At 41.7% G+C, this 278586-nt stretch overlaps 12 protein-coding genes across 20 annotated transcripts; 5 read left to right on the top strand and 7 right to left on the bottom strand.

The window, feature by feature from the left end:
- Nucleotides 1-1403: 1403 nt before the first annotated feature.
- Nucleotides 1404-13860, bottom strand: LOC116324549 (chloride channel CLIC-like 1). Of its 4 annotated transcripts, XM_031745194.2 has the most exons (13): nt 13718-13860; nt 13457-13625; nt 13241-13348; nt 11900-12010; nt 11535-11756; nt 11270-11410; nt 11066-11165; nt 10627-10724; nt 9941-10087; nt 9243-9803; nt 2639-2665; nt 2387-2443; nt 1404-1968 (listed from the first exon to the last, which is right to left on the bottom strand). In XM_031745194.2, the coding sequence occupies exons 2-13, from the start codon at nt 13583-13585 to the stop codon at nt 1879-1881; spliced, it is 1791 nt and encodes a 596-aa protein (XP_031601054.1). In that variant the 5' UTR covers nt 13586-13625; nt 13718-13860; the 3' UTR covers nt 1404-1878. The 4 variants fall into 4 exon arrangements, with proteins under 4 accessions (XP_031601054.1, XP_031601045.1, XP_031601064.1 ...); XM_031745185.2 differs by having other exon boundaries at nt 13457-13860; XM_031745204.2 differs by lacking the exon at nt 2639-2665 and having other exon boundaries at nt 13457-13860.
- A 526-nt stretch (nt 13861-14386) lies between these two features.
- On the bottom strand, nt 14387-22175 carry ftsj3 (FtsJ RNA 2'-O-methyltransferase 3). The gene is made up of 21 exons (XM_031745226.2): nt 21965-22175; nt 21721-21826; nt 21164-21210; nt 20975-21054; nt 20736-20835; nt 20303-20497; nt 20079-20194; nt 19786-19890; nt 19585-19685; nt 19337-19423; nt 19091-19237; nt 18773-18908; nt 18459-18652; nt 18018-18138; nt 17790-17871; nt 17501-17654; nt 17227-17324; nt 16524-16626; nt 15284-15467; nt 15106-15200; nt 14387-15018 (listed from the first exon to the last, which is right to left on the bottom strand). Exons 1-21 carry the CDS (start codon nt 22029-22031, stop codon nt 14760-14762), a joined length of 2577 nt encoding a protein of 858 aa, XP_031601086.1. The 5' UTR covers nt 22032-22175; the 3' UTR covers nt 14387-14759.
- Nucleotides 22176-26883: 4708 nt separating this feature from the next.
- On the bottom strand, nt 26884-31122 carry plaat1 (phospholipase A and acyltransferase 1). The gene is made up of 5 exons (XM_031745098.2): nt 30919-31122; nt 30111-30160; nt 29680-29818; nt 27994-28262; nt 26884-27370 (listed from the first exon to the last, which is right to left on the bottom strand). The coding sequence occupies exons 2-5, from the start codon at nt 30135-30137 to the stop codon at nt 27269-27271; spliced, it is 537 nt and encodes a 178-aa protein (XP_031600958.1). The 5' UTR covers nt 30138-30160; nt 30919-31122; the 3' UTR covers nt 26884-27268.
- A 4282-nt stretch (nt 31123-35404) lies between these two features.
- On the top strand, nt 35405-61507 carry mfn1b (mitofusin 1b). Of its 2 annotated transcripts, none has more exons than XM_031745249.2 (18): nt 35405-35553; nt 48992-49149; nt 49263-49398; nt 50126-50288; nt 51296-51420; nt 51502-51610; nt 53420-53527; nt 53639-53792; nt 54026-54093; nt 55518-55639; nt 55890-56016; nt 57358-57462; nt 57870-57972; nt 58604-58830; nt 58910-59080; nt 59748-59944; nt 60186-60320; nt 60547-61507. In XM_031745249.2, the coding sequence occupies exons 2-18, from the start codon at nt 49002-49004 to the stop codon at nt 60614-60616; spliced, it is 2268 nt and encodes a 755-aa protein (XP_031601109.1). In that variant the 5' UTR covers nt 35405-35553; nt 48992-49001; the 3' UTR covers nt 60617-61507. The 2 variants fall into 2 exon arrangements, with proteins under 2 accessions (XP_031601109.1, XP_031601099.1); XM_031745239.2 differs by lacking the exon at nt 35405-35553 and adding an exon at nt 48369-48582.
- LOC120436215 lies at nt 39241-47098 on the top strand. The gene is made up of 15 exons (XM_039606782.1): nt 39241-39719; nt 40265-40371; nt 40526-40597; nt 40753-40986; nt 41161-41267; nt 41372-41540; nt 41884-42919; nt 44170-44288; nt 44377-44499; nt 45164-45229; nt 45352-45440; nt 46109-46214; nt 46422-46527; nt 46676-46737; nt 46831-47098. The coding sequence occupies exons 1-15, from the start codon at nt 39599-39601 to the stop codon at nt 46921-46923; spliced, it is 2610 nt and encodes an 869-aa protein (XP_039462716.1). The 5' UTR covers nt 39241-39598; the 3' UTR covers nt 46924-47098.
- Nucleotides 61508-62930: 1423 nt separating the features above from the next.
- On the bottom strand, nt 62931-86732 carry LOC116324583 (guanine nucleotide-binding protein subunit beta-4). Of its 2 annotated transcripts, none has more exons than XM_031745269.2 (10): nt 86374-86732; nt 73460-73658; nt 73114-73152; nt 72652-72758; nt 69849-69912; nt 69333-69495; nt 68474-68540; nt 68022-68223; nt 67161-67377; nt 62931-66633 (listed from the first exon to the last, which is right to left on the bottom strand). In XM_031745269.2, the coding sequence occupies exons 2-10, from the start codon at nt 73514-73516 to the stop codon at nt 66527-66529; spliced, it is 1023 nt and encodes a 340-aa protein (XP_031601129.1). In that variant the 5' UTR covers nt 73517-73658; nt 86374-86732; the 3' UTR covers nt 62931-66526. The 2 variants fall into 2 exon arrangements, with proteins under 2 accessions (XP_031601129.1, XP_031601122.1); XM_031745262.2 differs by lacking the exon at nt 86374-86732 and adding an exon at nt 78003-78501.
- Nucleotides 86733-89079: 2347 nt separating this feature from the next.
- On the bottom strand, nt 89080-92723 carry aldh7a1 (aldehyde dehydrogenase 7 family, member A1). The gene is made up of 2 exons (XM_031745293.2): nt 92613-92723; nt 89080-91193 (listed from the first exon to the last, which is right to left on the bottom strand). The coding sequence occupies exon 2, from the start codon at nt 91186-91188 to the stop codon at nt 89560-89562; it is 1629 nt and encodes a 542-aa protein (XP_031601153.1). The 5' UTR covers nt 91189-91193; nt 92613-92723; the 3' UTR covers nt 89080-89559.
- Nucleotides 92724-92732: 9 nt separating this feature from the next.
- actl6a (actin-like 6A) lies at nt 92733-109085 on the top strand. The gene is made up of 14 exons (XM_031745305.2): nt 92733-92895; nt 94953-95029; nt 95680-95854; nt 97423-97523; nt 97748-97845; nt 97985-98079; nt 106848-106954; nt 107097-107186; nt 107258-107319; nt 107505-107619; nt 107772-107852; nt 107992-108087; nt 108249-108335; nt 108429-109085. Exons 1-14 carry the CDS (start codon nt 92871-92873, stop codon nt 108507-108509), a joined length of 1290 nt encoding a protein of 429 aa, XP_031601165.1. The 5' UTR covers nt 92733-92870; the 3' UTR covers nt 108510-109085.
- A 111-nt stretch (nt 109086-109196) lies between these two features.
- On the bottom strand, nt 109197-115790 carry mrpl47 (mitochondrial ribosomal protein L47). Its single transcript, XM_031745314.2, has 7 exons — nt 115624-115790; nt 113834-113982; nt 111078-111138; nt 110902-110998; nt 110666-110796; nt 109536-109631; nt 109197-109450 (listed from the first exon to the last, which is right to left on the bottom strand). Exons 1-7 carry the CDS (start codon nt 115755-115757, stop codon nt 109339-109341), a joined length of 780 nt encoding a protein of 259 aa, XP_031601174.1. The 5' UTR covers nt 115758-115790; the 3' UTR covers nt 109197-109338.
- Nucleotides 115791-115980: 190 nt separating this feature from the next.
- Nucleotides 115981-125143, top strand: ndufb5 (NADH:ubiquinone oxidoreductase subunit B5). Its single transcript, XM_031745322.2, has 6 exons — nt 115981-116138; nt 117285-117367; nt 117917-117983; nt 118108-118169; nt 124027-124133; nt 124934-125143. Exons 1-6 carry the CDS (start codon nt 116021-116023, stop codon nt 125052-125054), a joined length of 558 nt encoding a protein of 185 aa, XP_031601182.1. The 5' UTR covers nt 115981-116020; the 3' UTR covers nt 125055-125143.
- Nucleotides 125144-125979: 836 nt separating this feature from the next.
- Nucleotides 125980-165015, top strand: usp13 (ubiquitin specific peptidase 13). Of its 4 annotated transcripts, XM_039607261.1 has the most exons (22): nt 125981-126155; nt 126392-126555; nt 128301-128426; nt 131075-131138; nt 132495-132616; nt 133249-133391; nt 136183-136367; nt 136791-136888; nt 137802-137992; nt 140698-140769; nt 143116-143221; nt 144763-144888; nt 150198-150351; nt 150722-150896; nt 151018-151106; nt 151532-151654; nt 154264-154287; nt 154701-154844; nt 159540-159709; nt 161603-161792; nt 162164-162248; nt 162553-165015. In XM_039607261.1, the coding sequence occupies exons 2-22, from the start codon at nt 126445-126447 to the stop codon at nt 162647-162649; spliced, it is 2595 nt and encodes an 864-aa protein (XP_039463195.1). In that variant the 5' UTR covers nt 125981-126155; nt 126392-126444; the 3' UTR covers nt 162650-165015. The 4 variants fall into 4 exon arrangements, with proteins under 4 accessions (XP_039463196.1, XP_039463195.1, XP_039463194.1 ...); XM_039607262.1 differs by having other exon boundaries at nt 125980-126555; nt 143116-143188; XM_039607260.1 differs by having other exon boundaries at nt 125981-126555.
- A 4844-nt stretch (nt 165016-169859) lies between these two features.
- Nucleotides 169860-273296, bottom strand: pex5la (peroxisomal biogenesis factor 5-like a). Its single transcript, XM_039607085.1, is given in 16 exon segments — nt 169860-171128; nt 172269-172426; nt 175713-175878; nt 178992-179210; nt 182058-182128; nt 183977-184120; nt 185927-186043; nt 203336-203431; nt 209567-209660; nt 210365-210485; nt 211299-211508; nt 216390-216501; nt 226629-226757; nt 233784-233979; nt 268799-268920; nt 273246-273296. Coding segments are annotated over 16 exon segments (2208 nt in total). The 3' UTR covers nt 169860-170926.
- Nucleotides 273297-278586: the final 5290 nt, after the last annotated feature.

Here is a 278586-nt window from a genome sequence, read left to right as displayed (position 1 = left end):
AAGTTTAACCATGAGGTCCAGGGTATAATTAGCCATTTTTAACTACTTTTAATTTTCCCTCTACATTTCACCTTTAAAAACTATTTACTTTGCCTTTGTTGGTATCATTCTTTTCAACACAACCTTGCGTTTACTGTAACAACCACAAATATGTTTAATGAATCATATTTCATAACTTTAAATGCAAATATAAATTGTCAATTTTAAAATCCTATGCACAAGTTTTGCAAACAACAAAGTTACTTGCAGCCGTTTACCTTTTACCCTTTTTTATAACCATATCAAACTATTTACAGAACAATCAGCTGTTCTGCATTCAATAAGATGCCACACAAATTATTTGTCCCACTCCAAAAAATAATTTCTGTCCACTATAAAGGAGAACATCACAGCCTGATACCTGCAGGTCTAACAGCAGCAGGTGTATCACTCCTGTTTCTACCTGGAGACAGCAGTCGCCTCATTGTTCTGACACACAACACAAAACTATCCACAACACTACACACTAACTACACAAGACAACACATTAACTACACACTCCAAACACGCTAAACGTCACAAATCTCGCTCTCTTTTTCTGCTTTCTTTCTCTCCCTCTCTCTCTCTCTCTCACCGTCACTCCTAAAACTTCCCCCTCTTCCTAGACAACCAAATGTCATGTTGCCATATAATTTTTTGATTGGTCGACATGGTGCATTCTTCCACCAACATGAAAGGGGTGGATTTTTTATTTGTTTGTTTTTATTTTTTGGTCATAAGCAGAGAGTGCTTGCTAGCGCTGTCCTTAGACAGTAAACATGGCGAAATGATTCAGTAAAAACGGCGCGTATATATTGTTTATCATGACTCTGGTTTTATGTGGCCTATCAACACAATTTATAAACTGGTATATATCACCTTGTTGCTTTGTCATCTTAAAGTGGTCATGTGATTGGCTTACCACGACTACTTTATTCTTCCTCAGTCAAACAGCGGCACTCATGTGATTGTTTTGCCCCCTGAGCTCCAGGTGTTGTGCCAAAAAGTGATCGTCAGCTGCAAAGTGATTGCCGCCCACGGGAGCGCGCGCAGCTGCTCAAAGCTGTAGCGCACAGATTACTTAAGAACTACTTCCGTGCAACTGATATAAGATGCGGTAAGCTGAAGACAGCTTCAACCGTCTGTTTGTTGAAAAATAGTAATGTGACCGCACGGCATTTTCTTGTTAGTAACAGTAACGGCGTTGTAACGATAGGATAGTAATTAGTTAGATTACTCGTCACTGAAAAAAGTAACGCTGTTACTTGTAACGCCGTTATTCCCATCACTGTTCATCAATGATATCTAGCAAAACCAAAATGTGTGGTAGCATTTCTTCAAAAGAATAAACATAAAAATATCTTACAGCCCAGTGACAAACAACATTAGTAATAGTGTATTTATTTCTACGTATTCAGAACTTTTCATTCCTTAAAAGTCCCCAACAGTTCCAAAAATGTGTCCTCAGTCAGGCTCTAGTTAAAAATTCAAAACATCTTTTTTAATTTGCAGCACCGACTTATTATACAGCTCGCCAAATATAGTTCCAATTTTAACAACGATTCCAAAGACACCAAAAAGCACACAGGAACACCAAACTGAGTAAACAACACTGTTCCAGCCTGGTGCTGCATGATTTCCCAAACGTTTTGCCAGTGGGAAATCAGAATTCACCAGCAAAACACAATTATCCCAAGCAGTTGTCCCTCATGGATAGCCACATACAGGTGACCGCACAGCAGCAAACAACCACACTGCGTGGTGGTAATCCCATCATCCTGTTAATTCACTTTAACACCATCTGTACATCTGTCAGTCAGATGTATTAATTATTTCCACCAAAAGATGACTGAGCACCATCTAATCCACCGCTGGACTAGTCTCCTGGACGGGAGCTTTAAAATTTTCAGAGCGTGGCAGTGAGGAGTCTTCAAGTGAGGCTTCCGGGTGCTGCAGAGAAACAGAACAGAAATGCATTACAAATTAATTACATATTAAAAAGTAGCTTTTAGCAGCAAATAATACACTCATAAAACAAAGTTTAAAATTTAGCCATTAAGAGATTTTCAACTACATAAAGATAATAATAATCACAAAACGTTAAACACATTTGGAGTTCAAAGTTATCATTTTAGTTACCACAGCGGGTAGCTCCATGCTTAATTTGATACAGCTGTTTACCCATCAGCTGTCTCCTCCTGGGATCAAACCAGGGAACTTGCAAATGTGTAAACTATACAACTATGAAGCCACTAATTATTTGCTGCAAAACGTCCTCAAATGACAAAACCAAAACGATGTAATCAAGATACAGTCGCTGACATGCACTTTATTGCTGCGCATACTGAGTGAGCTCCATCAAGCTCACCAGGGTTGAAATCCACTGTTGTTGAACAAACGTCAGTGGTGTGGTAGCAACAGCAATCTAACATATACAAAGCAGAAAAAAAGCAGTAATGATAACGCATTACTGGCTCTACATTAACAAAACTAAGACAAACTCAGCAGGTATAAAAAAAAAAAAAAAAAACACACAACAACAACAACAACAACAACAACAACAACAACAGACAAAAATGCAGGAAAAATGAAATGTTAATGTCATTAAATACTTTGTTACCAATTTATGTTGCATGTGAATAGTCACCTTCCCGTCCATGAGTGCATTAAAAAAATAAGAACAACATTAGTCTCCGTTAAAAACCACTGTTGTGTGTCTAATTTGGTTGGATGAATATTAGAGCTGCCACGATTAGTCGACTAGTCACCATTATGTCGACTATCAAAATCGTGGATGACTAATTTAATAGTCAACGCGTCGTTTGAAGCTTTGTAAGATCCCAAAGACGCAGGAATAAGTAGTAGGATTTAAGAGTGTAATAACGGACTGAAACAGAAGATGGCAGCACTGCATGTACAAGGATGCCAGCTGCCGTTAAAACCTGAAGAAGAAGAAACTGTGTCCCAGAATTCATAGCGCGGCCCTGCTCAGTTTCCAACAATGGCGGCAGCTAGTTAGTTTTAATATTACTCTTATTATTCTTTCTGGGTCACAAAATAAACGTTTAACATATTTTCAGGCGAGAATGTAGCTGTGTTAACCTCAAATATCTGCTCAGTTTATCAAGACACCACATATTTTCAAAAGCGCTCCGACGTCTTCGGAGACGTCTGTTACCCACCAGCTCGATAGCTAAGCGGGGTTCAAGGCTCACTAGAGCCGGTGAGAACACCGGACTCCTGGCAAATCGTTTTCAAACCCACCACCGTCTTTCGCTACTCAGGTTAAACATGATGTATAAGTCACTTAGATAACTTAAAATGTTATTGTTTGGCTTTTTTCAGTATTTTATTTGTTCCTGAGTAAATCGGTTTGGCTGAGATTAAAGTTATAGTTTTTACACAGCCGAATAAACGTCAAGCAGACAACTGATTATCAGAAGTGTGAGATGCTCGAGAATATACTCCGGTGTCCTGTTATATTTTAGATAGAGATGGCACGATACCACTTTTTTATGTCCGATACCGATATCATAAATTTGGATATCTGCCGATACCGATATGAATCCGATATAGTGTGTTTTTTAATCAATAAAACTGTTTTTTTAATATCTTGCTGCATTTTGTATAAGTTCATACTTGTCAATGGAAAATTATACTTAGCAGTCAGTATAAGCTTTTAATGATATAAGTTTGCATATGATAGAATACTGTATGTTGACCTTTTGATGACTTAGACTGTTGTCCACTACAAGACTGTTTTATAAATTCTTTCTCATAGCGATAATAGCTGAACAAGCAGGAAGAGGAGAGCTGGACACTTTTATCTGCGCTCCCTAACAAGAAGAGGGGCTGCGTCCTTCTGAATCTCACAACACACACACATACACCTGAACCACTCTTATCTTCACTCCCTACGCACTAACATTCCTCTGCCTATGAATAGACGTATTCACTGTTGTATTGCTTTGTATATAAATAAAGACCAGAGCGGTAACGGAGCGCGCATCACAGGGCCCCCACTCTGTTGTGAGCGTTCTGTGACCGCCCTTGCAAGTAAAGATCTACAGTGTGTCTCTCTTCACTCTTAGACTCTCAGCTGAAGAAGTGTCATTTAGAATAAATCTCTCAACAATACTCAAGTTTAAATAAACAACAACACTAAAGCAGGGCTCTAGAGACCCAATTTTTCAGTGCGACTAAAAAAAAAAATATTTGGTCGCACCGGTGCGACCAAATATTTTCGGGTAACAAAAAAAAAAAAAAAAAAAAAAAAAAAAAATCTCTGCAACTCCGTGTGGTCAACAACAGACACACATTATGCCCCTATCATGGACTAAACCAATCAGAGATAGTCAGGGGCGGGACCTCTCTGATTGGCCGTGGTCCAGTTGAAAGTGCAGGTGGAAGAGAGAGGTGAGTAGCTTGAATAAAGCGATATCAATTCATTAACGGATTCCACACAAAGACGTAAACACAGAGCGGACCCGACGCATCAGAATCAGCTTTGTCTTTCTCGGCTTTCTCACCCCACGGCCCGAACACGGACACGCTGTCGGAGCTCAGCGATTCTGATGCGTCGGGTCGGCGCTGTGTTTCCGTCTTTTTTGCGCTGATTCTGAGCTGCAGGTTTTGTCTCTCCAACCAAAATTCACCAAGCCAGCAGCAAAAGAAGCAGCAAACTACGCTTCACATGTGATCAATGTCGTCATGAATTCCCTCTGAGTTTTGCTGTTTTGCTTCCACCATGATAAAAATCACACTTCATGCACAGCTCCCTCCCTCTCTCTCTCCCTCTCTGTACTTCAAGAACAGTTTCCCGTCTCAAATCTGTTTTCTGCATTATTCATTGGCTTATTACCCACCAGTCTACTGTTGTTTACAGCGCTGTCGGCCGCTGTCTTTTTCTTCTCTTTTTCTTTTTTTCACTTAAATGACCTCGGACAAGAAAGCCTAATTTCTGCTGTTCAATACTGAAGAAATTTAAACTTCTTAAAATTATGCAAAATTGCAGAATATTGCAGAATATTTTTAAGGTTATCTGCTATAAAACCCAGACCAGGAAAATCTCCTTCATGTTTTTCTGTGTTTTATTCTCAGTTACTTTGACACAAAGGCATCTGCTGTGATGTTCACAATTCTGATGAAGTCTCATGTGTATCAGCGCTGATAAATGATCAGAATTATAATATTTCTGACTGTCTGAGGCTAAATTGAATCGAATCAGGACTTTGAGAACCGGAATCGAATGGATTATAGAAATCAGTGATGATACCCAGCCCTAGTGAGCAGCCTAGGCCTGACAGAAGTGGATGTAGCTGTGGGTAATAAGAAGAGATGAAAAGAACTATTGATAACTTTTGTGTTAAGTTAAGGCTTAAGGCTGATCCTTCTGAAATTCATAGCCATAGACACGGTGCCATCAATCTTTGAATGCTGAAAAAACAGCAGTGTATCCAGAAAACACATTATATGCTGCAATAAATGCACTGCCCAAGTGTCCCCTCTCCCCACTGCCTTTCAGCAGCAGGCAGCAGCAAACAGGTCGTCAGAGGAGCCAAGATGATGATTAAGTTTAACATTTTCTACAATATTGACAAAGCAATTTAAGCACAAGTTTGTTAGTTAATAATTTAGAAATGAATATTGTCTGTATGGACTTCCCCCCCAAAGAAAGTGCACATGTAAAACTGCGGTGTTAAGCAATGCGGTTGAAAAATTTGAGTGCGCCTAACTTTTGTGCCGGTACGCCTAAATTTTTAAAGTTAGTCTAGAGCCCTGCACTAAAGCTATTCTGTTATACCTGTATGTAAAAAATACACTGCACCCAAAATATTTCATAGGTCAGCAACACTGATCAATCTAATAAACTTAAACCTGCTCCATCCTCCCTATTCTGGTATTTTAAAGAGTACTTAGCAGAAATATTAAGCAACCTAACTAATAGGGTTGCAAACTCCCAGCAAAAAAAATAGGAAACCCCCCACCTCATGATGCTTAATCGATGTAATCAACTGTAATTTGATGCAGGGTGAAAAAGAAAATGCACAGAAATAAATTATTTTTCAAGAATAATTAAATAGATTCAACATCTTTCTTCAACACAATTGCAGACTGCACAGATGGTACCTTCCCAAAGGAAAAAGTACTATAGCTTACTAGGGTATATTAGACTTAACAGTTACTATATACAGTAATGGACTTCTATACATTTTACATCAGATTAAAACTTTGGGTGTAAGATTCAGAAAATTATTTATCAAAAGCTAGACATTTTAAATGAGAATAAGAAAGAAAAGTATGTCTTTGTGCCCCCTTTTCCCTGTTCATGCCCTATCGGCAGGGCTGGACTGGGACGAAAAATCAGCCCGGGCATTTTGACTAGAGACCGGCCCACCAGGTATTATAAGAAAAACCATAAAGCCTTTGAATGAAAACAAACGCTGTTGTCACAGTGATGTATGCTGTCCTGTTGGTATATATGTATCAATCTAATAAACTACACCATCCTCCCTATTCTGGTATTCTAAACAGTACTTAGCCGAAACCCAAAGACTGCTTGGTCGAGTTAACCTCCTGAACTATCTACAACACATGGTGGAAACCTGAAATTAAGACAGAGATGACTAGAGGTGAGACATGATCATTACTGAATATTAAAAATAATAAATGACAGATTTAAATATATTTTCATAAACTATTCATTTACCACATCAATAAACAGCATGGCAGGGAAAAATATTTTTTCTAACATGGCAGCCTTTAAAAAGTGAAAGGAGACAGAAAGACAGGTGAGAAAGAATAAAACTTAATTGACTTTTTGATGGCATTTTACACACAGTACTGGTACAAAATCTAGAAAATGTGGGAAAATACTGGCATCATATACAGTACTTATTTCTGAAGAAATTATGATGGGACCCTGAAAAAAAATTACTATGTACAATAATGGATTTCTATACATTTTACATCAGATGAAAAAGTTTGTTGTAAGATTCAGATAATTATTTAATAAAAGCATTTTAAATGAGAATAAGAAAGAAAAGTATGTCTTTGTCCCCCCTTTCCCTGTTAATGCCCTATCGGCCCCCCTGGCAACACTTTGCTAGATCCGCCCCTGCACAGGGCTGTCAGCTACTGTCAGCTGTCAGCTACTTAGAAAAGGATCCTGGTGTTAGTTGTCTCTCAGAAACAGTTCATAACTTCAACTCATTCATGTCACCTAAAAGGTAAACCTGCTTCTCCATCACCTGTTCAGCTCTGATGATTCAGTAAGGACATCTCCTGGTTTCATCTTCATGTTTCCCTCTCACCACATATCCAAACCGACATCATGACCAGCAGCTTTACAGCTGTGGCTCCAGCAAACATCAGCTGATACTAGAAATTAATATTAAATAAATTCTAACAACAGCTGATCAAGCTTAAACGTGCTGCTGTTGTTTAGCCTGACATCCGCTGGTTTCTTCTTTCTGGCACAAAGTGGGCGATAAACAAACAAGAGAGACGATCAGCTGATCATTGATCAGTTTCATGATTGAAACAACAACAGGGGAGAGAGGGAGAGAGAATGAGAGAAGAAGAAACAGCTGCAGAATAACTCCAGCTTTGTGTCTTTTTCATTCTAGCTGAAGTACGGGACAAATCGCGTTCCTTTTCAGCTCAACACGAATATTTTCTCTGAATATGAGACGATTCCATTTTTTCTGGGACGGTTGGAAACTAATTAACCTTATGAATAAAATAAATTTCAACATTGGTGACATCATAGCACCCGCCCAGCTGTATATAAACTCCGTCATGCTAGCTAGTACGCAGTACGAGTTATTGTAACTGACTGTAAAAAGTCAGCATAACGAAAATGAACTACACCTAAACTTGGTTTATATCTGACCCAGATAGACTGCAGGTCATAAGTTCTCACCTGAAGTTCAGTTCACCTGACACTCGGACCGGCGGCCGCCTCGGGGGTCTGCTCCTCCTGCCTCACCTTTCCGTCATCCACCTGCCAGCATGTTGCACCTGTTGGCCTCCACCACTTGCTAATGTTACTCAATTTGTGAAAGCTCCGCAATAGCCACTACCAAACAATTGAGTTATTTTTACACATCTCCCAGCATCTGGCCAGTCCACCACCTTTCAGTGTTTGTACCGTTACGAAAAAAAAAAGGAAAAAAAAAAAAAACCCATTGGCCCATAAAAACGAAAAATCACCATCGACCCAGTGGGCAAATGCCCGGTATGCCCGATGGCCAGTCCAGCTATGCCTATCGGCCCCCCTGGCTAAACTTTGCTAGATCCGCCCCTGCACAGTTACCAGCTGTCAGCTACGTAGAAAAGGATCCTGGTCTAGAAAGTAATATTAAATAAATTCTAACAACAGCTTATCAAGCTTAAACGTGCTGCTGTTGTTCCGCCGCTGGTTTCCTCTTTCTGGTGCAAAGTGGGCCAAAAACAAAAAAAGAGAGACGGACTCGCGACAGAAAAGCCGATCAGCTGATCATAAAGCAGTTTCATGATTGAAGTAGCAGCAGGAGAGGGAGAGAGAGAGGCAGTCGCTCCATATATCGGTTGTTAAGCTTAACGTGGGAACGCTTTACAAACATTCAGAGATGAACTTACACACTTGCTTTACTTCTCTCTGGGATAACTTCCTCGGAGATGAAATGCTGGTTTGCTAGCGAGGCTACAAATACACACAGCCGCTCTATCACGTGAGCACACTGCTCCGATGTGCTACGGTTATGAGCCGAGTTGCCGTGTCGCAAGTTTTGTGAGGTGCTTTTTTGATATTTAATGGATCGGATTACATTTTTTATTTCTCGCCGATATCCGATCCAGTAATTTACGTCAGTATCGGACCGATACCGATACGTAATATCGGATCGGTCCATCTCTAATTTTAGATAGCAAGGAGCAGACGGCTGTGTTTATTAAACTTCACCGAAACAATCTGCAAATTTCATTTAAATTTAATAAACTATCCTCTTGTCTTTATTTTTAGTTAGCACCTTAAACACTTAAAGCTGTAAGCTAATGATAGTTATATAAGAGCAGACGCGTGCTGGTGCAATAAGCTGTACATTTTATGTTTAATGGATGCATGATCTGATTAGTCGACTAATCGCAAAAATAATCGGTGACTAGTCGACTATCAAAATAATCGTTTGTGGCAGCCCTAATGAATATAAACAAAAATCTAAATAAAAAAAGGGGGGGCTCACCGCATCAACAGGCTGCACTTCTGGGAGCTCAGGTGTGAGCAGTGCAACATCTCTGTCTGGTTGATCTTGAGAAAGGTTCTCATTCCCTTTTGAAGTTTTATTCTTCGACTCAGACGAATCTGACCGAGCAGCTTTTGGCTCCGATTTGGCTTTGTTTGCACCAGCGCTGTTATCCTTTGCTGCTGGTGGCCGTTCTTCTGCTCCCTGCTGGTTTTCTGAATCTGGCTCAACAGACGGATTCTGGTCTGCCTCAGGAACTTCCTTGGCCCGCTCAGCATCCGGCTCATCCTCAGCAGTTCCTAGAGTCTCGACCCACTGCCTGTTGGGTCTCCTCTGATGCAAGTCATTCCTGTTTAATCTGGCTTCATCAGCTCTGTACCTTAGGGCATGTTGCTGTTGAGGTGCATCCCCTCCTGCAAAATGATCGCGGTCCTTGATCCTGAGGCGAGGTTGCGCTTGCGGTTGTTCCAGCTCTGGTGGTGGTGGATCCCTTCGAGGGCGGCGTAGAGGTGCCATGATGCCATGCTGGAAGGCTGCTTGCACACTTCCATACATGAACACCTGTAGAAGAGTCAAACATATATTTATATATACAAAGCAAAGACATACAATGTATTGCTTTATTAATGCGAATAATGCTGTGTATACAAAGCAAGCTCCATAATGTGAATTAATGTGAAAAAGGGGACAATTTGTACCACAACGGCGATCACGATAGTGAGCAGGACTGGAATCTGCAGGGTAACTGGTAGATCTTTGAGGAGCGCTCGAAGAAATTCACTGATTCCCTGTCCGAAGTGCTTCAGTGGCTCTGTGATGAAGGTCGTAATGGTAACGGAGATTGCCTAAAAAGGGAAGGATGTCTAGGTCATAACAAAGTCCAAGCACATACCAAGGAACACAGTTTGGGAAAACTTGGCATGGTAAAAATATATAGCAGTTAGAACAAGGTAGACTGGTTGCTGGGTAAAATCGTTGTAAAGAAGGTGCTGTACCAAAATCCTCCTGGTGACAACTTTGGTTTTTGCCACAGTGGCTGTAATTTTTGACGTTTGTCTGCAACAACTTGCCAACTAATAGCTGAGCAGTTGCACAACTTGAAAAAGTGTGACACAAACTGGAAATGGAAGCAAAAGTTGTGCTTCAGTGCTGCAGCCAAGATGTTTCAAAATGCAATTTCAAAATTTGTACTTTTTACTTCACAACTGGAGGTTGTCGTATGGTCGTGGGCAGTGTGTGACTGGCAACTTATTTGCTCACTTCTACGCTGTCAACATGTTTGTCACATTTCCAAAATGGCAGCCAAATTAAAACCACGTGTTTAGTGGTGATGTGTCCGCAAAACCTCAATAACCCTTAACAGACATTCCAAAGAGTGGCCTACCTTGGTTGGAGGTACCAACAGGATGGGATTAACCATAAGAACTTCATAGTATCTCTTACAAGGGTCATCTTGAAGAGTCCAGGTGCTTCTAAACCACTCTGCAGGATACCAAATACAGGTCCAAGCTTAGGCAGACGTTATGAGCCAAATACGCTTAATATATGCAAAACAGCAATGCTGGAGTCTAAAACTGTTAAAGCAGCTGAGACTTCAGAGTTTGCACAATGACTCCACAGGGACTTAAATTCCTCTCCATCTCATGGCTGTGCAGTGAAACGTATTTCAAAATGATATTTAATACACTCTAAAAAATATTTAATACGCTCTAAAAAATATTTAATACGCTCTAAAAAGGAATGTTTTTCTCAGCCAGTTAATATTTTAGATCCAGGAGGTTTTCACAGAATGCCGTGACTGTTCGTGCTTGGTGATTGCATACCTTTCAAACTGTCACTCCAGTCAATTTTCTTCACCCCAGTGCATTTTGCATTAAAGCCCTCCATCTTCACTATATTATTTTGATGCTCAGCAAAGGCAATCTGAACAAAATATACATATTTATTAAAAACATTGTATTTTACAATCAAAGCACTGAATTACAGCTAAACTGAAACCACTGAAAACTGCAGGAGCTCCTATTTACCTTGTACAGGTAGAACCAGTTCCAGATAATACTAACGAAGAAGCAGACGGCAAACAGTCGTCGGAACTGCACAAACCAGGAGATCGTTGTCCACAGTTCGGTGCTGATAATGGCTACTATAATCAGGATAAATGACCCGATCTGGAGGAGAGAGCAGAGTACAGTTTGAGTGGTTACAGAAAATAGAAACCATTAAAGCACAGCAGAAGCATTAAGACGAGTCAGAATAGAAGGAGACCAGAGGTAAAAACTACTAAAAACTTACTTTTAATACTGTGTCCAGCTCCACCCCAAAGGTGTCTTCAAATCGCCACTTCCAGGCCTCATAATCATGCGGTTTAAGGTCCACGAGTATCTGACTAATGGCATTGTCCAGGGCGCCTGTTCTCCATCTGTCTTCACCCTCCAGAAGTGTCTGGATCTCTGTCATGGCTTGTTTGGACAGTTTGACTTTGGCATCATAAAAGACATCTGTGGAATCACTGGGCTGGGGAGAAATTAGAGCAAGTGTCTTAAAATTGCAATATTTATGACACTTGGCCAATTACTGAACCAGAGAATAAAAATTATGGCACAATATGTTCAACTAAAATCTCATAATTCACCATAAAACATGAGATGACCACCTACCACACCCACTCTTTGTATTTCCTTCAACAGTCTGCTCAGAAATCGCTTGAACACTGGACTGCATGTTGGCTGTTGTGAGATGAGCTTGATCGTCTTCTTTTGATCTTCATTCTGAATGAAGGAAAAGCAGAATATCTGAAGCGCCTGCACGGAATACATTTGTTTCCCAGTCCAAGCTTCAGGGTTTATGGGAAAGACCAGTGGTCCTGTTTTAAGGCAATGCAAGTCACTGTATATCCAATGTCACCAGCAACTCCACACTGTATAAACACTCAACACAAAGTATAAAATCCCAATACTGTAATCAGCTGACATCCTTTCTGCTTGAATACATCTGCTAAAGTTCAAACTGAGCATCTGAATGGAGAAGAAAGGGGAGTTTGAACATGGTGTGGTTGTTGGTAACAGACAGGCTGGTTCGAGTATTTCAGACACTTCTGATCTACTGAGATTTCCCCACACAACCATCTCTAGTGTTTACAGAAAATGATCTGAAACAGAGAAAATATCCAGTGAAGGAGTCTTTGTCTGAGAAGAATGGCCAAACTGCTTTGAGCTGATAGGACTGCAACAAATAACCACTTATTACAACCAAGGTATGCAGAAGAGCATCTCTGAAAGCACAAGCCAACTGTTGCCTTTTAAAGACTGGTGAGGTTGGTGGTGGTGGTGGTGTAACGATATGAAGGATATCTTCTTGGCACACTTCGCCATCATTTAAACATCTCAGCCTACCCGAGTCTTGTTGCTGACCCACTGATGGCTGTTCTAGAAGTAGTAACAAAACTCAAATCATGTATAATTAGTTTCTTGTGAGTGCACATGTATACATAAAATGTGACTGAATGTGATAGGCAAACTATGTGATGATACCATAGTAACAGCCTGACTTTTACTATGGTAATGTCCTGATACTCTTGATGGTCCAGTATCTGTAAGTCTGACTCTAATTAATAGAAAGGGAGAGGCTTAGAGTGCTGCTAGTCCTATCCCTGATCCTCAGATCATACTTTAGTTTCTTTTTAGAGGCTACATTTCAAAAGTCCCTCAGAAAAAAACTTTCCAGACTCCTTAAACCTTCCACACAATTCTGTTTAAAAAGGTACATGAAATTGTTTTCTAAGCTTGAACACAGAGCTTGACTCAGGAGTGTAAAACGTGTCAACAATTGTGCTAACAATGAGAAGAAAGTAATAAGCCTGGAGCCATACTGTTAGACAAATTGGAAATTGTTTTTCAGTTCTACACCTTCAATTAACTCATTCAATTTGAACGGGGGAAAACTTACGTTTTGAAAATATGAATATGCATTGTGCCTGATTTCTTATTCAAAACACCAACCTGTTTCTGTAAGTCCTCCATTTGCTCTTTGCAGGACGTCAGCTCGGTCTGGCTGGAGTCCTGATTGTACTCTCTTCTTTTAGTGCCCACGTTGTCATAGCTTGCTGGCTGCGATGCAAATACACACTCTTAGTGTCAGAGCTGGACAACACAACGTCTTCACAGCGATCAGAACCGTGTCAAATGTAGCTGGGTCAGAGTAAACAATCTCCCAACCTCAGTAGGCTTCCTCATCGTTTTGGTGCTAGCATCGTAGTTGAGCATATCGTAAGGGTCGAGCCACTCGTCCTCCTGCTGGCCCACGGCAGTGAGCGACAGGCTCCACAACAAAGCAATAAAGAACATCCTGGCCGGGAGAAGACAGGCTGCTAACCAGAGTTAGATCCTTGACAGTGAAAGCAAGCACAGGTGTGCACAACTTTAGCTAGCAACGTTAGCTAAGTTTAAAGCTAATTTTTAAAGCAACTTTAGACTCACTGAATAAAACGTGACGTTTAAGGTAATATGACAGGTTGAGGCGTGGGTCACATATTAAAACTAAACCGTCTATACTGAACAAAACAACATAACAGACCTTTCTACAAAAGGAACCGCTTTACTGAACCGCGTGACCCAATTTAAGTTTGAAGGCTCATGGGTAATGTAGTTTTGGGGGGGGGGGGGAAACAGTCCATTTTGGTAAAGCCGTAGTATTGATATTAAAAATCAGCTCAACCACACATGCAACTTCATAAGTAAACATACAGGAGCATTTTTTACAATTACACATAAACTGAAATACAGATAAAGTATCAGGTACTAGAAATCCTAATAAGTGCTTGAGCAGATTTGCTTTCTTACACTTGCATTGATGCACACAATTTGGTAATAGAAATTTTAAAAATGTAGTTTATTTATTTAGGTCACAGCAGCGTTAGTGTTTCTGCAGCATCCAGCATGACCGAGGACACTGAGCAGATGTTTCTGTGATAGGTCAGACTTCAGGAAGTACTCGCACCTTTTTGAAATAGAAAAGAGGTCGTTCATCAGGTTGTGTTTGCTTCCTGCTTGGCCTGTGCAGTCTAAGACAGATGTTTTTGCACTTTTATAACTGTGGCTGCATTAGACAAATGTTTTTTTTTTTTTTAAAAATGCTTGAACAACCAATCTGAACAAAAACTTTATTGCAAAGATTGGTATTTACATGAGACAAACATTTATCAATAAACTTTTATTGCATTTTACAGTTAAGCTGTTCAGTGAATCCTCTTCCTTTGAGGGGTTCAAGGCAAATCAGCTACATCTTCACAAAGACGTATACATAAAACCTGGATGTCATATCATCCAGACATGTCTGAGGTCTCCAGGTCTTTAAGAAATCCAGCAAAGGTTCCAAAACAGAGACTCAAGTTTATTTTGTCTGTGATACAGGAGCCAAAACTGAACCATCTTAGTTCACCAAGCTCCACAAATGCTCAGTTATAACACAAGTCCAGGGAGTTGAATAATAATAACGAAAAGCAGAAACTCAAATGCATTTTCATTTTCGCCCTTTGCCACTCTTCACCCCTCCTTTGCCACCCTTAGCCTGTCGTCCCTTTCCGCGCTTTCCTTTGCCTCCTTTAGCGTGTTGTTCCTTTCTCTGCATTCCCCGCAAATCTTTCTTCATGCGCCCGTCCACCACCTTGAAGACTCCTTTGACACCAGGAGGCCGTCTCACCTTCTTCCCAGCGCCCTTTTTGCTCACAACGTATGTTACTTCTCTCTTTTCTTTCCCCAAGCCGGCTTTCTTGTATATACTGAACGAAACACAAACAGTATTGAAATTTTCTCCTGGGTAAAACAGTCAGTTTCGTCTTCGCAGCCCCACAGATGTGACAACATACCTCTTCAGCTGAGCCATCTTCTCCCTCTCAGAGATGTCCACTGTGTTGACAACCGCTTCTGCTTTCTTCTTGGCCTGCTCCATTTTTTTCAACGTCTTGAAAAGAAACGGCGGAATTAATACATTCGGAAATACATAGATTACTTCCCAATAAGCTCCTCAGGCTACAAGTGTTTTACCCTTCTCTTCTTCCTGGCCTTGGCCTCAGCAACTCGTTTGATTGGCCGAGCATTGATCTCCTTCCATTTTTGTTTGTATTCCTCCACCATCTCCTTGGTGACCGGCACCGGCCTCTTCCGGTGTTTCCGTTCATCATCGAGGAACCACTCCGGTACTTCCCACGGCTCGTCGGAGGTGGCGAACCTGAAATGGCATACACAAGGTGTTATTCGTGATCTTCACTCATTCCAGCAGGTTTAAGCCTTACTTGTCGAAAACAAATGTTAACCCGAGTATATGCATCGTTAGATGCAATCAGCAATCTGAAAGGCAGATTCTTTTCGATTAGTACCTATTGGGATTGGCTCAGCAAAGTTTTAGGTCATAGTACCCGGTACCACTGCTCGACTGGGGTTCCAAGCAATCCGAGCAGGTACTAAAATGTGACGCCGTCAGAGTGCGTGCCACCAATTAGCTGGTCAGTGGCGTCACTCGACGAGTCGTGAGAGCGTCTCCTTCCAAAAAAATCAAAACTGCCCTTTTTGAAACCCGAAATGGCTACAAAAAAAAAAAAACCAACGCCATGGTCCCAGAGTCTGCCGAAAAGCCACAGATGGAGCACCAGGTATTAGGGCTGTGCCATTTGACCAAAATCTCCTTATAACAATTTCTCATCCCGACAACGATATAAATCATAAAACGGCGCATTTTCTGTAAATTCTGTGAATCTCGGGCAACTCGACCTGTGTGAAGTGTGGGCGTCGTGCACCTGGAGTCGAGTGTTTTGACCGATACATAAAACTATATTTTTTTTAGACATAAGTTGTAACGGCCACCATTTTCTTCTTGAGTATTTATTACACGGCGTGCTGCAGGGAAAAGCCTGTTCTAACATTTGAGCCTAAGGTTTCTTTTGACCACCTGACGGCTCTTTTCTTCTCATCCATAAACCCTCTCCACACTCCTTCACGTGATTCTTGCGTAGGTGGTAGAAGAGAAAAACAAGATACTGCCGTATACGGGGTTTTTTGTGACACCACGAAACAAACAATAGCGCGTAACATGAAGCCACAGATATTTTCATGTCGTCATCCAACATATTTCATCATATAGAACAGCCCTCCCAAGTGTATCAACACTTTGACATCCACCTTTGTTATAGCGTTCGTGTCACAGGACGCTCAGCAGCATTGCTATGATGACAACCATGCACATTTGCTAGTTCTGGATTGTAATGGAAAAAAGATCCAAAGCACACACCTGTGGAAGGAGCTGTCCACCAGGTCCCTTGCCCTCTTCTTAGATGTAGCGATCTGAGCGCCGAGTGCCAGGCCTTCTGGACTCAGGATTCTAGCTTTCTTACCTAAAGAAACAGTCAGTCATCCAGAGTTACACACACAAACACACACACAGGCTAAAAACAGAATATAAGCTCTAAAGCATGAGATAGGACATATAGACATATCAAATATTGCTGAGATGCAATGGTGCATGTTATTTAACTTAAGAGCACTTTTATTGGAAACCATGCGGGTTATTCAAATGAGTTTTCAACCCAGCTGTGGCAGCAGCAGTGCAATACTTCAGGTTACAAAAGAGTTGAGAGGTGCAACACCAAAATGGATGGGTGCCAGCACGCAGCACCGTGCAACAGGGGGCGCTCACCAAGCATGAAAACTGACTGACTCTTCCTGAAGATGGCAGACTAAAGGTTCACCACTGAGTGCAAAGATGCACTGAGGAAGAGTTTCAGCACTCGAAAACTGACAAGCAAACAATTTAGAAGATTGGAGAATTATGTGATGCCTGGCAAAAGCATAGTTTCTTTGCAGGGCTTCAAACATAGGCCATAAGATGAGCTCTGTCAATTGTTCTGTGCATAAATAAAGAAATGTCTATATGTGACATTTAGATGATGACAAGAAGTGTTTGGGGATGCTGACGACCTCACTGTCATACTCACTGGTACTTTCGACAGGAACAACCTGGAAGTCGTTGTCATCTTCGACCTCTACTGATACTCCACCAGCCCCCCGGGCCTGCTTCATTCTGGTAATCTCCCTAAAAGGAAACCGATGAACATGTTACCTGTATATTAGCATTAGTTCATCTGCTGTTAAGAACAGTTTTGAGAACTTGGAAATATTGCAGATTTCTTTTCAGTTAGGCGATCAAAGTAAGCTTATTAATTATGTAACACACTGGGCTAAAGAGAGCCACACTTAATGAGCTTTTACGTTTCATCATCGCTGCTGTCATCCGAGTCACTGTCACTCTCCTCTCCAGCTTCCAGTGACGGTCCCGCCTTTTCCTCCTCTGGCAGAGCAGCTTCTTGCTGCTCCTCCTCCTCCTCCTCTATGTCTTCCTCAGCTTTCCTCTTTTTGCCTTTTCCTAGAAGTAAGAATACATACAAGGATAGCTACTAGCCCCTCACAAACACAATTTCATTTAAAGCTGTGAAAAATAACATGTATGTGAACGTGTGAGTGTGAAGACATGAACACGAGGAGGAGAAACACTTCACACCTGACTGTTTAGTCCGGAGCCACTCTGTCTGTTTGAGCTCGCTCTCTGCATCTCCTTCGAGGCCGATCTCAGAGAAGATGCCCTACGGGTACAACATCAGCACATTTACACACAAAGCACCGTGAAAGATCAGCAATAAAGTAGGAAGCAGGTGCCACATCACACAGTGAAAGGTGCATCAGAAGAATACCTGAGCTTTAGATGTTGCGTTATGAGTCAAACACATACCTTGCTGAACCACAGGTCGGCCTGTCGCTCCATCTTCTCATCTTTTCCCTCTAGCTCCACCACCAAGCCACCATCCTGCTCTTCATCCTCCTCCTCCTCCTCTTGGTTGGTAAACTTTACTCTGAAAACCACAGAAATGAATCGTGAACTTGAAGCTCTTCTAGAAAGGTTGGGCATTCTTTCTGGTAAAAAAATAAATAAACAGACTTAAGCTTCCAGGGAAAAACAGTAAGCATCAACCTTGTGAAATGACAATAACAATTCTAGTAAATCAGTCTAGTTTGAGACCAACTCTGCTAAAAAAAAAAAATAATCATTTGTACTCACTGAACATGCATACATGCTATTCAGTGCTTAACACCTTTCTAAAGAGAACTCCTACAGAGCCAGGCACCACATCACCAGTACCTCAGAGTGCTTTTGCTCTGAATGGCCTCTTACTTCTTTTTTGGTGCTTTCTTTTCCAGCTCCTTTTGTCGCCGTTCCACCTCTTCCAGATCCTCGTCATCCAAATCAGATGCCAGTGACATTTTATCTGCATCATCGCCATCTTCATCGGAGAGGTGAAAATCATCGTCTTCATCTACCAGAGTGTCCGCTGTCTGCATGTCCCCCTTTGATATGTCAGCAAGCACCTGAGGGACCAAGAAATTAACATGAAGCCACTTCTCAGTGATAAAGCTCGTGGTACTTGAACTCAGCGGTATTCTGATCTTGAGTTTTGGTGCTTTTGGGAAGCAGCGTGTGACGTTTACCTTTTTCTTCTTGATGGAGACGAGAGAGAACAAGGACGAGTCCTCAGTGGAGGCGATGGACACACCCGGTAGATCCATCTTCAGCTCCACTCTCTCTCTCTGCTTCCGCTGCTCCTTCAGCAGTTTCCTCTTCTTCCTGCCAAATCAGCAAGAGAGTTTCTTGGTTTGCCCCTACAACTGCATCCGTGGTAAAAGCTAAGAGAGGTGAAACTAAAAGTAAAGTGTTGCTTCTCTTTAGGCGAGATGCACCTATCAAGACAAAGTAGGAAAGATGAGGATTTAATCTCACCGAAAACACAAAACTAAAGCGGTTCATACCGTTTGAGCTCAGCCACCTCCTCAGCTTTCAGCTCTGTCAGCTTTTTCACCATTTCTTCCTCCTCGTTGTCCTCACCCTCCTCCTCTTCATCCTCCTTCTTTCCTGCTTCTTCCTCTGAATCGCTCCTTTCTTCATCCGAGCTTAAGCTAAAAACAATGTAGAGATGATTTATGTGTGACACACTTTAACAAAGATTTAATATTTAAATTGCTTTTTCTTTTCTTTTTCTTTTTTTTTTTTTAAACCTGATCTCCTGGTCGAGCTGCTTAGCCTCATCTTTCAGTTTCTTAGCTAGGTATCTCCTCAGCTTGGACCTCCAGTTCAGCAGCAGGCTGCAAACGTGAGAAAAGACATGCAAACACGGCCCGTGTTAACAGCACTTCATGCTACAACACGTTCTCACACCATCTGATGTATGTGATGTGCAAGCACAGTAAAGTAGCAGCAGCTTACTAAAGCACAAACATGGCGAGTGAGAGATGGAAAAGCTCACCGGAGTTCTTTGCGGCCCAGGACTTTGATGTCACGACAACACTCCTTTATTTCATTGCTGGTTGCTGAGTGAAACTCCAGATCAGGATTGTTGAAGGTGATCTGAATGAGACAGAGCAAGAAAAGCACGAGTTTTCTTCTTATTCTTAACAGGACTGTCCCCCCCCCCCCCAAACACACACACAAACAAAAAAAAGCTCACCTCACTGGCTTTTCCCAGAAAGTCGACTGGGTTCTCAGCTTTCAGAAAATCGGTCACCGTGAAACTGTGGTAGAGCGTCAGATCTCCATCTGTATATCCCTCCGCCTGCAACAGAAGAAGAGCTGCTTCATCACTGATGGTTCATTTCTGGGCTCAAATGTGACTTAAAGTAAGTCTTAAACCTTGTGACTGATAAATAAAACAAAGTGTTTAAAAGCTAAAAATTTCATACCAGGCAATCACAGCCAGATCTGACATGCTTATTGTGACCAAACACTTGTCAGTATACATGCCTTTGGCTTCTTTACAGGGATCAGCTCCTTCACAGTTTTGGCCTGCACCTCCACCTCTTTGAATGCATACTTGGGGTCAAAGAACTTGCTGTCGATTTTGTCCGGGGCAACAAAACCTGATGATGACAATGGGGGAGGTTTAGGTGAGGTTTAGTCAAGAACAAGGTCAAAATTAAGGTCATTATTTATTGTCTTCAAAAAGCAAATGAAATAATGACACCGACCCTGACAGATGACAAAGATCTCAGCAGACTCATTCCTGGATGCCTGCGGTTTGGTGGCCTGCACCTTCTTGAAGAACTGCTGGAAGATCCAGAGCAGAGGCTGGTAGTCTTTGGAACGAAACACCTTGGTGACAAAGGTGCCTCCTTTGGTAAGAAACTCACAGGCCAACTTCAGAGCCATGAGAGTCAGGTGAGCTGTGGGTGAAAAAGGGAGGATTTCAAAATTAGATTTAAATACCAAATACTGTGGAAAATGGACATGAACTTAAGTAGTTTAGGCACAACAGAGACACAAAATCAAAGAGTGGTAAGGATGTATCAAAAAAGAACCCCTTACAATCCTTATCAACCAAATTAAATAATTTTTGGACATATTGTGCGAATGCTGTTTTACTGCAGTCTGATCTCTAGACGTTTTTTTCTCTTGACTCACCTTGGGAAAAGGCATCGTGCTGCCAGTTAGCTCCCACATTTGGGGCTCCATCGTTTAACACAACATCCACTTTCCAAGTCTGAAGCTCCTTTCTGAGAGCCTGTACAACGGAAAGAGTGTCTCATCAGTTAAAACCATGTCACAAACACAGCGTTGGCTGTCCACATCTCTACTGTTGAAATATCATCTCTGATTTTATGTTTCTTCAGTGATGCTGTGAACAGCAGCAGCTTTCTCACCTGTCTGCATTTCTCAGTGGTGATGTCTTCTTGAAGTGTCACCACGTTGGGGATGGGTTTAATGGGGACCAAGTCAACACCTGAGAAGAAGAAACCACTCTTACGGGGAAGTATTGCCACACGCATTACAGCTGCTTTAGAAGCATAACAGAAACAGAGCCATTTATCATTGGAGAAATTTGTACTCACCGATAATCAGACTTGAAACAGGCATAAACTTAGACGCTACCTGCAACCTGGAAAAGGAGATTTTGAATTCAACTTTAATTATTTTGCATAGTACAAATCACTCATTTATCCGTTTTTCACTTCCGTCATTACATATTGTACCGTATTGTCATTTCTGTAAGGCTCGTGGATTTTATCTTGTAATCACAGCAAAAGAAAGTCTGTGATTATAGTGAGCCAGAGTCGTGCTCACTAGAGAGGAGGTCAAGCTTGGTCACACACGGTCCTAAGTTAATGCAACTTTACACAAACTGCAACTGTACAATCACCAGTCAGCTCCTCTTCACTGACTTTCTCCCCCTGACACTTCTGTCAACGTGGTCGCTCTTTTCTCTTCTCTCTGTCCCTGACTCAGCTGCCACTTGTTATAACAAAGACCTTTGGTGACCGTTCACATGTGACAGAAGCGAATGACCAAAGACTGCAAAGTGGTCTACTGGCCAGCTTCCCCCCAGAGGGTTTACTTCTTTTCCTTTTGTTACCACACACGACGGCATGTCTGGTGACGGGATGCTTACCACCCTCCAGGTGCAGCGCACAGATCCACCAGAGCTCGGGCTTTCTGCAGAAACTGGAACTTACGGTTAAGCTGGATCAATTTGAAGGAGGAACGAGAGCGATAACCTAAAAATTACACAAAAAAAGGAGATTTAAAAGATTGCCAAAAGTCTGCAACCCACAACTTTATATCGATCGGAGCTTCAGCCTGCTAATGCTAATATCACGACAGTCTCGAGCTCGTGTTGTTTTCCGGTACTCTACCTGTTTCTTTGGCCAGGTGGTAGAATTTATCTTTCCGGGTCTTTCCGACCTTAAGTTTCTTCCCCATATTTGCTGCTTTACTTTTACGCCGGACCTTAACACACAGATATGTCACACACTCAAAACACCCCTCTGCCTATGAAAACAGCACGTGTACACGTGCCGGCGCAGGACTACGACGTCACACTTCTTCTTCTTCTTCTTCGGATTTGTTTGTTAGTTTCGCGCATGTTCCGCCACCTGCTGTTAACAACACATTACTACGATATCTTAAATAAAATGCATTCATTATTATTATTATTAGGGCCCGAGCACCGAGAGTGCGAAGGCCCTATTGTATCTGCTCTGTTTATTATTATTAGGGCCCGAGCACTGAGAGTGCGAAGGCCCTATTGTATCTGCTCCGTTTCTTATTATTATTATTATTATTATTATTATTATTATTCAGGCAAAAGAAGGGCCTTTTTGAGGGCTTTAACATGCTCGAAAACTCTTGGAATTTTGCACACATGCCAGGTCTGGTGAAAAATTTTGTATTTTAATGGTTTTACATATGAGCACTGGGAAATGGCTCTGTAGCGCCACCTATGCCTTGTTAAATGCAGCCCTACAAACACATCGTTTTAGCTACATGTATGAAATTTGGCACACATGTGTATCATGCCAAGACGAACAAAAAAGTCTGTGGGACCATTGACGCAAACCCAACAGGAAGTCCGCCATTTGGAAGTGAACGTGACATTTTGGCTCTAATTTTGCCATTTCCATGCCTCGAACTTTTGCGAACTCCTCATTGGAATTTCATCGTACAAGCTTCATATTTGGTCAGTGTCAACTACACACCTGGGCCATGTTAAATTGCGGAGCTTTTGAGTTTTCGGGATACGGTGAGGCCGTGGCGCCACGGCGAATTTCGATGACTCGCCATGAAAATCTTATTGCCTCTCTTTCTGTCATACATTGTCCGACCTTGACCAAAGTGGACACATATGATAAGGCTCCACCCCTGAACATATTTCAACTGCCATATTTGACATCAGGGAGAGCGCCACCTAGTGGGAACAGGAAATGTCATGTTTTACACTTTGGGGTACAGTATTGTAATGGGTGACATCTGCAGCCTCAAATTTCTCCAGGAAAGCCTTAAGGAGTTGGTCTTGGGTTACAGAGAAAACTGTGAGTTTTCGCTGAAGGGTGTGACCCCAGCAGCATGGCGAACATTGAGGTCTCGCCATGAAGAAACAAATTAGTGTAAGTCAATGAAATCCAATCTGATCAGTACCAGATTTTACAGACATGATGTCAGACCCGCCCTGAACAGATTGATGTGCCCATTGTCAGGAATACGTAGAGCGCCACCTAGTGGCACCAGGAAATGTCATGTCTTTCATTTTGTTTTACTGATTTTCACAGGTTCATCGTGGCCACCTGAAAAGCGGTGAGTATCACCATCAGTCCTTCATGATGCTTCTGTGCGAAAATTGTGACTTTAAACTGAACGGCGCACCCTGGTGGCAACGCGTTCACCATGAAAGACGAAGTGGCTTTTGAGGGGCTTGGAAATTTTAAAAAGTCTTGAATTTGGCCCAAACCTCCAATGTGATGAGGGCTTTGTTGTTATGTGATCATTTTCCTTGAATAGTGCAAAATGGCTCCACAGCGCCCCCTACAAAATTTCAAAACATCAGCCCCTGCTCTGTGTTTTATTTATAAGTCTGAAACCTGGTAAGCTTATGGAGGATATCAAGATGTACAAAAAGTCTCTTGGAGCAATATCCCAAATCCAACAGGAAGTCAGCCATTTTTAAATTAAGGTGTAATTTTAGCCACTTTTTCGCCTCTTTTCAGGCCTCATACTTTGACGAACTCCTCCAAGGGATTTCATCAGATTAACCCGATCTCCTGTGTGTGGAATCTAAAGACCTTTGTGATGTTAAATTGCGAAGCTTTTACGTTCAGGGAAACGGGTGGCCATGGCGGCACGTGGAGTTTCAATCACTCGCCAAAAAGCAGTAATCTGCTGTCACTCAAAAACACAATGTCCAATCTCTCCCAAAGTTCGCAGGCGTGATGAGACTCAAGGTCGGAAATGTTTGTTATCCCATTTGTCAGTAATGGTTAGAGCGCCACCTAGTGGGACGACTATAATAATGATTGAATGAGATGAATCGTTAGCTGGTGGTTCTAGGCATGAATTCCATCAATGTGACATCAGATCGGACGTGCTGGTTGTAGGTGTTGGGTGTGGCCCGACGTGCCGGGGTGCGAGGGCCCTCATAACGCTGCTTGCAGCTTTAATTATTATTATTATTATTATTATTTTTCATTGAAATGAATTGCCTTTTTGAGGGCTTTAACATGCTCGAAAACTCATGAAATTTTGCACACATGCCAGGCCTGGTGAAAAATTTTGTATTTCAATGGTTTTACATATCAGCATTGGGAAATGGCTCTAGAGCGCCACCTATGCCTTGTTAAATGCAGCCCTACGAACACATCGTAGGAGCTACATGTATGAAATCTGGCACACATGTGTATCATGCCAAGACGAACAAAAAAGTCTATGGGCCCATTGACGCAAACCCTACAGGAAGTCCGCCATTTTGGATTGAAGGTCACATTTTGGCTCTAATTTTGCCATTTCCATGCCTCGAACTTTTTCGAACTCCTCCTTGGGATTTGGTCGTATAAGCTTCATATTTGGTCAGTCTCAACTACACACCTGGGCCATGTTAAATTGCGGAGCTTTTGAGTTTTCGCGATACTGTGAGGCCGTGGCGCCACGGCGAATTTCGATGACTCGCCATGAAAATTTTATTGTCTCTCATTCCCTCATACATGGTCCGACCTGGACCAAAGAGCACACATATGATAAGGCTCCACCCCTGAACATATTTCAAGTGCCATATTTGACACCAGGGACAGCGCCACCTAGGGGCAACAGGAAATGTCATGTTTTACACTTTGGTGTACAGTATTGTGATGGGTGACATCTGCAGCCTCAAATTTCTCCAGGAAAGCCTTAAGGAGTTGGTCTTGGCTTACAGTGAAAACTGTGAGTTTTCGCGAAAGGGTGTGACCCCAGCAGCATGGCGAACATTGAGGTCTCGCCATGAAGAAACAAATTAGTGTAACTCAATGAAATCCAGTCTGATCAGAACCAGACTTTACAGGCATGATGTCAGACCCGCCCTGAACAGATTGATGTGCCCATTGTCAGGAATACGAGGAGCGCCACCTAGTGGCAGCAGGAAATGTCATGTCTTTCATTTTGTTGTACTGATTTTCACAGGTTCATCCTGGCCACCTGAAACGTGGTGAATATCACCATCAGTCCCTCATGATGCTTCAGTGAGAAAAGTGTGACTTTAAACTGAACGGCGCACCCTGGTGGTAACGCTGTTCACCATGACCATTGAAGTGGCTTCTGAGGGGCTTGGAAAGTTTAAAATGTCTTGAAATTTGGCGCATACCTCCAATGTGATGAGCGCTTTCTTGTTATTTTACCATTTTCATTGAATAGCGCAAAATGGCTCCACAGCGCCCCCTACAAAATTTCAAATCAACAGCCCCTGCTCTGTGTTTTATGTATGAGTCTGAAACCTGGTAAGCTTATGGAAGATATCAAGATGTACAAAAAAGTCTCTTGGAGCAATATCCCAAATCCAACAGGAAGTCAGACATTTTGAAATTAATGTGTAATTTTGGCGACAATTTCCCTTCTTTTCAGGCCTCATACTTTGACGAACTCCTCCAAGGGATTTCATCAGATTGAGGCGATCTCCAGTGTGTGTAATCTAAAGACCTTTGTGATGTTAAATTGCGAAGGTTTCCACGTTCAGGGAAACGGGATGGTCATGGTGGCACGTGGAGTTTCAATCACTCGCCAAAAAGCAGTAATCTGCTGTCACTCCAAAACACAATGTCCAATCTCTCCCAAAGGTCGCAGGCATGATGAGACTCGACCTCGGAAATGTTTATTATGCCATTTGTCAGTAATGGTTAGAGCGCCACCTAGTGGGACGACTATAATCATGACTGAATGAGATGAAATGTTAGCTGGTGGTTAAATGCATGAATTCCATCAATCTGACATCAGATCGGACGTGCTGGTTGTAGGAGTTGGGCGTGGCTCGACGCGCCCGGGTGCGAGGGCCCTCATAACGCTGCTTGCAGCTTTAATTAATGCTGTTGCTGCTATAAATCTATCCAGTTATATGGACACACAAAAATAGCTCATGTTTATGAATTGCTATTGAGGGAGAAGGACTGTTCTTGTCATGCTCAAGAGTTGGCAGTTCGTCTTGTAATCAGAAGGTTGCCGGTTCGAGCCCTGACTCCGACAGTCTCGGTTGTTGTGTCCTTGGGCGAGACACTTCATCTGTTGCCCACTGGTGGTGGTCAGAGGGCGCCAGTGTCCGGCAGCCTCACCTCTGTCAGTGCGCCCCAGGGCAGCTGTGGGTGGATGACTGGATGTGTAAAGCGCTTTGGGGTCCTTAGGGACTAAGTAAAGTGCTATACAAATACAGGCCATTTACCATTTACCATGGCAGTCTGAGCAACGTAAAATAAGACTGTAATTAATTCATTCAACAACTCTCCATTACCCATTATTTGCTTTCATCTAATGGCATCACTCTTTACAGATCAAAAATTAATTATGTGAAAATAACACACCATGCTTGGTTTGCTGAAATTACAGAAAACAGGGATCTACAGTATTTACTCTGGCCTATACTGGTGTCCGGCGTGCTTATAGTTTTTCAGTTACAAAGGTGATGATATGTCTTGATGCATTCTCAATCATCCAGGAAAGTAAATCTCCAAAAGTTGAATCTGTTCATCTGGACGTAGCGTTTTGTGGGAGAAACGTCCAGATGAACAGATTCAACTTTTGGAGAAAGGTGATGATACATTTCTGTCCATCCATCTCTTCAGGAGCTAATCCCAGCTGCTATAGGGCAAGGAGCGGGGTACACCCTGGACAGGTCACCCATCTGTCGCAAAGAGACAGACAACTATTCACACCTACAGGCAATTTAGATTCACCAATTAACCTAACCTAACTAATCAAACTATGATTAATGCTCCATGGGTTAAAAAAAATTATTTGGTCAAATAATTCACAACTCCTGCCTACAACAAAGACTGGATCAACAAACAACTGCGGCCATATTGTAATAGTATATGGGGTTTGTTAATAAACATAACATCATTTTTTAAATCATTATCAATGTTTATTTTGTTATTTTTTATCACAGCCAAATGAATTTAGGGAAAACACTTCAGTGAAGACGACAGCTGTCAGAAAGGCCTGTTTCTGGACCGTGTGTTGATCAGTCCCAGGACAGAGAAGGCACTGGCTGCTGCCGTCACCAAACCGATGGCCCCAATGGCTCGTGAAGCCTGTGGAGACAAGAAGGAGGGGCAGGGCGTGGATTGCGGGTTAGAATAGGAGCAGCAGAGGCTGATTGATTTTATTGCATATTCACAATACAGCATGATTCCAAACTTAACAGGACTAACTCATTAGTCTGTAATTCAGATTTGTCTAACTTATAAGAGGAAGCAGGCAAACCACCACAACAAGCACCACATTTATTTACAGTAAACCTTTTTTTCCCGTAAACTGTTTTGAGCTGATTATTTAATTCAAAGCTGATTTGTTGTGTAAAGATTAAGGCTTTGGCAGGAAGTATTTGGCTCTTAAACATAGCTTTAAAGTAGATTTGGATGTCGTTGTTTTCAATACAGACCATGGTCATAATTAAAGCAATTATAAGATTATATGTGGGTGAAAAATAGAATTATGAATTATATTTTGGGACAAAGTATCATGTTTTCATTTTAGTGGTATAGTAGAGCCCTGGGATGGATAAATCCCTGATGTTAAGGTTCACTCTGATTTGCCACTTTGGTCAATGTTTTTAAATGTCTGACAATGTGAGACTATGACAGGGCCAATGTTTCGGATTTATTAGTCGCTTTTAGTGACACACCAGACAGAAGCAGAACAAACACTGAGAGACCTGCTCAGACACCCCCTCCCCATAACGAAGAAGGGTAACGAAGTGCTCGCAGTTGCTCCCCAGCAAGTCATAAGAGACCTCCTGGCCAATGAGGACTTGTGCCCGCTGGATGATTTCACAGACAGGGAGGGGTGTGTGGTTGTGGTCATACTTGTTGTTGACACGGTAGGAGTCACTTCCCACCACCTCCTTCAGTAGCTGCATGCGTACCACTGCCTTCCTGCTGAAGACAGACTTCACACTGGACATGGCGGCTGCCTGGCTCTCATCTGTGGGAAAGGAGGAGATGATTTTCATTTAAATTGTCAAAGGGAAGAGAAAAAAGACTCTTCTGTAGGCTAAGGTTAATGATGCCAGACTTAAAGACCAGATATAAACACATTAGCACAGTGAAGCTAGAGGATGAACGCTAACTTTTTTCCACTCGATAAAAGTTAACATGAGGGTTCCCGATGGTTAGGGACAAATGCAATCACAGGATGCTGTAAACGAACCAAACTTCAGTCAGGAGAACAACTGAGCTGTACGTTTTCATTTTTTCAAAAATCTCTCAGTCAGAACATGCTATATCATGTTTAGGTGGAAACTGGCGAGCTAACTTCCTGCTAACTTCAAACTCAGTTAAATTTCATAAATTCTGTTCTGCCTGGATGTTAAACTGAATTGTTACAACTGGTAAAGCAGCAACGCTGATCATTTTATTAAAGATGAAAGAATTTAGACAGTTTGTAACTCTCAGTTATGCCGCAATGGAACAATGGCCCTCACTTGCTAACAGTGCATACACAAAAATGTGTGCATGATTCATGGATACAAACATTTCATGCACAAATCAGTGATTTATCAGTATTTTCATACCTGAATTTGTTTACACGTTACTGACAGATGGAGTTTTTCACAGGACTGTATGTATTTAGTCACTGCACAGTGGTGTCAGAGTGGGTATTTCAGTTTAACAGGTCAACAAAGTTGTATTGTATTCATTTTTAACCTCCTTTCACTCTTCCTTCAATTATTTGATAAACGACATTGTCAGGAGTTATGAAGTGCCCAGGTCTTAGTGAAATAAACAAAGCTAAAATGAATTTGAATTATTTAATTTAAATAAAGATCAGGATGTAGTTTGTAATGTGAGCCTTTTAACCTCAGTCTAAAACATAATATAAAGCGGGTTTATGTCTGATTTGTGAGGATAGCTGCAAGTTTTATGTTAGAAACCCTTTTACTATATTTAGTATTTACAGCTGTTCACACTTAGCTAGATTAACGTGATGGTGTTGTGTTTAGTATGTTGCTTTGTTTTTGTTTGGGTTTTTTTTGCTTGTCTTCTCTTCTTTTTCTCTCAACAGGTGATCCAGGAGATTTTTTTTTTCTTTCCCTTTGTCTTTGTAAGTGCCCTTTCTCACTGTCCCTTTTCCCTTCTGTTTTTCTTTTCCTTCCTCTCTTTCTTTCTCCCTTTCCTATCCCCCAGTCATGTCTGTCCCATCTGTCCCATCTGTAACAACTGAAAATAAAATAAATAATAACAACAAAGTTTGATCAAATGGACCAATACGGCAATGCCATGATGATCCATTTGGCAGAATAAATCCATTTGGTATCCTTGTTGGTCTTCAGACAACAATTCTGACGGCTAAAGAACCAAATGGGACAGACAAAAAAAAAAAAAAAAACCCTTTTACTGACCAACAGGAGTTAAGTTGATGATGTAACCATCTCCCAGGTAGAGAGCCCAGTGCTGATAGGCTGGTCTGAAAATCTCAATGAGGTCACCAGGCTGGGGGTCACCGGAGAGGGCAGGAAGGTCCGGCTCATTAGACGCCATCTACACAGAGAGCCACAGAGAGACATACATGCTTAAAAGGACATTTAAATAACAAACATAACAGAAATATTTAGTTGATAGAATATTTGTCATTTTAGAAAATGTGAAATCTGTAACACACTTGCAAAATGTGAAGCAACCTTATCGCTGCTACATGATTACGGATTATATAATTATTACTGATAAGGAAAACTGCTGCCAGAGTGACCGCTCACTCACATGTGTATCACTCTCTGCTGTCATTCAATCGCCAAAACACACATGGCTAACGCACATTATCCAGCAAACTTACATTAGAGTTTTGTAGTTGTTTATCCATCCCACATCATGCTTCCACAAATTCTAAGAAGAGAGGAAGAACAGAGAGAAAATCCTTTCAATTCAGCTGATAAATACAAAGTGCTTTTACACCAAGAAATGGAGAAATTCCACTTTCCTTTCCTAGTCTGATAAGATTCAAAAGGGAAAATAACAAAATTCCCAGAGCAAGAAAATGCTAGATAAAACACAATGTAAAGGTCACCCATACATACACGCACGTACAATACACACCAGCTCACACACAGACAATACGCACATGAGCTCTTGTTTCATCTGTGCTGCCACAATAGCAGCAGCACAAAAGGGAAGCTGACAGAAAATAGTTTGAGCTCAGGTTATTTCACACAGGAAAAAAATATTTCACCTGTCATTTCATGTCTTTAATTCCCTCTCTCTCTTATTTTTTTTTTCCTGAACTGAATCGCCACAGATCATGGACGATAACAATTACAGTATGAATATTTCCCAAAGTCAGAGTTTAATGTTGATTAAAATTTCACTTGGATGGCATGAAATCAATATCTGCCTGGGAGAGCAGCTCCTATATCCATCTCATTATTAATGCATGGTGCCCAAGCCACATTGAAAATAAGTGCCCATACATTTTCCACCAAATCAAAACCGCATCAGCATCTGAGAGCTGCCGCAAATACAGAAACATACATGTATAAAGTCATGTGACAGAAGTATATTGTAATAACTAAATCAAGGTTACAGACCAAATAGGCAACACTGAGCAAACATTTTAAAGAGAAAAAGCGTCCAAGAGTAATACTTACTCAAACACCAGCAGCTTTTTCTTCCTCACCATTTTAATTCCCCATCATAAATCCGCACAAAACCATAAAGAAATCCAAGATAAGAGTAAAAAAGAGCTTTGAACGCGAGTTCCTGAGAGGATGAGCAGATTCCGAATATCTCAAATCAAAACGAGAGGCTGGAGGTCCTGGTGGAGGTATTTCAGTGTCCGCTGTGCTGACTGATAGCAGTTTGTCCCAGCTGCCAAAGTGACACACACATATAAACATGCAGACACGCACACACAGGCATTTCCTCTCTGCTTTTGTCCCATTCAGAAGAAGCTGTTTGCACATATATAGCTGGTTTCAGTTTAACTCTGTCTGATCACTGTTCCTGGAAAGTGACAGATGCACAAAATATCTTATATCATGCAGTTTACTTTAGTAGCCAAACTGCTGCTGAGATTGCCAGTTTGGCTGTATACAGTGCTGTAAAAAAGTCGTTAACGCTTACTTTTGTAAATCGTAAATTAACTGTGATTAACCATCTTTTTGTGTGTTTTTTGAAAAGCTTAATTTAATGTCACTATTCACACTCAGGCCTGATTACTGCCAGATATCATGAATCAAAAAATCAATAAAACAGAACCTGTCTGACAAAGTGAAGCTGGCACATCATGCCGCGGTCTAAAGAAACTCAACAGATGAGAAACAAAGTCATTGACATCTATCAGTCTGGAAGGGTTGGGGTCATTTCTAAAGCTTTTCTAAAGACTCCAGTGAACAACAGTGAGAAAACCTGGAATAGTGACGAACCTTCCCAGGAGCCATGACCAAAATTGCTCCAAGAGGACACTAACGACTTATTCAGAAGGTCACAAAAGAACCCAGAACATGTAAAGACCTGCAGGTCTCACTTGCCCTAGTTAAGGTCAGAGTTCATGATTCAACAATAAGAAAGAAACTGGAAAAATGGCATCCACGAGAGACCTCTAAAGAGGAAACCACTGCTGACCAAAAGGAACATAAAGGCTCGACTGCCAAAATTTGCCAAAAAACATCTTGACGATCCTCAAGAGTTTTAGGAAACTGTGGACTAATGAGACAAAAGCTGAAGCTTTTCCATAAAGGAACATCATACCAACAGTCAAACATGGTGGTGGTAGTGTGATGGTATGGGGGTGCTTTGCCGCTTCAGGACTTGGACAACTTCCAGTAAGTGATGAAACCATGAATTCTGCTTTCTACCAGAAAATCCAGACAAAGTATGTCCGCTCAGTTCGTTCCCTGAATTTGGCTGAATTAAAACAATTCTGCAAAGAAGGTAGGCGAACATTTCTCCACACTGATGTGAAAGACTCATTGCCAATTATCAAAATGATTGCTTGATTATAGGTCTTGCTGCCAGGACTGGCACAACCAGTTATTAGGTTTCAAATGACCTTTTTCACATAGAACCAAGCATGGATAGCTTTTTTTTCCACTCAATAAATGAGATCATGATCTAAAAAGTGCATTTTGTATTTACTCTGGTTATCTTAGTCTAATGTTAATTTGTTTGATGAGCTGAAAAAGATCTGAAAGTGTGACAAATACACACACACAGAAGAAAAAGAAATCAGAAAGAGGGCAAATACTTGTTCACAGCACTGTATGTATTCTAAAAATGGTGTGTGACCTCTATCAAACTGGGATAGGGCACAAACATCAACCTCAGAATCAGAATCAGAATCAGAATACTTTATTTATCCCTAGGGGAAATTATTATTTTTTTGTTACAGTGCTCCATAATAAACAGACATTAACAAGACAGACAATACACTAACTAAGAATAGTACAATATATACAGGCATATATATACATAAGTCGTTTATTAATAAATAGCTAAAAAAGAAAAAGAAAGAAAAAGAAACATGTGTGTGTTAAGTGGATAAGTTATAGAGGGAGATGGCCACAGGCAAGAATGATTTCCTGTGTCGTTCAGTGGTGCTTTTTGGTACTCTCAGTCTCTCACTGAACGTGCTCCTGTGACTGACCAGCATGTCATGGAGTGGGTGGGAGGTGTTATCCAACATTGTCTTTATTTTGCAACATCCGCCTCTCCGACACCACCTTGAGGGAGTCCAGCTCCATCCCACAACATTACTGGCCTTACGGATCAGTTTATCGAGTCTGTTGGCATCAGCGACCCTCAGCCTGCTCCCCAGCATGCAACAGCATAGAGGATCGCACTGGCCACAACAGACTCATAGAAAATCCTGAGCATTTTCTGGCAGATGTTGAAGGACCTCAGTCGCCTCAAAAAATAGAGACCGACTCTGGCCCTTTCTGTAAAGTGCTGTGGTGTTTTTGTCCAGTTCAGTTTATTGTCAATGTGTACTCCAAGGTATTTATAGTCCTCCACAATGTCAACACTGACCCCCTGGATTGAAACAGGGGTCAAGTGTTTCCTGGTCTTCCTGAAGTCCACTATTAATTCCTTGGTCTTTGCCACGTTGAGCTGCAGATGATTCTGCTCACACCACGTGACAAAGGAGTCGACCACAGCCCGGTACTCTGTCTCATCATCCCTGTTGATGCATCCAACCACCGCTGAGTCATCAGAAAACTTCTGAAGATGGCAGGTTTCTGTGCAGTGGCTGAAGTCTGTGGTGTAGAGGGTGAAGAGGAAGGGGGAGAGGACAGTCCCCTGTGGTGCCCCTGTGTTGCTGATCACCTTGTCAGACACATACTGTGGAAGACGTACATATTGTGGTCTTCCTGTCAGGTAATCAACAATCCAGGACACCAGTGAAGCATCCACCTGCATTGCTGTTAACTTATCACCCAGGAGGGTCGGCCTGATGGTGTTGAAAGCACTGGAAAAGTCAAAAAACATGACCCTCACAGTGCTCGCCGGCTGGTCCAGGTGGGTGTAGACACGATCGAGCAGGTAGATGATGGCGTCCTCAGTTCCGAGACGAGGCTGATAGGCAAATTGCAGGGGATCCAGATGTGGTCTTACAATGGGTCGCAGCCTTAAGCTGGTCCAGGATGAGCCTTTCCAAAGTCTTCATGATGTGGGAGGTCAGTGCCACGGGCCTGTAATCCTGGGGGCCACTGGGGCGTGGCGTCTTTGGAATAGGGACGAGGCATGATGTTTTCCACATCACTGGGACGCTTTGCAGGCTCAAACTCAGCATAAACAGTTTATGAAAGATTCCACACAACTGGGGGGCACAAGCCTTGAGGACGCGGGGACTCACTCCGTCTGGTCCAGCAGACTTGCCTGAGTGAAGTCTCCTCATTTGCCTCTCAACCTGGTATTGAGTGAAGGTGATGGGTGGGGGAGGGGTGTCAGGAATCCCACAGGAGGCAACAGTGCTATGGGAAGAGAGAGGCTGGCACAGTGGTGTGGCTCTGGGTTCCAGGCTGACTACAGGTGAGGTTGTAGGGGTGTGAGCAGACACTGTGGTGTCGAATCTATTGAAAAACAGATTCAACTCGTTAGCTCTATCCTCACCTCCCTCAGCTCCCCTGCTGTTGGTTGGCCTGAATCCAGTGATGGTCTTTGTTGAAAAGACTCACCTTTTAGCATATCCCGCGTAACAGGCAATAGGCTCTGTGTGCCCAAGCCTGGGATGAGACAGTTGACACCCACTCACTTCACCAGGTGCACCTTGTTTAGTTCTCTCACCTTTAATTGGGTGTGGTGCTTGTCCTTAATTGCACTCACCTGTCACACAGTATATAAGGACTGCATTCACCTTTGGCTCACTCTTTCTTCACTCCCACACGGGGCGGCAGCAGAGCATTGGCAGTCCATGTGTGTCTTTCCTTCTTTGCTTTATTGAATTGAGAATAAAAGGAGAACCCTGTGAATGATTAGATGACTGCTTATTCTCATTCTGATCGGATGAGCCCATGATGCTGATTATTTAAACCCTGAGCCTTCCTTCCTTCACAACAGTCTTCATGCCCCTCCACACCTCTCTCATGCTGTTCTGCTGGAGTTTCCACTCCAGCTTCCTCCTGTAATTGTCCTTAGCCTCTCTGATCTTGTCCTTTAGTAACACCTGGACCTTCCTCACCTCCTCTTTATTGCCCCCTCTGAAAGCCCTCTTCTTGTTGTTGAGGAGGGCTTTGATGTCCTTAGTCACCCACGGCTTGTTATTTGGGTAACCTGAGTTGAGTTACTGTCTTATTTTCATTTTTCAAAGGTTTTTACCTTTGGTTTCGTTTTAAATTTGATTTTAGTTTAATTTGGTGTTCATAACAGGTTTGCCGGGTTTGGTTCTTATTGTTTTCAGTTTCACAGTTTTTTTGTTTTACTTTCACTTCACTTTCACTAAATGCTTAGAAGGTTTTTGCAGAAACGTGCAGAGAGTCTGTCTTTTAAAGACTCTAAACAATCGTATATAGATATCCCGGACAGGCGTTTACAGTAAAGGAGAGCTCCGGGTCGGACACATTCTTTGCTCATTGATTGGCTGTTTCCGGACAACCGTTTCGTCACTTATCTCCGCCCCCTGTCCTGAGAATGGAGCTGACGCTGGAGGGGGCTGCGTCAAGTGGAAGAACAGGAAGTCTAGACACTTAAAGTTTGAAAATAAAAGAAAGCTTCTAATTGAACGGTCAGGACATTGACCGCTAAAGCGGTTTAAGAGAGAAACAATATCGACTCGATATACACAGGTAAGGATGACACGTTTAAGTTCTAAAAACAATGGCAGCGGTAAAACAGGAAAACACACGTAGTTCAACAGTAAATAAACTAAAGCGACATCAGTTAGCAGCGGTCACATTTACAGAAGGGGCTTTGGAGTTGACGTCACGCCGCAATGCATTGTGGGAGCGCGGCACCATTTTCGGGGTCTACGAATCAAAACGAACTACGATTACAAGATGCTTAAAAGCAGCTCAAAAGAGAATGGACTGTATAGAGACCGATTGCGTCCAGAGGCGAAGCGGCGGTACTTGCAGAAAATCGCGTGCATTGGAAATGTGGACCGGTATGAAACACAGCGGTGGAGTAGAAACCCTGAAGACCAACCGCTACTGACGTAGCCTGACATATTTTCGTACCTTATCTGTGGAGTCAGCGCTACAACTCGTCATTCAAACAAAGGTAAGTCAGCTCGAGTACTGCGAGTGAAATGCGTTTGATTTCCCTGCAAACATTCAGATTAGTGCAGCATAAATTCATTCATGAGGGTGAAATTACAGTGAGAACATGTGGAGGCTGTTAGGTGAATAACATAGTGAGTTCAGTGCATTGATGTGACATTGTCCTGAAGGATTTAGTTATTCTCTATGGTTAAAGAAACTGCAATGATTTATTCATATTTATTATAAATAATTCTAATTATACATCTTGCTTCAATATTTGTATCTTGTGTCACTAAAAATACATCTTTAGTTTTATACATTGATTAATGACCTGCAGAATCTCCTTATCATATTAAGTGATTCATAATTGTCACTTTATGCTTTCTCCATCTCTAAAGTGATGACATCCTTGCATTACATGCTTTAGGTTCATTTTCTGCAGGCAGGTTTCTGACAGAGAACAGGCAGATTTACCCTATAAAATGCAGCGTTCTATAGATGGACACATAAAGAAATGAAAAATGACATGTATGTGCTAACTTTCTAAACACTGTTACATTTATGATAAAGTAGATAAAACACATTTATGTCGGCCTTGGCTCATAGTTCTTGTCTTTAAATTAACTTTGTCTGTGTGTGTTTCAGGTGCTGCACTCTCAAAGACTGAATGAACCAGCATTGCAGCCATGGGTCACTGTGAGCATCACAGGGAAGGTTGAAGCCGCCCACTGCACCCGTGTGGCCGGAGTCGTGGAGACCTGCACCCATGTCGCTGCTCTTCTGTTTAATGTAGAAGCAACAGTGCGGATCTGTGGCACAAGGACTGTTACAGATGAACCTGCATACTGGGTTTTGCCTGGTAATATGACCAAGATACAGCCAGAGGTTGGCCATAAGAGACTTCTCCTCTTCAGCTGCCCAAAAAAAGGCTCTTGATCAAAACATAAACAGACCATCCGTAATGAAAGGTAAAAGGAGCCGTCCTCAAAAAAGAAAAATCCCACCTGCTACTGTGGAGGAGTTGTCACTGCTATAATGCCATAATGTTTTATCTAGGGGTCTAAATTTATGCCTGTAGTGCACTGCCATGTAAATTATTTGCATTTACTGAATATGTACTGACTGAGTACCACTGTTCAAAAGTTGAATAAAGAAACAAACTAAGTTTTGCCTCTTTTTTTATTATTAAAACCACTTTATAGAACATCACATCAGTTACAATGTAGAATCCATGTCATTTATAGTTTATAAAAGACAAAATGTTTACACAAAATCATGACAGTGTTTACATGATATCACCCACTACTAACATTATTTACTGTATCTTTTGAAAAAAAAAATACCACTATTTATACAGCAAAAGACTTAAGAATATTTAACAGGAGCAAGTTTCATTTTCCCTGGTTTTACTATAACACTGTTCAACAAACGCAGCAAACCTTCACCATCTTATCCAGAAGGGTCACCTCTTCACCCTCACATGGAAGAAGTAATCTGATTGGCATGGTGGTATGTTTGAAGCAGGTCCCTTATGTAGCACTGGAACCCAGTCACGATGTGTTTCATCCATTTCATAGGCTGGTTTGCTGCAATAATGCCAAATAATTAGAAACTCTATAAAGAGAAGGTAGTTCTGCAGAATCACTCAGTAGGATGTTTGTTCTAATTTGCTATGACCTCAGAGCGCATCGAAAATAAAACTAATAGGCTATAAAGAGTGATATGAACATATTTAGAACTTACAGGTGTTGTGCCAAAGTAGTTACCCCCGTCAAAAATTGTTTCCCCATCCACGAGAGCGCGCAAAGTAGGAGGAGCCACTTGCCCAGCTCCGTTCTGTACGCTACTTGTCACTGATCTGCAGTCGACGCAATAAAGAGTAAAAGCTGGAAAACGGCAGGCTCGATTAATTTAATATTAGTTTCGTGACATTGTAATGTGCCGTGTGGAAGACAATTTACATTAAACTGTACACTGAAATAACCTGCTGGGAATACTTTGTCTAGAAAAATACTTTGATACTATAATACTGTAAAACCAGACGCGATCATGGAAACACGTCGCTCTCCGGTGAATTTACACTCGGTTTACACTTTGTAGCGAAGCTATCACGAAGCAGTTTATTTGCAAAATCAATCACAGTATAACCAATAACTACAGTAACGTTGGAGAGGGTTTCTTCACAGCAAAAGTTATGGAGGGATACAGATTTTATCAGGCTGTGTGGCATCGGCTGCCAAAATGTGTGCCCCCCCATCTGTAATCCATATTGGCTTTGCTATCACAAAGGGTTTATTTGCAAAATAAGTCACAGTATAACCAATAAGTACAGTAACTTTGGAGAGGATTTCTCCTTCACAGCAAAAGTTATGGAGGGGTACAAAATTTATCAGGCTGTGTAGCATCGGCTGCCAAAATGTGTGCCCCCCCCATCTGTAATCCATATTGGCTTTGCTATCACAAAGGGTATATTTGCAAAATAAGTCACAGTATAACCAATATGTACAGTAACTTTGGAGACGATTTCTTCTTCACAGCAAAAGTTATGGAGGGATACAGATTTTATCAGGCTGTGTGGCATCGGCTGCCAAAATGTGTGCCCCCCCATCTGTAATCCATATTGGCTTTGCTATCACAAAGGGTTTATTTGCAAAATAAGTCACAGTATAACCAATAAGTACAGTAATTTTGGAGACGATTTCTCCTTCACAGCAAAAGTTATGGAGGGGTACAAAATTTATCAGGCTGTGTAGCATCGGCTGCCAAAATGTGTGCCCCCCCCCATCTTAAATCCATATTGGCTTTGCTATCTCAAAGGGTATATTTGCAAAATAAGTCACAGTATAACCAATATTTACAGTAACTTTGGAGAGGATTTCTTCTTCACAGCAAAAGTTATGGAGGGATACAGATTTTATCAGGCTGTGTGGCATCGGCTGCCAAAATGTGTTCCCCCCCCATCTGTAATCCATATTGGCTTTGCTATCACAAAGGGTTTATTTGCAAAATAAGTCACAGTATAACCAATAAGTACAGTAACTTTGGAGAGGATTTCTCCTTCACAGCAAAAGTTATGGAGGGGTACAAAATTTATCAGGCTGTGTAGCATCGGCTGCCAAAATGTGTGCCCCCCCCCATCTGTAATCCATATTGGCTTTGCTATCACAAAGGGTATATTTGCAAAATAAGTCACAGTATAACCAATATGTACAGTAACTTTGGAGAGGATTTCTTCTTCACAGCAAAAGTTATGGAGGGGTACAAAATTTATCAGGCTGTGTGGCATCGGCTGCCAAATTGTGTGCACCCCCCATCAATAATGCACATTGGCAGAGCTTTTCTTTGTAAATAAATAAAATTTAAAACAACATTTAAATATATATATATATATCGTCTTTGTAAGTCACAGGGCTTTTCAAAATTTTGCAAGTTAGTTTTGGCCAACCTTTCGTAGGCCTACTTGACTCCGACATTGTCAAATTTTTCCAAAATCTCTGGTCACGTGGGTTTTCCTCATCAATTATGCAAATTAGCTCACGTTGTGCGCACGAACCGAAAAACAGAGTGGCTCTGAACTAACTAGAAGATTACTTTACAATTTGTTTTCGAAAATAACAAACACCACAAGAGGATGGAACCAGACGAGTACAAGATTTTGGTTGCATATAAACTGAAAGGCGAGTATCCAGCGCTTTTCACGAAGAAAGAGAAGTTTCTTCTCCGAAGAAAAGCTGCTATTTACGACATTGAAGGTAATAACAGCAACTTCGTAGCGTTTATAAATGTCATCAATACATATATATTAACACATATACAATGGCATAATGCGTAGTCTTAATTTGCACTAACCGATTTAATTAGCTTGACCTTTCTTTGACCTAGTTAACCTCAGTTAATAGGCACATGGGCGTTTATTAAAGTAAAAGTTTTAAGGTTTGCTATTAAGTAGACAGCGTTAACTAAGAACTGTTTTCGTCCTTTTATAGCTTAACTACAATATATTACGTCGTAATTACTTTTGGAGTGGTATGTGCCACACCCTTTTACGCAGGTGTACCCACTGTTATGTCTTTATGTCTTTAAATTACATATGTGGAAAATTACTGACAGCAGGAAATGTGGAATTAAACTACTTTGAATTGATATTTGTATTAAAAATAACTCCATGATATCTGAAGGCCATTAGTTATAATGACTTTGCACATCCATCACTTTTTTTAGTATCACTAATACAGTCTTGTGTGTGGCATAATCTTTTTGGCTTCTGAAGCTGATGAGGCAAACACAATTTTTTCAGATTTTCATGCCAGTCCTACTGGGGCCCATTGCGGGCAAACAAAAACAAGAGAAGCCATTTCAAAGCGGTTCTACTGGCCAGGGATGTCAGTGGACATCAATAATTGGGTGGGTACTCCAAAACAAACTCTGTGTAATTCTACTACAGCTAACTTATTTTAAGAGGAACACAGCAATGTTTCTGTATCTCTCAAAATAAGTTATGTAAACCTTGATCATCAACTCTTGTGTTTCTTATTGAATTGCTTTTATTTTTGATTAGGTTTCCCAGTGTGCACTTTGCCAGGCAAGTGCTGCAACAATTAAAAAACCAGCGGAATACATTCCAATAAAGGTTAGTCATTGACCATAGCAAATAATCACATTTAATCAAACAATGTTTTCATTGCTTAGAAACCTACTGATTATATACTTGAAAAAATTATAACAGTAGACTAGCATTCTGTGTAATTTCAGTATTATTAACTTAACTATGATTTTGTTTTTAAGGTCTCTCAGCCATTTGAACTGGTTGGGATGGACCTTATTGGAAAACTTACTGAAACCAACAATGGACATCAATACATATGTGTTTTTATTGATTATTTTACAAAATGGCCACAAGCATACCCTTTAAAGTCAAAATCAGCCGGGGAAGTGACAAACTGTCTCATAAAATTTGTCCACCAGTTCGAAGCCCCCAAAAGGATTCTTACTGACCAAGGCAAAGAATTTGTCAATTCTGTAAGTACTTTAGTCTTTGGCAAAAATATGTGAACTCATATTTGAATAATTTTTGGAAAATGGTTCATTTTCTGTTCTTTATAAATCTATTTCTGAGATATTAGTATGACAGCTGTTTATTTAAATTCTTATTGTAATGTGCTTATAGTCAGTGTATATTACTTGGTTTTGCAGCTCAACAAAAGGGTTTGCGGATTGTTAAAAATTAAAAGAAGCCTCTGCTCCCCCTATCACCCACAAACAAATGGGCTGGTGGAGAAAATGAATGGCACCATCCAGAGGTATGGGGGTTCCCTTCAACCAAAACATGAATGTATGACATTAAACTATTAAAAAATGTAAATGATCTTTCATATGAATGTCTTCTATGTGCTTTGATTGTCAGAGCCCTGTGCAAAGTTGTTGGCGACCATCCAGAAATGTGGGATGAGTATCTGGATGCTGTAATGTTTGGAATCAGAACTAAAAAGCAAGTGACCACCAAATACTCACCTTATTACCTAATGTTTGGCAGAGAGGCTCGCTATCCTTCCGAAATCCCAGAAGAGTTCATGGTATGTCTTTCTGTCTGTGACAAACTACACAGAAATCCCACACAACAAAACTTTTTTAGTTTTTGAGGTGCAGGGAGATCATTTTCAATGGATGCTACGTCACCACCATAAAAGCACTACATCACTGAATATTTTTATGGATTGTTCAAACCCTCAATAACAGTTTTCTTCGTGTCCAGTCAATCCCAAGATACACTGAATCTTTGCCAGCAATACATTGTGTCTTAAAACCTTACCAAAGACACTTAATGTAAATTTTCACTGTATTTCTCAGTTCTTTTATGTATTATCTGTGTATCTTACACAAATTATAGTAATGATAGACATGTCTTTTGATTCAAAGGTTGATGAGAGTGTGGAAGACATTGTGGGGCAGGAGGAGCTGTCGGAAGACATTCAAAAGCACCAAAAGCTGTTGGAACTGGTGAAGGACAATGTGGTCAAAGCTCAGGAAAAAACAAAGGGCAAAATAAAAATGATGAAAAGAGATGTCGTCTTCAAAGTTGGTGACAAAGTTTTAAGAGCTAACATAAGAAGCCAGCAGAGGAAAGGGGGAAAACTTGAAGCAAACTTTTTAGGCCCTTACATTATTACAGCAATCCAAGGCAAAAGTGCAGATCTTCAGGATTCCAATGGGACAATAATTCCAAAAGTAAATATTGACCAACTAAAGTTAAGCAAAGACAGCATGCCAAGAGTGCCACACCGGGGTTCAAAGAAAACAGCAGCCACATTACTAACAGCACAACCAGGTCCAGCAGCACCAGTGGCGGTAGCACCACCACCACCTCCTCCTAGAGCTACTCAGGCTACAGCACCAATGGCATCACTTGCATCACTACCAGTTCAAACACAACATCCATCTCCAGTTCCACAAGGTATAGCAACAACGATATCAGATCCAGAGTCAGGAGCAACAGCACAGAAAGAGAACGAACCACCAGAACCAGCCACAAGTGCTACAGCACCAGAACACGCTACAGCTCTACAAACCAAATCCCAAACAGCAGCAGAGCCAGCCTCACAGACCATAACAGCAGACCCAGCCTCACAGACCATAACAGCAGACCCAGCCTCACAGACCACAACAGCAGACCCAGCCTCACAGACCATAACAGCAGACCCAGCCTCAAAGACCATAACAGCAGACCCAGCCTCACAGACCATAACAGCAGACCCAGCCTCACAGACCACAGCTCCAAATGCAACAACCACACAAGCCTCAGCTCCACAGATTACAGCCCAGCAATCTACAGCACAATCCATGGAAGCAACAGTTCCACTTGTGACACCAGCCCCAGCAACAGCCGCACAAGCTAGCCCTGCACCACCTCCAGCATCACCACCTCAAAGATACACTGAACCTGTTGCAGAGAAATGTAAATAAATATAAAAAAATTTTAAAATTGACTTTTATTCCTATGACAGTGTTTGTTTCAGTACTCTGTAGATCATGGCATAGCAAATTTTACACCTTTAAACAGATTTTTTAGGTATATTTCCTAAAAGATTCTTTAAATTCAAAAAAACCTTCATGGAGCAAAACAGTATAGAAAACTTGGGAAAGGATGTAAGCCACATGTGTAAAATTACACAAATGAAAAAGTGAGTCCTTCAAAACTGTGAATCTTTCTTTTGTTGTTGTGTAACCCAGAATGTTCATGATTGATATTGTACATCTGATGTACACTAAGAGTGAAAAGTTTGGACACACCTTCATTTTAATGTTGTTTCTTAATTTCCTTGTCTATTTTCTAGATTCATTGTTGATTAGAACTCGAGGCATCAAAACTATGAATGGACACATATGGAGCACTAACCCTAACACAAATGATGTAGTAAACCAAAAAGTATGAAAGAAACAAAAATATTTTTTATATCTTAGATTCTTCAAATTAGTCACCCTTTGCTTTGATCACTGCTTTGCGCACTCTAGGCCTTTTGTAAGGTGAGCTTCATGGGGTAGTCACCTAAGATGATTGTCACTGCATGAAAAGCATGAACACACGGAAAAACACTGAATGTGAAGGTGTGTCCCTAATTTTGACTAGTAGTGTATGTTCATCATTTTCTTCTTTTCTAAAATTGCTGTCATATATGCTGTTAGTGACATAGAATGCCCACTACAAGCAGTATATTAATGTTGTGATGATGACTGCCTGCCAGCAATAGTTCGAAAGATCAAATACTCTTTAAGATGCTGCTTTTAACAGCCCAGAAATTGACACTCTATTTTAAAGATAATAATAATAGTTTTGAAGGAGAAAAATAACATTTTTCCAGAAATGGTTATGTAATAGTAAAGGCCACAGGTGCAAGCTTTGAACATGACTATTTTAAAATCTATTCATGTAGCTTCAAGAAAAAACATAACTAAATTTTTTTGTTGTAATAGGTGTTTCTGCTGGAAAAAAGACTTGATAGGGGGCAAGAGCATTTCTATTGCTATGTATTTAAATTCCTTTACCCCCAAATAAAAGCAAATTTAAGTGCTCTCTTTTTTTCTACAAAATACAATGTTAAACCATGTGCCCATTTTATCAGCGTCTTAAAAGTATTTACTCTGAAATAAATTTTGATTTACATTTTGTCCTGCTGACTTATCTCTTTTTCTCATTACTTTTTGTAGATATAATGGATGCCTGGGCTGGAAAGAGTCCTCATGTTCTACTCTCAAAAATTGGTGCTTACAAATTATTCTACTGGGATATTCAACAAATTGGTCCGGACATGGAGTTGGAAAGTGAGGTACAGTGATCTTTACTGACAACAATGCAACTATCAGTGTTTTATTGCTTGACAACAGTTAAAAAATGTTTACATTTTGTATTCGCAGTCTATTAATGCATATCTTGCGATCATGGTGAGACAATGCAATCGCCATAATTCAGCAAAAGCAGCATTCATTGATTCATTTTCAATGACAGCCATTTGGAAGAGAAAAGCTCCAAGACTCAAGGTAGGTATCTCTAGAAAGAATCTTGTGTGTATTGTTTAAGTACCTCGGATCATATCCACATCCAGATTTAGATTGGATAACAGCTTATGGAGAAAGAATGAATTGAGACTGGGGTTTGTAGATGTGGATAGTTTATTAGACTTGCCAGTTCTCTTTTGTTCTCTGCTTGTCTGGTTTCCTCCTTATTTTGTACACACTCCAATCAATGCTGAGATTTGCAAACATTTGGGCTAATACCTCTTTTGAAATCATCAACACTGCTTCACCTCTTAAATAGGTACCTTTTTATTCTCAAGTGAATCATACGTCACTGTTAAAGAGGCTTAAGAAAGCACTAAACATTATTCTGCAGATGGTACAATGATCGCGTTGAAAATGAGTGAAAATGAACTCCATGTCCAAAGAAAATCCTTAGAAAGACCTTTATTAATCTTGGAGGAAGTAATGTGCAAAACCACTTATAAAAAATATAAGATAGTCCAGCTTCTTGCACAGTTTAAAGAAATGAGGGGTGAATCATGGCTGTCGCAGAGTACTATATAAGTGGATGATATATAATATATCATAAATTGCTTTAATAAAAAAGGACTCGAAACAACATGTTATTGCATTTCTTTTTTTTATGTCTGAAGTTAAGATTTTTATTCTTTTGTTTTAATTTAAGATCAAACCCATGGAGCATGAAGTGATTCTGGGAATTGTAAATGAACATCATCACTGGACATTAGTGGTAAAAAAAATAATTGCATGTACAATATCCATCAAATCAGTTTTATAAGAAAAATGCATGGCATGCAGATAATCTTAAATATTGAATTATTACATGTAATTCTCCACCCAATTTTATTGTAGGTCATTTACCCACAAGAAAAGAAGTCGCTGTATCTTGATCCACTCGGAGAAACTAAACAAGGTATCCAAAATTGTTTGGAATCAACAAGGTAAGGATAACTGCTCAAATTTATTTTGACCCTTTATTAAAGTCTTTGTTGCTGTTGTTATTTTTGTGTTTATTATGACAATTATAAGTATGATGTCAATCAAAAAAAAGTGGTACTCAGAATTAAAAAACTAGCAGCAACAGGTTTAAATTTTAGTGTTGGCCTTCTGATATTGTGGTGTTTTGGGTTAATTTTGCCTTTAAAGAGAAGTCTCCCCATGTTTCAATGTTTATTTGAGGACCTGATGTCTGTATGAGATGATGTTTTTATATTAGAAAATATAGCACGGGGATAATAATGTTTAGTAGTTGCATAAAGTGTTGTGGAGGTTTAGCAATAAAACATCAGACAAATGTCTAAAATAATTTCACATAGGTTATACATGTGTGAATTTCATCTTTGCTCTTCCTCCACATCTCTTGAAAGTGTACTGTGTAAGTGATTGATTTCTATATCATGGGAGGAAACAGGAAAATAAAAGCACAAAATGCGAAGTCTACACGAAAATGCGTTGTAGACTTTTAAAAAGTTATGATTTTAAAAAAACAGTGTGGTCAGTGTTCTTAACTTGATGTTCAACAGACACTTAAGCTCTCCATACTGTTCGCCTTTTTGTGTCACCAAAATTTAAAAAAATGTTATTTGTTTTTATTGTACTTGTCTTTCAGGGAATTCATGCGAAAAAAAGGATGCAACGTCTCAAGATGGACTTGTGACACAGTCAAACACCCAAAACAAGTGGACGCTGCCTCATGTGGAGTCTTTGCATTGAAAGTACGAGTCTTAACCGTAATGCATACACATACACGAGAATATTGAAAATGTTGTGTTGTAATAAATGTTAATAACAGGAAAAGGAATATAAGATAATTACACAAGAGAATAAAGAGATTGATTCACAGAAAAAAAATTTCTATAAAATAATTTTTATAAAAATAAATAATATTAGCCTATTTAGTCATCTTAGACTCTCTTTTTCAGTTTGCTGAAAAGATCTTGCGAAAAGAGTCAATAGACTTTCCGTCTACAAAAAAGGCCATAAACACACACAGGCTGCAAATTGCCACCACTCTCCTCCTAGAGACAGGTAACTCATTTTCCACCATTCAGTGTTCTGACATCATGAATATTTTCATCATGATGGCTGTAGAAACAAACCATATAGTTTTTTGAATGAAATAATAAGTGCAGTAGGTAGTATACTCTATGTGAAATTTTTTCACTTTTTAAAACAGATGACCTGACAAACATCTGTCATTTCTGCGGGGAAGAAGAGCATGAAACTGACAATAAATGGGTAATGACATCAAGAAAGACTGCTAAATGTTATGATCAATTCCCATAAATGAAATTTTAACATTGGGATTTGTATTATTTTTTTTTTTTACAGATTCAGTGTGAGAAGTGTTTGAGGTGGTTCCACCAGCTCTGCTTGAAAAGCCCACCACCAGAAGACGTGTTTATTTGTTTCGCATGTACATAGTTGACACTAAAGGTGCACAGCTAGTGTTCTTATGGCACACATTGTTGAGAACACACATATCTACATATATAGATGTAGATGTTAAATTAAGAAGTCTAAAAAAAGAAATTGGTCTCCAAAGTTTCTGTAGTTATTAGTTACACTGTAATTTATTTTGCAAATAAACTCTTTCGTGATAGCAACGCCAATGTGCATTATTGATGGGGGGGGGGCACACATTTTGGCAGCCGATGCTACACAGCCTGATAAATTTTGTACCCCTCCATAACTTTTGCTGTGAAGAAGAAATCCTCTCCAAAGTTACTGTACTTATTGGTTATACTGTGACTTATTTTGCAAATATACCCTTTGTGATAGCAAAGCCAATATGGATTACAGATGGGGGGGGGCACACATTTTGGCAGCCGATGCTACACAGCCTGATAAATTTTGTACCCCTCCATAACTTTTGCTGTGAAGAAGAAATCCTCTCCAAAGTTACTGTACTTATTGGTTATACTGTGACTTATTTTGCAAATATACCCTTTGTGATAGCAAAGCCAATATGGATTACAGATGGGGGGGCACACATTTTGGCAGCCGATGCCACACAGCCTGATAAAATCTGTATCCCTCCATAACTTTTGCTGTGAAGGAGAAATCGTCTCCAAAATTACTGTACTTATTGGTTATACTGTGATTTATTTTGCAAATATACCCTTTGTGATAGCAACGCCAATATGGATTACAGATGGGGGGGCACACATTTTGGCAGCCGATGCCACACAGCCTGATAAAATCTGTATCCCTCCATAACTTTTGCTGTGAAGAAACCCTCTCCAACGTTACTGTAGTTATTGGTTATACTGTGATTGATTTTGCAAATAAACTGCTTCGTGATAGCTTCGCTACAAAGTGTAAACCAAGTGTAAATTCACCGGAGAGCGACGTGTTTCCATGATCGCATCTGGTTTTACAGTATTATAGTATCAAAGTATTTTTCTAGACAAAGTATTCCCAGCAGGTTATTTCAGTGTACAGTTTAATGTAAATTGTCTTCCAGGCACATTACAATGTCACGAAACTAATATTAAATTAATCGAGCCTGCCGTTTTCCAGCTTTTACTCTTTATTGCGTCGACTGCAGATCAGTGACAAGTAGCGTACAGAACGGAGCTGGGCAAGTGGCTCCTCCTACTTTGCGCGCTCTCGTGGATGGGGAAACAATTTTTGACGGGGGTAACTACTTTGGCACAACACCGGTCGTGCAATCACACATTGCAGCCGACCACACAGCAAATACGAACCATGGCTGTTGTGTGTGCCTTTGCTCCCTTTTCACTTGCGCTAGACCCCCAAAATGGCGGATCGGGCCAAAATCCTTTCCACGCCCACCCCCGTGACATCACGCTCCAAAGCCCTTAGTAGTGTAAGTAGTAGTAAATGGTAAAAGTAGTAAGTAAGTGTTTCTGTGAAAGGGGCATTTTATTTTGAAAATTTGTTTCGGAAGCATACTTCTTCCTCTAAGTAACTTGGCGGTGTGACATTACAGTGAACACACGGGTTAGCCAGTCTGACAGCAATCAATCTTCCAGTAAGCAAAGGAAATCTCTGCATTATCCGCCCGGATCTATATTATTTGTGTTATGAGAAGAGGACGCGGGCTCTCTTTGGACAGCGGTGAGGAAAAAAAGTAGCGCCGGGGCTAATGCTAGCTTACGGCTGCCTGTAACATGACCTAGCTTAATCTGTTAGCACTCACCATGACAGATTTTCAAGTGTTACAGCTGCTAATAACTAACCGAGAAAAGCCGGGCATATGCGTGTACAGCTACCTATCTGAACACCGTGTGTAGGAATGTGTAGGAAGATGCACGGCGTCACTGCTAACTCTTGTTCGATAACTTCGCTAAAAACATTTTTAATAAACAATCCATCTTCCATCCACTGCAGTTTGATACTTTAAAGTTATGTAACTGTAATATTAAGATGAACAGAAGTGATTCGACTCGATCCAAACTGTGTTTGCGGTGTTGTTCGTGTCCGCTGATACGAGTGTGTTTGTCCTTGCTGACACCTCCGGCTTCAGATTGACCAGCATGGCTGCAGCGCCTCCACTCAGACGGACAGACTCGGCCCGGGGCGAGTTTTCCCCTCTCAAACACTTTGTTGTGGCCAAGAAGACGATAAGCGATGTGTTTGAGCAGCTACTCCACTACGTAAAGGAGACTTCAGAGTTTGTGGAAGGTGAGAGAAGTTTGCCTGGGAGCTTCTAACACCGACTTCTTGTCAATCAGGAATGTTGGTGCAGGAGGCGCACAGCACTTGGTTTTCTTCATGCTGTGTTTTTGTGCTGACAGACATCAGCGGGAATAAAGCTTTGGAGAACATCACAACTCAGGATCAGAAGGAGCAGATTAAGGGATATACAGACAAACTGGCTGTCATCAAGGAGGTGCTGGCACGCAGGCACATGAAAGTGGCCTTTTTTGGCAGGTTAGTCTACCTGTTGACCAGACTTTTTTTTTTTTTTTATTTAACGACTTTATTGTCATTAAAGTTTTTGTTATTAGTTTACTTCAGTGATGTGTTTGTGAGATTTAAGAAGATCAGAACGGATATTACAATATAAACGGTGCATTTGTGAAGAAAGTGGACTCACTCTCGGGGAGACATCTTAAGTCTTGCTAAAGAAGTCTTTTTATTTTTATTTCAGTGTAATCAGATGTTTTCACATCTAGTTTTACTTTTTATGTTAACTTTCGTTGAACTTTAATAACCATGCTTTACACATGCTCTACCAAAAGCAGTGCTATTCTTAAATGGTATTTTCCAGAGCGGGGTTTTCGTTGTGACGCTCTCAGTCGTGAGAATGTTAAAGCGCTCTTTTCCCTGTCGTGCCGATAGGCGTGTCTTTACTTTCATTTTCTTTAACTATGAGTCACGTGCCTCGAGTAGTTACCTGACCGTGAAACTAATGTGTCACAGCAAAACAAGCAATTCAGTCAGATGGCAATAAATTGCACCATACAGCAGCTGGACTAGCTGAAAATAACAGGAACTTTGTACGTAACACTTTCATTTCTTTATGAGTTTTTAAACTTATGAGCACACTGAGCAACAACAGGCCTCACTTGCAAATGAGACCTCGAGTCTCAGTGGGACCGCCTCTGTGAATACAGGTTAAATAAGTAAGTAAAAAAAATCTGTTTGTTGATCTTAGGACCAGTAATGGTAAAAGCACAGTGATTAATGCCATGCTGAGGGATCGAGTGCTGCCAAGTGGTATTGGCCACACAACCAACTGCTTCTTGAGTGTGGAGGGCACCGATGATGATAAGGCCTACCTCAAGACAGACGGCTCAGATGAAAAGAAGAGTGTCAAGGTAAGTTTAACTCAGAGGCAGCAGAACGTTTTTGGAAGTTTGCGAGCTCTGTCTAGTAATTATGTGCGCCTGATCCCCTCCAGAGAAACTGAGAACAAAGTTTACGTGAACACACGCACCAGAATGCCACCGTGGTCGTTAATCAGACCATCTGTTCACGCTGCTTGCCGCTCTTTCTACTCATACTATATGTCCTTATCCTTGTTGTTTGTGTTTTGCTATTAAAACACCAGTTATAATGGGACTGAAGTTTTTCACAGTTGCAGAACAAATGTAGCGGTTGAGTAGCTAAATGGACTGGTTCTTATATGGCGCTTTCACACTAGCACTTATTTCTGTGTAAGTGCTTTCTGTCTAACTTCACACACATTCATACTCCAATGTGTCTGCGAGCATGCAGAGTGGAGCAGCCAGGGACTGAACCACAAACCTTTCAGGTAGTCGATGGCTTGCTCTACCTCCTGAGCTACAGCCACGTAAATAGTCAGTCGAATGCAAACTGAACTGGGCAAAGGCTGAACTTGTAGCCATGTAAGAACATGTGACATGAAGGCAGGATGTTTAATGCAGTGTCAGGTGTCTGAAATTTAAAGGAGACTCTACAGTCTTGTTTACTGTGTGGAGCTGAGCAGCTTCATCTCACCTTCCTGATAATCAGTCTGGTGTTTTTACGTGTTAATAACTGAAGTGATTAAAGTGAGGTGGGTTTCCAAGTGGTAAATTTGCTCATATTTATGAATAATGCGCTTCTACTCAAATCAAGCACTCGGAGCACTTTTCACTACAAGCCACTTTTCTTCCAGTCATACAGACCTAAGGTGCTTTGTTAATACACTCTCTCACACTCTGATGGATTCTTTGGGACAATTCAGGGTTCAAACCAGCTCCCTTTGGTGGTTTTTAACACAATTTGGTAGCTGCAAAATGTGCTAAAATTTTCATTTGCATTACCATAAACTTTTTGTGTAAATATTCCTAACATCAGTGGATTTCCTCCCCGTCTGCAGACTGTGAACCAGCTGGCTCACGCACTTCTCATGGATGAAAGCCTGGATGCCGGCTGCCTGGTTCGTGTCTTCTGGCCAAAGACGAAATGTGCTCTGCTGCGAGACGACCTGGTGCTTGTAGACAGGTAACAGGATCAGATCTTCGCATCTGAAAAGTCCACCTATCTCGTACGTTTGGTGTATTTGACCTCCCTTCTGACTTCCAGCCCTGGCACAGACGTCACGTTACAGCTGGACAGCTGGATTGACAAGTTTTGCCTGGATGCTGATGTTTTTGTGCTGGTGGCAAACTCGGAGTCTACACTCATGAACACGGTAAAGTGTCTCACACACATCAAGCTCATGTTTGGCTGCTGTCCTGATGTCATTCTGTTTCAATAATTAGTTGCAGCAGCACTTTCATGCGTAGATAGAGAATAACCTGAGCTGGGGAAAAGGCCGGAAAACGTTTTAAATCATCGAAACAGCTCCGTGGGTGAGCACCACTCACTTAAGGTTTGATCAAAGAAATTCCCTCATTGTCAAAGGAGTTTGCAAAGAAAAGTGTCTGGACTTCTTTAAGTTGCTTGAAGATGTTTCACCTCTCATCCGAGAAGCTTCTTCAGTTCTAAGGTCAAATGGCCGAGAGTCCCAGATTTAAACCCAGTGGGAGTTTCCCCCCAAAGAGGGACAAAGGACCCCCTGGTGATCCTCTAATCACATGAGCCAAGGTGTGAAAGCAGGTGTGGGACCTAATCAGCCAGGGTTTCGGGTGAGCTCATTGTGAAACCTGGCCCCACCTTGTCATGTGAATTCCTGAGGTCAGATGGCCCAGGATGGCCCCATCTGTGATGGTTTGAAAGAGGAGTGAAAGAGGCCATCTATGTCCACTGTGAGCGACCATCTTTGAACAGAGGCGGTGGTTTACGACACCAACTGTCTGCCATCTATAATCCAGTTTTGAGTTCCCTCCCCAGACGCCTTAACGCCCACTCACATCCTGGGCCATCTGACCTCAGGAATTCACATGACAAGGTGGGGCCAGGTTTCACAATGAGCTCACCCGAAACCCTGGCTGATTAAGTCCCACACCCGCTTTCACACCTTGGCTCATGTGATTAGAGGATCACCAGGGGGTCCTTTGTCCCTCTTTGGGGGGATACTCCCACTGGGTTTAAATCTGGGACTCTTGGCCATTTGACCTTAGAACTGAAGAAGCTTCTCGGATGAGAGGTGAAACGTCTTCAAGCAACTTAAAGAAGTCCAGACGCTTTTCTTTGCAAACTCCTTTGACTATGATGACCTGGATGACTGAGAACCTTCACAGACAAATTCCCTCATTGTTCCCGTTTTTAATCCAGCTCTGAATTTTGTCATCGTATTGCCAGCACCTGTCATCTTGGCTTATCTGATCTGTCTAGTCAGCTTTTTTCAGATTGCCTATATGCTCATGTCAGTCATTAAAACCATTATTAGGCTTGTTAGTTACTGATATTTTATCTGCTCTTTCTTTGTCAGTTACTTGTTTAAATGTATATTAATGCATATATCGATAGCTATTAGATGATAGAGTCGCTGTGTCCGTCGGCCCGTTGTCACCCATCATTGCTCTATAAGCCTCTGAGTTTTCATTGAAGTGGATGGTGGCACAGCAGTTTGACTCCAATTTTCCAGTTCCATTAGTCACATGTGAGTGCCAGAGGGGCCAGTGTGGATGTTTTCTATGCTGTGCAGATAAGAGTGCAACCAGCCAGTGTTTATGTCCAACCACAAACAGGCCCCACTCTTGTTTCTGTCTGCACATTCATGCAGCATGAAGCTAAACACAGCCAGTCACAGAGATCTTTAATGCAGCTGCAGCTCTTAAAGGCAAAGCAGACTTGCATTCCACTCTGGGCTCTTCTGTAGATATAAATGGAGGATTTATGTAAATAACTTAGATGGCTGAGTAGCAAACATAAAGCTACCATTTCTGCATAAGTGTGCAAACCGTGAGGATTTTTACCCCTGCAGACTGCACCCTGTCAAATCAAACAGGAGCTTTCTTTTGGAAAGAAAGAAGTGACGTTTGAAATAATGCTTTCTGTCTTTACTTTTCTGCACTACTCAGACTGTCCTTTAACACCCGCACTTCTTTGCTTTTAGGAAAAGCACTTTTTCCACAAAGTGAATGAGCGTCTTTCAAAGCCGAACATCTTCATCCTCAACAATCGCTGGGACGCCTCAGCAAATGAACCAGAATACATGGAGGACGTGAGTATGGGATTGCTGTGTCATCAGCCTCCAATGAAAGAGATTGTTACTTTGAGAATACATAATGTAAAAAACCTCTCATACGTGAAGGTGGCGTGTCTTCTTTTTCAGGTGAGGAAGCAGCACACAGACCGTTGTGTGAACTTCTTGGTGGACGAGCTCAAAGTTTTGGACCGTGATAAGGCACCCAACCACATTTTCTTTGTCTCTGCAAAAGAGGTGCTCAATTCCCGTATGCAGCGTGCACAAGGCATGCCTGAAACAGGTGAGGATACAGGGAAGGTCGGGCTAACGAAGTGTACTACCCAGATTTCATACACGTCCATTCACCAGTGTTACGCAGAAGCCTTGATATCAATATAAAGCAGAACTATGAACGAATATTAAATTAGAGGTTTAGATGTTTACATCCGATGTGAGTCAAAGTATAGTACGCATGCATTTTTGCAGTCATGTTCAGAACTTTGATCTTTCTAATGTGATTAAATTGTCCAACAGGTGGCGCTCTTGCTGAGGGCTTCCAGGAGAGACTGAAGGAGTTTCAGTGCTTTGAAAGGAGGTTTGAGGTGTGTTTGTGTGCGTTTAGGAAAACGGATACATTGAAGCTTATATTCCAATGTTTACTAACAAACTGAGTGTTGGATGGATGTTTTAGTCATTACAAATATAGGATTCAAAGAAACGTTAGGTTGCATGGATGCCTGCTGAGAGTTGCAGTTAGCGCATCGTCAGAAATTACAGCTGAAGAAAGAAGGAAACTCACCGCTAAGCTAACTGAGATCGTTTCCTCATTCATTGTGAGCAGGAGAAGAAAAGAGTGGCTGCTCTACAAGAACTAGAACTTAGCTTGTTGCATAAGTCTGCTAACATTTGAGGAATAAATAAGAAATCTTCAGATGTTCATTTGCCAGCTGAAAGTAGTGGTAGTAGTAGTCTGTGTGTGTTTTGATGTTTTTTAAAAAACAAGAGTCAGCGTGGGTCTTTCTTCGAGCAGTAACAGCTGACAGAAGAGGTCAGCTGCTCAGACTTTGACTCCCACAGGGCCGTCCACTCGCTGCGCCTTTTTACATCAACCTGCGTCTTCATTGCTGAAATCTAGATTCACTTAGGTGAGGGCATCCGTTTGTTTAGTTCAACCTTTTTTCATTGAGTTTTCTATTGCTGTTTTTTTTTATTTTTTTTTATTTTGCATCTTATTGTGGTATTTTGGTTTTTGTTGTATTTTACTGTATAGATCCTGGGAATAAATGCACATAGAATAAGAGACATTTGGCTTCACTGGCAGCTTGGTCTGGCTGTTGGGGTTGTTAGTGATGGATGCTGGAACATCAGATTAGATCCAACATAGGAAAATGTTAAAGTAGGCAATTAGCAAGTTAGCATACACTTCTCCTCCTCCTTTACACCTGAAATAGCCCAATAAAGGAGGAATTGTTTGGAAGAGAGCATATCAGACAAATTATCATACGGCTGGAAAAGGGGAAACAAAAAGAGCTCTGTGAGAAAAACAAAGAAAGCACAGTTCTGATAAAGTAGATCTACTATATCGTTAGAGAGCTGCTTCTGTCAGGGTCAGGAATCTGTTTCCAGTAAGTCATCGCAATACTCTTTACTTAACTTAAAATGAAGAACAGCTACTTTCAATCCCAACATGACATAAAATTCCTACTTATCTATGTTGCACTTCCTCCTTCACTCTGTTGCGTTTGTGTTTAAATTCACTTTATATGTTGATTTTTATTTCTTAATTTTGTTGTGAGATCACCAACACACTACTGTGACCAAATGTGGGCTGTGTGACACAAGATATGCACTCTGCTGCTGTCGTTTCCATACCTGTGTTTCCATTTCTTTTCTTCTTCCTTTAAGTCAAACGTAGCAGGTGTTTATCTTGTTCTACATTCGTCCCTGGTGGCGTGCAAGTTCCTGCACGGCGTCCAGCAGCAGCCACAGTAAATGTCACAGTAACCTGTGTGTTATGGCCTCGCAGGAGTGTATCTCGCAGTCAGCAGTGAAAACAAAGTTTGAGCAGCACACTATCAGGGCCAAGCAGATCACAGAACAAGTCAAGAGCATAATGGATGCCATCCACATCGAGGCCGCGGAGAAGAGGTGAGCACCCACTACGTTTTCTTTACTCATAATGTCTGATCTTCCTCCAGCTGAAGGGTTTCTAGAGATAAAACATCAGCATGCTGAAAAATTATGTGGTAATTTGAGTTGTCAACACGTTTTTTGGGGGGGATTTTTTTGCTTCTTTCTGCTGTGCAGGTCTAATCAACATTTTACTGTCAAGTTATTTACCTGCTAGTTTGCATGTATGACAGCATTTCCTGTTTCGGGGGGCGGGGGGGGTCTTCAGAGTGGCGGCACTGGAGGACAGAGAGTATCAGATGGATCGGCTGGAGTTTGTCAAGAATCAACTCAACCTGCTAGTCGATGAAGTTAAAAAGAAGATCAAGGCAATCAGTGAGGACGTGGAGTCCAAGGTAACACTGACAAAAGGAGAAATGGATTTGTTTCTGTCCTGAAGGATCTCCAACCTCAGATATTTACTTTGTGTTTACACTAACACATGCAGTGCTAATTATCTGCTGATCAGTTAGGTGTTTCATCTGATCATAGTTTTTAAGGAGCCAGATATTACTATATATCAGCTAAGAGGGTTTTTTTCTGCTTATAAAACAGATTTCTCATTTATTTATTAACTTGTTCACGCTGTCTGCTTTGATTGACAAACATGTTGCCAACAGCAGACGGCAGGGTGCCCTCTGGTGGCCAAATTATGCAACATCAACACCTGATTGAAGGGTATTCCACCTGTCTCTTCTTTAGATCAGCTGAGAAATTTATCAGATGTTATAAATGCCAGTAGGTCAGCAAATATTATATCAATCAATCAATCAATTTATTTGTAAGCAACATTTAAAAACCACACAGGCTGACCAAAGTGCTGTACATAGAAACAAAAGTAACAAGTAGAACAAACACAGAGAACAGAGAGAATAAAACACAAACTCGGTCACAATTAAAAGCTAGAGAGTAAAAATGTGTTTTCAGACAGGTTTTAAAAATGTTCTAATCTGAAGAGGCAGACTGATCCAAAGTTTGGGCACAGCAGTCACAAAGGCCTGGTCTCCTCTGTGTTTAGCCTGCTTCTAAGATCAGTCAGAAGCAACTTATCAGCTGACCTGAGAGATCCTTTAGTTAAAAGGTCAGAGAGGTATGACAGAGCTAATCCATTTAGAGACTTAAAAACAAGCAATAACATCTTAAAATCAATTCTACAATGCACTGGAAGCTAGTGTAAACGAGCCTGGAGAGAGATGGTCGTGCTTACGAGTGCCTGTCAGGAGTCGGGCTGCAGCATCCTGAACTAGCTGAAGACGAGAGAGCAGAGCCTGGCTGGTACCAAAATAGAGACTATTACAGTCGTCAAGCCTGGATGAAATAAACGCATGGATCACTTTCTCAGAGTCAGCAGATGACAAAATGTTCTTAGTTTTTGCAATTATATCAATAATATCGGCTCAGCGATGACTTGATCAGGATTCAAAGACAAATAAGATGGAACGACCCATTTTTAACATTTTATTTGAACTAACTGATTAACAGAGCTTTTGTCTGTTTCCTTTCTCCTTTAAATGAAAGTGTTAACTGAATTACCTCTATATGCAAAAATGAAACTCTGTAATTGTTTTTTTTTTCTTCTTTATTTTGCTGATATTGAAATTGGAAAAACTTCTTGATGCCTGGACAGAAACCAGAGGAAGCTCCATTGTGTGTCATTGACGAGTTCAGCTTGAGCTCCCATGTTGTGTTTTATCCAGGTTTCCACCGCCATGGGGGAGGAGATCTGTCGCCTTCATTTAATTGTTGATGAGTTCCACAGTGACTTCCACCCCTCACCTCAGGTCCTCAAAATTTACAAGTCTGTAAGTAAAGGCAACATAAAAACACCTCAGACGAAATAAAAGCTAATAAAATGATGTTCGGCTTAGACAGCGTTGCTGTAAGGGTCAACAATCGATGCTCATTAAAGTTGTCTGCTACACATTCAGTCACCAAGCAGATAAACTGCCTGTACATGCTACTTGATGAAGTTTCTCTCTACTACGCTGTGTACTACACACATTTACTTTAACTTTGTGTACTTTTATCTGACAGGCATCTATTTCCTTCCTCTGAAAGCAGCTAGCATCTGCTAGCTTTAGCACTACAGTGTTCCAGTTTCAGTTTTAGTGCAATAACAGATGCCAAGTCTGCATAAACACTGTGACAGGGCCATGCGTGCGAAGATCCTTTTTTCCATCTGACCTCTGACCCCTGTTGCTGTTGGCAGGAGCTGCTGGCTCACGTGGAGGAGGGGATGGGCAAGAATTTGGCTTTCCGCTGCTCCAATGCTGTCAACGCCTCTGTTCAGTCCACCCAGGAATACATGATAGGTAATTCACGTAACATGGATGTTAAGTAATAAGAGCTCCTTTGCAATGTTGCAATATAAAAGCTGAAGTCGTTAATGCAATGTCTAAAACTTTTCTGAAAATGGTTTCATCTCTTAAGAAATGGACATTTTTTTTATTAGAAAATGGCTTCAGGCCAGCATTTCTTTTCGCTCCATCACTCATTCGCAGCATTGCTGAACTTGGTCAGAATCTTTTTGCCTTCAGGCTGATGTCTGCTATACCCAGATCACTGCTATATTTACCCTCCTTGCTGAATGCCGTCATTCCATGCCCCATTATGCGACAAATGTGTCACTGTCATGCACGCATGCAAGCTGTGCTCGGTGACAGTGATGTTGAAAAGGTGTTAATGTGCCCTCTGATGAAAAGACTTCAGGAGCCGTTATACAGATCGGTTTCTCTTCTTCCTTGTAAGGATAAGTGCAGAAAAGCAGTGTCGGAATCCAGAACACAAATGTGTCATATTTGGTTCTAAACTAGCCCAGCAGGTCCCTAAAGTTATACCAGCTCCAAATGTGTCCAAATGTGAATGTCCTCATTTCGAAGGGCTGCCCACCTAGTGTGCAAATATACCTTCTCTTCATTTTATGCTGGGGTTCTCCCTTTCCAGAGAGCATGCTCCCTCTGCTTCCCTCTTCAACCCAGAGCCAAGTGTCCATGCTGATGAACAGCAGGAAGTTTGACATGAGTTACGACCTAAACTGCGCCACACTTTGCAGCGACTTCCAGGAAGACATCGAGTTTAAGTTTTCGCTGGGCTGGAAAGCATTAGTCCACCGCTTCCTGGGATCTGCCAATGCAGAGAGAGCTCTTAGACTGGTGGACCAGAACTTTCAGGTGCGCACCAATCAAGAATTATTATTGTAATGAGACTTTTTCACACCCTATTCTGAAAAACTCTGGTGTCATTCCTTAGACACCTCGCCCAGCACTGCCTCAGACCCAAACACCCTCCTCCTCAGCGCCCCCCACAACCGTGGCAGTGCCCAACGAGCAGACAGCCCTCATGACCCAGGAGGACCTGGTAGTAGCCATCGCTTCCCTCAATTCCCGCACTTCAATGGGCATACTGGTCGTTGGAGGAGTGGTATGTTGTGTCTGAGGTCGTTTTTAATTCCAACATATGAAATATGGTGTGTGAGTGAGGAAGACAATAAATCCATTTTTTTTTATGTAGCACATTTAAAACAAAAGTGATTTACAATAAAAAGAAGAAGGAAAAAAATAGAAGAAGCTGCTCTTAACCACAGCACTGGTTTCACTGTCAAAGATGTTTGAACCTGTTTTAATAAAAGGAGCTCGAGAACCCAGGTCTCATTTTAACCTCTCAGTTAATAGTGGACAGTCAAACAATATGAACTCTGATTGGATGTATTTAACTGTAAGAAACTGTTTGACATTGAGTTTTTATTTGATGCACTCCCTGAGCTTTGTTATGGACCAGGGCGTTCCAATATTCAGAAATCAAAAGTAATATAAAGTTTAGCTAAATGTCCAAAACGGTGTCCAACGAAATTCAGGCCTTGTTTGCCACCACTGAACTAGCATGTTAATAATAGGAAGTTTCCTATTAAAAATGGTTGATATTTGTTGCATTGTAGCTCAAAAGGATTGTTTAGATGACCGTCTTTGTAAACCTATAGAGAGAAGAGTAGTATTTGCAAATACACAGCGCTGAACTCGACATGTTTAATGTAAGCTTCCACCACTGAAACAGCAAAATACGCATGCTTCACCTGCCTACTCTCTCTCAGGTGTGGAGAACCGTTGGCTGGAGGCTGATCGCCCTGTCAGCCTCTCTCTATGGCCTGCTGTACCTATACGAGAGACTCACTTGGACCACGAAGGCAAAGGAGCGCGCTCTGAAGCGGCAGTTTGTGGACTATGCATCCGATAAAATGCAGCTCATGGTCAGCCTTACGAGTGCAAACTGTAGCAAACAAGTCCAACAGTAAGTGTGCTGCCTTTCATATTATCTGTCTGTCCAGTGAGCTGACGGTGTGTACTGTGGACCATCTAATAATAATTCCTGCAACTTGCTCTTCTGTGTGCATGAATAGGTTATAGCCTCGTGGTTTTTGCTTCCCTCCTCCTGCCTCCTTTCCTAATTTAAACCTACACAGCTCAGCCCCGCCCTCTGTAACAGAGCTAAATAAATAAGCAGTGCCACACTGTGCCCTCTGTGTTACCAGGGAGATGGCAACAACCTTTGCTAGGCTCTGTCAGCAGGTGGACCAGACGCAGAAAGAGCTGGAGGCAGAAATCCGTCAACTGACAGCGAAGATCGATCAGCTGGAGAGCATCCAGAGCCGCTCCAAGAGCCTGCGGTCAGTCCAGCTCCTTCTCTTATCGAGAATAACGGGAAAAGTACAGTGTCTGTCTGGGAATTTATCAGGAACCAGTGTGGGGAACGTTAACATCTCAGATCAAATGAATGATAACAGTAATTGAAAACGTATAGTTGAGTTCTACATGACAGATATCACAAAATGTTATCTCAAACCAAGAAGGTAACAAGTCATGTATTTATTTTTTTATACACGATGTATGCAGACATAAAGCCACTGACCTGGAGAAACAGCTGGAGGAGTTCAACAAGCAGTATTTGCAGCCTGAGCAGTGAAGATCCTGTTCTTCATCGCTCGACAGTTCAGCTCTCACGGAGCCAGTCATTCCTCAGTCCGGTGCCACGTCACTGCAAGATCGCGTAAACTACAGCCGAGGTTTATGCGCCGATGTTTTGATAATCAGCTTCTCAATTATTCATTTATAATTTTTTTGGTACCCCGGGAACAGTTTTCAATCTGAATAGCCACAATTTTTTTCCCCTTCTTTTTTTTTTAATTTTCTAGATTTGACTGTTAATCTTTAAAAAAAATTTAAAAAAAAAGATGATTATTAATGTTCTTCATGATTAGCAGAGAGACAAGCAAAGGCCCAGACACAACAGGGTCTGCTGTGTGTCAGGCTCTTTAAAAAGCAGTGAACACACCTCAAAACACACCTGCCTGTAACACAGAGTCCTGTGCAGATACGCTCCATGGGTCACTGTTATCCTGGTCGGCGTGCACACCACCGGTCGGGTGCTGTATTTGGACACTAATGTGCTTCTGACTGTGAATATTTCAATAACCTCTATGGAGCAAATGAAGTTGGTCTGTACGACTGTACGTGCATCTGTTTGGTCACATCTACACTGTGTAAAAGCAAATTAATTTAATAATGAAAGAAAATGTTTTCACAGTTACAGGAAGCTCAGTAAATTCACTCAATCATTTGAGTACGAATGAAAAGCTGAAGCCTTGTCTTCTATTTTGTAATACTCCAAACTGTATAGAACAACAACTTTCCATATATATATAAATATATATATATATATATCTATATATATATATTTTATTTATACCCATTACCTGATGATGACTACACCAGTGTGCACTTTGTAACTTTTTTTCCTCAAATGTGTCCTGAAGTATGTGTAGATTTTCATTAAAACTGCAACGATATAAAACGAGATTTTGTGCGTTTCTTTTTGGACACTTACAGAGATGAATGAATGGCGTGAAGTTGACAATTACATGCAGTCTGCCGCTGATAATATGACTAGTGACTGTAAAATTAACAGCATCAAATCTGTGGCTGTCTACATGCACAGAAATCTCCAGCCAAAACTACATCAATTTGAAAGACGAATCTGTCACTGAATTAGGAGGCTGGTTTGGTGTGACTAGAGCCATAAAAGCGACACAAAAAAAACAGCGTGGCATATGAACTGTGCAGGATTTTTTTTTCTTTTAAGGACGGAGGTTCTCCGAGTATGTTTGCAGTTCCCTAAGAATACAGACTCATTTTATTTTTATGGTTTATAGCTTGATGACTTGATTCATTTGTTAGCAAGACATTTGCTACGAGTCTCCACAGCAGCTCCTGACGAAGGCACCTGCGGGTTGTTTTAACTTCTAAGTAAATAACAAACAAATGACTCGTATATAAAAAGAGCTGACTCCTGACACTGACTGACTTCTGTGTGCAGATGTGTTGCACATTTATATGGGCAGGAAAGTTAGCGTGCCTGTGAGTTTGCACTGTGTATTTGTTTGCAAAGACCATCCATGTTTTCTTGGTTAAAAGCTTTTTATTGGTTACAATAATTCATGGCAACGTATCAGTATCACCAAGCCACTGTACAAATACAAAAAAAAGGTCTGGTGTGAAAAAAGACTATAAAAATTATTCCATAACAAGTGATTATAATTTCACACAATAGCACTGTAAGAGAATTATCATGGCACCAAGTCCCTGGTCTTTACTGGCTTAAAACATAAAAACAATAAATAAAAATCAAACGAAGGAAGTTTCAGAACAGTAAGTCAAAGTAGATTCGAAGGGCAGTGCGTTTTCTTGTGATCGTGCGGTGGCGGCGGTGGTCCTGTAATGCTAATGGGGAATACTTTTCCCTCCTATGAGCGACTTTCAGAAACAACTTTTTCATTTTCTGATGAACTTGCACGGCCTTTGTCAAAAATACTGCGAATGTGTGCAGCAGTGACATTTACACGCCTGCACTGGGGTTCAACATCTGCACCGCACGCGCCAAAGCTGCTGAAAAACGACAGCGTGCAGTCAAGTCCACTTCAATAATGAACATACTGGAGTTTTTGGTACTTTTGGACTCTACAAGTATCAAATAAAGACATCATGTAGGGCTGAGGGGATGAACTGGAAAAGACTTCAGGTAAATACAACAGTTAGATGAAGTCAAGCACCTGTATTTGTTTTTTTTGACTGGAGAGTTTCCTGCTCTACTTGCATGAGCGAACGGCACAGGCACATAAAAGGATTACTGTTCCCGGGTTCCAGCTGCTAATAGTGCTGAATTACAGAGCGACACGATGGTTGTCTGCTGAAAGTCACTGTCAGTAATGCAGACAACACCCCCCACACACACACACACACACACACACAGAGACACGCTCCTTTCTTCTTAAGCTGTTAAGGGCTAAGGTGTATTTTTTTCACAGCTAATGTTGGCAAATGAAAGTGAAAAAACTAAAGGAACAGTTCAACATTGTGGGAAAGGTGTTTACTCTCTTCCTGGCACGGGGATTCGGATGCCAAGACGACAGAGATGGATCCTATTTATTCTTTAAAAGCGCCGAAAGGAAGGCAAAATCTCACAACAATATTTAGAGGCTGCATATTTCTGTACAGTCATCGTTTGAATCTTTAGGACACCCTGCCTTTCATTCTTATTCTTCATTGTGTGGATCCTAGTATAAAGCGCTATGGCTGAATGCAGCTCAGGTAGTATAAATACGAGTCCATTTAACCTTGAATTTGTTTCTGTTTTTATAGGAAAAATGTTGAGAAAAGTGTTTTTCCTCATTAAGAGAAGCACATTTTTAATTGTGACAAAGGCCGTTAAGAAGCTGAACACAAACACGCAGCATCTACTGTAGTTACTGTCAGGCATCACAGACAGTGCCTACAGAGGTGGACCTCTACCATCACCTTCCTGATGAGTTTACAGACTCAGCTACTCAGAGTCACACGAGATTAATAAATAAAGTCTAATTTGTACATTTTGGTCACATTATGCTAACGACATGAGTGTCAAGTAATTAACCCACGATCGTGCAGTTTGAAGGTCTCACTCGTATCACAAACACCAGGATGGAGACTTTGGATGTTCCTGGTGATGAATTTGTGGCTGTTTAACCCTGATGTATCACGTCTGATACGTGTAGTTTTCTGAGTTTTTGAGACTTCCACATCGTTACTGTGAATTTTTCCCAGTGAAAGATATAAAAAAATGTCTCAATACATTTTTAAGCAATAAATTGGAAAAACAAACCCATTCATGTATTATGTTGTCTGGTTTCTGTGACAGTCTGAATATTACAGTTTGTATTGATGCAACAGTGCCCCCATCCAGTGACATTTTAATTAACTTTAATATTCATTAATATTCTGATACAACTGCAAGAAAGCACATTTCCCAAAATTTCGTACTGCTTCTTTAAATTCAAGCTGTCATTCAATCTCTGAGGACCCGTGAACACCTGATGTCCACTGACCTGAATAGAAAGATGAGCTCTGTCAGCACTCTGGGATATAAAACTCATCGTCCTCTCCTCATCATCACCGTCAGATGTAAGCAGCCGCCCTGTTTGAGCATCAAACCCCAGACTGGATTTAAAATCAGACGCTGAGGTGACTTTTGATTTGATGGATTTGATGGAAGAGGAGGAGGAGGAGGCTGCTGCTCGAGTACTGTGAGCTAATGTGTAGTTTTCAGTTCACAGCTCAAGGTCTGTGGGTAACATTGGACCTAGTCTAACACTTGGATCCACGTTATCCACATACTTCATGAGATTACTACCCCCCCCCCCCCCCACACACACACACACACCTCACAAAGATATTCTCAGGATCAAAAACTATAACTGCCCTTTAACATTCGCTCAATGCAAAGCTGTGACGAAGCAGCAGACGGGTCAGTAGACTGACACGGGGGCAAACAGGCATCTCACACATACTACAAACTGTACTGCAGTAGTAATATTAGAAAGCAGAGTTGTATAAAAGATGCTGCCGAGCACTCGTTTTAAGCCGTCTGTGGTGTTGCGGTGGGTTTTTAGCAGGCATGCTTTGTTTTTGTAGTGTTCTACGAGGAAAAGTTTCTTATTGATCAGTGCCTAAGCAGGAAGCGTGAGAGAAAAACATTACGGTAGCTGAAGCTAGTATTAACCTCCTATTATGAATGATATCGTAAGGCAGAATGGAGACACGATAGTTCCACATCCACAGGTGCACCAACCCTCGTTATTCAGCCCGTGTGGCTCAATGTTTACATCTATAAATAGGCACCTGAGAACGCTGATGGATAGGTCCAACTCACACACGTCACATGTGTGAGTGTGTCTATGTGTGTGTGTTTAAAGCCTTTTAAGGAGCCGAGAATAATGGAAGATGCACGATAAGAAAATACTTAAATCAGAAATACCACGTCTATGTGTAAATAAGTCACATGTGCTCGACGGTTTAACATTTGTACTACAGTTCATGAGTGCTTTTCTAGCTCTCTACTAAGTGTACATTTCAGTCTAAAGTGTACTTTCCTCACTCTCCATATTTAACAGTTCATAATGTTTCTGTTGAGGAAAACAGTGAAAGTGTTAAACCCTTAAAAAATGCGTAGTTTTGTTTTTTCTTCTTTTTACAGACCTGCGGTGTCACTGCTGTGACTTTGGGAGTGGCTGTCATGATTCCAGTCACACAATCCACACCTTGTTAATGACACAAACGACCCATCCTTCATTAAGAAAAAAAAACGTCACGGTGAGCTGTGGCAGTCATCCCTCCTTCTGACGGAGTCACTAATGTCCTTGGCCTTCCTGACATGAAGCTCCTCCTTTAAAGATGCCGTCACAGGGCCGCTCGGGGATAAGGTGTCCACTTGCAGCGCCCTTTTCTACACCAGCATCATTCAAAAAGTGTAGGCCGTACGAAACAGAGATGCAATGACCTCTTCCAATCCTATCATTGCAACCGAAGCGGTCCTCTGAGCATCCACAGTCCACTGGAGTAGAAGCCAAGCAGGGCCTCGGATAAAATAAAGTTTTCTATCTGAGCCTACAATTCACCAGTTTCTACTTTGGGGTTAAAGCTGGATCACAACCACAGCGCTCCAATCATTTCCTTCCAAAATAAAAGACTGGCGGGAACGCTGGGATTTGGGTTTTTTGTTCTTTTTTGTTCTTTTTTAAAAAAGAAAGCAATCACAGCCATCATTCACATGAATGCAACATTTACAGGTACAGGGTGCAGTAATGATGCCACCTGCCTGTCACCATAACACAGAGATACAGGGGAAGAAGGTGAGTTTGATTTTTTGGTTTAGGTGTCAGATCCTGTTTTCCTGCACGATGAATTGGCGTCACTAAATCAACGGGAAAATTTGGAAACGTTACGCTGCTTTGTATCCATTTAAACTCCCACATGATTTGGCATCTTGTTGCATTACAAGAGTATGTCCATTCAAAATAAATCACAATATTAAAAATGATATTTATAAAAAAAAAACTAAACTCAGGGCTGGAAATAATCTACAAAAATATATACATACACATTATATATGCATATATGATGCATATATACACACACAATGCTATACATATATATATGTATATACTGTCTTTATATATAAATGTACATGTTAGACACTGATGCTAATCTTGTTGTTAGTCATGGTAATACATACCTTTGGAAAATTATTTGTGTGAGGACCAAATCTTCTTTTCTGTAACATTTTTACTGGACACTCTGATTTCTGCTGCTGTGCAACAGCTCGGTGAACAAAACTAAACATCTGGTAAGAAGCAGCACAGGTCACCAGCAGAGATGATAACTGGGGGCTGAGTTAAGGAGAGTCAGCTGACACAGTGTGTGCACCCGCTCAGTGATGAGTTGGGATATGCCGGGTGGGGTTGTGGAGGGGGGAGGGGGCAGTTTTTGAGTACGACGGCCTCGTTTAATTCCAGATCCGGAGGAAACTGTCCCAGGAGCCGGTGGCCACAGCCATGCCATCGCCCGTCACTCCTAAGCAGCTCACTCTGTTGTCGTGGCCCGCTAACACACCTGGAGGGTGGAAAACAACCACAGACACAGGTTGGGTCAAAACAAACCTCCATCCCACTGAGAATGGAGACTGCAGGTCAGTAAAACATCAGCTGTATAAGTGATGCAGGCCTTCATGATGATGATTGATTTATCAGCTCGTGATTTACATCTGTCATCTTGTCAAAAACAAAAGTCCACTGGTTTCACTGGTTTGAATTTAAATAAACACACTTCAGTAGAGCTGAATTCACAGTTTGTGTGTATTTCCCTCACATCATTCGAGTCCTTCAACTCTAAATAATACCACCTTTAATGGGACCAGTTGGACCCTGCTGTTGAACAATAAGAAATCTGAAATGCTGTATGTGCACAAGCAGCAACGTTCACTGACATGCATGTTGTTACACACGCCACCGATCGTTAAAAAGCAAAGTCACATGGGCGTCTTCATGAACACAAACTGTTTATAGGAGCTGAATATTCTAATTCTTGACATTTGTCACATAATTAGTAGAGAACCCACACAGAGTTCAGGTGTGACTCACCTGCACGCTCGCCCTTCAGCGTGTCCCAGACGTTGCAGTTGAAGTCATCATAGCCGGCCAGGAGCAGGCGGCCACTCTTAGAGAACGCCACGGAGGTGATGCCGCAGATAATGTTGTCGTGGCTGTACGTCATCAGTTCCTGGTCTGCACGCAGATCAAACAGCCTGCAGGTGGCGTCATCTGAGCCCGTGCCAAAGGCATTCCCATTGGGGAAAAACTGTCAGGGGGCGGGACATGGATCACGCAGATATAAGTGATGAATTATATGTTTTCAGGGTTTTGTCTCTAAGGAAGTTGCGTCTATGACGATGCCTGTTTTACACTGCCAGGAAAAGATTATAATACAGGACGCATGACAACCAACACACTGATAAATGATTATTATTGTTGTCAAACACTGACGTCAGCCGGCACTGTTCCTCCACAGGAAGGTGCTCAGTTTCAGTCTCTGTCATACTCTCATCACACTGAGATAAAGGCTGTTAACTTTAACGAGGCTTCACGTCGTCTTCAGTTTTTATAAAATGAGCCTTTTTCATTTGACGAATTGATAATTTTTTTAATACATTTCAGTCAGACTTCACCCTCCACCCTCTTTGGCTGGGTGCTCTTCCTGCTCAACATTTGCTCCAATATTATCCCGGCTCTCTGTCAGGCTACGGTGACAGCCGTTTGTTTGGAATAAACACAGGATCAGCCCACAATTTTCCTAGAAGTCTGCTACTCGGAAGCGCTCATAAAAAAGATAAACACCACACCACATTTAGTTCTAAAATGCTGAGACATAATCAATCTGCAGTCGTCTATTTTGTGATCGTCGACACTCCCATGTCTCCTTGTGATTAAATCTCGGGTACTCACGCTGACGGCGTTGATGTCAGACACGTGGCCGGTGAACGACTGCCTGCACATGCCGTCGCGGATGTCCCACAGCTTGGAAGTGGCATCACAGGCTCCCGACACAAAGGTCTTGTAGTCCGGGCTCAAAGACAAGCTCATCACATCGCCTGTGTGGCCAGAGAAGGTTGTAGTTTGCTGGCCCGTCTCTATGTCCCACAATGCACTGCAACAAGGAAGCAGGAAAGAGGAAAACATATGAACTCTTTATGAAAAATCTGTTTTATTAGACTTTCTTATTCATGGATCATATTGCAGTATCATCGCAGTGATCAAAGGCTCTGCACGCAGCTTTACAAACCTTCTGTGATGACAACATGCACGTTACACAGCTCATAAGAGCGTCTGCAGTCTACTGCGAAACATCACTGGAATATTTCCATCATGAAGAGAACTTAATGGTTTAAACTACTCACCAGGTGGTGTCTCCAGAGCTGGTGAGTATCTGGTTATCATCCAAGAAACGGCAGCAGGACAAATAACCTGGAGGCAAACAGAAGGTTCCAGATGAGACGAGGACTCCTGTGTGCTCCCCACTCACACTGTGTATTTCCTCTCTCCTACTGTCAGCTCTTCCACATGTTTCACACTGGCTGTGCTTCATAATACAACCCTAAAGGGATTAATGTCTCCTCCTGAAATCAAACTGGGGATGTTGTGTGTGAGCCACTACACTGTAGAAAAACCCTTATGGCCCCCATTAACCAGGACATGCAGGAGCTACAGCTACAGTACAGAAGTCAGATTGGATTCAACTGTTTAATATGAAAACAGAATAAATAAATATTAGGGTCTCTGGTCTCTCCCTCACCTGTCTAATCTTCACTATCCAATAAAAGCAACAAATAATCAATAAAAACAGAAAGAAATATAAAAGATCTTATTGAGGTTCTGTGAATTACGACAGAGTACCAGGGCCACATTAAGAAAAAATATTATTCATTCTGAGAATAAAGTTGAAATGTGAAGATTGACGAGTCAAACGACTCCCACGCCAGCCTCTAAACTGGCTCGTGTACATGAGTTAGTGAAACGACTCGATGATGTCATCAATGATCAGCAAACGTTTCGTATCAGTTCTGGTTTTCCTTCGGATCGGCTGCAGCTTTCTTTCTGCTTATCCCCACCCTGTGTTTACGAGCTAAAACACAAATGATTTCTAAAACTTTCTGAGTCTCTGACGTACAGTTTCACTAACTTTTCCCCTTCATGTGGCTCTAGTGCTCGTTTGTAGTTAACCATCTGTATTTGGTTCTTGACTGGGCGTGTGCATACCTGTGTGTCCAGGTAGCTCTCTGGTGACACGCACGTTGCCTTCGCGGGTCTTCAGGCTGTATATGGAGCAGATGTTGTCCAAACCTCCACAGGCCACGTAGTTTCCAGAAGGGGCGTAGGCGCATGTCATCACCCAGGAAGAGCGCAGAGGGATGGCGTGCATCTGATTAAAAGGAAAGTGATTTCTTTATTATATACAGTAAAAGCGCTTCATGTGGCACCTTACTTTCACTAAAAGCTTCAAGGCTGAGTTCAACTGATGGAAATTACATCAAAACATTATTTTCACTTATAGGAACTTAAGTAAAAAGGAAATGAAAGGATGGATTCTTCTATTTCTTCATGTGGTGCTGTTGCAAATAAAATAAAATAAAATAAAGAAAGACGAAGTCATAATTAACCGATGCATACATGAGAGACGAGAGTCTGAAATCACTATTTTACTTTGCACTGGGTTGGATCTTAATGCAGGTGCAGTTGTAGATGTTACAAAAATCACAACAAAGATAATCCCACCTTATTTGTTGTGTAGCTGTCCCAGATGATTAGCTTCCCATCTTGTGATGCACTGACAAGTAACCTAAAAATGAGGTGAGAAGAGCAGCGTGACTCTGAGCTCGTGGTGAAAAGCCTACACCAGCTAAGCTGCATGCACCCTGTTTCATTAAAAGCAATGAGAGCCAGCCTTGCAAGTTACTGTGCTGCACTGTCAGCCAGGTTACAACGTTCTCACTTCTTCTCCCGCTGGAAGCCTCTACGTCCCAGGTAATGTCCAACTCTATGGAATATTCATTACCCCAGTTACATAAAAGTCTACAGCGCTAGAAAGAGGCAGAGGTGGGGCAGCTAAATGTAGCGGCAGCAAAAATAGCCCCGAGAAAAGGAGGAGTCAGAGATGGGTAAGATGGGGCGAGATCTACAGATGGTGCAGATGCACAAACAGCTGGAACCCCTCCCTCCTATCCTGACTGGGTGTTTCCATCTCTCCGGGGACAGGAAGTAGCTTGATGGTGCTGCGGTACAAATCAAGAGGAGAGCCATCATGCTCAAATGTCAGTAGCTGTATACAAAACAAACAGTGGCCACCTGCAGGGTCACCTGGAGGGTGCGAGACACACCCGGGCACACATTCACACCTACACACCAACGAGGACAGTCAGCACTGTGCATTTGATCAGGACCTTCTAATAAAACTGCATCTTATGTTTATAAAAACTACTAACTACAAAAACAGAGACACTTATTAATCTGTATCTACTGACGTATTGCCTAAGGATTAGTGATGTGCATGCACACTAATGGTGACATAAAATCTTAACAGCACCGTCTCAGTGCTCATAACTGCAACAAACCGTTAAAAAGGCAGTTTGTAAGCTTGAATTCATCGACTACTCAGTGCATGTAGCAACAGCTGAAGATTTCCTCACTGGTAAAATTTGAAATATATATATATTAATTATTTTTAAAAATGTTCTGATTTTAGGAACTTACAAACTGCATCTTTAAGAAGAGTATTAAATAAGCTGTGGTAGCTGTGATTACTATTGTGCTCACAGTAAAATGGTGCTCATCCCATTTATGGTGGTATTAGTCATATTAATAGACAGGTAGCAGTAAAAACATGAACAGTAGTAGTGGTAGTAGTTTAACCCCACACCTGGGACTGTCGTCACTGCACCAGTGTATTGCATTGGAAGACAGACACAAAGAAAGAGAGTGACACACACACACACACACACACACACACACACACACACACACACAAAGATACCATTTTTAACAGCAATAAATAAAGGATGATGTGAAACTCACGACTGTAAATTTATTTTTGCTGTGCAGCAGACCTTCACCTGGAGCTTGTGTTGGTCTACAAACTGTTAATAAATGTCGTATAAATGAAGCATCCACAGAGATTAATCCAGGATGTGACTGAGGATTTATGGTTATGACTAGGGCTGGGCCATATCATACCATTCACGGTAATACCGGTATAATGTCGGGCAATGATAAGAAAATGAAATATCACGATAGAATATGGGTAAAACGTGCATGCGCAGTGCCTTTGTTTTCATACGCGTATGGAGGAAAAAGCGTGCAGGCGACGCAGAATGAGAAGAGCGAAAGTGGATCGTTGAATGAAACGGTTGAACCAGAATTGGTTTGTAAAAATGCTGCAACTTCAGTGGTGTGGAACTGGTTTAGCTTTCGTCTGTCAGACAGACAACAAAGCACTATTTTTGGTAGCGCATGCTAGCGGGCGTCGTTATTACCGTGTTGTTTGGAAAATGCGGCACACTTAGAATCAATCCTTTGATTTTTCTGAAAATCGACAGTGTCCCTTATAATCCCGCGTGCCTTATGTATGAATTCTGGTTGTGTTTACTGACCTCGAAACGATTTTATGTACACGGCGCTCGAAAATCTGTCAAATGTTGGTTCGTAGCTTAGTACGACTTTGCTAAGCTACGGACCCGCACCGCTTGATGGATTGTCGGAGCATTACGGCTATCGTAGGCAGGAGCCTCGCGGAGTGATACGTACTGTGCTTCAACATAATATTACCGTATTGTGTGTGTATAACCTCTTTTTAAGTTTTGTGGATGTTATACATGGTTATGCTGAGGATATGTCGGCCAGTTTCCACTGGAAATGCCTTTTGGTTAAACTGTCAGTGAGGAATTTGCATTTGCACTGTTAAATTTTTATATAGCTTTAATGCACCTAAAAAACAGCTGCTTGTTTAAGTGAACATACATTGATGGGGTTTTTTTCACTAATAAAGTTGTGGAGTTGTAAAGTATTTTGTCTAGTGTCAATTATATCGTCAGTTATATCGTTATTGCAAATTTTCAAATGTATATCGTGATAAATATTTTTGGTCATATCGCCCTGCTCTGGTTATGACTGCTTTCTGAAGGTGAGTTCATATTTGATTTCAATAAAAAGCAGACCATCAGCCCCACAAGCAGACTCCATGTAGTCTGACCAGTTGTTATTCTGTTACTGACCAACCAGAACTCAAATTCAGTGCCAGCACACAGCCAGCTGAAGACAAAACAGATCAACTACTGCCAATTCAGAAAAGATGCTATCAGGCGAAGCAGCATCTCAGTGAATACAAGTCCAACATTCACTGCTCTGGACTATTCCAGCAGAAAACAGCTGAGTGATTAACGTACAAATGCTCAAATACAACAAAAACCAAACAGCCGTAGTAAGCAAACGCTCAATGAAAGAGCAGAAGATGAAAACTGCTCGAGTGAATTTCACATCCTGGCTGCAGTTTATAATTCTGTTGTCTGTATAATCAGCACACTACCTGGAGTCACTCCCCCAGTGCATTGCATAGATCTTGGCCAGGTGGCCCCTGAGAGTGCGTCGCGTCCGCATCTGTATCCGGCCCACCGAGTCCAGACCAGCTGTGATCTGCCAAAACACAGGAAGAAGTGTCAGTGGTTACACTGGAAGGCTCGCACACACTCATCAATGGACACCAGCAGCGGCTGCAAAAACAGGCCATTATCTGTCGACGAGGCAGCGGGGCGAACGTTAGTCGTGCTTATGCTGCTGCACGTCTGTGGAATATTTATATGGATCCAATGACAGCATGTGTAAATAATGACACACTGAGATCCAGTGTTTTTATTCTGATGAGATATAATTGACGAAATTTATGTAATTTTTCACACATTATTCACAAGTAACACGTGTGGCAAAGAAATCTACCAATAAACCAAATGGTAAATGCATTTATAGACACATAGTAACCTTAAACTCTTACCTGTGACAGAGTGGAGTCACTGCAGGCTTTTCTGGCATCCTGCAACATAACAAAACGGGCAAACTTCAGCATATTCGACCACCACGTAGCAAACGGCTTATTAATGTGTTTAAACCTGCTGTGATTCACTGCCAGTCGCAGAGATGATCAAACAGCAATCACACAGTCTGACTGATGTTTATTCAAGTGGCTGTCTGACAAAAGTTACACACGTCACAGCGTCACAGCATGCAGTGAACACACAGAGGCACACGTGTGATGTACACACACACACACACACACATACAAAACACACAAAAAACAACAGCGATATAAACAAAAAAGCACAAACAGCATGTCGCCATACCCGGATCTGATTGCGTAGTTGCTCAGCTTCCTGCCGCAACTGTTCCAGCTCGCTCATTGTTTCGCTGATGGGCCACGCTCCGCTCCAAACACTGACTACGCTGGGAAAACACACGTGCCTGCACGTGCGCGCTCACACACGCATGCAAACTCACACGCACATACACACACGCGTACACGCACACCTTACCAGCTGACACCTGCAAGAAAGACAGACAGAAACACTTTTAGGTTGAAGGATGGGAAACAAACACAGGTATCCTGTTTGGGTTCACACTAAAGAAGAACGTGCTGCAGAGGGTGGGGCCAGGCGGCAGCTCCGAGGGTGCTCTGGCTCTTCAAACACCCTCCTCAGTCTGGTTCAAAAGGCCATCTGAGCCAGGCTCTGACCTTTACTCGCTCAATCAGCCTTTTGTGCTGCTGCATTGCACTGGCTGCTCCGCCCGCTGTCTGTGTTTTTGTGTTGAATGAGCGCCGTTGTGTACTGTGGGCAGATCTGGATTGTCTATTTGATAACATTTTCAAGTGTGGAAAAAAAGCATATATTTATCAGTTTGTGTGTGAGCGTTTAAGTGTGTGTGTCAGGGTTAAGTGCATCATCCCTTTGCACATGCATGCGCGCGCACATGCCGGTTGCCACTTCCTTTACCTTGGGGAGTCTGAATGTGGGTCACAGAGCACTTACACACTCCTCGGAAATGTTTGGACAGCAACCCCCCACCGCACGCCTCCAACATACCCCACCCCACCCCCTGACTTTCCACTCTGTTTCACAGTCTGCTGTCCAGGAGTCAAACTCATCGAGATTAAATTTTCAGTCCCGTTTTCTATAATTCAACAATTAGACCAAGTTCAGTCTTTCCTCTTCACAGGAAACCGCGCAGATGTAACGAGGAGGATGTTTGTGTTTCAGCTTCAATTTTGCAGATGCTTTAAAACTGTGGTACACGAGATACTTCATGAGCACAATCGTGGAAAAAAAGGCAAGTAAATAACTTAAGATAATGATAAGATGTTTATAAAGTTCAGATGACTTTTATCTAGACATCACTTGAGTTGGTTTTGGCCCCTGTGTTTCCACTGCACTGGCACAACAGAGGCCTTGACTGCTCGTCGTGGCCTTGGCTCAGCCAACGGGGTCTTTGACAGGCACTGCAACGCTCTCAGCTGTCTAGGAGTGACGTCACTCTCTCCTCCAGCTGACGCAACCCCCACTAAGAAGGGTCTGGGCGTCAGCTCTCCTGTGATGTGCCCCCACGCTATCACTGCTATGGATCCACTACGCTGTACCTCTCTGCCACGTCACCATGTGCCTCTCGTGGATGACCAAGACACCCAGTCTGACCTTCTCCACCACCTGGTTATGCTGGGAGATGATGTGAGAAATAATTCAGCTTCATAATGCTGACAGACAGAAGGATTTCCAACTAGAATAAAACTGAAAGCACTGATTTATGGGAGTGTCACATGAACGTTTATATTCCAGTAGTGATTATTATTAATTCAGCAGCTAAAATAGAACACATGAAAGTGCTGTCGTAAGCACAAAGACAGGCAAAAGACACGCTCATACAACATTTACGTGTAGTGACTTACAGTTGTGAAACTCGGGTCGTTTGTGTATGTGTGTGTATGTTCCCTCCACTTGTGTGATTTGAGTCATGCGTGCAGCCAGTGAGCTGGTCTACAAAGACCTAGATCATGGTGCAGGATCAGGCGCGACAAAAGCGGAGCTGTGTGTTGCAGCTGCCCATTGTTTAGTATGTGGTACCAGTATAGCAGATAGGTCTGCTTGGCACCGCCGCCACATTTGGGGCCTCTGCGATAGGCCACGGGAGGCCACAATTGCTACTTCTCTGCACTACTGACAACATCCACGCACCAAGCCCTCCATGCATTCATTCAACTTGTTCAGCCTGGTGCTCCCAGTGGCCGACAGGACACCGCGGTGCCTAAACTGGGATAAAACATCTGCTGCCTCCTTCAAACTGTGGACATGTAAGACAGAAAGGCACTGGTGGAAATACTCACGAACGCTACATTTTATTTTGAAAACTGACCACAGGTATTTTTGGCTGCTCCCTTATTTCCCAAGGGATCAGGACAACGGACAGATGTGCATCTTTGATTTTGCAAAGACTCCAGCCTCAGGGGCCCAGCACTAGCTGCTGATGCCCCCGAGGCTGGGTGTGTCTCCTCCTGGTCTTATGCCGCAGAGTTTTCACATTACAGGTGAATGTGTCACCTGCTAAATCACTGAGAATAATCTCAACAAACAGCTTGAACATCACTCAGTGTTTGTGCACAAAATGTTTAGCTATAGAGCCATAGTGACTTTTATTTAATTACTTCTCATTAACAGCAGCAATCAAATGTAATAAGTAATGACTTAAGTAATGATCAATAAAGTTCACAAAGTGTTTCACAAAGCATCAAATCATCAGGACAAAGAACATTTTAATTGAGACACGAGAAATCTATAAAATAACCAAAAACTAAAATATATTAAAATAACATTTAGATTTGTTACAGTAAGAGAAAAAAACGCACATGGCCTCAAAGCCTGCAGTATAATAATCTTTTTTTTTTAAAAACTCACCGTTTTTAGTTTCTTTGAATGTTAATGAATAGTTTAAGTATTGGTTGTTTGACAATGATACTGGCTGCTGTTGCTGCTTTTATAACTTAATCAATACTGCAAACCTGTCTGTGTCTATCATGTGTGAGGAATACAAACGTTATCTGAACTGTATCCAACTCAGACACATAAGTTCACTGCTTGCTCACTAAACTCTACATCCGTGTCAGACTGTTCAGTGTCTGCTCCTGCAGACGCACAGACACAGTAGTTCATGTTAAGGCAGAACTACACCTAAAGACACCACGGGAACTCCAAAGGCAGATCCTATGAGGTCTGAGTCAGAAAAATCCAACTGTGAGAACACGCAGTGGTCTAATTTGGTTAACAGAGCAGCAGCTTTAGGGGCACGTCAAAATGAAATGAGCAGGAAGTTCACCAACATCCAGGTGTGGACACACTCGGGCCTGCTGTGAGCACCTTATACCAGTGCTTACAGTAAGTTGTCCATATTATGACTTCTGAGCTCACATCTTATACCTGTATACAGCACAAATCCTCTTATTATTAAAAAGAATGACTTACACCTTCACATAGATTGCTTGTGATAAAATTTTAATTACTTGGAATCAATCAGTGCTCTAAACCAACTTTTTTCAGGCTCTTATCTAGCGAGCACTCAAAGCACTTCATACAACATGCCTTGTTCACACAAGCTCTTTTTGCTTTGTCTAAGTGCTCTATCACCCTCAGATTAAGGTATCAATATCTGGGATCAAACCACCAACCTTCCGATTACTAGATGAGATTGACTAGTATTAGATTTTTTGTTTGTTTGTCTTCAGCTGATGCCACTGATGCCACATGCTCGGTTATTTATTAGAAAACCCACCAAAAAGACAAAACGTGATTTGTAGTGAATGTGCACCTACTGAAATGAGTAGGACGTTCAGCGTGTGAAACTGAAAATGCAGCAGGGCAACTCCACAGGTGTGAACTTGTTCAGGTGACCTACAAACTATTGCAGACATCTGGAGAATGAAGGAAATATCTGAAAAATGTCCAGTATGGTGAGAGTCTTCCTGCAATAACTAGAGCACATATGAAAATGCACAGGAAATATGCGCAATGATTATGATTTCATTGCTTCCACACTTGTTCTGAAAGTGGGTTAATGCTTAAATACAATCCCCTCCAAAGCCTCACACCTCTCTCTGGGCCAAAGCAGTGGCCCCAAACCCGAGCATACTCAATTTATAGTAGTATAGGACATAAACCTTAGCGAAACACCGACCTGCGGACATTTGTGACTTGTAGAAGTCATCCTTCCGATCATCTTATCGACCAATCAGCTAGCCGGTTTAGCTTTCCCCACATTTAAAAGCTTTTTTTTTCTTTTTTTTTCTTTTACAGTGAAACACTTCACTATGCAAAGACCAAAATCAAAAATGTATTCCATTTTTACAAACGTGTAAAGACTGAATACATCCCTGATACACGGACCAAAGAGCAGGAGCCAAACGGCGCGGCACCAGTTGATGCTCAGAGGAAGGCGGGCTGTCATGTATATTTAATAGAAAAGGAAAAGAAAGTCTACGCAACCACATATGAGAAAACCAGATGTATGAAATGGAAATATCTGAACTGTTGTCTGCCCAGTGAAGGGTTTTGCCCCTACAGCTCCGCCTGAGTCATTTGACAGTGTGTAAAAGGCCGCGTTTGGAGAGCAGAGAAATTTCAGCTACGGAAAGCTTTTAGCTTAGAGAAAGAAAACAGCGCAGCCCGGGAACAGTTATTTCAACACTGCTGCCTGGAGTGAGCCAGCTAACGGCGGTTTTTGCATATAAGCCGAGCTCAATGTAAAACAAACAAAAACAGCCGTGACCAAAGCAGGAAATAGCGTTTGTAAAAAAAAAAAAAAAAAAAAACGCCACCAAAATATCAAGACTTGAGTGCACGTCCTCACCTGAAAACAGGCGGTTTTGGGCTCCGTTCGTCCTTTAGTCCGAGTCACACCGATCCGTTTTCACACGACAACCATGGCCACAGCTGTGAGGGAATCGCAAAGGGAGCCGTGCTAATTTTAAGACCGTTTTAATCGGTTTAAATGTTCAGAAGCGGGCGCGACTCGTGTCGGATTTGACTAAAATTTTCACCAAGCAGGCTAATCACCACACCCATGAATGTGGGAACATAGCAACAGCCTACGCTGAGGGGTGCCCGCTACATCACACATCCATATTCACGTTTCCTTGTTAATACAACAACTTATAGTGTAACAATGTCGTACTAAATTAGTTATAATTACGTCAATAATCCCGAGGTATCATTAAAAACACTTTAACTAGCTCTAGAAATATCTATAATGACTCGTACACCCTACGGGTGAAATGGTACCGTCTGGCAGCCCCCTCCACAAAAAGGAACCGAATGGGATACAGGAAACAAATATTAGACCTAAAAAGCCAGTCATTGTAGTGATTCAAACAAGAGTCATCTAAGGTTTGCAAACTCCACCTTCGCCCTCTCATTCAAATACAAACTGAGTTAATAACGCAGACACTGCAGTAGAAGTGAAAGGTGAGGAGACTGCAGTGTTTTTAACAACTTCACGAATGCAGTCTGTCAACAGCAACAGTTGTGACCACATAGACTGGCGATATCTGAGACGTGAAGGTACCTGCAGGTCTGCTGTAGAGCTTTAGAGGTGCACCGTGAAAGGCATTGTCCAAGCACAGACAAGAAATTAACCGATTAATCAAAATCAAAAATGACTGGTAAGTGCAGCTCTAAAATGTTTATGACAAACATAGCTCGCCCTTCATCATCAAAGTGGCAGAAATATTTGTCTAGTTTCTCTAGTCATCCTTTGGTTTCTTGACAGTTTAATGAATTTCGTTGCTTTACTATTCAGACAAATCTAATGAGTGGGTAAGAATTATAAATCTGTCCAAAACAAACTGAAATCCCCCAGGACACAGCTGTGCCAAGTCTCACCCTGGCAAGTCTCACCACAGTTGGCCTGCAGTGGGTTCATTGAAAACGATCTCTCTCCATTAGGACAGGATGAATTTTTAATGGGGCCAATGAAAGGGAGCAGTGGGATAGGCTTTCCCATATCTCTGCACGAGCCATAATCAGTGGAAGGGAGATGAAAGTTTTCCAGTGCCTGGTTTCCTTTCGGAGTTGCATGGGGGCAGATTAAGTCTAATTTAATTCATACACACAGCAGTAGTTTAGGTGTCCCCCCCCTTCCCTCCATCCCCAACACATTATGAGGATTAGGATTAACATGATAGCAGAGACATATGCTGTGGTTGGTTTACCATTAGTGCCAATGGGATTACATTTTCTTTATTTTACAGTGTTAATTTGCGCAGCCTGGGAACAGGATATTACTCACAGTATGTTTTATTCATAAGTCTATATTCATACATTAAAACCACACATTCTACATCATATAACAAAATAGAATTTAGATCCGTAGGATGACACCTGCCAAAACCACAATCAATAATTTGTCCATGTGTTATAGAAAATACATTTTATCAGTCATAATAAAGATAAGCAGAACATTTAAGTGGTTTTAGTATTACTGTTTCATTTATAGCGTGCTTGTAAAGTTGTACTAACAAGTTTAAACCAGCCGGTTTCACAGATGACATAATACTGGGTCACCCTTAGCGTTTTGTCAGATCATGTCTGAAGTTACGCAAAAATAGACTCCTAATTGCACAAGGTAAAGCTAAATCATGCAGTCTGAACACCGCTACAGCTCAGCTCTAGTCATGCACTACATTAGTCAACACTGAGTGCTGTAGTTTTTTGTTTTTGTAGCGTTTTGGATCAGAGATTGATTCTAAATGGACGATAACTGCCTAAGAAGAAGTCATTTTGTGTTCTTTCTCTATAGTGAGCAAAAAAGACTGAATTCATTAACCAGCTGAGAATCGCAGTCAGTGTGTCCAAAAGCACATCCTAGACCAATCAGCTCCCTTGGTCCATTGCTTGGCAACCAGAAAGGAAGAAGCAGGGTTGGGTTGGGGGGAGCAAATTGACACTGTAAAAATAGAACATCAATAGCCTGGTGTGTGAAAAAAAGAAAGACACACATGTTGCTGAGGCTATAAATAGTGTCCTGGAGCCTGGAACAGGTATTGTGTACAGTAGCTTTGTCGTGTTATTGTACATTTTTGCATTTATTCGACTTTAGCAACACAGCTCAATGCATAGCAGTCACGCAGGTGAATAACATCATTTGAATTTTACGATGGTTTTATGGTGTAGGAGAAACAGCAAGAACTGACGTACCTGTATACTGCTGACTATACGTCATCCCCAAACCATCAACAGGTCGGCACAGTTTTGATTTTTCTGATTGTCAGCGTGGATACAAAATTCTCAGCAAGCTGTAATAATACATTTCAGCGTATTATCACTGATGTTTATGGAAATCCATAAGGGGAGGGGGGTTAGGGTTTGTTTGTTTTTGTTTTTTGTTTTAGTTAATGAATGACCAGGATAATATCTCATGTTTCTGCCTCATATCATAAATCTGTGTGCATATTGTTCGGGGGAATTCCAATGATCTTTTCTCATATTACACCAACTTTAATATATGACATTTTTAAACTGGGTAGTGCATGTGTCTCGTGTAGAACAGTGTGCTCAAAAATAGATCTATCATATCCAATTCAGTTTCACAGGACTGCTCAATAATGATCCAAAAATGTGGGTGATCCGATTGAGTGGAGATAATGGGACGTCAGTCCTCCACCTCCTAAATGTTTTTTTGTTGTTGTTTTTTTTTGAATCCCTATGTTTCGATTTTAGGCCACATGCTGTCACACCCCCATGTAATACTTTAACTGTATCAGAGGCAATTAAAATGTGTAGCAACAGTAGAACCTTAAAAGGCTTTATCGGGGCCGTCTTATCCACCAGACGTCTCCCAGGGAGGCAGGCCGTTGCCAGGGTAACCCTCACAAATGGCAACTGACGTCAAGAAGGTAGGAGAAATACCAGGGAGAGCCAGAGCTGCTATGCATAATGGATTATTGAAAAAAAAGGCCCTCTTGAAGAGTGCAAAGTGACTTAAAATATGCGTGCCTTGCTGAGCTCACCAGTCCTGTCTCACTCTGTGTGATGAGGAAAATAGATGTTGGCAAATTCTGGGTTTTACTTGCAGACTGCCACAGCTTAGCCTTGATTGGCCCTAGTCAAATTATGTATCTGAGTAAAAGCTTGCAGGAGAACAATCTCAGAATTTTGACACATAATGGTCTATATCCTGTACTGTGACCTCCGTGTCATTTATCAAAGTGCTGTGCACAACTCATTTCGTTATATTTTGCTTCCGAAGAGCCAGGCTGCTTTCTGCAGCAGTGGGTCCAGGCTTCCCGAAGGTCTTTCAAACTTTTTCTTTGGACATTGTCTGCTTTTCACTTATTTTCAATCCAGTTCATGTATGGGACTATTTTGAGAGGAATGTTCATAATCAATTGTCTTAGGAATCATAAAAGCATAAAAAGGCAAATAAAAAGGGAAGAATAAGTGTTGTGTTAATACATAACTGACTACTTATCAGAAATCATTTTTAAAAGGGCGTCTTTAGGCACTCTGTTATTTGCATCCCACATAGCTAGTTTCCATTTTGGCTGAATCTTGAATCAGGCATAAAATTGTATGTTTGCACCAAAGAGACTTGGTGCAAAACCCTGGCATATCTCAGCATAGTGTGCAGTGTGTTATTAAAAAATTGTAGGAGACTGGCCTACAAAAACTATCTACAGCAGAGGATCAGTATGTGAATCAAATCTAGGAAAGACCTGACACATGATGCATTTGAGAAATGCATCTGACCCTTTATTTGATCCATCTTATGTTCAAGTCTCAGAAATGGTCTCAGAGGAAAGGTGTCTGTCAAGAGTCATTCTTAAGGAAGGGAAACAGAGCGAGGTGAAGGCTGAGGTTTGCCAAATTACACAAGAACTGAACAGAAAATCAGTAACGACAGGTGTCTGGAGCAGTGATGGGAATAACGGCGTTACTAACGGCGTTACTATTTTCAGTAATGAGTAATCTAACTAATTACTATTCCTATCGTTACAACGCCGTTACAGTTATTAACAAGAAAATGCGGTCCGTTACTATTTTTCAACAAACAGACGGTTGAAGTTGTGTTCAGTTTATCGCATCTTATATCAGCTGCAGGAAGTAGCTGTAAGTAATCTGGACGCTACAGTTTTAAGCAGCTGCGCGCTCCCGCGGACGGTAATCACGATCACTGTCTAGCACAACACCTGGAGCTCAGGGGGCAAAACAATCGCATGAGTGCTGCTGTTTGACTGAGGAAGAATAAAGTAGTCGTGGTAAGCCAATCACGTGACCACTTAAAGACAAAGCAACAAGGTGACATATACCAGTTTATAAATTGTGTTGATAGGCCACGTAAAACCAGAGTCATGATAAACAAGATATACGCGGCGTTTTTTCCTCACTAGTTTCGTCACGTTTACTGTCTAAGGACAGCGCAGTGAGACCTCTCTGCTTATGACCAAAAAATAAAAAAAACAAAACAGGGGAAGTTTTAGGAGTGACGGCGAGAGAGAGAGAGAGAGAGTTTTGAGATGTGAGAGATTTGTGACGTTTAGCGTGTTTGGGGTGTGTAGTTAATGTGTTGTCTTGTGTAGTTAGTGTGTAGTGTTGTGGATAGTTTTGTGTTGTGTGTCAGAACAATGAGGCGACTGCTGTCTCCAGGTAGAAACAGCAGTGATACACCTGCTGCTGTCAGACCTGCAGGTATCAGGCTGTGATGTTCTCCTTTGTAGTGGACAGAAATGATTTTTTTGGAGTGGCACAAATAATTTGTGTGGCATCTTATTGAAGAACAGCTGATTGTTCTGTAAATAGTTTGAAATGGTTATTTTAAAAAAGGGTAAAAGGTAAATGGATGCAAATAACTTTGTTGTTTGCAAAACTTGTGCATAGGATTGTAAAATTGACAATTTATATTTGCATTTAAAGTTATGAAATATGATTCATTAAAGATGTTTGTGGTTGTTACAGTAAAAATATAACTTTTTCTACTCTGATTTTATGTTTTTTGTCTGATTTTAGATCAATTGTGTTAACACAGTATGTCAGGCCCTCCAAGGTTTGGAGGCCCATCTCCCCCCACCACTTCCCCTGCCGGTGGCAGACGCCCTCAGACATCGGTGCGTTGGTGGTTCTTTGTGTCCGGGGGTGGGCGCCCAGGTACCCACCGGCTCACTCCTTGGCGGCTGCTTATCGGGGCCTGGAGCCTGGGGCTCGCTCGGGCCACTTCGGGGATGGGGTGCCCTCGGCCTCTCGGCCCGGGGCTCGGTCACTCAGGCACAGCTGGCTTCCGGCGGAGCTCACGGGCACGTCACTGCAACCCCCCCTGGCTTCTGCTCCGCGGCTGCTGAGTGACCCCTCATCTGGGACTCTCCTCAGCTCTTTCTGGGATAGTGGCGCGGCTGCCCCTCTGTTGGTCTTCCTTGGTCTCTTGTGTTCTGGGGGCCTCTGGATGTCTGGAGTTTTGATCTCCTCCATACCTGCTTCATGCCCTGGAGGACGGGGCAGTGGCCCCCCACACCCTCTAGCAGATCATTACATGAAGGAACCTTTTAAAAACAAGCGCTCATGCTCACAGGTGCACACACGGGTGATCACACACACAACTACACCCTTTTGGCTCCTACCTCAAAGCACACTGTGCACTGTCGATCTCACGTGCTGCACAATAATGTTTAATATTTAGTATTTACTGTCATATTCCCATAGATCATTGTGATGTTGTTTATTACTCTCGTTTTCTTCTGCTTGCTTTCTTTTTTTCTTTCTCAACAGGTGATCCAGGTGATCGATATATAACAAGAAAAAAAAACAAAAAAAAACAAACAAAAAAAAAAAACACAGTATGTCAAAATGAAAACATGACTGTAAATTCAGACACGTGAGGTTGTGCTGAAAAGGATGATACCAAACAAGGCAAAGTAAACAGTTTTTAAAGGTAAAATGTGGAGAGAAAATCAAAAGTAGTTAAAAATGGGTAATTATACCCTGGACCGCAGAGGGTTAAACGTTTTTTTAAAGTAACGCAATAGTTACTTTTCAAGTAATTAATTACTTTTAGAATATTGTAACACAGTTACTAACTCAGTTACTTTTTTGAAGAAGTAACTAGTAACTATAATGAATCACTTTTTCAAAGTAACTTGCCCAACACTGGTCTGGAGTGATGAATCCTAATTTAAAATTTTATGTTCAAATTGTTGTCAATATTTAGTTGAGGAGACACTGCGTCTTCAGCTCTGCCGTGGTTTTAACACTGCATTTCATTCAGCGGGGGTCTTGGCAAAATTGGTGTCATTATGAACTCAGAAAAATAACATCAGATTTTGATCTGCCATATAATGCTATCTGGAAAATGTTTGAAGGCATACCCGGACACTATCAGTTATGGATTAGCCTTCCCAGAGCTCAGACCTCAACACTACTGAGGCAGTGCGGGATCATCCTCATCTTCACAGAGAATGGAACAAAAGCCAGCCATCATCCAAAGACAAGCTTTGACTATCCTCCAAGGAGCCCGGAGAACTATTCCTGCACACTACTTAAAGAAATTACAAAAAACACTGAAGAGAGTTCAGGCTGTGTCGAAGAATAAAGGTGGTCGTACCAAATACTGACCTTCAAGTTTGTTAGAATTCAACTAACATGGATTTTATCTTTTATACTTTGTTTTCATCTATTTTTCCACATTTCAATAAATGCACCTTTTTCCCATTTTCCTAGAAAAATATAAACTAAATTAATTGTGGCACAGTATTGTATATAGAAAAGTACTTTTTTGTACTGCAGTAGAATATGTGCTGCTCAGTATGTTCTGACGTATGGATCCATTGTAAGAAATGTAACAAGGATACACAGTGACATTCATGCACGCGTTGTCAAAGTGATTGTTTGACATCATGTTAAAGTGCAATTATGAAGGGTTTAGGTTCTTGTCTAATCTCAGTGCTATTCCTGGGCCATGAGAGTGTCACACAGCAGCAGCTCGGTGAAGAACCCTTCTGTGATAATGCCTCGCGTGTTGTGCTGGGAATCACACTCTCCACGATCAACGACTGTGAAGTCACGGCTCACGTACTGCTGCTATCCATATTGGTAGAGCAAAACAGAAGTATGGACATGTAATATAGAAGTGACACTGTGTCCATTTTGGAGAAGATAATATATATATATATGTATGGATCTGTGCAATTCCATTATTATGACATCATTAACTTTTTCAAATAGAATAAAGTCAGGTTTAATATTTTTTGCCCACGAAGCTTTTTGTCTCCAGCACACAACATTAAATTACAAGAAGAAAGATTCTGAGCAAGAGTGTTTTTCTATAATGTTAATATCCAGGTTAAAATCATATAAATGTACTAGTGTCCAAAAATTAATCTATTTATTGAAAAGCTGCATATTTGTCAATGCTACATCTTCAGTTCCACATTTATTAATCAAACGACGCCCTCAATTACATTAAGGAAGAGCAACCCTTAATCTTTTGATTTAGGGAGAAGCTGCGGAGGAAATGTGCAAACAGAAGAAGTGAGAGTGTTTCAGTCCAGGGGAATCCCAGACACTTCTGTAAACCAGGGGTGCAACAAGCAGCACAAAGCATGAACCAACATGCTCTGAGTTTCCAAAGAAGTCGATCACACATCAGTATGGGGGGAGTGAGGAATAACCCTGGTGTGCTAATACCATACTTTGCAGATGCCCCCAAACAGCTTCAACCCTACGACGCCACATGATCATTAATTTATTACCATGAGCCCACAATTTTTTTTTTTACTTTTTTTTTTTTACTTGACATTTTGGTGCACCACAGATTTTTAACATGAGATAAGACCTACATTTCACCTCCGCACTGCCTCAAAACCAAACACAACTTTATACCAGGTACAAAGACTGAGTTCAAAACCTCACTAAACACCACAGTCACCAGCGTTTCCTCTATTACACTGCAAACACCACGAAAAGGTGAGTTAAGTGCCAGAAAAATATCTGAGTTTTAGTAAGGTTTATACTGCAGACTTTAGCCTCGGAAACATAGTTTTTCTATCTAAAAAATTATTTAAATATTATTTTAAAAACAGTGGGAATATTCTTATTTGTACTTGACTGTATACAGTATTCAGTATTCCTGAGTAAGTACATTTTCCCTGGCAAATATAGAGGTTACTGTGCTAATACATCATTGCTGTGAATCAAAAAGCTTGACATTAAAAAAAAAAGAATGAAAGCTTTTCTACCTTTTCCAGTGCAGATGAGGAGAGGAAGTGGCTGTTTCTGCATACGTCCTAAATGGCATGGATTATGAGTCGCACAGAGCGCTGTGGTTTCAGTTCTTCCTTTCAGCAGTGAGTGTAGATGCTACTAGGAGGAGCAGCAAATGGAGAGCAAGGCAGAGCTGGCGGATGAGGTGGAGAGCTACTGAGTGGGAGGGTGATGATATATAGGGGGGCGGGGGGACACAAAGGATAGCCGATGGAGTAGTTTTTCTATTAAAGGGACAGGGTTGATTTCTTCAGTACTAGTTGAAGAAGTTAAATAAATAGAAATGAAAGAATAATCCCACTTTTTTTTTTTGGCTTTCCCCCCAAAAACTTGTTGCAGGTACCTTGGCAGGTGGCCACAGGTGTGTTTTCATACAGGGCTTCCTAGAAGAACAGCATAAACAAAATTTATTGATTTACAGTGAAGACAGCTTGTCTCTGTCCCAGGCAGCATTGGGTGGAGACCATAAGCATATTTAACATCCTGGTTATAAAACAACATTTCTCAGAGACATCCCATATTTAGTACTCGTGGTGGACTTCAGATGTTGGCTCCAAAATACTCATTGACCTTTGATATGAATCTGACGCGTATCTTAAAACATTTATAGTTTGAGACATCCGTGTGACTTCTTATTTTTCCATTCCTGTATATGAAAACTTGTTTCAATAAGACAATAACTCAAAACTGAGAAAATTACTTGAAGTTTGGAAGAAATAAGCAAAAATTCTGAGGCAACAACAAATAATAAATGTCAACTTTGCTTTACCTGGTAAATTTTTTAAGATTTATTTTTAATGGGAGAAACACGCTTCTATTCATACACAGCCCGTATATAGTTGTTTAGACACTGCCTCATGTTTACACCATTCTTATAAATGATCCATTCGCACAGTAATACTTTTGTCCAGTATGTGCTTCCTTTCTGTAATGGTTTAGCATATTCAATAACAAAAATGAAATTGGTTGATTTAACAGCATCCTTCTGAGATTGTGCTCCATTTTTACATAATAGCAGCAACTGCGTGACGTCTGTTCCACTAAATCTCACAGGTGCTCCACTGGATTGAGATATGGTGACTTGAGGTCATTTGAGTACAGTGAACTCATTGTCATGTTCAAAAACCCAGTTTGAGATTACCCGAGCTTTGTGACACAGCTCACTGTCCTGTTGGAAGCAGAAGACGGCTACACTGTGCTAATACAGGCAAGCCATTTCCTTTAGCGACCGCTAAGTGTTGTTGCTGATGGACATGGTCAGAAACCACACCCAGGTAGGGTAGGGTTAAATGATGATCAGCTGTTACTGAGGGGTCCAAAGTGTGCCATAAAAACATAACTCACACCATTAGAGTACCACCAGACTGAAGCATTAATAGAAAGCATGGTGGATCCATCCTTTTGTGTCATTCACCCAAAAATCTGACTCCACCATCTGGATGTCACACAGAAATCAAGACTCATCGGACCAGCTAGCATCTTTCCAATATTCTGTTGCGAGTTATGGTGAGGCTGAGTTGTTACCTGTTCTTGCCGAGAATAGCATCTGGTGTAGCATCAAGGGTGCTGGTTGTTCAGAGATGCTCTTCTGCCTACCTTAGTGATATTCTTATCACTGCTTCTTATCAGATTAAAAGAGTGTGGCTGTTCCTCTCTGAACTCTGGCATCTAGATGGCATTTTCTCCCAATTGGATAGTTTCTACAACCATCTGTAAACCCTACAGATGGTTGTGTGGGAAAATCCCAGTAGAACAAGTTTCTGAAACACTCAGACCAGCCTGTCTGACACCAACAAATATGCCACATTCAGTCGCTGAAAATTACCTTTCTTCCCCATTCTGATGCTCGGATGTGTCTACATGCCTAAATAGAGCTGCTGCCATGTGACTGTCTGATATTTGCATTAACGAGCAGTTCAACAGATGTCCCTTTGTTGTACCTAACAACGTGACAATATTTAAACAGTGCTCAGAACATATCATACCATGTCCACTGAATCATCGCAGTAATCAGCAGCTGCAAAGATCCATAAAATTAAACCATGTCAAATATAATAAATGTGTAGGCTGCTTGTTTATATATGATTTTTATCTTCTCGGCCCTCTGTGTACATCATAACTAAAATCCAGGATTGTAATTCTAAAAAAAAATTAAATTAAAAAAATGGAGCAAAGCTAAAGTAAAAACTTTCATTTTCAAAGTCAGTCACATTAAAGAGCAACAGACTAATAACTTCGTGAAAAAGTTGGAAAGAGATGATCAAAACCTGGCATTTATTGGACATTATGCTGGTGTGTACCTGCAGAGAGATTTTCCCATAGTCGCCCTCTCGCCCGGTGTGGAAAAAACGCACCGACAACACTCCTAAAATGAAAACTTTTTCATTGAAGAATAATTTCATGGTTGTTTATTGGAAACCAAAGAGTCAAAAAGGCACTGACCTGGCCTCCAACCCCCCCATCCAAATCTAACTGAGCGTCTGTGTTCCACAACAGGCCCAACTCACAGGAGTAACTTCCTTGTCAGTGCATGTCAAACATGGAAATTATTACCGCACACATCATTTGTTTAAAGAAGAAGATATTGTACCAATGGTGATGATCCAAATTTTACTGGGATTTGACTATTGCACTTGCATTCTCAGTGAAAGCATTAAAATATGAAATATCCACAGACAGTGCACATGTCAACACATTGGCTTTTATTGTTGTTTGGTTGCCTTTAAAGTACTGTACATCTTCTATGCATAGAACTTACAGTATATTCATGCTGTAACTGGGTGCAAAACAGCCAGTGTTTGGTATGCAACATTTCTGGTGAACTCCAACAATCTACACATTTACAACTTTGTCTAGTTTTTCTTCCAAAATGTAACGACTGTAATCGATCAGTCAAACATCATTAAGTGCTTGTAGAAAAGTGCACGCATTTGGGGGAAAAAGATTTTTAACCTTTAACAAAACTCCTGAAACTGTTTTAAATCCAGAATATTCTTAAACTACATTCATACAGATACAGTTATCATATGTGACTGACACAGATCCAAACACAAGCTGACCTTTCTGAATGTAAATGCATTGCCCTGCATTTCACTCTGCTATTCAAACTATTTAGTGTTGTCCTTCGGGCTCATCGACGCTTAAACAACTAGCTGGCTGGCTCACTCAAACTTGATTCCCTGGGCCAGAGGAAGATCCTTGCTGTAGTTGATTGTGCATGTCGAGCGCCTCATGTACTGCTTCCATGAATCACTGCCTGACTCTCTTCCACCGCCTGTATGTTTCTCCCCACCAAAAGCTCCTCCGATCTCTGCTCCGCTTGTGGGAATGTTGACATTTACGATGCCACAATCGGACCCTTTGGGGCCCAGCCAACGGAAAACCCGGCCTAGATCTTTGGTAAAGATGCTGCTGGACAGACCCTGCTTGACCTCGTTGTTCCAGGCAAACGCCTCCTCCTCTGTCTTGAACTTAAGGACATACAGGATGGGGACAAAGGTTTCAGTGTGGACAATAGAGGCATCGTGAGGCAGTCCTGTAATGATGGTGGGCTCCACATAATTTCCAGGACGGTCCATCACCTTTCCTCCACAGACCACAGTGCCGCCCTGCTGCTTGGCCTGCTCGATGGCAGCCAGGTACTGCTCGACAGCTTGCTTGGTGTGCAGAGGACCATAGAGGGTGCTGGGGTCCCAGGGGTCTCCGATGCGGACTTGTTTATAGGCCTTGGCAAGCCTTTCGACCACTGTGTCATGAACACTCTCGTGCAGCATCAACCTTCTGGTTGTGGTGCAGCGCTGGCCGGCGGTTCCAACGGAAGCGAAGACGGCAGAGGGCACCACGAGATTCAGGTCAGCATCTTCAAACACGATGATGGCGTTGTTGCCACCAAGCTCCAGCAGCTTGCGACCAAACCTTTCTTGCACCATCATGGCCACCATCTTGCCAACATGAGTGCTGCCAGTGAAGGACAACAGATCCACACGCTCATCCTTTGCCATGGCCGTGCCGATATCTGCTCCGCCACAGGTCATGGAGCAGATGGCGCCGGGGAGATTGTTCTGCTCCAGCACCTCAGCCACGATCTTGGTAACTGCAACACTTGTGAGAGGAGTGGTCGGAGCTCCTTTCCAGAGGCAGACGTTGCCACAGGTCAGAGCGATGGCGTTGTTCCAGCCGTAGACAGCTACGGGGAAGTTGAAGGCGGTGATAATGCCGACCAGGCCGACTGGGTTCCACTGTTCGATGAGGGCGTGACCCGGTCTCTCTGAGGGCAGGATGGGCCCGCCGATCATTCTAGACAGACCAACTGCGTAATCACAGACGTCAACGTACTCCTGAACTTCACCAACTCCCTCAACATAGATTTTGCCCATTTCCAGTGACACCAGACTTCCAAGTACTTTAATCTTTTTTCTCAATGCATCCCCAATCTGCCTCACAATCTCCCCTCTTTTAGGAGCGGGAATGTCTGCCCACAACTTCCAAGCCTCCTTCGTCTTCTGAACAGTCTCTTCATACTCCGCCAAAGTAGCCTGGGTAACTCTGGCAATCGGCTCATTGTTGGCAGGGCAGTATGACGTGATAACCTCCCCACTACCTCCCCAGCTACCGTTGTAAACACCCGGGTTGTCCTCAGACAAACCCAGCTCTTTGAGCCATACGTATTTGGGCTGGTTAATCAGGAGACTGGACATAGCTACCCACTGCTGGCACTGGACAAGTGCAAATTTACTTCTTAAGAGGAGCCTGGTGTGCCGAGCAAGGGTCAGTGTGAGGCAGCGCTGCATGAGTGCTGGAAGGAAGCAAAGTTAAAAATTAATTTTGCACTAAAGAGAATTCATAAATAATTGTTGACTTTTCAGCTTTAAAGTGAAAAAGAAGGATTTGATGAAAACAACATTCTAAACCTTACATCCTCCATGCAACGATAGAGCTTAAAGTTATATAAAGGCAGCAAAAAACCTAAACTACATTTGAAAGGCTGAAAAGACCCAAAAAGGTTTGATATTTTTCCCCTACAGGGTGATGAGCCGCCAGCTTCACTGCAACATTTAAAATTGGGCTTTAACGATTTACATCTAATAAAACGAGCTATTTCTCATAACTTTCCACCAAATATAAAAATGTGCACATAATGTAGGTCTTGTAATGCAAGACGTTATTATTAAAGAAGCGACTTTCAGCTGCTCCCTGTATTCACAAAGGGTCACCACAGCAGGCAGCGCTGGCTGTCGGATTTTTGTAAAGAGTGCCCTTTCTGATGAAATCTCAGAGAGACTTTGTTGAATGTGTAACCCACCAGACTGTGGTGACTTTGTTACTACAACTAATTCACCAATTATCTATAAATCAACCAGTTAACCTATAGCTAACATTAAGGCAAAAGAATTAACAAGTGCTAAGTTTCATAGTCTTTAAAAGGTAAACATAATCTTGTTGATGTGTCATTATTAGCCTAAGGAACATTTTGATGATACCATCTTGAAACAACAGAGCCATCTCCAATTTTCTAATGTTTTATGGATGAAAAAATGCGAATTAATTTAAATTAATCAATAACAAAAATAATATTGCTTGTTATCGCACAACCAGTGTTACTGTCTTGGTCTAATATTGCAGGTTGTTAACAAACAACAACAGCCAATTGGGTCTCATAAGTAACCCATAAAAAGATAAAACTTTCAAAGATGTATTCATATTAACTTTGAATTAATAACATGGCAAACATCACTATTGCGAAATGTATGAACCTACATATTACATCAAAAAGTGTATTTGACTAATTAGAAATTGAGAAGAGGCACAGTTATATAAACACCTCTCCTGAGGCCAATCTGCTACTGTCCAGCAAGTTGCTCAACCATTTCCACCGTGCGCTTGCGCAATTAACCCAACACTGGACAACCACGAGGCTGTGGAAACTTGGATTGAGCTGCAGAAGCTGGACAATGATGACGCATAACGTGTAATCTAAGGATTGCATTTCCGATATTCTAATATAAGCGTGTTCGTACAACAGCGTGGACATGCACGCCTAGAACAGAGTCAATGTTGTTGAGTCTAACCGTAACCGTGACCGTGACTCAAGGTCCTCCACTTTTCATTCACCAACACCAGCGCGTACTCATCAAGGCTGCACGTGCACGAGTCGTGCATTGGTTTTTAATCTTTAAAGGCACATTTGAGCCACTTATGACGAGTTTTAACTCACGTCGATATGAAATCCTCAGGGCCACGTCCACTCCAAAGCATGGAAGTACTCGCAGTCACTTCCGACTATCACCGTGGAAACGGAAGTACTGAGAATTGCTGCTCTCTGATTGGACAGCTGTCTCGAAGCACTGTGGAGCCCGCTTTGTTGGACTGATGCATGCTAGCAGATTTCTTTTGTTGTGATTAATCGCTTTGCGGTTGTGTTTCTCCTGTAATAGCATATATTGAGAAAGTTACTGTCGTTATAACTTAGAGGATGAGTGGCGGAGTGTACGGAGGTGGTGAGTGTGATAATATGCTGATTTTATACACAACTGTTGTCCACGTTGTCCCGGGTTGGAGCTAGCCAGCTTTGTAGCTAGTTAGCTCGTTATGCTAGCTATGCTAAAGTTCTGCTTCGTAGTTGGTCAGCGATATAGTCTTGTGTCCATTTTAATTGTCATACGTTTAGGGCTGTTTAAATATGCAGACATCACAGGCGCTTAGTCGTGCAGACTTGAAGTCTTATACAAGTCACCCAGCCGGTGCCGTCTAGCTAGCAAGGAAATGAATGAAAGTGGGCTTGCCGAGCTCACGAACAAATACCGTTTATGTTATGTAACGGTAAAAATAACGGTAGTTATGACGATACCGAGGCTGTCATCGCGATAAACCCGACACAAAGACCCTGCAAAGACATACTGATGACCCTTTGTCATTCCTGTGTTTTACAGAGAATAACTTCATAGTTGCTCCGGGTAGCTGGTGTCAGTTGTTATAAATGCGTAGACACCGAATAGAACTTTACATTAGTATCGGTGATGCATGCGGCTTATAGTAATTAGCTTAGAAAAGAACAGAAGCAACAACACACACGCACGCATATACACATATAAGTAATGTAATATTAAGGTAATTGATACCTCACTTTATAGATGGCTTCAATTTATTTAAGGATTATTTAAGCTTGATACAGCATAGTATTGCGATGTTTTGCGTGGGGATATTGTATCAATCCAGTGATACTAAATATCCATTTTTTTATTAAATAAAATAAAATATTCTGGGAATACTATCAATAACGAGGCTCATCTCACCTTGTTGGAGGCAACCTTTCTGCAAACGGTTGCAGTCTGACGTGCGTTGAGTGTAATCACTCTGGGAGAGATTGTTGAAGGTCCCAAATAATTTGCTGTCTAATTTATAAATGCAGACTAAGTCCTACCATGTTTCCAACAGTTGGAATAGGGCTTTATCAGTGAGCACAGCTCGAAGGGACTCGACTCAACCGGCTGCCAGTTGTATTCTTGTTATAATTCCTATGGAACAGGAAGGTTACTGCGTGCAAATGTAGTAGTTAAATATAAAGTTCTGTTGGTAGCTGTATTCTCAGAAGCATATGGTATGTAAACAGCATGACCCCATTCATTCTCAGACTGATAGCAGCATCTTACAAACTGTTAAAAATCACAATACTATCGTATCATGAGCGAAATATTGTGAAAATATTGTATCGTGGTTTTGTCAGGTGATTCCTACCTCTAGTAAAAAGCAGCAGTTGAAGCATGTATTTTTTGACATAATGTAATTTGTTATTAAGTGCTGGAATAGCTGGTTTAGCTCTTTCTGACAAATCTTTAATGCGTTATTTTTCAGTTTAAGTAGCACAGATATCAGTTTAAATCTCTGTGTGATGGTGAGGACTGGGGATGCTTATTTTCAGCTCTATAATAATAGAAAATAAACATTTCCAGTCCAAAGAATATGGCTTTTCATTTTAGTGCCCTAACTGAAACTAACTTTATTGAATCTTATAAGGTGTAAGATGTGTTATATACACACATAAACACACAGACACACACATACTATATGGACAGAAAATACTGGACCTACACATTACGCCTACGAGTGCAGCTTGGCTGTGGAAATCAATGCCATGAAGCTCCCAGTGCACAGTGTTTGTGCTGATCTTAATCTCAGAAGAAGTTTGGAGCTCTGCAGTTGTTGAGTTAGTAAAGCTTTGGTGACTTTTATGCAGTGTGCACCTCAGCATTTACCAACCCTGCTCTGCTAGTTTGCAGTAAAACCACTTGCAGTTGACTTATGAACTGTTGTTATACAAACACAATTGAATTCAATAAGTTCTTTACAAAGACCCATTTTTTTCACAGATTTTGTGAAGGCTGTATGGCTGGGTGCTTGATGTTATAAACATGTGGCAGTGAAAATGCATGAACTCAAAGATTGTGTAGCCCAATATTTTGTCCGTATCGTGTACAAATTACACAAATATGTGTTCCCCCCATATTTTGTGCATAACTGCATTTGAAAAATGTTCAATCAGCCCTTATTTCTGCAGATGAGGTGGGAGCATTGGTGTTCGACATTGGCTCTTATTCTGTAAGAGCTGGCTACGCAGGAGAAGACTGTCCCAAGGTAAGTGGATCACTCGAATGACCTTATTAACAACGTGCTTTTTCTTTCTCTGTGCATCTTCATCATCCCTCTGGGGGAACGGCAATGATGAGAAATCAGGGCTGGAGTCACCTTGGAGGCAAGAGGCATAAATTGAGTTCAGATTATTCCAGAATACTTCCTTTTTCTGTTTCCTCTGGTTTAGGTGCAAATCTTGAGGGATAAAATGAATTTTGTGTGAATAAATGTAAGGCATTACAGATGGACACTAATCCATCTGTACCATTTAAAAAATTTTACCATTTAAAAGATGTGTTTTTCTCTTTGCTTTTGACAAAACCTTCTTCTCCTGAAAATCCTCTCAGCGTTTAGCTAGACACTGTAAATACCGTTTTTGCATAATAAACTGGTCAGAACCAGCCAGATTCAAATGAGGTACTTTTGAAAATTTCCCAACTGTTGGTCTTCGTAATTCAGGAGGGATTGTGTCACATTATGGCACCTCAGTGTTTCACAAAAACGTCGATTCATTCACTCGGTGCAAAGGAGGATGACTAACTTTGTGAAAGCAGTTTTTGTGAATTTCTGTTGTTTTGCCGGTCCAAAATTGGGCTCTTGCAAACAGCCTTGACCTGTAATTTGATCTGTTTTGGTTTTGTGTCCCATCTCAGGCGGACTTTCCCACAGTAATAGGTGTGACTCTTGACCGAGAGGATGGCAGCACACCCATGGAGACTGATGGTGACAAGGGCAAGCAGAGCGGCACCACCTACTATATCGATACCAATCAGCTGAGGGTACCCAGAGAAAACATGGAGGTCATGTCTCCGCTCAAGAATGGCATGAGTAAGTGTTTAGTCCAAGTGTTTGGAGAATATGACTTTTTTCACCCGCGCATAAAAGACTGGCCTTGATCTTTTCATATGTATGTTCTAAAAAACATTTAAATAAATGGGAAGAAGAGCTGTTGGAAAACACGGAGGAGGTTTTGATCTCTGATGCAAACTCAGCAGTGAATGTGTATAATCTGGCCTGCTTGATCCAAATCCATAATTAGTCTGTTTTGTTCTGACGACGACTTTGTTGGCGAGCTCGTCAAACCCTGGCTGACGTATATATATGACTGGAGCTCATCATGAATATTAATGAGATTATTTGAAGCTCGAGGCAGCTCATCATCATCAGCTGTGCTGTGCAGTGTTCTCCTAATGGAAGCCAAGCCCTCTGCAATCTATGGTTTACTGCAGTGTCTGTGTCATAACTGGGCGTATGCTGAAAAACCAAAACTGTGTTTGGGCTTACTTTGAAAAACTTTGAATTACAGTTTAACGCTCACCAACCAGTACTGTTACGGCTGCTGTTGGTCTGGTTCCCTAGTGCCCAGCAGGGCTGTAAATGAACTAAACTTGTTTAAAAAGATTAAATTGGTGATTTGGCTCTTCTGTGATGGTGTTTGTATGCTGGCACGGATTGAGCTTTAGAGGTTTGTTTTCATGTTCTGGTCAGCTGAACAATTTTCTTTCCTATTTTAGAAATATCAGATATTTGCAGTTAATGGTTGTTCACGTGATTGACTTTTGATTGTTCTTTGGGTGAAACAATTATTCGTTTGGGTTAGGGTTTACTTAATTTTCAGATTTACTTACTTGAACATTTATTAGTATCAGAAGTGACATAAAGTTACTGTTTTTTCATATAATTGAATTAAGTCATTTCAGGCTAAACATTGCAGCAGTTTGCTTCTATATTTGGTTCTGTTGGATAACTAAACATTGTAATGACCATGTTTGTTTGTAATGGCTTGATTCACAGATAATAAATGGCTTTTGCCAGTTAAAGTATTAAATGATTGCAGTCCACTGATGGTGTTGGCACTTTTTAAAGCATTTACCCAAAGTATTAGCGATGGCAAGTGCCCCAGTGCACTGACCTAGCCGCTGATGCTCATCAGAATCTGGTCCACTGGAGTTTGGCTCTCAGGCTATTTAGAGATGACTGTGACACAAATCTTAATTGCAGCAGAAGAGCACAGTGGGACCAGAGGGTCCCTTAGAGGGCTAACCTGGAAAAATGGTGCCTGGTGCTCAAATTATTATCTAAAAAAAATTATAATTGCTCCAATTTCTCCACCATCTGACCCAACACACATGATAATGTTGGTGAAGGGGCTTTTTGAGGTCTGTGTCCACAGAGAGAGCGAAGCCTTACCACGACAACGTTGCTGTTATTTGCTTATATTCACATCATTTCATTTAAACTAGTAAATTTTAACAAAAAACTGCAGCTCTTCATATGAAACATCGTGATTGCTTTTTCATATGTTTTAATGTAGGTACCGTGAAATAAAAAAAGATTTCAGAGGCATTTGGCATTTACCAAGCCCTTCATTTGTTTTGTCTTAACTCTGCCTCTAGTTGAGGACTGGGACAGTTTCCAGGCTATTCTGGATCACACGTACAAGATGCACTTCAAGTCTGAACCCAGCCTGCACCCCGTGCTCATGTCAGAGGCGTCGGTGAGTTATCTTTTTGAGTCTTAAAAAATTAAGCAGTTTGATTTGCTACTCTGTTTAAAAATAAATATGTCACACATTGATGGTAACGTCTGAGCTATTTGAGCTCAGCGCCAGGTAAAGTAAAGAGTGTTTCCTGTCCTGGCCCTCATCACCATCTGCAGGTATCTGTGTGTGTCTGACAGTGATTTGTTGTAAGTGGGCTAACTTCTGTTTTGTGTTTGCAGTGGAACACACGAGCAAAGAGAGAGAAACTAACAGAGCTGATGTTTGAGCATTACAACATTCCTGCCTTCTTCCTTTGCAAGTCAGCCGTGCTCTCTGCGTATCCTTTTCTGTTTCACGTCATGCAGGACGGACACTGAAGCAGCGTGTTCAGTTAATAATCACAGACAGGTCTGATGAAATATCATGTCATCTGGTGGACTTTGAACCACATATTTCCTTAACTTTAAACATACAAGCTTTGCCAATGGGCGGTCTACAGGCCTGGTCCTAGACAGTGGTGCAACACACACCACTGCAATTCCAGTGCATGATGGCTACGTTCTGCAGCAAGGTGAGCAGCTATTGTAACACCCCCCCGCTGACTAAGCTGGCAATTTTCAGGTTGTGCTTGATTTCCACGAACTCTGGGAAATAATTCATTACTGAAGAGAAATGAAAATGTTACCTGGAAAACTCCTACACTGATGTTTGTCCCTCGCTTCTGCCCTCTGCTGTTTGTTTCAAATATCTTTTATTAGGAGCAAGTATCATGGTTGTTACAAATTGATAGAACTTATGCCCCCTTTTTCTCTAAGATAACAAAACAGACAAATAAACAACAACAAAAGGAAGAGAAAAACAAACAAACAAACAAAAACCCACCCACCATGGCCCCAATCCCCCGACTGCCAGAAAAAAAAGTTTATATTTTCCCAAGGTATGTAAGTAAAGGGTGCCAGATTAATTCAAAGTCTTTTACATTATCATTCATAGTGTATCTTATTTTTTCAAGTTGAAGAGTATTTGTAAGTTCTGTAAGCCACATCTTTAATACAGGAGCCTCTTTGCCTTTCCAAAGCTGCAGGATCAGTTTCTTTGCAATAATCAATGCATATGACATAAACCTTTTTTGATAGTGTTGTAAATTTTGTCTTTCTTTGGAGATCCCAAAGATAATTACTATCGGATTTGGCTCAATCTTACTCTTAAAAATATTAGACAAGTAGGTAAAAATGTCACACCAAAAACCCTGAAGCCTTGGACAAAGTGCAAAACTATGTAACAGATTTCCATAATGTATCATACATTTTTCACAGAGGGGGGAGCAGTCTGGGTACATTTTGTGAAGTCTTTCCCTTGAGTAGTGTAATCTGTGTACAATTTTGTACTGAATTAAACAGTGATGGGAATTAATAAAAGGCGTGTTTATGTTGCGTAAGACCTCCTGCCAAAAATCTTCTGATAGGGGGATCCCAAATTCCTTTTCCCACTCCTCTTTAATTGAGAAAGTTGAAGGTATACTCATCTCCTGTATTGAGTTATAGAATAATGAGATTCTCTGTTCAATCCCCCGTCTATCACTAAGGCATCTATCCAAAGAGTCAGACGGCATGTTTTCAAACTGCGGCAGATATGTACGGATATAGTTTCGTAGTTGAAGATATCTAAAAAAAAATGGCTATGCGGTAATCCAAATCTATCTTTTAATTGTTGAAATGACATGAAGGTATCGTTTGAGTAGAAGTCTTTTAGTTTACAAATTCCCAATTCTTGCCACACGTTGAAAGCTCCGTCTGGACATGATGGAAGGAAAGAGGGGTTAGCTGTAACAGGTGTACACATTGATAGTGCTTAATTATTTGTCTCCAGATTTGAAAGGTGGTGTGAATCACTGGGTTCGAATTATAGTGTGCGTTTGTCAAAGGAGTAGGAGAGAGTAATATTCCACCAACACAATAAGGAAGGCAATCCTCCCGCTCCATCTGCAGGCCATGGGGGAGTAATGCTGTATCATCCAATAAAAGGGAAATTATTCTTAAATTTGATGCCCAATAGTAATGCATGAAATTGGGTAGTGTAAGTCCTCCAAGGGATCCGTGTTTACATAGGTGGTCTTTTTTTATTCTATGTGTTTTGTAGTTCCATATAAACGGCATAATGATGGCGTCCAACTTTTTGAAAAAAGATTTGGGCAAGAAAATTGGAATATTTTGGACCAAATATAAATACTGTGGGAGAAATACCATCCTTATTGACTTCACTCTCCCTATCAATGAGATAGGGAGTGTCCTCCAATACTGGATGTTGTTTTTAAGCTTCTCCAGTAGAGCGAGAAAATTTTCTTTCACTAGGGAATAGAGCAGGGCGATATGACCAAAAATATTTATCACCATATACATTTGAAAATTTGCGATAAAGATATAACTGACGATATAATTGACACTAGACAAAATACTTTACAACTCCACAACTTTATTAGTGCAAAAAGAAACCCATCAATGTATTTTCACTTAAACAAGCAGCTGTTTTTTATGTGCATTAAAGCTATATAAAAATGTAACACTGCAAATTCCTTGCGGACAGTTTAACCAAAAGGCATTTCCAGTGGAAACTGGCCGACATATCCTCAGCATAACCATGTAAAATATCCACAAAACTTAAAAAGAGGTTATACACACACAATACGGTAATATGTTGAAGCACAGTACGTATCACTCCGCGAGGCTCCTGCCTACGATAGCCGTAATGCTCCGACAATCCATCAAGCGGTGCGGGTCCGTAGCTTAGCAAAGTCGTACTAAAACATTTACCACATACCACATAAAATCGTTTCGAGGTCAGTAAACACAACCAGAATTCATACATAAGGCACGCGGGATTATAAGGGGCACTGTCGATTTTCAGAAAAATCAAAGGATTGATTCTAAGTGTGCCGTATTTTCCAAACAACACGGTAATAACGACGCCCGCTAGCATGCGCTACCAAAAATAGTGCTTTGTTGTCTGTCTGACGGACGAAAGCTAAACCAGTTCCACACCACTGAAGTTGCAGCATTTTTACAAACCATTTCTGGTTCATCCGTTTCATTCAACGATCCACTTTCGCTCTTCTCATTCTGCGTCGCCGCCATGTGCGTATGTAAACATAGGCACTGCGCATGCACGTTTTACCCATATTCTATCGCGATATTTCATTTTCCTATCGTTGCCCAAAATTACACCAGTATTACCGTGAACGGTATGATATAGCCCAGCCCTACTAGGGAACTATATCTTTTTGTTATTGTGATGCCCAAATATGTAATTTTTTCGTAAGTTATTTTAAATGGGAGGGATGTAAGCCATTCTTTGCTTTCCAATTTGATGGGCAATACTTCACTTTTCCCCAATTGATCTTGTAGCCGGCGAAGGTACCAAATTTGTCAATAACGGAGAGGATTGCTGGGACGGAAGTTAGGGGTTTTGTTATGTATAGTAAAATGTCGTCAGCATAAAGCGATATAGTATTAGAAGTATATGCTGTGTCATAACCATGTATATCAGGGTGAGTTCGAATTGTCTGTGCCAGGGGTTCCAGAGCCAGCGCAAACAATAATGGACTAAGAACACATCCCTGTCGTGTCCCTCTGCTGAGTTTAAACTGAGTTGATAATGTTTGATTTGTAAGAATTCTGGCTGTGGGGTTCTTGTAGAGTAGTTTTATCCAGGAAATGAAATCTTGTCCCAGTTGAAATTTCTCTAAAACAGCAAAGAGACAGGGCCAGTCCACATGATCAAATGCCTTTTCAGCATCTAAGCTAAGTACGAGTAGGTCCTGTTGCACCTTGGGGGAATAAATTATATTAAATAAACATCTGAGATTATTAAAAAAACTCCTATCTGGTATGAAGCCTGTTTGATCTGGATGTACCAGTTTATCTATTACTGTATTATAGGGCTGCCACAAACGATTATTTTGATAGTCGACTAGTCACCGATTATTTTTGCGATTAGTCGACTAATCAGATCATGCATCGATTGGACGTAAAACTTACAGCTTGAAAATATGTTAAACGTTTATTTTGTGACCCAGAAAGAATAATAAGAGTAATATTAAAACTAACTAGCTGCCGCCATTGTTGACAACTGCGCTGGGCCGCACTATGAATTCTGGGACACAGCTTCTTCTTCTTCGGGGTTTAACGGCAGCTGGCATCCTTTACATGCAGTGCTGCCATCTTCTGTTTCAGTCCGTTATTACACTTTTAAATCCTACTACTTATTCCTGCGTCTTTTGTGATCTTACAAAGCTTCAAACGACGCGTCGACTATTAAATCAGTCGTCGACGATTTTGATAGTCGACGTAATCGTGACTAGTCGACTAATCGTGGCAGCTCTACTGTATTAAGTCTATTTGCTAGTATTTTAGCCAGGATTTTTTGATCTGAGTTTAATAAAGAAATAGGTCTGTATGATCCCACTTCCTCCAAGACTTTACCTTTTTTTGGGAGTACTGTAATCATTTCTTCATTCAATGTTGGTGGTAGGGTGCCCACTTTGTATGCATGGTTGTATAGTTTAGATAGATATGGAACAAGTTTAGTCTTGAAGTGTTTGTAGAATTCATTCCCTAACCCATCTGGGCCTGGACTCTTGTCATTTTTTAATAAACCAATAGATTTAGTGATTTCTTCAGTTGTAATCTTGGCATTCAAAATATTGCGATTCACCTGATCTAACACAGGAAGATCACACTTATCTAAAAAATCCTGCATATCTTTAGGCCCTGCAGTGGGATGAGAGGTATAAAGAGATTCATAAAACTGTCTAAAGTTATCATTAATTTCTTTATGTGATGTGACCAGGTTTCCATTACGTGATCTAATTTTGTGAATCGTTCTGTCATTTTCTAACTTCTTTAGTTGTCTAGCTAACAACTTGTGTGGCTTATCCCCAAATTCAAAATACTTCTGTCTTACAAAAATGAACGCTCTATTTATATTGCTAGTTAATATCTGGTTTAGTTTATATTTTAATGCACAAATAGTGTTGTACTTATCTAAAGAGGGAGCCTTTGCACTGTTAGCTTCCAAATCATGGATTATTTTTTTCTAATTTTAACTGTTCTAGTTTATTATTTTTATTCCGTGAGGCTTGATATGATATTATGGACCCCCTAATATAAGCTTTAAACGTTTCCCATAATTTGTCCGGTGAGGTCTCAGCATTATCGTTTATATCGAAGAATAAAGAGGTCTGAGAACTTATATACCTGTTGAAATTTTAAGTCGCTCAGTAGTTGTGGGTCGAATCTCCAATTCCTGTATGCTTTGGTGAGATTACTAAGTGCGAAGGAGCAGGTGACAGGGCAATGATCAGAAATAATAATATTGTGGTACGTTACATTACGAACTAGGGAGAGCATTTTTCCGTCCACCAAAAAATAGTCAATCCTTGAATAACTGTTATGTACAGGAGAGTGGAAAGAATACTCTCTACCTGATGGATTTAAAGTTCTCCACACGTCACAGATGTTCATATTGTTCATGTACAACCTCTGGCGAAGCGGATGGCACAACACAGAAGAGCAACCTCATCAGGCCAGGACTCTGCAGTTTATTTACACCTGCAGGCCAGTGGACACTCTTTCAACGATGAGGATGTACACATCCTGGACAGGGAAGAACGCTGGTTTGAGCGCGGAGTCAAGGAGGCCATTTACGTGAAAAGGGAAAGACCATCTCTGAGGGTACATCTGTCACCATCTTACAATGCTGTGATTGCAGCCATTCCCCAACTCTCTGTGAATGGTACTCATGGCCATTGATCAGTGTTGTTTGATCAGTGGGTTTTGGTCAGTGATTGTTGATCAATGGTCATGGGAATTTGCATAATTATGATTAAGGAACTGACCTCACAGCCCATTGTTCCTTCAGTGGGCTGGTTTCAGTCATTATGCAAATGTACTGTTTATAAGGTTTGGGGAAACCTGCAGTCAGCTGAGACTGAAGAAGTCACTTGGATGAGTGACGAAACGTTTCTCCCACAAAACGCTACGTCCAGATGAACAGATTCAACTTTTGGAGATTGTTCATGTATGTTTTGATAAAGTTGCTACCTTTACACAATGTAGTTCTTTTGGAGATGGATTTATCCAAGTATGGGTCTAACACTAAGTTAAAATCACTTCCAATTATTAAATTACCATTAGGTATATCCGGAATTAAGCTGAAAACCTTTCTGTAGAACTCTGGATCATCATGGTTAGGCCCATAAATGTTCAGTAGGGTAATCGGAGTAGCGTGCAGCTCCCCGGTCACTAATACATATCTACCATTCTTGTCAGCTATGGTGGAAGTATGCTTGAACGGGGTATCTTTCTTAATTAATATAGCTACCCCTCTAGTTTTAGCGGAAAATGTTGAATAATACACCTGTTTAATCCATTTACACCTAAGTTTATTGTGAGCCGGATTTTTCAGATGAGTTTCTTGTAAAAAAAAAAAATATCTGCTTTAAGAGATTTCAAGTGTGATAACACTTTGCCTCTCTTAACAGGCTCATTTACACCTTTCACATTCCATGTACAAAAGGTTAAATCCACATTCTTTACATTTCCATTGTCTTGCATTTGAATAAATTAAGGCAGCTTAATTCTAGTACTTTCCATACTTATGCAGTCAAGATATGGGCCCCAACCCTCGCCCCCCACCGCCCTACCCATGTATAACCATAACAAAATAAGACAAATATGTAAGCGATGCATCCCCATCCGTGCATTCCCAAATGAAAAAACAAAACAAAAACAAAAAATCTAAAGGGATGCTGTAACAAAAACTAAGCTTACCAAAATACTTTATCTCAAAACTTCCTCTATCCAACGTAGCTCCATAACAAGTTATAGTCTCTTTACATCAAAGTAAATGCGTGTCACTGGGCCAGAGGCTGAGCTCTGGTTTATCTATCTTATGTCGTCCTTTTTAAGATCCAAATTTTTCTTGTGCATAGCGGCGTGCTTCGTTAGGATCCGTAAACACCAGCTCCGTACCATTGTATGTCACCCTGAGGGTATAGAAGTCCATATTTGACTCCGGGTTGGTCTCGAAGCAGGTTTCTTACTGGAGTAAACGCAGCACGTCGTTTTACAACTGCCTGAGGTAGATCGCGGAAAATCTGAACGCGAATATCTCCAAGCTTCAGATTCTTTCTGGTAGAAACTTTTCGTAGTATTTCTTCCATGGTGTGGTGGTAATGTATCCTCGCCATCAAGTGTCGTGGCGGGGCTTCATCTTCTGGGGTCGCTCGCAGGGCTCTGTGTGCTCAGTCCAACAGCGGAGTTTCATCCAGGTCCAATAGATCTCGTAACAGCTTTGCCACAAAATCTCTAACACGCTGTCCATTTTCTCTGCCTTCAGGTACCCCGGCTATCCTTATATTGTTCCTCTTTGAACGCCCTTCCAGGTCAATGCATTTTTCAGACAATTGTTCCACTTTGTTAGAAAGTTGTTTGACTTTTTCGTCTAATTTCACCACGGAGTTTGAAGTATTTGTTGCCGATTCTGATAAATCTTTCAGCTGGACATTGTGGTTTTCCATTACGGTTCTCAAAGCTGAGTTGGCCTCCTCATTTTCAGCCCTCAGCGTTGCAATTTCCCCGCGCAGGGTATCACAAATGTCTGCTTTCATTTGAGTTATCTTGGTGTCCAAAGAAGCAATCGCTGACAGCACTTGTTTGTTACCTTGTGTATACTCCTCAAATGCGGAAATGGCTGGCGTGCCGGTTTTAACGCCGTCATTTTCAGCCGAGGCCTCGCCAAAGTCGGTCGTTTCGGTCGCCGCTTGCTTCGGATTTGGGTTTTTTTTGGTGGCATTTGGAGAAGAATGAACTCTTCACAACCCCTGTATTACTTTGTAAGAGAAAAATTTATTACTTTGATGGTTATTGCAATTTCATCAAATCAGGTGCAGGAGCTGCTGGCACACGCGTCTTCACCCTCTCATGCCCTCTGCTGTTTGGACCAAGTATCTCAGCCTCGTTAGTCATGAGAGTTTCTCTTGGAAATGTTGAGTGATTTAAAAAATGTGCGTATGGGTCTGGAGCCTCTCCCAGCTATCATGGGCTAAGAGGCGAGCTGCACCCTGGACAGCTCTCCAGCTTACTGCAGGGCTAACACTTACATACCCAACATGCATGTCTTTGGATTTTGGGAGGAAGCTTGAGTATCCCGGGAAAACCTACACAAGTTCATGGGAGATGTGCAAACTCCACACAGAAAGCCAGGAGCTTCAGTGGTACCCACTGTGCCAGTAATGCCAGCGTCACTGTTACACTTCTCTAAAGTCCTTTTAGGCAAAAATCAAGAAAATCAATCTTATTACTCTTTTGTAATTCTGACTTCTAAGGGCATCTTAATTAAACCAAAAAAATCTGTTTTTCAAAACTGTCAAAAAAAAAAAAGTAATCAAAAAGGAGCAGCATGTGACCAGAGTACGAGGAAGACATTGGTCCTTTAACCCTTGCCGTACACTAAAAATAAAGTGTGCGGCTCACATCATAAAGTCATAAAGGGACTGCAGTTTGACCAGAAGAGCTCAGCTTACTGTGATGAGCCAATCCCAGCTGACGTAGGGCAGGAGTTGGGTACAGCCTGTCGCAGGGCCGATGGATGGACCGTTAACATGCATGTTTGTGAACTGTGGGAGATTACTTTGCAAAGGTGTCATGTGACTGGGAGCAGGATTTACTGTGAACGTTTCTGATTGGTCAAGTACTTACCGTCCTCCTCCTTTGGGCTCCTTCCTTTAGGGATTGCTGCAGCGGATCCTGTGTCCATCTAATGTTTTCTGTCGCAGCAGCATTCTGCATGTCCTCTTTCACTACATCCACAAACGTTTTCTGTGGCCTTCCTCTTTTTTCCTGTCCAGCAGCTCCATCCTCAGCATCCTGTATATGTCCACTCTCTATCTCCTGCACATGTCCAAACCATCTCAGCCTCGCCTCTCTAACTGTAATTCTACCTGTCTGTGCTTCTGTAGTGCCTTTTTTGTTTACTGTGTTTTGAAACATAAATGAAAAACAGAATATCTGACAAATAGAAAAGCAAAGTCAGGTTTTATTCATTAGTTAATAAGACCAGATTTATTAATAATGCCGAGGACAAACTCCAGCAGGAATGGGAGCGATCCATTCAGGGTCACTGTTACTGTGCTGTCTTTGTAGAAAATGATAAATGGGGTGTCACTGAAGTCACATTACAGTCTTTGGGTGCTTTTAAATGATATGTGTTATGGTTTTGTTATGTGTGCCTACAAAGTTGCCGTGTCATTGAAGTTGCGCGTTATTCTTTCTCTCTCGACAGGCATCGTCAAGTCGCCCCTGGCTGGAGACTTCATGAGCATGCAGTGCAGGGAGCTGTTTCAGGAGCTAAATGTGGAGATAATCCCTCCCTACATGATTGCATCGAAGGTACGGTCTGTGGAAATGATTGTGTCATTTGATAAATGTTAAATGAGTAGCTTTGCTCAACATTTACCACGCACTGCTTTTCTACACATCATTGCCACATTACTGGGTTCAAGCCCTTATTGCGATGAGTCTGTCCATACAGGATCCAGTGCGGGAGGGAGCCCAAGCCAGTTGGAAGAAAAAGGAGAAACTACCTCAAGTCACCCGCTCTTGGCACAACTACATGTGTAATGTAAGCAGCAAACTCAGCAGCACAGTAATAATAATTAGATGTTTGGTAATGAATGTGTCTTTTTCTTCCAGTGTGTAATCCAGGATTTCCAGGCATCAGTGCTGCAGGTGTCAGACTCTCCATATGATGAACAGTGAGTGATTTGATTTTATACTTCAGTTTAACAGATTCACTCGAACTCTGTACTAGAAAAAGAGTCATATTAGAACCAGAGATGTTTACTCACACATTGATCAATATGATACATTTCAGTACTTTTCCCCTGATGGCTTTCAGTTTAAAAAAACAAAACCAAACTGTTTTTCTTTTGTTCATCAGGGTTGCTGCCCAGATGCCCACAATGCACTATGAGCTGCCCAATGGCTACAACTGTGACTTTGGAGCAGAGAGGCTGAAGATCCCAGAGGGGCTGTTTGACCCCTCCAATGCTAAGGTGAGTTTTACTCAGCAGGTCCTGAACAAATGAACGGTGCTGGTGACTAAATGTATATTGCTCTGAAATTGAAGCAGTTTTTTGCTCTAGTTTATAGAAGTGGTCAAATGTTTTTGTTTTTGAATGTAACATTTTTGTTTGATCACTTTTAGGGACTGTCTGGGAACACCATGTTAGGAGTCGGCCACGTCGTGACAACAAGTGTGGGAATGTGCGACATCGACATCCGGCCTGTAAGCACCTCGTTAAACCGGATATTCTGTGATTTTTCTTTTCAGAAACACCGTTTAATGTAATCTGAGTAGTTTTTGTTCTTCAGATCTGTGCCTAAACCCTACAAACTCATTTACTGACCTGTGACTGTTATCAAAGGGTCTGTATGGCAGTGTGGTGGTGACTGGTGGAAACACGCTCATTCAGGGCTTCACTGACCGACTGAACAGAGAACTCTCCCAGAAAACCCCTCCGGTGAGTATCAGCCAGTGCCAGCACGTCACTAAATATACATTTTTATCAGTACTATCTTTGGCTTTAGTCAGTGATGTACTGTAATGTTTGTCTTTTCATTTTAAATTTGCTACATCTTGTTCATTTTTTTTGGAGTGAACTTTAAGCACGTGCTTTTGCAGAGTATGAGGTTGAAGCTGATAGCCAACAGCACTACAGTGGAGCGCCGGTTCAGTGCCTGGATAGGGGGCTCCATCCTGGCATCTCTGGTAAGGACACACAAAATTACTTCATGTTTGCACCACATTGAAAACACTTTAGTGCCGTTAAAGTCTTTTAAACAATTTTCTTGCATCCTCCAGGGAACCTTCCAGCAGATGTGGATTTCCAAACAGGAGTATGAGGAGGGAGGAAAGCAGTGCGTGGACAGGAAGTGCCCTTGATTTGACCCCCGATCCTCATCGTCTTTTTCACTGCAAGCTCAACTTCATGAATGGTTTCCCCCCTCTGACCCAGACTCAGGAACACCTCGCTGTTTTATTTTAGTATGACTTGTTTTTAAAACTGAGTTTGTCCATACACCTGTCTGGGATTTGCTGTAGAAAACAAACATCTGCAATTTCAGCTCCTCTGAGAACGCCCTGAAAGTCGGCCGGTTGCCTTATCGTAAGTTGTTGGTGGGAACCTTGAATCAAAAAGTCAAGTTTCTGATTAAAACGACAGAGTACAGAAGCCAAAATGATTTGTGCAGAATTCTGACAAGGTAAACTTGGGATGATTAGGACATATTTGGAAAAACAACCTGTTAGTTTGACGTGAATATCGTCTCATTCATGAACCTTTTTTTTTTTTTTTTTTCCCCCCCTTATGTAGCAGGTCAAGTCGTCACAGGCAAAGGCCAGTCCGTTCCTACCTGTGCTTACTGGTATTAACTCAAATCTGTATTTAATTTTCAGTCTTGCTTGTCATTGGCTTCATGTGGTCTTTTACAAATAAAGTTTTTTTTTTTTTTTAAACGATTAACTAAGTTCTGTAGTTTCAATAGCCCACTGGTTACTTCAGTTCTGATGGTTTTCATACAGGAACGTTAAAAACACTGGAGTTGGGGTCAAACAGAGAGAGCAGCACACTTTACAGCGATCTTATATAATTTATCTTTGAGATCAAATGAAAGGTGGTCACACAACAGTTTCAGTCCATCCATGGCTATTTGATGAGCTGATTCACACTAGCCAGATTCTGGAAAGACACCAATATTAGGAGCTACACATTTCAGGATGCAGGAGCTTTAATCTGGGGGAACCTCTCCTGTAACTTTGCGAGACGTCTCTTCTTTAAGTTTTCATTCCTTGCCCTTTCCCGAAGGTAATTCTCAATACGCAGCCTGAAGGAGAAAGGAAATAAAAACCTTTGTAAGAAAAGTATCATGTACTTAAACATGTACATGATGTTGCATACGCTGGTCTTACCTTATATGTGGTTCAACAAACTTGGGTGTGTAGAACCTTTTGCGCTTGTATCTTCTGTTCATGTACCAGGGAATAGCATACTCTTTGAATCTATACCTGTGGAGGAAATAAACCAAAGAGATTACAGGCCGTCCAAGAAAAGTCTCAAATTAGCTTTGCTAAGGATGAATCTGTTCAGCTGCTCATTACCACAACTATGGACTGGTGCTTACGTGGTGCTTTTCTATTGTGAGCACTGAAAGCGCTTTAATATCAGCCAATCGCATTGCGGCAAGGTTAAGATGAACGTGACATGGCTGTTAGTGCCAGATCGGCTGCTCTAAGTTGTTCAAAACTGCTGAAAAATTGTCCAATGAGCGGCAGCTCTCTGTCCAAACAATGGCCTGGTGGTGTCAGAGGAGAACTGATAGGCTGCTTCAAGCCAATAGGAAGGAAAAAGTAACTCAAATCAGCACATGTTTGAACCAAGGGATACAGAAGAGCATCTCTGAACACGCAATATGTCAAACCTAGGATCAGGTGGGCTACAGCAGCAGAAGACCACATGGAGTGCCGCTCCTGTCAGACAGGAAACTGAAGCTATAATTCACAAGGGCTCACCAGCACTGGGTAACAGAAGACTGGAAAATGGTTGTTTGGTCTGATGAGATTTCATTTCTGCTACAACATTCAGACAGTAGAGTCCAAATTTGGTATAAACAACATCAAATCATGGATCCATCCTGCCTTGGATCAACAGTTCAGGCTGATGGTGGTGGTGGTATAATGTGTGGGGGCTATTTAAATGCCCCAGCCTAGCTGAGTATAGTTGTTGATCATGCCCATCTCTTTATAACCACCATATGCCGATCTTCTGATGACTGCTTCCAACAGGTTAAAACAGAATATCACAGAGCTGAAAGCAGCTTAAACTGGTTTCTTGGTAAATACTGTTTTTTTTTTTTTTAATCCAAAAAACACTGATAATATTTTTCAGGCTGAATCTGAGAATGAAATATGTGTAACAAAGCTTGGACCAGATGTGTTTATACCCACTATGTCCTGCAAACAGGCCGTTTCCCCATCACCATATGATAAAGGTATGGCATTTCTTTTCCCCATGTAGGTCTGATATGCAAGACTGCCCTCACCAGTACACATATCCAAATATGTTCCTCCTCCAGGCTCCTGGTCGGCCTTTCTCTTGTCCTGTTTGCAGCAGACGCAGTGCGTTCTCTCTCTCCTTCACCACCGTCTCCAGCCTGATCATGGACCGCTCAACCTGGGAGGGGAGACAGCATTTCTTCAAATTGAAAGCCTCATATAATCATTGGCACCCATATCATGTCAGCTATCAGCTCAGATGGCAGCTCAGCATGAGACGAACCTTTCTTAGTCTTTCTGGACTTGGCATCTGGACCCTCTGCCTTTTTGCTTCCTGTTCAAGTGTGAGCAGCATGTTCTTTTCTTTCAGCAGGACGTACCTGAGACACAATCAGAGGGTTACACGCCGCTAAATATTTTAAATGTTTCCACTGAGATGCTTCATTTTCACAAGCTCACCAGAGTTTGTGCAAGTCCTCGTTGCTCTTTGTTCTCAGTTGTTTGGCAGTCCACGGTGCGCCTAATAATGCAAGAAGTTATAACAACCTCATTAGTGCATAATAAAATGTTCATATCACTCTAAACTCACGTCTGATTAACTAGAAGTGTAGTAAATACTTTTTAACAAATCGTGCTGTAACAAATGACTGCTTTTTAAATGGTCACGTCGCATTAAATCTGTCTTTTACGTCACTGACACAAGACAGAAGCCAATTATCAGCGCCGGAGAAGACATCGCGAACGCTTCCTGGTCATCTCGTGTAGATGTTAGTGAAACTATTTGGAAGACAACGTTGGAGAAACGTGAACATTTTATTTATACTGTATAATCTGCAGATTCTGACAGAAATCTGCAGATTATCCTTTGAAGCACCGCTCCTCTAAAACAGCAATAAGGATCATTATTAAGCCATATGTAAATAACAAAATAACTTTATAACTTAGAGCAAAATTGGGAAACGTAAAGTCCGAAACAAGTCTTTATATTAAGGCCATCAGTCAAACAATACTGTTTGCTCTGGGTCTAAACAGAGCGCGTTGTGAGTGACGTCTTCTTTTGCACATGCGGGCCGCTTTGAGGGTTCACACTAGATAAGATAAGATAAGATAAGATAAGATGACCTTTATTAGTCCCAAACGTGGGAAATTTGTTTTGTCACAGCAGGAAGTGGACAGTGCACAAGTTATGAAGCAAAAATTAGAATACAATAAGAATAAATACAGTACACAACTGTACAGAATAGAATAAAATATACAATAAGATAAAAATAGAATACAAATGCTATATACAACTGAGTAAAAATACAACGATGCCAGAAAAGATTATTGCACATTAGTGTTATTGCACATGTGTGGATGTGTGTGTTTGATCAGTTGAAGTCTTTATTGTGGAGTCTGACAGCAGTGGGGAGGAAAGACCTGCGAAATCTCTCCGTCCCACACCGTGGGTGCTGCAGTCTCCCACTGAAGGAGCTGCTCAGTGCTGTCACAGTCTCATGCATGGGGTGGGAGATGTTGTCCAACAGGGATGACAGCTTAGCCACCATTCTCCTGTCACTCACCACCTCCACTGGGTCCAGAGGGCATCCTAGAACAGAGCTGGCCCTTCTAATCAGCCTGTTCAGTCTCTTCCTGTCCCCAGCAGAGATGCTGCCTCCCCAGCAGACCACACCATAGAAGATGGCTGAGGCCACCACAGTGTCATAGAAGGTCTTCAGGAGTGGGCCCTCCACTCCAAACGACCTGAGTCTCCGCAGCAGGTACAGCCTGCTCTGCCCTTTCCTGTAGAGGGCGTCTGAATTATGAGTCCAGTCCAGTTTGTTGTTCAGATGAACACCAAGGTACCTGTAGCTGTCCACAGCCTTGATGTCCATACCTTGGATGTTCAGTGGTTGCAGTGGAGGATGTTTGTGCCTGCGGAAGTCTACCACCAGCTCCTTGGTTTTACTGGCGTTGATCTGGAGGTAGTTCAGCTGGCACCAGTCCACAAAGTCCTGAGTCAGTCCTCTGTACTCCTTGTCGTCCCCATCAGTGATGAGGCCGACTATTGCAGTGTCATCAGAGAACTTCTGCAGGAAGCACTGGGTGGAGTTGTGGGAGAAGTCTGCAGTGTAGATGGTGAAGAGGAACGGAGCCAGAACCGTTCCCTGTGGGGGCCCCATACTGCAGACGACCCTGTCCGACACACAGCCCTGAGTCCTCACATACTGTGGTCGGTCGGTGAGGTAGTCCAAAATCCAGGTGGTGAGGTGATGGTCCACTCCAGAGTTCTCCAGCTTGTCCTTCAGAACCGAGGGAAGAATAGTGTTGAAGGCACTGGAGAAATCAAAGAACATGATTCTCACAGTGCTCCCAGCGGTCTCCAGGTGAGCGAGGGAACGATGTAGGAGGTGAATGATGGCATCATCCGCTCCAATGCCAGGTTGGTAGGCAAACTGAAGTGGGTCCAGTGATGAGCTCACCAGGCGCCGAAGCTGAGCCAGGACCAACCGCTCCAGGGTCTTCATCAGGTGCGATGTCAGAGCCACCGTCTGTAGCTGTTGAGGTCCTTGGGGCGTGAAGTCTTTGGCACTGGTACAACACAGGAGGTTTTCCAGAGCTGTGGGACTCGTCCCAGCCTCAGGTTGAAGAGGTGCTCGATCACCCCACACAGTTGGTCCGCGCAGGACCTGACGACCCTCGAGCTGATGCCATCTGGACCCGCTGCCTTCTTGCCATTAATCCTCCTCAGTTCCCTCCTAACCTGGGTGGTTGAGAGAGACAGGCTGGAGCCTTGTGTTGAGTGTGTATTGGATGCTGTTGTTGGGGGTGGGGAGGAGTGAGCAGGGTGAGTAGAGGAGGTGTGAAGTGTCTGAGGTGTCAGAGGTGGAACAGCAGCAGTGGGGTGAGTCTGCAGCCGATGTTGGAGACTGCCTCATGGCTGAATCAAATCTGTTGAAGAAATGATTCAGTTCATTTGCCCACCTCACATCCTTCCCAGGCAGAGAGTTCTGATGTTTGTGGCCCGAGATGGTTCTGAGGCCTAGAGCGCGTTTGCTGTCACATTTTATTTGTAGTGTGAACAAGCAGACCAAAAAAATTGGATTTGATCAAAAAATCGGAATTGAGCATTAAGACCTGCAGTGTGAACGTAGCCAAAATGTACAAATTCAGGTTGATTCAAACTACAATCAGACCTGCAGACAATGTTCTCTTTGCGTGCTGTAATATTTTACCTGACTTCACGTTGGCCTCTCCCCAGTTCTCAGGTGAATCAAAGAAGTCCTCTAGTCCTCTCCTGCTGATGGTTGTGTGCAGAGCTCGATACTGACCTGCAGAGCTGATGGGATTGCTCCAGGATGGGGTGACAATGGGAGACGTCCCCCTGGTGAACATGAAGAAAGTGCACACAGTAAGCCTGATAACAGATGCCTAAGCAGATAAATTATATTTCTCCAATAAAAAAAAAAATAAACAAACCCCAAAACAACAAAAACGGAATTCAGTGAATTGCAGCTTGAAATTTAAGCGTTACATTTCAGCACTTTCTGGTTCAATCCCAGGGCAGATATTTTTGGTGTGAAGCTCTTTAACGTCAAATAAGAATTCGGATGATTTGAAGTTCTTTGAAGCCTCTTCTGTCCTAAAACATCACTGACCTGTCAGTTAGTCTTCAGGCTGTGACTTACTTTTCACATATCTATATTAGGGCTGCCACAAACGATTATTTTGATAGTCGACTAGTCACCGATTATTTTTGCGATTAGTCGACTAATCAGATCATGCATCCATTGGACGTAAAACGTACAGCTTATTGCACCAGCATGCATCTGCTCTTATATAACTATCATTAGCTTACAGCTTTAAGTGTTTAAGGTATGTGCTAACTAAAAATAAAGACAAGATGGTAGTTTATTAAATTTTAATGAAATTTGCAGATTGTTTCGGTGAAGTTTAATAAACTCCTTGCTGTCTAAAATATAACGGGACACCGGAGTATATTCTCGAGCATCTCACACTTGTGATAATCAGTTGTCTGCTTGACGTTTATTCAGCTGTGTAAAAACTATAACTTTAATCTCAGCCAAACCGATTTACTCAGGAACAAATAAAATACAAAAAAAAAAAAAGCCAAACAATAACATTTTTAAGTTATCTAAGTGACTCATATATGTTTAACCTGAGTAGCGAAAGACGGCGGTGGGTTTGAAAACGATTTGCCAGGAGTCCGGTGTTCTCACCGGCTCTAGTGAGCCTTGCCCCCGGCTAGCTATCGAGCTAGCGGGTAACAGACGTCCTCGAAAACGTCGGAGCGCTTTTGAAAATATGTGGTGTCTTGATAAACTGAGCAGATATTTGAGGTTTACACAGCTACATTCTCGCCTGAAAATATGTTACACGTTTATTTTGTGACCCAGAAAGAATAATGAGAGTAATATTAAAACTAACTAGCTGCCGCCATTGTTGGAAACTGAGCAGGGCTGCGCTATGAATTCAGGGACAGAGCTACTTCTTCTTCTTCGGGGTTTAACAGCAGCTGGCATCCTTGTACATGCAGTGCTGCCATCTTCTGTTTCAGTCCGTTATTACACTCTTAAATCCTACTACTTATTCCCGCGTCATTTGTGATCTTCAAACGACGCGTCGACTATTAAATTAGTCGTCGACGATTTTGATAGTCGACGTAATCGTGACTAGTCGACTAATCGTGGCAGCCCTAATCTATATATGTGAAAAGATGTGTATTGATGGGACATAACGAAGACCCCACGAACACAGCAGTCAAAATCTCACTTCAGTCTTAAATACAGCGATAAAACCAGAAATGTCAGCTGAGTACATCAACATGGGAACTCGCGGTTTCTACCTCAGCGTAATAAAGAAAACCCGTTTTTTTGACTTTGCAGAAACAGTTACTGCTGAGCGGCGGACCTGCGGGCTGAGCTGTTGACCGACAGCATTGAATGTGTCGTAGTTAACCCACATTATTGTTCCGTTTTGAGGACTTTATTAAACATCCTCTTACCTGAGAAGAGAAGTCTGACATTTGGCCGAACTAACAGCGCGCTGTCGCGCGTTTGTAGCTGATGATATCCTAAAGACATTTTGAAACTGCTTGCAAAGAGTCAAAACGCGTCCTGTGGAAGAGGACGCCGCCATTTTGATGTAGCGCTTCCCATATTACCCAGCATGCATTTTTTGCTTTATTTGTCTCTTATTCTAAAAAAAAGAAAGATATATTTTAAAATAATTTTATGGTGCTAAATACATTATTATCATACTAATGTAATAATAAAACCCCGACTAACAATTCAGTTGAAAAAAATTTACACCTGTGCCCTTATCAAATATGATGGCTTCGGCTTCATTCGCTTAACGGCCAATCACAGTTCGTGTTGCTGGGCCATCCTCCCAAAGTAACGATGGCGGGCATGAGCGTTCTCAGGTCTGTTGCTGCTTTTGCAGCCAGACTGAGTCCTCTGAAATCTGGGAATAATGCGGCTAATTTACTCACTCGAGCAATCCCCCGCACAGATAAAGGTAAGACACACCCCGGCCGTTTAAAAAATGACAGGACTGACCGGAAGGCTGCTTGTCTTTTCTCATGACCTTGCGGCGGGACTTGTTAGCTTGCTAACAGGCCACTCTTTATCCTCCAGTTTTAACCTCTTTCTTTTCATTGCAGTAAGCGGAGCGTGTTTAGTAAAACATGAATTGGGTTACAGGGTTTGAATGATAGTTTGTCATCTCTGTGTCAACGCTTACCATACATCTGCTTGTTGCATGAAGTGCTGTGGTCTGCAGTTTTATCCAAACGAGTTTCGCCATGTTTTAATAGCGAGATTTTCTTTAATATCTTTAAATTATAAGGTTTCAGTTTCAGTAAAACACTGTAAAGCCACCTGACTCAGTGGGACACCCTTTAAACAGTTCATGCAATACTTTGCAAGAACGAAAGGGCATATTTACAAGGCTGTAGTGAGGTCTGCTATTATGTATGGACAAAAGGACAGGAGGCAGATCTGCAGGTGGCACAGTTAAAGATGCTCAGACTTTCATTGGGAGTGACCATGATGGACAAGGTTAGAAATGAGCACATGAGCTCAGGCTGAGCACTTTGGAGACAAAGTTAGACAAGTAAGGCTGAGATGGTTTGGACAATTACAGAGGAGGGATAGTGGATTTATTTTGCAAAGGCAGATAAAAGGGAAGACCACTGAGAAGATTAGTGGATGTAGTGAAGGAGGGAGACGATCTGCTGTGACAACCACACAGCCACACAAATACACATTTGAAGAGCTGCAGTGATGATCATTCTTGATTTTTGCCCATATGGTCCAACCCAGATTATTACTAAGAAGATGGATGACTGCCATTATTGCGAAAATAATCTGGGATTAAACTCAAGCTGGCAGCCACAATTAGAAACAACGTATCTGTTACAAGGGAGACGGGGCAAAGGTGTCAACCATGTAAAACAGCTCAGCCTGCTAGAAAAACAACATAAAACACAAGCTCCGCCCACCCAATCATGATGCAGTGGTAGGTCATAGACCTAGCATTTGTAATACATTATAGAGATACTTGGTACACTGAACAGAGACTCCATGTAACTAAAGAGGCAGCGTGCGTACACACTATAACCAATCACAGGCATCGTGATAGTAACTGTGCCCTGTTTTGCAGTTTCGGTCCGTTGGGGTCATGGAAAGAGACTGTTTGTCATCAAACCCTCTGACTACTATGACAGGAGATTTCTGCGCCTATTGGTAAATCCAGAGCACCATCACATCCACCAAGCTCATGTACATACACAGCAGAAGTGCTCTCTGTTGACTTTGATGTTTAATTTTAATCGTAATGTTCGTGTTCACCCTTTGAAAGAACAAAACAAACTTGTTATTGAAATGTAACAAAGGAAGTTTAGTCCTCATCATATTTTCCTTGACTGCTCAGACGTACTGTTGAAAGTTTATTATTCACCCACAGGGCAGCCTTTTAAATAGCAAACATGTTTTTTCTCTTATTTTAAAGAATGTTTGTGTTCATGTTCTTACATTTAACTCAGCCAAAAAACAAACTTACACATTTGTGTTACTCACCTTGCTCAAAGGCACCAGCAGCAGAGAGCAGTGCATACATCAAAACTAAAATGGCCAAGATGATACTGTTTAAGCTGGTTTAAAAAATAAAAAAGTCAATTCACCGAGTTAAAAAGTAAGAGATATTTTTTACTTGGTTAATTTTGGATGGTGACTTGCACAGATCAACAACAGAATTTGCCATATATTTGATTTTCTTCTCATTTTTTCCCTCAGCAATTTTACATCTTGCTGACTGGTGTTCCAGTGGCTATCATTGTCACGGGGGTGAATATCTTCATCGGTGAGTAAGCATAAGTGTTGTTTTATTGTGTATTGTAGTCGGTTTCTAATCTTTTCCAGGACTTACTCAAATACGTACGTAATGAAAATCTCAGTCTGTTGCTCGATTAATGTCTGTCGTGTAGGTGAGGCAGAGCTGGCTGAAATTCCTGAAGGCTACGAGCCCGAGCACTGGGAGTACTACAAGGTGCGTCCCTTTGTCTCTTTGGTTGTTTGTGGTGCTTCTTTCTGTCATTGCTTCAAACTCATATTAAGGGAAGGATATGCTCATGGATTTTATTTTGAAGTGTAATCATAATATGTGCATATTCATTATTATACCCCCACTGCATTGTTAACCTCCCAAACATCATGTTTTCCTCCAGTGAGTGTTTTATGGGACTGCTGTGTTACATTTTCAAACCCAGGTGCTACGACGGGCCCCTCAGGTAGAAGTCTCTCCGAGGCCCCCGTTCAATTTAAAGTTAAAAGAAGCCTCGACTGAAATATCATGCATTGCACATCATGCATTGCTCGATTAAATGTCTGTTGTGTAGGTGAGGCAGAGCTGGCACATCATTATGTGCAATGCAGCATCTTTATTTTTTTGACAGATATCCCGTAACAAGCCAAAATAATTTCAAAAAATTATTTGAAAACACGGGCAGCACGGTGGTTAGCACTGTTGCCGCACAGCAAGAAGGTCCTGAGTTCAATTCCACCATCAGGCCGGGGTCTTTCTGTGTGGAGTTTGCATGTTCTCCCCGTGTTTGTGTGGGTTCCCTCCGGGTACTCCGCCTTCCTCCCACCGTCCAAAGACATGCAGTTAGTGGGGATAGGTTATTTGGTTAATCCAAATTGCCCATAGGTGTGAATGCAGGAGTGAAAGTGAGCACGAATGGTTGTCTGTCCCTATGTGTTGGCCCTGTGACAGACTGGCGACCTGTCCAGGGTGTACCCCGCCTCTCGCCCTATGACAGCTGGGATAGGCTCCAGCGCCCCCCGCAACCCTGAAAAGGATAAGCGGAAGCGAATGGATGGATGGATATTTGAAAACATTTGATCATTTTGAATTTGATTAGAGCAACGCGGTTTAAAATAAAAGATGGTATGGAGGCAAAAAGTAAGTAAGTAAGTAAGTAAGTAAGTAAGCAGTACTAAAAAGAAATAACTGGGGGAAAATTCACATCTAATCAGTAACATGATTGTGCATAAAAAGATGATCTTAGAGAGGCAGAGTTTCTCAGACGTGTCAATGAGCAGAGGCTCACTAATCTGCACAAAACTGTGAATGTTTCTCACCACAAAGAAGATTGAATATCTCATCATTCACAGTAAATAATATCAGCAAACCTGGAGATTCTGGAGAAACCTGTATGGTGAAGGGCTGCAGTAGCCTGGGTGTGAGTCTGCCCTGGGCTGTTTCCTTACTTTGTGTCGCTCTTGTTTGCTCTGCTATCCTGTCTGAGATAAACAGACATAATTCTGTCATTGTGTCATCAACAAATGCACATGAAAGCATCACAATGTAAAGACAAGGCGTATGTGAACATGATCCAGGACAAAGCTCGTTTAAGTAAGTAAAGTTTATTTATTAAGCGCTTTTCATAGACAGGTAGTCACAAAGCGCTGCACACAAAGATTAAAATAAACAGTATGATAAATAGCAAAATGCACAATATACACAATATAGAGTTTAAATGTAAATTAAAAATGTAAAAAGCATTGGTCAACAGAAAGCTTGTTTAAACAGTAAAGTTTTTAACTGCTTTTTAAAGGATTCCACAGAGTCAACCAAATGTAGTTGTAGAGGTAGACTGTTCCACAGCCTTGGTGCCACAGACTGAAAGGCTCCGCCCCCTTTCGTCTTCAGTCGTGTTCGGGGAGCAACCAACAAACTCTGAGTCTGAGAGCGGAGACGGCGAGCAGCAGTGTATTTTGTGAGAAGCTTGGATAAATAATCTGGGGCCTGGCCATTTAGTGCTCTGTACGTTAAAACAATAATTTTAAAACGAATTCTAAAATCTATTGGGAGCCAATGTAAAGAACATAAAATAGGAGTGATGTGAGCTCGCTCGCTAGAGCGAGTTAGTAGTCTGGCTGCTGCATTTTGTATAGCTTGGAGGCGAGAAAGAGATGATTTATCCAAGCTGGTAAACAGGGAATTACAATAATCTAAACGCGATGACACAAATGCATGGACAATTTTTTCCAGTTCAGCTAAGGAGACCATATGTCACAGTATAAATATTCCTTAAATGAAAGAAACAGGAACGAGACAGAGATTTTACGTGCGAGTCAAGGCCCAAAGAAGAGTCAAATATTACTCCCAAGATTTCGAATATTTGGCTTAGCAGAAGAACAGAAAGGGGCAAGAACCTGACTGATTTTAGAATATAGATCAGGAGGAGCTATGATCATGGTCTCTGTCTTGTTCATGTTTAAAACAAGGTAATTGTTAGAAAGCCAATCAGAGATTTGAGTTAAACACTGGATTAGGGTGGACAGCCTATCCAGCTGATGAGGCTTAAAGGACTTATATAGCTGAATGTCATTGGCATAGAAATGATAAGACAGGTCACTAAAAGACTGAATAATGCCAGCTAAAGGAAGCATATAAAAAGAAAATAATAATGGACCCAAAACTGAACCCTGTGGAACCCCGCAGGTTAGTGCAGCAGTGTTAGAGGAGAACCTATCAGTCCTAACAGAAAAGGTCCTGTCTAATAAGTAGGAAGAAAACCAGTCTAAGGCGGTGCCAGATATACCAGCCAGAACCTTCAGCCTGTTGAGTAGGATTTTGTGGTCGATGGTATCGAAGGCTGCGCTAAGATCTAGCAAAATGATCACGGAACAATTTCCTGCATCAGGTGCCATTAGTAGATCATTATGGACCCTTAAGAGAGCGGTCTCCGTAGAGTGCTGCTTTTGAAAGCCAGACTGAAAAGGGTCAAAAATCTGCAATCGGCATAGTAGGACCTGAACTGGTTTTCTACAATTTTTTCTAGTAATTTACTTATAAATGGCAATCTTGAAATAGGACGATAACTACTAGGGGAGGTAAGATCTAGATTCTGTTTTTTTACCAGAGGGGTTACCTCAGCATGTTTAAAATAGGACGGAGCACAGCCTTGCCTCAGTGAATTGTTGATGATGTATAGAAGTGTGGGACCAATGCTGGTGAGAGTCCCAGACAGGACAGAGGGAGGTAATATATCTAAGGAGCATGATGAGGATTTCATTTTACCTATTACTGCAATTAAGTCTTTGAGTGTGATTGGAGAAAATGAAGTAAATGACCCGGGACAACAAGGGGCATCTTCATAAGGGGAGGCACTTGAGGAGATTTTGGATCTCAAGTCCATCACCTTATTTACAAAGTAATTGAGGAAAGTGCTGAAGTCTTCATCAGAAAGTAACACAGCATTGCTGAGTTGGAGGAGAAACAATACTGTTGATGGTATCAAATAGAATTCTTGGGTTATTTTTATGACGATTTATGAGATTATTGAAGTAAGAGGATCTGGCCTCTTTGACTGACTCATTATATAAGTGAAGAAGTTCTTTGAAGCGTTCCCGATGGGCAACCAGCCCAGTGGACTTCCAGAGACGCTCTGCTTTTCAACAGGAGCGTCGAAGACCACGGGTTTGATTATTTAACCATGGTGTCCAGCAACTAACAGTGCAATGACTAGTTTTCAAAGGAGCAACCTGATTAAGAATGGCAAGATAGTGTTCATTAAAAGAATTAATAAGGATGTCAACATCATCAGAAGGAGGTTTAAAATTAAAAAGAGAAGAAAACTTTAAATTGACAGAGTCATCAATAAAGCGCCTGCGCCTAATAAAACTTTGGGGAAGAGACTCTGAGTTGATAGATACATTAAAAAAGACTGACTTATGGTCGCTAAAAGCAACTTCATTTAAGTTCATGTGGTCAAGGGAAACACCACAGGTGAAGACCAAGTCCAGAGTATGCCCAGCTGTGTGAGTAGGACCTGATACATGCTGAACAAAATTGAAAGAGTCCATAATGCTCAGGAACTCCTTAGTGGTACTGTTTGATGAGTCCTCTGCATGAATGTTGAAGTCACCAACAATGATGACCTTGCCCAGTTTAATAGTGGAAGTTAAAAATTCTTGTAGGTCTGACAGAAAAGACGCAGCAGACCCAGGTGGACGATAAATTAAAATGCCGTATATGGGCTGTTCTCGTCCAATTTTTATCATAATCATCTCAAAAGAGTTGTAACAGCTCGAGGAGATCATCTGGCATAAAAAATGTCTTTTTAAAAATTACCGCTGTTCCACCTCCTCATCCAGATATCCGAGGTGCACAGAGAAAAGAACAGTCAGCGGGACAAAGCTCTAAAAGATGTGAGACTTCATTCTCACGCTGCCACGTCTCAGAGATAAACATAAAATCAAGCTTCTTCGTACAGAACAAGTCATTTAAGATATAAGACTTGTTGGCAATTGAGCGGGCATTAATTAACATCCATTTAACGCTGCGACCCACCGGGACAGGGGTAGAGTTTCCAGGAACAGAGTTCGTACTATGCGGTAAGCTGTGCAGCAACACAGGGTTCCTGCCGCGATGAGGCACTGCTTTCCATGCTTTCAGGTGGAAGCCTGGGTGGTAAACACAGTGGGTTGTGGGGATTAATCCAGCTCCGACAAGTCTCAGGCGGATCTTACCGCTAGCAGCCCAGGAATAAAGCCCCCGAAGATCTGCCTCTTTCCGAAGACGACAGAGCAGGACAAGAAAGCCGGCTCTCTTCCCCCACTTCCTCCGACGAGGCCTCTGAAGCAAAATAGAGCTGACCGGCAAGAGTGAAGGTAAACCGGATGCTGCGTGGCGCTCAAGCGGCGGTGGGAAAACAACGTCGTTTCGTTGACTCTGAAAGTTATCCATAGCAGATTTGATCGCCAGTAACGCATGCCGATCATAAATCTGAAGGGAGATAACACCGGACAAAACTGTAGCAAGAACACTTGCATAACATATAAAGTAAACATATAAACATATAAAGTTTAAAATGGACTGGAGCCAAGTGTGGAAACAGTCCTGTGGTCAGACAAATCAAAGTGTAATATTCTTTTTGGAAAACATGAACACAACATCCTTCAGACTAAAGAGGAGAGGGAACATCCGGCTTGTTATCAGTGCTCAGTTCAAAATCCTGCATCTCTGAGGGTGTGGTAGTGCGGTAGTGCAGCCTGCACAGTTCCATAGACACATAGGTGTTCACAGTGGCAAACATGGCCCAGTGTCCTATCACTGAGAGTATAATCTCTGGACTTGGAGCAAGCAGTCTGTACGTGGCACGTATCAGTCTGCGTCCACACACCAACGACTGCCTCGCACTTTCCAAATTTTGGTTCTTTGTCCTTTTCCCCAAAATGAAGTTAGAGTTGAAGTATTACTGCAGTGACACACTGGAGGTGATCCATCATGCGCTGCAGATGCACAAGTGCAACGGAACAGACCGGGACTTCCAGGAAAGGAGCTAAAAATAGCAGCCATGCTAGTCTCCTGTCTAAGGAGACTTCTGATAAGGAGAAATCAACTGATTTTAAACTGGGTATGATTTTTATGCAAAGTCTTCAAAGGACTCCGAGGCACTCTATTTTTAAAATGCCTTTATTCCTAAAAAAAACTCCAGTGTGTTTTAGCGCACAAGCTTTGATCAGGCAGTGAACAAAGTCCATTTAAGCACTCGATCTTCCCTAGTGGTTTTCCACAAGTGGCACGCTTCCACCTTGGGTGAGAGTGGAGTATTCCACAAGCGAGGCTCCACCAATAGGAGGAGTCAAGAAGCCTGGTCAGATGTCAACACCAAACCCAAAACATTCACCAAATTTGAACCAGACGACATAAACGCACAGCAGCACCAGCCACAAGGATTAAAACAGGATAAAAAAAATGTCCCCTCAAGAAAGTCTACTTGACCAGAGCTCCTCTGTAAACACAATAACACTGAACTGCAACAAATGTATGTCACACGACTGCACTAAAGGGACAGTCCTATGTTGCATCAAATCCTTGTGCTCTGTTGTTTCAGCACCCCATCACCAGGTGGATCACACGGAACATCTATGATTCCCCAGTGAAGGACTACGAAAAGATGATGGCTGCAGTCCAGATTGAAAAGGAAAAAGCAGACATGAGGTGGGTGTTACTGCCAGTGTGCTTCATATGCTTCACCAATAACACAAACACATGCATTTAAAATGCTTTTAGAAGATGTCTCTGCTTGGCTCATATCCACTACACGATACACTGATGCGCTACAGCTGGTGTTTAGCTGTTTATGTAGTGTAACCAAGAGTGTCATGATATTGAGTTCTACAGAGGAAAGTATCCAAGAGATTGGATTGTTTTTAACTGGCTGAGAGGTTTACAAATGTGCTTTACAGCAGACAAAGTTGTGTCGACACTGAAGAAAACTTTGGCTCATCATTACAGAAATAGGAAACAGCAGTTTGCTACCACCGCCATGGAAAAATCACTGCAAACGCTAAAGCGGTAGCTTTTCTCAAGTGTGTCCAGTCATGAAAAGCACCAGAACGTGATGCAGTAGGAGGGAGGGATCCTGAAAGGGCGTGCAGAGCAGCTGCATTCCTTGATAATAGCGTTGTTCCATTGATGTGGAAAACCTCAGCTGTTTTTTGTTTTTTTCCTCTCCCCAAAGAAAACAGGTGCAAGTGAGCCTATGAGGGAACCATCTTTGGATTTTTCAGAACATGCTCTCTGAAAAATATTATATGCAGATTGGTTATTGAAATTGCAGAGATTGGTCAGTCTTGAGGAATCAATTTAAGTGTGTGTGCTGCAGCTGTGACAAATGTAATTCTTTGTTATTTTACAAGTGTCGTACATTATTAGTCTTCCTCACTTAACTGGTTGCTCATTTCTAAAGCATGGTGTTACATTTCTCTGCCTCTTTATTCATTGTTTTGTTGTCACAGACTGACGCAGCTGGAGGTGCGTCGCCAGATGAGGCAGCAAGGAGACGGCCCCTGGTTCCAAGTGCCGACCCTTAACAAAGAGCTAATTGACAACAGCCCCAAGTCATCACCTGACCATTAATCCAGATGTTTCTGTCATCTGTACATCAATCTCACTGTTTGTACATTTTTTCCCATATTGCGTGAATAAAGTATCTATATGAACTCTGATATTCATGTTTTAGCGTCTTAATTCGGTTCATGCAGCAAACACCTTCACCATGATGATATTACAGAGTTACAGATGATCGGGGATTGGCAGCTTGTGTCAAACCCACTGACACCACCTGTCTTCAGCTTGTGTGAATACTTCTGAGCTGAAATCATCCAATAAAGCTCAAGTTGAACAGTAAATCAAATGTGCATAATATATATGTAATTAAATTTTTTTGTAAATGTATTTATTTATTTTTGGCCGGGGCCTTCATTAAGGAGTTTGCATTTTCTCTGTTGTGTGCAGTTAGTGGGGTTAATTAGTGACTCTAAAAATCTCCTGTGGTTGTCTGTCTCTGTAGCAGCCCGGCATCGAGCTGACAACCTGTCCAGGATGTACTCGGTCTGTTGATAAAGAACAAAATATATCCATCTTTAAAATGCTTAGCCAGGGCTGAGAAAGTTTCAGCCAAGTGCAATTAAAAAAAAACCAAAACTGCACCTTACATTTATTTGTACTGTAAATTCTTCCAGATCTCTAAGGAAGGCTGGATTCCTCTTGGTTTATAGTTTATATTTTCTTGCGATAACCACGAGCGTCCACCGGGTGGCAGAGCTCTGCAGACAAGACTAGCCTGGTCACGTGGACAAAGGGCTTCTTTACACACATGCAGCACTATTTAAAAGTGGACTTAAAATCACATATCAAACATATAAATAAAAATTAGTCATCTGAAGTATATTTTTTGTTTATTATTATCTATTATTATTATTATCTATTATTAAATGACATTTACTGCTCTGTCTTTTTTTTAAATAGACCAAACCGACTGCAGATTGATAAGCAGCTACTAAAAATCAAAGTGTCTTCCATAATCACGCACTTCCTGAATCCTGGAAACTGGAAACATGTTGTAGTAAATGTGGGTGGTCTTATGAATCATCCTCAGAGGTGGGAGGGGCCCTTCTCGTAAAACATCCCCGTGAGCAGGAGCAGCACAGCGGCGTCACCACAGCCAACAGTAGCAATGTAATTTCTGCGCAGGTCCAAGATTTCTCTTTTTTTTGTGGTGGGAGGCAGGAAAAAAGAATAGAAAAACAAAAGAACAACATTAGCTTTCAGCGTTGTGCCGCACCGTGCAGCAGCCTGCCTGCCTGCCTCCACCCCTCTGTCATTTTATTTTTATGTTTTTCAACGTCACATCCCCCTGGTCGCAGGAATGTAGAGACGAAGTGCTTTAAAAATAGCATCCTCTCCTGTGACAGGCGCTGCCCCGGAGGCTCCGCAGCACTGTGGTGCGAGAAGCAGGAATGCGAAGATGGCTGCAGACCTAGGAGAGCTGCTGGTCCCATACATGCCCACCATCAGGGTCCCCAGAACAGGAGACAGGGTTTTCAAGAGCGAGTGCGCCTTTTCTTTCGACTCTCCCGTAAGTGTGCCTGTCGCCCCCCCTCCTCACACACACACTCACTCAGTGAGACACGAGCGGCTTGTTTGGGGAGAGAAAGTGCGTCGTAGGCGAGCTGACAGCTTGTTTTGCACGAGCTCAGCGGCGCACGTGAATCTGCTGTAAATGCGCGTGTCTCCATGGTCACCGTCTCCGCGAGCTTGGGAGGTTAAAAAACAATTAAAGGGTGTTTACGTCTCAGGCGAAAGGGATGAAAGGAGTTTCCTTTGTGTCCACTTCACACCACCCCACTACTACTGTAGGTCCTAACGCAGGCCAGTTAGACCAATAAACGGAGCCACACACCTACACCTGCCTGAAGCTGGGCTCAAATCCTCCACCAGCAGCAGCACAGCCGTGTTCAGGAGTGAGTTTACTGCTCCACTCTTGGGTTTTTATAGTCTATAATTTGTCTGAAAATGACCTAAAGTGCGCCAGTGGTGCTTGCTGGAACTGTGTCCACGGGGATGCTTCTGTTCTCAAACAGCCAGGATTTGTAGACGTTTCAAGACCTTAATGGTGTTGTTTTGGTTTTTAGTAGCCATTATGGCGTCACATGGTGTCTCCGCGACACTGTGACTATAACGAGTCAAAAAGTGAAATATTTGATGCTTCTGCTATTGCTCTCAGCTTTTTCTGTATATATTTTAAAATGCTTATTCTGCTTTATTTTTGTCATTTTACTTTTCTTCTGTGAATAGGACAGCAGTGCCATCATGAACACGGCGGCTGTTTTACTTTACTTGAACCTTTAAGGGGTTTTATGCGCTGATGATGCAGAGTTCAGTCCTTCCTGTACGTGGACTGAACCCTGCATTTTTTATATCTGTCACAGGTACCCTTCCTACCTGTGACAGATATAAAATTTCTTTGCCCCAGTGAAATCTCGCTTTCTCGACTGAAACCGTTTTTAAAGGTGACTCAGCTGTCTGGAGTTCATCATGTTGGCCTGAGGACTGGGTTATTTTTACCCTTGCACTGTTGAGGCTCATATGTCACTCTGGGCCACTTAAAGGTTTATCACGGGGAGGTTTATTAGGCCTGGCCTGGTCGCAGATTTAGGTTAGCGTTGAAGGTATATTTTCCAAGTGTTTTGTGTTCCCATGTGAAGTGAACTGTCAAAGAAAGGAAAAGGTTGATGTTATTGTAGATTTGAAAGCATGTTTAGGTGTCTGTCACCATTCACGTGGACTTTTTTTGATAATAACAAGATGACCAAAGAATCACGTTCTTCTCTAAAAGACATGACACAAGTCAGTCTGAGCTTACGGGCTGTTGCTAAAGGTAAAAATCATTCTCCTAAGAGCTCAGACATGTTGTTAATGAAATGAGTCTGCCTGTAATGGGACGCTTTTCAGTTTCAGAAACAACAGCATAAAATTGTTGTATCATGTTGCTCGTATGAAGCCTAATATGAGAGAATAATCAGTTACTTTCCTTGAATTAAATGACCTGTCAGAGGAGGCATTTGTATTCAAACTAATGCTTGTCAGCAGCACAAATGCTGAAAGGTGGAAAGTTTTTGGTGCAAATAATAATTCTTTGAGCGAGAAAGACTTTGGAAAGTGTCAGAATCACATCTTTGTGTTTGATATTACGGTGATGAGTTTGGCAAATTGGGCAAAATAGAAGATCCTGAAATTGTTCCCACGGTAAGAAATATTTCAAATGTGCTCATAGCGTGCCAGTTGTGCTTTCTCATTGTTACTGTTTGTTTTGCTCCGCAGGAGTCTGAGGGAGGCCTGTATGTGTGTATGAACACATTCCTGGGCTTTGGTCGAGAACATGTGGAGCGACATTATCGCAAAACAGGACAGAGCGTTTACATGCACCTCAAACGGCACGTCAAAGAGGTACGTCTTCCACCTGCTCTGTGTAGTTTATCGGGTGTTGATTGTAAATACAGATTAAAGTAGAATTCAGAGCATAGAAATAATCTTTGTTTCTATAGAGCACGTTTGAATCCGTAACACATAAAGGTAATTCAGTTAATAGATATTTAATAGAATTGAACAGAGTCGAACAGAAAAGCTAAAAAAACAACTCCTGAGTAAAACCAGTGATGTGTGGAATATTTATTCATATATTTAAATGATGATTGTTAACACATAAGACCAAATTAAATCCAGACTTCTTACCCACAAAATTAATCACAACATGTCAAGTTGTAAAAGCATTTTATCCCAGATGTTTAAACTGAGACAATGTGTATGAAAAAATGTTAGTGTCTGGAAACCGAGGAGGCCAGGTGCTTGAGTTTTGGGAGAGGAACGTCGTCCCGTTCCTGTCTGATGCAGCATTCCAGTTGCTCCACAGTCCTGCGTCTGCTCTGTCATATTGTTCATTTCAATAAGTGTTTTCAGTTGGTGAAACTGGACTGCAGGCAGGTAGGCCAGTTCAGGACACAGGTTCTCCTCCCACAGAGGCATGCTGATGCAGTATAATAGATGCAAGTTAGCATCGTCTTGCTGAAATCTGCAAGGCTTTCCCTGAAAGAGACACCATCTGAATGGGAGCATATACCTTTAGTACCGATGGTGCCTTTGCAGATGTCCGAGCTGCCAGGTCCGTAGGCATCAGTGCACTCCTACACCATCGGAGATGCCAGGTTTTAAACTAAGCAGGTGTTCCTTCTCTTCTGGAGTGCACAGGATGTCCATGTGTTACAAAAAGAGTTTAGATTCGTCTGAGCACAGAACAGTTTCCACGTTGTCCATTTTAAATGTGCGTTTGCCCGGAGATGACGGCAGCGTCTCTGACTTTAACCTATGTTTGTGGATGGCGTTGTTTGTTCACAGAAAGTATTCCTGAGCCATGCAGCAATTGTCAGGACACAAGCATGCCTGTTTGTAATGCAGGGCCCAAGATTTCTCCAGGTTCTCTAAATCCTTGGATTATATTATGTATGAGGAACATTGTTGTGAAATGTTTTTCACAATTTGGACCTGCAGTCTTGTGCTGATTGGTGAATCTCTGCTGATCTTTACTTCTGAGAAACTCTGACTCTCTGAGACGCTATTTTCTTTTTACTGACGTGTTAGCAGTTAAGCTTATTGATTTCAAAAATGTTGCTGCAGCTGTTTCCTTTTGAAATGCGTACTGTTCCAGCCTTTTGCGGTTTTTGAGACATGTTGCTGCCATCAAATTGTTTGTGGGTAACACTTAAGGTTTTCAGGCCTGTTTCTCACCTCTAACTTTTCTCACTGAAGGTTTTTGTAGTTTTTGTGTGTTTGGAAAATTCCAAGAGCGGACTTGGTAATTTGCTACTAATTATGTGGAAAATTGAGGAATTTCTTTAATGGACCACTTGTAATAAAGAGATTAAAATCTATTTTTCTTAGTTTGCTGAACACGCCGTTAAAAACCCACATCATGCTGTGATGTTTTTAAGACTGGACCAATGAGAGACGTGCTTCAGTAAAACATGAGTAAAAACAATTTTTCAATTGGAAAGCCACAATATTAGTATGATTAGTGATTAGTATGATGATTAGTATGAGGAGCATTGCAAAAGTGAAGTGACTGAACCCATTTATATCACAACAGAATTTATTACTGTGGAGTTTTATTATAATGAATGATATTTTGTCCAAAGACTGTAACATTACGCGTTTGTTGAGACTGAGCCAGAGAGCTGCTGACTTAGCTGTTGAGTAATTTAAGGAAACAGTCTTTGCAAAAGTATCTGACCATCTGAACCAAAACATGCTTCACTTTTGTCTTTTTTGTGAAAACTTGATGGTGACCAACAAAGATCAGAGCTGCTGCTGCTGCTGCTGTTTTTTCACTGCCTCTAATTGGCTTCAGCTCTGCTTTGTAGAGAGCTGCTATTTCAATGCCTGGATCTGTCCACAGGCAGCTGCTCACATTCTGCAGGCTCCTGTGTCTGCTGGTTTTTTTCCCATGGGTCCACTCGGTCTCAAGTGTGTCAGCATTCTCCGTCTTTCTGCCCTGTTTACCCACCGAGAGAGACTCATTCAGGCCAACCTGATCAAACTGAAAGAAAAACCAGTTGGTGGCGCTGTGGAGTTGTGCTGCCAACTCATGATTCTGCAGATTCACAGTTCTAAGCCATTCAATAACTGTGTGTCAAAGCTAAAATATGTTAATATTACTATCCTTCGTTTTTGTGTTCATGCTGCCTTTTTTATCGCACTGGACGACATTCAATGATGAGACGAGAATTGCAGCAGAGACAGAAAAAGACCATGACACACACTACAGGCAAAGACAGGCCCGCACATGATGTTACACGGACTGTAAACGGTATCTGTCGTACTGAAGCACTTTATTAATCATCCTGTATTTTGACCCTGCCGTGGTCGGGGTTTTCCACTTGCCTTGTAACCTCACCCGGCACCTGGAACGTCCAGCATCTATTTCTAACAAAATGACAACTATCTGGATGGGCTTTAGTACGGCATAAAAACATGTTTTTTCAATTAATTTTGGATGTCTGTGCAGGGTGCTGAAAGGTGTTTTAATGTGATGTTTCCTATAGAAAGCCACAGGAGCTGCTGGAGGCGGCACCATCCCCAGGAGAAGAAATGGAAAAGTGTTTCTAGGTAAGACCGAGGCAGTGGTGCAAGTAGAGTTTACAGCCTGGCATTCAGAGAGATAGGAAACACGAAATGTTTTCAGCTAAAAGGTCTCAAAATATCAAAGTGAGATGTGAGTTAGTGAGATGGTTATTTTGTGGAAAAATTGTTAAGGAACTTATGACACTGGTAAAATGTGCGTTGACGTATAAGAGCCATACTACACGTGCAACAGGATAAAGGTGGGTAATGTTAGGGCTTTACCTCACTGGTACAAGAAACTCACTAAATGCTCCTTTCCTAACCACAAGACCTATCGTCAGACCTTAGATGTACCAGAGTAACGGTGATCACGTTTACTGATTTTGTAGCATAAGCAGGAAAATGAGTAATGAACCGTTTATACTCCAGCAGAGGTTAAAGGCAGGATTAAAGCACTAAATCATACCTGAACAATAAATCTACTTGACTGGTGTTTTGCAAAAGTGCAGCTCCAGAAGTAATTTACTGTTTTGGATCTGGTGGTTTAATGTTCATGTGGTCATGTGATCAGAAACGCATCTCTTTCTGCAAAGAGGCTGCTACTCTGTCGTGACCCTCCAGCCGCCCCTCTTGCCAGCCTTTACCCAAAGCGTCAGATATTCCTCATGATGTGTCCCCTCCTCTTCTTCCTCTGCTTCATCTTGTTCTCTAAATATAGCTCATTTATTTGTATATGTGGTTGGTAACTGTTCTAAATCAAATCCTGGCCCGCTCCCCTTCACCTCTGCCTCTTTGGGGGTGCGGAGGGGGAGAGTCGCCGGCCTCTCAGCTGCCACCACCTGTCAACCTCCCGTCTAGGCTGCTGACACACTTCCACTGCAGTTATGACGCTGCGCCCAGAGGACCAGGTGTCTCTGCCTCCTTCCTGATGGAGGAATTCCTTCCACTCCATGAAGGGTAGATTAGATCAGCCCTCCAGCCATTACCTGCCTCTTCCTGAGGACTCCTTCTTTGGAGCAGTTCTTCCTGTTATCCATTTAAGATCTTTGATGTGACAGCGGTTATCTACATATCCGCCATAATCCCCACATTTGTCCAGTGATCTAATTAAGGCGCTAGCTGCTGACGTCACCTGCAATCAGTAGGCATAACAGCATTGTCAGGGATAACCTCTGATCCTGTTTCCCACTGAGTCATTATGCACGTTTAGGCTAGAAAACAAATGCTCTGTATGGAGGGTGATTAAAGAAAAGCCCTCTCCTTAGAAATCCGCCACTGACTAAAGGAACAAATCATCATCTCAAATTCAAGCAGAAGAGAACATCAAGTAAAGATACTTGAGAACAAACTCAGTGGCAGTGGTGTCTTTAGTCAGCTGACTGTTTGCTTCCTCCCTAAAAGATTTAGAGCTGAACCGCGATTTTAACGGGGAGGACTATGAATATGAGGATGAGGCCAAGCTCGTCATTTTTCCAGACCACTTCGAGATCCCCTTACCAAATATTGAGGAGTTGCCCGCACTGGTCAGTGAGTCGGTGTTACCGTTACAGTGCACGCTGATGGTTCCCTGAGTGGCAGGTTGGTCACCCCGTCTGTCTTGTAGAGCCACCATTTGGTCTCAATCATTTTTACATTCAAGGTTAAAAAACATCTGTGAAAATTCAAAAATGAACTTCATTCTAGAGGATTGGTGGGTGACGTGTGAGATGTACACCTTTATACACCTTTGCTTTTTGTACCTTTGCAAACATTTTGGGGAACCATGAGGTGCACCTGTATGTGCCTTGTTTTCTGTTTTTATTGCTTGCATGGAGCACAGAAGAGACTTTTCGCACATTTATTAGTTAGTTTGGCTTTTAGAGCTTGGCTTTGGCACGACCTCGATGTCTGTTTTATTATTTAATGCATGTCTGATTTCATGTTCCCGAGGTGGAAAATATTTAATTGTACATAAAAGAGCAGGTGTGTTTTGCTGCTGGAATTTTCTTAATTCTTTCTGTGTTGAATCAGTCATGTGACGTGGCACACACTTTCTTTAAGCACAAATCTTGCATGACTTCTTTGGCTCTTTTCTGTGGTTCTGAGCTTTTATGTTCAGTTGTAAGAAAATAATTGCTGAAATAAAATACTGACTGCTGACTCTGGTGACGTCCAGGTGACTATCGCCTGTGATGCAGTACTCAATGCACCATCAGCTTACAAGAAACAGGAGCCTGAGTCCTGGGAGGAAGAGATCCAGGTGTCTCGACATGCCAGAAGCCTCAGACAGCTGGATAACGGGGTCAGGATCCCACCAAGGTCGGAGTGAAGTCTGTGTTATTCCCTGTATGCTGTCAATACAAATAACGGCAGTAAGAAACAACAGCTCTATATAGCACTATTATCACTTTGACCTTCAGATCAATGTATTGACTTTGAAGAGGTCAGAGGTCAAATGTGACATGTACTTTGTGTATGTCAACAATAATCACCACACCACAGAATTCTGGTTTCGAAGTTATGAGACTGGTTTTTGTCCGTTTTTGACCACGAAGTCATTAAGTTGACTTTGAAGACGTCTCTGGATAGAAGTCCAATTTATTCAGGTTATTGTGTTTACAAACAGAATGATGGCACACAAACACTACAAAAAACACAACCTCATTAGAGAAGGCAAAAGAAACCAAAACAAAACAAAATGTGAACCATATTTCACATTTGGCGGATACCTAATTGATCAAAGTAATCTCTGGTTTCCACCTATTAAAGTCTTTGCTGTGTACTTTAGTATACATGTCTGAATGGGGCATTAATGTAAACTTCTATGTTTTTAATGATTCTATATAAGGAAAGTCTTGTATTTTTAGTCTTTGTCTCTGCTGCTTTGATAACTAAAGAACGGGAGAGAAGCTGTAAATCAGACGACTTTCACCCCTGTTGTTGAGGAAAATGCAATGTTGCAGTAAAAGTCTAAGGAGCTCGGATAGAAAAGCGCCTGGACTTCTTTAAGCTGCTTGAAGACGTTTCACCTCTCATTCGAGAAGCTTCTTCAGTTCTAGGGTCACATGGTGGAGAGTCCCAGATTGACTGATTTGACCTTAGATAAGAGGTGAAACGTCTTCAAGCAGCTTAAAGAAGTCCAGGCGCTTTTCTATCCGAGCTCCTTAGACTGCAATGACCAGTGTTGGGTAAGTTACTTTAAATTAGTAACTTAGTTACATTACTAGTTACTTCCATCAAAAGTAACTCAGTTACTTCAAGTTACTCGTTACTTTCAAAGTAACTAGTTACTAGGGAAAGTAACTTTGGTTTTACTCAGAATTCTCTTGTTAATGTGTTGCTTCTGTAACTGGATACCCAGCCAGACTGCCAGTCTTCTAGCTTGCTTACTTGCCACAAGTGCACTGTGCCACCTACCAATAGAAAGGAAAAAATAATGTGCACATTTCCACGAGAGAAATCCCACGCCTGGACCGTCGTTGACCGCCACCATGATTCTAGCCTGCTTTTTACATCCAACACAAAAACTGCAGTCGTGGTGCTTTTGATTGTACTCAGAACTCAGAAATTCTGCCTTCTGAATAGGAAGATGTAGGTAACACCAGACTGCAGATGAGCTGCATACAGAGCTGGACTGGGACAAAAACATTGGCCCGGGCATTTTGACTAGAGACCGGCCCACCATTATAGGAAAAATCATAAAGCCTCTGAATGAAAACAAACACTGTTGTGACAGTGATGTACACTGTTCTGATGGTATATATGTATCAATCTATCAATCGTTTGTTGTAAGACTCAGATAATTATTTAATAAAAGCGAGACATTTTAAATGAGAATAAGAATGAAAAGTATGTCTTTGTGCCCCCCTTTCCCTGTTAATGCCCTACCTGGCCCCCTGGCATCACTTTGCTAGACCCGCCCCTGCACAGTTACCAGCTGTCAGCTACATAGAAAAGGATCCTGGTGTTATTTGTCTCTCAGAAACAGTTCATAACTTCAACTCATTCATGTCACCTAAAAGGTAAACCTGTTTCTACATCACCTGTTCAGCTCTGATGATTCAGTAAGGACATCTCCTGGTTTCATCTGCATGTTTCCCTCTCACCAGATAACCAAACCGATATCATGACCAGCAGCTTTACAGCTGTGGCTCCAGCAAACATCAGCTGATACTAGAAATTAATATTAAATAAATTCTAACAACAGCTGATCAAGCTTAAACGTGCTGCTGTTGTTTAGCGCGACATCCGCTGGTTTCCTCTTTCTGGCGCAAAGTGGGCGATAAATAAACACGACAGAAAAGCCGATCAGCTGATCATTGATCAGTTTCATGATTGAAGTAGAAACAGGAGAGAATGAGAGAAGAAGAGGCAGCTGTGCAGCTTCAGCTTTGTGTCTTTTTCATTGTAGCTGAAGTCCGGGACAAACTGTGTTCCTTTTCACCTCAGTACGAAACGCGTAATATTTTCTCTGAATATGAGACGATTCTGTTTTTTAGGGCACGTTTGGCAACTCTAATAATTAACCGTATGAATAAAATAAAGTTCAACATCAGTAACATAGCACCCACCCAGCTGTATAGAAACTCCGTCATGCTAGCTAGCACGCAGTACGAAAATGTCAGCATACCGAAAATAAACTCCACCTAAACTTGGTTTATATCTGACCCAGATAGACTGCAGGTCATAACTTCTTACCTGAAGTTCAGTTCACCTGACACGCGGACCGGCGGCCGCTTGGGTCTCTCCTCTTGCCTCCTTTTCCTTCATCCACCTGCTGGCCTCCACCACTTGCTAATGTTATTGAATCTGTGGAAGCTCCGCGATATCCACCACACGGCAAGTAACGAGTAACGAGCCTATCTAAATCCCAGTAACGAGTAACGCTTGCGTTCCTGGTTTTGGCATAATAACTAGTTACCGTGCTCGTTACCACAATAATAACGTAGTTACTGTAACGCGTTACTTAATAACGCGTTAGTCCCAACACTGGCGATGACCTGGGTGACTGAGAAGCTTCACAGACATTTTGCAGTCAAAAGTGAGACTTGGCATGACTGATTTAAAAACGGCACATCAACAACACGAGTCTGTGTTTTGTTGTCTGTAGTGGCTGGAAGTGTCAGAAGTGTGAGATGAGAGAGAACCTGTGGCTGAACCTGACAGACGGAGCAGTGCTCTGTGGGAAGTGGTTCTTTGATGGGAGCGGTGGTAACGGCCATGCGCTGGAGCACTACAGAGAGACCAACTACCCTCTGGCTGTCAAACTGGACACCATCACCCCAGATGGAGCAGGTCTGGGACTCTTGATATCATTACGAGAGCCATGCCACAAATCCAGAATTTCATTTATTTCACATTGTCAGTGATCCTTCCTTTAAATTTGTTTTGGTCTTTAATGCAAAGAAAACTACAGAAAAGTTGTAGTTTAGATCAAATTTATGGTAGTGTTTAAAACCCTGTAACATAATAATATGTAGCCAAACTTGCTTCGTTTTAGGCTTTTTAAAAAATTTGACATAATGTGTAGCATCGTGTAGCTATAATAATAATTTCACCTACCGACTGTCCAGTCAAAGTTTTGTTCCTGAAGCTCACACAGTCACTCCTGGAAATATAAAGCAAGATCTGATCCATCTGTAGTTCATTTCTAAAGCGAGTAAGCTACCATCCCAACAGTGAATCTTGTTGTAGTGATTACTGCTCTTTAAATTTCAGACGTCTATTCATTTGAGGAAGAAGAAGCCGTGTTGGACCCGCACGTATCAGAGCACCTGTCACATTTTGGAATAGACATGCTACAGATGCAGAAAAGAGTAAGTTGGCTGCTTTGACCCTAAAACATCTAAAATACATCAAAGTAATCGGTAATAATCAGTCAGGTATCAAATCAATAACAAATGCACACCACACTAAACTGCATCTACACACTGAACATTTTCATTGGATTTTTACAAAAATTTGTTACATTTTTTTACGTAAAACAATGAAAATTTTGAAGAGCTGTTAAATTCATCACAGCACTGAGAGGTTTATGACAGCTGTGTCATAAACCTCTGTTTAAATTTAATTTAGTTTAGATTATTACATTTAAATAGCAGTAATTTAGCTGTCAGCTAAATTACTGCTATTTAAATGTAATAATTAGTGTTTCTGTAATGGTTAATACTATGGAAGAGGACTCCAGTGGCCCTAATCCTCTCCCATATTAATCTGTATGAGTGAACTGTTGAATTAAAACCATATTTTTAATGTTGAAATTGTTATCAATGAATTTTCAAATTTACTGTTTTCCAAAGGAAAAAAAAAGTAAAGTTGATTTGAAGTTTTTGAAAGAGCTCTAAATATTTATGTTTTCTTGTTTGTATGTCAGGTGGTCTAATAAATTTGATGAACACTGTATTTAGATTGTGCCAGTAGGTATCAGTCCCAAAAAAACATCAGTCTGGGGTTTTGGGGGATATTTCAATCAAAACAATCCACAATTAAAAGAACTTTATCTCAGAGTTTTTGTAGTTTAGTGCATGAACAAAAAGTGTAGGACTGATTGGGATTGACCTGCCTGGATTGTCTCCAACGCTGTTTTTGGTCTAACCAGGTGTTTTTCATGTGGGGTTGAATTAAAAAAACATAATAGACTTTCCAGTCAAATTCAGCTTTGAGAGCCAGATGAAGACTCTGTTTCTCCCAAAAGGTGTTTTTAATATAGCTTCCCTTTTTCCCCTTCAGACAGAAAACGGGCACCACACAGACAATAAACCCCGGCCGCGGGTCAGCGAGTGGGAGGTGATCCAAGAGTCGGGCATGAAGCTGAAGGAGGTGTATGGCTCTGGTTATACAGGCATCAAAAATCTGGGAAACAGCTGCTACCTTAGTACGGTAATGCAGGTCCTCTTCAGCATCCCAGACTTCCAAAGGATGTGAGTAATATCTCGTATGTCAGATGTTATTTAGTCTGTACTGGTTTCACCTCACAGAAAGACTGCTTTCCTTTAGAGCCAGTATAAAAATAAAGTCTTGTTACCACAGAACCATCTGAAATACTTTTTCAGTTTTTATGTTTTTGTCAACAATCAAAGCTGTTTTTTTGATCATGTCCAAGTGTTTAAAGCAGGGGCGATTCTAGGATCAGAGCTTTGGGGGTGCTGAGCACCCAGAGAGCTGCCCAGCCAGGCAAGATAAACTTTACACGTCACGATGAGACTTCTTCCCTGTCTCTGTCAGTCCCTGCATCCTTAAATGTCTCCAGTTGTCCCGAGTTCTCTCTGACTGTCTCCTTGGTGCATTTAAACCCCTGTTCCTCCCTGTCCTCATCGTCTGTTGTCTTCATCTCCGTTATCAGTCATCATAATTTACCATCTCTGTGCAAGTCTGCAAATTTCTTTCTTAAATCATAAGATTCTTAAATTCATCAAGTCTCTCTGTGCCTGGGTCCTCGTCTCAAAACATGACATCACTGTTTTGTACATTTTAACACAATTTAATCCCACATTTGAGAAAGAAAGGCAAAACACTTTTTTTGAAAAGTCTGTAACAAAACCATCAAATCTGATCAAGGTTATTTAAATGCTGCAAAAGAAGAATGGATTGGGATAAAAAAAAATACATATCCTAACCTTAATTACTGGGGGAGAATAATGAATGATGCTCATAGTGAGTAAGAAGTAAACTGAGTGCATTTGGACAGAGATTCACTTTTAATGTGTATGTATAATATAATACAGATACATAAAAAACACTCCCAAAACAGAATAAATTATTACAAATAAAAATCTTTACTGCAGATACTAATTTTACTAATTTAATAATACTAATTTTGTGTTGTAAGATTTATGAGTTTCATGCTTTCATAGAGGTACTTGGGAGAGCTTGACATTTTTCTCAGGTGGTACACACTGTAAAAAGTTTGAGAAACACTGATAAGTGTATGTGTGCTTTTGGAAAACATTTAAAGCTGCTGTACAGAATCTTTGAAACAAGCTTAAAACACTTTTAGAATATAAACAGAGCATCTGCTTCTCTTTACAGCTCCTCACTCCACCAGGGCTGTTTGGCACTTTCTGATACTGTACTGCGACAGTCATACAGACAACTGGACAGTCCAAAAGTTGGCCCACCTATTACTGGCTGAGGTTTTAGTAGAGTTGTGGCTGAACCACATAAAAATATATCATTAATTTTAATCTCCCCAATCAATGATAATGTTGGAATGTTGTTAAAGAGGGTCAAAAATGTTTCAACCCAGTTTGTTTTGCAGCTTCTGTATAGCAGCTTTAATATAGGGAGGACACAACTTCCTGACTGTGTGAGTAAAATCAGGTTTTTTCTCTTTGTCAGTTTAATAGTTTCTGTTTTGCCTGTCACTGTTCCCTGTCTGTTTTCTTACCTGCTTCTTCCTGACCTTGTACTTTCTCCTGACGTTCCCTCTTTCCTCTCTCCCTCTTTGGACTGACAATCATACACAAATAGATTGGATTCAATTAGATGAAAAATTACATTAATATGAAAAAATACTATTAAGATCACTAACAAAAAGTCCTCTCTCAGTGTACTTTCAACCAAAAGGCAAATAACCAAACCACATGAACATCTAATAAAAGATATAAATATTGAAACACTGATCCAACATTATCCTTTATTGATGGATCATTTGTTTTTACACTTTTACCTGAATGTTGCTCCTTTTTTTGAAAAAACTTCCTTATATCCCTTATGAACCTGGCTGTCTCTCTGTACACAAACACACACACACACACACACACACACACACACACACACACACACACACACACACACACACACAACCGTAGTTTTAAGGTTAATGGGCATCCAGTCAGTTAGCTAGTTAGTATCCATTTCAAACAGGACAGTGGTAACAACAGTAGGCTACGGACAATTTTTAGTTTTAGATTTTAAATATGCTATATAAATTTCAATGGGAGCAACAGGACGGTCAAATGTCGCTGATTTTACTACAGAGTAGGACGGATTGTAGGGCAGCAAACATTGTCGGAAAACATGTTTTCAACACTGCAGGTTACCTGGTGTAATGTTTTTCAGCTAAAAAGAAACATGGCCTGACTGCTACCTAACTATATAAAGAGTAACTGAAGGTTAAATGCAGCTAATATGTCCTGTTTTAAGCCAGGCACTTACACCTCCCCTCCGCTGCGTCTGCTGCCGCTCTGGCAGCAACAGAGCTAGAGCCAGAGTAAGGGAGAGCCGAGCTGGAACAAACCATTTTGGGAGGGGGGGTGTTATCTATACTTTTGTTGTTAAAATGTTATGTTTCAACCAAGTACTGTATGGTTTTTATATTTTTAGCAGTGTGTCACACAGACAGCAAATATTGTCCAAAAAAAGTAAGAAATCTTTGGGGGTGCTTTGATTCATTTTGGGGGTGCTGAAGCACCCCCAAAAATGGGCTAAAATCGCCCCTGGTTTAAAGTGTTGTTCAAATTAATTTTAAAATGTTTATTCATGTCAGTTGACTGAGGACATAAAAAAAAATCTTAGTGTAAGATTTTGAGCAATATTTAAAATGGTTACTTTACAGTAAATTTTCCTGAGGGTCCATCATCCCGTATGCTCCTCTGTAGAGTGTGACTCATGTTTTGCTCTCCAGGTATGTGGGTAATCTTCAGAGGATATTTGACTACTCACCTCTTGACCCCACCCAGGACTTTGCAACTCAAATGTAAGTGACTCCAGTGTTACGTTATGTAGTGTGGAACTGCACAAACAGGAGAAGGTGTTTTTCTAGCTGCTGCTCAGGACTGGAATATTTTGTTAATTATAACATAATTAACATGATGTGTTGTTTTCTAATAGGACCAAATCTTGCCAGTGAATTTTGATGCTAGTTATAAAATCTGTTTGACTTTGTCACATAAGCCAGTATGTTGCAAGAGGCCAGTCAGATGCTATGGGTGTGATGGATGGGAAGTAGATTCTTAGCCAGGCAGGCGATAGATATCAGCTGTGTATTTCATGCTGTGAGGCACGCAGCCAGATAAAAACACGTTCATATCTGTCACTGTTAAAGCTTCTCAGTGAGAAATGGGTCATAGAAAAGTAAACCTGTTTATTTGGTTAAGTGTTGTGTTGTATAATGGCGCTCTCTTAAAGGCGTTTAAGGATAAGTGTGGATGAATTTTCCTGTTGGTTGGATTATTCTGAAGAGAATTTTGTTGTAAACACGTAGTTAATAGGCATGCTATGTGTGAATAAAGGTCAAGGTGCTGAACGAGAAACAGGAAAGTCTTTCATGATCAGAGATGGGCAGTAACGCGTTACTGTAATCCGATTACGTTTTTCAAGTAACGAGTAAAGTAAGGGATTACTATTGCAAAAACGGTAATTAGATTACTGTTACTTTCCCATAAGCACGCTGCGTTACTGCGTTACTGAAACCGTGATATTTTTTTTTGCGAGAGTGTCTCATGACAATGACGTAAGCGAGTGCGACGTTCGTGACAACAGCTGTGTCAACAATGATCAACAATGGATAATATGTCGAGTGTGGAGAGAGTAAGAGCGTGCAGCGTTTAAAGCGTGGAAGTACTGACCTTACTTTGAGTCTGATTCCGTAAAAAGTGACAAAAACATTAGTGTCCGCTGTTCACTGCGTGGGAAGAAAACTTCTTTTTACAGCGATAAAACCCCGAGCAAACACCGACTATGCTACCACGGAGTGGGAAATTCACAGAGAATCTTGCAGATTCTTCCACTGACCGCTGCGGCACACCTGCACCAGGGCAAACATCCGCCTGCTATACAGGTGAAAATGGAGCAACAGGACCGCTAGTCTTTGATTTTATTTATTTTCTGCTGTGTTTTACTTGCATCTATTTGAAAGAGTGAGTGTAAACACAAAAACATATTTTATTTTATGTGCTGGAATGTGCAGAAAATAGGTTTAAATGTCAAAAAAAATTCTTCCAGTCAGAGAATGTGGTATATAATTTAATTTTTGCTTGATGCATAAAGTTAAAAGATTAAAACTAATAAAACAAGTTTTAAAAAGAGACGTTTCCATTTGATTACATTTTGTATGATGGATTATGCAGAAAAAGTAGAATTGGGCTGAAAGATCTATCGCTTTATCACCTATTCAGGTTGTAAATCGTGTTTTTAAAAAGTAACTAAGTAACTAAGTAATTAATTACTTTTTTCAAGTAACTTGACCAACACTGTTCATGATGCACATGAAGCAGTTAAGTTCATTAAATTGTTTTTAAATGTTGTTAGTTGCGGTGCTGGTTTACCTCACTAAGTTAAGCAGGTGACCTGTAAGCTGTAAGGCTAACACAGGGCCACCGCCTGACACAAACTGTTTTAGCTCCTCTTCATGCAAACGTCCTTCTGATTGGCTGCTCTGAACACCTGAACAGCAGGTGGGTGGAGCTACTGTGCTAGCAGCTATAGTGTGGCTGTTATTACTGAATATTGGACGTCTTCTTTTGTTCCAAGAGTGGAAAAACGCCCATGAAAACACGCCTGGATTTGAATCCTGAGCTTTTGGCTCAAAGGGATAACTGTTACATAGGCTGACCTCACTGTTTAATAAGAACATCACTGTAGTAGTGTATATATGACAGGGAAACAAATGAAGCAGACAAGGTCCCCTTCCTTGCTCCTTTTGACTTTTAATAAATATAAAGTAGTATAGAGTCGATGAAAACTGTCATCAGCCTTGAATGAATCTAAATGACTGTATTTCTCTTAATTGTCTCTCTGGAGTACCACTGCACAGACTTATTTATAAGACAAGAAACAATCACAAAGAGCTGCACAGAGGCGCCACAACCAGTCCAATAACAAAACAGGCACTTATTTTGTAGGACTACAGCCTGCTTGGTGAGACAAAAAACTCAGGATTAACATGAGCTGGCCTCCAAGTGCCCTGTCTGAAGGTTTTGTAGTGTCTTTTTCCTTGACACCTGTGCACACTTCCTTCAGGGTGTGCCATCTAAAAAATAACCCCAGCAAGACTAAAATAAGACTCTACTTTATGCTTATGTGTGTGTTTTTTGTGCGGCAGGGCTAAACTGGGACATGGACTGCTTTCAGGCCAGTACTCCAAACCGCCCATGAAATCTGAGCTCATTGAACAGGTGATGAAAGAAGAATACAAGGTGTTAAACTGGGTATGTCCAGCTTCCAAACTGGGTCCATAAGCAACAGAAGCATGCTAATAATCCTAACGTTTAGATTTAGCTGCTCAGTTTGATTTAATATTTGTTTTTTCATATTAATGTAACAGAATTTTTGTTTTTTAGGTTTTTAAAGGAGTGTAGTTGAGTTTATATAGGCTTAAAGTTGCTTCTCTTCTCCTCCTGCTATTTTCATTTTGTCTCCAAACTGTTGGCAGCAGTTGGAGCTGCTCGACTCCAACAGCTCCATTAATATTTTTTGCCTTTTAGTTCCCCACATCACAGCTTTATGTTGCTACATGGGTAAAATGTGCTACTGTTTAATTTATATGAATATTTACGTGTTTGTTTGTCATTTGAAATTGTTGCCTTTTCGGAGTTGTAGTACACATCTGCCACAAAATTACAGGACAGCCATGAAAGTGTTATTTCTGTAAGCCCTGGGCTTCTTCCATAAGCTTCACCAGCCACCAGGCCGAGCTGTGAGCTTCCTGCTCATGTGATGGGGAAGTCATGGTTGGACATATATTGACAGCTGGGGAGATGTGGGGGAAGAGCTTGTGTTGGCACGCTGTGTTCAGCTTGTATTATGTCAGTGTGACCCAGCACAATCACAGAGTCTCATCAGATTGTTTTCTTAATGCTAGCACACGTTCTCGTGATGGAGGTTGATGGTTTTATGTGTTAAAGACTATTATTTTTGTTTGATTGCAGGGAAAATATAGATTGGATGGCAGCAACATATTTAAAAATCTGCTTATCTTATAGTAACTACTGGTTTATTCTTTTTCACACTTTAACTTCTGTTTAACCAAATTAAATGTCGATATGTCTGAAGGAGCCGGGTTAGCCGTAAATGTTTTTGCTGCATCTTTGTGAAAGCACATTTTTATATGTATGGCAGCAACATTGTTTTAGTCACAGGCTGCAAGTATCAACAGTGATGGCAAGCATTGGAAAACATGAGCATTGTGATGCAGACGTCTGTATTTGTTGTTATGAAAGCTAGCTTAAAGTTTGAGTTTTTTAACAAAGAAGGTGGCTATGCCAGTGCAAGGAACCCATCGCAGACCCGATGGCTCAGGCAAAAAGCATGTTTTCCAATGCTCGCCATCACTGTTGATACTTGCTGCAGCTCACAGCCCGACTCACATCAGCATCAACAACCCAGGACCCAGTAAGATTTTCAAGCCGGCGAGGCGTGATTGCAGATGGCGTGCAGGTGCATCCATCGCCCCTGCAGCAGCACCGCAGACCCCGCCCCCGCCGCAGCCAGATTTTCAAAGTTAATGAAACTTAGAGTTGCATTCAGTATCAGTGTTACTTTGTAGCATCATATTTTTCCCACATATATTATTGTCATGTTAGACAAACATGTTGATTAGCCTGACATCACACATTCCTTCCAAAATCTATAATTCCCACTCTTGGTCAGCTGTCTCTTGTGTTATATGGTCCTCTGAAAAGGCTGAGTATTTACGTGTAGTCAGACTATGTGAGACATCTTTATATGTATATATATATTTTAATTGCAGCACCAGCAGAAGGGCATCTCTGCTCGAATGTTAAAGGCTCTGGTCAGCAGGGGACACCCAGAGTTTTCCTCCAACAGACAACAAGATGCTCATGAATTCCTCCTACACATGATCAACCTGGTGGAGGTGAGTGAAGCCAGTGGATGGGTAGGTAAATGTCTTCACATATGCACATGTACACTAATTACACACTTTATTAGACATCCCTGTTCAACTGTCTTATAATGCAAATACTGTGTTCAAGTTCAAACTGAGCACCAGAATGGAAAAGAGGTGATACCAGTGACTGTGGAAGTGACAGGCTGTGACTGCAGAGTTTGCTGAACTGCTGGGATTTCCCAACACGACCTTCTCTATGTTTGAAAAAGAGAAAATATCCAGTGAGTGCGAGTACTCATGACGAAAATGTCGATGTCAGATGTCAGAGAGTGGCCAGACTGAGGCTGGCAGCAATAACTCAAATAAGCACTTGTTGGAACCAAAGTATGCAAATGAGCACAAAGTTAATCTCAAACTGCTTTCAGTGACAATGAGTTCACTGCACTTTGAATGGTCTCCACAGTCACCAAATTTCAAACTACTAGAGCAAGTTTGGGTTGTGTTAGAAACTGGAGATTCGCATCATGGATGTGGAGTTCAATAAATCTGCAGCAACGTCGAACCAAAATCTCTGAGGAATGTTTCCAGCACTCTGTTGGCACAAAGAATTAGAGAAGTTAAGAAAGCAAAGGGGGTCCAAATGGTATTAGCAAGGTGTATCTAATAGACTCTGTGCACCTTAGCATATGCTACTTCCGGTGGGGAAACTCCTGTATAACCCGGTGTTATATTCGCTCCTTGTTTACGGTCGTGTTTTCCAAAACAAGTCAACCAAATGGATGAATCAAGCGGCGATTTACATTTCTCAAGATGTCTTGGGCATTTACCGAATATATCTGTTGATGATGTTCATCGACTTGTCGATATTTTTCCCCCGCGCCTCAGAGCAAAAGAGAGAAAGGATTCAAATTCTATATTTCTCAGTATTTGTATACAGCGGTCCCTCGTTTATCGCGGGTGCTATGTTCTAAAAATAACCAGCGACAGGTGAAATCCGCAAAGTAGCCAACTTTATTTTTTACAATGATTATAGATGTTTTAAGGCTGTAAAAGGCCTCACTACACACTTTATACACTTTTCTCAGACAGGCATGAACATTTTCACACTTTTCTCTCGTTTAAACACTCAAAGTTCAAACCTTTGTAGAAAAATAAGTCCAGTATTATAGAATGAAACCAAAGATCAAACCCTGTTTTCAGGTCCAGAACATGGGAATAGAGCAGCTGCCAGAGAATTCAACATCAATGAATCATTAATAAATCAATGAATCAGAAGTCCAACTTTTTGTGCGATGGTTATCTCCAGAGTCACACTGCTTTTGCGATCGATGTAGCGATTCTGTACTGTACAGGAGAGAGGGCACGGAGGAGATCGACAGTGGTCTGCAGCCGATCAGGACCCAGAACACAATGCACTGTTTTAAAAAAACCCAAACAAAACAAAGCATGCAAAATTGCACTAAAAAAATCAGCGAAACAGTGAGGCCGCGAAAGGTGAACCGCGTTATAGCGAGGGACCGCTGTAATTGTGAAGGTACGTCACAACATACCCTTTGTAAATACTAATATATAGAGACCCTTACCAGCAATGATTCATTCATTTTTTATATCCTGTGGCTTTTTTTCATGGTTTGTTTACATGCTGTGTAGGGGTGTTCTTGGCTAGCTGATATCGACATAAAGGGGGAAACATTTGACTATTGTCCACCTGTAGTTTGAATGCTGAACATTTGCCTGTTTAAATCATAAGAACTGTCACTATACAGAGATGTGCTTCTGAATGTGGATGATGTGTCTTCTCATTTTGTAATGCAGTTCTGCTTGTGTTGAGTGATGTAAACAACCGATCGATCTAAACTCTTCAAACGTCAAAATTGATCATTTGATTTTTTTATGACACAGCAGTGGTGGGTGTTCCTACCTTCTGCTCTTTGTAACTTAATGCATGTTTCCGTTTTTGTGTTTTGGACATGATTTTGGAGTCCATCTTCGCAGTAGCGACTGACCGCAAAATAAAGCTACCGGAAATGTACAACCCTACATCTGGTCTTAAAACAGAAAGTTTTCTCGTGCACAGGGTCTATAAAGTGGCTGATGAATGTATAAATCTGGCAAACGACTTTTAGAAATGTAAATAAATCTAAATACATCTGTATATTCTACATTTGATGTAATTGTTACAATGTTGCTCTATAAAATAAAATAAAAAAACCCTGATGTCTGTTAGCGCTCCTCGCGACGTCACAGAAAATGACGTAAAACATCCCGCGTGGCTGATGTGCTGTCTTGAGTAAACTGCAGTTTTCTGTAAATCCACAACATTGTCACAGAGTGGGAGCTGTTGTGGGATATGGCGAGTGTGACCCCGGACACACACGGCGACAGACAGTTTATTGGAGGAGGGGCCGTTTGTTTTCGACTAAACAGAGCATGCCGTCTCCCTGGTTGGTACATAAACAAAGGGTGTGTTGAAATGTCTGTCTCAAGCAGGATATATATAGACCTCTGCTATCGCTTACACAGTGTGGCCAGATAATGCTTCCTATTCTGCCTCACCCAGGATGCATGCCCTGAGGAGGACCTGATATTCTGGACATAAACAAAACATACCAGCCATTCTCTCCTAACCTCTGTGGCTGTTATTTAAAAAAAATCTGTAGATATATTTCACACTTGCATTAAATGTGATTAAAATTTTTGTTTTTCTTTCCACACTTCCTTTGACCTACTAGCTAGCGTCTACATGCCAGTTTAGTTACCCATACATGGATAACCTGAATAACATCATCACCATCAGCAGCATGTCCAGTCTATGTCATCCTACAAATATGGCTGAAGTGAAATTATAACTTGTGTATTCCTGTAGCATCTTAGAATAGAAGGGCTGGGCTGCAGAGAGGCCTTGGCCATGCAAACGAGTGCTTTAAACACAGTGCCATCCTTCACCACCGTCCTCAAATAAACACAGCTTCAATCAGCCCTGCTGTTCATAGAGAGGATATGGAGCCAGTCCGTGATAATGATTCTTGTGCCTAGTTTTCTAAAAAAGATGCAGCTCTCTCCATTGAGCCAGTTCGTAAATTAAAGAGTCACATCAGCATTTTGAATGGCTGTATTAAGAAATGTGGGTCAAACGACAGTCACGATAAAGTCTTGCCAAGAGAGTGTAATAGACCACAGCAAACACAGTCATGTCTGTGATTTTATGTATCCAGTCTCCATCCACCTCTTCCCCAGTTTGTCATTGTTAAATAGAGCTGTTACATTTAATCGTCTTTATAATTTGCTTAATATGCCAGCGCTCACACCTCTGGCAGAGCTTTAACAGCAATCTGAGGGAGACTCGGGACATTGAGTCCGAATGAACCATGTTCAGCACCTCCATTGCTGAAGCTGTTGCACTGAGCTGCAGTTGCAAGGTGGTTGGTGCCCGTCGTGGTGGTGTCCCCTGAACTAGACGTGAAGGGAACCATCAGACTGACGAAGGTTTGTCTGATGGTTTGGTTAGCCTGTAGGACTTTGATGGCAGCTGATAGGTACCGACAGGCCAAGCGGAACACGGTTTGGGCAGTGGCTGAAGCAGAAACTCGAGTGTGGGAGGAGTTCAGGGAGGAAAAAGACTTTCGGACTGCCTTGAAGAGACATGGAAAACCGTCAGGCGACTCGGGAGGGGAAAGCAGTACTCTACCTGCACTGTGTATAGTCCGGGTGGAGCACTGCTGACTTCGACTGAGGACATTGTTGGACAGTGGAATGAACTTCAAAGACCTCCTTAGTCTTCCGCAGAGAAAGCAGAGTCTGGAGATGCGGGGGACAACTCGTCTTTTCTGGGGGGAGGCCACTGAAGCAGCTCCTTGGTGCCAGAGCCCCTGGTGTGGACGAGGTTCGCCCTGAGTTCCCGAAGGCTCTGGATGTTGTAGGGCGGTCTTGGTTGAGACGCCTCTGCAGTGCTGCGTGGAGATCAGGCGGGGTACCTCTGGACTGACAGACCAGAGTCGTGGTTCCCATCTTCAAGAAAGGGGACCGGAGGGTGTGGTCCAACTGTAGGGGGATCACACTCCTCAGCCTCCCTGGGAAAGTCTATGCCAGGGTGCTGGAAAGGAAAATGCATCGAACCTCGGATACAGGAGGAACAATGCGGTTTTTGTCCTGGTCGTGGAACCCTGGACCGGCTCTTTAACGTCTTGAGGATACTCAAGGTGGCATGGAAGTTTGCCCAAACAGTCCAAATGTGTTTGGACTTGGAGAAGGCATTCGACTTTGTCCCTTGGGGTATCCTGTGGGAGGTGCTCCGGGAGTATGGGGTGTTTGGTTAATTGCTATTCAGTGCTTAAACAACCGTTGCAGGAGCTTGGTCTGCATAGCCTCCAAATTTGAGGCCATGGTCCTCAGTTCGAAAAGGTTGAAGTGCCTACTCTAGGACAAGTACCCAAGTAGAGGAGTTTAAGTATCTTGGGGTCTTGTTCACGAGTGAAAGGAGAAAGGAGCAGGAGATCGACAGATGCATTGATGCTGTGGCTGCAGTGATGCAGATGCTGTACCAGTCCATCATGGTGAAGAGAGAGCTGAGCGTGAAAGCGAAGCTCTCAATTTACTTGTTGTTCTACGTCGCTACCCCCACCTGTGGTCATGAGCTTTGGGTAGTGACCGAAATACAAGCAGCGGAAATGAGCTTTCTCTGAAGGGTGGCTTAGAGATGGGGCGAGGAGTTCGGCCATCTTGGAGGAGCTCAGAGTAGAGACGCTGCTCCTCCACATTAAAAGGAGCTGGTTGAGGTGTGCCAGTCCAAGACCCAGGACACACTGGAGAGATTATATCTCTCGGCTGGCTGGGGAACGCCTTGGTGTTTCCCCGGAAAGGCTAGAGGAGGTGGCCGGAGAGAGGCAGGTCTGGGCTTCTCTGCTTAGGCTGCTGCCCCCGCGACCCGGTCACGGATAACTGAAAGAAAATTAATGATGGATGGATGGATGGATGGCATTTGGGACTAATACTTTATGACAGTGGTGTCCAAATCCAGGCCTCAAGGGCTGGTGTCCTGCAGGTTTTTGATGTGTCCTTGATCCAACACAGCTGATTCAAATGGCTAAATGACCTCCTCAACATGTGTTGAAGTTCTCCAGAGGCCTGGTAATGAACTCATCATTTGATTCAGGTGTGTTGACACAGGGTGAGATCTAAAACCTGCAGGACACCGGCCCTCGAGGCCTGGAATTGGCCAAGCCTGCTTTAGGATAATAAACTAAAGTCAGCCTGACACATAATCAAAATGTGGTCCGATTCTGTTATCAGTTCTCATATTCAGCTTCTCTGAATCCTAAATCTTGGTGTTTTCGCAGAGGAACAGCGCAGGCTCAGAGAATCCAAGTGATGTGTTTCGCTTCCTGGTGGAGGAGCGAGTTCAGTGCTGCCAGACTCGTCGTGTCCGTTACACCCAGCGGGTTGACTACTGCATCCAGCTGCCCGCTCCATTTGAGGCCGCCAGCAATCGAGGTAAAGGATCCCCCACGCGCTTACAATGCAAATGGAGGCCACATTTGCCTCTGGTCACTGCAGCTGCATGGCCCCGAGCTCAGGCGGCAGCAGCAGGTGGGAGAATGAACAGGACCTGCTCTCAGAAGGGAATAATGTTCCCGGCTAAGAGCTGTTTTTTATGTAAGGTATAATTACACCTTCACAGCTTAATATAAAGTATTATGTGACAAATTGTATGTACTATTTAAATGTTGCCAAGATGAGTTTTAGTTAAAGCACTGCACTGACGTGAAATGCTACACTTCTTCTTGCAGCTTTTGCAGCACCTTCAGTTCCAAGAATGCTGCAAATGAAAGTGACACATTTTTGTTGTTTTTTTCATTACCAGAAGAGCTGCTTGCATATGAGGTGAAGCGTAAGGAAGCAGAAGAGAATATGCGTCCCAGTCCCGAACCAGTGAGAGCGCGGATCCCTTTCACTGCTTGTCTGCAGGCCTTCACAGAGCCGGAAAATGTTCCTGATTTCTGGAGCTCGGCACTGCAGGCCAAGTCAGCTGGAGTCAAGTAAGCAACGTCCACCTGTTCTCAGGCCAGAAATGACCAATGTACACCCCTTTTTACCCAGTATATTTAAATGAAAACCAGCTGGATTCGTAAACTGAATTTTCAACACATTCTTTTACAGAACTTCCCGATTTGCCTCGTTCCCAGAGTATCTGGTGGTCCAGATTAAGAAATTCACATTTGGAGTTGATTGGGTGCCGAAAAAACTAGGTAACTAGTATCTCACACTTTAGTAATTGATCAGATTTATTGACCTTATATTTCCCTCCACCAACATGTCTCAGTAAGTGCAATGTTGTAAACACCCAGCAGAGGGCATCATTAAACTGCAGTTCACAAGGCACAGCGGTGAATGCTTCGCCTGCACTTGGGACACATGGTTATAAACGTATATCTGTCATCCTGTCTGTGTCCATAAAACACTTTTGCTGTTTAACTGCTAGTTGAAAATCAGTTGGTGTATTTTAGCACTTAAAAATGTTCATAAAGTGTTCAGTTCAGTTCATAAATGGGGAAAAAGGTCAGTTCACGCCTCACATATAGATCGTAATATTTAGAAGTTGATCTGGGAGCTCACTGTTCTTACTGCTGGATTCTTCAGTTTTATACTTTTATATCTCGCTGTCGCTCTGCAGATGTGGCCATTGATGTTCCCGACTTCCTGGATCTGAACCGGCTCCGAGCCACGGGGCTGCAGGCAGGTGAAGAAGAGCTGCCGGACCTCATGCCTCCCATTGTTTTACCTGAAGACACCAGAGGTATGAAATAAAAATAGAGGAGGGAGTTTTTAAGCCTATTTGAGTTTAACAACTTGCTCTTTTCTGTATTATTTTCTGTTTGATGTTGACAAATAAACATCCATATATTATAATATATGGCATCTATTAGATGCTGCTCCAGAATTCAATGAGAAGGTTACAGGCTCTCATAAATTGCCTGCATTGGCCTACAGGGGTGTTAGCAGTCATGCATGAATTCTAGAAAAAAAAAGTGTACCAGCACCCTTAATTACTCCGGGCATTTTTGGCCCTTCATCTTTGATTTCACAGTCTGTTATTAATTTTAAAGGGCACTGTTTTCCCAAAGCGCCGAGCCTTTTGTTGTACTATTTAACCAAAAAGCCAAGAATATTTCTTCACTCCATTTATGTGCTAGAAACACCTCCGTATATGAAACTTTGTGTTTACCCTATAAAATAACACGTTGCTGCTTAAACCAGCTGCAGTGCCCCACATCCTTTTTGGCAGGTCTCGGGTATTTTTGTGAATTAAATGGTCTGTGAAATTGTCTCTAATATAATATTCAGCTCAAAGCCACCCATATTCCCTCCTAAGGGCATATTAAATGGAATCCCACAGGAAAGGCATGCTCAATCAATTACTGAAGAGTGTTTGTGTTCACAGTGTGGCTAAGCCTAATAGGTTCTAATGATTTCACGAGATCTCCTTGTAACGCACTTCTCTCAGCTCTGGGATAAAAATACTGGAAGCTAGCGAGTTATAGCACTCAATAAAATATTGTCACTTTTTAAGAAACTTTTTTTGCAGGCTTGGTAATATTTCCGCCATTAAATCCAGGCCACTTTACCCCTTATTAAAAATCAAAAATCAACCCCACAAATGCAGTGCCCTCCTTTTTGTTTGCCTTTTGTCTCCCTCTGCTCTGCGATTGCAGTTTCCTCCTCCTGTTGTAAAGTTCAGCTACATCAAGTTATCGCTGTCTCTGTTAATATTTCAGCAGATGTGAAGTACAGAGAGTCCTGTAATGTTTCAGGCTCTGAACACAGCTTGAAACATTACGGGGTCGGTGGGCTCGAGCAGAGATGGGAACATCTGAGAGCAGCCTTTGCTGTGCTTCACACATCCATAAACTTGGATGTTTCTTTGGTTTCGTCTGCTCCATCTTAGCACATGAATACACAGTATAAAAAGTTTGCACTCGCTTGTCTTAGTGTGCCTAAATATTTTAGGACTGAACATGGTGTGCTGTACCGTCGGTATCAAACAATCAGAGTGGAGTATCTCCAGATTAGAGCATCATTGTTTTGGTTTGCCTAGACCCTGTTACGGCTCGGCGTCCTGTACAGATATCTTTGAGGGCCACAGACACATGCATGTTTTTATTTGCAGTAAATCTGCACGTCGCTCTGAGCTTCTATTTCAGGAGGTTAAAAACAGCGTTGCGTCTGTAAATCGTGCAGCTAAAACTGTGAAATGAAAACCGGTCAGAGGAGACAACACACTGCATTCAATAGACTTTCAGATTTATTTATTTCACGTTCATATGAGTTTTGCTGGTTGTAAATTGACCGCTGGCCCGTTCCTCCCCTGCTGAAATTCGCAGTGATTCATCGTTGGTCACACTTCTATCTCCAAAAGGCTTCAGTGATTCTTATTGATTTCATAGCAGCACACAAATGTGTTTTCCTGTACGCTGCTTGAAGCACATTATTTCTCATTGGTCTGTTTCTATTCACTCAATTATTCCAGGCCATTTAGAAAATGGAAAGTGAATTGTTTTTTTGTGCTTCCACTTTTCTTTTGGTTAAAAAGTACAAAATTAACAATTACAAACTGCACACGATGTATGTATCCTTCCTTGTTTTTGTTACTCACATTATCCACTTAAACCTATTAAAGCAAACCAGCAATTTAAAAGAAACCATGGAAGATGGCTACTCCAGCTGAGTTCACTGGGTCAATATTTCCTTTCAGTTAATATACCAAACTGGATAAAACCCAGCAGCAGCCCGAGGGGCTGTAACTGAGGCAATGAGAGGAAAACAAAGGACAATGAACAAAACCCTGCACTGCTCTCAGGCCATGCTTCTGCATTAAGGGCATGACAACTAACTAGTGTTTTTTTTTCTTCGTACACCCGATGTTGTCATATCTGTGTAAAATAAATACTGTTTGTAGGACACTGACAACATTTCATGGTCCAAAATAACAGAGTTGGGCAGCGTTTCTGTGATTTATGAGGAGTGTGGGAGGGGACCTTTGTTTCTCCCCTTGATGTTCTGCAACTAAATTATCCTTTTATGATGAAGGTAAAAAAAAAATGTAAAAACCGATTGAATTACAAACTGTGCCCAGGACCTGCCATGGGTACCCGAAAACATCTGGATTCCCTGTGTTACAGTGGGTTTGTTTGATGAACTGGATCTTTGTTTGTGAATATTAATAACGTGCCAGCAGCTCAGATTTTCCAGGATATTGTCTTGGCCGATTATAGATGCTATCTGTGCAAATGTCTGCAAATCTTTTATTATTCTCAAAGAGTGAAATGACTCCAAAACAGAAACAACAGTAAATACAGAACCAGCGATGGTGATGCTTGACTGTGCCGTGTCCTCCTCCTCTTTCAGATAACTCCATGAGCTCCTTGGACTGTAAGTATTTCATTTCTCTGCACAGCTGTGTGCTTTATTGAATAAACATGCAACATTTCTATAAGTTATAACCATAGAAAATGTATTTTGGGCTCGAAGCAGTGGTGATGAATGCTAGTGAGCTAAACCTCTGACCTACCTGAGCAGGTGCTGCAGCTGCTCTCGACTTTGTGACAAACTTGGCTTTGCTGTGCAGCTCTGCTTGTTTTAGCCAGACTCATTTCTCTCCTTGATAAATCATCCCTCAACAAAGATACCTCTGCAGGCCCGATGCTCCTCTGCTTTCTTTGTTTAATGAGTCCCACAGAGGGAGTCTCCACAAATCGGTTTGGCTGTTTAGACTCAAGCCACTGCTACTGTTGAATCAGCAACTGCATGTTTTAGTTATTGATGCTGATTTCTTGTGTCCCCAGCTCCAGAAATAGACGAGGCCGCAGTAATGCAGCTGGCGGAGATGGGCTTTCCGCTGGAGGCCTGCAGGAAGGCGGTGTACTACACGGGGAACATGGGTCCTGAGATGGCCTTCAACTGGATCATAGCCCATATGGAAGAGCCAGGTGAGCCAGCATCACGGCACAATTCACCGGGGATGGAGGATGATGTTGTGGTGGAGTGTGAAATTAAACATGTCACATGACCTCTACAGTCAGAAGTTCTATACAAACGTTTTTCTCAGTTCAGGGTTAGAAACATGTTAGTGCTGGTATCAAATTACATGTTGGGACTTATTTGCTTTTTTTCACACATAAAATACTAAATAAAAACAATACAAATGCAGTTTTTTCCCTGATGTGCACTATATATCTTCAGAAGCACTCACCCACCCAAATCATTCAGTTCAGGTGTTTCAGTCACTTCTGTGGCTGCAGGTGTGTAAAATCAGGCACGAGCAGGTCGCTCGCAGGAGCTCGCTGAATTTCAGCGCGGTGCTGTGATAGGACGCTACCCGTGCAGTCCACGCGTTAAATTTCCTCATTACTAAATATTCCACAGTCAACTGTTAGTAGCATTATAACAAAGTGGTTGCAATTGGGAACGACAGTAACTGAAGTGGAAAGAGAACTCCTCTGCGCCGAGTGTAAAGTTTGGTGGAGGGAGAATTTTTAGTTCCAGTGATTTCTTAATGCTTCCGCATGCCAAGATGTTTTGGACAACTTCATGCTCCCGAATTAGTGGGAACAGTTTGGGAACTTCCTGTTCCAACATGACTGCGCACCAGTGCACAAAGCAAGGTCCATAAAGACGATGACGAACACGTTTGGTTGAAGAACATGACTGGCCTGCACAGAGTCCTGGCTTCGACCTGACAGAACAGCTCTGGGATAAATTAAAGCAGCGACTGTGAGCCGTGCCTTCTCATCCAACATCAGTCTCCAACTTCACAAATGCTCTTCTGGAAAAATGGTCAAAAAATTCCCTTTCAAAAAAAAAGCTTTCCTAAACCTTGCGGAAGACCTTCCCAAAAGAGCTGAAGCTGTTATGGCTGCAAAAGGTGGCCGACATCATATTAAACCCTGTGGTTTAAGAAAGGGATGTCACTCAAGTTCATGTGAGTGTGTGAAGGCAGATGAGTGAATACTTTTGTCAATATAGTGTGTCAAAGTGTAACTAGTGTTTCACAGCGAGGCTTCAAGACAACATGGTGGTGATATGAAATGAGTGTGGGGAGAGTGCTGAGCATTAAAGGAGTAACTGTAATCCAGACAAAGGTAGAAATACTAGAGACAAATAATAGAAGAGCTGCAGTGAAAACAAACAAAGTTTAGATGGTAGTCAGATTACATAAGATGTCTGTGTTGCATGTTTTTATCCACATATCAGCCAAAGGCATTTTTCCCCACTGTGGTGCTGACAGAATGCATTACACAGACAGGCAATTTTATTTGTTGGGGACCTTTTTAAACACAGAGGTAATTGAAAGTGAGAGACGCATCACATCTCATATTCTTCCATTGCATGCACTGTGTTCCTTTGCGTGCTGCAGGTGCTTATCTGTGCTCACCTGCGTGCACGATCGTCTCCAGAAACTTTGTCGGGACTGACGTTGTGTCTTTGTGTTGAGATGTTCCCCTGAGGTGCCGACTCGTGTCGCTTTTATTTCCCTGGTTGGCTGTAAAGGGCCTCTGCAGAGAAGGGAAATTAGAGCAGACCCCCACCTCTTAGTTTTTAAATGGGCTTGATGGATCTACAAAATGGGCTGCATTCAGGCTCAGTGACATCAGCTAAAGGGTCCGATCCTGCACAGAGGTTCTTTCAGCTTATTTTGGTTTGACAACTAAGCCGCTGTTCACTTAATCACTTTAGACGCCGCAGTGAATATAAACAGTAAGAGGGCTTTAAAGACAATGTGACACAGCCGTAGTTTAAGACTTAACATGCAAACATCTGCTCTTCCATTCCTCAGCCTGACAGAACGACGTCTTTCTGTGGTATAAACACATCTGTATAAGAGGCGATCAGAAGGACGCAAAACAAAATAGAGATGATGGGAGGAGATAAGTGGTGCGCAGTTTAATTTATGGCAAGCAGAGTAATGAAGGCTGTGTTTATGGCCAACAGTAAGTCATTGTATTGGGACTGTCCTTGTTCCTCAGCTGAGGTCATTACGCACCTTCAGCAAATTCAACTGAAAGTAAGAGAAGTTTTAAGTGTTTTACTTAAAAATGAGTACTTCCATTCTTTAAAAAGACCTGGTGCTCAGTTTCACTGTTCAGTATATATAAAACGTTCACCAGATATAAAAGTAATATTCCTTTGATTTCTCTTTTTAAAAATCTGATTGGCGTATAGTTCATTTTAATGCGATTACTATAGCTACAAGTTGAAATAGTGGTTAGCGCTTTACTGTATCACAGACAGAAGCTCAAATATTTGGGTAAGCGTTTGATGACGGTGTTGGGAGGAACAAAACTCCCTTTTAGCAGGAAGAAACCTCTGGCAGGACCAGGCTCTGGGAGAGGCAGCCATCTGCTGCAATCAGCTGAGGCACCGAGGGCAAAGAGGGAAATGATGAGCATGGAGAGACAACAGACAACAAACAATAATAGTATGACAGTAAACACTGGGCTGGCTGGTGGAGCCGGTAAAAGCAGATGGTAAACAAGCAGCTCTGGAGCCAGAGATACCTGCTGGAAGGGACGGCGAGGACAGCGAGGGACAAACGCTAACTAAGACAAAGAGTTAATGATATGCAACTGTGGCATATAAGCTCGTGGAGGCTGAAATAGAGTAGATGGGAGGTTTTCAGGGACGGACCCAGACAGCATAAATAAGGGATGATTCAGGCTTCACTGTAGGCTTTTATAAAGAGTCTCTAATCCTCATCTTAAAGGGAGAGAGTGGAGTTTCGAAACTGGGAGCTGACTGGGAATGGGCCAGAAATCTCTGCATCCCGTTCTACCTCTGATTACTTTACAAAACAACAGCATATTTGCACTGTGGGAGGGAAGTGCCAATAGCAAACATAAGACCTTTTCAGATATGTTTTAGCTTTTTTTTTTCTGCATTTTACAAAGAGAAGCTGGCACGGGAGAAATATGATCAGCCTAGTTCCTGCTAGTACTCATGCTGTAGCTTTTTTTTTTTTTTCCACATTTGCATCCTGATAATAAGGACAGAAATCTAGTAACTAAGTAACAAATACACTAAATGAACAGAAATGCTGGGCAACCCACATGTTACACTTACAGAAGCTTTGAAGCTCGCAGTTACTGCATCAGCAGAGCATTGGTGACTTTTACACTCTGCACCTCAGCACTTAGTGACTCTGTAACTTTACATGGTCACCCAGTTCCTGGCTGAGTGGGTCTTCAACGCTTCCACTTTGCAGTAATACCACTTACAGGTTGTCGTGGATTATCTAGGAGGTGACTCGTCGAGTCGTTGGCGTTCTGTTACAGCACCACACTCAAATTCAGTGAGATCTTCTCTTTAGAGCGGTCCATTCTTTCACAAAGGTTTGCATGGCTAGGTGCTTGAGTTCATACACCTGTGGAACTGAAAACACTGGATTGAAAGATTACAAGGTGTGGCCTAATATTTCTGTGAGCCTGCCTTGGAAATACACCAGCCTGATTGGATAAGCAAAAGTACAGATGTTTGGCTTGATGGATGACCAATAACTTTTGTCCCTATAGTGCAGATAGACTTTCAACATGACTTAAGTCAGGAGGTGCCTCATTTTTTCAGTACTTCAGCTAAAGGAAAGTACTCATAGAGACCTGATTTACATGCAAGTCAAAGAAGATCTCTCGTTCAGGAAATGGCCCGAGATTTCTAGTAATGGCATTGGAGGTTAAGTATATGCCGTCCAGATAGTGGATAGATGGTGTTTCTGAGGTTTTTTGTGACAACTATTATAAGTTTAGTCTGAATTCAGAAAGAGGAACATTACAGGTCCACAGTCAGAGGTATGAATTTACCTTATTTGAAACCTGAGACAAAGAAGAGAAAAGTGCAACCAGGTGACAAATGAAAGGGAAATGTGTCAGTGAGGTGAGCGGCCACACTCTGCCAGAACAGCTCAAATGACTCTAAAAGTCTCTGAAAGGGAGTCGGACACTTTCTTTCCCCTCATTTTGTGTTTGATGATTGTGTACACTGCAGTCTTGGTTTCAGATCTCCCATTGGTCTTCACTTTAGTTTAGATTTGGTGAATCTGAAGGTTGTAGCATATCATTCACATCATTTTCATACTCACTGAATTACATGGAGACTCGTCACGAAGGGTGTTGTGTTTGGACCGTCCCTGCCAGCCCCACAGAGCTGAGAGTCCCTCGGTGTGGGGTCCAGGTGTTTCCTGATGTTCGTTGCCAGCCCGTATTTCCGTTTAAAGAGGTGTAAGCATCTTAACAGATCAACACTCGTGTTGTGTAGTGGTGTGCAGACCCCCCCAAGCAAACCTGACTGTGACAAACAATCCACAGGGTGCATTCGTGTGTGTCATTTCCACTACAGAATAAGTATCGGGGTGCCTCCCACACGCCTTCCTACCGTGACGGTTTTGCTGTTTCTGTGTTTGAAATATTCTTAGTGCCAATTAGTGACACAACACTCAAGCTGTTTGTTTGTTTTCGTCGGACGTCTGTGATCAGCTTTAATCGCCTTACAGTTTGAATTAGCGTTGTCAGATGAAAACGGCTCTAGAAAATGCGACCTTTGACCTCTAAAGCAGAAACGCACAGTAAATAGGTTAAACATAAATGGGAACACGCTGCATCATTATTTTTTCCTTTGTCTCTTTTTCCTCGCAGACTTTGCAGAGCCGCTCACTCTGCCTTCCATGATTGATCCCGGCCCCTCCGCCGGTGACAGCCCCACGGGCGCCGCCCTGCTGGGCAACTCACCCCCCGAGGAGAGCATTGCCATCCTCACTTCAATGGGCTTCCCCCGCACTCACAGCATCCACGCGCTCAAAGCCACGGTCAGTCTTCTGCCCACTGTGTCCACTGGAGTTTTTCTAGCCACTAGTACAAAAAAAATGTTTAAAATACATCAGATAATTATTTTCACTGAGAATTCTGGTTATTGTTAATTATCCAAGATGTCTTACAAATACCATTTTGTGTGACTGACAAGGTCTTCTGCTGCAGTTGGTGAGAGCAGGGATTTATTTTAAAGACGAGAGACACCGACGGCCTGTGTGGGCAGCGATGGTCAGCCTGTCTGAGCCGATAAGGTGGTGCCTATATCTCAGCCTGTTTAACATAGAATACTTACATATTTATATAGAGATAAATCAGAGCCGAGCAACGGAAACCCGGACGACAAAGAACCACCCACGCGCTTCGGTGTCTCTGATGGGTGCGGGGACGCCAGGCACCACAAATGTTGTTCGTTTGAAACGCAAGAGGAAAGAAACTCTGACAATTAGTCATTCATTGAGTCATTATGAAACTAAAATGAGTAACAATCATAAAAATACAGCCTGTAAACCTAAAAGAAACACAAAGCAAATGGAACAATTTAAAGTGTCAGGAGGTGAAGTGGGTGTAAGGCGGCGTGGTGATTTTAAACAGAGGGCAAAGAGCAGGTGTGAGGATGAAAATCGAGCTTTGTAAGTCGACTTGTTTACTTTCCAAAGTGCAGATGTGATTGGTCGTCAGAGTGATTAGAAATGTCTACATGTGTTTAGCTGTAATCCCAGCAGCACAAACAGCCCTGCTGGTCTGTCAGGTTTAGGAGCAAGACACAGCTCACTGACACTTCAACTCACTTTATCATCACATAAGGTTAACTTTGAATGCATTCATAGTATTGATTTATTTCTTTAATGAGTCAAACATGATACAGTTGCAGTAAATCCATCAGTTCCCCTGTTTTGAAATGGCCTCTGATTCTCATCTTTCAAAGTGTGCCCTCAGCAAAAATAGCCCAGCAGACTGTTAGTCAGACGCACAAATAGACGCTCCAGGCTTCTCTGTTTATCATCAGTGAGTGCGCCCGACTCGCTGCCTGCCATCGTGTTGTTGAAGTGGAAAAAAGCTCACATTGGTCCTGAGGGATGGAGGTGTGAAACCAAGAAGCGGTCTCAAGTCTTGGTTCATTATTAGCCCAAAATTAGGAAAAAAAAGAAAAAGAGATTGCCCTTCAAGCTTAGTGACCCGGCCGGCAACATCAGGCAGCTTAACCTCTCCTGATCCCGATGTGCTCCTGACATTCCCCGGGAATCACACGTTCAGGAATCACACCTCTATTTTGGACCAAACGCAAACATCCTCTGTGGAAAAAAGAGCAGAGACGGATTCCTGTCACCTTTCTAGTAAATAATTGTTCATTTAACACGTTCCTAAAAGTGAGACTGCTTTTTATGAGGAGTTTATCCAAGATGCACTGGAGCTGTGGGGGGGGGGGCTTGATAAATCCCCCCAAAATTCAGTCATCAGCCCTGGTTTTATTCCCATGAGTACTGCTGCTTCTACTGTGACTGTTGATTTGAGCATTTCAGGAAATAATTTTTCCAGGAAAAGCAGAAATATTTCTGGGTGAGGTTAAGGATGTAGAGCAGGTCATCCACTAATTGGAAGGTTTGTAGTTTGATCCCTGGCTGCTCCAGCCTGGACAGTTGTTGCTCCCAGCGCATTCACTGGAGTGTGAATGTTAGAAAAAACTGCGGTAAAACTGAGGTAAAAGTGATTTAAGAAAAGCACTTTGTATAAGAACCGGTCCAGTTACTAGTGAGCATTTTCACGTCTGCATGAGAAGAAGAGATTCCCTATGATTCTTTGTAAATTAGCATTCCTGGGATATTAACGGCCTTTTTGGTTCTGAATGTCAGCAAGCTGACCGTGTTTGCGCCGCTTTTGGCATTTTACAGAACAATAATCTTGAACGAGCTCTCGACTGGATCTTCACCCACCCGGAGGAGGAGGAGAGTGATGCCCTTTCAGACATGGCTGACACAGAGCCCAATGACAACGCCTTCTCCAACGCCAACTCGCACAGCGACTCCACGCTGTCCCCAGACGGAGACGCGTCGGGCCCCAGAGTCAAAGACGGACCAGGACGTGAGTGACTCTGCACGACCGATTTCGCTTATTTTAAGCTGCAGCCGCTCCAACAGAAACCTACTGCTTCTCTGCCCTTGAATTTAATCTCGACATTGTGAGCGTCCACAGGCCATTTTAGCCCCAGTCAGGTCTGATTATGACGCATGCTGCACCCACGTGCTGCTGGACACTGAATTTCAAGGTGTAGCAGCATCAAAAAAACAATTTACATTCCTCCTTCATTTTATCACCACATGCTAAATAAATCACCTGTTTTTAAGATAAAACTGAAAATGAGCACTTTATTAGATAATTATCCCTTTAATTGGTTTTCTGTAAATATGCGTTAGTTTGTCACTCACTGACTTTGTTCTTCGTGTTTTTCTAAGGATATGAGCTCTTTGCCTTCATCAGCCACATGGGAGCGTCCACGATGTCTGGACATTATGTTTGTCACATCAAAAAGGAGGGACGGTGAGCTGCACGCAGTGTTTCATGTTACAGAGCTGACGACATCCAGGCCTTTCACAGAAACATCTCTGTGATGTCTCATCGCTCATCTCGTTACGTTGACTGTGTACAGATTTATTATTATTTGTAGTTCTACGATAGTTCACCAGTCTGGCTGCGTGCTGCTGGATCATAACTGAGCCTGTTTTCTCTTTAGACTGAGTAGAAAAAGAATAATGAACCCATTAAATCTTTTCATTCAAATTTGAGAAAAATAACACTTTAAAAGCATTTGTGTAAAATTAATGTGTACTTCTCCCGCCTGCAGGTGGGTGATCTACAACGACCACAAAGTGTGTTTGTCAGAAAGACCTCCAAAGGACTTGGGCTACATCTACTTTTACCATCGACTGTCGAGCAGTTAAACCACTGGTGGCTGTGCCCGTGTCCTTTAAATACCCACAGACCCAGAAGACTGGCAGACAGCTGTGACGGCCTCAGTGGGAACGATGGGATAACCTCTCCGAACAGCTGCTTACCTTATTGTGATGTCGTTCTGGAGCAACCAGGAACTCTGGTCAGAAGGGAAAGCGATGTGCTTTTTGTGTATTAGTGTTATGCTTTAAATGTGTATATATCAATGTTTGTGTTGAAAGAAAGAACATTTCTTTACAGTGTTGGTACAGAGGGATGTGTGCAATTTCTACGATTGTGCTCTTTACACGAAGCAACGCCACATATCAAATCTCAGTCTTTCTCCGCTCTGCCTTCAGTCACTGTGCCGTTTTTTCTTTTTCCCAAAGTGGTGCATTTTATAAATGTGTAGTTAAGCGCGGTGCTCCACTGCCAGCCCTGCTCTGAAACTGCAACAACAAACAAGAAGTTCCTGTGCTGCAGGTGGCTTTGCATCGGGAATGTTTTTCATCCTGAGAAACTGGAAAGAGATGAGGAGCGCGATGCTCGTTCAACAGCGCAATCCCAAGTGCTTTATGTAAAACATTAGAAATATGAAGTGGAGCATAATTCACTAAGAATGAAAAGGTTTTGGTTTTCCACACATGGAAGTCACCACGTGAGTTTCAGAGTGATAAATGGGTTTTAACTAGATTTGTCCCGGTTATGCTCGAGGTCGACGTGTAAGCTTGTCACATTTAATGAAGAACCTTCGACGCCCTGATGCGCCGGCTGAGCTGTCAGGGTATTAGTGTCATTTCTGTCCCTGTTGCACTTTTTTGACTTTTTCCTGTACCTGCACTGTACTCGCCAATCACAAACTACCAGGTCTCATGTCTGAAGTGCGGCACTGCCGAGGAGATTACATTCGTTTGATTCGATCTAATTAAGGCCAGCCTGGCTGTCCAGTCGTCCCTGTTCAGGGAGGTTCCATAGTAATGTAGGTGAACCTTTTGTGTACATAAGTTTTGCTCAAAATGCAAAATATCTGCAAACTCGACATAACTGTTACTTGGCCGCACCTGGCTCACGTTGGTTCTTTTATCACTCTGACAGATTCGGACTGTAACCCAGAAGCTAAAACGATTGTTGGCCTTTTTATTCAGGCCATGGAAGTTTGAATGTTTTTGTCTCGAGCAATATGCACTAATAACCAAATCTGCTGTTGAACAGCTGTACAGTGACCCGTACCTCCTCTGAATGTATACACTCGTGGTGCTCGCTGCAAACAGAACGCTCAGAGATGACTGTGATGATACAGCTGGCCACTCTTTAGGGCCTGGTGCTGGTCGAGCCACCAGCTCCCTGCTTTGCTCACTTATCTGCTCAGTAAGATTCATAACGTACAGGATGGATTATACACTGTGCTCTTGACTGTCAGTATCTCCACACTTGGCTTCATCTCTTTATTTTTATTCACATTTGGGTTTTTAAACGACATGAAACTGGTTTTGTTTGCTGCATCTCAAAAAGCGCGGTCGGCTTCCGGGAGCATATTTGAAGGTGGAGTTCTGCTTGAATTAATCATAATTTATCAAACGTTGAATTACAGTTAATTATTTTAGGCTCTCGTCCTCAAAGGGAAGACGTGCTGTTGACAAAGAGAGTAGAAAAGAAAAGCAGAACAGCACCACGATGGTTCCTACGGGCGTTTTTCATTGACACAGACAAAAAACACAAATGTAATTTATATAATAAATCCATATGACTCCCCTTTAACAACACTGTGCCTCGATTTCCCTGAGCAAATATTAGCCTCTTACCAGATAAACTGTTTGTCTATGCATCGGGGAATACTAAACATCTCTATGCAAGTCTTGTGTTTGTGCCACTCATCGTCGCTGAGTGGGTGACAAGCTTTTGCCTAATGATGGGTAGCTGTAAACGTCTCTGCTCGTTGTCCCGGCTCGTTGCCGTCTTTGTCTTTCTGTCCTCTTCTTTCAGCTTTCCCTCCAGCTCGGTCGCTTCCATTCTTCTCTACCTTGTTTGAAACGTAATGGTTCATTTTGTTATTTAGAAAAGGTTTTTTCACTGTCAGCATGTGAACTAGAGAGATTGTACCGTTGTACTCTTGTGAGCTTTATTCTCTTTTTTTTCTCCATTTAACTAAATGTCAAAAAGCTACTTGACCCATTTCTAATCTTTCTGCCTTTTTTTGTGCCAATTCTGTAGTTTTCATTTCAGAGCTCTCCTCGAACTGATTATTTTAAGCTGACTTTTGTAATGTATCCAAATATGGCTTAGGTGTATGTGAACAGAGTCATGGCAGTACAGTGTACCAGTGGCACTGTTTACTTACGATGTTTGGATAATTTAATAAACGACATATTTGTTGAGACCTGGCTTCATCGTGTCGGGCAGGAGGCGGAACAATAAAGACACGGGAGTGTCGAATATATAACAACACTTTATTTTAAAAGATTACTTTCATATTGTACGTTCCAAAGGTGCTAATGCTGTCCTCGTGATTATACAGGGAGATTAATATGCATTGTAGTAGGTATTTCAATAAACGAGTGGCTGTATACAAATTACATTATTTCTAATTTCATCCATGAAAATATATTATTCATATACGTGTGACACAAATAAATGAAAACAAAGTGCACGCTCTGAAACGAAGCAGTGGAGGAAGAAATGTACATATGCAACAGCAACCTTAATGAGCCCAACCAGTGAAGCCATCATTTGTATCCTAAGCACAAGTTCCCACATTTTAAAAGCACAAATCTTTTAGAGATAATAAAAGTGGACAGAGCCACATAAAAAGTGGCTTATTGATACACAAAAAAGTTATTCCAGTGAAATGAAGAATAATGTGCCTCTTTTTGAGTCTTTTTTTTAAATTCTATTTTGACCGTTTTATTTCAGTATCATTGTTTCATTAGAATTAAGAATTATTTGTGTGTCTGGGTATTTATTTGTTTTTTCAGTTAATAGAAACATGCTGGAGCCAAACGTGTGATTGCCTTCACAAATTAATGCCTCGTTAGGATTGTTAAATGGACAGTTCATTGGGTACACCTTGCTAGTACCCCTGCACACATTTTCACAAATCAATATATAGTTAAATTTTATTTTCTCCAAGAAGCTGAATGGAAACATTCGTCAGCATTGTCATTATCAGGTAGGCTGTGGTGTTTAAATGATGCTCATTTTTGTACCAAGGGGACCAAAATTACACCACTACCAATCTGACCCACTGACACAGGCAGCCATGTTTTTATGCTTATGCCAAATTCTGACCCGGTCATCCGAATGTCACAGGAGAAATCAAGAAGGATCAGACCAGACAACGTGTTTCGACTCTCCAGTTTTGATGGTCCGTGTGATCCGTTTCCTGTTCTTAGCTGACAGCAGTGGTTACATGTTCACAGATGCTCTTCTACATCTGCTGCTGGTTTCAGACGACTCTGTGTAAACTATAGAGATCCAGAAGTCAACAGTCCCTGAAGTAGTCACACTAGTCCTTCCGGTACCAACAACCACATTCAGAATCACCTCTGCACTGCGTGACTGCCACACCATCTGCATCTATGCAGCTGAACAGGTGTACCTAACAAAGTGGTCAGTGAGCATGTACGATTGTATTTGGTCTGTTTTCAATCCATAAAACTGCGCAACACTCACCTTTGAAAACTTAAGGTCTCCACAGTAGAAGACACGGTGAGCAAGTCAGTGTAAAAGCTGTGAATTTAACATTTGAACTGTTTCATGGCTGTCCACTTTTACTCTCCCTCTTTCTTAAGTGTAAACAGAACTAATGAAGCAGTGATTCTTGCAAATATTAAAAAATTATAAAAAACAGCTGTTAAAGGGTCACAGCAGGTTGTGAAAGTCTACATAAAAACTTTTCACCACTAAAGAGTTGTGCAATAGCAGCTAGACAGCTTTATAGGTTGGAGTCATTGCAATGGTTACAAACGTGTTTGTAATTTGTAGAAGTAATAAATATAACATTTCTGCATAACTATGATTATCCAGTTGATTAGCCAGTATTCAAGCTGAAGTACGTTTGGAGTGTGCTGTGCCTTAGGCTCAGTACTTTGAGCCTCTCACACTTGATCATTCCATGCAAGAAAAAGCATCTTGTGTAGATTACATACTGACTATATACATCATGTTTTGTGAAAGTTTGAGAACTTAAAAGTGCATTATAGCAATATTGCAAGGAAACTTTATGATATATTTACTTGGGGTAGAAAGAGAAAGCACTTCCATGTATGTCATGCATACGAATGAAAACGTCATTAAAAAAAAGTAGAAATGTAAAGGATCTAACATGCAAACAGCCTCAGTTTGTTGCACAGGCGCATGCGTTAGGTTAGGTCAGTTCACCTGAGAAGGTACAGTAGTAGGTTCAGCAAAATAAAGAAAACTGCATCCTATCTCAATGCACTATGGAATGATGTGGACGGCAGAAGAAGGTTGTAGCCCAGCAGTGTAAGATTTCTTTAAAAAACATGAACCTGTGGTAACCTGTAATGAAATGGGAAAGAGCGAGGGCCTCATAAGACAACTAGAGTTGATTTTGTAAAACACCTGGGAGGACAGGTGTCAAGAGAATATTGTATAATGCGATCAGCTATATGAAATGTATCTTTTTATTTTATCATTAAGCACATGTCTATGTGACTTTTCACCTAGTAACTTGTGTGCAGCTACTAACCGCTTCCTGTCTTCAGAGAACATTTAGATGTAGAGAAGTGAAACCTCAGCTCTTTTAAAAGAACATACAGATGTAGAAAGGGAAAAACCCGCCGCTCTAAGTGACGTTGTTATCTTTGTAATACACACACACACACACACAGAACAATCTTGTATAAATAAAGAACGCAGACGGTGACAAAGTGCGAGTCCATGAGTGTCTCCTGTGCGAGTGCTCTGTGACCGTCCTCGCGAGTGAAGGAACTGCAGTGTTGTGTGTTTTCTAACTCAGGTGTCTCAGCTGAACAAAGAACGGCAGGGTGATTTAAAGAAATCCCCTGTCAACAGGCATGTAAGGTAAAAATGTGGAACAGCTCCTGGCCTACAGAACAACTCGCACGACTTTCAGTGACCTGATAGGGACCGACTACAGGGTAGGGTTAACCCTTTAGCAAAGAAAACTGAAGGAGGATCGTCGTGCCACGCTAGCTGCTCTGTGAGCCTAAAAGTGGAGCTTTGAGCGAAATGCAGCACTCACTCTGACAATGCTAACATACTGATATCTCCTGTGTTCAATAAGGAGAGATCAAGTACTGAACATGATTTGTTGAGACAAAGAAATGAATGTATTTGGCGATCAGACTCTGGTGACCCATCTTACCTATCCCAGCAGTGATAGGATTTAGGACAGGACCCCCTGGAGTCTAGACGCTGGTGGTGGTGAACATGAAAATGGAGATGGGGACGAGGTTGGTTGTGCAAATGACAGTCTGAAAGGGAGAATGATGAAGAGCACAGATTTGAACCAGAGTGGAAGCTGATTGGCTCAAAGAAGGTGATTTGACGAGAGTATTACGACTGACAGGGTGTGAAAGTGTGGCAGTGACCTAAAGGACAGCACAACGGCTGAACACCCAAGAAAGCAGGCAGGTGAGTGATTGCAGACCTTCCATATTGAATTTAACCACAAGCTTTATTATATTAAAATCCTAACAGCCAAATGGCTCTAAAAGTAGCTTGATGCAGGTTCATGGCGCTGTCGCAAACTTTGCAGTTAAACCCATTCTGCTGGCCGAGTGACACTTTTTTTTGGGGGGGGGACGTGCTGGAAGCAAATTTCACGCCACCCCTTTCAGTCTGGGCCAAACTGGCAGACAGACCCACGCTGGCATGTATGGAGCTACACGCATGCTTAAATTTGACTTCCACAATAATTTAATGCTAATCAAACAAATCAAACATGAACTCCTGGATGTAAACCTGATTTGTTCCAGTGAAGGATACAGCGTGAACCTTTTATCATCGTCCAGTCTCCCACAGTGAATACATTTGTGCATGCACCCCTCCTTTGGCCTCATTGCCTTTGCACAGTCGCTGCTAGCTCCCCTCTGAGGCCGACTGTTAGCGGCATGCACATATGTATCACTGGACTCCTCGTCTAGTCTTTGATCTATTTATCCTGGTTGTGTGATAAATAGAGTCTGTGCCAACATTTTTTTAAGTATCTTGCAAGTAGAGCAGCTGATCTTTTTTCATCTCAACAGTGCCACAGACTCGATTATATTAATGCAGCTAGTGTGACAACAATGACAGAATGTATGGAGCTCGATAAAGAATAAAGAAAAGCTCGATACATGGCGGTGAATTTGGTGGATGCAACTAAGGTCAAAGACGCCATGTCCGTGCACCCTGGTTCTAAAAGCAGAAGGCTGCACTTTATGTGTCTATCAGTTTTTCTTTTTGTCAGAGCCATCGACCACTTTTCTCCCTGGGAGAACACTTGTTTTCATTCTGGCGACTTCTTGATGAAACACTTCTTCTTGTACAGACTGTGACACCCCGGCTGTACAGTTTGGAAGATGAATGGCTCTCGCACTGGTCTCTGGTTCTGCCTGATAGCGTTCTTTCCAAACACTGAAACGACGCTTCCTTTCGGTCCACCGAGGCAGACGGGGACCAGCAACAATTCAGAATGGCAACATAAAACATGACCTTTTGCATAGGAGCTGACAATAAAAACCACTTTCTGCAGCACCCTCAGACCGTGGACACGCCTGATAAACACCCGAATGTGCTGAGCTATGCAGTACAGAAGATTATCTATCATTTACTCTGTTGCACAGCGAGGTACATGGTATTCACTTCAGAGAGTGACTTTCAAACTAGCAGCAGTGATGCAAGTGAAGCTGTCAGCTAAAAAGTATGTCTAAGGAAAAGCTTTCTTCCTGCAGCAGGAGAATCACTGCATTTATACAATCATGTTTTCTGCAGATGCATAACCATCTCGGGTTTGAACATCAGCCTGATGTGATTTGAAGTGTGTGGCGAAACAAACAGCGTTCATGTGCAGCATTCTGCCCAAGCTTACGTAAATATTTAAATCATGCATTATGACTATTAAATGCATGAGCCTTGCAGCAGCAAAGACACCACTAACTGCGTTAACAGATACAGACAACAGAAAACAAATCGAGTCAGGTCAGCAAAAATAAAAAAGGATTGTATAATGTGTACAGTAGTCGTTAGGGCCTCTGAAGCCATCCTGGAACTAGCAGAAGAAGATAAAAAGAGATATTTTTAGACTTGTTAAGAATAACTTTTTCATATGCTAAAGTTTGAAAAGACTAATGAAGGTTTTATAGATTGCTGTTGCCCAGCTTTTCGGTGTGTTTCTGCAGTCAGCTTAAAGGGAACAAAGAGGAGCTAGGAGCCAAAAAAAAGGAGAGAAAAACCAAGCGAAACAAAAAGCTTTCAAGTTCAAAAGACAGCAGTTATTTAAAGAAAATGAAACTAGTCTGAAAATGGCTTAGTGTGGGTTTTTTCTGTTTTCATAAAAATAGTATAAATAAATATTGTTGGTCGCATGCTTTTGAGTAAGGCTTTACAGACCTGGCTTGCACATTCCACTCGGACTGAGGAAGTTATATCTGTTTATCTGAAGTGCAAAGGGAAAACTTCTAAAAGTATGTTAATTTGAAACAAGAATCCATTTATGAAAATGCTTATTCATGCAGTATCATTATTTTCCCATTGAAAGAGGATGAAAATAAGCCAGGAACAGAGTCTGGAGCTCCAGGTTATATGGTGCAGTCTTTGTCATTTGGTCACTAAATCCATCCTTCAGGAGAGAAATCAGGAGTCAAACGTTTTTTCCTCTCTTTTCTTTGAAAACGGCCTGTGAGGTCTGCTCTATCAGGCTCGTACAACCGTCCGTCTGCCTGTCGCTCCGTCTCTGCTGGCTCGGCTCTGTTCCGCTGGATGAGTCAGTTTTTAATTGATGTTTTCTCTAAGGCATTGCTCGTACAATCTTTGCCCGTCCTTGTGCTCTTCAGGGAAATCACAAATTACAGTGCAAATCCAACACAAAGCAGTCCCTTCAAACCCTTGGAAGAACCTATCCCCACAACTGCTCTGAGGTACTTGGGCGAAAAATATAATAGCTTTGACGACTGTAGTTAATTTGGACGTGCATAAAAACACACTGTTGTCTCTAACGTCCATCAGTCCATTCTGATGTGTGCACTTTGGACTTTTGGCTGTTGGGTAGAAATCAGATAGTAAGTGAAGAGGGGGCAGATGTTCGCATCGCTGCCTCCCAGTCCTCAAATGTCTAAGTTGAAGGCCCGCATGAGAAGATCCAAGTCACCGATATTTGCAGCCTGGAAGAGTTCAGGCTGGTCCATCATGGATAAAGCTATCCTCAAAGCTGCCCAGATGTTTCCAGACATCACCTGGTGGGACTGCTGGCGACTCCGGCTTTTCCTCTGAAGGCTTAAGGCAGTCAGGAAGTTGCTGGCCGCTTCTCTGGGGAAGAAGCGATAAAAGCAAGTCATTGCATCACAAAATTCCATCAGCTGATCTCCTCAGTTCTGAGACATGTGTGCACTGTTGTTAAAAGAAGAGGCGATACTACATAGTGGTAAACATGACCCTAAGACATTTTGCTGCCATCAAACAGGACAAAACCTCGGACAGATCCGGGCTCAGGGAGAGACCCGCCCAGTCGGTTGGGGTGAGGGGAGGAAGACGAGACCAACTCATTTTGCACAACAAGAATATAAACAAAAAGGCCAAAATATAACACTGCACTTGATCACTCTGCGAGAAGTCTCGAGCAGATGTCTCAACTACCAAACTAACAGAGGCAAATGTGCAGACTTTTAAACCTACCTTAACTTCAAGGCATTTCTTGTGTTTTAGAGTAGCACAAACCTTTGGTAAGGTTTAGAAAACTCACTCATTTGAACTAGAGCAAATTTAGCATGAAGGCCTGTTGTTTCTATGACTATTTCTATGCTTTTATTTTGTTAGCGTCTATGCTATTTATTTACTTCGGCCACTGACGGCTGTCTAGTGTAACTGGCTGAGTCTGGATATGTCTTGATGTCTGCTCGTGTCAGATTTCTGGTCATGTGCTGCTGCTTTGAAGTTTTTCTACACTCATAGTAGCTTCAATCTGAATATTTTCTGTTTGTGGCTAAGCAGTTACCTTTTGGATGTTGTCTGGCAGGTACATATTAAAACTCGTTCTATGATAATTTTGAAATATGAATGCATATGATTGGTATCATGAGCTGAATTTATATGTGCAGATAGTATTCCACTTGCCACACGAGATAAATGATTCATAAGAAGAGACCAAGTGCACCAAGTCACACATTTTGCAATTTAGATTCGAGCTGCAATAATAAATCTATCAACAGGAAATTAATCAACATTTTCATTTTTAAGCCAATATCGTCTGCAGCCTTCTCATTGTGAAGATTTCATGCTTTTATTTGGCGTTTATGAAAATTCACATATTAACTCTGTGCATTATCTCACTTCAACTGCTGCCCTTTCTGACCTACACTTTGGCTGTTATGCTTATTAATTCTACTCCACTGCATCACGCAAAAAGAATAGAAATGCTATCCCACTCTCCTGCAGCCCCAGATCACTCACCTGTGTGCCCCCAGGTTAATACAGCTGATGCCCAGGTTGTAGCGGGACCGGATAAACCCCGGCTGCAGCTCCAGGGCTCTTGTGTAAGCCTCCACTGCCTCCTCGCTTCGATCTCCATTCGCCAACGTGGCCCCGAGGCGGTTCCACAACAAGTAGTCCTGCACAAGAGCGCGAGTCGTGGGTTGATTGAGGAATAGGAAATGTCTGGTAGTGAAGGTTTGGCACAGCTCAGCGTGGTGTGTGCTGTCAGATGCTGCCAGCCTAAATAACCTACATACTCAAGACTTGCATTCAGTCATTTAGTCCAATTTAAAATTCATCAGCGACATCGCTTCAATTATTGTTTAATTATTCAAGGCTTAAACGCTGTCCACCTTTGAGGGACCTGAAAAATCACCTAGCAGTGTCTTTAATACAATAGATGGACTAATTAAGAGTTGGATAATCTGGGCTGCTGTGCATCACATGGCCTTCCATCTGCAGTGACAGCGTGACAAAGCAGTCTATTTTTTAGAGACCTAAATAACAAGGGGCTGTTTTGGAGCATTGTAACATCTCTCCTAGTTAAAAGTAACTCAAGAAGGGTAATTTAAGGATAGCTGAGTTACATCACAAAGGATGTCCTTGCTGTTGTTTCCCACCTGCAGGTAGACGGGCACATACAGAGGTCATGGTCTGTTACAGGGATCCTTCATCTCTGGCTAAGCCCAGCACTGGGGTATAATTATCTCCCTTTGTGTTCAGAGCTATTTTTCCAGGAGGGGAGCAGATATTACCAAGTCATATGTGGGAGGCTGGATTTAACAGTGAGTAATATTCATGCTGGCCTGGGACAGTGCTAGGAGGATGGAACTGATTTGCATACAGAAAAATGGTAGAAAAGTTCTTGGTTGTATTTACGTGTGTGTCCATTTTATTTGTCGCATGTCTGTGCGTTCTAGTGGAGTGAATATGCATGCATCTGAGATTATTTTTAGTTCTCTGGGTAATTATGTGTGTTTTTGTGTATGTGTGTGCGGACTGTTGTGCTGGATCACAAGCGAGAGCATATGTGTGCCAGTCAGGAGTTCACCAGGCCAGATTTGGCAGCGCGACAGTTCGCATATTGCTGTGACAGTTTGCTGTGCCTCACTGCATCTGTTTGCACAAGCTCTCCCTTGATATTCGTGGCTCATTCTCGCTATGCTTCGGGGCTTCGCATCTGCTGCGTGTGTTTGGAAGTCTGGCTCTTACAGTATGTACAGTATTAGAAAGCACCGCACACGCTCACAGGAAACATTCCTGAAGGATTCTGGTTCACATCGACACGATAACAACACACACACAACCAAAACACACAGCTGCTGCAGATTTCTCAGCATTCCACCACATCCCAAAGATGCTCTGTTGGACTGGGATCTGGTGACTGTGGTGGCAATTTGAGTGCAGAGACTTCAGTGTCATGTTCAAGAAACCAGTTTGAGGTGATCTGACCCATGGGACGTAGTGTGCTATTCTGCTGTCAGCAGAGGGATGGACACAGTCAGTGATAATAATCAAGTCGGCTGTGGTGTTCAAATACTGACCGGTCGGTACTAAGTGCGCTACATCAGCGGTCCCCAACCACTTGGTCGTATCATTTTATTTTGTTGTATTTATCCGCCACACTTTAAAGGCCTGTCCGTGAAAATATTGTCTGACATGAAACCGTCCGTGGAGCAAAAAAGGGACCGCTGCTCCAGATAATGTACCCAACACCACTCTAACACCAACAGCCTGAGTTATTGATACAAAGCAGGATGAAGCGATTGTTGCTGCAGAATTTGAGACTCATCCAACCAAGCAACATTTTTCCAGTCTTTTATTATCCATGTAAACTGTAGCCTCAGTTTCCTGTTTTAAGCAGGAGAGGCAGCCAGTGTGGTCTTCTGCTGCTGTACTGTGCACTCAGAGACGCTCTTTTCATACACTGCCTGTAATAAGTGGTCAGTTTTTTGGCATTTGCCCTTATTTGATAACAATAATGGAACTAGACAGGAAAGCAGAGAAAGACGGACATCAAGGAGGGATTTTCACCAAGTTTCTCTTTTTTTGAATCGTTCTTTCTAAGAAGATGATTGTGTGTGAAAGCAGATCAGCTGTTTCTGAAATACTAAGACCACTAAGTCTGTCTGGTTCAACAACCATGCCTCATTCAGAGTCACTTAAATCACTTGTCTTCCTCATTCACATGCTCTCAGCAGGTCATCTTCAGTGTACCCACAACTACACCGAGTTGCTGCCATGTGATTTTTGCATTGCGAGCAGTTGAACAGGTATACCTAATAAAGTGGTTGGTGAGCATATATCTTGACGTAATTCATCCTTTGCAAAGCTGAGAGTATATTTGATTCATCATGTTTATCTCTGTAAACATTTCTATTCTGCAGATGACAGCTCACGTACGAGGAGTGACAGGCAAAATATTTTGTGCTCTGTGGTTTTAAGTGATGGGAGACCAATGTAAGTGCCCTCCTCTGAAGACAAATACTGTGAAGTGAAATCATATGTTAACTCGTTTATACACTACACTGCTTTCTTTAGCATGCATGGTCTATGCAAAGAAGTTAAAGAGGTAGAAAAAAACTTGCACTACGATCTGAAACCCCAGGTTTGCCATTTTGACTGTCACCATTTCACTATTTCTGAAGCTAAAAGTGAAGCGACATGGATAATAGACTGGAGCTGATGAGTGATACGTATCATTTTGAAACATCTTTGAGGTGTAACTCCTACTTACTGATCCACCAGCACGACTCAGAAGGGCTGAATCTGGCTGCTTTGCTCTACAAACAGGTCTACATGGAATATAAGAACTGTGAAAGTATCACGACATTCAGTCCAAAGACAAATGACCATGGCACATTCAGAAGCTGCAAATGACCCATCAGGACAACGATAATGATGTGATGTCACTGCCCTCAGTAATGCTCCTGCACAGACAACCTCCTCGTCTCGTCACAAACCTGCTCCTGTTCACTCCAAAATGTCTCATCTATGAGGACAGCACGCCTAATCCTGCACTGTTAGCTACAAGAGCAAACACAAGAGTCTTTATCCATTCCCAGCAGCTTCTGAGGAACAAAAGTAGAGTACTTTCTGATGATAATGTGTCCACAACAACAGAAAACCCACTGTTGTGTCATAACATGGATGTAATCTGTGATCCACAGTTGTATGAAAACTGTTGACATCGGTCGATTAATGCAGTGCCAGCTGCGTAGAACAGAACAGCTGTGTCATACGCTGACTGTCTGTTCCACATGTTCAAAAACTTTAAAGCTGGTTTGTGAACATGTTTGTGAACTCAAAGCAGCCATAATAGCTGGCTTTAAACGTCAGCCTAAAAACATCTTTTTGGAGAACCACAGCACCATGCATATTAAACCGTGCCCTTGTGTGTAGTGCGCAGAGCTGTGTGTCTACCTCGGGCCGCACTGACAAAGCCGTGTTGAAGGCCTCCACGGCTTTGTTAAACTCTCCGCTGAGGTTGTAAAGCACCCCGAGGCCCGTCTGCAAATCTGGGTCAATGCTGTCAGAGTTCTGCTGAACTGCTTCCAGGAAGAGCTCCTTGACCTCTGGTAGCAGGGAGCTGTGGACACACACACACACACACACACACACAAAACTGAGATAAGGATTAGTGTGACTTAAGGCTGCTGAGTAAGCACGTGTAAGACTGCAGGGCTATGATGTGCACTGGATGGGGGAATGATGGGGGGGGGGGGCAAAGAAGGCCAATCGTATGGAAGGAATGAATTTCTGTTTAGATTTTGTAAACAGTTTGTAAACATGTTCGCTCATGTTTGTAAACATGAGTGAAGCTGTGGTCTAATATTTAGCAGTGCATGTATTGAATTGTTAACTCTGTTTCTCTGCAGAACAGACTGAGTGTGTTTCATTGCTGACCAACACCTGTATCATTCACTGACTGTGACCCCGCTGGGTGCCAGACCCACAGTTTGAGAACCACCACACAAAAGTAAAACACTGAAAAAGTGACGGTCAGCTGCTTTAGTGGTCGTGATTTTAAGATAACCTTTATTAGTCCCACACGTGGGAAATTTTGTGTAAAGATAACAGTTATGGTTTGGTTTCCACTTGGGTGGAGCAAAGTTAGGATAGCGATAAAAGGAATGGATAGAAAAGAGGGATGAGGTGAGCAGCAAAAAATAAAAGTGATGTTATTCCGCGGACTAGAGGGGAGACCGCAGTAACTGGGCTGTAACTGTATCTCTTCACACTGACTAGACGATTAATGATTTGATAAAGAGCTACTTTACCTCGGGAGTAGAATTAGGTCTTTCAGATCAGATATACCAAACAACTTCAATTATACGGCTTAAAATATTACAGACAGCGCGCATTTAACAAAGTAATTTAACGAGGTCGACACATGTACTGGTACCCTCCGTCTACCATGTCACCAGTATTACTGCCACTACCAGTGTCACAAGTACATATACGAGAGTATTTACAAATCCTGGAATCGTAATTTCACCAATTTTAACAACAGAAGTCAAATCCAATAAAACACATCTGAAACTTTCTGTTTCTGTCTATCCAAAGCCGCCAGGCTGCAACTCCGACTGTCCAGGAGCTCAGCAATAGTCTGGTCCAGATCTGGGAGGAGCTCCTCCAGGACGCCATCAGTTACCTCATCAGGAGCACGCCCCTTTGTTGTCAGGTACTCCTGGGGCCCATACTGAGTACCATTCTGAGTTGTTGCAATTCAATTTTTACAAAATGGATTTTGGACTGGCTTTCATCATTTTTTTTTACTTTGACCTTTGACCTGTCTTCAGCCCTCTGTGTGTTGATCATTTTTATTTATGGCATCCTTTCATTCCTAACACATTACCCAGTCCATGTCAGTATAGATATCTAGCATGATTGTTTTTTTCTTATTGACAGTTTCAGTGTCTTCCTTTTATTTTTTTGGCTGTGTATATATTTTATATTAGAGAGACGAATAGACCCAATATTAAAAGATAAGCCAGCCAAATAAATGAAGATGTCTGCTTTAATGTGGCTATGGAGTGTAAGCACACGTCAAACTGCCCGTCTGCTACAGCGTCATCAGCTGTGGCAACAACTGCTATTAGGTCTTTAACCAGGAATCTGTGGAAGAAGGTTTTTGTCATTCATATTTGCTAGAATTAAAAATATTCCCAGCACCTGATTTTTATTGTTGAATAAAAAAAAACACAAATTCAGTATGTTAAGCTAGGCAAATAAAAGGAAAAACTAATGTGTGGCTAATGTTAACTGCTAGTATCAAAACCCTTCTTTGCTTCCAGGCTAACGTCCACGTGCCTGTCCTGGATGCATGTGTTGTGGTTAGCATTGTTCTGTTCTGGGTTTGAACACCGGCTGGGACCTTTCTGTGTGGAATCTGCATGCTTTCCCTGTGCCTGCATAGTTTGTCTTCCTCTCACGGGCCATGGCGTGCATGGGTTAGGTTAATGGTCTGTGAAGGTTCTCAGTCATCCAGGTCATCGTAGTCTAAGGAGCTTGGAAAAAAAAGCTTCTGGACTTCTTTAAGTTTCTTGAAGATGTTTCACCTCAGAGAAGCTTCTTCAGTTCTAAGAGCAACTGGTGGAGAGTCCCAGATTTTAAGCCCTATGGGAGTGTCCCCCATGAGGGTCGTGGACCCCCTTTTGATCCTGTACCTAATCACACGAGCCAAGGTGTGAAAACAGGTGTGGGTCACAATTAATGGCAATTGTAAATTGGCTGCAGGTGTAAATGCTAGTTTGTGTCTCTCTGTTAGCCCTTTAAATATACACCAACCTGTCCGGGTTGTACTCTTAGGCTACGTCCACACTAATGCGCTTTCGTTTGAAAACGCATCGTATTCTCTCCATTTTGGCCTCCCGTCCACACTGAGACGGCGTTTTCCTCAAGGAAAAACACAGCGTTTTGAAAATGCTCTCGAAAACGCATACATTTAAAAACGGAGCTGTCCCGTCGCAGTGTGGACGCTCGAAAACACAGACTTTCTAAAACGATGACACATTTTAGCCATGTGATGCAGTCATGTGACCAATTAAACAAAGATAGCGGAGTGCGTTACACAGCAGTTGTTTTGATTGCTCTCAATTTTGACAGCTCTAAAAAAGATGTATATCAGTCTGTACATGCTCCAGACAGCTTTTCTTCAAAATCTTTAATTCTCACTCGCTTTTGCGCGTGCGCAGGACTGGAATGTCAGCGTTTTCATCCGTTTCAATGTGGATGCACAACTCTGTGAAAACAACTGAAAACGCTAGTGTGGACGCGGAGCGTTTTCAGACTATCCGGGCTAGTGTGGACGTAGCCTTAGCTTATAATAGCTGAGACAACCCTTCTCCTTGTGACTCTGAAATTGAGAAGTGGAAGAAAACAGATGGATGGATGGCAAAATAAAAGATAATTATTGTGGAACTAATCAGTGTATTAGTGTACAAAGCAAACATCCGGGACCAGATTTTAAAGTGAAATGTCTTAAACCTGGTTTAGTAATTGTTAACAGCTACAAGAACAAGTTTAAACCTGCACAGCTACATGTTGCTTTCCACTTCATCAACAACTTTGACTTGCTGCAGCCTCTGATATGTATACAAAGCCAACATACGAGACCATCTTTAATAAAGTGGCAAATAAGAGATTTTTATACTGTAGTGATCCTTTTTTAATTAGGTCTAAAGAGTTTAAATACTCTACCTTTCATGTCTGCCCAAGTTGGGAGCATGAGACATCCTGCGCTGGGAGTTTGGAGATCCCGTTAGATGAGTCTTGCCTTTGACGAGATGCTTGTACTTAGGATTGTGTCTCAGCCAGCGGAGGAGGGCCTCACAGGCATCATGGCGCATACCAGTGTTGGTCAGGCTCACTGCCAGAGCCAAGAGGGCTATAAGGTTGTTTGGGTGGAGCTCCAAACACCTGGATGGAGACACGATTCGTTCATGGGAGAAGAGAAATCAAGTAAGGTGTTCACTTCAAAGAGAAATCTAGATTTGACAAGCATTAATTGGGACAGGCCAAAGCAGAGGAACATCAGGCCGAGGCTAATGATTTCTGGGCCAGAGCGAATGAGCAGCACCTCTCCTGCTCCGTCTCTGCTGCAGAGAGTCGTGTTTGCATGCTACCCATAGCTGATGATTTGAATTAGCTTTGCATTTAGGCAAAACGGCATGGGTGCTTGTTCCAGAGACGGAAAGTATGTTTGTAGTGATTGCTGAAGTTATATCACCGGTTATATCACATGGATGCTTGCCATTGAGCTCTGTGCTGGCACTTCATAATTGAAAAGGGGAGAAGAACAGAACAGCGTTGGATGAACGACTTGGATTAGTCGAAAGACTAAAGGGGAGGCCAAAACAAGATTTAGCTCTCAACAAGATAATTTTCAAGCCAGATTTGCTACAGTTGATGTGCCAGTTTCCTTAAAACCATCATAATCTCGCACAAACCAAATTATTTCAGTCCTGCTGCAAATGACATAAACACTGGTTCAAGGCACTGACATTCACTGCATATAAAGTTAGGCCCATAAATACTCACACAATAGCACAAGTGTTGCATTGTTTGCTTCTGTACACGGTCACAGTTGATTTTAATCAAATAATCAAGGTGTGATCAAAGTGCAGACTTGAATTCAAGGCGTTTTACAAAAATAAAAAACTGTTTAGGAATTATAGACATTTTTATACTTAGTCACCCATTTTTATGGGCTTAAAAATAATTAGACAGTCTGACACAATTTTAGGATTTTCCTTTGCAGTCAGTGACGGCCTGTACCTCGACAAATGTTCATGGACATCACCACATGCTGTGTTTCCGTCCTTGAGATGATCTGCCAGGCCTTCACTGCAGCCTCCTACTGTTGCTACTTTTTGGGATCTCTCTGTATCCAGTTTTCTCTTCAGTAACTAAAGGATTGAAAGCCGGTGACTGAGTCGGCCATTGAAGAATAGCTTTGCCTTGCTATGTGCAGTATGCTTCGGGTTATTATTGGTGTGCACTGTGAAATCCTTTCTGATCAGTTTTGCACCATGTAGCAGAGGGTATAGCCTTGTACACTTCACAGTGCATCCTGTTACCTCTATCAATAGTCACACCATCAATAAACAATTGTGACCCAGTGGCACTGGCAGCCATACATGCCCATGCCATAACACAGCCTCCACTGTGTTTGACGGACGATGGGGTTTGCTTCATTTCTCTCGTTTGGCGTACTTTTCTCTTTCCATCATTCTGGTACATCTTGGTTTGATCTGCTGTTCTCGAGTGTAACCAGAGGTTTGCACCTTGTTATTAAACCCTCTATATTTTCGTTCATGAAGGGGTCACATGACACTGATGCGGCTGCATCATGAAACGTGATTTTCACTCAGTTAAATGTTGTGAAGGGTTTTTCTCAGTCAAGGAAAGAATTCTGCTCTCATCTACTTTAGCTGTGCTCTTTCAGGCCCTCTGTGATTTTCTAAGAGAAAGGCATGAACTGGCCTTTCTATGTTTTCTGCCTCTATGACAGGTTTATTTTGTTTTTCAGCCTAATGATGAACTTTACATATAATGTCTTATCTTTTTGACTGTTTCCAGTAAAAAGCTACTAAACAGAAGGTAACCAATTGGAGTCAAGTCCAGATCTTTCATCTGCTTAATTTGTCATTGAATAACAAGGGAACGGGTCTCACCTCGTCAAAAACACACCTTTCAGTCACCTGTCTGAAAAAGGACTTTGCGTAAAAAATGGCAGTTATTACTTAACAGTTAATGTGATACGGTTGTTAAAACCCTTGAGTTATAGCCTGCCCTTCAATCACATCTTAATTGCTTTATTTCAAATAGCAGTACTGTAGGTGTAGCCTTTGTATCAAAGAAGACAGATAATTCTTATTTTCAGGTGGAGCTCATTTTCTGAATTAAAGCATAAACATGGCAAAGCAAAGTTAAGCATATGACATTATTCAACAAACGGATAAAAAAACAGAATACAGCAATGTTGTGAATCTGAAACGATGCCATTGTAACAACAAGATTTATGCCAGCTAAAAACATTTAATCTCACTTCATACAAAAAAGAGCCTTCGCAGATGGAGCCATTACATAACAAAGACCTTCAAATCATAGAAGGAACGTGTAGGGCTCTGCTGGACCGCAGGAATCTCAGGCCAACTCAGATATTCTGCATTACAGCGGACATCATTTGTAATCCACGTCTAACAGTGATCACATTTTCCTAGTATTATTTCTTTCTTCTGAAAAATGGACCATATCTGAAGGAAGAACACTTTCTCCTGAATGGCTGTCGCTTGTGTTTTCTGTTGTCAGCATTCACATTCCCAGAAAGGTGTCATTTCCGGCTTCACCAGTGTGAATGAAAGTGGGTCACCTCCCATTGAGGCTTCTGCTCATAAACTTGCTCTGTGCATTCACCATCCATGTGGGGTGTCTCTGTTTTAAGAATAAAACTCCCAGAGCCTGCTCTTCCCATCTCCATTTAAGGATAACTGTACAAAACTGTGATGGTGTTCTTCTTATAATACTGTTTTAACATCAGCATTTAGTTATGACTTGGTTTTGTTCTAGCAACAACCTACTGCTGTTAAACAGTTCAGCAGGCAAATTTCACATGCTGGGCTTCATCTTTTCACATGACATTTCCACAGTGTCCCACTTGTGGAAACATATGGTGTTCCCGAGCAGCAACAGCTGACAGTTCTCCAATGTCTGCGAGCGTTTTTTGATTTTAAATGGGAACTGAATGCAGTTGTTTGTCATTACCTCTGGAGGGAGACAATCGCTGCCTGCTCGTTCTCATTTTCAGCCTGGGTGGTCCCCAGGACTTGCCAGGCCTGCATCAAAACAATACAAACAGGTAAAGAACAAAGGTAAAAAAACACACAGTGGAAACGGTGTACAGCCTATGTTCTCAAGGGGGGAAACGCAGCAGGAGCAACGGCTGTTGTCTGGCTACTGTGAGTTAAGACATCCACAGCTCCAGCTAATTTTAAGGAAGTACAACTGGGGTATATGCAGTTATGATTAAGACTGACAGTGTTTTATTTGGACTATTGTCCTTAGACACCATCAGATATTATGTAGTAAAACTGAAAAAAGGAAAAAAAGAGTATACTTTAATAATAAATATAGTTTCTTTTGTGTATAACCGCCATGGTACCTATCCAGGTATGCATTTACTGCATTGACAGTGTGTTTGGCATCACTGGCATGCTGAAACATGAAGCCCCTGCCAATCAGATGCTTTATAGATGATATTACAGTGGATCAAAATGTGACGGTAACTGCATCCACGATTGTGCCTCCACCGTGTTTAAAAGTTGGCTGCAGACACTCAGTGATGCTCCTCCATACATACTGTCAACAATTTGAACCAAAATATTTCACATTTGGATTCATCTCTCCAGAAGTTCTCTTGCCTCTCATTTCCTCCCCAGTTTCTGTGTAATTTGGCACACCCCAATCCCCTCCATGCTCTCGAGGCTATGCTGGTAGACACAGCTAACCTCCTGGCAATGGTACGTACTGATGAGCCTTCCTGGAGGAGTTACTACCAACCTCTGTAGGGTCCAGGTATTGCCTCATGCTACCAGTAGTAACACTGACCCTAGCCAATGCAAAACTAGTGAAAACAAGGAGGAAGGAAAAAAATGTCCGTGTCCTCCATCTATAGAACCATTCCTGTTTTGGGGGTTGTCTCATTGTTGCCCAAAGCAGCTGAACCTGATTATCATCCCCTTCTGCTACTAAGCTGAGCAGATCATTATCCCACAGCTTTAACTGACTTCCTCTCCTCTTTAATTTGAATATGTTTATGTGTTACAGGGACGACACTGGCTTGAATTAGGGAAAAGCCCTTCATCAACACAAGAGGCCAGACAATGATATAACGAACCTGAAATCCAATCCAGATTATGAGATTAGTCCCACTGTATGATGTGTCTGTAAGGGCACATTTAATAACCTGTTCTAAAGCTAATCTCTCTACATGCTTTTTTTGTTCAGCTCTTTGAAACCAGGCGCCAAATGATTTCTGAATGATTCAGAGGTCTTCGCAGAGGGCCAATAAGTCACTACGTGCCCTAGAAGGAAATTTGGAATCGTATTAGTTCCATATACCGTGGGATAATCCTCTCCTTGGAATAACTGGCACATTTCTGTATATTCCAGGGGATTCCGAAGTACTTTGAATGAAGGCTTTGCTCTTTCAGCTCGCAAAGAGGTCACTCCATTTGAAATGGGAGGAATACAAAAAAGAGAAAAAACCCTGCAGAATGAGCTATTGTTCATCTCACTGGGCAAATGGAAATTCTCATCAAGTGCAAGTCGAGTACTTTTTTGCTACAGTAAACAACTATTTTTTACAAGGGAAAAAAATCTCCTGACCTCTACAGGCAATCAGCATTGAGCCTGTGGGTGCTGCCTACAAAATCAGCTTCACCCAGCCTGTGGTCAGTGAGGCATTCTTCCTCTGTAGCAGGGGAGGATTTCGCCATAGGTTTGCAATGAAAGCCTCAGTGATCCAGTCCAGCTAGCCGGCGTAAGGCTGCAGGTTTTATCAGCCGTTTGTACTCTAAAAGTGTACAAATGTCTGTAAATATGAATAGCTCTGCTACTGACTTGACGGGGTTAACAGTGTGTGTGTTGACAGCTCCGTGCATATGTATATTAGCAGAGTTCACCTCTGAATCGTGAGGGTCCTGCAGGACAGCTGCTTCCAGCAAAAGAACAGCATTTGGCAAGTCTCCCTCTCGGGATTTCTTCAGTCCCTCTTCGAATGCATTAGGCAAGTCCTTATAAGGATTATCTGTGTGGAAGTAGTAACCCTATCAGCAAGAAGAAAAGATAAAAACAGGGACAGTGGCAATGTCAGTTTTGCTCTCCTATTGTTCCAATGCAAACCAAGTGTCCTGTGCAGTTGTATATTTAAGCAAACCTGCAGGAGCAGGAATTGATCTTTTCTGCTTCACATCAAACCTGGACTGAGCTCCCCAGGGTTTGTCTGCTCTCTTTAAATGTTAAACTTTGCATTTTCAAACTGTGATTACCCTGGTGTGTTGCGTGCTTTTGAGCACAATGACTTTGAAACAGATTTTTCTTTAAGACCGAGCGCTACGTTGGGATCAATACAGAAAGCCCATAAGTCTGATCTCACATGATTTCCTGGCATAAGAAGGTCAGCTGGTGGGTGATGCGTGCTGCTCAGACATGTGCTCATGTCCTCTGAAACTCGGGAAAACGTCATTGTGATGCAGTACACACGCAGGACAGTGTGCAGGCTTTTTTACATCGCATCACAACATATTAACAAGTAGTGTTGATCAATCTGGGGTGAAACAGAAAGAAAAATACAACTAAATTATTATTGTTTTGTATTTTTCTTCTTCAGAATGACATATTTTTAGACTCTTAGACTGCTTTCAATAAAATAAGCAGCTTTAGCTTTCACTCGCTGTTTCACTCACATCTTGGTTTTCATATTGTCACTCTTCTCATGCATAATAGGGAATCGGCGAAACAGACCTAGAGACCACCTCGTCCCTTTGTGGCACAGCATTCACCCAGCAGCTGACTCTAGGTGAAAATAATCCATATTCCCCAACAACCTGGCTAGTGGTTGTTGGCTGTGTTGCTGAAAACTTCTATTAAAATGCTTTGGTCACTCGCAGGTTGCCACGGTCACCTGTAGCTTACCTGGAAGAGGCAACTTGTCTGCATAGACTCCCTAATTGGCCTCCTAGCTAGTGAAACTTGAGAGTGTGACAGGGTACATGGCACAGGTTCACAATCACTTAGCCAGTGTTTGCAGACAATTAGGCATCTTCCACACAAACTGGAGGTGACCGCGGCTATCAGCTAATGCTAACCCACAGTATAGTAACTGGTAGTGATGGCATCACTGGCTGGTCTTTAGCAATCAGTTTCCCAGCAACGACAAGCGACCTCCAGTAACTACTGGCAACCAGTAGAGGAATACTCATCTTTGCATGGATACCAGTGCTTGCCAGGTGTTCTCCAGCTGCTATCTAGGTGTGTGTGACTGAGACCAAAGGCTTCACATTCAACACCGAGTAGTTTAACACTAGTTTAGACATCATTCCTCATTTTTTAAACCCATTAACATATATAAAAGTTCTGGATCCACAAAGCTCGGTACATTACAGTAACCTTAAAGTCTCTGCTAGTTGACCGTTAACCTCAGGGTGACAAGCCTCCATTAATCACGCCTGTTTCTAAAATCCCTCCTTGCTCACTCATTCATCACTTTGAGACTTCAAGGCCGCTTACTGATCATAAATCTTCCCTCATGTGAACCGCATTGTGAGAATATTAGCACAGGTTTATTTTATGGTTGCATAATTCTGACAGTCATACATGGATAAATACAGAATTGGACACTAAATTAAAGTGGAAGACAAAAAACAGCTCGGATATTTTAAATGTTGATCCATAGAGGCTGATAAAACGATATTTGGTTTCAGGTTTTTATAGATGTCAGATGTAAACATACTGCACACAGAAAAATTATAAACTTTCACTCTAGGCACCCATGCAGTTCTGCATATTCCTGCATCACTGTCATCAGGACAAATCTGCATACACGCTGAAAGTAACATTTTAATGATAGTGACCTTCTCGTACGGAGACACAGTGGAGGGAATCTGTGCCTGCTCGTTTTCCGTCAGCCAGTTTCGCCGAGCCAGCTCTTCCCACTCTGCCTGCATCTTATCCCAGAACTCAGTATCTGACTGCACACATCAGAGAGAGGGAGAGAGAGGACACAGTTCAAGAAAAAAGGAAGGAAGGAGTGGAAGGTGACAGGGGGGAAATGAGTGATTAGTTAGCTCTCGCAATTTGCATTCACCCTACTGGTGGAAATGTCACGTCTGCCCTGCTTACTTTCTGTAACGTATAGACCTCACACTCCTGATGACTCATCACATCTGCATGTCAAGGCAGAGTTTAGAGGAAAAATGCTTTATGCTCAAAATGCAGCTGCAGAAAATGGATGAAGACCAGACCAGAATAAAACACGCAGCTGGAACCTTCTTTCAACAGAATCGGTTAATTCATTCAAAACAGCAGCTAAACCTTTAGTACTGTTTCTGCTGTTCAATAATTTGCGTATTTTAAGCTTGGTCTGTTCTTTCAAAGACAATCAGAAACACACAAAACATTCACATTTCCTTGACAGAGTTGGATCTCTATCAGGATGACATTTGAACCTTTCAATCAGCAGGCCGAAGGCTGTCAGTGTAATGTGGGAGTTTGCTTCCTGGAGCATTTTCTAACCCTAACATTTCGTCTGACAGGAAATCAAAGTCTGTACAGGGAACCTTTTAAATACACGTTTGTTTATGCCATCAATTAGTTTAATCAACCAGAGTTTGTGTGTTGTTTTGCAATAACCCTTGAATACAACATCTTACTGTAATGTAATTAACGGCAAGACTACTAATTATAAGGAAACTGTTGAATTATATTTATTTATTATTTATTATGGTAGCAGAGCTATAAACACTTGAAAGAGGCTTTAAAAACTCAATCAGAAGAAAACCTGTTAAAATTGTTGTAATTTTGTTGCAAGCAATCTCATTGTTTAATTGTAAACTAAAACCGTTACTTGGCAAAGCAAAATGTTGCATTGAGGAAAACAAAATCAAACTATACAGCTTCAAGTGTAAGGAGCTCAGAAAGAAAAGCGTCTCTTTAGGTTTCTCGAAGACGTTTCATCCAAGAAGCTTCTTCAGTTCTAAGAGCGGCGATTGGTGGAGAGTCCCAGATTTAAGCCCTGTGGGAGTGTCCCCCAAAGAGGGACATGGACCCATTAAGGGCTTTGGAGCGTGATGTCACGGGGGTGGGCGTGGAAAGGATTTTGGCCTGATGCGCCATTTTCCGGGTCCAAACAAAGCGAAAGCACACACAACAGCCATGGTTCGTACTGCAATGTTCGATCGCACGACCGGCACAGGAATAAGCTTAAAAAGGGTTTGTCTTTTTATTCTTTCCCAACCTGGAAGCAACATGAGGGAGCTCATATAGCGGACCTTACCAAACGAAGGCGTCTAGCCTGGATAGCAGCCGTGAGATGAGCTGATATCCAGTTCGCTTCCATCTCCAGATATCTGTTGGTGCTCCAGACATTTTCATTCCGGTGTTGTGCCAAAAAGTGATTTCCAATGTTTCTGTGTATTTTTTATGTGTAATATCTTTACGTATGTTCGTAAATAGACTTCGGTGAACAGGGTTTACAAAGGGGTTACATATAGAATTAAAAAATTATCTGTTTTTCAAGTATCTTTACAACTCTGTGTTATTGTACTTACATTATAACCAATCCAGTTCTTTATCCCCACTTAAAATATTTTTACAGAACTATTGTAATATTTGCTGCCTGTCCTGTTGGCCAGCTTACTCTTACAAAACACATTTTTAATGTTAATGACATTTTTTAACTGCATAAATAAAGGTTATATAAAAGTAACTGCCAAAAAGTGATTGCGGCTTCTACCTTGTTACACGAATGTTGTTTGTGGCTCAAGATGACTTTGTCATCCATAGGGATGCATTTGACATATGTTTAACATATTATAGCCCAACAAGTTACTTTATAGCAGTTTAAATACGAGCAATCAGTTTTTGGCAAATACCGGAAATCCGTTTTTGGCAGACAATCACTGTTTGGCACAACACCGGTAAGGTCTATATATGTTCATATCACTCTTTATAGCTTATTAATATTATCGTTGGTGGTCTCGGAGGTTATAGAAATTGCGAACAAACATCGAATGGAGTGACTTTGCAGACATGCGTGCTATGTAACGATTCGCTAATTCTTTCGCACAACTGTAGGGAAGCCTGCCTATGAAATGTATGTAATATCTTGCCCGATTATCAATGTGGTGGTTTGCATCAACTTTACAATTATGGACACATAATATGACAACGACATTTTAGCAGTTCATTGATAAATGTATAACATTAATTGTGGTAGGGGGTGTCCCTATTGCCAGTCTTGGCAGCCGGGGGTCAGTCCGCCAGGGCCTCCGCTCCTGGCCGCCGCCCAGCACACAATGCACCCGACCCCTATGGCGCCTCCTGCGGGTGGTGGGCCTGAGGGAGGATGGGCCCATGTCTCCTCTTCGGGCTGTGCCCGGCCGGGCCCCATGGACTAAGGCCCGGCCACCAGGCGCTTCGCCCTCGGGCACCCTCCCGGGCCTGGCTCCAGGGCGGGGCCCCGTAACCCTATCCCGGGCAGGGTAAACTGTTCCCTCGATGTTTTCTTCATAAGGGTCTTCTGAATCGCTCTTTGTCTGGTCCCTCACCCAGGACCAATTTGCCATGGGAGACCAAGTGGAGGAGTTCAAGTATCTCGGGGTCTTGTTCGCGAGTGATGGGAGAAGGGAGCCAGAGATCGACAGACGGATTGGTGCTGCGGCTGCAGTGATGCGGGACGCTGCACCGTCCGTCGTGGTGAAGAGGGAGCTGAGTGTAAAAGCGAAGCTCTCAATTTACCGGTCGATCTCGTCCCTACCCTCACCTATGGCCACGAGCTGTGGGTAGTGACCGAAAGAACGAGATCGCGGATACAAGCGGCAGAAATGAGCTTCCTCCGAAGGGTGGCTGGCCTCTCCCTTAGAGATGGGTGAAAAGTTCAGCCATTCAGGAGGGGCTCAGAGTAGAGCCGCTGCTCCTCCACATCGAAAGGAGCCAGTTGAGATGGTTCGGGCATCTGACAAGGATGCCTCCTGGGCGCCTCCTGGGTGAGGTGTTCGGGCATGTCCCACGGGAGGAGGCCCCAGGGCAGACCCAGGACACGCTGGAGAGATTATATCTCTCGGCTGGCCTGGGAACATGTTGGTGTTCCCCGGATAAGCTGGAGGAGGTGGCTGGGGAGAGGGAGGTCTGGGCTTCTCTGCTTAGGCTGCTGCCCCCGCGACCCGGCCTCGGATAAAGCGGATGAAGATGGATGGATGGATGGTGGTAGGGGGTGAACCATGGCTATTACACTCAATGCACTCCAGCTGACTTACCTTGGTTTGAATGACGACGTACTCACAGTTTGGCGGCTTGAAAATAGCCAAATCTTGCACCCAGCTGTTAGTAAATTGGATGTGCGCCTCCAGCGACTTGTAATTACGAAACTGGTTCGCAGTGTAACCGCTTACTCCACAAACAAGATACGTAAAGATATCGGGGTGGGACAACGGCGGTAGGTCGTCTGGGTTTCCACTCCACTGCCTTATTTCATACGGGTCCACATTACCGATGCACACTATTTTTTTTCAAGTCCCGCCGCTTTGCCTCTGGACGCAATCGGTCTCTATGCCGTCCGCTTTCTTTTGAGCTGCTTTTAAGCATGTTTCTTGTGGTCGTCGTTCCAACACAGTGTGTTTGTTTTGATTTGTGGACCCGGAAGATCGTGCCGCGCTCCCACAATACATTGCGGCGTGACGTCAACTCCAAAGCCCTAAGTCAAGGTGTGAAAACGGGTGTGGGTCACAATCAGCCAAGGTTTCAGGTGAACCCATAGTGAAGCCTAGCCCCACCCTATCATGTGATTTCCTGAGGTCAGATAGCCCAGGATGTGAGTGGGCGTTAAGGCGTCGGGGAAGGATCTCAACACTGGATTATAGACGGCAGACAGCTGGTGTCGTAAGCCCCGCCCTCTGTTCACAGTGGACATAGATGCTTCTTTCACTCCTCTTTCAAACCATTTGTCTTCTCTGTCCAAAATGTGAACCTTTGACCTTTAGATGCAGATGGACAGCCGAGCCCTGTTGAGGTGGCTCTTCTATGTTGTGCCAAGTGTTTATGAAGTGGCTGTTTGGTCTCTCCAATGTAGAGGTCTGGGCATTCCTCGATACACTACATTGTTAAGTCTGTGTTTGGGAGTTTTGTCTGATTAGCTTCTCGGAGGTGAAACGTCTTCAGGAAACTTAAAGAAGTCCAGACGCTTTTCTTTCCAAGCTCCTTAAACTACGATGGCCTGGATGACTGAGAACCTTCACAGACATATGCAGCTTCAAACAAACTATAAATGCAATTTAAGATAAACTAATAATCCATCCACCTATTCTCTTCTGCTTATCCTCATCAGGGTTGTGGGGGGTGGAGCCTATCCCAGCTGTCATAGGGTGAGAGCGGGGTACACCCTGTACAGGTCGCCAGTCTGTCACAGGGCTAACAGAGACAGACAACCATTCGCACTCACAGTCACACCTATAGGCAGTTTAGAATAATCAGGCGGCTAGCAGGCTGCGACCCAGTCCCAGATAAGCAAAAGAACATAAATGGATGGATAGCAGGCTAAAGCTGTATTCTGCTCAAATGCATCACAGCAGACCAGAAGAGACCAAAACAACTTCCACATCAAACTACAGTTCTGACAGTGTCTTTAAAAGCCCACGAACACTGAAGGAATTTTTCACTTTTACTTTGCCTTAAAGCCCGTGATCAATTAGCTCCAAGTGATGTTTGTGTGTTGTAAATTGTACAGCTAATCAGGTTAGGCAGGCCTGGAAGCAGATGACCTGTTAGGAAGGGATGTCATCAAAAGGAACAGCATAAGGAGGCTAAAGAGAAACTCACAGGACAGGAGGCATGGCATGGGACACATACAAGTCCAGGTAAACTGTCTTTTATTACGTTTGAAGACGAAACTTGAAGTTTTGGATGCAGTTGTGTGATGTGCAGCCATACAGCTTATATGTTCCTGTACTCTTTCTATTTATGCGCACAGTAAACATGATCGGGCGGTTTTTGGTGTGCAGTCCCATTTCTCTTCACGTACATGCCTGTCGCTACAGATTTACTTAATGTCCTGACTGCCTTTCATGCAAAACTCGAATACTCTGCATGGGCACTTTTTTCTTTCCAGCTGGTTTATTTCATGATTTGTGACCGCCTTCCTGTCAGAAGCAGAGCAAAGAACAGGAAGCCAAACAGAGCAGAGCAGCTTCCTGGGACTTATTCAGTCCTTTATAGTCAGAAACTCATCATGACAACCTGACAGCGTTGCACACAGTACATGCGTGTGTGAGACACTGTAGAAGCAAGCAGGGTCAGAGAGATCTGCTATAAGGACACATATGTTTGTGTCAAAGGTCTCAGATCTCCACATGAAATGTTCCTTTTGATTGACATCAAGGCCACAGTGTGGCCCCTCATGGTGAAAGACGGCAGGTAATTGCAGGCTGCTGACTTGCACACAAATTGCATCGAGGGGAGCCTTCGCTGTCGGCTCCATCAGGAAGCACGGCATCAGAGAGTCAGTGTTTGAAGCAGAAATTTGGATGTCGAGTAGCTGTTTACATTCAGAAACAGCGCTGCTGAAGGAGAAGTTTTCAGTTCATTTATTTAGCTGACAACAATATTTATTGAAAACCAGCAAAAGGAGAACAAAGATGTGAGTTCGTGTCATAGCCCTGTGTCGCTGCACCACATTATTTTGTTTCACGTTTTGTTGTCATTGGTGTGTGTGGTGCAACAGAAGAGTATCATCTAGGCTGAGACCACCAAATCCCTACAACACCAAGTTTCTTTTTTCTCTGATCCCTCTTAAATACTGCAGTACACCCTCTATGAAACAGCTGAGCTAATAAATCTGTCTGGCCCCAAATCTGATCTCCACAGGTAAATAATAAGATGTTTCTCATCTCTCTTTCACACATTGTACTCTAAGTTTAAGCGAGCATTTATGCAATAAATCGAACTGATATACAAAGCAGAGACTGTGACCAGCGTGGTCCAATGTGAGAACTGCAAGTATGATAGCAGGAAGTCCTTAAATCGTCCTGCTGAAAGTAACCAGCACACGTTAGTCTTGCATTCACATCGGCTGAGCCTGACTGGCTTAATGATTGGCTGTTATTACAGGCTTGTATTATTAATCGGTATGTTGGTGTCAGGATATGTGTTTTCCTGTGTTACAGAACATAATGGAGAAAAGATGACGAAGGTTAAATGTCCAGCAGCTCGCTTGTTTACACCACTATCAGCACTATCTGCAGCACATGTACAAAGTGTGTAAAAATACACTGCTAAAGGTTAACAATGACTCCGACCCTTTTCCTTAGTATTAATAATATAATGCTAAAATACAGTTTTTAGCCCTAAAATCAGTATAAGACAAAGAAACTACCACTACTATTTACTTAAAATAAATTAAAAATCCCCTATATTGCGGTCATGTGATCCATACTTCCAGTTGTTAGTCCCATTCCCGATTCCCTGCACGGCATCATTTCCTCCTGGCTTCCTGCAGTGTTCATCTTCATGTTCATGTAATAGATTTTTATGGCAGGCCGCAGTCATTGTGGTAATTTAAATATTACGGCTTTAATGTTTTTCATTATTTTTATTGCGGGGCCTGCATTGGCACTGTGACCTACTTCATCATCTCAATGTTTCCAAGTCGTAGACGGTAAACTGCTTGCGGTACCGCTCAACAAATTGCTCGGAGAATTAAAATCGAGTAAATACACAAGCATGTTGTGAAATGACAAGAAATTCATATTTCTTCATAATGCTGTGACGGATGTTTTCTACGCCGGCATTGGCAGTTTAATTATGAGGAACAAGGCAAAGACACAGCGAGGTAATTATATCCTGCGTATGACTGGAGTGAAGCCATGGCTGCGACTCTAATTTCAGCAGCTCTGATGAAGTGTTACGTGAAAGAGACAGAGAGCTTCCCACCACCAAACATGTCACCGCTGCTTGTAAATGAGGTGGGGTGGGGATTCATTAGTTACTTCATGAATACATTATTAACAACAGCAATAATCATAGCAACCTCTACAGAGCTTGCACATCGCTGTTTGTGTCGCCTACTTCTGGAAAAACTATACTTATGTTTTGCCTTTAGAGTCCAATTAATGCGCGCTAGTCAAACATGAAGTGATAAATGCAGTGAAAATAAATGGACGCGGCCAAGAAAGTAATTTGTAAGGAAAATTCTCGATAAGTCAGCTAAAAAACGAAAGGTGCAATATATTTTCCTTAGGCCTGATAGGAAAAACGGAGCCATAATTATTTATAACAAATGATTATGAAATACCCTTTTACACAGAGTATTATAGTTACTGTAAAGACAGATGGACTTATAGACTTAATATAAAGGTAGAGATGCACACTCACGGGTGTTGTGTGTGTAAACCAGCATAGTTAGCATTCAAACAGCAACATGAAACTTTATCTTATGGACGAGTTCAGATCTCACTCATGTCTGCATTTATACAAACGAACTAGTCACATGACTTTGGCATTCTCATCAGGTGCAAAGGGAATGGAGACCCACAGGCTTTAAAGCTTTTGGCAACCATCAGACCAACCTTCATCCAACTAAAGTGAATATTTCCTGCCTATTGCTAACTGAAAAATGTTCATAATCCATAAATGAATGTTACTCTTTGCTCTTCTCTGTGATGTTGAAATTGGCGATGATAATTGGCCTAACAGGATGTCAGTTTGAATTGTTACCTTGAGACACAGTCTTTGGAAGAAAACAAGTACTTGAATAGGGGTTACTTATCCACTTTGCCCAGGGGGCTTGCATCACAAAATGTCTCATTATTTACCAGTGACACAGCAGCAGTCTCCATAAAAAAAGGACTCTTCTCATCTCCAGAGCAGGGCTGGCCTGGCCTTTTAATGTTAATGAGCCACCCACTTCTGTGCCGCGTAGGCCAAGTCCTTGGTCAGCGAGACAAAAATAGGAAGCTGGAGTCCCAATAATGTCACAGAGATGAGTAAAATCCACTGCTGTGGACAAAGTGCTATCCCTGCATTTTAGCAGACCTGCATGTCTTTGATAACAGCACCTAGATCTACTTCAGTGAGGGCTTTTTCATGTAAACATTTGTGGCTGATTGCAAATAAACTGAAATGAAAGATCATTACTCCAGGCTGAGCCGGCGTAGCAACATGATTTGCTCCTTTTATTGTAGTAGTGAAGACGTGACCTTCAGGATCTACTTCCTTATTGTATTCTTCCTCACTGTAGTAGCCACTGCAGTATATTATTTGATAGCTGCTGACAAAATACGCAGCTGTAATTTTTTATGATAGTTTTATTTTAATAGTGACAGAGAGAATAACTATCTAAAATGCGGAAAAAGGCATTACATAAAAGTTATAAATGGATTTCAATGTCACTGAGTGAAATAAGTACTTGATCCCATTCAATCCAGCTGGAATTCTGGCTACCAGGGATTGCCTGTGTGCCCATGTTTCATGCAGATTACAGGTAATCAACCTGATCTCAGGTCATTATGCATGTAAAGCACATCTGTCTGCAGAATCAGTTTCTTCAGGGACAAGACTGTAGAACTGGACAAGGCTAGAGTGGGCTACAAGACCATCGGTAACAACTGTTGGTGGGATTATTCAGAAATGGAAGAAATAAAAAAAACAGTTGCCTTCGTTCTGAAGCTCCATACAAGGATGATGATGAGGAAGGTGGAGGATCAGCCCAAAACTACACAAGTTTGAAGGTAACTGGGACCACAGCGACCACCAGCACCATTGGTAACACATTATTGTCACAGTCCTGGGTCTTTTGTTTTCAGTGTTTTGAGTTTTTGTTGTTGTTCTGTATTATGTTAGTCTACTTTGTTATTCTAGGGTTGATTCTGTAGAGCCTCGGTTGGTTATTCTGTTTAGCTTTTGGTTAATGTGTCTTTGCTGTCTGTGTGTCTGTGTTTATTTAATTGTGTGAGTTCTTGTTTCTCTCATTGTGTTTCACTTCATCATGTTCATCTAAGTTTCCCCAGCCCATCACATCTGCACTCTCTCTCCCCCGTGTTCCCTCGCTCCCTCTAGTCTGCCGCTCCTCCATTCCTGTTTCCTGTTTTATTGTGAAGGTTGTGTTCCCATGTTCGGCGGGTCTTGTTTTGCTTCCCCTGTGGCGTCTAGGTAATTCGTGTCAGCTGTGTTCCCCGTGTGTCCTCACTTCCCTGGGTATCCCTTTTGTATTTAATGTCTGTGTCTTCCTGCGCTGGTTGTCGCGATCTCCCTCATAGCTGTGTGACGCCCCCTGTGTCCCCCCCCAACCGTGTTAATGATCATTACAATTTCCCAGTTTAGTTTTGTACCATTTTGCCTTTTTCCAGCAATAAAGCTGTGCTTTTTGAGTTCACGTCCTGCTTCCGTGAGTCTGCTTTGGGTCCAATCTCCTGCCTGCCACACAGCGATTCATGACAATTATACTGTAATGGATTGAAATCTTGCAGCGCCTGTAAGAACCCCCTGCTGAAGAATGCACATATCCAGGCCTGTCTTAAGTTTGCTAGTGAACATCTAAATGATTCAAAAAAGACTTGAGACAAAGTGCTGTGGTTAGATAAAACCAAAATCGTGGTCTTTGGCATCAGCTCGACCCGCTTTGTCTGGATTATAAGAACATTGTGCTTCGGGGCTGTTTTCCTGCTAAGGGTACAGGATGACTTCACCATATTTAGGGGCAAATGGATGGGACCACGTACCGTAAAACCTTGGAGCCTCCTTCCCTTGGCCAGAACGCTGAAAATGGGTCGTGGATGGGTTTTCTGCAATCACCTAACAGTCACGCAAAACGCACTGCTAAGGCAACAAAGAAGCAGCTAAAGAAGAAGCACATTAAGGTCAAGAAGTGGTCTAGCCACTTCAGTGCACCCCAGGGCAGCTGTGGCTACAATGTAGCTTGCCGGCACCAGTGTGTGAATGTGTGTGTGAATGGGTGAATGACTGAATGTAGTGTAAAGCGCTTTGGGGTCCATAGGGACTAAGTAAAGCGCTATACAAATACAGGCCATTTACCATTTTAGCCAGTCCTTAATCCTACAGAAAACCTGTGAAGGCAGCTGAGTTACCAAGCACCAGCCAAGAAACCGAAAGGATTTAGAGAGTTTCCGTGAAGACGAGTGGGTCAAAAAATCCTCTGAGATCTGTGCAAACCTGCTGACCAACTATAGGAAACATCTCACCGCTGTGCTCGCCATCAAGGGTTCACCACCTTGATCGGGAATCAAATACATATTTCACTAAATTACATAGAAAGTGTAATTAACAGCCAAATGAAGGTTTTTTTTTTTTGTATCAAAGTAGATAAAGGAACTTAAAACAACAGCATCTCACATTCTGCACTATAACTTTCCTGTATTTTTAGCTTATGTTTCCACGTTAGGCTACAAATACTTTTTTTTTCTGCTTTCAATTTTAAAAAATAGCTGTGGAGAGCATTTCTAATGTGGCGATATCGCCCTAAATGTATACAAATACTCCACATTTTGAAAGTTTCCATTCATGCTGCATTCACCACTCATCAAATATATAGATGTCATTTTTCTTTAATGCAGGTACGTTTGTACTGGTCCTTGAGGGTTTTTATGAGATGCTTTGTGCATCTTCATTCTCACGCTGGAAATTTTACAGCTCTGACATGTGCAATTTTGTGGTCTGCTGGAGGGCACAGAGATGGAGATTGTTGAGAGTAGTGGAGGCATTACTGATTTACTTTCCCCATCCTAATTTTCCCCAGGAGGACTGTGGATTAAAACTGCTGACCTTTTGATCGCAGGGCTGCATCTCTAACTTGTTGGCAACTACATTGCCGCAACAATGTCAACTTAAACCAAGACTGCCTCAGACTAATATTCTGTCATATAAAATTGAAGTCATCCTGCTGCCGTTTTAATCAAACGGGAGGCCGCGCAGTCACCTTCATCTCATTTTTATCACCACGGTGGGACCTTTTCTTATGCCCCTCAGCCAAAACGCTGTTTCCCAAAGTCACAATTTAGCCTGCAGCTATTTCTATTATTTATTAAAGAGAGGGCTTCTCTCTTTAATGAAACCATTACATTGTCATCAGCTCAAAGTAATTGACGGCGTCCTCGTGTGACATGCACTGTGCATACTTTAAATATATCTCCCCTGTATAGTTGTCTTGGACCACTGCCACTTTATCCTCCCTTTTCCACAGATTTTATGTGCAAAAGCACTAAAGGCATAAGCTTACAGGTTCCCATCAGTGCCAGCTTTGTAAAATGAATCTTATTTAGACGGCTAATTCCATGACTGCTCCCTCCCCGGGTCCTAATTTTCTTACATTTGGCTGCTTTGTCTAATTGAATGAACTGGAAGAAAGACGCTGTGCTGATTTAATGTTCTCTCTGTGCTGTCTCTACCTCCGTGTCTTCATAAGTATGAAAAAGCATGCATATGCACAGCTGCTTAAATTGAAATTATGCGATTAAGGTCTTTGACATTGGCAAGTGAAGCCAAAATGGCAGGCGGCTCGCATCAAACGAAGGCCAGCACTCAGACTTCTCGATCGAGGCTGTGAGATACTGTTACGAATCGATAGGCCATTCTCAGAAGCTTGTCCAGGAGAATCTCTAAATCTCATCATTTATCTGCAACCTGTACAGTTGTTTGGGTGGATGCAGCTTTTAGCTAATACGAAATGTTACATCATCGTCAAGTTTGGGATGGGATCCCCCGAGCGGGCCGCTCTACTCCCTTACTGCTGCTGCTGCTCTAACTTCTATTATTTATTGACCATTGCTCGGTGTGCAGCAGTCTATTGTACCCTTCAGCAGTGCAGGGCTTACTCCCATTTTCAGAGACGTCCGCTGAGTGGTAAAGTGACTTTATTAAAAAAAACACAACCTTCACGGTTATGTCTGTTATCTTCTGTCCAGTTTAGAAAGTCAGTGTTTTTGTATATTTGTACCTAGTGACTATGATGTAACGTTTCAAAAATAAACCTGTTTGAAAAGTGAAAGAACAAACATTTTACAGTACTGTTTGAAAAGTGATAACAGTACTTTAGGAACAGAAGCGAGAAGCGAGTAAGACGTGTTTCATGTTTCATGATGACCCCTGACAGGATAAGAAAATTAATCTCTTCATAGCTGATTTGAAAAATACAAACTCAGAACTGGAAGTAGTAAGGTTGTGCTTTACACGCTGCTTCTTTCATTTTTGTTAAATAAATAACGTCATAGTTCAATGTGTCATTTTCAGTGATGGGAATACCGGCATTACAAGTAACGGTAATCTGACTAATTACTATTTATATCGTTACAACACCGTTACCGTTACTAACAAGAAAATGCGGTCGCGTTACTATTTTTCAACAAACAGACGGTTGAAACTGTGTTCAACTTACCGCACCTTATATCAGTTACATGGAAGTAGCTGTAAGTAATCTGGGCGCTACAGCTTTAAGCAGCTGCGCGCGCTCCCGTGGGCAGCAATCACTTTCTAGCAGACGATCAGTTTTTGGCACAACACCTGGAGCTCAGGGGGCAAAACAATGGCATGAGTGCTGCTGTTTGACTGAGGAAGAATAAAGTAGTCGTGGTAAGCCAATCACATGACCACTTCAAGATGACAAGGTGATATATACCAGTTTATAAATTGTGTTGATAGGGCACCTAAAACCAGAGTCATGATAAAAAAAAATATAGCCGCCGTTTTTTCCTCAATAGTTTCGCCACGTTTACTGTCTAAGGACAGCGCTAGCAAGCACTCTCTGCTTATGAGCAAATAAACAAAAAACAAAACAAAAAAAGGCCCGTTCGCATTGGTGGAAAAATGGCAACATGACATTTGGTTGTTTAGGAAGAAGGGGAAGTTTTAGGAGTGACGGTGTTCCAGATCAACTGGCGTTGGTCGAACAGATGTGTGGCAGTCTTGCGTTTCAGGAGCTGCTACCGACAAACCAGCAAAAAACACCAAATGTGTCATCTGTGACACTTGTGAGGTTACCTCAAACACACTCCATCAGTCTTGATGCTGTTGAACAACAAAATGTTTAAAAATATCGCGAGTTTACCTGGTGATATCCTCATGCGCGACGCGATTGCGAAAACAGCAAACAATTAACACCCCGCCGGTGTTGTTCACGGGACAGGAAGAGTAAACGATCGGGAGACTCTTGCCGTCGTTGTCGTTCCCCTCCTACGTTTTATTTCTCCGGTTTCAGCGTTTTTGCTTCACAACTAAAGCGTGCAGTTTACTTTGTGTGCACTAACATGGACTCGAGTCAACCAGCGCCACCTCTGGCCAAGTGCCACAGCCTACAGCCAGATCAACTTGTGACACACATCTGCACCACGTTTGAATTCGTTTCATGCACAACACATTTGTACCTTTCAATTGTGTCTGTTTGTGTGTCATGCAAAGAAACCTTTGAAATGACACTAATATTTCACTAGTGTTGTAACATCACATGTCGTTAGCGTGGTCTGCCTGGGTCTTTTCTCTGCGAACAAACATTTTAGAGTTGGTAGTTATATACAGTCTGTATAAGTGTGGTCAATCTAATAAACATTTGTAAGGAGATGACAGTTACTGTGAATGTACAGCAGGTGATTAGTAATAAACAGTCAGACAATGACTCTGACAATCTCATTCAATCTTGCAGATTTAATGCACCTTCTGCGGAAAGTGGTACCACACAGTGTGTGGACTTCCCCTGTGCAGAAGGCGACTACAAATGTTGTGGGTGCTAAATAAACAGAAACAATTGATCACTGTTGTCTTTGCTTACTGATTGTTTTTAGTGTTGACAATCCACATTGCTGGGATTGCATCTTCCAACATGTTTGTGTGTAGATCTGGATGTACCAGGTGTAAGTGCAGCCACTCAGCCTCTACTCAATGTGATCATAGCAGCAGGTGCAGATGTGTCACAAGTTAATCTAGTAGTAGGCTCTGGTACTTGGCCACAGGTGGCAGCAGTGGACTGACCCCCATTGGAGACTGCTCCAGCTGCTGTGTGATAGTGGATCTGCTACACAGTGAAGATCATACGCACGTTTTGGAAATTAACCCTTGTATTATGTTGAAAAACAAAAAAATGACATTGATTTTGTTGCGGGTCATTTTGACCCGTACTGTGTAAATGTACTGTGTAAAAACTGCACTAAAACAATAGCAACTTTATTTCCCATGAGATCAACATGTAGAACACAGACATACAACAGTTAGACTTTCCATAACTATTTTAGGAACAATTTGGTAAAGGTTTTTCTTTTGAACACATTTCTTTTGAACTTGCCCAACGTTCTCAGTTTTTCAATGTTCAACATTTTCAATTTTGTCCACATGATGAACAGAATGTAACTGTGTGCTTCCTGCAGATGTACTTCTTGCATTTCTCACAAAAAGTGCTTGTTTTAAAACGGCAACCTTCCTAACTTAGATTTAAAACAAAAGATTTCTACGTCTCCTCCAGACTCAAAAACAGATGACAAACCAATCGACACACCTGAGTCACTGACTTTCTTAAATCCACTCACTCTCACTGGCTCTGTTTATTACTAATCACTGTGTAACTGCTGTACATTCACAGTAACTGTCATCTCCTTACAAATGTTCATTAGATTAACCACACTTATACAGACTGTATATAACTACCAACTCTCCAGCCATGTTGATGGATTGCCTATATTGGCTGGAAATATTCATTTCCAGAGAAAAGACACAGGCAGAAGATGCTTACAGGATGTGATGTTACAACACTAATGAACTATTGATGTGTCATATTTGTCCAAGGCGTATTTCATTGTTATGGAAAAAGAGAATATTAAAATCATGATGACCAATTGGAGTGTTGATTTCTATGACTTTGTGTATATGATTTGGAATTTTGTACAAATGTAGTCCAATAATAAATACATGATATCATTTCATTCATTTCAAAGGTTTCTTTGCATGACGCACAAACAGACACAATTGAAAGGTACAAATGTGTTGTGCATGAAACGAATTCAAACGTGGTGCAGATGTGTGTCACAAGTTGATCTGGCTGTAGGCTGTGGCACTTGGCCAGAGGTGGCGCTGGTTGACTCGAGTCCATGTTGGTGCACACAAAGTAAACTGCACGCTTTAGTTGTGAAGCAAAAACGCTGAAACCGGAGAAATAAAACGTGCGAGGGGGACGATAACGACGACTAGAGTCATCACATCGGCGGGGTGTTAATTGTTTGCTGTTTTCGCGATCGCGTCGCGCATGAGGATATCACCAGGTAAACTCGCGACATTTTTAAACATTTTGTTGTTCAACAGCATCAAGACTGATGGAGTGTGTTTGAGGTAACCTCACAAGTGTCACAGATGACACATTTGGCGTTTTTTTTTTTTGCTGGTTTGTCGGTAGCAGCTCCTGAAACGCAAGACTGCCACACATCTGTTCGACCAACGCCAGTTGATCTGGAACAGCGGCGAGAGAGAGAGCGAGTTTTGAGATGTGAGAGATTTGTGACGTTTAGCGTGTTTGGAGTGTGTAGTTAGTGTGTTGTCTTGTGTAGTTAGTGTGTAGTGTTGTGGATAGTTTTGTGTTGTGTGTCAGAACAATGAGGCGACTGCTGTCTCCAGGTAGAAAACAGGAGTGATACACCTGCTGCTGTCAGACCTGCAGGTATCAGGCTGTGATGTTCTCCTTTGTAGTGGACAGAAATGATTTTTTTGGAGTGGCACAAATAATTTGTGTGGCATCTTATTGAAGAACAGCTGATTGTTCTGTAAATAGTTTGAAATGGTTATAAAAAGGGTGAAAGGTAAATGGCTGCAAATAACTTTGTTGTTTGTAAAACTTTTAAGTTTTAAGTTTAAGTTATGAAATATAATTCATTAAATATGTTTGTGGTTGTTACAGTAAAAAATATAACTTTTTTTCTACTCAGATTTTACATTTTTTGTCTGATTTTAGATCAATTGTGTTAATACAGTATGTCAACATGAAAACATGACTGTAAATTCAGACACGTGAGGTTGTGCTGAAAAGTATGATACCAAACAAGGCAAAGTAAACAGTTTTTAAAGGGGAAATGTGGAGAGAAAATCAAGAGTAGTTAAAAATGGCCAATTATACCCTGGACCCCAGAGGGTTAAACATTTTTTTTTAAAGTAACGCAATAGTTACTTTTCAAGTAATTAATTACTTTTAGAATCTTGTAACTCAGTTACTAACTCAGTTACTTTTTTGAAGAAGTAACTAGTAACTATAATTAATTACTTTAATTAGTAACTTGCCCAACACTGGCCATTTTTTATTTTAAAAACAGATGTCTAATGCATAAATCCTTTTTTCACTCGACTGTGCACTCTCCAATCACATCTCTAATTACTGTAACTTTGGCGTATCCTGTGACATCAGGCAAAATGTCCGGTTTGTTTACCGTCCTTGTCCTAGCTCGCTCAGAGTCGTGAATATTTTTCTGGGTCAGCCGCCTTATGAACTCTCCTCTGTGGATGTAACACACACTGTTCTGTCAGTTGGCACTACAGGGCCAGGAAGCACAATAGTAATCATTTGACAAAGAGATTAAAAAAAGAGCTGAAGAAGTCAAATGGAAATCAGCTCCACGGGGCTTCAGGTAGAAATTCAAATTGCATGAGCCATTATGAGTGTACATGGGCAATGATGGTTGAAATGTGATATTGAAGACAGTTCTCATGGCTTAATGCCCACAGAACCTTTATTGCAATTCTTTAAACTCAAAGGATTTTTCCTTTGTCATAAAGCAGGAGGAGTATTATCAGTTTCTATCTACAGACAAGGTGCCCTTTGGTAAATGAAATAATGCTAAATCGGTGCTACACCACCAGTTCCTTTCATGAGTATCTTGTCATGTCGATAACAGAGAAAAAGACTTTTACCCAGCTGATCAGGGGTTGTGCTAAACTACAGAAGAACAGTGTTTAAGCTCCTTGGGATTCACTGTTTAATAAGTATGATTTATTGCAGCTTGGTTTTATTTTTGCATTTCTTAGTGAATTACAAAGATTAGCTCAAGCTGGCATAAGGAATGTTGTTTCGATGAGTAGGGGTGGATTCCAGTAAGCTGTCCGTCTCTCTAACTGCTGCCCATTCCCAATACTCGCACAGAAAAAAGGGTGTTTGCCAGGAAGGGTGCACGCACGAAACAAAGTTTAGCTGATGGAAACTGAACATCCAACTGTCCTGTTAAGTCTTAGTAGAAGTCAGCAGCGGATGAGCCTCTTTGCTGACAGGTGACAGATGTACTAAAGAGAACTCTGCTTACCTCAACAGCAGCCTTGGCCCGCTCAAACTCCTCCTCCAGGGACTGATGTCTGGACAGGAGGGCGCTCCCCCACCGCTGCTCCTTCGTTAAGCGAGCCTGTCATACACACATGCATGCACACATTTCATAGTAATATAAACATTTATGCGCAAACAAGCTCCGTTACCTTCACTCACTTGCACATCACAAACCATCACGCTCGCACACACGCTTCAAACATAGAACATCGCATTACACACACGCGGAGGTAGGAGGACAGGCGGGCAGGGAGAGTGTGCAGGGTCAGCCGTCTCTGCTTTCTCAGGGATGAGTAAATATCCCTGCCTCAACAAAGCCTCTGACATGCTTAGGAAGGCCAGCCGAATCACTACTGTCAGCACCCCCCCGCCCAACCCTCGCCTCGCACACGCAGACCTGCTCCTCATCTGAACCACATCCTACTTATCCAGCCTCTCACAATTTCACCCTCCGGCCTGGCTCACTCCCGTGTGCATGCAATGTAAAACCAGAATATGCTGATAGATTCTCACTTACACACTTGGATAATGAAGCTTTGCTGTGCTGAGAAAATGGAAACCAAACAATTACACGCAAGTGGTTTTGCATTATCAGAGTGTGGTATAGTTTACACGACTTCATATAAAGACCTGTGCATTCACTTTGAGAAGTAAATGATTCTGAGATACTCATATACAATGCATTAGGCTTACTAGAAATAGCAATAGCTGTATGTATCGCAGGGCTAGGAAATCTATTAGAGACTGCTCCCTGTGCTTGCAGTCACGCCAGCTATTATCTGTAACATTTCCCATCTGGAAAAATATAATGCAAAATTCATCTTAATGTCACCCAGAATGGGTGCAAGAAAGTGCTTCATCAAGAGCAAAATGCATGCAGTGCCAAAAAGAAAAAGTTGCCACAAATGCAGGATTCTGTATTTGGATTGCTTAAGGAAAAATCCACCCAAAAGTGTTCTGTCACAGTTTCATCTCTTCAGCTTGAATCAGAAATGTGGTGAGATTTACTATTCTGCTGTGAGATTTCCAGTCCAGCTGTAGTTTCATACCAGACAACATTTTAACAGCTTTTATTCCAAATTCTTGGTGGTTGTTTTTTGGGCTTCTTTCTACATTCAGTTTTTCACTTTTAGTTCATAACAAGATGGAATTTAAATTACATGGTTACAATTCACACAGTGCAACCTGATGATGTGTTCGGGCGTTGTTAATAGTGTATGTACACTACCAGTCAAAGGTTTGGACACACCTTCTTATTCAATTGTTTTTCTTTATTTTCATCACTATTTACATTGTAGATTCTCACTGAAGGCATCAAAACTAGGATTGAACACAGATGGAATTATGTAGTAAAGACAAAAGTGTAAAATAAATAAAAACGTTGGATTCTTCGTAATAGCCGCCCTCTGCTTTGATTCCTGCTTTGCTCACTCTCGGCTTTCTCGCCATGAGCTTCATGAGGTCGTCACCTGAAATGGTTTCCAACAGTCTTGACGGAGTTCCTAGAGATGCTGAGCACTTGTTGGTCCTTTTGCCTTCACTCTGCGCTCCATCTCATCCCAAACCATCTCCACTGGGTTTAGGTCAGCTGACTGTGGAAGCCAGCCCATCAGGTGCAGCACTCCATCCCTCTCCTTCTTGGTCAAACAGCCCTCACACAGCCTGCAGGTGTGTTTGGGGTCATTGTGCTGTTGGAAAATAAATGATGGGATGGCGTGGCTGCAGGATGCTGTGGTATCCATGCTGGTTCAGTGTGCCTTCAGTTTTGAATAAAGCCCCAACAAAGCACCCCCCCACCTCCTCCATGCTTCACAGTTGGAACCATGCATGTAGAGACCGTTGTTCACCTTTTCTGCACACAGACACGGCAGATGGAACCAAAGATCTCAAAAATTGACTCATCAGACCAAAGCACAGACTTCCACTGGTCTAATGTCCACTCCTTGTGCTTCTTGGCACAAACAAATCAACAAATGAGTTTCATTGTAGGGCTTGATGGTTTTTGCAACTGCACTTGGGGCACATTCAAAGTTTGAGCAGTTATCCAGACTGACTGATTTTCAGTTGTTAAATTAATGATGGGCTGTTGTCTCTCTTTACTTAGCTGATTGGTTCTTGCATAATATGAATTCTAACAGTTGTCAAATAGGGCTGTCAGCTGTGTACAAACCTGACTGTTGCACAACACACCTGATGTTTGTGTTGGTCTCTTCCCCTAGAAGGTAAGAAACTCGACAAATGAACCCTGACAAGCACACCTGTGAGGTAAGACCATCTCAGGTGACTACATCATGAAGCTCATTGAGAGAAGGCCGAGGGTTTGCAGTGCTGTCAACAAAGCAAAGGGTGGCTGCTTTCTAAAATATAAGACATGTTTAGAGTTATTTGTCATTTTTGTCTTTGTTGGATAATTCCATATATGTTGCTTCATAGATTTGATGTCTTCAGTTTGTATCTACACTGTAGAAAGTAGTAAAAATAAAGAAAAACCATTAGATGAGAAGGTGTGTCCAAACTTATAGGAACCTATCTACCCTGTGTGAAAACCTGAAAACTAAGAACTGCAATCAAGCCTTTGCAATAACTGGCGATGAGTCTCTCACATCGCTGTTGAGGAATGTTTCTTCTTTTGCAGAATTGTTTTTAATGAGATTTTTCTCAGTCATGCACACAGAGGTTGTCGATTGGTGACATAGTCATGGCTAAAAAACAAAACAGAAAACTAAGAAAGAAAACGTATTCAGGTTTAAAATAATGAGCCCTGAATTTAAGCGAGAGGCAGAGGAATGCAGTGTCTTATTTCCTGTCGGTATTTATTGTTTTGGTTTTTTCCAGCTGTTGTTTGTCTGTTTTTTCTTTTTCTTGCTGCTCCGATTAAAACCCAAGAATCTGCATTTAAAATGCAAAATGTTTCTGTAAAAGCAGTGGAAGTAAGTAAGCACCAGACTGCTCTGTAGAGCCAGTGAGCTCGCTATGATAAAGAAAAATGTAAGATGAGATTGGCAGGACAGGCACTGAGGTGGAGGCCATTTGTTTTCTGTCTGTTTTTATCAAGTTTATGCAAAAACCACAAAAGCTAATTTCATGAAGGCTGGCACAGAGGCCGAGCGTGTGCAAAGCAAGAGTCCTTTAAATGCTTAAATCTTTCTTTCACTTTCTTTCAGACATTGGTCTTGGCAGAGGATGTGCCCTCCAGTTGCCCTTCTTATATTTCAAAGACATGATGTTTTTACTAAAGGCTTGATAGGATGAGGACTTACTGGCAAATTACAGTTGGATGAGCTCTTTAAAAGCAGGGATTGAGGAAAAGAGTTGGAAATTTGGAACAATAAAACCTTGAAGCGTAAAGCTGGAGCTCACAGTGAGCGTGCACTTTTTCATTTTTTTAAACATATAAAATAAATGACGATTCTTACTTCTCCTTGATGTTTAACTCCACAAATGAGGGTGGATTTTTCCTTTAAAGGTTGAGTTATACACTTGTGTTAGTTTGGTGTATGTAAATCTCATGCAGGACGCGCCTCATCTTTGCATGCATTTTTTTTCTGTGTGCGTGTTGTACCTGCCACGTGGGAAGCTAAAACCACTCTTGACAGTATCTCTGTCAGCGAGCTACAATGTAACTCCTGAGCAAAACAAATTTGGTGCGTTTGTTTGCCAATAGCCCCCCCACCCCTCCGTCTCAGACAGCTATCTTTAATCCCAAATCTATTATTTATCAGTGTGCTGAAAAGGTGATGTAGGCTTAGCTAGCTCGGTGAGCTCAACACTAATGGGCTTGGAGTAAGGCTGCTGAATAATTTATAGGCTATTAATCTAATAATGGCGTCTGGAAACAAGACCCTTATGCAGACCTACACAGAGACACCAACTAAGGCAGAAAGCGCTTGACATTTGGACCTAGTAGCACCACAAAGGAATCCATCCCAAGGCCAACTTTGATCTTTATCTTACTTTTTGCTTTCAGTACAATCACCTCGTTTTTGGTCTTTAGAGCCAGATACTCTGAGAAGGTGTGATGCTGTTTCACTGGTACAAATGTATAAGTCTTTCAGTGTTATATGAAAGGATGCATAGGGAGGCTTACATGTCTTCCACTAATATACTGCCTGTTGAGCTGAAATGGAAGAATTGTAGGTGTTAGGACAAAATGATGGGTAAACAACACACAGTAGGGTGTCTTATTAGATACACTTTCATTGTAACACAACATAAACATGCAGTTGGTAAATAAAGCTTAAGTCATCAGTTTGTAAACCCTTTGGAATGACCAGGATTTCTGCATTGATTACTCCTAACATCTGGACTGATCTTTATCAAAGTCACAAAAACAGACATTTTTGAAGATGATTTGTGCTTTTCAAAAATAATCCCTGCAGAACTCCAACTTTTGGGAAAAATTTCCTCCGTTTCCTCCAGCTGCTTCTGCATGTTCTCCCTGTGCTTTTGTGGGTCGTCTCTGGGTACTCTGACTTCCACCCTGTTAGTATTATTGGTGATTTTAAATTGACTGTAGGTGCAATATGGAGCATGAACTGGTAACTGATAACCTTTCCTGGGTATTCCCTACCTCTGCCTGGCATCAGCTCCATGGGTAGGGATGGGTATCGAAAACCGGTTCTTGTTGAGAACCGGTTCCCACTGTTTCAATTCCTTGGAATCGTTTGCCATTTTTGCAAACGATTCCCTTATCGATTCTAGTCGCCCCGAATGACGTCATCACGTTGCGGAGCGTCGGAGCGTACCTGGCAGGAAACACGGCGCCTAAGCGGCTCAAACGCTTAAAAGTTTGTTTATACTTTACGAGAACGGATTGTCATCCGTTCAGGGCAACTTGCAATACTTGCAAAGTAGATATTTCATTAAAGGAGGAAACACTACGAATATGCAAAAGCATTTGCTGCATAAATGTCTTTAATTCCGCTCCGGACTCTTGAATCTCAACCCAGCAGCAGCAGCGGTAACGTTTGCACGTCATCTCCCGTTAATGCGGCAGGTAAATAATCAACTAACAGTGCATATTATGTTAGCGCGATCTGCTTTATTACAAAACCTGCCATTACTGTGCATTTAGGTGACCGTGATGAGAGAGACAGACAGAGTCTGGCTGGCGCTCGCTGGCAGTTGTCGCTGCAGTCTACCGGTAGCGTCTCTTTTCAGGCCCGAATGTCACCGAGCAGTGACTAGTTTGTGGTCAAAACCTTGCAGCCATTTGCCACAGCAGATGGTAAGTGAATGTGTTTAATTGTAGGCAGGGACATTACTGGATATTCTTGTGTAATTGCTAGAGAATAATTTATGTTATACTTTGTTATTGCTACAGAAGAATATTTATTTTATTATTTTACATTTACAATTTTCCCCGGGGACCCTGTGACACCCCATTGAAGAGCCGTAGGCTGTGGATCTCTTAAGATCTCACTGTTGGGTTTGTAAGGCCATGTTACTCCTAAATTTCTATCTTGTTGAAAGAGAAGATATAAAACAGTTCTAAGCTAATCGACCTTAGTGTTCTCCTTTTTAAAAACAAGAATCGATAAGAGAATCGATAAAGAATCGAATCGTTAAACAGAATCGAAAATGGAATCGGAATCGTTAAAATCTTATCAATACCCATCCCTATCCATGGGTCTCAAAATTTGATAAACAGTTGTTTAAAAAATGGAGTGATGTTGAAAGAATCTCTTCTATAGCATTTTACAGCTTCATGCATCCTAATAATCTTTCCTATAGAGTCCCATTTGTCCCATCACAAAATCTTTCTTGTGAATGTCAAGAAGCAGATGTTGACAGCCTTTATTTACAGCGACGTGCTCTTCTTCTGATTCCAGCTTCTGAAACTGAACCTCTGAAGTCAGTTTTTGGAAACATCAGGATCTCAGACATTCACAAAGCCTACACAAAGTATGAATGTGTGACATTAATGTGGTCACTTGTACTTGTTTATAAGTTTAGACAAAGACTCAGCCACGCGACAGGCAATCGATGCTGGGAGGTTCCACAAGCCTTTCCCTGCAGTTGTAAGTTCATTTAGTTTTATTTTCTCAAGGAGGGTGGTGGTGCTGGTGGTGCTGGTGGGGGGGTGTTCTGGAAAGGGAAACGCTAATGTCTGAGATGTGGAAAGCTTTTTTAGTTAAAAAAGACGATGGCTTCGAGTGTGCACACAGTGCATTAATGATGATTCCTGACTTCCACTCACACTCTGAGCACTTACTTGTGACGCCAGTGCAGACTCTGGTTCCAGTTTGGTATTTGCTTCCAGTGTATTCTTATTTGAAGAGTCTGTCTGTGTTTTACAATCTATGGACCTAAAGAAAAAAGAGAGACTGGGATAAGCCAGCATGTTAAACATGTTGGCAATAGAGCTTTAAGGATAAATAATTGGAAAATGGCAATAAAAAATTGTAGTTTTTTTTTTTATTTTTTTTTTTTTAACCTGTCCCATTTGGTTCTTTTGCCATCAGAATTATTGTCTAAAGGCGAAGAAAGATGCCCAACGGATTTACTTTACCAAATGGACCATCCCAGCCTTGCCGTAATGGTCTATTTGAAAAATTGTAGTTTTATTACATGTTTGCATAAAACATCACCATGGTAAATATTTAACTTCGAACTCTGGTGATAGCAGATAAAACACTATATAATCAACAGGTGGACAAACATTCAGTCTCCTCTGTTTCACTGTCTGATAAAGTAGCGTTTCCTCATTTACTTAAAATGTTCAGCAGGTCTGTCTGACAAAAACAGCTGATAAAGGAAGTGAGAGTGAAGTCGTGGGCCTAAAAACTCTGAACATAAAGACACTAAGAAAGTTCAAACAAGTCTGAGGAAGAAAGTGACAAATTTTAATGCGCAAAAAGCTGCGTAAGCTCTGAAACTTTGGCTACTGATTATTAGACATCTGACAGGGAATTCAAATTTTCAGTGCAAATAATAATGGTACTAGACAGATATTAAAAAAAAGATGATATCATTATTATCCAGTCAGAGTAATATAAAGGTAAGAACCTACCACAGAAACTCATTAGATGAATTTTTAGAAGAACGTCGTCTCTCCAGTTTCCATTTTCTGTTGCCATTTCTTTCAGGGTTGGGATTCAGTTCTTCCCATTTATCCAGTGAGCCAATCGTAACTGGTGACAGTAATAACATAACAAAAAACCAAACGAATGTAAGCGACTGAAGTGAAACATGGAAAAACAAACAAATGTCACTTCAAATTTGCCCGTGAAACATACACAGATGTTCCATTTTCTGTTAATTTGGGGAAATGCTAATGTGTTTTAGCTTTGAGGAAAACAAAGCAAAATGAATCAGTTTTGGTGTGCAATTAAATGGTGACACTAATTTTCAAAGATAAGTTATTTTTTCCAGCTTTGAAACATGAACCTTTTAACAGGTCTTTCTGAGAGTACAAATAATTAGCTAAAAACAAAACAATTAATCCTGCTGACGTCTAAACAAATTAAAAAATGAGGAGACGATCAGCTGTCCACAAATCTACCAGGACACAAAGTTCTGCTTTTAAATGACATCACAGTTATAATCAGTCTCCCTCCCATGAATTATTCACCACACCGCGGTTTGACTCGCTCTGCTCAATTATAGACTTTAACCTTTTCAACCGGCAAACACAAAAGGAACTGGCTGTTTCTTTTCTTTTATGCCTTTCATTACATTAAATCGACTCAGTGCTTCTGTGGGCGCTCTTGTGCACGTGTGAGGTCACTTCCACACAAGATGATGGGAGTTGTAGTTGTTCAAGTTATAAGGTGTGTAAGAGGGCTCGAGTGAAGGGTGGTGAAGGATTGACCACGTTTGCACATTAGTGTTGGCAGCGCGGGGCGGTCCTGGTTCAGTGTTATTGGAGCAGATCATCCCTAATACGAAGTATAATTTAGTGTTACTGATAGAAAATCCATCCAAACTTTGGAGCGTCTCTCTACCTGAGTCCAGTGATGCCCTCTCTGGGGTTCGCATACTTGGTCCCGTATGTTCAACTTCCACCTGGATCAGCTCCGTCTCATCTGTCTTTTTCCTGTGTGACGTGTTCTTCTGGCTGTCTCCCTGGGATAACAGGGCACTCTTTCTGTCCCTGCTGTTTCTCCTGTCTCCAGGTTCGCTGAGATCTAGCAGGTCCAGAGTTGAAGAAAGAACTGTGAGGAGATGGCACATGGTTAGCTTCTCATCTGTCATCTGAAGGATTAGATCATTGATAGCCATGGAAACTTCAATCATTAGATGTGTTCTAATTCAATGAAATCTGTAAAATAAGTGGGATCACACTTACATTTTGATCGAGTACTTTCCCCCCTGATTCATCGCTGAGTAGTTTCCACTCAGTTTCACTCTGTTCTTTTTTAAATTTGTAATCTGTAAGTTGACCATCTCCTTATCTCAAATGTAATTTTGTGACTTTATTGACGTCTTTACTTTAAGAGGCCTTTGAGGTTGGATCAAACTTGTAAAACTTTGTAATGAGACTGAATAGCAGGCTTCACGTTTTGTGCACCACGGGCTTTGATTTTGATTTGCATGGTTTCTGACGTGGCATGTAGACCTGTCAGGGGTACTTAAGCTGGAGTATTCCCCCTTAGGTGGGCATCTAAAAATTTGCTGCTGCTCTTTTCAGCCAATCTAAATATACTGCAAATGACTGCATGGTCTGATAAGGATGAGACGGGCTCTGGAGGCAGTTTGAAGTAACTCAAGCACAAGTCAGCAAAGCAGCAAAAGCAGGAGAGGGCACCTCTGTTTTTACCTTTTACAGACACATTTATTTTTTATATAATTATTACTGATTTTGATTTGTTGTGTTTTCTTTCATTTTCTGAAAGAAAAATAATTTTTGGTGCATGAGGAGTAATCTTAACAAACCATCCCTCATTCCTTTGTATTTTGTAGGTGAACAGGTGTAGCGATCTTTTTGGAAACTTGAAAGTCAACATTTGATATGCGCATCTTTTTTCCTCAGTACAGCAGGAACTGCGTTAGACAAATATAATTTGTTGAAGCAGTCTTCTAGTTCTCCACGCGTCTCATTGGACAGTCAAAGCTGCCTTTTTGTTCTGTTCTCTATAAAGACGATCTTTGGATCGCCATCATTTCGAGATTTAGCTCTGGGGAGGCCAGTCCACTGATGGGGACTGATGGTGTTTCATTGTGTGTTTCTCTATCCAGACAGTGTGTTTGGGACCATTGTCATGCTAAAAAATGAAGCTGGAGCCAATCAAACACTTTTTTTTTTTGCACTTTTCCTGTTTCTCAAGTATGTGACTTTCAGATACAATTTTTTAGGCGTGTCACTTCTTCTTTTGTCCTCCAGTTCTCTCAGGTTTTTTAAGAAGATACTGCACACCATGTGGTGGTATGCCATGTCTTTGTTAGTTCTTTGGAAATCACCTTATTGGTGCAAGAATACAATTCACTGCCTGTCAAACTGTGTTATCGTTCGCATTTTTTATGAATTCAACTAAAAATGAGTTTTTGTGACAGGCTGCTCGTAAGTGGAGTTATAATTGGGAAAATGCGACTGTTGTCTGATATGTGTGGATATAACACTGGTTGTTGTGCTTGAATCATTCACAGATCCATGTTAGGTGGCTCAACAAACAAGAAAACATTACTGTGAAAATGCTCAGGTACAAGGAGAGGACTAAAAATGAAAAAAGAGGCAAACTTTGAAAGACCTTCAGAGGCTGAAGAACGACTGCTCAAGGCTATTTTAAAAATTCTAAGAGAGTCTGGTTCCTTGGAAGCAAAAATATAAAGAAAAGAGTGAGGACTAAAAATCTTTGCATCGGATCTATCGTGGCATTTTTTCCTTTTGCAGTAGACTCACTTCCTTTATTTCCCATCAGTAATCTAGTGAGAAACACTGCAAAGCAAGTACATGGCATGTTTTTGTGAGGTTAGATAAAAAATTCATGACTTACTAAAACCCACACTAAAACATTTTCATATACTGGATATTTGAGGAACCCACAAACTTTTCTTGCTCACCTCCGAGGGGCCCGACGGCGTCTTTTGAGCCATACGAGCTTAAAAGTGCAGGCATGTGACTGCATAATTGGCATGCTGCTGCTTCATGACAAGCAACTGAGAGTATTTGTTGACTGAAATCTCTGCATAATTAGCGAGTGTGCTTGTCTTCCCAGCCTTGTGCTCTTTAGATGACAAATACAATTAGAAATCAAGGGATGGATGGTTGCCTGAAGAGTTTTCAGCATCAAAAGAATCACGAACGCTTTATGAAGAGACAGTGATGTAAAAATTGTTTTGCCACCCAGAGTCTCCTTGAAATGATGATACTAGGAAGAAATACAGCGCACAGTAAGCATTTAGAAGTGGAAGTTACTGTGTAGTGGCCAGTGGGTTTCTAGGAAACAAGTAAATATGACCACTGGGAGGTCGAGAGTCCCGATCTCTTCAGTTTGACACCAGCGAGCCAAAACATTATGACAAATTACAGCTGATTATCTTGTACCAGTGGTCTCCATCAGGTCACATCAGAGCTCTTGTAGTGAGTGTGTGAAACAGATTTGACAAAGACCAAACTGTTCAGCGGTGAATTTCTGCTGCAGTGGAGAGAGAACGTATTATTGGCCACAGAGTTAGAGGGATGTGTGACGCTCCATCAATCACAAAACTAAAGGACTCTGCCTGATACAACTGCAGCAGGGTGACCTGTCCACTGCCTCGATGTTGTGCCACACAAACTGTGATGCATCAAGTATCCAGTCTGATCGGCAAACACAGTTTTGTGCGTCTCCAGTTTAAATCAAGCCAGTAGACAAAATGACCCTCTGCTGTTTTGTGATTGATGAAGGAAGCTACTCCCCACACCCACATTCATTTTAAAGTGTGCAAGCGTGGACCATGTGTGCACACATCAGCGTTTAATTTGTTTAATTTACTAGTAACACTTACTGGACAACAATCGAAATGTCATCTTTGGCAATCACTTTTTAAATTTCAGTTCCCAAGAATATCATGTATTGACACAATCCTACCACATGTGCTCATGATCCTTAAATCATGAGCACATGATCCTTCCTGTACCTCTGAAGTACCTCTGACGAGAGTGCAGGTGAAAGAAAGGTAGAGAAGGGCACGCTGGTGGTCCCAAACTCAAGATTTTCAGCCAGAATTAGTTTGTGTTTTAATTTAAATTTTGATTAGTTGTGGGCACCAAGATGACTTGGATAGGCTTTGAGCTGCAAATACCTCAAGGTACGTTCAGAGAAATGAGTCCATGCTGGTTGGTTGAGGTGTTTTGGTTACACGTGAAGGACAAACAATATGTTAAACAAGGATTTTACTACGATATTAACAATTAAACTGCATCAAAATCCAGCAGTGCCACATGTTTCAGGGTTTCAGATGTATTTCACTAAATTACACGAGGACATTTATATTTAAGAGTTTCATCCTTCAAGCCTTCCTTTGACTATTTAAACTAGCAAGTAAACATCAAAGTGATGACAAAAGGGAAAAATGGGAGCAGAGGAGTGTTGGTGAAGTGTTAATGTCAGAGCTGCATTGGTCCTGATGGAGTTCCCCAAACCTCTGCGCTGTTTTCTTGTCAGCAGAGACGACCAGCTGATTCTGTTGTTTTCATTTTTCTCACTTAAATCACAAATTTAAATAGACGTATAATTGACTCGGTTCTAAACCCCAGATACCCGTGACATCAATTCATAATTAACTGTGGAGGTTTTTAAGCCTCAGAAGAGCAACAAAACCCGCTGCTGTCGACCTGAACAGCAGATGGAAGTGAAACAGAGAAAGCATCATCATGGAGGACTCATGTGGATCAGCATACTTGAGCTCGTAATTATCTTTGCTTGTTCGATTTTGTTAAGTGTCGTGCGGTTCCGGAAACTTCCATCCAGCATGAAAACAAGTTCACAAACAATCAAACCTAAAATTTGCTTCACCTGCATCATTTTATGTAGCTGCAAACTGCAGCAGCAGGAGGCTGGAGTGAAATTTGGGTGTATACTGAGTGAACGAGTGCCTAAACACAGAGTTTTCTCTGTGTATTATCATTACTCTTATTTTTGACTTCTTATTTCCAACTCACAATGAGAATATAATCCCCCGGTTTTGCAGTTTATGTTCCTAAACATAATGGTAGACAGGATTTTTCCATTAGGGAGAGACAGAGTTCCTCACAGCATTTTTCTCTGCTGACGAGTTTGACGTGTCAGCTGTCTGATCTGCAAACTGTTGTTCAAAAGATGTCATGTGGAAATCAAGATGGTGTTCAGCATCTGTTAATGTCAGATGATGGAGTTTCTCAACAGTGAGTCTGACCCAGATTATTTTAGCACAAACAATCATTTAAAGCACTAATTATAATAAATTTGCACTAAAATCTTTAAATATAGTCAGTTTTAATGTTTGACAGAGAAAATAAATTAGTCCACTATAATGTGTGAAAATCACAGGAAACATTATTGTATGAGGCGAATAAAACTGATTACTGGGGTATTTAGTAGGGATAGTGTTAAAACTGTAAGTATATTGGACCAGTGTGTGAATGTGTGTGTGAATGGGTGGATGTCTGGATATGTAAAGCACTTTGGGGTCCTTAGGGACCTGTAAAGCGCTATATAAATACAGGCCATTTACCATAGAGCTGAAAACAAAATGTTGGAATGAGCCTTTGTTTAGATGCTAAAACCTTTTTTAAATATATATACAGTACATCCTTCAACAGCTAATGTTTGTGCAAGCACCGGGCATCACTGAGTGCAACCTGTGGCCACTGAAGAATCAAAATATCATATAATATATGATGGTCTATTGATTTGACTTGAAGCACGGGCAAATTATATAAAAGAAAGAAACTCCTCTCCAGGATTTTGTCCGTGTTGGATAAAAAGAGGAAGTGACATCCATTTGTTCTAGTCCCAACATGGCTCAGAAAGGTTTTCCTGGGTATTCAATATGAGTAGATTTAAATATAAATATTGTACAAATTAAAAAAATACTTTATCATCAGCTTAAATGCGGAAATAAAAGTGCTGTACCGGCTGTGTTGGAAGTAACTGGGCGGGAAACCCCATCGCACTTGGTCTCGCAGAGGAAATCGTCGATAGAAGGGCTTAGAAGCGGGCGGCTCTCTTGTTGCTCACTCACCAGCTGCAGGGACAAACACATGAGACAGTTCAGGCTCTCTTAGCATGTCTCTCATCTTAAACTCCCTTCAAATCCTCTGTGAAAGCCCCCCCAAAGCCTTGTTATTATGAGGGGAAGTTCAGGCCACTGGTTCACATGACAGCAGAGCTATACTGTCAAATCCCTAAGAGTGTGTAAACTTCTACAACTCTGTCTTTTAGGGGGAGACGTGCTCGTGGTGCACATTATTTAACGGCACATACTGAACCTGTCGTCGCTCGGCTTTGCACTGTCTTCTCTTTGCAAACTGATATGTGCATGTGGCATATGGTTGAACACAGCTGGTATTTCATGATTCTCTTATCACACAATCACATCTCTATGGTTAAAAAACCAACAAACCCTCAGATTACTACAGAAAGGAGAACAGGTTATTGGAGTGTGTGTCATGTCACTGCACTGAGATCCAGATGAGCTGGACTCAGAGCTGCTTGGTGTCCAGAACAATAATTACATAACCATTCCTGCTTATCTCACCTTCCAAACCATGAAATGCTAATCACTGCCTTTGATGCACCAATTTGTAGGGTTGCCAGAGCAGCTGCTGAATAGGTCACATCCAGTTCATTATTGGTACTACGAAGCCTCACAACACTTCAGGTGCAGCTGGTCTCAATTTGCCAGCCATTTCTTCATCATTTGGAGAGGAAAGCAGCCGCCACCGGTGATGTCATTGTGTAGCGTGTCCATAATGCTGGCAGCGAGGAAATGTGACATTTCCTGTTGTTGCTGTGCAGGCCATGGCCACAAGCAGGATTTTAATGAAGGTCCTGTTAGTTAGCAAGCATGAAGTGCGCTGAGCACAATCTGCCATATGTTCGATGAAGTTTTGGACGGGCTTTTGATAGCGTTATATTACTTTGCAATTACGCTGACTTCCTGAATAAATCTGGAGTGCACGCTGGGCGCTGCTCGACCTCTTTTGGAGAAACTATAAAAAACAAATATCTGACCGCGTGCTCAGAGACATGAATATTAGGCTAAATGGTCATTGTAACATGGCCGTGTGACAGGTAATGCACTTAAAGCGCGTATTAGAAAGATCTGTGTAAATGTGTGTCAACAGTAAAGTGCAGTGTTCAGTAGTCAGCAAGACGAGAAAAGTGCTGTGTACGTAAAAGCCATTTGTCTCTTTGATTGGGGAGTCATTCACCTTCTTTAGGATCTGCTCCACCAGCTGGAAGCTAAATGTCAAAACGTGTGAAAAAATATTTCAGTTAACAAAGATAAAAACAAAACCATTGAAAAATATTCAAACTGGGATTTTGTGAACTTGCAAAACCAACTAAAATAAAATTTGAAGATATATACAGGAAATATTCTTAATTTCAGTGTTTGTTTCCTGATGAGGCTTTGGTGTGTACAAGACTGTGAGTCAGGTGCTTTCAAAAAGGTCTGATTTTATTTCCCTAAACCCGGTCCTCACATATGTCCTCTGTGCAATAATAATTAATGAGGACTAAAAATAACACTGAAACTAATAGAAACTAAAGTAAAACTAAACGTTTTAAAAACGAACAAACAAACGCACTCTGGAAACAAACTGAAACTAAACTGAATTAAAAGCAAAAAGTGAAAATTAAATAAAAATAAAAACTAATTAGAAAACTGGAAAAACTCAAGAGAAGCAGGGCAACATATTATATGTTGTGCCTCTATTACATTATACTGACATTATATGAATCCTTCTTTGTGTTTATTTCTTACTCTTATTTATCAGTGGTGATCAGCAATGGGAGAAGGGAAATGACGGCTTTGGTTTTATCCTTGCTCTGCAGCAGAGATGCTTTAAAAGAGGACATGAATAACATCCAGAGACGGGCCGTTAGTCTGTGGAGTGAGAGATTGTGCTGAGTAGCAGGAACAGTGACCCAGCACAGATAATTAGGCTGTGTTTGTGCTGCTCTGCTGTCTGAGTAGAGATTTTGTCCATGGGAAGTCTCACAATGTCGAGTAACTTTATTTCACCTTTTGTTGCCAGCCAGTGTGTTCTTGTCCAATTTGGTCTGAAGCAACCAATCTTAAAATGAAATCCATGAGGGTGGATTTGTTTTTAAAGGTCATATTAAGTGATTTACAGACTGTGCTTGCTCTGCAAAGGTTCATTTGAGTCTGAGTGAAGGCTAAGCCGCTGCTGAATCAGTTACAGCTGTTAGCGGTGTGAAAGGAGTGCATGCTTCATTTGAGCTAACCCTAACCCGGATGATAACCACTCAGCTGCTGGCCTTTAATGCAGCAAGTGACTCATCTTAAGTGACTTTTTGTTGCTTTTAATTAAATCACTTGTACTCAATCAACTACATATCACCTGAGTTAAAAAGAAAAAACCCATATGTGTGAATGTTTCTGTGAGAGGAGGAAATTCTTCCATTGCTCTTCTATTTCTCTGTTTGCTGTTTATGTTTTTGCCATCTCACTATATAGAGTGACATATATATATGTACAAACAATAGGCAACTCAGGCAAGGCTAAAATTATAAGAAAATATTATAAAACATTATACAAAAGCCTGTTTTTAGAGGTGTTTTTTTTTTTTAAATAGGACCTGATTGTGCTGAGCCTAATGGTCAAAGAAAAATTGCCCAACAGTTTTGGGCTAAAACAGTGAAAGCACAGTGTCCCTTTGTTTTAAAGACTGGACTGTGGAACCTTTAATCGACTGTCTGCTCTGAAGAGTCTGAGGGTGATATTCTTATTACTTGTCCAACAAAGGGGACTAACATTATTAGAAATATGATCAGGACCAATAATGAGGACTTAAGTTTTTATCAGAGTTCAGCAGTAAGAATTAAAGGCACACAGTTCGTAATGGCAGTGTGGCCGGAGACTAAATGAGACATGAGCTTGCCAATCATTAGCACATAAGATGGTGAGACACTCGTGTATAATTATGGATTACATGGCTGAATAGCAGCAGATATAAAGGAAACAAAACAGGTCCAAGGACTGAGCCCTGTGGGATCCCAAGTGTTAAGATGCACTCTGTTTGATAAACTGCATGAGAGCCACTCGAGTGCCTCTCCATCTACACCATCTCACATTAGCAGCGATTAGCTTGTCACACATCACGTTGAAACTGATGGCTCTTTGCTAACATTCATGGCCCCAGTTGCCTAGGCGATGCTTTTATATATTTATTACCAGCCAATCAAAGATCACTCTCATTGGTAGTCACTTAGGTTGCTTCCTTGAGGATTGAGATGAGTTTATCTTCCACCCATTTCAGTGGATATGTGGCTTGTACTCGCTTGAAGGTGGCCAGTATGGTCTCCAGTGTGTAGCTAGCTTCACTGTATTGAACCGAATGGTTGGCTAAATCAAATGCTACAGTCAGGTCCAGTAAAATAACAAGAGCAAAATGAACTAAGTTAAAGTGCTGTTCATAAGCCGAACTGCAGTAAAACAGTTTCTGAACTGATTTTGTCCCTAAAGTCAGACTGAAATGGATCAAATCAGTTGTTGTGTTACATATAATTCAGCAAAAATGCTTTTAACATAACAAGCTTTCCAACATATTTTGACAGGTTTTACCATCATGTCTCCTCATATTCATCTGAACTTTTTTGTATGTAAAGAATTTTAGCAACTTTAATTACAGTTACATAAGTAACTGGTGTTGCAGATCGTTATTTTGTGAAAACATTACTTAATTAAATGTTTATTCAGATTAACAGTGAACTGACTGTTAGCAGTTCAGGTATTTGACTATTTGATAGTTAATGTACTAATTTGCTGGTACACTAATGTGTTCTGTTTCCTATACAGATTTCTGTATTGACAGCTTTGCTGTTTAAATGAAGCATTAAGTCAGCTCGGTTATATTGCCTGTGGCACAGTAACGTATGCATGAGTGCATGCAATCAAATGCACTCTCTAGCGTCTTGCACGTAAGAATAAAATAGAAGATTTCCTTCTGTCTTGTGTTTTCAGGATTCAAGTCTTATTTCTGATTTTAATGTACTTAACACATCATGCTTCGAGCTAACCGAGCCATTAAATACCAGTTGAGCTGTATAAATATTGTATAGTGTTCTCTTTAAAAACTCTGCAGAGACCCAAAGACTGGAGGCAAACGCTGCCTTAACAATGTAAATGGCATTCATAAGTGCACATGCTCACAGTGACTGAGCATTTGGATTGCAGCTGTGTTTTCATGCAGTGGACGATAACCATGATAAGCAGCATCTGTCCATTCAAAGCATCTAATAAATCATTTGTGAGTTTGGCTGTTTTCTTTTGAGACACGTTTTTATAACCCTTTTTTCTACATTACAAGACTTTGGATTTTTCCACTCTGTTTATTTATTTATTTATTTATTTTTTGATTGATTGACTGAAGGTCAGTTCTGTCAAATGAGCAGCATGTGGATCATTTAGAAAACACCAGAGTCCTCCAGTAATGCTCTGATTTAATTGAATAGTGTAGAGATTTAAAGTTTTGACAGACATGATTGGGATGTATGCTGCTGAGCCATGTTCTGCTGACAGCTGACATTAGCATATCCCCAGAAAATGTGACATTTGAAACAATATGGTGACAAATTTCACACAAAACTACATCTTTGGTACAGCAGGCCTTTTCTTTAAATCAAGGATGGAAATTTCAGTTTTAAGTCAAGGTGATAAATCTTTGTGATCACACACTGAGCCTAATATTTAGCCTTTTTAGTGACATGTTTTTTTTTAATAGATGTCACCCAGTAATTTGTGGATGTTGCTTTCAGGCTTCAGTTCTGGCATTATGGTTGTTGCCATCCTGTTTTTGCAGCCAGAAGTAACCAGAATAAGATCAGGGGCTGGAGTGCTAAGCTAACAGTTAGCTACATTAGCATGCTTGATTAACAAGGTGCATACATCGGCTGTATGGGGCACGGGAACAAATAGCTGCTAATTAGTGTTAAGTGCATGCAAATATACAACATCATCAGAATTGGAGGATAGACTGACATTACAATTAACCAGACAGAAAAAGGTGTTATTTAATAGATATTAGCTGGCACCCACAGACTATATGAAATAGATGGCTGTAGCTTCTGCCCCTGAAAAATGAAGCCAAAGCCAAAATGCCTTCACCCCACATTTTTTAAACTCCCCTGACTGGAATAAGTTCTTAGGTTGGACACAAGCCTGCAGTGTTTATGATCTCAGTAAAGGCTTTCCTAACGAGTTAATGGTTTTAATCACTTCTTTCAAGTTTTATTTTATAGAAACTTACTGCTCATTTTGTAAATTATGGTTGCCTTTAATGTAAAATGGACAATAAAGGAGGTTGGGCTTTAGTGCATGGCTACTCTTTGTATCAAGGTTTATTAATAAGGAAAAAAAGGATGATGGCCGAAATATTTAGTCATTGTTTTGTTGACCATGGCTATGTTAAAATATGTCAATCTTTTATATAAAGATTATATCAACACCCCCCTGTCACTTAAAACGGCCACACTCTTAAAATATATATAATTTTAAGGCAAAGAGACCAAAAAATGTTCTGCAAAAGGGTGTAAATATGTTTAATTCTGCTGAAAAGTTGGGGATGTTATCATGGCATCGACTTGCTTTGAAACCAGCTTTAAGTGGCCATTTGATATGTTGCATTTGTTTTTGCTATTTCTGCACTGGCTTCGTTTTAAGGCTCAACTCCATTTTTCAACAGTTTCCAAGTGTGGCATATTCACTAAAGACACCATCTGGTGTTACTATGACCACGATGGACGTATCATTTGGTGAGTGGGGAGAGCAGCAGATGAGAACTTTTAGCACAGGTTGGTTTTATGGACAGGGTGACAGGGATAAAGAACCCTACTGGATTTTAAAATCCTCCAGAGTGATATGTGAGGCCCGAGGTTGTAAAGCTTGGCGCTGTTACTGACTACATTTGGGATGTTTTCAAGGTTAAATGTTAAACACTAGTCTCGCCTTAAGGGTGAACATATGGTAGCGTGGTAACACTAAACTAGAATGGTCATAAAGGGAACTATAACCCATTAGCATTCAGCACAAAAGCACTGCTGTGCCTAAGTGCATCATTAAAGATGTTAGTGTGAATGTGGAGTCTGACAGACTGAAAGCTTGATTTGACTGTGAACGGTCGCTTTTGAGCCTATAAGTTGAGGCACACCTGTGAAGATGAGCTTGTTTCTGTATGACTGCTGGCAGCCCTCTGATGGAGGACCCTGTACGATCTACGCCCAACCCTAAACGATCACTGTAAGCTGATGTAGTTCTTCAAAGCACTTTGTGTAATTGCCACAGGAGCCTGTTCTAAATCATGGCTTTGAAATGATGAGACCTCTTCATTTTCCTCCTCCAATCAACCAGAAAATGGGGACAGAAAATCTACCATCTTTATCCGGGAAGATGTGTGAGGCACAGAGCTGGTAGCATGCAAACACTAATTACAGGTTCACTTCTAAGGCAGGAGAGGAGCTTTGTGAGCTGTTTGCCCATTACTCTTTCTATGAGGAGGTTACTGTTTTCTCTCGCTGCCTTTTTTTTTACTCTCTCCTATGCAAAGCACTTTGGCATTTTGTTTACAAGTGCTTTAAGCAGTAATCTAGAATATTATGTAATGGAAAACTTCAGCTAATTGTGCCGCTTGGGCTTGACTCTCAGATGTTGCTGTCAGGGGAATTGTGTACCAGTTAAACTTGTCAGAGCCTTGAAGGAGGGGAGGCTGAGGTGAGGGTAGGAGGAGGTGCAGAGGATGGAAAACACTACATAAAGGCAAAGAGAACTAATGTCAGCTGTAAGCTAAAAGCTGGCGGCTATGCAATGGATGGTTGTCTAGAAAAATGATAACAGTCAAGGTTGTATGCTTTATAGAGTTCTCATGGTTAGTGCTGTGGACAGGGATTATATAAGATCCAACTGTGCAAGTCTTTTTTTAAATGCAAAATTGATTCTTATAAATCATTAGAAAGCTTCTCCGTGATGCATCAGGTTGTTTACTCGTTACTTTTGTTTCCAAGCAGTTTCCTGTGGGTGGTGATGATGATCTATTCATCCCAAAGGCTTGTTGGGGGTTTTATGAGTCATCGTGATGGCTTTATATGATTTGACTTTAGGCAACAAAGTCAAAAATGAAATATTAAAAAAAAAGAATCATTTCTTCCCTTATATATTTGAGTGAAGAATAAAGCTGCCATTATTTCATACTAAAAGCTTGCTACCAGACTGCCTTTGGACAAAAATCATCAATTCAACAGCCCATCGCTCTGTACTTTCATTGTGATTCGTCCAAGCCTCGTTTTATTAATGCCGAAGATTGGTCCTAAACAGCTGGCTCTATAACGTGTCTTGTTATAATGACTGGAGCTGGCAGAGGTATGGATCAGTGGTTAGCACTGCTTCCTCACAGCAACAGGATCCTGGATATTTTTTTTTTAATTTCTCTGGTTACTCCAGTTTGTCCTGGCATTGAGAGTCATGGTAGGTTAGCCCCGAAACCAAGGTTAACCCTGCCTATTTTGGCCAAGGACACTAATTCAGTTTGAACTTTGTTTGTAAATAAAGGTTTGAAATATTCTACCCAGGACAATATTGTGCTCACTGATTTGTTTTTAGGTGACACAGTGTGAAAAAAGTACAACGTAATATTAAAAAAAGGAATGTATCCATTTTTTACAGGTACTTTTTGCACATTCAATCTTACTTTTTTACTAAAAGTCCATAAAAAATGAACAAAATAACAAAAATAAAACAAAAACAGAGAATTAGCAGCAAATCTGTTGCAGATACAGTAGCACACAGTTCTGAAGATCATAACTGTAGTTTAGTTTTATATAGATCAAGAAATGAGGATATCGGAGCTGTGAATTAAATAGAGGAAGAGGTGAATGTGACGTCTTGTTTCATGCTGATTCTTTTTCATGTATCATCATAAAGAGTCTGGCTGGTTGAAGCCTGTCTGTGTGAGGCCCATTTAGACATCATGCATCATCCTGGGCTTTCCAAATAAACCTGACCTGACTTGACGTGCGGCTAAAGGGACCACTGGCTGTGACTTAGCCTCTGCTAAGTGACATCAGGCTGGGAAACTTCTCAAACTGCTGCCTCAGCCACTGGAGAGCACTTCAATCATGAGTTGAGTCCAGCCAAGTGGAATCAACATCCAGCATTCGCTTTGACGCTGTCATTTAAGTTTATTTTACTGGAAGGTGATTTTGACTAACTGACAATCCAGATATTAAAATAAAATTCTGGAGAAAAATTGACTTTTTCATAGACACCCTTCAACCATTTTAGCACATAAAATATTTAAACAACTTATCTATGAAATAGTGTGCGCGAACACTGGAGGGGTTTTGGTGAAGGACGTGCAAAAAGCAAGCCCAGCAAAGTGGTTGTTACTGTTACATGTCTGTGGTACTGAAATATGATTCAGCTGTTATAATTCTACACATTTTTCTACCTTTTTAAAAAAAAGAGGATACAGGAAACTCGCTGTCTACACATTATGCATGTTTGTCCTGCTTAGTATGTATAATGGGCCTCTAAGTTTGTGTCTTTGCTGTAGCTTTGATCATTTTTATAATTATGTGAAGACAATAGTGAGAAGAGATGTTTTATATTGTTTTGTTATTGTTTGTTATTTTTGATTCATTTTGAAAGTTGAAGCCTGTGGCTTTATGGAAACATGCTGTTATCATTGCACTGTGAGAAGTACACCGAAATGGTAACCACATTTGTGTTCATGTTCTTTTCAGTCAATGCTGGGCCTTAAGACAAGACTATTGACATTTGAAGGCTGTAAAATGTTATAACCCCCCAGTTTGAATGTTTTTAGCCCATGAATGGCCATCATCAGCTGTTATCAGCCCCGTGCATATTGCCAGTAGGCGGCCTCCTCTACCTACCAGCACACTCAATAGGCCGTTATCACCACATTCCCCGGTGGTCGTTCAGACTCGCTGGGCATAACTGATGGAGCGTTGCCTGTTTGAAGCAACAATAAAACTCAATGTAAAGTAGCAGGAGAAATATGAGCTGCTAACATCCAAACTGGGAATATAAGGATGTTATTGATCTATTATTCCCATTAATTTGGTTTCAGCCTCACTGCAGCATTTTAAATGAGCAGAAATGTCAGATACAGGAAATGTAGGCTGACACTAACCGTGTGTTAATGCGAAGCTAACAATCACTGATTCCTTCCTGACCCTTTACACTTTGGTTTAAGGTAAATCTTTAAATCGTGCACTGTTGGTGTCGACTGAGCAAATAATTTGGGGCTATAATTACCCCCCACCCCACACACACACACACTTAAGTGGGAACATTATATCTGTTGTATGAGAACTTATCAAGCCACACACTGTATTTGAAAATAAAACAGGAGTAAAGCATGCTACAGCTCATTAAAACATAGACACACACGCAGCAGCAGCACCCACAGAAGCAATCAAGCACAGGGCAACAAAACTCATACTGGCACTTGGTGCATAGCCTCCATCCTGCTTTACCACTTAAAAAGCAACAGAAGTGAAAAGCTCAGCAATGGCTGCAGTAATTTGCTGCAGTCTTTGGTTCAAAGAACACCACCAACAGCTCAATGCCATGCTGTGTGACATAGCATTTTTTGGAAATGCATTCACACACTGTTTGTGCTGAGGATTAGCTGCTTATGAGGTGTAAAAAGTTCACGAGGAAGTTTGACTGACCCGATTATGAATGGGACACGAAATTTGTGGTTAATCCCCATACAGTGTTAAATATAGAAGTGGACGAGCACTACGAGTGTTGCAGAGGCTAATTGGAAAAGATAAAGAGTCGCATGAATAATTGCAGTGAATTTGAGGTGACTTGTGTAGATGGTAACATCATTATGCTCTGTTTGTACAAATGTAGTGATGCATTAGGTGGGTTTTATACCCCATAGAGCAGCTGGAAATGAAATAATTTTTGCTTCTTTGTTAAATACAACAGTCATAAGGCTCAAGTTAGGAGTTAGTAGACAGTAGAGGTCAGTTATAGGACACTCAAAGCTTTGCTCGTGTTTCAGTGTGACCAACACAGGAGGACTTTCCACTTAAATCCAGGGGGTGGGGGCTGGGGATTGGGGGTGGGTGGGGTGTTTCTGAAATGCATCTGCCCACCTTGGTAGTCACTGTGAGGAGGGGCTTCCCTTCTGATGACGCCTTACTTGGTATCTCCTTCAGGACCATGGCAACAGTCTTATCTGCAGCCCTAGAGTCTTTCCCCTACAACAGTGAGATCAACAACGACTTGTGTCAGGACAGTTGGACAACTGCGACCCCATCCAGGGCATCTTACAGAGCATACTTTACCTTATGATGATGGACAAATACTACAGGCTGTCTGATAATCAATACATCAACTAAAGACATTTCCACAAGACTATGGCAATGAGACAAAGGTCACTGCACGATGTAGAGGGCTGACTGTGGACAGAGATGAGTATGGTTGTCCACAGCAGCACTTCTGCACACTGTGATGATTATAAAGAGCTCATTATACAGAGTGTAAGGCTTGGACTCCACTATGGGTACAACAGCAAGAGGTAATATAAAATGTTTCTTCTAAAAAATTATACTGTGTGATGCAATGATTAAAGAAACAGGTTTCTTTAAGTTTCTACACTATTTTCAATATTTCCTCTTCTCCTGCATATTTTTAACGTGTTAAGGTGAAAACTAAGAAAACTGAAGCCAGCGTGTTAAAATCTCAATACTCATGATAGTAAAATTATTATATAGTAAAAAAGACCAATTGAGAGGATGAAAAAAAGGAAAACAATCATCAATCAACAATCAAGGAAATCATCATTCATCATTTGGATGAGCACGGGGTGGCTGTAGCTCAGGAAGGTTGGTGGTTCAATCCCTGGCTCCCCCTAGCCTGCGTGCCAAATATCCTCGGGCATTAACCCCAAGTTGCTCTCCGAAGCATCCATGGGTGTGTGAATGGTAGTTAGAAAGCATTGCTTGTGTGAATGTTGTACAGAGTGCTCTGGGAGAGTAGAGAAGCGCTATACAAGAATCAGTCCATTTACCACTAACACACTAATTGAACCATTAAGCATGTTTTCATTTTCACTCCCTATGAGTTACTATAAATAACCGATGATGACAAAACTAAATAACATAATCAAAAGCTCCAGTTTGATTGTTGATAGGTTACTATGTGCGTGCAAGATTACTTCTCAGCTTCCTACAGAGTTTATTGCTGTGGATGCTTCACTTAGCTGTAACGATCAAAGTGTGCTCTTGTATCCAGGATCTTTAGCTACACTTAAACTTACCCTCCGAGCTTAAACTGTCCTAATACCGCCTACAACCTCTCGCAGGAACACAACTGTTCGAAGCTCGTCCGATAATTGCTAAGGCTATATTACATAACAGTAAAAACAGATTATATAAGAGGTCAAATTGATTTTCCCAGCCCACTGTCGTCCTCTTCACCTTGACTCTATGGCAGCAGCTGTCCTGCAGAAACCAACGACGACTCGCCCTCACGTCACGTTTTGCCCACTGCCAGAAGACAGATAGTACTGTATGCTGTTAATCCTTTTAAGACACCCAGATGTCACTAAATCACTTCTTCACAGGAGACTACACATTTCATCTCAGGAAATGGCTCGTCTTCCTGCAATTAAATCTGCTGACCAGCAAGAGACAAACCTCCGTTCATCACGTTTGAGTTTCTGCATTTTGTCAGGCTGCCCGTTCAGTCAGAGGAGAGCACACTAGAAGCCTTTTAGCTAGATCTTATTAGGGCTTTTTCACATTTCCACTTTCCAGCAAAATGGATTAGACTTTTCTCCCGCTAATTTCCTCAACTGATCATGTTGCAAAATGCATGCGCCTGAGGGAGACGTTCCTTGAAAGCCTAATGCTCTTAATAGAGTCCCAAAAGCCACCTGCTCCCTCTCTCCAGACTTTCTCACTATAACATGTCTCGATAAGACGTTGCCAGCATTTACATGGCCAGAGACGAATCATAAAGGCTTCGATGAAGTCTAAAAAGATGTGTTGTTAGTTGTTTAGACCGAATGGCAGGAGATGCAGTTTTGAAACAGCTGAATCTTCTCTGTGTGCAGTGTTTACGTGAGCCAGCAGTGTACACGGCCCACCAGGCTTGTGTTCACTTTGTACTGGCTTGCAGTCCTGGCTAACCTTCTGTGTCGTTCAATTCAATTTCTCGACAAGGTGGCAGATTTTCTGTTTTTCTGAATTATTATATGTACGTTACTGTTTTTAGCAATTTTAGTAATCCATTACTTCAGACAGGGTTCTGATCTCTCCCAAATTAGGAAGCAGTTTCTTCAGCCAATAGCAAAACAAGGAGTCTGTCATAGATGGTTTGGTTCCCACGGAGCCCCAATCTCAGTGTCATGCAGTTGGTGTGGGAGTATATCAGGAGACAACGAGACTGTCTTTAAATATAAAGAATTAAAGATATTTAAACATATCCGTGCTTAATCAGATGTTTATTAAACCACAATATATCATATGGGGCTATTAAGGATTTATCTTTTGGTCTAAGACTATGAAATTTCAGTAAATGGCACAATTATTACATGCTTTAATCAACTCTCTGAAGTGATCACTGCTGTTCAAACCTGTCTCTAACTCCAAGCAATTAGAATATATAGTTGTGTGTGTTTGTATATCTATATATATATACACATATATATATATACACATATATATATATATACATATATATATGTGTATATATATGTATGATCTCCCTCACCAAAATCAATGACTAGACTATTTGTGTATGTATTTTAGAAGTGACTTTATTTTATATTTGAATAAGAAAAACCAAAAGAAACACGTAGACCCCAGTACAATTAAAACTAGTCAATTATAAACAAATTCACTAATTTTTCTATTTTAACAAAGGGTCTGTAGCAGGGTGTCCAACTCCAGGCCTCGAGGGCCGGTGTCCTGCAGGTTTTAGATCTCAGCCTGTGTCAACACACCTGAATCAAATGATGAGTTCATTACCAGGCCTCTGGAGAACTTCAACACATGTTGAGGAGGTCATTTAGCCATTTGAATCAGCTGTGTTGGATCAAGGACACATCAAAAACCTGCAGGACACCGGCCCTCGAGGCCTGGAGTTGGACACCCCTGGTCTATGAGGATTAAATAATTTTTTTAAACAGCATTAGTGACCCTTCATTACTTCAATTTTCCTCCATTTAGCGTTGGCTTGATTTGTCAGGTTGCTGCTTGGTATAATATCTGTATTGGTGTGGTGGTTTCAGTGGCTTTTTTGAGGGAATTTGTTTTGAATTCTTATTTTAGAATTATTTAATAAGGAAATACTAGAGAAAATCTATAAGGTTAAATGGCGACAAAGCAGCATATAAGAGAAGAGAAACATTTCTAGCTAAAAAGTGCAAATAGTCACTTTTATCAACCATTGGTAGATGAAAGTTTCACTGAGATATCGCAGATATATTCAGATATGGTGATAAATAAGGACATAACATCAATTCTTTACTTTGTGGTCAGAAACCTGGACACAGCTTGTGTGCCATGTTAGCCACATGGTATAGTATGAAGTAGTTTCTGATGCATGTCTTTGCGCTGCTGGCTCACCTCTAGCCTCTCACCTCTTTCATGTTTTCCTCTTGGCTTCAGAGAGAAGCCGCAAACAATAGCTGGGTCCCTCTGTGGAAATGGAAAATTGATCACAGTCAGGGATGAGCTTATCCTCTGTGGGTTTGAGTGGAAAATGTTTGCTGCACTACTGAGTGCAGTGAGCTGATATATGGTGGCAAATAATAATAATAAGCGGTCCACTGGAGCATTGTGACTGACTCAAACAGAAGATGTAAATAAATAAGGAAGACTCTCCACATACAAATCTGTCCCTTCACAAAAGCTAAAGTTCAGATTTCAGAGCAGAGCTGCACTCAGACCTCTGCTGCTGAGAAGAAGCGGTGCTTTGTCGCTGACACAGAGAACAGACATCTTAGCTGAATAAGTTTGGACATGTGGTGGAATGGGCTAGGATTAACATTCATACAGCCTAAATCTATCACATGAAGACATACAGCATGAAAAGTCTCAGGCCCTTTTTGATTTTTTTATATTTGGTTTGGAAAATAAACAGAAATAGTTTATTGGTGAAAGCATTTCTAGTCTACATTCATTATTCCATCAGTTAATAATAATAACACCACTGAGCGAAAAGCCCAAACTGTGACAGAGTGTCACGATCCTGGGTTATTTCACCCAGCGTTTGGAGCTTTCTTGTGTTTTCATGTCATTTTGTATCATGTTTAAGTCCTCTTTGGTAGTCTTAAGTTGATTCTGTAGTACGGGAGTGTCCAACTCGAGTCCCCGAGAGCTGCTGTCCTACAGCATTTAGATGCATCCCTACTCCAACACAGCTGAATGAAATGGTTGGATTACCTCTTCAGCACACCATCAAGCTTGGCAAAGGACTGGTAACAAGCCATTCATTAGAGTCAGGTGTGTCGGAACAAGAGCGCATCAAAAAGCTGCAGGACAGCAGCTCTCGGGGATAAATAAAGTCTGTCTGACTCTGACTCCGACTCCAGGACTGGAGTTGGACACCCCCGTCTATTGCCTTGGTTGTTCCGGTTTAGATTTTGATTAGTTCGTATTTCCGCCTTGTGTCTTTGCCCTCGGTGTGTCTGTGATAATATTTGTTGTGAGTTCTTGTGTCTCGTTTCCCTCGTGTTTCATTCTGTCTTCCCCTGCCTGTCATGTTATCCATGTTTCCCCAGTCAGGTCTCTCTGCGTGTGTTCCCGTTACTTCCTGTTTTACTTTGGTAGTCTCCTGTCTCTGTGTTATGTTAAGCTTTGCGTCCTATGTCTGGTTGTGTGTAATTTGCCCCGGCTGTGTTCCTGATGAGTTTCCTGTTCCCTTGTCGTTCCCTGTGTATCTCCCTCATACCGTCTGTATGTTCTGCCTGCCAAGCCTGCCTGGTTTATTTTGTATCTTCAGGTTTAGTTACTTTTTTCCTAGTGTCCAGCAATAAAGCTGCTTTTTGAGTTTAAGTTTCACCTCCACATATGAGTCTGCGTTGCATCCTTTCCTGCCTACCTGCACGCAGACCATGACACAGAGTCTCCACCGTGTTTTACACATGGCTGTACAAACTCATCGTTGAACCTCTGTCTTGGCCTCCTCTGTACCGTAAAATGTTTTGATATTTTTCATGTGGAAAAACTTTGAAAAACCTCCAGAAAGCCCAGAGTACTGCTGAAGACCAGTTTGTTCCACAGTACTGTACATGTAAAAAAACATTAGCCGTTACCTTTAAAAATAAGTTTTTCTCTTTGATGGAAAGGGAGAATGATGAGGTTCAGACTGAAATGCACCCCCGCTTAAGATACACTTAAGATATTGATGTAAGTAACTGACTTCCAGTAGTGCTAATACTGTGGATAAGGCAGGCTTACACCTATAAATGTTGCTGTCACTTTTACTGCTGATATTTAAACCGAGGTGGCTCGTAAGGTTTTCTGTCAGCCTGACATTTCCTGCCATGTTTACTGGCCTTCATACTTGTTATGGGGATAGCTTCTTATAATGAATGGGGAACTTTGGCAGCAAACATGCCACTGAAAGCTGCAACCTGATGTGCTTGAAAAATAATTTAGGTAATTTATTGTGCTTACAGCAGCTCATCCATCACTGTCACAAACTATTGGCTCACACGGTCCAGCGCGAGTCTTTGCAGCAGCAGCACATTAAGACGAAGCATTCCTTTGTTGGAGGCTAATACAAATCATGTTCAAAATTGCTTCCTGCAGCTGAAGGAAATTTACGTTCCAGTACAAATAACTGCACTCTACACTTAGGCTTGTCTGCTGAGAATATTTAGTACCCACTCGTGTTCCCTAGTAGTTTATAAAGACTTGAGAAATGTGACATTAAGTCAGTGTTGGGCTAATAAACATGTCTGAGCTCTAGACATGATCTAACTCTCAAAGCCTAAAACTAATTTAAAGGACACTGTTTAGTTTGTAAAGCAATGTTCTTTGTGCTTGTGGGAAATTATCTTATTTAAATGCAATTATTCAAATGTGCACATGATTATAATCCTGAAACACAGCGTGGTGGATTCATTTCTCATGTCTAATCAGGTTTTTGATTCCTTGGTTACCTCATTTCCTCCATAACAACGCTGCAGTTCGAGCCACTGAACTAATTAGATGCGTCAATGGCTGCGGAAAAGTTGTTTTTTTAATTGTTTTGTGTAGTAATGTTATCTAATGTACCATACTGTAGCATAGTGTCACAGTTCTATAATAACAAAGAAGTGGTTCTTTCAGCTCAGTCTGACAACGTATTATAATTTAAAACATTTCAACACCTGGTAAAACTAAGTGTTCCGTGTGTGAGTGATGTTTTTTTAAAGAGGCATATTTAATTTCCTCTACATGTTAGACATGAAAAAGTACAGCGCAGTCCTTTGTGTGGTTAATGTACAGCCTGTAAACTGATTTGGGGGCTTTGACACATTTTCCTGATACATAACAGGACAAAAACTAAAATTTAATAAATGTTTAACTACATGTATCTTCCTGTCTTTATGCTGAGCTATGCTATAACTGGCTCCACTTCACCTGTAGTATCAATCCTCATCCCTTCCTCAAAGTCAGACGACACCAATTCATAGATTCATTTATTAAAATAACAATAAAAGTAAATTCAGTTTGGTGTCTTGTGAAGTAAATCAGCTTATCCTGTTCAACCACAAATGGCTTGGTTGGTGATCTAACTAATGCCTCGCCTGGTGATTTCACAGAAAAGTCTGTGTGGATTTAAGCTCTGGTGACGCTTTCAGTGTCTCAGTCAACAGAAGAAGTTTCAGCGATTCACTGAAAACATTTATGCGGCTGCATTCCTGCACCAGCAGCATTTACTACTGTCAGGTTTGTGCTGCAAATCAGACCCAAGAAAAACTGTTTGACTTTGCTTTAGTGTCACACACAAAGGACAGACTGTCTTGTAAGGTCAAAACATGAGGCACAGACTTAAGAAAGTGTTAAAAAACTGGAACACAAAAGCTGCCAGTGTTAGGGTTTTTTTTACTGTTACATGTAGACGCATCTGCAAATCACGACCTTATCGTGGTCGAGGGGTTTCTGTGTCCCAGGGATCCCAGGGGCTATGTTGTCCGGGGGCTTCTAGCCCCTGGTAGGGTCTCCCATGGCAAATTGGTTCTGGGTGAGGGACCAGACAAAGAGGGATTCCGAAGACCCCTATGAGAAGACCATCGAGGAACAGTTCACCCTGCCCAGGATAGGATTACCGGGGCCCCGCCCTGGAGCCAAGCCCGGGGAGGTGGCTGGGCCTGGCACAGCCCGAAAAAGGGACATGGGTCCATCCCCCTGCAGGCCCACCACCTGCAGGAGGCACCGTAGGGTTCGGGCGCTTTGTGAGCCGGACGGCGGCCAGGAGCAGGGGCCCTGGCGGACCGATCCCCGGCTGCCAAGACATGTAGATGGTTGAAAGAATGACCCTAAAGTCTGTGGACATGATCCATTATATTCATATACATTACTAGTACAAACATCTATAGACATAAAGGATTCCAAGCTTGTTTACCGTGTCTAAGGAGGAATGATGCAAGGAAGTATAAAAAGATCCTGTTTTTACAAACAATCTAATGTGGATAAGATAAAACAGCAGGGTCCCACTGAAAGAAAAATGTCTTCATAGTGCTATTAGACACCAAATCCTCAGAGGCTCAATTCACCAGAGCTCAAACATGAAACCTAAATTCAAAAACAAGCTGCTGTGGAGTGATGCTAACATATTATTTATGACCAGCCATGTCTCCCACCTAATGGTGGATCCAATGATGTTTACTGTACTGCAGATGTAGTCCTCAATTTATCAGCAAAGAATTAATTAACTGCTGTTTCATCAACACTCTCTATAATAAGGTTAGATTTATGTACAGGAAAATCATCATTCCACAGTTTCCCTGTAAACCTAATTTCAGTGCAGCAGAACTGGATGTATTCATTATGGAGAGGATGTGCCATGGCAGAGCTTTCACAAAAATGAAGTGACACTCTGGGAAAGGCAGAGGACGGTAATGCCTTATAATGGGGATAGATGGTGAAAAGCTGTCCCTGAGGGTTTACAGACGGCTACTCCCTAGGACAACTGAGAAAACATGGCTTAAATAAAATCAGAGCAAAGGCAGCATGCTACTGAGTGTGCACCAGACTACTATGGCCCAATCACCCGTGAATCCACCTCTTGAGTTCACACCGGTAAGAATCAAATGCAGTCAAAGACGGGATGCACAGTACACCTACCAGTGTTCTCAGGACTTCACTTTTGTCATGTTACTGCCTTATTCAACCAAAATGTTGCTTGAAATTCTCACAAATTTAGGAAAAATAAAAAAACCTAATAACAGCACGCTCAAGTACTCACAGACTTTCTAAGCAATTACAGCCTCAAGCCTTTTGAGTATGACGCGACAAGCTTGGCACACCTATTTTTGGGCAGTTTCTTCCATTTTTCTCAGCAGAACTTCTCAAGCTCCATCAGGTTGGATGTGTACAGTCATTTTCTGATCGCTCCAGAAATATTCAACTGGGCTCTGGCTGGGCCACTCAGAGACATTCACAATGCAGGAACTCCAGCAACACTTAAGGGAAGAGGAACAACTTTATTGACTGACCAATGAGTTTCGGCTTGTGGCCTTCATCAGGGTCACCTTGGAAGTAGGTGAAGTTGTGCCAGAAATTCTTGCTGTGATGTTTTCCACTCAGAGACATTCACAGAGTGGTCCCAAGGCCATCAAGGTTATCAGCAAGGATGTGTCTGTGCATTGTTGTATTCATCTTTCCCTCGACCCTGACTAGTCTCCCAGTTCCTGCTGCCACAAAACATCCCCACTGCATGATGCCACCACCACCATGCTTCACTGTATTGGCCAGGTAAGTGGTGCCTGGATTTCTGCAGACATGATGCCTGCCATTCAAGTCAAAGAGTTGGTTTCATTACACCAGAGAATTCAGAATTAGACCAGAGACCAGAGGACTATCACGTGCCTTTTACTGAGGACCATACAGGCCTGATTGATTAAGTGCTTCAGAAATGTCCTTCTGGAAGGTTCTCCCCTCTCCACAGGGCAACACCGGAGCTCTGTCAGAGTAACCATCTGATTCTTGCTCACCTCCCTTACTCCCTTCTTCCCCAATCACCCAGATCGGCCAGCTCCAGGAAGAGTCTTGGTGATTCCACCATTATGGATGATGGAGGCCACTGTGATCACTGACACCTTCAATGGCACAGAAATCTTTCTATATCCCTCCCTAGATCTGTGCTTCAGACAAGTGAGTGCCTTTCCAAATTATGCCCAGCCAACTGGACTTACCACAGCTGGACTCAGGTTGTAGAAACATCTGACAGGTGTGGAGTGGAGACAGGATGCACCTGAGCTCAATTTTGAGTGTCATGAAAAGGCTGTAGATAGTTTTAGTTTTTTATTTTTAATACATTTGCAAGACTTTCAAGCAATGTTTTTGTCACTGCAGGAGGATTACTTTACAAAACCCCCAGATTCAAGATCTGAAAGGATGTTATTGAAGCCAGAGTTAGAAAAAAATTTAAAACAGCCAGTTGACACACCACAATATGATACTAATACAATTACAACTACTGTTTCTCTTTTGTACATTATTTTTCAGTTTTAATTTTTCTAATATATCTTTAATGAACTTTTTCTTGCTGGATTAATAAAGCCTGTGTGTCTACAAAGCTTCCAAATGTGCTTTAGAAAAGTGTGTGGCTCTGACGCTCGCAATGAAATGTGAAAATGAAACATAGGTCGGGGCTCATAAAAGATTCACATGGGATCACAGAGCATGTAAAAAGCATGCCAGTTCAAGTTAGACTGTACAAGGGGGGAGATCGACATCCAACACCACCTGACCGATGAGTATGTAGGACGACTGGACACTGTATCCACTCATCTGTAAGTACTTGTAAACTGGTGAGAGAAACAGCTAAAGAAAAATAAGGATTTTGTCGGTTGTCAGTGTGCTTGGTTGAGCACTCAGAGCGCTGGATAAAGCGTTTCTGTTTGTCATTATAACTGCATACATTAACATTTTTATACTGCTTAACCTAGGCTACTAATGCTAAAGAACTGTGTGTGTGTGTGTGTGTGTGGAGGTAAGGAAACTGAAAGAGATAATAGGATTTAAAACTAATTGAACTGTCAAGAAATGTGTATTTTGTTCCTTGTGATGTCTCTTTAAAAAACAACAGTAACTACTTTCATATGTATTTGGCTTTAATAAGAATTACATTTGTGAAATGAGGAATTTGGTTTCAGAGGATTGTTGCCTCATGATGTGTTCATCCTTTAGCACGGTCTTTGTTTTCTTACACTCTCGAGGGGTGACTCCACTCAGAACCAAAATAATGGGCTTTGGTTCGACTTCCACTCTCTTAGGCAGAAGATTGATTTTTTTTCTCCCCTGATTCTTTAAACGAGTCCTCGTGTCAAAAAGGTGAGATGGAACGACAAAGCATCAAAGTCCGTCTGTGCACGGATTATTGTGTTTTAGGAAAACCCATTGATAGTTCTGTACAGGCTGTCAGATCCAATGGATAAAGAGCAGGCTTTTATGTGAGCAGTAGTTTATATAGCTGTAGTAATATATATATGTATAGTCACCTATTAGTCATTGAAGCTACAGGAGACGTCAAACTGTGAAATCTGCAGTCAGATTAAGAAAAGAATAACTTTACTGTGCTCTCACAGTCGTGATGTTCTGAATTTCATAACCTTCACTTGCTGCTACCAAGGGTGATTTTGAATAAAGTATGGGCCGCTGCTCATTTTGGTTGACGAGTTCATTAATTTAGTTGTGAAAGAATGGCATCTTGAGAACTGAGCTGTAATGTTCAGCATATAAAGAGCAGATCTTTTGTTCAAACAGATGCCAGATAAAGCGTATGGGATATGTAAGGCTTCCTGGACGACATGATTAAAACATTTGTACAACATGAAAACTGTTAAACTTTGTACTTTACAAAAAATAAAAGAGCTCATTTATCTTCTGATTCTCACTTATAGAGTTTATATTCTGTCATATGCAAAGCTGTGGCAAAGGTTAAGGACAGTTTTGTGACCTTAAGTAAAGCTCTGCATTTAATGTTGCCCTATCCACCTTTCACTTTGTCAGACAGACACAACAGTGGAGCTGTGCAGGTTTGTCTCCTGTTAGCTTTGGCCATGCACCATGTTGCTGATGAGAGTCACACAACAAAGAGGTTTTTTCCACATAAAAGTAATGTAGACTTAATCAGGGTATATAAGTATTTGTTGATACCAGTTAAAGTTAAACGATACCAGTGACGTTCCACCAGGGAAAGCAAAGCAGGCACTGCTTGCCCCCCAAAATCTAAAATAGACATAAATTACAGTGTTAATCACCAACTTAAAGCATTTCAAACAGTGTTCAGTCTCACAAGCTTCCATCATCCTGTGGATATAGATGTGTATTATGTGGAAGAGGTTTCACTCTGCTTGTCTTCCATTCCACTGGAATATGTAGTACAGGTCTATTTCATGAGTGTGTCTGTGCCCCTTTAACATAGCCTGAGCTTGCCAGACTGAGAGCCAGCAGCTTTTTCTGGAGTTTGTGCCAGGCTGTTGTAGGTAAAGGCCCGGGTCTCTGGCAGGAAACAGAGGGGAGACTCCCATGCTAGACAAGGTGCTGCTGGCTCTGGTTTCACTGCTCTGAGATCAGTTATCATCTGTGCATTTGTGGACAGAAAATTACATTAGCAAGCATTCTGTCATGGTCTCCGTGCCTGCCCGGCCGGCCCCACAAGGCTACATGTGCTGTGTTGGTTCTCTCTCTCTCCCTCTCTGCCTGGGCGGAGCTCACTGTGGGCTCCCGCCCTTGGCCCACACACCTGACAACAATCACCTGTCATCACCGGGAGCACTATTTGAGGCTGGAACACAGATCCTCTCGTCGCTGGATGATTGTTCTACAGACGTTAGTGTTCCTCATAGCTCCTGCGAACCTGTGCTTAATAATTTGAGATTCATGATTAGTTTGTGACTTCCCTTCTCTTCTGCTTCAGACCTTCCTCCTCGGACCTGTGACCTCCCTGCCGTGTGAACGTGTGTGAGTGTGAGAGAGCTACCCTGTGATTCCCTGGAGTTTTGGATTCCCCTTCACTGTATATATTGTGCACTGGTGCTGTAAATAAACTGTTTTTGGAGACGTCTAACCGCTCTGCGCCTGAGTCCTACAACCAGATTGTGACACATTCTGAGATTTATTGTCTTAACATATCGCTTTGCTCTTACTAACTACCTTGACCATCAATGTAAGCAGAGAAGTCACTGATAGGGAAGGCCAAAAGTCACATGAAATGTTGACATAAATAGACTTCATCTCATTAACTGGTTCACCGGGTATACTGGACCAAGGCCATTTCATAGTAGTAGGCCCCTACAGTTTTGAGAGTCACAGGGCGTTTCTCAATATGTGTACTTGTGCGTACTTGCGTTCTCGTGTACTCGTGATACGTCATCAGTCGGAGACCAAGTACTGTTCCAATTCGAAGTACGCATCAAGCCGAGAACGCGAAAAAGTCCCGGATGTGTTCTCGCTCCGCCCGTTTTATCGAGCATGATAAAATATAAATATCCCAGAATGCATTTCGTCCAAAACTCAACAGCGGACTCCCAGCACATCGTTTTCAATCCCCCCCCCCCCCCCTCCGCTCGCGGACTTCTCACTACTCAGGTTAAAGAAACCCCAGCAGCTGTCTATAGTATTGAGTGTCCACTAGAATAGAAATAAAAGCGTTCTAACATCTCACCTGCTTGTTTTTATTAAGGTATGTACACGTATGTACATGTACACTATTTTTATTAATAGAGGTTTCACTACTGAGGTTAAAAATGATATATAAGTCACTTAGATCACTTCTAAATGTTAATGTTTGGTTTATTTCAGTGTTTTATTTGTTCCTGAGTAAACCGGTTTGGCTGTGATTACAGTTAAGCTTCATAACATGTTACTCACAGTTAAATTAAGAGGGGACGGCAGTAAAAACTCCGGACCTGTGACATCATCACGTCGCAGGTGTTCCAATTGTACATATCGCGAGTCCGTGCTCGCGTTCTCGGCGGGTACGTACTCACCGAGAACGCGAGTACGTACTCGCGTACTTGGGAATTGAGAAACGGCCACAGTCAGCACCTCAAAGACATGGGCTGACACTGCTTCTGTGTTTAAGCTGTGTTTCACGATTTTACCCCTTTATTGTTCCCTGCACCGTAGCAGTACACTTATATCGCTCTGACATGGTGTAAAAAAGTGCCACCAACAGTAAAAAGGAGGCTGATGTCACTGCTGCATGCTGGATACCTGCAGTCTAGTTTGTCAGTAGGATTTCAATGAAAGAGAGCCAAACTCAAGCAGACTAAAAAATACTAAATGCAAAATGTAGAATGTAAATATGTCCAGTGGAAGGAGTATTAAAAACTGAGAAGTGATTTCATAAAATTTAAATGATTTTAAATAAAGACTGTAAGTATAATAAATCTCGCTTCTTACCACTGCACACTGTAGACAAAACATGGTGAACTGAGATTACAAAACTAAACTAAACAGGATTTCAAGCAGTGACAAACAACTGAGTTCACCTTACACGACTAAAAAGTTGTACATGTGGCAACTGAGGATTGAGTGAGGAAAGAAAACTTGGCTGTTTAAGCAGTAGAAAGAAAATTAAATACATCTATGAAATTCCAAGGAGTTATTGAATATATATATAATATTGCAGTACTGAAGATAGAAAATTAATTTCCCCTGGAAAACATAGCCATGCGAGCAAAGTGTTCAGTTTCTTTGCCTGCAGTGACAGCCTTCTGTTGGCTGCATAGACTTATACAGTGTTATTAGACTGACTTTATTGTTCAGTCCCCAGAAAAGCCCAAGTGATCTGGCAGCAAGGCTCATAAAAGTAAGTCAAGCAATGTCTTTATTTTAGCTGTAAAACAAATAATGGTGAGTCAGTTCTCTCCACAGTAGCTACAGACTAACACTCAGAAACACCATCTGTGAGTTACTGAAGGAAGCGGTGAACCTGTGAAATACCAGCAATTCCTCATGTGAATTTGCTTCTCAATGCACTGTGTCGACAAAGAGTAATGGCATGCCGTGTTGGCTTGTTTTATTTTAAACAACAAACCCACTCACAGAGCAGGTGTAGTTGGTTTTTATAAAGAGTTTTAATGTGTGGCGTAAAGCAATGGTTTACAGTAGTGTTTATGGTATTTTCATTATTGTTCAGAGGACACTGACTGTCCAACAAATGAAAGTAAATTCAGGTTGACATAAAATATCCTCACACTTTCTGTAACATCTTTCTTTACTGATTTCAAATAACTGATATCTGTCATGAATCAGAAATCTGCAGAAAACTCTTTGACTTGATGTTGAAGGCCTGATGGACACCAGTGAGAACAATACACCAATCCAGACGTTAAACCCCTCCCACGATGGCGTAATCAAACGGACAGTCTCTCTTATTTACCATGTTCATTATAGCATAACTGCTTACTCGGCCGGTACCTTCAGCCAAACTCTTCCCTCCCTCATCAGTGCTCAGTATGCACAGTTTCACCAACAGCAGCAGAGCCGCCAGCTGGAGGATAAAATAAAAAGCTGACATTATTGTCATGAAAGAGTGCGCCGTCATCTCCATTCCTGACATGTTTCGGCACATCTGTTGCTATAATTAATACGAGTGAAAATAGCAAGGGCAGAACAGAGCAACACTGAAAGACTACTAAACAAATGTCATTTTTTATTCTTGATTTAACAGTGATTTGTAATTCCTCCTCTTCCAGGAACCACCTAGAAACACTCTGCAGCCCCTCCTCATATCCTGGCAGAACCAAACGCTTTAGACTCAGTGACCAATGTGCTCTTTCCTCATTACCTGCTCCATTAAGAAAAACTGTAGCGAAAGAGGACATTGAGCCTCTCTTGCTCATAGTCATTACTTACACTATAGCTGTGTTGCTACTTGCAGCTTGGCCTGCAGCTGGTAACAATGAGGGATGACAGTAAAAGCGGAGGATCTCCTTTGTGCATTGACCAAGAGGATACAGTAACCTGATTACTAGCGGCTGGCTGGAAAATAGCATTACATTCTCGCTGCAGACACGTCTCTCAGTTCGAGCCGCCGACTGTCCTAGATCAGGGCGGCTGCACGGCGTTTTTTTCCCCTGTAAATGACTTTGTCATCGTGCTTTTTAAAGTAGCCGTCATATGTGTGGCTTCTGGCAGGCATCTGCATCTGAGCAATTGCAAAATATGGCTTCTGCATTCATTACTATTCTACTCTACCAAGATGTGTTTGATTTAATTATCCATTTAGAATAGGGGATGCTGGTCCGGGTGCCTTTCAATTATATGACAAAGATGAGTTGTTGAGTACAGTATTCCCTTGGAGGTTATTGCTAGGTGCAGACTGTAGGAAGAAAATGGATCATATTGTGTAACTTCAAAGCTGAGAGCTAATCACAGGCTGACCTTTTAATAGTTGACTTAAACCAGAAAATTGCCTTTAATCACTTGGATACCTGCAATTCAATTCAGGCCCACACATTTGTCTGTTCTGTCTCAAGTATCAGTGGGACTGAAATAGACCTGGAGCTATTTAAGGAGAGAGAGGGGGATAGGAATAAAAGACACTGACATACGGCAAAAACTATCAGGAGTATACAGCAATCATAGTGGCTCTGAGCACTTTGAGCTAAATACTTAAGTCAGCATGAGAATAATGAACAGAGTAGCAAAGCTAACATGCTGATGCAATGCAGGCAGAATGTTTGCAAACATTAGCATTTAGGTTGCAAGCTAGCTGCATTCCAGATTTGTTTTTGCTGTTAAATAATGTTTAGTGTACTGTAGGCTGCAGGAGTAGCTTGTGGCCTATAGGCAACAAGACACAGAGATGTTGAAATGCATCGAGTCTAAACTTGCGATGGCATTTGCCACATTTATCTTCTATGAAGTCTTTACACAGATACTGGATATTTATTGATGCCGTGCAGAGCAGCTGACCTTGTTATGGGCTTTAGCTGCATTTGGGTGTAAGTGCATACTGGGCATCGCTGTGGCGTTGGGATGATTTTAAATAACCATAACTGAAAACTATGGACTTCCTGGTTGCATTACTGGCAACCCTGTAGCCTTCATCCTTTGGGTATCAACAGTTTTGACCTGTTGTGGACAAGCACGCCTGCACTGCTATCAACACAGTCATGTCTCTAAAGTAGTGAAAAACATTTCACAAGCAAAACTTGGTCATCCAAAAACATCTTACTAACAGCCTCCCTGCCTGAAAACAAGTGTTCATATTGTTGGTTTGATCATGTGCGTCCGATGTTACGCTGCACTACACTTTTAACAACAACATCAATTCAAAACAAAAACATCCTTAAATCATTTTAAGACCTCAAGCAACTGCATGACATCCTTGTTGACTTCAGTGCTCCCGTGGTACCTTTGTGCACACACACACACACACACACACACACACACACACACACACACACACAGTAATCAGGTTGCCCAGACACAGGCCCATGGGGCCCTTGTTACCTTGAGTGACTTTGGCCAATTAAAGCCTTTGAAAATAGCAGCTGCAGGAACAGAGAATTGTTGAGAGGAGGATGAGGAGGGGGAACGGATCCTTATGTGCAACCATCAGCACCACAACAGCCTTCTACCTGTTTTTATCCCTAGACTCCTTTCTTATTTATTCATTGGTCAAAATCCCGCTGACGTCTTTTTCTGTCTCCTGATAGCTTGTTTGATACTGTATGGCTTACTTAAACGGCAAGCAGAGAAGTAAGCAAGAGGCCCGTATATATGTGCTAACATATGGTAGGACTGGATCCAGATGATAGAAGGAAAAAATGGTTTAGTTGACAGATGTAAGCTGGGAATAAGGTTTTCGGTGTTTTGCATTTACTGGCAGTTGTAGGTCAAGCGTAGACCTCCTGAAATGATGTTATACTTGCCCATCCCCACCCTGATGACTATGGTGTCACGCTGCCTCTCCTGAGGGCCCTGACACCCAGCCCTACCTCCCTGCTGTCAGCCCACGATTCCCTTGTTCACAGGTCCCTTACTGAACTGAAGTCCTGCTGTGCAAATGAGATAGGCTTATTGTTCGAGGATGCTCACCCCTGCTGCGAGAGGAAATGAATGCTCGTTCGATGCAGGTATTTACATATTATAATGAGGCAAGACCACTTCAGAACAAAATATGCACAATATGTATATACTAATGAATAAAAAACAAATAAAAAGACTACATATAAATCTCCAAAATGGGCAAAAAAAATCCACCTATACAAAAAAGCATTTGGTTTACAAGTAATTCTAATCTAAACTGAACTGACAGGCATTTTGTCTAAAGGACACAATCTGGACCGGCGCCTAGTTGGGCTGATACCGTTATCAGGATAAAGTGAGCCAGGAAGCTTTTTGGGCTTGTGGTGTTCAGACAGATTCAGACAGAGATAAAGTAAACATTTTTAAAAGCTATTTGAGACACAGAACTACACCTCAGACTGCCAGCATCCTCTTCTCAATCATTTCTATCTCTCTCTGTTTTATTTTATAACTTTGCTCTCGAGCTGCTCTCAAAAACTTGTTTTATTGGTTGTGTTGTTGCTTTTTTTTAGTTTAAGATAAAACAATAAAATGAGCTTTGTAGGCTAGCATTGTTTGTATGTTGAACAGTTACCATATTACAGTGTTGCTTTATGCTCACATTACATTACCTCTGTGAATCTTAGGAGCTGAACTATGATCAGAGGGTTTTGATGTTGACAGGTTTTGGTTTGTTATTATTATTGACATAATATTAGTGGGAGTTATCTCTACATTTACTTGTATTCTGTTTATTTTCTGTTTTATTTTAAAGGTTACTTGTTTTTCACGAGTTCATTTTGCTGTATCACTTGTCATGATTGTCCACACCTGTTTTCAATACGTTCACCTGTGTCTCATCCCCCCATTTGTCATCTCACATTAAGTACTCAGTGCATAAATATTAAAGGTGGGAATCATCAGAAGAATGGTTGTGTGTCCATATACCTGTATGTTAGCCCTGCGACAGGCTGGTGACCTGTCCAGGGTGCACTGAGCCTCTCACCCAGCACAGCCAGGACAGACTCCAGCCCCTGTTTGAATTCAGTTTGTGCTGCTTTCTCATCTGCCCATAAACTCAGGCCTATTTTATGAGCTGTATCTATGACGTCACAGTGTGTGTGGGAAAAGGAGTGGGCAATATAGCCTCAAAATGATTTCATGATATTTCAGGGTAATTCAAAAAGTAATAAATATCATATTTCAACAAGATATTTATGACAATGTAGAAAAAAATATTGAACATTTTATCAGTGATTGCAGCCAGTAGCATTGAATTATTAGTGCAAAAAAGTGAAGGGCATTTTCCAGCCTTCTTTCCAGTGACCTACTGTCACTACCTAATTCAAAGTGTGAACCCACTGCTACAAGGTGCCAGCAGCATTATAGTGCAATAATAATGACACAGCAAAAATCAAATACAAAATTAACCTAAGTAGTGTTTGAGCAGCAACTTTTGTGTAAAAGTACAACATCGCAGAGCTGCGTAATACTGTCACACAATAAAAAATATTTTCTACCTGAGATGTCGTGACACCTTTTTAACCAGCTTCTTAAAGCAACGCTTTTCCACACACAAAGAGAGACTGGGTTAAAGAGAGACACAGGGAGGCGGCTTTACATGCAAAGGTGTGGGAAAAACGGAAAAGGAACAGCATTTCAAACTTTTGTCCAGAACCTAAACCCCCTTCTCCTAGAAGTAGTACGTGGAGAAAAAGAAGGCTCTGAGTCATAAGAGCCGCCCCTCTAAAGGAACCGAGCTGAAACGAGCTGGGACTCCCATCACTACTTCCTGTTACATGGAGAGCAGCCATCGAGTCCTCCTTGGTAGAGTCATTTGTTTGCTTTTGGGTCACACGTCAGCAGCTGCTAGTGTCCCCCGTTTCTTGCATATTTTGCAAAATATTCGAAGGAGTATTTGTTGAACTACTTGCCTTTTTAGATACTAAACCCTCATCTGAGGTTTTTAGCTCTGAGGTGTCTCTGATTGCCGTGTACGCAGCTGGACGTAAATGCATGCATTATTGTTGATATCATGTAAAAATGTGTTCTGGTATTAGTGCGAACAAAATGATTTGGCACAGATCTAACTGGGAGGTAGTTTGTTGGGTTTTCAGCTGAGCTGATATGACATTAGCTTTGCTGTCCTCAGCTAACGTTATGTCAGGATTTTGGTGCGTGAAATGAGACTTTAGGTTCATACCAAGCATTTTACTTCCATATAGCACTCCTAACAATCCCACATGTAATAGCCATCTGCTTTGTCCCATCTATGTTTAAAAAAACTACCCAAAAGAAGTCCATACATTTCATTTAACTGCAGATTGCTGATTTCTTCCTCTGATGCTTCCATCTTTGCTTTACATCTGTTTAAAAAGCTGTTGATTTTATTATTCCACAACTAAAAAGATATTTATAATAAGATGTAAGATATTTGTTGCCCCTGCATCTTTGCAATATTTCCAAGCGAAACATTGTGATGCTACACTTTACTGATTTTATTTTCCTGTCCTGTGTACCCTTTGTTAAAACATCTGTGTATGTGCTACTTTGTAATATTTGCTCTTTACATCATGCTTTCTCTGGTTTTCTCTCTGTATTTTTGTATTCTTGTTATCTTTTGGACTTATTTTCAGTGTTTTAATCGGCTCTTTAAATGTGCTTTTTTGGTTTCTCTGCCCTGGCAATAAATAGTTTTATGAAATCTGAAAAGTAAAATATTTTCCTAGCACAGCTCAGGAGAGGAATTGTCAAGGCTTCATATATCACCCTCAGACTGCTGGGACAGGCTCCAGCCCCCACTCCCGTGGTCCTCAGTTGGATAAGTGGTTAAGAAAAATGGATGGAAGTGGAGAGCCTAAAATGCTGCACAAACTTAATGTAAAGGCATATCCAGGTGGACCATTAAGCAGTCATCATGCACTTAGCAAATCATTGTAGTTACTGATGCTTTAAAAGCATTTACTGGACGAGTTCAGTAGATCCAGTTGGTGTGAGTCGCTGAGTGAAGCGGGTGACCTCACATGCTCTTTAAAGTGGAAAGTTTCTGGACGTACTTACAGGATTTAGAATTGGGAGCACTTGTAGGTACATGAATGAAAAAGTAGTGCAGTGAATGAACATACAGACTTCCTCACAGTGACAGAAGATCATACAAAGTCATTTCATTTTAAGAAAGGGTGCACTCAGCCGTCTAATGGCTCTATTGTGATCATCTCATTGTAATAGTACAAATCTGTCAAAACAAAGTAGGCCCCATGGAAAGGAGCACACCTTAAATGGGAGCTGCCAGCTGTTATAGATGGCTCTCTATTGTGACAATGTTTCACAATGGGCAACAATTACTTCTCTTTCAACATGTCTGTGTGGCTGTCTGAGTGCGTGTGCATGTGTGGGTTTGGGGAGGTGTGCAACTCAGTGTTGGTACACCTGACTCTGTGTGATAAAGAGGCACCGTGACAAAGACAGAAAGAGAGAGACATGCCCACAGGCAGCTCATTACACGTCTGCCACAATCATAAGAAATCTGTCAAATGATAAATGCCCTCTCACACTACCATTGATCTCGATGGATGCAGGAAACCATCTAACTAAAGACTGCATGACATCACTGACTAACCCAAAGAGCAATACATGGCCACAAATCTCTGAGACTTCGTATGAGCTCAGTATCCCACTGCATCCATCCATCCATCCATTCAACCATTCAACCATTCAGCCATTCAGCCATCCATCCATCCATCCATCCATCCATCCATCCATCCATTCAACCATTCAGCCAGCCATCCATCCATCCATCCATCCATCCATCCATCCATCCATCCATCCATCCATCCATCCATTCATCCATCCATCCATTCAACCATTCAACCATCCATCCATTCATCCATCCATCCATCCATCCATCCATCCATCCATCATTCATCCATCCATTCAACCATCCATACATACATCTATCCATCCATCCATTCAACCATCCATCCATTCAACCATCCCATCATCCATCCATCCATCCATCCATCCATCCATCCATCCATCCATCCATCCAATCATTCATCCATCCATCCATTCAACCATTCAACCATCCATCCATCCATCCATCCATCCATCATTCAACCATTCAACCATCCATCCATCCATCCATCCATCCATCCATCCATCCATCCATCCATCCATCCATCCATCCATCCATCCATCCATCCAATCATTCATCCATCCATCCATTCAACCATTCAACCATCCATCCATCCATCCATCCATCCAATCATTCATCCATCCATTCAACCATCCATCCATCCATCCATTCAACCATTCAACCATCCATCCATTCAACCATTCAACCATCCATCCATCCATCCATCCATCCATCCATCCATCCATCCATCCATCTTCTTCAGCTTATCCGGGGCCGGGTCGCGGGGGCAGCAGCCTAAGCAGAGAAGCCCAGACCTCCCTCTCTCCAGCCACCTCCTCCAGCTTTTCCGGGGGAACGCCAAGGCGTTCCCAGGCCAGCCGAGAGATATAATCTCTCCAGAATCTCCTAACCCTAACCCTAACCCTCACCCAGGAGGCGCCCAGGAGGCATCCTTGTCAGATGCCGGAACCACCTCAACTGGCTCCTTTCAATGTGGAGGAGCAGCGGCTCTACTCTGAGCCCCTCCTGGATGGCTGAACTTGTCACCCTTTGGAGGAAGCCCATTTCTGCCGCTTGTATCCGCAATCTCGTTCTTTCAGTCACTTCCCACAGCTCATGTCCATCGGTGAGCGTAGGGACGTAAATCGACCGGTAAATTGAGAGCTTTGGTTTTATGCTCAGCTCTCGCTTCACCGCAATGGAGCGGTGCAGCATCCGCATCACTGCAGCCGCAGCACCAATCCGTCTGTCGATCTCTGACTCCCTTCTCCTGTCAAAAGTGTGTATCCCACTTTTAAGATAATTTTTTTTAGTGCTGTTAACTTAAAATAAGCAGTAATCCCTTTTGAATTTCATGACCCTGATCAAGGGTTTCTCTGGCTCGATGCCATTTATTATGAGATATCAAAAAGCTGGGCTTTTCTCAGAGCGATGTCCTGATATGACTCTCAGAAATAATCAAAAATCACAAAAGCAGATTTAATGGAGAAAACTGCTGTTCATGTGAAGTAGCTATTTTGAATGGAGGGGACTCCTCCAGCAGTGTTTTCCATGTCCTGCGACCTGGCTCACCTTGTTGTGTCTTCTCATGTATTGATGGTACTGAAAGCACATTTAGACCCAGTTTGTCTTTTTTTCTCTGGGCCCTCGATACCTTTCTTTTTCACACTTGCACCTTTTAAACGTAAGCAGGAGGCGGTCACATCAGCGACCCAGTATAACTCCAGTTTCATTCATCGTCAAACAATAGATCAGTGTAAAGCAGCCCGTTGGCATCACATGTAATTAGTCTGATCTATTATAATCTCACCCACTGGCAAACTCGCATATTCGACAGATGCCCTTCCATGCAGATTATTATGGGACATATTTGTAAAGAACTCTTGGTAAAAAACAATAACACTGGGCTGCATCATAGGAAGCATTAGCATCAGTTGTTATTTCGAATTCCTTCTCTTAGATCACTAAAACAGAGCAGGAGCAGTGGAGGTTATGGAAGAAAAGGTTTCCTACTATTAACTGTAATTATCAGGTGCTGGTGTGAGTGGGATCAGAGTCAAAAACATGCTTTGTGCATGAAAACAGATATCCACTAAGGACGCAGCACAATCATTCCTCTGCACAGCATCTACAACTTTAGAGTAGAAGCTGGCTTTGAGCCCGAACATCGATTGGGTAAATCTCAGATTTCACAATAGCTTCTGTGTGCGGCCACTTCAGCCTCCTATTTTCAAAACAGACGACCAAAGCAGCGCTTTCTTTCTTTTTTCTGTCTGATATTTTGACACTTTTGATAAGCACCGAACACAAACATGATATCACCAAACAATCACTGTTAAAGAGCTGCTTTCATCAGTGCACCGTTCACTATTGTGATGGACTCGATGGACTCGATGCTTCTGTTGCAGCTCGTTTCTTTCATGTAAATGTCACATTTCTGGTGCAAATCACCACCCTGAGGATTTCATCATCACAGGGGCATTTCTTAACTGGTCATCTGGTGGTCTCTGTGTGTGTGTGTGTGTGTGTGTGTGTGTGTGTGGGGTGTGGCGGGATGGGGAGGGTGCTCTTCACACAAGATTAGATGTGGGCAGCAGTGCTGATTACACAAGGGGCTGTGAGGCACTTGTAATCACGTCATACAGCTTAGCTTTTTGTTTTTTTAAACCCTCTGCCGGCCTGGAAAGTTTCTATCTCTCCCTGTCCGGCTGCCCTTTGAAAAGTTTGCATGGAAAATGAAACGAAACTGAAATAATGAACGTGCTGTGAGGAAGCAACCAACTCAGCTCGGAGAGTTTGAATGTATCATGTTTCTGCTGCTGTTATTAAGCTGTTGGCCATGAAAGTGCCAACAGTGGAGTGAAACTACCACACATTATCTCGCTCTTCAGAGCCTGGAAGCTTCCTCTGTAGTGCACAGCAGACATTTTTGTATTTATATAGTATCGTAACAGTACTGACAGAGCTGAAACTTTCATTTTTTATTACGGACGTCTTTTGGAAAATGGAAAATTGGCTTGTTAATTAGAATTTACACAGTGTACAGTCACTCTTCACTGAACAGAAGATTTTGTTATTGGATGGTTTGATAACATTTAGAGAAGTGACACATTAACATAGGGAAATATATTCGTGCAGTGGGGGTTCAAATCCACAGGCTGGGTCATTCTGCGTGGACGTTGTTGTTTCTCACCTTACCTGTGCGGTTTCTCTTTCCAACTTCCTCCCGCAGACGCCCAAAGACATGTAGGATTGTGGGTGTGAATATGAGCGTGCATGGCTGCTTGTCTCTTTGCATTAGCCCTGTGATAGAGTGGCCAGCTGTCCAGGGTGTACCCCTCCCTCCACCCCATGACACCCAATAGTATAGGCTACACATCTTGAACTGGACAAGTGCTTAAGGAACTGGATGGATGGACACGTTTGATTCAGTGATTTGCATCTTTACTGGTTGATCTCATCATTTACAGTCTAATTTCTCAGGGATGTTTTTTTCCTTTGTGGTGAACTTCTCATCTTCTGCTCCTTGTTATCCACCTCTTCTTTTCTGTTTCAGGTCATCTGTCAGTCTTTTTTTTATTTATTTCTGATGTCCAAACTTTTCTTGACTTGAGGCACAGTGAGTGTCTCAGGGGAAATGATATTCAGAACCTCCATGAATTCAGCCTGAGGCCTGCTCACTTCTTCCTGGTTTTCACCTTTTCAGGGTTCCTCAGACATTATCATTTTAGTTTCTTTAGTCAGACTTTCTCCTGCTTTCTTGCCTTAGCTCTGCACTGCTTTTCACACCTGCAGTTAAATTCATTAGATTAAACAGACAAATGGTTCAGTAGAAGGCAGACTGTATGTAGATAGTATAATCCTGTCGATTTTACTGAATCTAATTCACGAACATATGGAGAATAATAAGACCGAAACGGGCTGCTGTGCACATTTCATGAATCTGATGATAATTTTATTTACGCACTTGTTTTTTGCACATGGTTAGAACATTTCTATGTAAATATAAGTGAATGAGGCCCATTGTTGTGCTGAAATAAGCAAAGTACTACCTGAAAAAGACATCATATGGATAACAATATATGCTTCTTCAAAACCTGCAACATTCACCATTATTAGTGCATTCACAGATGTGCAGGTTGTGTGCATTAGGAAATCCCCCAAATAAGCTTTTAACTTCCACTTCTTCTCTTTAGCCTGCAGGACTCAGCAGTGCAGTTCAGCTAACATTACCAGGAGTCTCACTAAGCTGAATTTTAACACCAAATGCCTCAAATCGACTGCACCATAATATAGATTTTTAAGCTATTAAAAACAAAACATTAAAGTTGTGCTTTAATCAATTTTAACAGGAAACAGTATGAGAGTTTCACATTTAAATGATTAAAATAAGAACTATAAGTAATTATTTTCCTGGTTGTTTTGTGTCTGCCTCTCTCCTCCCTGTGCTCTGCGGAGCTCCCTCTGCACCATTGTTAAAGCTTTGACTGACCTTTTCCATGGCAGCCTGTCTAACTAACCTGGGTTATATGATAGCTGAAGGATAGGCTTTAATTGACATGATAGCATTCTTGAAGATGAGTGAGGTGAGGCCATGGAGTTGGTAAAGAAATGCTGAAAACAGAGCGGTCATGCCCTTTTGCTCAAGGCTGTAAATCTTTCCCTGTATGTGTCTATGCGCCTTTGGACTCTATAGGTTTACACGGAGGTTTACAGACACTTGTGGGCATGGATGCCATAGTGATTTTGTACATTTAATGATTTCTTTCATCTAGACGGAGTGATTGTGCACATACATCTGTAAAAACTTGAATTGCATGCACAATTTTGTTGAATCCCTACAGGCTCACAGTCTCATACAGCCTCATACATACAAACACTTCCACTAATACTTGGTTAAATGTCCCTCAGCATGTTGCATCTTGATCAGACCATGACTGTATTTGAGGTTGAAAATCAGTTAGTAGTTGTTCAGAAAGTTATTTTTCCAGCTTATCTAAGCAGATGTTCATGAAACTGAGCCCAAGACATTCGTGTGAACTTTTCATTGGCCTCTATTGATTTTTCTCCAGTTCAGCTGGAAACAAAACAACAGAGCCAACCCTGAAAAACTCTCCACAGGCTACACTGGCATGCTTGAAGGACCACAGGCATGCAACTCTTATCTCAAGAGCTTGCTTATCAATAAGCTGGAACAAGATGAATAATTTTAAGTAAGGCCTCAACTCTAAATGAACTTTACACAACGAGTCTTGCTCTGTTTCCTTTCATTTGAAATATACATTTATTTGATTTTCACAAATGAAGCATGCTAATGTGCGCAGAGTTGAGATTTTAACCCCTAAATAGAAGAGCGTGAGTAGACGTGTGTGTGTGTGTGTGTGTGTGTGTGTGTGTGTGTGTGTGTGTGTGTGTGGGGGGGGGTATCTTTACTGTAAGCTTGCTTCCATTGAGCCATCCATCCAGAAACCTCCAGTTAGTGCTGGTGTCCTTTGGTTTAACACTAACTGGGACAACCATCATATGCTTTAAGAACACCTCTGCAGGTCTGTTTATTTTAATAGCTGCACTTTAATCTGATGTTCGGAGAATTGTTAACACGTGTCTTGAATTACTCTTCCATTGTCTAATTTTCATAAGCCTGGTTATTTTCTCTGAAAATCCTTGAGACAGTTTTCAGGGAAAATCTCAGCAGCTCAGCAATTTCAGAAATACTCAGATCACCTTATCTGACACCAACAACCATGTCATCTGTCTTCCTCAGTCTAATGTTCAACTCTAACTTCAGCAGGTCATCTTGACCATATCAACATTTTCTTGGTGCCATATGATTGGCATTAATGGGCAGCTGAAGAGGTGTACCAAAAAAAAGTGGCCAGTGAGTGTATTTCTGTGTGGCTGGGAAGCTAACCCAACATTTTGTACTATTTTTTATAGCTAAGTCCCCAGACTGCAGGAGACTCGATCAGCTAATTGATACCGGATATTTACTGCATCAAAGCAGTTTTTACGTAGACTCCACAGGAACAAGAACCAGATGTGTTTTCATGTATGGATTCAGTGATTTATACGATCAAAGTGAAAGCAGAAAGCTAACAGTAACTCTGACCACTAATTACAGAAACCATTAATAAGCTCACAGCATATACATTGTGAGGGGTGAAACAGTAGTGCGGGAATTTGACCTCATTAAGCTGCCAGAGGAGGAAAAGACAGAAAGAAAATAGACTGGAAGCACAAAATGTGCAGGAGGTCCTGGGATGGCGCTCGACTCACAAGCCTGTCTGAGAGCGCCGAGTCATTCGTTTGATGTTCTGTGAGACTGGCGCATGAGAGACGGAAACATTAGAAACACTTTCAACGTGAACTGGCTTTGACTTATATAACACTAGATGGGCTTTTATTGTTGCTCTTAACAGCAAGATAATACTTCCACTCATGGCTCGGTGCAGCTTCCCTGCTGAGTAAATTGGTGTGTAGTGCTACAAAAATAGACTCACACCATGCTGCTCAATTTCTGCTATCAATTAGTAATTTAAAAAACACACAATAAGTCACTGTCTCTCATGCACAGAATCAGAGAGATGGAGCAGAAATGTATTATGAACCTACTGCAGGTTGGTTCTGGACCACACCACGACACTGGATGCTCATTCGCTGAACTTTCAATGCTTGATTAGTTTCACAGTTCTTGGTCCAAGTAGAAAGTTTAGAGGAATAAAAGAATAAACGCTGATATTAGTTTATATGAGGTCGGGGTAGCAGCCCCTATTTGCCATATAAAAATATTCCTCTGCAAACAGCTTATTTGTCATTGTGTAATGACTCCACACACACAAAGAACAGCTGAAGCCTGATATCAACATCACTTCAACTAGACGTTGTCTCAGTCAACAAGCCACACACGAGAGTTTTGTTGGATGCAGACACTGTGACAGATCCACAGAAACACCTACACTCTCACTGCTTTTGTTTGTGATGGATTAAGCTGAGAGGAAGATCTGGAGGACACAATAGAACAATGTCTGCCACAAGTGATGAGGTGTGGAGATGTGAATAGGGACCTTTAACCAGGGACACGCTGAGACTGTCTGAGCTGCTTCCTAAAGTCCTCGTTTTTAAAACAAGAATCGACACTTTGCATTAAAATATTAGCCGGCTGCTTCCACTGAAAGCCAAACAAAAATGATTTCTCATCTCTTTCACTCTACATATATCAGTCGCTCCCTCCAAAAGAGAAACTCTCGTCCTCAGAATCAGAATTCAAATTTTGTGCCTGAGTCAGAATTCTTATTTGAATAAACTAGTTGTATTTTTTTTTTAAATAATTCACGAGGATGAAGTGCTTACAAAAACATCTGATTTGACCAAATAATGAACTGATGCTGATTTCTATCCCAAAGGTCAAAGGTCAGTTTTACTGTGATGTTGTAACACTTTTCTATGTTCCGCGTTCCACATTTGATCAGACGCTGATATTTGAGAGTTTAAGTTTGTTGTTTTTTAATTATTTATTGAAACTTTAGTTTTTAATTTTCAGTAAAATAAATAAATAAATTGAAATGAAAAAATAAATGAATTCAGTCAAGTTTCAGTTAGTGGTTTGACTCTATTGGTTTCAATGTTAAATTTAATATTTGTTAAAAGAGTCCAGAGGAAGTACGACAATAACAACGTGTGACTCTCATTCCTGACCTTCCAGCCTCAGTAAACACGTGAACCAAATCTTCATCGTGTTTGGAAATTTGGAGGCTCAGTGTTTAAAGTATCACTGGGTTGTAGTTCTGCTGTCTTCCAGCGACGGTGACCACTGTAGCACAAATAACTCTGTGTTCATCGGATATCCTGAACTCTTCTGTTCTTAAACACTGTTGTTTTTGTGTTTTTGCCACTGCTAATCAGCATTAGTGAAGCTTTATTAGACAAGGATGCTGGACTCGAACGCTTTTAGAATAAATCCTAATACACTGAGAAGGTAATCACAGTCTTCATCAGAGGGAACGTGTGATTTTTAGGACGCTTGCATTAGCTGGAATAATGTTAACTTATAACCAGCTGTTGTTTCCACACAGCTGAGTGTCACACATCGAAACTGCTGAGTAAGAAAGTAAGTAGTTTATAAGGTGTACTAAGTGTGTCCCATACATAAAACGGCCCACTGCGATGGACTGTTTATAGGAACACATCAGTTTGTTTGAAGATGTTTTTTTACACACTACTACACTAGTGTATACTCAGGCTACTCTCTTTTCTATTAAAGAACCCTAAAACATGACTCACTGTACTTCAAAGACATTTAGAGTATATTTGGTGTAGTTGGCTTAGCAAATGCAAAAACCTGTTTTCATTTGAGTTATTAGTTTAGTGTTTGTTTGATTTGATTTGATTTGATATACCTTTCTTAGTCCCCCAAGGGGAAATTTCACAAGGCTGCCGACCTATTGCACGCAATGGCGGCGCCATCTTACCCTCCGACCATACATACATTACACAAACATCACATGAGGAAGACAGGTCAGAGAGGTATAACAATGGAAAAGCACCACATGAGGAAAGATAAGGAGAAAAAAATAACTCCCCCCAGACTGAGCTCCAACAGGGAGATCAGTTTGAGAACAGAAAAAAACACCTCTGCACATAGCACATGAAAAAACTCTTAATACACCAAAGAAACACATGACAAGCAACAGGGATGGGTAAAGGGTGAGAGACAGCCGATGTAGACAGTACATCCGGGCCTGCAGCCTATGCGCTGGTCTCCTTGATCCACCGTCAGCATCGGAAGGGAATAAGCATCGAAGGCGTTTGGAGGGGGAGGGGGGATGAGTGTACATCTGCATGTGTATATATGTCTGTGTGTGTGCGTGTGTGTCCAGAGTTCAGCTGAGACAGTGTCCTTCGCCCTGCCAGGCTAAGTAAACAGTCTTCCAGCCAACCCAGGTGGCCTTGCATAGAATGGGAAGAACAGTCAAAACACAGTCGTTATCAGGGTGTTGTTGTACAGCTCCAGCCTTGCAACCGCAGCTGGCGCCGAAGGGGTCTCCGCATGAGTGACGGTGCTTTTTACTTTAGTGCGAACAGCTCATATGAATTTCCAAGCAGTTCTACAGTCCAACACTGGTCTCTCAATCTCCCGTTGGAGAGCCACGAGCTTCGCCATACTTGCGCTCTGTGATGTTGTCATTCTTGTGCCCAAAGAGCCGATTCTGAGAACTCACGACAGTGTGCCTCCCTGAGATGTCATCCAATTTACGCTCAGAGATGTTATGCCGAGCGAGCCCTTCCGAGATGTAATCCAGTCTGCACTCAGAGATCTTATTCTGAGTATTCACGGCAGCCGTAAGCCTTTCTAAGATCTTATCCATGCTGCACTCAATGAGCCCATTTTGAGAAACTCACGCCTCTTCCCATTGTTTCAATCCCAGCGGGCAGCCTTGTGGGGGTTTGAACAGCCGGTTCCACTTCCTTAGTTCTCCGGTAAGTCAGGGCCAAGCCAGCTCCGATCAGCCAGAAACCTGTTACCATGGTTCCGAATAGATAGATACCTTCAGCACTCAGGCTCACCCGAGCCCAAACTTCTCGTTGAGAAAGGGGTGTCAATTTCATTCAGAGACCAGTTGATCAAATCCATAATTCTTCTTGTTCACTGCACCCTTGGTCTGTGGCAAAAATGAGCAAATCAGGTATTTTGTTGACATCTTGATAGAGCTGGTGATTCTGACCTGGGTGCTTTGGAGCTCAACCTTTGCCTTTGTCGCCACCGTCCTTATCAAATCATTCAGATGCTTTATTGCATTATTAATACCACAGAATCCCCAAAATACTATCCAACAGTATTCACTATGCCTCTGTATTAGTTTTATTAGTCATCAAACATTTTCAGTCACAGCTTTTATCTGTCATATGTTAACAGTGACATGTGACCGTGTAATGGCCTTATGAGTTCCAGTTACGCATGCGATGCAATATGTTGTTCGTCACCAAAACTAAGATAAAAAAAAGTAATATTTATCTGGGATGCAGCAGTTTCAGGTTCAAACACCGTTGAAGGAAAGACTTTGGTTTTGTGAAACTTTACCAAATGGGTGTTTCCTTGCAGTTGTTTTGTGTAGATAGTATTAATATAGCATCACTCATTTAGCTGCCAAACAGCATTGTTCATTCCATGCATGTGTGGGGAGAAGCCATGGGAGCAGGGTCTTTTGACCTCCTCTCTGGCACGCTGCAGTTCCTGTCATGTGGAGGAATATGAATCACACATCCGTGCCTTGCCTCGTTATCTACACTTGTGTGAACATGCATGCTCAAGGGCACACGGATGCATCCATGCAGACAACTGCATGCAGGTACCACATGTGCATTTGGAGAAATATACACACATATTCTTAGCTTGTCCCTACACATGCACAAGAGTGAGATGATTTGCATATGGAGAGTGGCATATGGGACTGCTCCAGGTGAGAAGTTAGTCCTGCTCTGCTACGATGCTTTCCTGCCTTTAGCCCTCTCAGCCGGCGCACACTTGCACATACATGCATCCCATCTGTACACCCAGCTCCTCTTTAAGCTCTGCTCTGCAACCCAACCCTGAACTTCTGCCAGGGAATTCATTGACTGCGTGTCTCACAGGTATTTATAGAAATGCAAGGCAATTCCTTTGCTCGCTTGCTTCCAACAGACAGACTTGAACAGAAACTCATAGAGTAGGTGAACTACACTGGAAGTAGCTTAGTCAACAACAGTAGAGGGGCGCTGCTGTAAATCCATCCATCAAGAAAGCCTAAACAAATCTCATACTCGCAAATTTTGCAGCATATCTTTGCACAAAGTGTTTAATTGACACATTTTTCAGCTACAGTATCATTATCCTCCGCACTTCATCCTTCATCCCGCATTTACAAATAACATCAAAGGCTCCTTTTCCACTACAGCCTTACACAAGAGAGCTTTGGAGAGACAAATTAGTGTTTCATGTGGCAAAAGCTTCTTAAAATTAAAGAAAATTAGAGCAGCTTTAGTTCAGAGTTTCATTATTTTGGCGTCTCTACAAACAGCTTGCTTCTCACAGCTGTAAACTGCTGGGTAGCACTTGGTTGTAAGTACAGGGCTGCGACAGAGTGCTGAAATTGTCATTAGTGGTGATCATGAGAGGGATGTAATTGGTGTTTGTGGGTACATACTAATTGATGTGATAATTTGCAGACTTTGGTTTATGTGGAGTGTTCTCCTGCAATTATCTGACAAGATTACTGGTTCACAGAGGAAGCGCCATTGTATAAGGCTGAGCACTGATGGTGAAGTTGCTAGTCTAGGTTCAAATACGAAGGCAGGAAGCTGGGAGTCGGCAAATCAAAAGATGAGTATCTCTTGCTCGAGGCGCAAAAACAGATTCTCACATTAAAACATCAGGGACGGTGAATTTGACAGCGGGATTTCAAGTGTTCCCCATGGAGCATCAACGTTCGGATAGACCCGACTATGAATCCGTCTCTGTTTGCAGTTTCCTGTGGCCCCTTGCTCTCGCCGTCTGTTTCTACTCATTGTTGTAATTGTGCGAGACGTTAAAAAGTTACTTGTATCCCATAAATGGGAGATATTATGCTGCGGGAAACAAATAAATGAATTCGAATCTGATTTTGTTAGAAATGCCATTACGTCACTTTATTAAGCTGTGATAATGTTTCAAGCACAGAAGAACCAATTTGGCCAGTCAAATCATGTCTGTCCTGTGCCAACATTTTCAGTCATGTGAGGCGCTAATATACAGGGCGTACAGTACAGTAAAGAGGCGAGTGGTTGGGATACAATTAGGACAATGCTCACTGCATGAAAGCGTCATTTCTTTTGTTACCAAAACAGCATGGCTAATGAAGAACAGCAGCAAGCAGACCAAAATCTTGAAAGAAGCCCCAAAATAGCAGAAATAAACTCTGTGAAAACAGGATGCAGAGTTGGGGCTTTAGCTTGAGTGGAAGTGACAGGCTGGGCAACCAAAAGCAGCTAATCATGTGTTCACATGAGCTGAACTAAATCTGGGTGAGAACTATGATTCTGAATACTGGCACATTTTGCACTACTAAAAATCTTAAATACACGTTTCTACCTCTTGACTGCTTTATGTTGGTGAAACTATCAGTTTTAAAGTCTTCACTTTTGTCTCTGGTAAACTCTCAGAGGTATTTTACAAAATTATTATTGGCAATAACATGCTGAAAGAAATGTCTTTTAAAAATAATATATGTTAATATATTTAGACCAGTGGCAGTAGCAAAGATAAAGCGTTATAGATGCAGACACAATATTGGTTGCAGTAAATTTATCTGGTGAATTTACAGAGGTGGGGCCAAACTAACTTATCGGCGGGAAGCCCCGTAGAGGTGATGCTCACATCTGGCACAGTGAACCTGCCTATTTGTTTACCAACAGCTCTCATCTATGACACCTCCTATATATCCCTGGAGGCCCAAAAACATGCGCTCTCTGCGCTCAGGCCCTCGTATGTCTGGTTTCTGGAGCAAATTAATTCCCAGTTGGAGAATGACTGTTATGAATGAGTCGGGTGAAAGAGATGGATGGGCTACCCGTTCTTCTGCACAGCCCCTCCGCTTCCAGTGACAAAGATGCTGAGGCTTGTCCTACTTTTGTGGGAGGAAAAATGTGGCTTTGTACAGTAGCTCAGGGGACTCTCGGCGTGGGGTTGGGAGAGCTGCCGTGTTAACAGACTTGGAGCAGAAAGACACCCGGAGGAAATCAGCGAACAGAGATGATGGTGTAGAGCTGTGAAGCCGTGAAGCCGGGTTCTTTACGTCGATCGCATCCTCTCTCGGTTACAGGCTTCCCGTTTGAGAAAGCTTGCAAAGTTGTGCTAACATTTGGTGAAGGTGATTTTGTGTGTGTCACTAGCTAAGACAGTCAGCCTAATTGCTCTGCTACTCTGTGAGCTGCTGCACTGCTTTGGTGTAGACAAGCTCCTGTCTGCAAAAAACTGTGTAAAATAGGCAACCGAGTCCAGCGGTTTTAAAAGAGTCATCAAAAAGCTGAACAGTCCACATTTTGAACCACTGTCTTTAGAAATATACCCTTAAGGTGTGAATGATATAAGCATACCGCACATATACCACAGCCTCCTTCTGTTAAAGCTGGGCTCTAATGACTTGTGGCCCTATGAATGACTAAGACCCAGGAAGACATGAATCCTCCAAGTCATCCCAGTCAGAGAGCAGGTGGTTATTAAGGACAATTATGATTCCAAAGGACAGACTCGAGCCTGGATTTAACTGTACAGGAAAGAGATGAATATTCAGTAAAATGTGACATGACTGCATCATGAACCTTTTTCTCCTCCTTCCGCTCTCCTCGGCCTAACCTCTCGTCACATCATTCACATCCACATCTGGACTTAATGTTCTCTCTTTTTTCCCTCCTTTTTTAATTATTTTGTTTCATGAATGGGCGGGTGTTCAAAGAGCAGAAAGGACAGATGACAGTGAATAACAAAATGACCGAATTCCCATGCTCCGTGGTAAGAAGAACAACCCCTTTTCCCTCAATCAGCTTATAGGGCAACAGCTGCTGATGAATGCTTGAATCCCTCTTAGTCTCCCTCTAGTCCGCTTTACAAGCTCCACAAGCTGCTCAGGGTCTCTATAGAGCCTTAACTACCCAAACAGGGGAAGGAGAAAAGCCCAGTGACTGAAGGCTGGATGTTGGCTAAGTACCTTAGAAAGCAGCGGCAGAAGGCAAATCTTTCAGGTTGTTTTTCTTGTGTTTAATTATACATCTTTTTCCTCTCTGTATAAGGACATATTTGGCGCGAGTCAGCAATTCTCTGGTTTGGAAATTGTGCATTTTTTATATTTTTAAATACCACAAATTTTAAACTAGTGTTCATGGCGCCGAACAGCTGTGCATGACTTCACAAAATATGCAGTAGGACATAATTCTTCAACGCAGTACTTCTATCTAAAATTAAGTAAATTAGTCTGTAAGGCCCGTAGCACCACTTAAATGAATCTTTTCACCCAATACATGCAAAAAAAAAAAAAAAAAACCCTCCCAGTGTGCAGTAAATGTCAGCATATTTTGCAGTCAAAGCTAACCTTTACCTGCCTGCACAACCTGGCAGAAAATGAAATGGTCATTACTGAAACTATGCATCCAAACCCAGAAAAACATTCACCATTTAGCCACGATATTAAAACCACTGACAGCTGAAGTGAATAACACTGATCTTCTTTTTGCAGTCTAATGTTATTACATGGGATCCTGTTACTCTGACGTGTGCCAGCCCTCTAAATACTGGTGCGGTCCATGCACACATGGTGGCGATGGCACTACCCTAACAGCAGCTGTGTCCCCAAGAAAGACAGTGCACCCCTCTACGCTGCAAACACTGCTCAGGAACAGCTCGACGACACCACTCAGCCTCCAATCTCTGCGTATACCAATCCAATAAAGCATTTGCACTAGTACAAGTGGATTCATGAAGTCCCTACCCAGCAACAAACAGGACCCAAAAATCTGCTGTCCCTGGAGGACCTGTCTCTAAGCCCTGAAAGATCAGAGATTTTCTGGGGACATGAGGAGTACATAGACAAGATACTGCAATTGGTCTTGATGTTTTGATAAGTGGAAGTAAAAAAAGGGAAGTTTAAATGCAAGTTCAGACCCCAGTGCCTCCATCCATCCATCTATCCGTTCATCTTCTGCCACTCCTATGAGTCCAGGTTGCAGGGGAAACATTTTAAGCAGACATGCCCGAACTTCCCTCTCCCCACCTACCTTCTCTAACTCATCTGGGACACCCAGGCATTCCCATGCCAGACAAAAGATATAATCCCTAACATGTCCTGAGTCTGCCTTGGATTCTCTTTCCAGGCAGACATACCATCAACACCTTGGCTAGTAGAAATCCAGAAGCCATCCTAAAATCCCCCAAACATCTCAACTCAGTCCCTACGAACGACTCGACTCTGTGTCTCTCCTGAATGGCCAACTTCGCCACCTTATAAGACAGTAGTCTCATATATCGTGGCCTGGGATATTTGGCAGCTTGGTGAGATTTAGGGCTCTCCTCCACCACCAGCAGGAGGAGCCGTAAGGCTCTGTTTCTATGTGGACTGAGTAGCATTCAGAATGGGAGGCTTTGGCCAAGCGAGCCCCAATTGTTAAAACCGGTTCTTGGGAGCCTTAAGCCTTACAAAGACGCTAAATATCTCAGGTTTTGGTGACATTTATTTAAAATGATCCACAAAATATGGATACTGGATTTAAAGTTTTTTAAAAACACAAAGTTTGGGTAAGAATACTAAACAGAGTAATTTCTACATCGATGTGAGTGAGGTGTTTTTTTTTTTTTTTTAACTTATGTTAGAATAAAATTGATTTATTGAAAAGTTAGAATGACCTGATACCATCAGACAGTGAGAGAAACCATGATTTTAACAACCACTGAGACACTCAAGAAAAAATAAATGGTGAATAATAAATGTTCAGGGTTTAACGGGCTGCTAATCTCTGAACATCCATAATGTAATGGTAAGTGTTACAGTAGTTTACACGTCTACAGGTTTCAAGCCCTGTTACATATTTTCAACAAGGAGAGCAGTACTGTCTGTGGAGCTTTTGTTCCAGCTGGATGCCACCTGATTTCACTCATTATCCTGGCTCCTGAAATAGTCAGGCCTATTAAATTGCTCTTATTCAAGACCATGGTTCATTAAATCAAGGAGACTTTAAAATAGTGGAAAAAGCTTCCGGAAGTCCTCTGCTGTCCCTCAAGCTGACCGCCACAGCTGTGGGAGAGGCGCTGATAAAAACCTTACAACAACAACATTAATTGTTTAACATACATGAAGTACGGCCTGATTGATTGCACAGCTATGACCGATGAAAGGGTGTTTCAGGATGTTAAATGCAGGCTTGCATACGTTCTCTTGCTGGGTTGTGATACCCTGACGCTCCTGTATGCTCCCTCATTTTTTTCTGAGTTCTCCAAAAGGTTTTATCCACTGAGCATTGTTTAATTTTTCATAGTAGTTATATTTGAATATTCTAATATCTGCGTTTAATAGAATATACAGTTCATCCGATTACCACAATTTTTTTTTAAATTCAATTCAATTCAGTTTTATTTAAAAAGCGCCAAATCACAACAACAGTCGCCTCAAGGTGCTTTATATTGTAAGGTAGACCCTACAATAAACCCAACAATCATATGACCCCCTATGAGCAAGCACTTTGGCGACAGTGGGAAGGAAAAACTCCCTTTTAACAGGAAGAAAGCCCCAGGCTTGGGGTGAGAGAAGGAAGACAGGATAAAGACATGCTGTGGAAGAGAGACAGAGATTAATAGCCGGTATGATTCAGTGCAGAGAGGTCTATTGACACATAGTGAGTGAAAAAGAAACACCCAGTGCATCATGGGAATCCCCGGCAGCCTACGTCTATTGCAGCATAACTAAGGGAGGATTCAGGGTCACCTGGTCCAGCCCTAACTATATGCTTTAGCAAAAAGGAAAGTTTGAAGCCTAATCTTGAAAGTAGAGATAGTGTCTGTCTCCTGAATCCAAACTGGAAGCTGGTTCCACAGAAGAGGGGCCTGAAAACTGAAGGCTCTGCCTCCCATTCTACTTTTAAATACTCTAAAAACTCGTTGCATTTGAATACATGAATACAGCTTTGAGAAAACTGATTGCACTGAGAAGATGCAATCAGACAAAAATACAAAGATAAGCGCCATGCTGTGACAAATAAAAAACAAGGAAATGAAATGCAAACTAAGAAGCTTTCACCCAAGAAAGCAAACTGTATGAGTAAATCTGGTACACGTCTAATACAATATTGATGTGAATGACTGTGATCTTAAGAGACTTGATCTACTTCTGATCAGCTAAAGCATCCATTCGAGATGCTCCCCGAGGGCCTTGAAAAATGGTAATCAAATTACGTAATCATGTTGCGCTTAACAGAGCAAACATCTAAAGGCCTTGGAGCGTCACTTCCATTAAGCCAGTATGTTTTATACACACAGTACATGCACTAATTAGATTTACTGTAAACACGAATACCAACGCAGCTAAAGCCACTTCAGCGATTCCAGTGTATAATTTGAAATGTTCTCGTGTAATTTGATGAAGAATGGATGTACTAAATCTTAAACTTTAATAAATGTAGTATGTATACAAGTGAAATATGCAGGGAAGTAACAGAAACAGAATGTTTTGTAGCTTTAAAGATGAGCAGCTGTTCCACACCTTTGGTTTAACCTTTTCTTAAAGGTAAAATGTTTCTCGATATCACATTTTATACCATAACACGCAAACACACATTTGTAACTACATGGATGCTGGGTGTTATCATTACCCGTGTGTTTAGGGTTCATTTAGGGAAAAAGAATAACTGGAAAAAAATAGAAGACATGAGTCCAGCATTGTATTTCTGCCAGCAGCTCTCTGCAGACCCCAATCCTCAACTGCCAACCAACACTTGGCATCAATCATGAGACCATGCACATGCCAAAATATTTGATTCATCCAATATTGTTTCATTGTGTGAATATCCCCTGCACTTATGCAAAATGTGTTTATGGAAATACAGAAAGCCTTGGATTAAACTGCACACTGGCCGGCACATGCTCCGCTTATCCAGGTCGCAGGGAAAGGAGAAGGTTATCAAATAAGAAATGGTAAGATGGAAACTGGACATCCTTATCTCGCTCCCCAGCCAGCTGCCTCCTGAGCTGCAACATTCATAAGCTGACAAATCGTGCTGACTGACAATTGTGTAATAAAGGAGGACTTACAAGTGTAGCTACTTTGGGATAAGAAATCTGATAGCTCTGACTGACTGATGCCGCACCAGTAATGCATCACAAAGTGTGTGCACAGTGTGAGCTTCACTTGAAATTCTGGAGACCCATTACGCCCAGTGATTTCCACCTCCAGCATCAATTTGGAGGTCACATTAGGCCTGTGAAATGCTTTATGCAAACATAACGAACGTGCATTTCATGTTTTACTGACTGTGTGCGATACAACCGTTATGAAGTGTGAACAACTCTAAAAGTGTTCCATGTTGATTAATTTCTTTCCAAAAAGCGTTTACGATTTTGCATATTAGCCTCTTCTCATCAAGGAAAAACAGTCCTCCCTTATGCCCAAAGAAGCCATGCTATCAATTCCAGTGTCTCTCCGACAACAGTCTGATAGTGTTACCGATTTAGATAGCTCAGATTTCATATGCTCTCACAGAAGCAAACACTTTACTTCAAGGAGAAAGGGATGGAAAAAAATCAAGATAAATGTATCCCTTACAAAAGCGGATGTCAAAGCAAAAATCTTCCCATTACTCACTGCTGCTAAATAACTCCCGTATAATGGCTTAGAAAGCACAGCTGTGATCTAAACATGGCACAGAGTGTAATGACTTGCGTGCATGTGATGAGAAACACAGAAAGTGTCTGACAACTGAAACATGAATGTAACAGAGAAAACTTTGATTAAAAGCACATGATTTTCTCCTTTTAAAAAAATCAGCCAGTTTGTGAGGTTTTCCGCTGACCCTCCCTTAACAAACACGTCCGCGGTAATCCAGGCAAGAACTGTTGACCGCCTTTTCGTGCATTTTGAATGAATACCGCTGCTTGAGATATATGTCATGAAATATTAAATGTTGGTCTTCAAAGCTCCCGAGTACTGACTCAGGACTGCGTGGTCTTTTATTACATAATCAGCTGTCTGGAAACTGATGTATCTTTGTCAAGCAGCCGTGTAAATTTCACTCCATGTATATAAAGCAGAGCAGAAGCTAACATTAACCGCAGAGGACGGGGTTACTGTTTATGTGACAGCGTGTGATTGTACCGCACGCCACACATGCAGCTGTTGGAAGCTCCTGACTGTAACCCTCCGATTTCTGCTGAAGTCAGAAAGCTGATCATCGTCAGCTATTTCTCGCCTCATTTTAACGTCTGCGATGAGTTTGAGGCTCTTATTAAAGCTAAAGACTGAAAATTGACGTCAAATTGCGTGACGTCAGGCGAGCATCAGCAAACAAGTTAAACTGATTTGTTGCGGTGTCAGGGGCTGCCTGGTTAAACAGACGAGGTTTGCCTCCTGTTTACCTTTGGCACGCACCTGCACTTGCAGTAGGCGCGCCACAGTGCCCTTCACTTCCTCCGTCTCCCCGGTGATTACTGCAGCTAATGAAGGCTGTAGCAGACTTGAGTGCTGGACTAAGTGCACGCATTAACAGTCTCTTTGAGCAAATTTTCCCCAAAACTTGAAGGGCCCGCATCGGAAGACGTCTCTCAGGTAAATGAAAACATCAGAACAGCAGCGCCTCGAGATTACTAAACCCCCAAGGAATGAAAAAAACAGAAAAGCTCTTAACATGAACTACAAATGTATTTCGTCCAAATCGTGTTCATTTGTTCCATCACAACTGCAACATTTCGTTTTCCATCTTAATTGAGACGTGCACATCCTGCCTCCTTACCTGTAAATGCCCCTGGTACATATTGAGCACACAGTCAGTCGCGGCTCTCTCCGTCAGTGGATCTTCCTTTTACACTTCTTCCCGACTTGTATGGGGCGCACAGTGTCAAACTCCAAGTGTGGACATCAGAAGCCGAAGGAGAGTTTTTGGACTGGAGGTCCAAAAAGGAGCAGACAGAGCGGAGCTGTCCTCTCCTCGGGTGCTGAAGCTGACACTTTGCGCTCATCCAGGATACCTCAGCGCGCTGACACACACGGGGAGCGACGCCGGACGGCACTTTCTTTTCTTTCCTGTTTTTTTAATACCTTGCAGATTCCTCAAATAGTCCTTACATGAAAAACACAAACAAACACAAATAAAATTCTCTCGAGATTCAAGTCTTCATTGTGAGCGCGGTGGCGTTTTCCTCTCGGTCTTGCTTTAAATGTTATGACGCTCCTGCTGGGCTCATTCTCTTCTTATAGTGCGCTCCTCTCTCCTGTTTCCCAACTACTCCCTCTAACCCAGCCCTCTGGTGCCTCCTCCAGTGATGACGTGCTCGGTGAGGAGCTCACGTGCACAGCTCTCTCTCTCTCTCGCTCACTCTCGAGATCGCGTTCAGAAAATTTCAAAAGTTCACAGGCGTAGAAAAAGAATTTATAGTAGAAGGATTTTGTCATGAGCAAATTGATTTTAAAAACGTTTTATAAGCTTTTATAAGCCTCCCGCTTAGAAAGCAGCTCTGAATGACACGGTTAAAACAAGCAGAGGAAACAGCGCACTGCGTCTTACAGAGCGTGACATCTGCGTGCGATGAACCAATTAGTTGCCGTTTTCAGTCGTTTTAATTAGTGGAAGCAACAATTCAATGATCAAAAACAATGGAGACGTGGTTTCTTAGCAACGTAGATCTATATGTTTACATTTTAGCCCACATTAGTGTCAGTGCGCGTGTTTTAATCTCACATGCACACACGCATGTATGCAATGTTTTCTACTGAATAACAGAATATCAAATACACAGCAAGCTTTTATTTTATTCTAAAATAGCTCACTGGGAGCGGAACAGCTCCAGATTAGTGTATCAATGACACTGGGAGTTATGTTTTATGAGCATTTCAACAACACTTCATCTAAAAGTTCAGCTTCTGGTGAAAATTTAGTTTATTTCTTTTTCAGTTTCTAGGTAGCACCTCGACACTCTGTGCTTCAGTCATGGAGGATTTTTCACCTTTTCTCTGACCAGCTGGAGCAGGGCCGCTCTGTGTTCTGCACCTAATAGCAAAACATTTTCCTCTATTCTTCCTTTCCTGCAAAGTAAACACACTTTGCCAGTGTCAGCTGATACTGTGTCCCCCTCAGGGGAGTCACACAGCTTGTGGGGTGCAGACTGAGAGTGAAGGAGACTTTTTCGTATATCCAATGAGCCACACATTTTAAAGTAGGCAAAGTTATATAGTTACACCTAAGCTATTGTGATTCATGAAAGGATTATTTTGGAAAACAATTCCTAACATTCAGTTTTGAAACACAGAGATAGATATATATATATATATATATATGTATATATTTTTTAGCAGTTTAATCAATACTTTACCTTACTTTGCAGACGTGTAGCAAAGGATTACTGATGTGGAGTGCACCACCATCTGGACATCTGGCGATATAAGCACTCACACTGAACATATAGCTAAGCAGAGATATGCTAGGCAACTTGTTCAGCTGCTATCTTCAAGATGCAGCTTGAGAAACCTTAGTGAAGTAATTGAGTCACATATCAAAGTAGTAAAGCATAGCCATTTTTTGTGTTTGTTGCCTGTCAAGAGATAATTTATGTAAAAGGCAGAAGGATTCAGGAGATTCTTAAATTATTCCTTCCACCCCCTGACTATATTCTCAGTTGAGATAAGCAGAACAATATCCCCACTGTATAGCGTGTGGGCTGAAAGCTGCTTCCCCCTACCGAGTTGTCTGACAGTCTGACCCAAAGCGTAGATCCACGACCTCGCTGAACTCCTCCCACACCTGAGTTTTTGCTTTGACAACCATTGAAGCCACAGCCCGCTTGGCCTGCTGATCAGCTGCCTGCAGAGTCCCACAAGCTGACGGAGTGAAAAAGACTCCTCTACAGCTTGATGGCTCTTTTTACCCCCGGTGTACACCATCTGGTTCAGGGGTTGCCGCTGCATGAGCACTAACAACCTGAAGGCCACAGCTCCAATGTGTCCTCACATTTGGAGGCAAAAAGGAAAGTACTGTTAATCTTACAATACCCAATGAATGAGAGCACGTATAGTATGGATGTCAAACTTATTTTATACCACGGACCACATACAGCCCACTTTGATCTTAAGTGGGATGGGCCAAAGAAACTCTCCTTTGCATTGGTCTGTGAATGTTTAAATAATTATTGTAGTGTAATATGAGAAGCCATGGGAGAGATCTTTATCAGTGGGAAATGTTATAAAACTTATGAACATACAGTTTTCCAGTGCCATCCGGTTGGAGGGATTGGAGTCTTTGCCAGGCCAATTCTGGCCCCAGGGCCTTATGTTTGGCACCCCTGATGTATAGGAATAGTAGTAACAAGTTAGTGCATTTACTCACGTATTGAACTTAAAGTATTTCTATGTAATGCCACATTTCCACTCTACTATATTTTAGATGCAAATAGTGTAGTTTGTAGTTTAATTTTATTTCTGATTTTTGCCTCCCCTCCCACCTTTCTCCTTATCCCCTTCATGTCAGCAAATTTTAAAAAATCCTGAAAACTCACATGATTGGAGGCGCCTGAGTACGCTCTAATCATTACATCCTGTTTCCCTGGAAATGTTGTTGAAGCTCTGCTGTAGCTGAACATCACCCAAAAGAACTGGTCTTAACTGTCTTTGTGAAACGGCCCAGGATCTTTTGTGGGCAGCAGAGGATTGTGTGGACATTAAACACGTCTGTAATTATTAACACACTGTCCTTTAATAAAGGTGTAAGTTGTTGCTATTCAGAAGCTCTCACTGTAATTTGTTGTACAACAACACCAACACATCAGTCCTGTCATATTCTTCATGCCTCACTACATTAAAAAAATCTAGTCTAAAGGCCAGAAAAGCACGATTATTACATCCTGGGTCTTTATTGTTTACCAAACGTACACAAGCCTATTTTTGAAAATCGATATATGATCACAGATTGTAGTGTTTTATGTGTGTGTACATGTGCACGCACTGGCCTTTAAATCTATTTTTAGATTTCTGTCCCATCACTCTTGTACGGTTAACAGAAACAGCAAAAATATTATTAAAGTCAACAAGAAGGGAATTACTCCTCTTTGCATTGCCAATTATTTCAATCAAATTAAAAATCAAATGTTTTATCTGCTTTGGATAATTACCAGCTACAAAACACAGCTAAAGAAGAATTATTATAATAAATACTGAGCAATACTGCTGTGATTTTTTTAATGAAGACGTACGGACTGAGAATGTTGGAAAGTGGGAATAAAAGTGTAAACCAAGTTTCCATGTCAGTGACACGTATACATGCTTCAGCATTTATAACTCACACAGGTGAATTCGACCATGGTGCGTCTCACCCCCCCAAAACAAACAAAGTCTTTTGAACACTGACTGATTTCTGGTATAATCATGACGTCACTGCTTTGCTTTGTTTTTTGCCAACACACATCTAGGCTCATTCTAAGTTTTGGACCCCTCTGAATAAATCTGAATCACCATGAAGATCCTCTAACTCATTGGGGGTCACCAGTGGGGCGGTTTTTGGTCACAGCATTCGGGAATTATCCACTTAGTGTGGAGAATATAGCTTGATGATTCAGGTATTAATAAACGCCATCATCAGGTAAAAACTCTTTTTTTCATTCAGTACTTTAACGTATGGCCATAAATACTCAATGATAATTATTTTTGATATTGTTTTGACCATCATTGTCCACAAAGCTATTAAAATTATGAAAAGATATTAGAAGTGCATCATTTGAATTCATGTATTCACCCCAAACCACAGTTAAGTCGTTACCTGGACCACAGATGGTGAGACAAATGACTGAAACAGATTAGATTTGGTTTGATAAGAATTTGATTGGGATTGAAACAGTTTCAACACAGAGCATGAAATTCTGGGCAACATGAGAGCTTTTAGTAATTTGCAATTATATAAAAGTGTTATAAAGATAAACTATATAGGTTTTATTCTCATAAAACCACAGCCTGCTCGAATGCAGACCTTTAATAAAATAAACACCAAACTGAGTCTCAGAAATATATCAGTGGAAATATGTCAGATTGGATTGATCTCCAGAATCTGTGCAAATTAAGGAGTGACTGAAATAATGCAAATGGATGGCGAGATCAAATGCAGCTGGCACATTTGATGATCCCATTATTATCAGGGCTCGACCTATTTTTCACCTGAGAAATGTGGTGATTAAAAATTAAAATGTCCATTATACTCCATATATCACTTGTTTTCTGACAGCTGTTTTGCTGACGTCACAAAGCTGAGATAAGGCTCCTGGCAACTAGTGCAGCTGAACCTGTTGTGGACACACGGGCCTGACCAAGGTTTTATTTAACTGGAGAAAACAGTGACACTTGCTGTCAGGTGTACCTGCAGTCTACCATCTCATTGCCTATAAATTCAGTCACACATTTGGATCACCACTGAAGTACTCGTCAGCCGGTAACTCATTACTCCAGAAATAATTTCCAGGCGACCAGTTGCTACATAGCAACAGGTCAAAGATGCTATCAGTCAACACAGCTCTGCCCCTCCTGTCATGATCAAATAGAAATCGCAGCTGTAAGTCCTTGACTATTTGTCAGTCTTTGTCATGCGTGTGTGTATTTGCTGTGCAGCAGTGATGTCATCATCCAGCTTTGTTTGCTTCAGAGAGGCCCGACCTTCACACAGTGTCACCCTGCAATCTGAAAGTGTGGTTTTGCAAACAAGTGTATTAGAGGTGTTGATGGTTTGGCCTGAATGCAACCAGAAAAACGGCGCTATTTCCTGGACGTGTTGTTTTAGAAATTCAGAGAATTGGTTTTTCTGCTGCATCACAAACCTAAATATTGGACTTCTTAATCCAACGCCTAAAAAGTACTTGCACCGTCCGGTCATCTCAGACAAAAATGTGATTTATTTTGATTTTACACATAATGTAACTAACACACTAACTCCTAATCTGCTTTTTGGAGGACAAATCATTAGCAGTGAGCCGCAGAGCTGCAGAGGAGAATGCCACAAAGCTAATGGAGCAAACAAATGATGTCAAACGATCTAGAGCGGCAGACGCTTTGTACCAGTTTACACTCCAACAAGCATGTTTCCCTCTGAGGCGCCGCTGTTCCTAAGCAGACAGGAACACGCTGAGGTTTTGGTAAATGCACTGTTTAAAATATTATTAATGAGTTAGTTAAGGTAATCAAACAACCTGATATGTAGAAGATCGCTCTTTGCCATCCTGCAAATATCACTATAACACTAAGTCCACAGATCTAAGCACGTTTTCCTCGTTTCTCGTACTACTATGAATAATAATAATAATAATGATAATAAAACTCTGTTTTCCTTTTTGTGTGTGTGTGTGAAGAAATTTGGGACTACGCTTTACGACTCTGCATCAGCTCACTGATGTTTGAATGAATGTATAATAGTCTTTTTTAAGCCCTGTAGAGGAACGGGTGATATTTTTACCATGATACATAATATAACTTATATTAACGTTTACTATAAAGTCAGCATTTTAACTAAAAACTCCAAACTTCTAACTGTGTCCTGAAGATAAAGTGATGAAGCTTCTTCCAGTCATTTCAACATCCAGCTGTAAGTAGATCAGAAGATAAGCTCTCACTCTTTTAATGGTTTGCCAGTAAGGATCTTGTTTCTTGATTAAGCAAATGGTCTTGGATAACCATGACGTACTGGAATATTAAATACCTCGTGTTAGCTGTATTCTATGCTGTGGTAAATTATACCCTGATTTCCAACTGCAGCTAGATATCATAGACGAGATAAGGATCAAGCGAGGCTAATGTTGCAGAGAAGCATCCGACCTGGTAAACAAAGGCACTAGTTAGGAAAAAATACAAACTGCACAGATTAAAAAGTGCCATCTGAAGTTGTAGCCCTTTTAAAAGCTTGCTTTCTAATTTTTTGCAATTAATGCCAACCCAGGGCCTTCAGTGTGGTTACTACGAGGATGTTTGATTCTGTTTATAGTGTGAGAGCATAGAGATGTTTTTTGGAGACAAAGACTGAAACTTGGAGGCAACAAATAATCCCATATGCTGCTCTATATTTTTCCATGTTAATATCATTAACCTTCTAAATCTGCAACAGTAACAGTTTGGGTTATTTTTGCAGAAGTATTGTGGAAACTTCACAGTAAATCTTACACTCGCCGTCCCGTCGGCCTTGTCCCGGCAGCTCGGGTCTCTTGCGTGCATCGTCGGCCCCTGCTGACTAGATAATGCTCCCATTTCCAAACTACTCACCCTGCAGTCCTCTCTAATGTTGGGCTATCACAGCGTCTGAATCTTTAATGCCCAGATGATATGTCCACAAAGGAAGTAGCCTGTTTAAATATGTACCGCATCCAGTTGTTCTGCCAGCTTCATTACCACAGTTATCTGTGCACGGCATGGGATTTATAATTTATGTTTCTCAAATATTCCCTCAGATGAGTAGAAGCATACACAGAACTGCAAACACACACTTGTTTGTCTGCCGAGCTACTCCAGATTAATCACACTAGAAATGATCACATGGAGAACTATTTATATGTATCAGTAAACGCATTTTCTTGATGAACATAAAATGTAGATCAAGGGGTCTGCAGCGCTTTGATACGGCTGCCCGCTGATTGTTAGGGTGTCTAGGATGCAAATCCAGCTGTCTGTTTTTGCTGCATCTAGTTGTCTGCTGGCCGATAAAAGCAGGTTGCATTCACAGGCCCGCTGAGCTGTGAGTGCCTTCAAACAGTGTTGACCCCTCAGTGCCTCCTCTTTTATCTGTGTACTTTACTGTCTGTGGCAAGGTCAATTACTGTAGCAGTATTGATTATTTGGATTTTATTAAGCGTCCCCTTCAAGTCATGCCAAAGGTGAACTGCTTTGGAAAAACACGTACAATTAGAAGACCATGATGGTTTTGAACATAAATGGAAACTGGCTTACAAAGTGCTTTGCAGTGTCATCGAAAAGCGCTTGTTTTCTGTGCGAGTATGTCTTTTTTGGTAAATTGTACATACAGTAAGATCATGTTCTTACTGGTTAACGTTAGGCATCCCCTTTTCCTCAGAATCCAAGGAAAGATGTGGCAGTTCCTTGATATGGTGGTATCATATACTCACCTCTCACCTTGGAATAGACTCCGTTCCCTTTTGACCTTAAATGGGATTAGCTGTTTACAGTCAGGGGATAATTGAGGAATGGAGGCTATGGACATGATGGCGTGGGGAAACAGAGCTCCAGTTGCTGAACTGATACAATCCCAGCATTCAAGTGTTGAATCAAAACACCACCACTAATGCTACTGCAATGTTCTTTTTACCTGCTGCAAATATACAACGTGAATAAAGTCAGATAGAAATTCTTGCTTTTTCGCTTGATGTTTCAGCTACTGTATACGCTCCTCTCTTCCATATTTATGCCGTCATACATTGTGCAACATAGCTCCAGATGAGCAGCTGCAGCAGGCTGCCATCAGCCATGACTTCAGGTGAAGCTCATCTTCATGAGATAAGGCTCCTGGCATCTGATTGACTTCAATAATTCATGACACATGCATGATAGCTGCGACTGCTGGATGGGCAATATCACAGAGATGCACTGGAATTTATGGAAGTGGAGACTAGCTACATAACAGTTAGCACTCAGCTTACACTTCCTAAAGTGTACACTGAGGTTAATTAAGTGACACCACCCTTTTCAGTGATGATAAAAACAACTTTTAGCTGTTAGACTTGAAAGTTAACGGCTTTCCATTTCTAACCATTCCTAACTTTGGCAGGCTTCAAATTCTCCTGAATATAATAAAGAAAAGAAGGTTGTGTGCTTGCATCTGTATGCAAGCAGCAAGTCTGTTCCACCTGAGAACAGACAGCGGTCACTCTGCTTTATGATAAATTAGTCAGTAACAAAGTTTCCAGTGCAGCCGTTGGTATCTTCCATAATAAAGCTGTATGAACAAATCTCTAGATTAACACACTACATTAATATCCTGCTGACCTTCGGTGGCTCTTCCTCAACACCAACTTTCCAGCATATTGCACTGAGATAAGCAAATCACTGCCTCAAACAACGCTGCAGTTAAAGCAGAGATTTAGTGCACTGTTTCAAAAGCATAATTTGAACAACATTCAGAGTTTTACAGCTAATTTTAAACAGCGGGAACTGCTGATTGTAAAACTCATAATGTTGCAATGAATATTCACACATCTTATGTTTGGGAGTGACTACTTACATAAAAACCCCTGAAAAGATGAAGTAAATGCTGAAAGTCTAATTAGTTACAGTGTGTTTTCAGTTTTAGTAAATTTCAGTTACTCATCAAAATGCTGGTGGATACCAAGGCTTTAAACGTGTCAGTTTATTTTCATTCTGTTGCTTTGCATCTTTTCAGAGTCTACAATTGTCTTTATTATGTCCAAACAATTTATTGGGACCAACATCTGATACCATGAAAACGACTCACAACAAGAAGACTCCTGGTTTGAAACTGTCAGCCTTACCATGTGGGGTTTGCATGCTTTTCCTGTGCTGATGTGGGGGCTCTCCGAGTGCTTCCTCACACAGTCCAAAGACATGTATGTTGTGTGTTGTGTTAACTGGTTGCACAAACGGTTGTCTATCTCTGTGTGTTAGCCCTGCAATAGACTGGTCACCTCTCTAAGGTGTACCTGGCCTCTCAGCCCATCACAGCATAGACTCTAAGCCCAGGTTGAATTTGATTTGTGCTGTTCCTCATTTGCCAGTAAGTCCATGCTTTTTGTTATAAGCAATAGTCTTTGGCTGTGACGTCAGTCAAAAGCTCCTTTGAGTCCTGGAAATTCACCAAAATCTTCCTTCTTGAATCAGGTAAGTCTCCTAAAGCCACTGCTTAGAGTAAAACGCATTAACCAGCAGTGAAAATGAGCTCAGTGTCCACATCGATCTAATGTCAGATCAATGAAAACATCTACAGCATGTAGATGTTTTCATTCATCTGGATTCATTCCCAGTTAAAACATTTGTTACCAGAAATGAAGAAAAGAAATACATTTACTTTAAAGTAATGGAAACATTCCTTTAATTGTTACAGTTTTAAAAGGGTAGCAAGTAATCTACAACATATTATGTGCTTTTCAAAAGCAGCTAATAGTCATAAGGAGTGCAAAGTTTTAACTTATCAAAAGTTTGTTGTGTGATGTCTCTCAGCAGGGAGTCGCTACGTAGATCCACACAAAAGCAGCAAAAAACTACAAAATGTGTTTGTGTCCAGAATATTTTAATATAATAAACCTGCTTCTAGCAACAAAAGGCTCACAACAGAAAATGTCTAATGTCACCATGTTCCACTTACCAAAATCTCTAAATTGAACTGTGCATTTTTTATTTAATGAAAATTAATCGAAACTACAAAAACTATGTGGCACCCCTGTAAAAGCAGAGGTTTTCACAGTATTTGATCTGGAGTAGTCAACGTGTGCTAACGCAACCAAGGAGGAAAGACGTCAATAATGACTGTAAAGAAGCAACTGTTGCTGTCTCTGAAACCAGGAAGGATTATATGACCCTTTCCAAACCATCAGAAGATTATTCACGAGTGGGAAACATCGGAGGCTGTTGCCAGTCTTCCTGTTGTTGTTCCAGCACAAGGTCAGACCGTGATATAGTCACAGAATCTTCAGAATACCCAAGAGCTCCATGTAAGACTCTACGGGGCTCATTTAGCATTGAAATATTAAAGATAAAGACTAAGCGAGTATGGTTTGTTTGCAGAGTTTTGCAGGAGAGAACCTCTTCTCTGAACACAGCAGCACAGCTTAGCTTTACAAAGTTGCATCTAAACAAACCACATGACTTCTGTAATGATGCCTCTGGGACAGATGAGACCAAAGTGAAGAGGTCTGGCCGTGATGCACAGTGTGCAGCGCATCATACAAACACATCAGTAACACCGAGTCAAATGTGAGGCCATCTTTCCGACTTACAACCTGGTTAAAAAGCTGTGGTGGGAAATTAAGAGGCTGCGCATAAATGAATGTCTGCAAACCTCGATGATGAGGCAAAGGTCTAAAGAAGAGTGAAACCAAATTCCTCCACAACAATGTGAGAGACTAATGAAGTCATACATGCTGCTAAAGGTGGATCATGGGATGTACTTGGTTCTTCACACACTGCTTCTGTATTTTGCCTTAGTTAAACAAATAGTGACACTGTGTAATAAATGCAGCATGCTGCTGTTCATCCTGGCAAGGACGAGGTAATTTTTAAAAATCATATGTAAAATCTCTAAAAACTGCCAAAGGGTGTACTTTTAATTATTTCATTTCTTTTTACGATAACTATATTACAAATCAGGCCACAGCAGCATGAAACATCTCAGCAGGCTCCCTTTTCTAAGTCTTTTTCTCATTTCTTAATTATTTTGGGCTGCTCCAGTGAGATCCCACCGTTAAAGTCATTGCAGTTGTGTGCCACTGTGACAAACAGGTTGGCTCACACATGAAAGTGTCCTGTTAGTACCAATGAGCAGTTAGTCATCCCTGTCTGATATCTCCCTCCCTCTCCTTCCTGTCTTATTTGCCTGCTCACAGTGATGAACAGAAACCCGACACCTTCAGAACAAAGGGACCAGTGATATGAGATGAGGTACGAGACAGCATGCACAGTGTGCCGCATCAGGCAGTTAACTGCTGCAGGCTATCGACTACTACCTAAATGACACGCAGCTTCCAACTCTTAGTGCTGATGCACGTGCACCGCTTCCTTCTTTGTGTAAATCTCAGGTAACATTTCCAGTCCACAGCTGGATTTGCAGCTGGTTTGATCTCGGCCTGTTTCCTGTTGATTTCCGGGCAAAAAAAGAGAGAAAGAAATATCAGCTAAAAATATACTTTAAAAATAATAATGATAAAGTGATTGTGGGTTTTTAAATGTATTATTATGACATAATAATATAGCAATTTGTGTTTTGAGCTAGATTTAGAAAAACAAAAACAAGTAACATTTGTGCAGTTTGACACAGATCATTTCATATCCAACCTGTGTGACAAAAAATGATTACATTTAGCTCACCAAGGATTAGTCAGCAGTGGGTTTTCTTCTCCTCTTGTGTAAATCCCTTCAGAGCTGGCTGCATGCCCGGTGTGTGTTTTCACAGGCTGACACAGAGATGGTGTGGTCATCTCTCAGTGCCACCTGTCAGCGATGACGGCCAATAACACGTCCATGACCCCCTCTCTTCAACAACAACAACACGCTTGTATAAAAAGCCTTGTGGTGACAAATACAGCATAAACTACACCCTAAAAATGTCAATGGTGACAGATTTTCACAGTTGGTTAAATGTCAAACAACGTTTCGTCACTTGGATGAGTGACGAAACGTTTCTCCCACAAAACGCTACGTCCAGATGAACAGATTCAACTTTTGGAGGTCAAACAACTAGTTTGTTTCTATGTCACATGCTTTTCCTCCAACTGGAATCAAACCAGCAACCATTTGCTTCCCAAGTAAAAAGGCTTAACCATTG

Source organism: Oreochromis aureus, linkage group 23 (genome assembly GCF_013358895.1).
Source record: "Oreochromis aureus strain Israel breed Guangdong linkage group 23, ZZ_aureus, whole genome shotgun sequence".
In the NCBI taxonomy this organism is placed as follows: Eukaryota; Metazoa; Chordata; class Actinopteri; order Cichliformes; family Cichlidae; genus Oreochromis; species Oreochromis aureus.
Note: the sequence above shows the minus strand (reverse complement) of the source record. Positions and strands in the feature narration are given on the sequence as shown.

What these genes read in the sequence shown, in the direction of transcription:
- mfn1b (XM_031745249.2), top strand. Translation starts at nt 49,002, where the DNA reads ATGGCTGCAGCGCCTCCACTCAGACGGACAGACTCGGCCCGGGGCGAG. An exon ending in GTGAGGACGTGGAGTCCAAG is followed by an intron (nt 56,017 to 57,357) that starts GTAACACTGACA and finishes TGTTTTATCCAG; the next exon opens with GTTTCCACCGCCATGGGGGA. An exon ending in TGTAGCAAACAAGTCCAACA is followed by an intron (nt 59,945 to 60,185) that starts GTAAGTGTGCTG and finishes CTGTGTTACCAG; the next exon opens with GGAGATGGCAACAACCTTTG.
- mrpl47 (XM_031745314.2), bottom strand. Translation starts at nt 115,757, where the DNA reads ATGGCGGCGTCCTCTTCCACAGGACGCGTTTTGACTCTTTGCAAGCAG. An exon ending in TGTCAGACTTCTCTTCTCAG is followed by an intron (nt 113,983 to 115,623) that starts GTAAGAGGATGT and finishes CATGTTCACCAG; the next exon opens with GGGGACGTCTCCCATTGTCA. An exon ending in AGAGGCCAACGTGAAGTCAG is followed by an intron (nt 111,139 to 113,833) that starts GTAAAATATTAC and finishes TTGCATTATTAG; the next exon opens with GCGCACCGTGGACTGCCAAA.
- ftsj3 (XM_031745226.2), bottom strand. Translation starts at nt 22,031, where the DNA reads ATGGGGAAGAAACTTAAGGTCGGAAAGACCCGGAAAGATAAATTCTAC. An exon ending in TCTCCATCAAGAAGAAAAAG is followed by an intron (nt 18,653 to 18,772) that starts GTAAACGTCACA and finishes TTGGTCCCTCAG; the next exon opens with GTGCTTGCTGACATATCAAA. An exon ending in GCTCCGGACTAAACAGTCAG is followed by an intron (nt 17,655 to 17,789) that starts GTGTGAAGTGTT and finishes TCTTACTTCTAG; the next exon opens with GAAAAGGCAAAAAGAGGAAA.
- LOC116324549 (XM_031745185.2), bottom strand. Translation starts at nt 13,585, where the DNA reads ATGTTCTTTATTGCTTTGTTGTGGAGCCTGTCGCTCACTGCCGTGGGC. An exon ending in AGCTGGACACAGTATTAAAA is followed by an intron (nt 11,411 to 11,534) that starts GTAAGTTTTTAG and finishes TCTCTCCTCCAG; the next exon opens with ATCGGGTCATTTATCCTGAT. An exon ending in AACAGTGGATTTCAACCCTG is followed by an intron (nt 1,969 to 2,386) that starts GTGAGCTTGATG and finishes GTTTCTCTGCAG; the next exon opens with CACCCGGAAGCCTCACTTGA.
- usp13 (XM_039607261.1), top strand. Translation starts at nt 126,445, where the DNA reads ATGGCTGCAGACCTAGGAGAGCTGCTGGTCCCATACATGCCCACCATC. An exon ending in TTGAGGAGTTGCCCGCACTG is followed by an intron (nt 132,617 to 133,248) that starts GTCAGTGAGTCG and finishes GGTGACGTCCAG; the next exon opens with GTGACTATCGCCTGTGATGC. An exon ending in TTGGGTGCCGAAAAAACTAG is followed by an intron (nt 151,107 to 151,531) that starts GTAACTAGTATC and finishes GTCGCTCTGCAG; the next exon opens with ATGTGGCCATTGATGTTCCC.
- LOC116324583 (XM_031745269.2), bottom strand. Translation starts at nt 73,516, where the DNA reads ATGAGCGAGCTGGAACAGTTGCGGCAGGAAGCTGAGCAACTACGCAAT. An exon ending in GTGACTCCACTCTGTCACAG is followed by an intron (nt 72,759 to 73,113) that starts GTAAGAGTTTAA and finishes GTGTTTTGGCAG; the next exon opens with ATCACAGCTGGTCTGGACTC. An exon ending in ACAGCTACACAACAAATAAG is followed by an intron (nt 69,496 to 69,848) that starts GTGGGATTATCT and finishes CCTTTTAATCAG; the next exon opens with ATGCACGCCATCCCTCTGCG.
- aldh7a1 (XM_031745293.2), bottom strand. Translation starts at nt 91,188, where the DNA reads ATGCAGCGCTGCCTCACACTGACCCTTGCTCGGCACACCAGGCTCCTC.
- ndufb5 (XM_031745322.2), top strand. Translation starts at nt 116,021, where the DNA reads ATGGCGGGCATGAGCGTTCTCAGGTCTGTTGCTGCTTTTGCAGCCAGA. An exon ending in AATCCCCCGCACAGATAAAG is followed by an intron (nt 116,139 to 117,284) that starts GTAAGACACACC and finishes CCTGTTTTGCAG; the next exon opens with TTTCGGTCCGTTGGGGTCAT. An exon ending in GGAGATTTCTGCGCCTATTG is followed by an intron (nt 117,368 to 117,916) that starts GTAAATCCAGAG and finishes TTTTTCCCTCAG; the next exon opens with CAATTTTACATCTTGCTGAC.
- actl6a (XM_031745305.2), top strand. Translation starts at nt 92,871, where the DNA reads ATGAGTGGCGGAGTGTACGGAGGTG. An exon ending in TGGCGGAGTGTACGGAGGTG is followed by an intron (nt 92,896 to 94,952) that starts GTGAGTGTGATA and finishes TTATTTCTGCAG; the next exon opens with ATGAGGTGGGAGCATTGGTG. An exon ending in TTGACCCCTCCAATGCTAAG is followed by an intron (nt 107,620 to 107,771) that starts GTGAGTTTTACT and finishes GATCACTTTTAG; the next exon opens with GGACTGTCTGGGAACACCAT.
- plaat1 (XM_031745098.2), bottom strand. Translation starts at nt 30,137, where the DNA reads ATGGATAAACAACTACAAAACTCTAAT. An exon ending in AACAACTACAAAACTCTAAT is followed by an intron (nt 29,819 to 30,110) that starts GTAAGTTTGCTG and finishes CTCTCTGTGTAG; the next exon opens with ATGGCGTCTAATGAGCCGGA. An exon ending in CATCAACTTAACTCCTGTTG is followed by an intron (nt 28,263 to 29,679) that starts GTCAGTAAAAGG and finishes CCTTTCCCACAG; the next exon opens with ATGAGAGCCAGGCAGCCGCC.
- LOC120436215 (XM_039606782.1), top strand. Translation starts at nt 39,599, where the DNA reads ATGGAACCAGACGAGTACAAGATTTTGGTTGCATATAAACTGAAAGGC. An exon ending in ATGAATGGCACCATCCAGAG is followed by an intron (nt 41,268 to 41,371) that starts GTATGGGGGTTC and finishes TTTGATTGTCAG; the next exon opens with AGCCCTGTGCAAAGTTGTTG. An exon ending in AATTGTTTGGAATCAACAAG is followed by an intron (nt 45,441 to 46,108) that starts GTAAGGATAACT and finishes CTTGTCTTTCAG; the next exon opens with GGAATTCATGCGAAAAAAAG.